At 36.7% G+C, this 288358-nt stretch overlaps 3 protein-coding genes and 1 non-coding gene across 4 annotated transcripts; 2 read left to right on the forward strand and 2 right to left on the reverse strand.

The window, feature by feature from the left end:
• Nucleotides 1-44725: 44725 nt before the first annotated feature.
• LOC133527370 (uncharacterized) lies at nt 44726-52258 on the forward strand. The gene is made up of 2 exons (XM_061864327.1): nt 44726-50608; nt 51541-52258. The coding sequence occupies exons 1-2, from the start codon at nt 46251-46253 to the stop codon at nt 51542-51544; spliced, it is 4362 nt and encodes a 1453-aa protein (XP_061720311.1). The 5' UTR covers nt 44726-46250; the 3' UTR covers nt 51545-52258.
• Nucleotides 52259-119751: 67493 nt separating this feature from the next.
• Nucleotides 119752-226227, reverse strand: LOC133527470 (transcription factor sem-2-like). Its single transcript, XM_061864495.1, has 2 exons — nt 225844-226227; nt 119752-125815 (listed from the first exon to the last, which is right to left on the reverse strand). Exons 1-2 carry the CDS (start codon nt 225961-225963, stop codon nt 125096-125098), a joined length of 840 nt encoding a protein of 279 aa, XP_061720479.1. The 5' UTR covers nt 225964-226227; the 3' UTR covers nt 119752-125095.
• A 1987-nt stretch (nt 226228-228214) lies between these two features.
• Nucleotides 228215-228287, reverse strand: Trnad-auc (transfer RNA aspartic acid (anticodon AUC)). The gene has a single exon. It is a non-coding gene; the product is annotated as a tRNA-Asp (tRNA).
• Nucleotides 228288-252648: 24361 nt separating this feature from the next.
• Nucleotides 252649-253041, forward strand: LOC133527920 (uncharacterized). The gene has a single exon (XM_061865116.1). It carries the CDS (start codon nt 252649-252651, stop codon nt 253039-253041), a length of 393 nt encoding a protein of 130 aa, XP_061721100.1.
• Nucleotides 253042-288358: the final 35317 nt, after the last annotated feature.

Here is a 288358-nt window from a genome sequence, read left to right on the forward strand (position 1 = left end):
ATAAATACTTAAATACATAGAAAACACCCATGACTCAGGAAAAAATATCCATGCTCATCACACGAATAAATGCCCTTACCAGGATTTGAACCCGGAACCATCCGCTTCCTAGGCAGGGTCTCTACCCACTAGGCCAAACCGGTCGTCAAAATACACTGTATATCGATACACTGTTACATTTTTCCAATCCTTTCCCCTCCCTAGCAGCGCTCAGTACCGATCATTGTCAATTGGTTCGTGACCAAAATATACGTATCCGCTTATTATCTTAATAATTTTGTGCACAATCTCGTCTGACTCATTTTTAGCGGATCCAAGGTTTCCTCAAACTGTTTACTTTAAACTAGATCTAGCTCCGGCCTAGAGCGGGAAGTCGATTCTGAATTAAACAACTTGTTACAGTTATGATTTTATTTAATATATCTGTATATTACCCCAAGGTTGTCTGGAAGGACTTCTGTCTGCCTCTACATTTAATCAATTGTTTATTTTTCTTGTATCTTTCTACTGAGGTGTGCCAATAAAGCGTATTCTATCTATCTATCTATTACGGAAGTTTTGTTATTAAATAAGTTTTTGGCAAAAAAAAACATTTTTGAAACAGGCTTTTATCGTTGACTGTACTTTTCATTGCACAGGCCACTAATACTTAGGTACTTCAAGTTGTCTGGAAGAGATCGCTTATTAGCGATAACACCGCCTGTTTTTACCTGGTTCCTTACTCATTGAAACAATTCTAAAAACCCCAAACACAATTAGGTTGTTTTATCACAGAGCTCCTATGGCCACTTCCTATCTTCGTCATCAGGTAACCCGACTTACATATGTCTGCAAATTTTCGGCTTCATCGGAAACTTAGTACGGTCGCCAAGCCGCTCCGAGGCCAGATTTAATTGACTCAGCTCGGCCTTACCCACAACCGGTATCAATGTGTTCGGACAGTTCTCCTGATCACCGTACATGCGGTAGTAAAGCGGAAAAATGGTGGAGGGGATAGTAATGACGTTACAAAGATGGCGGCCGGACCTATTCTTTTTGGCGGTGTATCTCGAAAACCACTTAACCGATTTTAATCATCGAGGTGTCAAATAATAGCTTATATTATGGAGATTATTTCCTTTTCTACAAACATTTACGTGAAACCTATAGGAAAAAAAATAATCACAAAAAACAGTTTTTTTATAATTTTTTTTTTTTTTATTTTGTAAAAATCTCCGTAAATATTAGCATTTCGCAAATTTTGTTTAATATAAAACATATTGCTTCATTATCAAGGAATATAATGAGCCTTAAAACATACAGATCGAGTAATAAACAATGAAGCTACACTCATTTATTTGCGCATGGGTAACGATAACTGGCTTTTACCGGTCGAAACTGTGGTGACTGTTACGATACGTATTGAATGGAATTTATAGAGTATCGGTTTTAATTACTGAAATTATAATGACAATTATAAAAACCAGACACAATAATGTTACCTTACTTCGACGTTTAGTCTCTTTTTTCGTCTTAATCATAGGTAGGTACATATTTCTTTTTACTTAAAAATTTTATACAGGGTGAACTTTTAACCACCAGTCATACTCTGCGCAGCGACTTTATAGGTCATACTGAACAACTTTTACTATTAGTAGTCCCCAAGCCGCTCCGAGGCCAGATTTAATTGACTCAGCTCGGCCTTACCCACAACCGGTATCAATGTGTTCGGGCGTTTCTCCTGATCACCGTACATGCGGTAGTAAAGCGGAAAAATGGTGGAAGGGGATAGTAATGACGTCACAAAGATGGCGTCCGGACCTATTCTTTTTGGCGGTGTATCTCGAAAATCACTTAACCGATTGTATTCATCGAGGTGTCAACTAATAGCTTATATTATGGAGATTATTTCCTTTTTACAAACATTTACGTGAAACCTATAGGAAAATAATAATCACAAAAAACATTTTTTTTTATACATTTGGTTGGTAGGTTTGTCTTGTGTTTTAAAGCAGTAAAATCTTTCAAGTCGAAACACAGTATAAATATACATTTTGTTGTCTAATCTAAAAGTATGATGTTCATTGTTTAAGACTGATTAGTGATTACTGAATTAAATAATATGCTATTTGTTATTTTTGTTTTATTTTTTAAATCAGGTATTAATTTATTCACTATGTATCACTATACAGGCAAAATGTGTATCATAGTTGGTCTGTAAGTACTTACTACTTGTGTCGAATATAGGTATAAGATGAAATTTTAACCACTAGCCATACTCTGCGCAGTGACTTTACAGGTCATACTGAACAACTTTTATTATGGGACCAATGCCGAATCACGCAAGAAAATTTGGATCTGGAATGACACCCACTGGCTGTGCCCTACCACACAAAGCGAGATGACATTCACAATGCCCATACCTCTCTTTTGGACGTAGTTTAAGGACGTACCCGGGTCCATGATGCATGCTCGCCACACCGCTGCTTAAAATAAGCTGACGCACCGTAAATTGAACTGCACAAAAATCGCAAAAAATATTACACGGAGATCTTATGGCAGACACCGTACCGGTGACGTAAAAGACGCAACTGTTTTGCGAACAAAAAAGATTCGCGTGAAGCACGTCACTGCGATTCCGTACCGTCACCGTTTTTTAAACAGCGGTGTGGGGAGCATGCGTCAAAAACGGTACGCATACGACGCGTCACTGCGATTCCGTATCGTGACCGTTTTTTAAGCTGCGGTCTGGTCGCACCTTGTATTGTATTGTATTGTATTGTATTCGGGCGATTTTTCCGCAACTCGACGACTTGCGCCTATTTTGCGTGATATGTTGGGGGTGGGCTAGTCCTGCCAGCCCAGCTCCTCGAGGAATCCTATCAAACCTTTGATGTTGAGTAGGACCTCGGGGAGGTCTCTCGGAGATCCGAGATGTTTAGCCCTGTATGGAGTCACTCCGCTGCATTCCAGCACCACGTGAGAGGCTGTTTCTTCTGTCTCCATGCAACCTCGGCACAGGGGACTGTCTGTGACACCTCTTGTGAAAAGATGTTTGTTAAATAGTCCATGACCTGTTATGACACTGGTTACCATACTCAGTCGGACCTTCCCTAGTTGCAGGAGCGCCCTTGTGAGTTTTCCGTTGATGCCAGGCATGGCTTATTTTGCCTGTCTGCATCCAGTCTGGTTCAGCCAGTGTTCTGTGTGTAGTTTCCCTGTACGTGCCAGCAGCATTGAGCGTACCTTGCTAAATGGTATCGGAAGAATCGGTTCCGGACCAATCGCCCCCGCATTCGATCCTTGCCTGGCAAGCTCGTCCGCAGCATCGTTACCTCGGGATCCACTGTGTCCCTTGATCCATTGTAGGGTGATCTTGTTATTATGACATACCTCCATTAGTCGTTCGTGGCATTCGTGTATAAGTTTGGATGTAACTATATGGCTATTTAGAGCCATATTAAGACTGCTCTACTGTCGGAGAGTATGCGAATGGAGGATCCTACTACCTACTACTACAGTGATGGCAGCCGCCGCGTTTATGATGCCCATGCACTCAGCTTGGTATACCGAGTTATGGGCTCCTAGCGGAGTGGTGATCGACATGTTCAGGTCTTCTGAGAAGGTTCCAGAGCCCGATCCGCTGTCTGTTTTGGACCCATCAGTGAAGATTCTCAGCTCCCGGGGATTGAGTCCTTCATGATTGTCGTCCTCATATAACTGTATTTTGTACCTTTTATCGAAGATAGCTTGTTTGTGAATCCGGTCCGTGCCTGACCTAAGCACTGAAAATTCGTCATACACCTTTTCCAGGCATTTTGTGTGAAGAGCTCCTGAGATGTTAGACCATATCTTGAGGGTTCGCAACCTTACCGCTGAGAGACTGGCCTCTTGCTGTATGTGTAGGTGCAGCGGTGGAAGGTTTAGCATGACCTCCATGGCTGCAGTCGGGGTAGACCTCGTGCAGCCAGTGGTGGCCGCGCATGCGAGCCTTTGAAGTCTTTGTAGTTTGTCTCGTACGTTGCCTAGGTTTGTTCTTGGCCACCAAACCAGAGCACCGTAACAGAGTAAGGGGCGGATTATCGTCTTATAGAGCCAGAGGGTAATTTTCGGGTAGAGTCCCCACCTCTTACCAATCATCCTTCTGCACTGCCAGAAGACAACTCCCGCCTTGTCTATCCGTTTGTTGATGTGGTTGTTCCAATTGAGTTTATTGTCGAGAGTTAGTCCTAAGTACTTAACTTCATCGGACAGCTGTAGCTCAGTTTGGAAAAGTGTTGGTCTGGTAAAGTTGGTCGCACCTTTATATGGGACAGTCAAAATTTTTTTCGCGATTTCGGAATTGGTCCCATAGTAAAAGTTGTTAAGTATGACCTATAAAGTCGCTGCGCAGAGTATGACTGGTGGTTAAAAGTTCACCCTGTATAAAATTTTTAAGTAAAAAGAAATATGTACCTACCTATGATTAAGACGAAAAAAGAGACTGAACGTCGAAGTAAGGTAACATTATTGTGTCTGGTTTTTATAATTTTAATTATAATTTCAGTAATTAAAACCGATACTCTATAAATTCCATTCAATACGTATCGTAACAGTCACCACAGTTTCGACCGGTAAAAGCCAGTTATCGTTACCCATGCGCAAATAAATGAGTGTAGCTTCATTGTTTATTACTCGATCTGTATGTTTTAAGGCTCATTATATTCCTTGATAATGAAGCAATATGTTTTATATAAAACAAAATTTGCGAAATGCTAATATTTACGGAGATTTTTACAAAATAAAAAATAATAATTTTATAAAAAAACTGTTTTTTGTGATTATTTTTTTTCCTATAGGTTTCACGTAAATGTTTGTAGAAAAGGAAATAATCTCCATAATATAAGCTATTATTTGACACCTCGATGATTAAAATCGGTTAAGTGGTTTTCGAGATACACCGCCAAAAAGAATAGGTCCGGCCGCCATCTTTGTGACGTCATTACTATCCCCTCCACCATTTTTCCGCTTTACTACCGCATGTACGGTGATCAGGAGAACTGTCCGAACACATTGATACCGGTTGTGGGTAAGGCCGAGCCGAGTCAATTAAATCGTGTTTCTAGAGGGCTTTTGAGATTTGGCGACCGTACTAACTAGGGAGTTGGTCAAATTTAACTTGCAAGATTTGACTCTTATATACATACCTACATACATACAAGTAAATTGCAAATTCAATAAAAGCTTTTAAAAAGAAGATGACATGTACGGTCAATGTATTTAATTTCTTCCTTGTCACAGTGACAATGCATGCGACTTTCATATTGATGGCCACTGTGAGAAGGTACGAAATGGTATGGAAATAAATTATTTGACTGTACGTATTTCCAAACATACATATCATAAATATATATAGTTCCGTATAACATAAATAGAGTCTAAGAAAAAAATAGTACCTCGAAAAATCAAGAAAAAGCAGCCAAGTGCGAGTTGGACTGGCCCATGAAGGGTTCCTTACCATTTATGACGTATTATAAAAATACTAGATCTCGTTCAAACCAATTTTCGATGGTAGTTTGCATGGTAATGTACATCATATATTTTTTTTAGTTTTATCATTCTGTTATTTTAGAAGTTACAGGCGGGCACACATTTTACCACTTTGGAAGTGTCTCTCGCGCAAACTATTCAGTTTAGAAAAAAATTATAGTAGAAACCTCAATATCATTTTTCTTCCTTTCTTCCTTTTGTCATGTTGTTATACTTTTGTATGTCATAGTTTATCACGAATAAATGCTATGATTTATGATTTATGAAGACCTATCCATACATGCTATGTTCAGGTATTTATTTAGATATTATTTTGTGTAATTCCTGTTGATGACTGACTTGTTACTAATGCAAATTTTATGGTCTTTTGCCAAAAGTAAATAACACTCGATTATTCATTAACTACATATTTTACGACCGGTATGTATTTTTTAAGGTTTCGAGCATTTGTGTGTATATTGTACATTTTCGTCGTTTTTAAATTTTTTGTTATTTTACTTTGTTACGTATTGCAATTTAATGGATGACTGTCATTGGCCTTCTTTTATGTAAGCATTTATATGTTTAGTTATATTTACGGCTGTTGTTATCCTGAATACCAATAAAATAAATAAAAATAAAATAAATCCATAGAAAACCAACACGTATGGGTTTAATGAAAAAAAAAATTGAGTTGCAGTTCTAAGTATAGGGAACTCCCAAATTTTTTTTTCTTTTCTATTTTTGTGTGAAAATCTTAATTCGGTTCACAGAATACATCTACTTACCAAGTTTCAACAGTATAGTTCTTATAGTTTCGGAAAAAAGTGGCTGTGATATACGGACGGATAGACAGACAGACATGACGAATCCATAAGGGTTCCGTTTTTTACCATTTGGCTACGGAACCCTAAAAATGTATTCTTAGATGGCGATAATATACCTTTGACCTATACTCAAGTAGATGACGAAATTGTTTATTTTTTAACACATATTAGTATGGACTTATGAAGTGTGAAATTAAAAGGAGTGAAATCCTTATATTAGAACTGTTGCAAAAGTGACCAGCTGTCAGCTATAAATAATAGTTCCTAATCTCTCCAGAGAGTAGCGCTAGAGTAGATATTACCTAATGATGATGTACTTTCATATTTTTTAATAATATATCTAAATTGACATGTTTGCGGATGACATCGATTTTAATTCCCCAACTATCTACCAAAACTTTTTTATAGCACAACTTTTACTAATATATTTTATTCACTATACAAAAAACGTGAAAATGTTTCCGAATATTAAATGCAAATATGTCCGCTGGAGCCTTTGTACTGTTGTCATTTTCAGTTAAAGCTGGACTCTTTGTGTGTCAAGCGGCAACAAATGCAGCAATCGCGGGATCCAGTAGTGATGTGGCTGCTGATATTCCCGAGTAAAGGGAATATTAAGTAAAACAAGAATATTCGTTTATAGTAGCTAAAATACAGGTCGGCTTGACTCCTTGGCGCTGCGTAGAGATGTGGCCTCGCTCTGTATTTTCTATCGCGTGTATAATGGGGAGTGCTCCGAGGAATTGTTCGAATTAACCCTGCCGCTTCTTTTTGCCATCGCCCTACGCGATAACATTTCCATCCTCACCACTTTTTTTTATATTATAGGACATTATTACACAAATTGACTAAGTCCCACAGTAAGCTCAATAAGGCTTGTGTTGAGGGTACTTAGACAATGATATATATAATAGGTATATAAATATTTATAAATACTTAAATACATAGAAAACACCCATGACTCAGGAACAAATATCCATGCTCATCACACGAATAAATGCCCTTACCAGGATTTGAAGCAGGGACCATCAGCTTTGTAGGCAGGGTCACTACCCACTAAGCCAAACCGGTCGTCAAACCACTTAGATTGTTGGCGTCCTCAACTGTGCGTTTCCCCAGAAACTTCCTGCCTCGCACAGCTAAACTGTGGAATGAACTTCCGCCTGCGGTATTTCCGGACCGATACGACCTTCAAACCTTCAAGAAAAGAGCGTACTCCTATCTTAAATCCCGGCAACGCGGGCGGCGGTAATCGCTTACCATCAGGTGATCCATCAGCTAGTTTGCCTGCTGTATCATAGAAAAAAAAACAGGTGGAGCGGGTGAAGACAAATATGAGTAAAAAATACATTCAAGGAATTATTTTGGATTCAATCTATGAAAAATGTACTTTTTTTTTTGCTTAAGGTTCTGGGAATATTACCAACAAAAAACAGCACATCATTAGGTGTTATCCATTAAAATCGGCTGTGACATGCAAAATTGGAGGAAAATTTTAATTTTTTTGTTTATTTAGTTATGAGGCTCGTGTTTAACGTATTTATTTATTCAGAGTCATGAAATGAAACGGGTGACGTTGTACCGTGCATGTGCATGGCGTTAAAGGAATATTTAATATTACTGTAAATACAGAGGGAATTATTTTAGGGCACAATAAATGCCTTAATGTATGATGTTCGGCATATCTGATTTTATATTGTATATGCCGACCGGTTTGGCCTAGTGGGTAGTGACCCTGCCTACGAAGCCGATGGTCCCGGGTTCAAATCCTGGTAAGGGCATTTATTCGTGTGATGAGCATGGATATTTGTTCCTGAGTCATGGGTGTTTTCTATGTATTTAAGTATTTATAAATATTTATATATTATATATACCGTTGTCTAAGTACCCTCAACACAAGCCTTATTGAGCTTACTGTGGGACTTAGTCAATTTGTGTAATAATGTCCTATAAAATTTATTTATTTATTTATATGCAGTAATGTAATGTATAAATAAACAAAGCAGTACTGAGGCGAAACTTGATGAGAAAAAATTAAATAATGGCAAAGACAGAAATCTTTTCTTCGTACTGAACAACTTTCTAATCTTAAAACTCTTTTTTTTTATACTACATCGGTGGCAAACAAGCATACGACCCGCCTGATGGTAAGCAGTATCCGTAGCCTATGTACGCCTGCAACTCCAGAGGAGTTACATGCGCGTTGCCGACCCTAACCCCCTCCCACCCCTCGTTGAGCTCTGGGAACCTTACTCACCGGCAGGAACACAACACTATGAGTAGGGTCTAGTGTTATTTAGCTGCGATTTTCTGTAAGGTGGAGGTACTTCCCCAGTTGGGCTCTGCTCTAGATCTGGAATGACATCCGCTGTGCTGTGCCCTACCACACAGAGCGAGATGACATTCACAATGCCCATACCTCTCTTGTGGACGTAGTTTAAGGACGTACCCGGGTCCAACAAATCACCAAGTGTTTGTGAACAAATGCTTAAAGCAATTTTACGCATCTTTAGGCCTAACTGAATCACAAACGCTCACTTATGGAGAATAACCGGACAAGCACCCGTACACAAGGAGATCCAAACGCGCAAATAGCATTGGATTGGATTTATCCTCAGGAAGCCTGACACCCACCCATCCAAAGTGGCCCTGACCTGGAAGATGCCTGGAAGATGCCCGGAAAACGGAAACATGGTCGCCCTAAATTTACTTGGAGCCGTTCCGCGGAGCAAGAGTTGGGTGTATTCGGGATGGGATGGGAGGAGGTTACCCAAGCAGCCCAGGACCGGAGTCAGTGGAAGAAAATGGTTCGAGCCCTACACCCCAGCAGGGGGCAACAGGATGGAAAGAAGAAGAACACTGAACAACTTTGACTATGGGGCCAACCCCGCAATCACCGAAATGTATGAGATAGCAGATTTTTTTCAGGATTTCGGGGTTAGTTCTATAGCAAAAGACGTTCAGTATGACCTACATATTCACCCCTCAGAGTTTGGTCAGTAATAACAAAAGCACCCCGTATAAAACCTAGCACATAGGTAATATAATATTGTAATCAAGTTAATTTAAACCATAATCCTCCTTCATCCTCTATTTTCCTTAGAGCTCCTTTAATCTTCTCCTCCCTTTAAAGTATCCTTTCTTCTAACTTCTTAACCTCCGTGGTTTTGTCGCCGTGTTTTCAAACTGACCCCATCTGACCGTAGATAAATAATCCTAACGGTTTTTTAGAAAAGATACCTAAGGTATTTAAATTCCAGATAAGGTCTAGACTGGATTTAGACAAAAACCTACCCACCATTCCTATTAGATTTATACCACCAATATCCACAGAATCTAGAAAATCTTCAGAACGAAAACGCACTAAGTGCCTATGAAACGTATCGGTTTTAGGATAATTTGGCTTTGAGGTAACAAGCGGTGGCCGAGCTTAAAAATGTATTAGAAAACTCCTATGAAATATTGTTATTGGACATTATTTGCTATCGGATAGTGGACCTACAATATCGGCGATTTAAGACCGAGATTAAATTCCTATCGTGACCCAAGCTTTGGTTTTAAGTGGACCAGTTTTTGTTGATCTCTGATTAAGGGCCCGCAGGCAGCTTAAGACGTTTTTTAGTAGGGTTCCGTACCCAAAGGGTAAAACGGGACCCTATTACTAAGACTCCGCTGTCCGTCCGTCCGTCCGTCACCAGGCTGTATCTCATGAATAGCTAGACAGATGAAATTTTCACAGATGATGTATTTCTGTTGCCGTTATAACAACAAATACTAAAAAGTACGGAACCCTCGGTGGGCGAGTCCGACTCGGTCCGGTTGTCCGGTTTTCGTAATTACAATTACAGATAAATATAGTAATAGCGCACAAATATCACTTAGATACCTACATACGAGTATAAGTAGATTACGCAATTTTAATTTGTCGAAATTAAAATTCAAAATAGTACGGAATGTGAGACTTTTTATTGACCTCTGGGCAGCTTGAGGATGATATGACCCTCACTAATGCGCTCCCATACTCACTAATTTTGTTACTCTTTTTAACAATATTTTATATGTTGTTTTGTAATAAAATAAATAAATAAAGTTTTCAGGTAACACGTACAGTATAGTCTATAAACAAAGTACAATTTAAAATGCCAACTAGAAATACTATAGAAATAAAATAAAAGTTGAACCGTTCTTAGGTATATTGTTTTATCGTCTAGTTCGGCCTTAAGGGCCCATTCGAAGAATGATTAAGACACGTTTAAGATCTTGGAAAGATCTTTAAAAGATCGATAACGAAACGACATGTCAAAATTGACGTTTATTTCGATTCCGCTGTGATCCCAATAAGATCTATCCACGATATTTCTAACGTCAAAGTGACATTGGTTGCCCGAATCGAGCTGCTTCTGTCAATTATACGACATATAAACGATATCTAAATGAGACCTTATCTAAACCAGAACTTATCGTTATCGTATTGCATTCTTCAAATCGGGCCGTTAGACTAAGTTATTCAAGTGATAGTATTAACGCACGAAGCACCGAGTCTAATAAGCGGCCAACGATGCTTCGCAGTTCTAAAACGTCATATAAATGACAGATTTCTAAGGATCATACTGCGTTTTAGGCTTATAGGTGAGTCAAAGGTACCCTTATAGTGTTTCCATGTGCTGTTCGTTGTAGCTCAATGGCCAGTAGAATGCTAGAAAATTGTAATATGGTAATTTAAACTCTTAAATATTAGATTGTCAACCAAACCAAATTTTAATTGCTTCAAAAAAACACGTTTGCGAAGAAAAATGCTCTAGAGCAGAAACGTATCACTTTCTGCACACTTCATAGAACAATGACCCACTTTTAAGGAACTCATAACGATACGGCGAAAATAATTGAAACATTTTAAGCATGTTTTTACGATATATGATATGATAGTAAACAATACAAGTCAAGTACCAACTGAGAAAATGTATTTTGCCTGTAAGCATGCAGCGTAAAAATTAGCTTAAGATTCTCTTATCTTTGCGATGTCTACAGGAAAAACGCGAACGAGTAAAACATACATGAAATATGTATGATCTACAAGAACATTTATTTGTATAAAAGTTATAAAATAACAATGTACTTATGTAGCTAATGTAATAAGTTTTTGGCAAAAAATTCTTTTTTGGTACAAGCTTTTATCGCTGACTGTACTTTTCTTTCACAGGCAACTAATACTCATCGAGCAAATTCTAAAAACCCCAAACACAATTAGGTTGCGTTGTTTTATCACAGAGTTCCTATGTCCACCTCTTGTCTCCATCATCAGATCAGCTCGATGGTACCATAATATTGCATTGTCACCCGACTTACATATGTATGCAAATTTTCAGCTCAATCGGGAACCGGGAAGTGGGTCAAATTTAACTTGCAAGATTTGATTACAAACGGACAACGGTCAGGTGAAAGTAAATAAAAGCTTGTAAAATAGCATTTATTGCCATCTACGTCAATAACAATTCTCGCGGCGTTGTATGAGTTACCGGTCTTTTCTATTTACGATTACTTGATAAAATAAAATAACTAGAATACCGGTCTACATAATAGATAATATGAACACCATGTTTACCATAGTTTTACATAACGCCTAACAGAACCTATACAGGGCCTTGGAAACAATGGCGCGTTTATACAGCTTTTTAACGACCAGGTCAACGGCCAGGTCATCGGACGGCCATGCTTTAGTTGTGTTCGTGTTTTAATAGCAATATGGCTGTCGGGACAAGTGTAGTAACTATAGAATTGGATGACGAGATAACCGCCATGTGGAATTTTGTGTCGTGTCAAGCTGTCAAGGAGAAGGCAGAGGACCGACACACATGGAAATTGCTCCACTGACAAGAGTCTAACTCTTAAATATGTGATGATGATGGGATTTTGATTTGATGGTTATCGGGCAAATTTGAAGGCACCAGACCTCAGGGCCCTCCCCTACAAAATTGGTGTGCTCAAATCACTGCACCTACGCAATTAACACTGCACGAGGACATGCGCTTGGCGAGGAATAGAAGGCAGCAATCCTAGTTGGGATCTCGGAGGCTAGTCTGTTATCCTTTCTGATTTAGCTCCCAATACACTTAGAGGACACTTCTGTTAGAAGTTTCCCTTCTATAGTAATAATATCAAGGACCGAGGCACTTTAAGAAATAAAGAACAAGTAATGTTGATAGGTCTTGTAATTAAATATGTGCTCCCTCACCATGATTTGAGTAGAATCTAGTGGGCATAAATGTTTTTAATGCGGTCAGGGTTTCCTTATGGAGGAACCTGGTCTTCAACAGAAGCACATGATGTCACGATCCTCGGCATTGAGGAACTGACTGAAGAAGATCGAGGAAGGAGTAAGGGATGCTCCAAATGCCTCAAAGATTAAGCAGGCGTGACTTTAATAGTTATCATTATTTTGACAACGTAAAAATGATGTCATTGTTATTGTTCCCTGATAATAAAAATGATGTCATTTTTTTGACTCAAGTAGTTAGTTACCTATCTCTCGATACTTCTATTTCTAGGAATGAAATGTTATTACTTACTTTTTTACTTTTTAAGATTTGATTAATTTAACAATAAAACATTATTAAATTTATCCTTCTAAAAGATCGCAGTCCTAGTCAAAATGGGTACAGATGTAGGTAGGTAAGTCAATATTCCATCGTTTTTTTGGAAACATTCGTATATGACTCAAGTATAACCACGCATAGCGTATAGTATTGTCACGCGTGCAATAGAGTATTTAAGAGCAAGTTCGGCCTGGCCCGCCACATTAGGGCTCACGCTAGACAACGTCCATAATGTGTTTATTTGGGGTCGCCGTCATCGAAAACGATGAGGAGGACTATATATAACCACGGACTTTAAATGTTGAGCCATTTAGGGTTTACTTTACATCATTGGACATTTCATACCGTTAATATTGACATCCAAAATAGCTTTTGTTTCAAGTATGTGACCGGGGTATAAAATTGTACAATTAAGTATTTCTAATATTGGTACCCGCACTAGGCACGTCTGCTTCGCGGGAACTAATAATATAAGTTGTAGCATGTCACAAACCGCTAATAAAGAAGTCAAATCGAGCCCTTGCCTCGTGTGACGTAGTTCGTAGAAAAATGTCTGGATGCCTAAAGTTTCGCTATTTGTTTTATTTTAAATATACAGAATGTCTGAATTGGTTTTTATTTTTTAGAAATGCGATTACGAAAATAGATTCGCGGATTTGGGACAATGCATTTTTTTGCTTTGATTAAAATGTAGCATTCTTCACATTGTTTAATTTAACAATAGTTATTTACGTTACGAGTACAAGTGCGGAAAATAGGACACGAGTTACGAATTACCTATTCGCGCGTATACGCGCGAATCGTTTTACAGTACAAATGGCCCATTAAACTTTCAATATAGGCACGGAAAGTGCTCATTCCCGCACTAGTGCGGGAAAGATTAACCTCGTGTCTGTGTATGATAAGTATCCTGACTGATTTTTATATCAATATCAGTATTTAATTATCAAAGTCCGTGTTATTTTTGTTCGTTCAGTGTTTTTTGATACGTTTCTTTTTGGTTTTGCTTATTTTGGTTGGTTGATATCTGTACCCCTAGTGTAAATTTATTCGATTTCGTGACGTGACGACGAGTCTCATTTAGTATGGGATTTAGAAACAGCGCGCCAAGCGGAACTTTATGGAAACTCAAAATCCCATACAAAATGAGACTTAACGCAAACGTGTTCGTCACGTTACGCCATCGAATAAATTTACACTAGGGGTACTGAACGTCACGTCACCAAAAAGCATTCTTAGCACTATGATCAGACAACTTTAGGTGGTCTTTGCCTCAAAAGAATTAGGTATGAATTTTTTTATAATAGCAGCTACAGAACCTTGTAATAATCATGTCCCGACATGTTTTTGGATGGTTTTTAGTGTTCCGTACCACAAAAAACGGAACCCTTATAAGATCACTTTGTTGTCCGTCCGTCCGTACGTCTGTCTGTCTGTTAAGACTCTTTACCTCGGGAACACATGGAGGTATCAAGTTGGAATTAAAACTTTATACTCACGTATACAGTCCCTTGAAGTTGTGAAAAAACTTTACTTATAATTTAATGTTAAAAAAAAAATACGGCCGTTTATGTCGCAAAAAATATACATTTCGACACTCTCAAGGGAATCAAAATTTATAGGGTACTTCCCCTCAACTTATGAAATTTGGCAAATAATATTGTTTTAGACTATACGTACAGGGAAAAATCAGAAAACAATAAATTTGTAAAAAATAAAGGTTAATTTCTACTGCCTCGGTGGGCGAGTCCGACTCGCACTTGTCCGGTTTTTAGGGTTCCGTATCCAAAGGGTAAAACAGGACCCTATTACAAAGACTCCTCTGTCCGTCTGTCACCAGGCTGTATCTCATGAGCCGCGGAGCCGAACTGCTATCAGTTGAAATTGAAATTTTCAGAAATGTATTTCTGTTGCCGCTATATCAACAAATACTAAAAAGTACGGAACCCTCGGTGCGTTGGACGAGTCCGACTCGAACTTGTCCGGTTTTTTATTACTCCACAATCAATCGAACACCGACCTCTAACCGACTTGCATTTAGCAACATATCAATGACTCACTCCATTTTTTACGATTAATACAAAAATGACTCGATTCAATCCCGACAATTTCGATCTTTCGATAGTTTTTGCAACCAATATTAGAATACATCGCTTAAACGATTATAAACCATACCTCGTTTCAATAAAGTTTATAATTACTTGACTATATCGCTACTTAAATGCATTAACCTGTGTTGCTTTCAAAAAGACGTGGTCTTAAGTAAATTCCTGCTACTTATGATCTTTTGGCTTTGAGAAGTGTAAAGGGAGTTGATTCATTATGGTCGACTCATTGGTCATTGGACTATTTTTTATAAAGGATTTGTAGTAGGTATTACCCTATAATAAGGTCAACGTAATACGCTTCTAACATAAAAGTTTCCTCACAATGTTTTCCTTCACCGAAAAGCAGAAACACAATACTATGACTAGGGTTTACTGTTTTAGTGTTATTTGGCTGCGGTTTTCTGTAAAGTACTTCCCCAGTTGGGCTCTTCTCTAGATCTGGAATGACATCCGCTGTGCTGTGCCCTACCACACAAAGCTAGATGACAATCACTGTGCCCATACCTCTCTTTTGGACGTAGTTTAAGCAAGGCGTAGACTAGCAAGAACTTGCTTGCAAGTTACGTTACATTGCCGACTACTAAGGTAAACTGCATTCGTAACTTTGATCGGATACCGCAATGTAATGAAAATTGCATGCAAGTTCTTACTAGTCTAAACCTTGCTTTAAGGACATACCCGGGTCTATTTCTAGCGAGGCTTGACTAACGTTGACAAAACCAGGGAGAAAAATACAAATGAATACCTATATATTTACTACCTATATACTGTAGATTTGTTATTGTCACAATTAGTAATTATGTTCAGTTGAAATAAACATGATCCAACAATTTATTTATATTGATAATCCGTGGTTTCCATTAAAAGGATAATGGACCACAAAGTATAGTAAATAAAATAAATTAATTAACTTCTGGTCAAACATCGCGTGACACGGTTCGGTAGGTAAGTATATAACTAATCATACACTTCCAACAACCTGAATCAGTATGGCTAATATTTATTTTGTACCTAGATCTCAACCAAAATACTATGATGTATTTTAATCATAGCTATGCCCGAACGTTTGATTTTTTCGTTTTTTTTTTCACCTTTTTTAGGGTTCCGTAGCCAAATGGCAAAAAAAACGGAACCCTTATAGATTCGTCATGTCCGTCTGTCTGTCCGATTATGTCACAGACACTTTTTTCCGAAACTATAAGAGCTATACTGTTCAAACTTGGTAAATAGATGTATTCTATGAACCGCATTAAGATTTTTTACACAAAAATAGAAAAATAAAACAATAAATTTTGGGGTTCTGAACAACTAAACTGAATGAAACTAAATTTTTTTTTAGTCAAACCCATATGTATGGGGTATCTATGGATAGGTCTTCAAAAATGATATTGAGGTTTTTAATATAATTTTTTTCTAAACTGAATAGCTTGCGCGAGAGACACTTCCAAAGTGGTAAAATGTGTAACTTCTAAAATAAGAGATAAAATTAAAAAAATATATATGATATACATTAATTATGCAAACTTCCACCGAAAATTGGTATGAACGAGATCTAGTAAGTAGTTTTTTTAATACGTCATAAATGGAACGGAACCCTTCATGGGTGAGTCCGAGTCGCACGTGGCCTCTTTTTTTTCTTATTTCAATTATATGTAAGGGTAGGTACTAAAGTTGTTATGATGCTCGTTTCATTATGACTAGAAAACTATTTCCGATTAAGAATCGATTTACTATTGCGTGGGACTGGGCTAAGGTAGAAGTACTAGTGCTCGACGCTGCACTAGTCACCGACATGGGCACTTTATTTCATGGAAATATAACTTAAATTTGAACAACGAAGATTTTTCTGTATTCGAACTTAATCCTTGTCACTTTGAAATAAAGTGCCCATGTCGAGTACTAGTGCAGCGTCGAGCACTAGTACTTCTACCTTAATACCAATGTCAACCCGATTCGAACTTTAAGATACGTCAAAAACTTCCTAAAGACATGGATTAGACACGTGTTTTTTTTGAAGAAACGTCATTTTTGACACTGATATATCCAATCCATATCGTATCTTTAGGAAATTTTTGATATATCTTAAAGTTAGAATCGGGCCGTTAGTCTAAATAGGAATGTAACTTGGGACCTCTTTTGCAATAACCCATAGCAACGGTTAGCAAATCGGTTTCCTTTAATGAATGGCTACCATACAAATAATACACTTAAGGACAATTTTAAAGGCTTACCATTAAAGTTTAATTAAATGGAGTTAAAAATGAATAAAGAGAAAAATCTCTTTAAAAGACCATACCTATTAACATATGTAGTTTAGAATTAGATACCTATGTTACATTTCACGTACAAACCCATTAAAACATGTATTATTTAGTATTTTTTATATGAAACAGAAACGTCAGCGAACGATGATATTAATTAAATATTTATATATTATATATATCGTTGTCTAAGTACCCTCAATACAAGCCTTATTGAGCTTACTGTGGGACTTAGTTAATTTATGTAATACTGTCCTATAATATTTATTTATTTTATTTTATTTAAGTGTAACACTTACGGTAGATGTCGCTAGGGTACCGCTCTATAGACCCATATGGTAGAAAGATTCGCTGGCTACGGATAAGTTTTTGGTAGCTCAGATAGTAGAGCAGTGGGCTAGAGATCCATTGGCCTTGAGTTCAAGTCCCAGCAAAGACATTAATTTTCCACTTTTGAATTTCCCTACTATTATACGACACAAATTGTTATTTTCAGGTTTGATCTGTAAGGTAAAAAATAAACAACATGAATATTCTTGTAACCTCAAAAGTTATCGCTACAGGTCTATATTATATCCAAGGTCCATAGTGTTTGCCAAATTTTAATAACCTCATTTAAACTCACATTGAAATTCAAAGGCATAAAAACGCCTCCTCCAACTAAATTAAAAAGTTATGTTAAATTGGAGCAGAATTGTATATTTTGTGTTGATCTATATCAGGGATCGGAACCGGTTTTTTGCAAAATATCGAAATAACCATATATTTCGGTTTATTTTATACTCAAAATGTAGGACTCAGTTGAATTTTTTGATAACGACTTCGTATTATTAGATTGCCCGATTAGGAATGGAATAATTAACAAAGAACGAAAAAATACCGTTTTCGTTCCATACAAAAAATACCGGTTTCCGATCCCTGGTCTATATTCACATAAAAACAAGTTAACCGAAATGTGTAGGTATAAATGTTAAATGTCATTTATCACATCATAAGTCAAATCAAATATCATTTATTTTTATTTATTTGTAATTTATTATATAAGTCAAACTTTAGATGTTAAGACATTATTATTCATTTTACAATTAAAATATTTTATCAGGCAACTAAGGCCCTACAAACTAACATAAATAAATAAATATTATAGGATATTCTTACGCATATTGACTATAATATTTTTCACATGGCTTGGGTTTTGTGAGAGCTGTCATCTCAATACAATTTGGCACATTTGGTTAGAAATTGTATTGATATGACAGCTGTCACAGAACGCAAGCTATGTGAAAAATATTATAAGTCTCACAGTAAGCTCAAGAAGCCTCGTATCGTGGGTGCTCAGATCGATATATATAATATACAAATACATAGAAAGGAGACTTTATTTATGTTCATACTAAAAAGTAATTAAATGTCGGGCACAATAAAAATAAACTAACTTATCTATTAAATAAAACTAAATTAAAACTAAAAACTAACACTAAATAAAATTTAAATATGTTAAAAAACTTGTAATAGATGTACTTAGAGATAATAACTAAATGTAACATCTACTGATATGAAGCGAAAAAAAATTGTAACTATTCAATATTAAAGTAACACTGCATGCACTGTTAACTGTTAAGCTTTAAGGATTATTTAATCTTCTTCATGAATTTATCAATGTCAATGCCTCCCGGAGGCTTAAGCTCCAGTGTTGTAAAACTTGTAAATAAAATCTCATGCTCATCAAAAAGAAATATGCATGTTTGTAAATAACAATAGACCTTTTTTCAAAAAACGGGGGCGAAGTGATACACAGACAGACCCGACCAAATATTATGAATTTGCTACATAAACCACGAGCTTATAAAATTATTTACAAAAAAAATGTATATAACATGTGTATATTAGTAATATATAATCGATTACCTAATGACATCAAATTATTGAAAGGAAATAGATTTAAGAATAAACTGACTGCTTGGCTTCTTAATAATTGTTTCTATAGTGTACAAAAATATTTAGATCACAACTGACATGCTGCTGAAATTTCTAGTTGATAATTGACATTCATATTCAGGAAATATTGTAAATTCTATTTTATTTATTATAACTTTGACATTTTGTTTAACTTCGACCCTCGATTATTATTTTACTTGACATTGTGTAAATTTGATATTTTTAAATTTTTGTTTCTATTTTTATATATATTGACTGTTTTTTTTAAATATTTGCACGCCTGCATGCAGACTGAATGCACGGATTTTCTTTTATCTTGTAAGACCTTTATATTACTGTGTTCTATGCAAATAAATTCTTTGAATCTTTGAATCCGAATAATCTAACTAATTGTACCTAATTAATAAGTGGTGAACGGTGTTGGTCACACATACTGTAAACACTGTTTAAAATACTTTATATTTAAGCCTTTCTTGTAGTGACTGTTTGTTTACCTAAATAAAAAAAAAATAAAAAAAAAAAAATATTTGGTCCCTTTGGCATGGTGCCGAGGATGCTGGCAGCATTTCCCCGCTGTATAGCGATGCTAATACGTTGTGCGAGAAAGCTGCCAGCTCTTCGGTCACCTGTGAAGTCGACCAGCCTTTTAGATAGTTCTTTAAAAAGTTGTAGACCCCACGGGCCAAGCGTCTCGACCCCAAATGGCATAAAAATGTATTCGGGGCCGAGACCCCTGTACTTTTGTATTTAATACATAGAAAACACCCATGACTCAAGAACAAATATCTGTGCTCATATCACAAATAAATACCCTTACCGGAATTAGAAACCAGGAACATCGGCTTCATTTCCAGGGTCCACTCGATCGGTCGTCAATACAACAAAAATCTTAATATCTTAAATGAATCATGTCAGCAATACAGTTTTCTGTTGCGGTGTAGGATTCGGCAGATTCCCACGAAACGCCGAAATCTTCGGCCAGAAGTCCGCCCTCGCGATGGTTTCCAGCAGCGGCCGCGGGACGCGCACCACAAACGAGCTGAAGTGCACATAATGGCGCTATCGGAGCTGGACCACTTTTAGCTTGTAACTGATCTTGTTGGGAATATATTCCACCACATTTATGCTACGCAGATTTCCTTCAACGAAATGCTTCTAGTGTTCGAAATAAGTTCCGAAAAACTCATTGGTAAGAGCCAGGATTTGAACGCGAGGCGTCCGAATTAAAAGTTGGACGGCAGATCCACACAGCCACCACCGTTTAAAATTCTGGTATTAACTGCTTAAAATTCTGTTCCTTATTTCTGGCAAACTTTGCTTAAACTGTTATTTTGCCAGCAAGTGCATTAACAATAACATTTCGCATATGCTAATAAATCCATAAAGTGACCTTTGGCCTACTCCATATTGGTAGGAACTTTCACTTAGATACACCGTATAAAGGCGTTAAAACACGGTGCGCTTATCTGTACTACAAAATAGTTCTAACTGAAGTTTAATTGAATGTTTGCTTCAAATATCAAATATCAAACATTTATTCAGCAAATAGGCCACAGGGGCACTTTTACATGTCCATTTTTACAAACAATAAAAATTACAAAAAACAATTACAAATATGGAATCGATGAAATAATAAATACTTTATTAGAGATGTATACTGTCTCTCAATGTCAAATTACACAAAAAAAAAACTATGATAAAAAAAGAACTTACCAGTGAGATCAATAATTTAAATGTGACAATTTCCGAAGACCTGTCTAGCCTAGTGGGTAGTGACCCTGCCTATGAAGCCGATGGTCCCGGGTTCAAATCCTGGTAAGAGCATTAGTGTGATGAGCATGGATATTTGTTCTTGAGTCATGGATGTTTTCTATTTATTCAAGTATTTATAAATATGTATATATTGTATATATCGTTGTCTAAGTAGGTACCCGCAATACAAGCCTTATTGAGCTTACCGTAGGTACTAGTATTATATGATCTGTGCCGTAGGACTAAGTCAATTTGTGTAATAATGTCCTATAATATTTATTTATTATTATATCAAAAGGGACCTTACGGTGATTTTCGCTTACGTTTTTTTTTATACCACGAGCAAGCAAACGGCCCGCCTGATGGTAAGCAGTCACCGTAGCCTAGTACGTCCCGCATTAGTATTTGCGCGCCGCTAATAATGGCGTAACCGCCGACCGCCATAAGGACCCTTTTGATTTGGACTGTCACAAATTCTTCGAAAGCGTTTGAATATACTGGTTGGTATATTTAAGAAACTCAATATTAGGGATTTTCATTTTAATGATAATTATTTTTTGTCAGATTTCGATATAATTTGTTATATAGATAGGCGGCCCGATTCGAAAAATGATTAAGGCACGTTTAAGATCTTGGAAAGATCTTTAAAAGATCGATAACTAAACGACATGTCAGAATTGTCGTTTATTTCGATGCCGCTTTAATCCCAATAAGATCTATCTACGATATGTCTAACGTCAAAATGACATTGGTTGCCCGAATCGAGCTGCTTCTGTCAATTATACGACATACAAACGATATCTAAAGAGAACTTATCTAAACCAGAACTTATCATTATCCTATCTCATTGTTCGAATCGGGCCGAGCGTTCCCTATTATGTACAATATATGCGTAATTTCTTCGTACCTATGTCCTAAGTGTCCTAAATAACATAAAATAAAACTTCATCATAGTTACGAAAACATATTTCCTCATCTCAATGGAGAATTACAATAGTTACTTATAGTAAATTTTTGGGACAAGTTTTGATTACGTATTTATTCCACCCAGTACAATGAACTCTTCAAACTAAGCAAAGATTATCCTAATGTAATGAAAAAAAAGTAAACAATATAAAACCGGCCCATTAACAGCTGGGTTTTGAACCCACGACCTCCAGTTTGTAAGTAGGTACAGGAAGGGTTCGCTGACAGATTTCATCTCATTACATCTGTTGGAAGATTTGGCGTTTTAAGGTTATAAATTGTTTGAAAAATACTATAGGATATACGTAGGAATGCCTTTTAAATATTGATTAAGTAGATGTATGTATTACAATGAACTTATTATAATGCAGTAATATTAATTATCAAAACAAATGCACTTATTAGTAATCTATACTTGATAACCTCATTACTAGTATTAATTACCAAGAAAAGAACCAAAGCAAAATAATATACACAATGATTTCAATAAAAATCTACGCAGTTGTGGTTTGTATCGTACGATATTCATTATAATACATATTGCCTATATAGCCAATTATAAATTCAACCTCAATTAAATATTTCTGTCCATTGCTGCGTTTCTTCAAACACGTTTATACTAAGTTCATATAGAAGCAGCAATGGATAGTGAAGTGTCAGGAATATCGATGGCTTGTACTTTTATTGGTACAGGCTGTTAGTACCTGTTCAAACTTGTAGAGATTGGGACAACTCACGCATGTCCTGTGAATGAGTCAGGAAGGTTATGAGGAGTGTCTGCATAATTTTAAGTGTAATTTTATTCTTAGAGCTGAAACGCTGTCGATGAAGTTGCTTGTACCTGTTTATTATTTTAGCACACAGACGCTAAAAAAACATAGGAAAATGAAGTAATCGGTACTCTTACAGTATTTTTCATATAGCTTGAGTACAGCTGGGGTGGGGCTTGGGTAAGGGCAATTAAGGGTAAGGGTTTGGGTAAGCTGAAAATGCGAAATCTCACAATATTGTATCGAGATGACGGCTGTCACCGTAGCCAATCTATTTGGAAAATACTGTATTACATACTAAATTAGTACACATTTCAGCTTATGCGTGGTGACCTGGATTATATTATGTACTCCGTCTAGTACAGTGGTGGACAAAGTACGGCCCGCGGGCCAGCTCCAGCCCGCGATATGATTTTATCCGGCCTGCCGCCAGTCCTTCAAAGTAAATTGTATATGACCCGCAAAATAAAGAAAATGTATTTTTCCTGCAATTCTGGCCCACCTCTGATATGTCTTAAACTTTCTGACCTGCCAGGCTGCCACAAAGAACGTTTGCCCACCACTGGTCTAGTAGTTAAGGTGGTCTGTTGCCTTACCTATACTTAGGTAACTGACTGTGGTAATTATTACCACAATACTTATCCTCAATTGCTTGGTAAGTATTGTCTTTTGACAAAAAGGGTTTTCCAACACACAATGTAATATTCTCTTATACATAAAAAAATAAATGAATGTAGTTGGTTAAACCTGACATTTTCAACACCATCACCTCTCCTACCTCAACTCCCTGACTCACAACCAACCGTTACCGGTGACTAAGATTTAATTAAACCCCGAGAAACCGATCACATCGATCCACTTAAAAACAAATTATGCCCTATAACCCACACGATAAAGTCTAATTTGCATTGCCAATCAATATACCGTTAACCTTTTAATTCGAGACGAAACCGATTTAGGATTTTGAATTAGGAACTTCACCCTTTCGTTTCAAAAGGTCGTATGTCATTAGCTGTTTTTAATAAGTTACGACATTTCATAAGAAAATTATTGTTGTTCAACATTTTTGGTAACGATGTTATTAAGTCCTTTGACATTACCTGACCTTTTATTGTACGATGAAAAGTTTGTGCCAATTTTAAGGGTTATAATAATTGGACAATCAATTTCCGTGAAATTTAATAATTTTTCGTAAAAAAGTTATGACATTTTGCAAATTTTATTAGCTCTGTCGAACTCTGAAATGATATAAGTAACTTTTTCTGTTGGGAATTGAAATGAACGCAAACACCTCTTGCAAACCCTCTGGTTACAAACACGTGTTGTTTATTGCATCAGGTGATTCGTTTGCTCGTTTGCCTACATCATAAAACAAGACATTGCCCCTAAAGCTCCGAAGAAAGACTCCAAGAGACTCCCGATCATTGACATATATAATATATAAGAACGGGCCTTACGGGCAATGAGAATAGGGTCAGTACAGTGGTGTCATGCACACGAATTCGAGCCAATCGTGCAGTCTAACGCCACAACGCGATTGGTTGATGAGTTCGCTCCACGCGCGCGGTTAGTCGCAACTAGTTGAGTTAGATTGCACGATTGGCTCGAATTCGTGAGTGACACCAATAAACTAGCGCCATTCTTAGTGCCCGTAAGGCCTGTCTTTATATATATCCGTCAATACCCCCGACGCAACGTTGGCGCAACCGCGCAGCGACGCCATTTTCCATAGCGCTGACGCCGCTGACTAGACGCCGACCCGCCAACACGTGCTCCAATTGAAGTTATACTAGCTATGATATTGGCCCATAGATAAACGCCTTATACACCTTATATTAGTATAAAGTATACCAAAAAATAATAAATTAATAGTTTAAAAACACTAGAAAAACACGCTTATAATACGATATTCCATCATGGAATGCCAGTGCCTATCTTCCGGCTTCATCATCAGACCTTGAAACCTAATCGTGGTCAAAGTTCAAGACTTTTCTAACAAATCCAAACACAACTATGATACGATGTTCCATCATGAAGTTCCCAGACCAGTTCATATCTTCCGGCTCCATCATCAGATCAGTTCGACAGTACCATATTATTGTATTGTCATCAGAACTACATACAGCTGCCAATTTTCATGATGCTACGATCCTTGGGAGATGGTTAAATTAGTTAAGTACCTTAGATTCCATTACATAGACAAACAGGTCGACCTAATAAAAATTTAATAAAATAAAAAATACACAGTTATGGCTGCGATGTAGTTCACCGCCGGAACTTGACACTCTTCAACCAAAACTCCTCCTCGGTGAAGGTTGCTAGGTGTTCAGTCGGAACGCTCACCATAAAATCATTAAAATTCACGTTGTGTCGAGATTCCAACTTCACGACCGTCTGGAAGAATCCGGGCTTGACTCGTACATACTTTTTTTTTTTGTTGTTGTCAAATACGACCATAATATCCGTACTGATTTATATTAAATTTGACGCAGTGACAGTTAATGACATGATTTTGACGTGTCGACAAAGATGAAATTGACATGTCGAGTAAATCTTACGTTAATAATAAGATGACATTTACCGATGCTGCTATCGATATGGTTAATTAATTATCATTCTCAGTTCCATTATCAATGCAATTAGTCATACGATACGACTGGGTTACGTGTCTTATTGCACATATCCATGTTTTCAGGGGTTTTACCTTTTTTTAAGGTTCCGTACCCAAAGGGTTAAACGGGACTCTATTACTGAGACTTCGCTGTCCGTCCGTCCGTCTGTCACCAGACTGTAACTCATGAACCGTGATAGTTAGCCAGCTGAAATTTCTACAGATTATGTATTTCTGTTGCCGCTATAACAACAAATACTAAAAACAGAATAAAATAAATATTTCTTTCCAATCTCGAGGTGCTCAACCAATCACCGAAGTTAAGCAACGTCGGGCGGGGTCAGTACTTGCATGGCTGACCGTTTTTATAGATAATGGTACGGAACCCTTCCTGTGAGAGTCCGACTCGCACTTGCGCGGTTTTTTTTTCAATATTATACATATTTAGGTCTTGCAATGTTTTCATTGTTTAGCAAAGAATAATAAAAACTTAAGGGCCTCCCCGCGGTTATCATCGATTTTTTAACAAGTTTTGAATCGATAGTCCTACATTTGCACTACAGATATAATTATAAGACTTAAAGCTATCGGTTAATCGGTTATGGATGAAATGGCGACAGCTCTCTGGAACAACTTGCGATCCACGAATGCCCCTTAAACTTAAGGGGGAAATCTACAGGACGATCGTGAGACCTGTTGTAATGTTTGGATCAGAATGCTGGGAGACGAAAGTGACGGATGAAAGAAGAGTGCACGCAGCGGAAATGAGAATGTTGAGATGGATGTGTGGAGTGACGAGAAAGGATCGGATGAAGAATGAGTATATAAGGGGAAGTTTGAAAGTAGCACCGGTAGCGGAGAAGATAAGGAGTGGTAGGTTAGCGTGGTATGGGCATTTAATGAGGAGGGATGAATGCCATATAGGAAAAAGAATGTTAGGAATGAATATTGATGGACGAAGAGCGAATGGTAGACCCAAAAAACGATGGATGGATTGTGTGAAAGAGGATATGAGAAAGAAAGGAGTGAGTGCTGAGGTGACGAAAGATAGAGGAGAATGGAAGAGAAGAACATATTGTGCCGACCCCACATAACGTGGGATAAGGGCAGGAGGAAGAAGAGGTTCTTTAATGGCCATGGTTAGCCGATTTTGAGAAATGAGTACTTAAATTTATGATTTTTTAACATTGCTACAAAGGATTTACGAAAAAGTACATATATTATACGAAATCTACATATTTAGGTTCGTCTTTGACGTCTCTTTAACTAAACACTGGTCAGAGATTTTAACTTTAAACAAATTAAAACGAAAGTTATGGCAATTAAACCAGTTTTTTGGCCTAAAATTGTTCAACTTTGATGCCAAATACCTCAAAGACAATGAACTTGAAGCAAACGCGGCATACTTTATTGCTTAAAGCCGCTGATGATAATATGATAAGCTACAAAAGTTATTGGCGCAAATTTCTTTAAATTTCTAAGAACTTTTTCTATAGAAATTCTGCAATTTCTAATTGGTACAATGCTACTCCGGAAGCCACAGTTGAGATTAAACTTGACATTGGCAAACAAACATGACTTGACAATCATTATCAATCAAGCTTATCAATTAGATATAACAACGGATGCGTTACATTGGCATGTGATAAATCATGGCTAATACGCATCAGGTAATTAATACGTCTAGGTATTTCACAATGTGTCATAAGCAAGGTTTGTTTGTCCAACCTTATGTTGAATTTACACGAGTTCAGACAAGTCTATCTATTATCGCAGGCAGTTGGTTAAAAATATGCGCGGTGATTTATTACAAAGAAAACATGGCCAAAAATGGCTTAATTGACTATGCCGCAAAGAGAGACGTGGTATTCAAAACTGGTATCAATAAGCCAAAAAAAAACGAAACAGTCCGCCGCAGATATATTTGCCTAAAATATTAAAAATATCAGCTCCCGTATCCTCTAAAGAATACATGGTATAGGACATAATAAACTTCTACTTATACTGAAATGTTTGCATGATGACCCGTCTGGCCTAGTGGGTAGAGCCTGTCTATGTAGCCGATGGTCCCGGGTTAGAATCCCGATAAGGACATTTACATTTACAGATATTTGTTCCCGAGTCATGGGTGTTTTCTACGTATAGAAGTATGTATTTATCTATATACGTATGTATATAATCACCTAGTAGCCGTAGTACAAGCTTTGCTTAGTTTGGGGCTAGGTCGATTTGCGTAAGATTGTTACCAAACCTATTTATTATAACAGTGAAAATTGTTTTTTGTTTTACAAGGGAGCGAAATTGTTGTTTGATCACTCGTATGTATGTAGAAGGCCTGGAATGTGATTTTGCTGTCAAAGTGAAATGATAATCTGTACCAGGAAATTTCGTATCTTCTACTTCCTCGCGTTGTCCTCGCATTTTTGCCACCGCTCATGGGACCCTGGGGTCCGCTTGAGAATTAGTGAAGGCACTAGTTCTTACGAAAATGACTACCATCTGACCTTCCAACCCAAAGGGTAAACTAAGCCCTATTATGACCTCAAAGCGACTGTTAAATATCAATGATATTTCGTACGTAAGTTCCTAAAAACTCATTGGTACGAGCCGGGGTTTGAACCCGCGACCTCCAGAATGAAAGTCGCACGAGCGTGCTTAGCGCTAGGACACCAGCGCTTTTTTTTGTATGAAGATAGTATTTTAAAATGTTTTTGTATACACGTGCATCTAGTATCGTAGATAAAACGCTGGCACAATTCTGTAGAATGACCGATAAATTAAAAACATCTGTACCCATAGGTATCATAAAAATAAATAGTATGTTAAACTCACAAGCGTCATTGAACCTTTAAGTCTAAGGAGAGACTTTGCCTTCTTGTGTGTGTTCTAATGGGCTGTGCTCTGAAGAATTGTTTGACATGATGCCAACGGCCACTTTCTATCACCGCACCGCCCGCCGTCGGCAGGGTGTTCATCCTCACACCCTAGAACCTAAATGGTCGCGTATTGTGTGGTTTAAGAGGAATTTCCTCCCGCGGACGCTTCGGCTGTGAAATGTGCTCCCTCCCGAGGGTCTACAGTATGGGGTTCTTCAAAACAGGAGTGTACAGGTTTTTAAAGGGTCGGCAACGCGCATGGAAGCCTCTGGAGTTGCCTCTGGCATTGCAGGCGTCCATAGGCTGCGGTGACTGCCTATCAGGCGGGCCGTATGCTTGTTTTCCACCGTCGTGGTATTAAAAAAAAAATGTTATTTGGCAATATTTTGTGGTAACGTATGATCTTAACCTAATGTTTTTTAAACTCTTATTTTTAAACCATCAAATTCACGTGAATACTCAATTAAACTAGACTACCACGCCACTACAACCCAATCGAATGCAGCTAAACAAAACCCTAAACCTTAGATAATAGAGGTGAAATTAGATTAGCGTAGCTGTAAGCAGTAGTCATCGTAAAAATTACAACTGTGTAAACATCTTTATGCGTAAACATGAGTTCTTTCACACTATCGTGTGGGGATGGTGTGTTCCACTTTGCACCGATTAGTCACAATAGAAAAACAAGAAAATAAATCCGCGCGGCTTAGTTACAATAAAAAAAAAACCAATCAAGAAGGAGCGATGATCCGAATCTGCGTCCTTGGCTTTACACCAGCCCCCTGTGGTTTCCTATCCAACACCGCTTAGTTGGAATACACAGTGGTTATGTCTCTCCTTACTTGGACGAATATTACCTATGTAGTATGTAGTTCATACTTCAAATTTCAGCTCAGCTGTTATAATTTCCTGATATAGAGAAACTTTTTCGACATGGTAAATGCTTTGGATAACTTGCAATATAGTGCATTACAAACTTTTCAATTTCCCATTATTTTTGGCATCTATTAGCTGCGAAATTCATGGCAGCGAAACGAAAAAAAAGATTGCAGTCAACATGTTAAATATTTAAGCTGTCGTGGAGTCAAATTTGTATTTAATAAATTTTTCAAACGTCAAAAAATTAACACTATTAGCTACAAGAAGTTTTAACAAAATTCTTACCTTTGTTTTACCAGTTTTTAAAGAATTTTACCCATCGCCTATGAACCTCGTCCCTTTTCTTGATATTCATAAATAGCGATCTCTTCGAGACAAAACAAATCTGTCCAACCGATGTCTGCTGCGGGGAATTCGGGGGTTAAGCACGACTCAATAGTTAAAGTGCCTTTGATAAACTCACGTCGGGCCTTAGTTTTATCAAGAGAAGACCGCGTAATGTAACAAAATAAAAAACGCCTATTAATATTACGGTCGCAATAGGAGCACACCAGCATTCGCTACGAAAACCGGTTAAAACAAGTCAGTGGCACAGCACTAGTTTAAACCGGTACATCGGTAACAGCTGTTCCTTATGTTTGGTAGCCAGTACTGTCGGTAGCTGTTGTGTGTATGTTTGGTGTATACAGTCGGAGAGCTTTGAAACATCCATTTTATCACAGTATTGTTTTTGGTATTATTGCAACGAAGTTTTGGAATGAAGTTCCTTATCGGAAGGTTGGCGGGTGCGAAGGGCTAGGCGAGAAAATGTGTAAGATTTCTCCGACACAGCCCTATTTTGTTTAAATTCTTTCTCGAGAATAAGTAGCCTAATTTTACCGACTTACGTATATCCTATAGTGGCGCAGTTGGCAAACAGCTGATTAGAAACAGGTGGTAACAGCGACGATCGGCGTTAGATCCTAACACTTTTCACCCTCGTTGAGCTGTGGCAAAATTACTCATCGGCAGGAACATAACACTATGAGTAGAGTCTAGTGTTATTTGGCTGCGGTCTTCTGTAAGGTGGCGGTACTTCCCCAGCTGGGCTCTGCTCTAGATCTGGAATGACATCCGCTGTGCTGTGCCCTACCACACTAAGCGAGATGACATTCACAATGCCCATACCTCTCTTTTGGATGTAGAGTTCGCTGTTGAGCTCAATTTTTGTAATTTCCTACACATAGCCCAATTTTTTAATATCCCTTTCCCTATCTATGGTTGCATATCTGTGATTGAATCTTTCGGAACAAGACCCCAAGAAAATAAGAAGTTACAAGCATATCGTTTGAAAAACTTTAATTATGATTAAAAATGCAGTACCTATGCTTAAAATAAATCCATTGACACCACATTCAACAAAATCGGCTCAATACTTTTGACGCTACGGTGGAACACAAAAAGCAAACATACCAGGGGCCCATATCTCTAAATATATTAGTTTAATATTATGTCTAATATAACCCATGATGATAATGTTATCCTATTATCCCTCATTAGGGACATAGGGCTCGCAAAAGAATTTTCCGTTTGTCGCGATCCTGAGCAGCTACTCCAAGCTCTTTTCAGCCGAGTCAAGTTGAGCCAGCCTTCTCAACTGATCGCCTCCATATGGTACGAGGCTGCCCCGACCGTCTACTGCCAGTCGATTGCCAGCGGAGACCCTGCTTGGATAGGTGGTTGTCCGGTCTACGGAACGTCCGTCCGATCCTTCGCCATTTCCTTACAAGGATTTCCATACTACCTTTTTGACAATTCCTGGACTAATATTATTAGTCTAATACCGTTCGGGAAATGGACCCCTGTAGGTAGGTTTATAATAATAAACTTATACCAATCACGCTGGAGAGACGAAGTGCAAAAAGACCTCAGCGAACTGGGCACCGTCGACTAGACAGAAACGGTTTGCACAGAAAAGCCTGGCGGTCTTTGGTGTCGGAGGCCAAGATCCACTTCGGGTCGCTGCGCCACAGCAGTAAGTAAGTAACTACTACCAATCAACTCATATGTCAGTGTCAGTAAACAACAAGCTAACCTGTAAAATGTATCATAATCTTATCCCCCCATCTCCGTTCTGCCACCGTGGGACTAGACGCGGACTTGTGTTTCACCCTTACGTCGTTACTTTACCACTAATTTGCACTAAACGCTACGCATCCAGCTTTATCATACGAACGGCTAAGGAGTGGAATTCACTTCATGCAAATCTATTCCCAGTCCACTATAACTTGGACCTTTTTAAATCGAGAGTGAATAGATATCTTTTAGGTAAGCATGTTCCATCCTAGACTGCATCGGCACTTTCCATCAGGTGAGATTGTGGTCAAATTTTTTAATAAAAAAAAAAAAAAAAATCTTCTCCTTTTCGTAATAAAATAAAAATCGAGTAAGCTACTTACATTTACAATATTCTTCAAACTTCAACAAAAATTCAATAAAATCTTTTGAAACAATTTTTGATCGAAACAAAAATGACAATGTTGCCGTCGCTCCTAAATTTATCCGACGATGGGCCACATTCGACAGGATTTAATTTTAGACCGATATATTTCCAGTTTTTTAGGTGTACAGTGACATGTTTTATATTTAGTTATGACAGAAGTTCGTAGTGTATTACGGCTGTGATTAGAACATCAATTCGATTCGTCACTAGTTTTATTATGGAAATTTTCAATCGGCCTGATTCGAACTTTAAGATACGTCAAACATTTGCTAAAGATAAGATTTCTTCAAACAAAAACGTTATTTTTGACACCATTTTAATTGTCGCTACAGTAATTACAGTAAATAGGTAATGGAGATGTAGTTGTGACATAAGATGTTCTGATGTCACCTTTTACCTTAGCAGCGAGAAGAGTTTAAAAATCAACGTCATATTCCTTAACCATCCACATGTAAACTTTTCAGGTATAAAATGTAAGAATTCATCAATATCAGTAGGTTTGGCTCATTGCAAAATAACATGAAAGAGTGAGACAAAAGCTGTGTGGAAACATGACCGTCGAGCATCGAATACAGGCCGAAACTCGACAGAATTCGGAGCATTTTAGGCATTTTGAATTATGTACAGGTTGTTTTTTCCCACTTTTTGCTCCGCCGTGGACAGAAGCCTTTTGTAGTGCTTATTTTTGAGGGTTTAAGATTTTTGTTAAGTTTTGAATGCGATGGGGAATGCTGAAGAATACTTGTTTGGCTGGGTTTTGTGGGTATTTTGTTTTATGAAGCCATGGGCGTATTAAAAAGTTTTATCTATCTTTCTATTAGGAAAAAACATTATCATGGCATCATCGTTGTATCGAAAAGTTTTATTGAGCTTACTGGCGAACTAAATTGATTTAAGTAATTAAGTTTGTTCTACATTAATATATCATTTGTGTTTCATTTTTTAACACTTCGAAATTTCAGATACTAACCCAAGTAACATTATAACCTAATGGCTTCTACATAATGATTTTTAAAATGTTTAGAAAAAACCGTGCAAGTGCGAGTCGGACTCGCGCACAAAGGGTTCCGTACCATTATTTATAAAAAAGCCAAAAAAATTATGTTTGTTGTATGGGAGCCCCCCTTAAATATTTATTTTATTCTGTTTTTATTTGTTGTATTTTTTGTTATAGCGGCAACAGAAATACATCATCTGTGAAAATTTCAACTGTCTAGCTATCACGGTTCATGAAATACAGCCTGGTGACAGACGGACGGACGGACGGACGGACGGACGAATGGACGGACGGACGGACACGAACTTTGGGTACGGAACCCTAAAAATATGGCTTTTGAAAAAAACGCGTATAGTCTAATGAAAATTCGACAATTTGGCTTACAATATAGTTATAAATTATGATATGTATAACTAACTAAACTAACTATTGTGGCGCAGTGATCCAAAGAGGGTCTTGGCCTCCAAAACGAGAGAACGCCACCTGTCCCGATCCTGTGCCACTTCCTGCCAGTTATCGGCTTTGAGTTGGCACAGATCCGCCTGTACACTGTCGCTCCAGCGGTATCTGGGCCGACCCACTGGACGGCGACCAGTCGGTTGTCCCAAATAACCTTTCTTAACACCTCGATCCTCACCCATCCTCAGTAAATGGCCGAACCAGCGAAGTCTACACAGTACAGTAGTCTGTGATATGTATACATTTTAATATTTGTTTATGCAAGTATTGAGACATTCTGACCGTGCCAATGCAGAGTACACATGACTCAAAGTAGCGTGATCTGACCACACGACTGACTCAGAGATCAAGCAGTTGATCATCAAAATGATGACACTGAATGACTAGACAGACACTTTAGGTTAGACCTATTTAAGAATTATGAGTTTTCTTGAAAATCCCCCTAACCCCTCTGGTGCTGCAGGTTTACTCTTTTAAAAATTCCAAACTAGTTAGGTTTAGATCTATCTAGAAACAAAGAGAGGTAATTGATTATATACAATAGAACATTGTCCAAGATTTTGTTTCTACTTTGGTAACACATTTTTAAGAAAGCTATTAGACAATAAACTTTTCATGGAAAATATGAAGATTTTGTTCTTAATTTATCAACGGCCGTCGTGATTTCTTTTTTTTTATACTACGTCGGTGGCAATCAAGCATACGGCCCGCCTAATGGTAAGCGCTGTCCGTAGCCTATGTACGCCTACATTTATTTACATACGCGTTGCCGACCCTAAACCCGCCCCCCCTCGTTGAGCTCTGGCAACCTAATTTCGAAAGTAACCTAAAATTTGTCTTTTTTAAATTTTAAATGGTACCTTTTAGATTTTTCGTAATAACGGTAACCTTTTTTCTAAACCCGTTTACGCCTTCTTCTTTCCCTGTTCCCTTTCTTTAGGGTCAGATCTCACTCTGCGCCAAGTTCCTCTGTTTTAGGTCGTCTCTTTTGACAACATGATTATCACCACGTCTGTACTCGTGACCGTACCATCTAAAACGATTTTCGGTGATTAGCGCGACTTTAAAACCCCTTTACGTATAGTCCTCCAGTCAACTTGAAGCATTCTCCGACCGATTACTTCATTTCTCATTACCATCCTCTTAGTATTATTTGTGCACTTGTGATAGTGGATCTTACGTAAACAGCTGAACCATAAGTAGGTGAAAGGGTATAGGCTACTAAGTTAAAACCCGGGATGTTCCCGCGGTTGTCAAATTTTGTTATATTATCTATGTGATGTTCCTGGACGGTTATCACGTCATCATGAGTAAGTCGTGCAAGGTAGTCGCATTTAGATTGTGACATACCTTCAATGTTAATTTGCAGTATAAGGACAAAAGGTCCTAAACTTTTTGTCGATTGGCCCGCTAAGGGGCCAACTATTGAGCGCATTGTATTTTTAAATCGAGAGCTTTGAACACAGGAATAGCTGGGAGGCTCAGAGGGAGCAGATCCAGCCTGCCAGGAACAGTCGGAATCTATTAGCCGTCTTCAGAGTGAAGCCGTTGCCCGGGGTGGACCGCGAGGAGGTAGATTCTGACCAATTACCAACCCAATCGCTCACATCGTAGAGAAATGTCCTAAGAGGCGGTTTGCCGGAGGCATGCAAGACCTGATTGCCCTCACAGCAGATGTAAGGGATTGGCTGCTCAATTTAGATTTAAAACTATAATTATATGTATATTTCTTTTTTTTTTTCGTAAATCTTCATTCAGGAAAAGCCATACGATATAATAATAATAATCCTCTTAGTATAGTATAGTGTTATATGCAACGTTTTCCTCCAGTCAACTTGAAGCATTCTTCGACCGATTGCTTCATTTCTCATTACCATCCTCTTTCCTTGAACTCGGTTCTCCGGTTTGTATAAAAACAAACATTTGTTATCGTGCGATAGTCGTCGCCGAGTCTACCAGCACCTTGACGTGCGATCATGATATCACTGTATCGTTTGGGTTATCTCACTGTACGGTACAAGTCACAGAAGACCAATGAAGCACTGATATTTTAGCCAACTTATAAATATGTATAAGAGAATTTCAATTTGACTGTAAGATCTTCGAGTTAGATCAGAATTTGGACACTTAAATATTAAACGTCGTTTAAATTTTTATGCACATGACAAAATTATAATAAAACTATTAAAATGATCAGATTGTAGCCGCGGCCGGGTACTATATTGTTAATCCTTTATTATAGATACACACTGGTGTTCGCCATTGCACTACCTATATTATCTATATGTATAAAACCAAACATTCGTTATCGTGCGTTAGTCGTCGCTGAGTCTACGAGCACCTTGATGCGCGATCGTATAACACTGTATCGTTTGGGTTATCTCCCTGTACGCTACAAGTTATTAAATCTGAGAGAGGATCGGATGGTTTTTGATGACCCAAACTCTATAAGGAATTTAGTTAATTTCTTCAGTTGCTTCTAATCTATGTAAAATATAGCGAATACTGAATGATTATCCAAACACTTACTGCAGAAGCGCATGTTTAGTTAATGTTTCGATTAATATCTTATTAACATCTACCACAATTTCCTTCCTAGTTTAACATATGGACACAACTTTAGCGACCCTCTGCTCTACTGTACAAAAACAAACATTCGTTATCGTGCGTTAGTCGTCGCCTAGTCTACGAGCACCTCAACTCGCGATCGTTATATCGGTGTATCGTTACACGTCGTATCACCGTGTCGTAGGTTATCTCACTGTAGTACGGTACAAGTTTCACGGTATTAGTGCTGAGTTGTGTAAGTGGGCGATTCTAATTACTTCTTAAAATAGAACAGGCAATTCAATTCATGTTGCATAAAAATGTAACCCTCGAGTTTTCACATAAAGTAAAAAAAAAATGCCCATATACTTCCTACTATACGAGCTTCCTCTCATGCGCAAGAGGACTTGGGTTATAGTCCCTATGCTGGCCATATGCGGATTAGGGAAATGGAAATATGGATGCGCTTTAGGCACCTTCCGATCGACCTGGCTTCTCAGTCAACATGCCAATCGTTAACGCTCCGTAGCTTAGCGTAGTCCGCTCTCTCTATCACTCTTTCATATAAATGCCACAGTGATAGTTGCGTTTCGTTCGCTACGGAGCGAGTTCGGCCTGGCCAGCCACATTAGAGCTGATGGTAGACAACGCTCATAATGTTTATTTAGGGTCGCGGTCATCGAAAACGATGAGGAGGACTATACATTTCGCACCATATTTGAGTTACTAAACGCTCTCGATGTTTCGCTTTCTATTAGGGTTAACAAATCAGACGCCGAATCCTCACCGCTACGTCGTTTAACTTGTGTCACCACCCAACCAATGCCGTGGTATCGTGCAATGAACTTTACATGAAGGACATGGATGTGATGTTTCGAGCAATGATAACGCACGTATACAATCTGGGTTATTTTGTGGTTTTAGGGAGTTTTTAAACAGCTGCTTGACTCATGAGGATAGGAGTCATGTTGGTTTTAGTTTTCCTTGTAGTTGACTGTACGCTCATTTTTAAATAAATACAGTGCTTGGGATTCAGTAAAGACTTGCATTGCCACGTTTTGTCAGTGAAGTCTCCGCATATTTCATTTGGGCAGGCTCTAAAGGAAGGATATATAAAAAAATATACGCTTTTTAATGCATATAGTCTACTCGTAAAAACGAACTTCCAAATATGTGACTCAAACTGTACAGACCTACTGTTGTGCAATATGTGTGTCCTTTTTCTACAAAGTGTATCAAAAGATCACTTTTGCCATTCCACATTCCTAAGGTACTAATCACTCTCTATAATTTTTTTTAGGATTGTTCATATAATATTAATAGTACCTGGGCGACCGAGCTTTGCTCGGGGATAACTATTTATTGTAATATGGTGATGTATAGGTGATAACCTAAAATACATTTTTTTACTAAATTAAACTTGTCTAAAACAATAAAATTTTTTAAAAAAATATATAAACTTGAACATATAAAAAAAAAACAAAAGTTAGTCACCGGGCGAGATTCGAACCCGTAACACTCGTTTTCTAGCCGTCCGCGTCTTAACCCGCTGGACCAGACGGACAGTGGCCGGCAGCACGAAATTAGCGACCATATTCTGCGTCGAAATCGCATAAAAACTCGAAAACACGCGTTTTCCCAAACATAAGACTAATCTAGATCGATTGTATACCCCCAAAAAACCCCTATATACCAAATTTCAGCGAAATCGTTAGAGCCGTTTCCGATATCACAGAAATATATATACATATATATATACAAGAATTGCTCGTTTAAAGGTATAAGATTATTTCAAGTTATATAAACCGAATAGTTGTGAAATACCATTTTAAATGAGCAAAATGGCTAATATAAACATAGTGACCATAATTCGTCATGTTCCTAAAATAGCATATCATTTAGACCATTAGTCAAGTCAGGGGTTATCAACTCCAACATGTTGGAACATGACTGGTTGATTTAAATTAAAAGGTACCTATAGTTTATTCTAGGGCATTGACGTCTTGGATTTTTATGCCGATCCGAACGTATGATATCAGAATGACATTTTAATCATGTCATTTAGTTATCTCGCATTTGGCGCTTTTTGAGTTTATTGGCGCGGGGCGCACGATAACAGAATAACATGATTCAAATATCATTCTAATGACAATGGACGTTCGTAATATTGGCTTACTTACTCCGTTGGCTCAGCGACCCAAAATGAGACTTGGCCTCCGACACAAGACAGCGCCACTTTTCTCGGTCCTGTGCGACCTCTCGCCAATTGTCGACTCGAAGCTCGCGCAGATCCGCCTCCACCATGTCGCTCCAGCGATACCTGGGGCGTTCGATAGGACGTCCTCCTGCTAGGCGACCCAGGTACGCTCTTTTTACGTTCCGATCTTCGTCCATTCTCTCAAGGTGGCCCAACCAACGGAGTCTGTGCGCTTTACTTTCTCCCATGATGTTAGGTTCAGCCACTAGGTCTTCAATCTCACGGTTCTTAAGGACTGTCCAACTTCCATCCGGTCTTCGTTTGGGGCCCAATATTTTACGGAGGATTTTCCTCTCGGCAACTAGCAGCATGTTTTCTTCCTTGAGTGTTAGTGTCCATGCTTCGCACCCGTAGGTTAGGATTGGGCGAATCACGGTCTTATAGATTCGGATCTTGGTGCGTCTGCTTAGAAGCTTGGACACTAACACCTTGTGAAGGGCTGCACTGCATCGCATGTAATATTGGCTTGTATATTAATAATAGATATTATAGGGATATTCTTACACAAATTGACTAAGTCCCACGGTAAGGTCAAGGCTTGTGTTGTGGGTGCTCAGACAACGATATATATAATATACAAATACTTAAATACATAGAAAATTGCCAGGACTCAGGAATAGGGATGAAAATTCCGGAGAAAATATTTTTTTTTCGGGAACTTTACCAAATTTCGTTTCTTTCTGTTTTTTCCTGTTTTATTCAGAAAAATTAAATATGTCATACACAATGCCTCTGATGACTGATGACAGTGACAAATATATAAAATGTCAGAAACTAACACTTAGAGGTGCAACCTTAACCTTCCTGTTTAAAGTCCCAATTAAATTCATATGGAAAAATACAGAAGTTTTAAAAAAAAAACCTGTTTAAAACACCACTATATACGTCTGTTAGAGAATTTTAATCAAGCATCGTGCTGACACGTATAAAGTTTGAGTATCTCTGAGAATTTAAGATCGGATGATTTGCATCCGATCTTTTATCATTTCGAGTAAGACCGGATCTTGGCCTACAGGCATCGTATCAAAGTTCCAAATAAGTATACAGATTTATCACAAATTTAATAAAAATAACATACAAGTTGTAAAAGAAACAAGTAATGCTCAAACTTACCAGTTAATCCAAAAAAACTAGCGAAGGGTATATCCGGAAGCAAAATAAAATCACAGTTTTTGTACTTTTTCACTTAACGGCACAAAGCACGTGTATGGTCTGTCAGAGCAAAAAGTGCGGACTGAAGTATTTGAATCATACGATCTTATCCGATGTCCGATCTTAGTCGAACTCACCTTACTTGAATTTAATATTTAAATGTATGAAATAAAAATAAATTTTTGTAAATTAATCAATATAGCGTGCGAGTTCGTTTTACTCCGCACGGAGGGTTCCGTACAAACTTTGAAATATCTCGCGTAGCTATAAAGGCGAAAGACTTTTTGTATGTGTACCAAAGTTATAAGTCCTAGACATAATGCATTGTACATGACTGATATAAACAAATTAAAAGAAAATACCTTCCACCCTAGGCTGGAAAATGCAATTTTCCACCCGTCTATCAGCCTATCAAAGGTGAACATTCCGAATAGGAGAGATGAAAATAGTATTTGTGTTGTCTTGAATGTTTAATAGTGACAAAAAAAGTTTGTGTCAAATTTCTCCCAGATTACGGGAAATGAGGTCATAAAGCCAAATTACCTACTAAAGACTCTTTCAAATCGTGCCTTTCCTCCCTTGGGTTTTCATCTGCCATGTCAGCTTTTATTGCTTGACAATGATATGCTTGGAAATACTTATTAACTTTTTACGGGAATTTATATGAGGGTTTGTACTTTTTATCAACGTTACTCATGGTGGTGGAGGCTTTAAATTTAAATTGAGACTGTGAAAAATAAATTACATTTATATTCCTACGTATTTTGCACTAATTTGAACATGGTTATATTGTATAGATAGATAGATAGATTTTATTTGGTATTAATCATACAGTGTCACATTAAGTACACTTTAGGCATAATTAATTACAAAATTATTATAAATTAAAATACAATGTCAATTAATTATTCCAATTCAGGTAAATATTAATGATAACGATTTTAAAATTCTAATGTATTAGGAAAATAATAAAATATAATTCAAATTAACTACTTACAATGAGGCACAATATAAATACTTAATCACAATTACATTAGAATAAAGACATTTATCAGAATAAACTATAAAAGAACATGTTTGATATGGTAACGGGGATTTGGACGGAATTCATTCATCCAGGAACTCATTTACCGAATAGTAGGCCTTCATTATGCAATCATTCTTAAGTTTAGAAACAAAAGTAGAATCTGGGTCAACGGTTCTGATTGGCTCGGGTATTTTATTATAAATCTTAGCACTCATTACACCAAGAGACTTACCAGTTTTTATAAGCCTATGTGCAGGGACAGCCAGCGCCGGCTTTTTCCTTGCGGAATTTACCTTTGCCACAGGGAACTCATGCGGGTTTCTCCTCACATACTTGCCGACCTCGAAAACATAGAGAGAATGATGATATGAAGTATGATTTAGCAAACTAATTCTGTCAGTAGAAAAGGGGGTCAAATAAAAAAAATTTGGCGCCAAGGAGGGTTTATCTACTGAAAAAATGTTTTTTCCAGAGTATATTTAGTGATGTTAAGGGAAATTCAGCATATATTTTTGTTATGTGTTTCGACATAGTCAAAAAATATATATCTGAAAATTAGTTCTGTTTTATTAATTATGACTCCAGACCGACGTCTATCTAGGGCGGTCTGGTGGCATCTGGGTCTGAGGCCTTCCCACGCTGCGTCTTCAGGTACCTGGTCGCCACTTGGGAACCTTTCTGCCCCATCGGCCATCGGTTCTACGAGCAATGCAATGTGCAGCAATGTGTCGCGGGAAACCGTTGGTTGAGGGCAGCGTATGACCGTTCGTTGTGGAGATCCTTGGGGCAGGCCTTTGTCCAGCAGTGGACGTTTTTCGGCTGAGATGGTGATAATGAATATCTCACGCTGATGGCTCCTCTAGACGATGGCCCAGCGCAGGCCAGTCCAAGGGACGCATTTATGCGTTAGAGGGAGTAAATGATATGGCTGTATCATTCCACCGCATAGCTGTGTCCCTTAGACTGGCCTTCGCTGGGCCATCGTGTAGAGGAGCCCTAAAATAGTAAAGGTCCGAGGCTTCTAACACTTCATTTTCTGCATGCAGGCTTTCTATAGAAAACTGAACTGTCGGACGCCTCGGCCCAGACCCGGATCGTTCTAGCGTGTGAGCTGGGTAAGTCATCCTTTAAGGGGCCCCTTACCAGTTCGCTGGACGATATCGGCTTGTCAGTTATTCGCAAAGGCTATCGCGAATAACTGACAGAACGATATCGTCCGGCGAACTGGAAATGGGCCCCTTTAAATAGATAGATAAGTTATTTGGCAACTGCAAAAATACACAATATAAGGTTAACATGACATAGACAATAGACATAGAAGACTTTTTTTTAAATTTAACACCTCATTGAAAAATGTTTACATGCAATGCTACAAACATTACAAGCCTTAGAATTAGACTACAGTAGGCACACATGAATATTTACATGTAGATATATAAATTTTTAAAATTATGATGTTAAAAAGACCATACCACCGTGACCATAGCAAAAAAACGAAATCTAAACTTAAACCCATCCTTAAACCCGTTAAGACAGAAAAGCGCTTGAAAAACCGCATTATTTTTCAATGCAGCGTGGAACCTTCCTAACGCCCCAAATTATATTTACCATTATCACACGACCCGATTCGAAAAATGAGATACGATAACGATAAGTTCTGGAACTGATATCGTTTGTATGTTGTATAATTGACGGAAGCAGCTCGATTCGGGCAACCAATGTCACTTTGACGTTAGAAATATCGTAGATAGATCTTATTGGGATCACAGCGGAATCGAAATAATCGTCAATTTTGATATGTCGTTTAGCTATCGGTCTTTTAAAGGTCTTTCCAAGATCTCTTTGAAATAAATAAATATTATAGGACATTATTACACAAATTGACTAAGTCCCACAGTAAACTCAATAAGGCTTGTGTTGAGGGTATTTAGACAACGATATATATAATATATAAATATTTATAAATACTTATAAATACATAGAAAACAGCCATGACTCAGGAACAAATATCCATGCTCATCACACGAATAAATGCCCTTACCAGGATTTGAACCCGGGACCATCAACTTCGTAGGCAGGATCACTACCCACTAGGCCAAACCGGTCGTCAATCTTAAACGTGTCTTAATCATTCTTCGAATCGGACCGACAATGTACTTTCAGAGATTCCTTGTTATTCCTAGTTACAAGATTTTTGTCTATTCCTGTAGTTTTATTGTTATTGCCTGCCTCCCATACATTTCACGCTGGTGCACAAAGTCTTTACTGCACTAGAGGGGGTTAAAATATTATCGGATCGGGTCTCGTGCGAATAAATGCACTAATACATTTCGAAAACAACGGTTCAATTTTCTCGCCGCTTCGGACGTCTTGCTAGTTGAATAGGGTTGCCACTTTTGTACTTGTTCCATTTTATTTTAATTGTTATTTTTATTTGTCCATTTTATAGGTACCTAGAGAGCGGTGGTGGCCGAGTGGATATGACGTCCGACTTTCAATCCGGAGGTCGCGGGTTTAAATCGTACCAATGGGTTTTTCGGAACTTATGTACGAAATATCATTTGATATTTACCACTAGCTTTTTGGCAAAGGAAAATATCGTCAGGAAACCTGCATACATCTGCGAAGAAATTCAAAGGTGTATGTGAAGTCCCCAATCTAAGATGACTATTGACTATAGCCCAAGCCCTCACGTGCATGAGAGGAGGCCTGTGCCCAGCAGTGGGACGTTCCACTGCTGGGCAGAGGCCTACTCTCAAGCACTGAGAGTGTTATAGTGAATCTGAATAAAACCATAGGTACCTATAATAATAATAATAATTCAGCCTATATACGTATATAGGTATTATTCAGATAAGCAATAATACTCTCGAGTCTGATAAGAGAAAAAAAAGTTTAAAAAAATTTCCATACATTTTCCAATTATTCAATTCCGTTACTGGCTCTTACAATCTATGAAAAATGGTAACGGAAAGGAAATAAAAAAATTGGATTATTTTTTCTCATATTAGGATCGAAAGAGTTCGTGATTCTGAGTAGAAATAACCCAAAAAATCCTAATTAAAAAAGTGTAGTTAACTAGTTATTCATAAAATGAATAACTAGAAAAACCGGCTCAGAAAAAGTCTCTTTATTCTCCTAAAATAGATAGCAAAGTTGCACCTAATGAAAAATAATTTTATAGATATTTTGGGTAGTTGCCTCTCTCTAGGATGAACTAAGTGATGATTTTGAATAATACATATTTAATACCATTTATTTTGATTTGATGTGTAATGTTTTACGGCTCGTATTTTCCTCGCATTGGTTTGGAAACTGACTTCACCCGGTAGCAAAGATTGTTTAGTCCTTAAATCCTCACACCACTCAAAATTCTACTTATAACGACAGATTAAACAACTTCTTTGTATCCCTGAAAAAAAAAACTGATATATTAGAAATCAACATAATGCAAGCAACTTTGATGTTAAATTGACGTTAACTTTTTTTTTATTAGCCTATTAAAGGATCTAACTGCTTGGCACAGGCCTCCCCTTCTTTTCTCGATTATTCCTATTCTCCAACATTTTCCTGTAGAACCTGTCCAAGTCGTCCAGTTTAATTACTAAGAAAAAACTATTAGCATAGTCCCATAAGATAACTTGAGCCATACTATTAATAATAATAATTCAGCCAATATACGTCCCATTGCTGGGCACAGGCCTCCCCTCATGCGCGAGAGGGCTTAGACTATAGTCCCCACGCTAGCGGATTGGGGACTTCACATACACCTTTGAATTTCCTACATACGCAGACGTATGTAGGTTTCCTCACGATGTTTTCCTTCACCGAAAAGCTGATGGTAAATATCAAATGATATTTCGTACATAAGTTCCGAAAAACTCATTGGTACGAGCCAGGATTTGAACCCGCGACCTCCAGATTATTCACGCTGACGTCGAGTCGGACGTCATATCCACTCGACCACCACCGCTTATCCATACTAATAATTTCTATGAATATCAAATTGGACGTTCGTTAAATTTTTTTGTGTTTTCGGCGCAATAAAGCATACATATATATTTCAAATAGTATCTCATTACTTTTCATTAATTTGAGCTTGAACAGCTACGGTATTTACTTGAGCAAATCATTGGGTCCGTGAAGTTTTTTGCGTGAAACTAAATTTAAACTTGACGCGGCGGATCGTGTGTTACCGTACTTATTCGGAATATCTTCGCAAAAAGAACCGCGACGAGTTTCTATGGCATGACCAATTGTAAAGGAACATTACCTTAAAGTTTGTCAAATATTTGAAAACAAAATAATATTATATACAATAATGAGTTATTTAAAATGCTTTTCCATAGAATAACATGCTTAGGCAAAGAAGCTTTCTGAATGGTACGAGATATTAAAGACTAATTGCGAAAAACCGTTCTTAATAAGTTGTCTGAATGGAACGGAATAGCCGCCTGTCAAGGAAGAGGCGTTCTTTCTTACTGCAAGCATGTTTTAAGTTTCCAAAGGCAACATTCGATAAAAAAATTGTTGTTTTTCTTATTTTGTCGCAACTGTATTAAAAAACGTCGTTCGATACACGTGCGGAAATGATTGATACTCGCCTATGGCTCGTGGCAAGATATCTCGGTACTCGTGAAGTAACGATATACTTTCCGCACTAGCATCGAAATGTACTATTACAATACATATGGTGCTACTTTACCGCGTTAGTGCGATAATTAGCACATTACGTATGTTCACGTTTTAAATATAAGTAATTTCAAACTTTCGCGCCATCAGTACATTCACGATGCTTTCCGATTGGATAGCGCAGACAGTTCGTCTGCGTCTGCGGCCGCTTAGAAAGAGATGCAAGATCAACCCGCATCCAGTGCGCGAGCGAGACAAATCACACGGAAGTTCAGTCTTCTCGATGACTCCATTTTGAAATCTCAACGTGTTCGCATCAAAATTGCATATCTCTAAACGTATATTCTAATGGAATGTCCAAATTTGAGATACTCAGTGTTCCATAGTGCTTATTCCCGCCGGCCGGCATACAAAACTTTCAAAACCTGTGTAAAAAACGTGAAGGAAGACGCTGCAGTTCGCCTTGACCGCGTGGACTCCAAAATTCCAGCTTCCATCATCAGCTCTCAGGTTAGTGGCTGCAGTTTATATCCTTTTCGGTTTGAGCATCGTATTTAAAGTGTACGTCGCGCAGTTCAATTTTTTTTTGTTCATTTTCAAATTACCCAATTGTAGCAAATCAACCAACAACCTCGAAAAGGCTACATATTATTTGGTGCCGAAACCAGGGACCTTTAGATCCCATCATTAGTAAAGTAACTTCAACAAAATCAACCAATTTTATACCATTCCCCACCTATTTACGATATTTTGAACGAAATTGCAACATTCCATAAGCGTAAAATACCTACCCGCCTTTGTTATTACTAGCAACGCAATTACTGAGTTTTTGTTGTAATTATTTAAATCAGGGGTTGAAACAGACGTATATGTGTATGAACAACTTATTACTAATCACACTATATAATAATATTGGCAATTGTTAGCGAAATAATGCGATAATTACTGCAAAAACATTCTGGTATAAACCGACCGACTTTAGAAGCCCGTGTACTTTTATTACATTTCCGAGAGGTTCATATTGCATTACCGCCTTCCGCATTTAGTCGCATAATCGCTTTGCATACTTATATTACATTCGTAATATTAATTTTTCCGTTGAGATAATACTTACTTGTTTGACTTCTTTGAGTTATTTGTGCATCTCAATACGTATAACCCTTTATTCACTTATTTTATATCGTCTGGGTTATTCATATAAATATCGTACGTAATACAGTATAGGTACTCAAGAGAATTCTTTAAGTACTTACATTTTATTTTTAGTTACATACCTATTGCGCTGTAAGTGAAATTATTTACATAGGAATCATCCAACTATAATTGTGTCAATCATCTTGGGGCGGTTTCAGTTCCGGCATAGGTCTACTCGTATATGTACTTATAACAGCTGTCTCTAACATTGTTTATAACTTTGCATTTCGAGCGGTCGCGCGGCGCTTAGTTGTTTGAAACCACATTCGTGCATATATATGAAATATACTTATTGTTGCGTATTTGTTTACTTTAGGTATTGTGTACTCTAAGGCGTGTTGCAAGTATTTCACGTATAACGTATATCCCGTATTCAACACTCGACTATAAATACTTATTACGTACCCATAGGTGTTACCAGGTACAGTCGGAACTATGGCATTGTATAAAAAGAAATCAATTAAAGGAACTAAATCGAAGTCGATAGAAATGGACGGTTTAACAGTCAACGATCTGCCGGCATTGCGTCGTATTCGCACACTTGCGTTTAACCGCGTAAAGAAAACACTAGAGATTGCGCGTCAGGCGAAAAATGACGTAACTTACATGGACTCGTTCCTTGTACATTACTCAGAAGTTAAAAAGCATGCAAGTAAATTTGAAGAGGCTCATGCCGACATTTTGAGCGTTATCGATAGCGACTTGGAGGTTAGGGAGGATGAAATTAGAAGTCAATTTGACGAATGTTATTTTGAAATTCTTTCATTACATCGGCAACTCGTGGTACCTTCCGATGAACCGAGTCAACCGTCGTATCCTTCAACGAGTAACGTCACACAAGCCCGGCTCCCGAAGATCAATCTTCCGAATTTTAGCGGAAATGTCAAACTGTGGTCCGAATTTTATGATATGTTTAATTCGCTTATTCATGAAAACAAGGCGTTATCAGATACGGAACGAATGCATTATCTAGTATCTTGTTTGTCGGGCGACGCGTTGGCACTTATCCGCACTTTCCCGGTGGCGGCCGAGTATTACCGCACTGCTTACGAAACTTTAATAGCGCGTTACCGCGGGAAGCGAGATTTAGCGTTTACTTGTTGGAAAGAAATGTTAGATGTTACCTTCAAATCGAATTCACCTCATGAGTTTCGGAAAACCCTTGATACTTTTCAAGAAAATTTAACTATGCTAACGCGTCTCGACTTGCCTACTGATAAATGGGACTTTGTTTTAACGTACCTTCTTCTTTCTAAACTGGATTCGAAAACTAGATGTTTGTTTGAGAAACAGCCAACAACTGCCGAGTTGCCCACGTATGATTCGCTGAAAACCTTTTTATATTCACAATGCGAAGCGCTTGTTCGTGATACGCATTTTTCGTCAAATGATAAAACTCGTGATGTTGAAAAGGCTCGGTTAGCCGAAAAATCTCGTTATTTCAGTTATTCTGGTAAACCTTTTGATAAGCGTTCCGATAAATTCAACTATGTAAAAAAACAAGCAACAACGACTTTATTATCGGCGGACGTTCAAAACGAGGGTGAAACAACGCTTCATTCCACGTCATCGGTACAGCAAACGGCGTTGCCTATCCCTATAACCAAGTGTTCGTTTTGTGGAGAGGATCACTCAATACTCCATTGTAAGACGTTTTCATCTAAACCACCACAAGAACGATTCGATCATGCTAAACAACAGCGTTGGTGTTTTAATTGTTTGAAACCTTCCCATGGCCTCAAAGATTGTAAATCCATTTTCAAATGTCAAAAGTGTCATAAACGCCATCATACGTTACTTCATCTTGAAACTTCAGAACCTAACGAAGCGGAAAATGTTTGCAGCGTAGTAGAATCTTCAAATACGTGTACACAAGCGAGCCTGGTTACAAATTCACGCACCACTTCGTTTGTATTGCTAGCTACTGCCCAGATTAACGTTCGCGATTCTGCTGGGAGATTTCAACCATGCCGTGCCCTAATCGACCCGGGTAGTCAGCCCAATTTTATCACTGAGCGTGCGGCTGCTCGTTTGGGCTTCAATCGATCATCAACACCGCGAACTATTAACGGTTTAAGTCTGATGCGGGCTCCCGTATCTGGTGCAATTCAGTTGGAAATAGGCGTGAATAACGAAACAGTATTCAGTATTGAAGCTCTCACTTTGGATACTATATGCGGTCCGATGCCTAACGCCAAACTTAACAGGACTCACTGGACTCATGTGCAAAATTTGAAACTAGCCGACCCTAAATGTGACTTGCCTGGAGACGTCGATGTTCTGTTGGGCGCAGAGGTCTTCCCCTTACTTCTAACCCCAGGAAGTATTGATGGAGGAGAATTTCAGCCACCTGCTCTTAATACAATATTTGGATGGATTTTGATGGGTCGTACTAAGATTACCGGAGCAGCTGAAATGAATTCATTTCTTGTCACAGAAGGAAAGCAGCTCCATTCACAAGTAGAACGGTTTTGGGAGCTTGACTCCGTACCTCAAGCTATTCCAAAGCCTACATGCGAAGAACTACAATGTGAGCAACAGTACACTGAAACGTTATCTCGTGATCCCACCGGGAGATATATCGTCACCTTGCCTTTTAAAGAAAATGCCAAGGATCTCTACTTTCCCGGCTCGAGGGAATCGGCGCTTAGACGATTCCACTCGCTAGAGCGAAAACTTTCAAATAACCGTGAACTTCATGCACAATATTCCGAGTTTATGGCAGATTATTTGAAAAGCGGTCACATGAGCCTAGTTCCCATTAACGAATTGTCCCAGGGTAGGTATTATGTACCACATCATTGTATTTTACGCCCCGACAGCGTCACAACAAAGCTGCGGGTCGTTTTTGACGCGTCTGCAAAGGACGCGCGCGGTATTTCTCTTAACGAAATGTTACTAATAGGTCCGAAACTGCAAACGAACATTCTTGACATATTATGCCGATTTCGTATCAATCCAATTGTCTTCACCGCTGATATGCGGCAAATGTATCGTCAGCTACTAATAGATGAACATGATCGTGATTACCAACGAATATTTTGGCGCTTTCACCAGTCCGAACCCATACAAGAATACCGTTTGAATACTGTCACATACGGTGTAAGCTCAGCGCCCTTCCTTGCTTGTCGTACAATAAAACAGTTGGCCCATGACGAAGGAGATGAGTTTCCGTTAGCTAAGTCAGTCTTACAACATAATTTATACGTCGACGACATTGTCAGCGGTTCTCCTTCTTTCGAGGAAGCAAAAGAAACTATAAGTCAAGTTATAACCTTATTGAAGAGAGGCCAATTCGAACTTCGAAAATGGGCCAGCAATCATCCTGAATTATTAGCCGAATTACCAGCTGAACATTGTTTGACAGATTTTGTCTCTTTGGACTATGATCAAAGTCACAATCTTAAGGTACTAGGTTTAAAGTGGAACCCTGTCAAAGACGTATTCACTTTCGAAGTGAATTCGTTAAACCGTATCTGTACTAAACGCACTATTCTTAGTGAATTAGCTCGTATATTCGACCCTATGGGATTCTTATGTCCTTTAACTCTCCTTGCTAAGTGCTTTATTCAGCGATTGTGGATTGCATGTGTAGGCTGGGACCAAACCCCTCCTGATGAAATTGTTGAACAATGGAAACGGTTTTCTGATCAATTATCATCACTGCAACTCGTAGAGATACCTCGTTGTTTATCCATCGAGAATATGACAAATTTTCAGATACACGGTTTTTCAGATAGCTCAGAGGCTGGATACGGAGCTGTGGTCTATCTAAGTGCCACCGATGTCTATAATAGGGTACATACCTACTTACTCTTGGCCAAAAGTCGTGTCTGTCCAATCAAACGCGTTTCTCTCGCACGTCTAGAACTATGCGCAGCGGTATTACTCGCAGATCTTCTTAAATACGTAAAAGAAATTTATTCGTCAGTACTACCCAACTTCAAAATTTTTGCTTGGTCAGACTCTACCGTTGCACTTTCATGGATAAAGGCGCCATCACACCGTTGGAAGACATTTGTTGCCAATAGAGTCAGTCATATTCAGGAGTCGATTCCCGACGCGAGTTGGAACCACGTACCATCGGCAGACAATCCCGCTGATATAGCTTCTCGCGGCTTGTTTCCAGTGGATTTGTTGCACAGTTCCCTATGGTGGGCGGGACCGGAGTGGCTTAGGCAGCCATCTGAAACATGGCCTTCACTTGACGCGTCTACGTGTGATATTTCCGATCGCGACAATTCCGACATTATAGCGGAAGAACGCACACACGCATTCATCGTCCAACACGATACGCACTTTCTTGACGATTTACTAGAAAAATACTCTTCGATAAGAAAGGTGCAGAGGATTATAGCTTATTGTCAGCGGTTTATAAGAAACCTACGTAACAAGCAAGCGCGTTGTCAGACCAGTTACCTTAATCTCAATGAAATTCACAACGCCCTGAGGCCTATCGTTAAACACGTACAATCGCAACATTTTCATAATGAAATTATTCGTATACAAACTAAAAAGCCTCTTTCAAAATCTATGCGCAAATTAAATCCGTTCATAGATAAACATGGTATCCTCAGGGTGGGCGGACGTTTATCAAGATCTGGGCTTGAGTTCGATCATAAACACCCTGCTTTACTTCCACGTAAAGACACTTTAACTTATCGTATTATTGAGGCTTTCCACCGTGAAAACTGTCATCCAGGCACGAACACGCTGCATTATCTTTTAACACAGCAGTTTTGGATCTTGTCTCCCATACGCGCGATTCGGCACTGTATATCGAAATGTATCAGGTGTTATCGCCTAAATCCGGTTCCCCTTGAACCTTTCATGAGTGATCTACCGGCAACTCGCGTAAATCAAGCCAAGCCCTTTTCAATAGTTGGCGTCGACTTTGGGGGGCCATTTCGCATACGTTTAGGTTCATATAGAGGTGCTAAAATAGGGAAAGCATACTTGTGTCTGTTTGTGTGCTTCACGACAAAGGCTGTACATCTCGAAGCCGTATCCGACTTATCATCTGAAGCTTTCATTGCAGCGCTTCGAAGATTCGTGGGCCGCAGAGGCCGAGTGAGTGTTATTCATTCGGATTGTGGAACCAATTTCATAGGCGCAAATAATGTGCTCAATAGTTATATGAGATCAGCTGCCAGCGCAGAAAATATGGAGTTTCGATTTAATCCACCATCAAGTCCTCACTTCGGAGGAGTTTGGGAAATTCAAATAAAAGCGGCAAAATCTCTCTTGTATCGTATTGTCGGAGATCAAACTCTTACTTTCGAAGAGCTAACCACGTTATTCGTTCAGATTGAATCTGCGCTTAATTCTCGGCCGCTATGCCCCGTGAGCTCTGACCCAAACGACCCAAACGCATTGACCCCAGGTCACTTTCTAACGCTTGAACCGCTTACTGCAGTACCCGACGAAGATCACACTTTCATAAAACTCAATCGTCTGGGTCGATGGCAATTAATTCAACGATTTCAACAAGACTTTTGGAAGCGTTGGAAATCTGAATATTTACAATCGCTGACTAAACGTGCAAAATGGACTTCTCATTGCCAACCTTTAGATGTTAACTCGGTTGTAATCATCAAAACTGAGAATACAATGCCGTTACACTGGCCTCTCGCCCGCGTAGTAGAACTGCATCCTGGGCCGGACGGAGTTGTACGCTTAGCAACAATCCGAACTGCTAATGGAAACCTTCTTAAGCGACCATTAGCTAAATTATGTCCACTTCCTAACCAAGTTGACTAATTAGTAACGTAATAATAGGTAGGTTATAGTTATAACAATTAAAGTAGTTCATAAAATTTATGTTTAAGTTTGTTCATACACATTTTTAGCTTAAAATTAAGGTGTATTAAAATACAAAATATTGTATTTTGGTGGGCGGAATGTTCACGTTTTAAATATAAGTAATTTCAAACTTTCGCGCCATCAGTACATTCACGATGCTTTCCGATTGGATAGCGCAGACAGTTCGTCTGCGTCTGCGGCCGCTTAGAAAGAGATGCAAGATCAACCCGCATCCAGTGCGCGAGCGAGACAAATCACACGGAAGTTCAGTCTTCTCGATGACTCCATTTTGAAATCTCAACGTGTTCGCATCAAAATTGCATATCTCTAAACGTATATTCTAATGGAATGTCCAAATTTGAGATACTCAGTGTTCCATAGTGCTTATTCCCGCCGGCCGGCATACAAAACTTTCAAAACCTGTGTAAAAAACGTGAAGGAAGACGCTGCAGTTCGCCTTGACCGCGTGGACTCCAAAATTCCAGCTTCCATCATCAGCTCTCAGGTTAGTGGCTGCAGTTTATATCCTTTTCGGTTTGAGCATCGTATTTAAAGTGTACGTCGCGCAGTTCAATTTTTTTTTGTTCATTTTCAAATTACCCAATTGTAGCAAATCAACCAACAACCTCGAAAAGGCTACAACGTAACCATATCGAAAATTTAAAGGGCATATATACTGTACAACGTTGTTCATTACAAGTGCGAAAAGGTAATCCGTTTTTTTCCTACTTTTCGTACTTGTATCATAATATACTATTCAACCAATTCACTATTCTCGATCTCGACAACCCTACGCCCCAGTCCGGTATTTAACCGGAACACATCCCGTGAATGTTACTGTCGGATAGAATTAAACCTGCCCAACTATCCTATCTATAATGACATCTCTTTCTCAAAACGCCTTCATTCCCGCGTGCGAGTGAGATGGCGATTTGAGTTTTTTTGTGCATTCGTAGCTTTGTTTGTCCAGTTATAGATAAGGACTTGAAATGATTTTAAGTTTTTTTTTTTTTTTTTTTTTTTTTAAATACACAGAATAATTCTTTTTACATATTTTTTCGCCAAACTGCTTGACAGTTTGTTGGCGAACGGTAGCACTCAACATTCTTCCTTAATCTACTGTGTAAGGTACTAACAGCAACACACTTACCTGACCAGTCCCTGGGCCTTATCTAATCGCAACAAGGTTCAAAACTGGTCAGAGAACTGTGACACTGATGAAATATTTGTATCAGAGAAAATACTCAACATACAATCTTATATCTAGTACTATACTATATTATAATATAACGTGAGAATGTTTGTAGTTGAATCTCAAAAGTTACCTGGAGTTTACCGGATAGTGCCTTTGAAACGAATACAAAATTACAAACCACTGAGATGCTCGGAGCAGCTAGAAATTACTCTTTCATGTTGATACAAACTTTTCTCGCTGACTGTAAGTATGTACTTTTCGAGTGAGTGAGTGATCTGTCGATACCCCCCGTCAGGGGGGTATGAGGGGCCGCTACCGCCTCACGGCTGCGGCGGCTGTCGCGGGTCGCTTCCCCACCGACTGGTGGGGTGGTCATATGGCCGTCATTTTGGGGACGGTGTGGGTAGCTGGTGTAGGCCAGCTCTTCGCTACTGATCGTTATCCAACCCCACGGCCCCTAACCTGGTGATACCGTTTGAGCGGGGCCAGGTTATGGAGCCGCGGTGAAGGCGACCGGCAGCTTAGCTGTACTTTTCTTTCAACGATACCTGTTGTTTTATGCCGATGTACACACTCGTCGAAAGCCTCTCGCCGAGAGTCTCGGCGCCGTTCCGATCCAATCAGAGAAGTGCAAGACGAGACGATGAAGAGAGAGACAAGAAGCCGCATTATGGACACACGTTCTCGGCATTTCCGGGGGTGTCTCGACGAGTGTGTACTAATACTCATCGAGAAAATTATAACAAACCAAAACACAATTAAGTTGCGTTGTTTTTTCAATGAGTTCCTATGGCCCCGTTCTGTGTCCATCATTAGGGAGCGTAGCCAAGATGCCAATCGTTTGCGCTACGACAACGTAACGCTATCTGTCGCTCTATCGCACTCATATGGAAGAGTAACTCCATAATCTTGCATTGTCACCCAACTGACATATGTATGTGAAGTTTCACTTCAATCGAATCGCAAAGAGCGCATACGAATCAAGCATATCTTTAACACACAAAAAGATAAAGAAATGAAGGGTCAGTTCCGGCAAAGCCCGATGTCCTTTTAGAAGGACAAATTTTAATCGAATTTTCAACTATAATGGAACAAAAGAAGGTGCTAAAATTGAAAACTGCAAAAATGACTGTGGGACTAAGGAGCTTATAGTATATATTATACATAATTATGTACGACACTGGTAAGAGATGACGGGTGACAGAAATATATGGAAGAAAAAGACATGCTGCGCCGACCCCAAATGAATGGGATAAGGGCAAGCGAATGATGATGATGATGATGATGTACGACACTGGTAAGAGTCAATGTCGAGTCTCGACTTAGTCCTAAAGGTTATATTCGGATGAAGACTGCAGCAGGATTGTAGTGAACGGACGCCCGGCCGGAAACAGGCAGGCTGTCGATCACGTGTCGCGCGAAAAGTAACGCTGCAGCAGGGTTATTTTTCCATCGTAACTGCTGCAGTGTTGACGCGGACGAAATTACTGTCAATAGGTACTCTTAATATAAGTGTCGGATGAAACGTTCTTCAAATCTTCACAGATCTACAATGGTATTCACTCCGTGCATGACGATGACGCCGCCCCATTCAATTGGGTTTGGGACATACCCCTACTTTTAATTTGAAAGTTGGCAGAGATGTTGTCCCACAAAAGTTCACATTTTCACCAAGTCGTGCGCCGCTTGTATTTCTCCCACCATCAACTTCGCATAGACTCAATAAAAATGCCTGTCAAATGACATGATGTCAAGTGTTATTGTTATCAGTACCCCTAGTGTAAATTTGATCGACATCATAACGTGACGAACGCGTTTGCGTTAAGTCTCATTTTGTATAGGATTTTGAGTTACCGAAACGTCCCGCTTGGCGCGCTCATTCTAAATCCAATACAAAATGAGACTAAACGCAAACGCGTACGTCACGTTTCAAAATCGAATTTATTTACACTAGGGGTACTGAAATATGTGATTACGTAAATTATTTGTTGTTGTAGCAGTACCTAGATCTATGCGTTTATTCGGAATTTCAGAAAATGTCATCTTAAGTTGACATATCAACTTAAAACCTAAACAAAACTAGCTCGAAATGCAATCTCAGCCCGTCAATGGAGCGGCTGTCACGCTCCTAGTAAATGCCGTTCAATTGTTCGCCATTTTTGCATGTAGAACAAAATTTCCCGCCGTTTTGCGATGCTGGAGGTGACGGGGTTTAGCTGGGGTGCGCATGGTTTGTGTGTTTCTTGAATTGTCTTTTGGGAGTAAGAAAGTTGGCATAACTTTATTGCCAGTCAAATCTTAAGGTAACTTTCGGATGGCAACTGCAGCTGCATTACTGTTGCGACTAGTGATTCTCTAAAACCATGGCCGGCAGCCAACGTCGGGGTCATCACTGAAAATGAGCTTCCCAAGACGAACATAGGGATGGTGTTCATTCCAGAGTCCAAGGTAAAGCAGTCGCTATCTCTACTCTATGCACAGAACCAGGGGCTGTACACAGAGTACTGGAAGATTCTCCACACCAAAGTTGAGAAAAGTGGGGTTATGGTAACCCTATTTCTAGACGACTTGTCGGTGGAGAATCTACAGAAAAAGGGCCTAAAGGCAAACTTAAGTATGTTCGTCATGTTTGTTTTATGTTTCTTTCATTTTGTCTGTTACCTTCCGTGTTTATTTCGCACTCGATGGTCTCATCGGAAGATCAGCGCTGGAAGTCGCCAGCAACATGCTGAGATGAGGCCATTTCGTGACACTTTACTCTCACTATGTTCTCTTTTATGTATGTCTATTACTGTTTGTGTGTTTATGAATAAAACAAATTATATTCTTCTATTCTATTCTATTAAAGCGGTGGTGGCCGAGTAGATATGACGTCCGACTTTCAATCCGGAGGTCGTGGGTTCAAATCCTGGCTCGTACCAATGAGTTTTTCGGAACTTATGTACGAAATATCATCTGATATTTACCACTAGCTTTTCGGTGAAGGAAAACATCGTGAGGAAACCTGCATACATCTGCGAAGAAGTTCAAAGGTGTATGTGAAGTTCCCAATCCGCATTGGGCTAGCGTGGGGACTATAGCCCGAGCCCTCTCGCGCATGAGAGGAGGCCTGTGCCCAGCAGTGGGACGTATATAGGCTAAATTATTATTATTATTATTATTCTATTCTATAACTAACAGCAACTACCGAACAACGTCATGCTCTACGAACACTATTTTAACATTGGTGAAATCATCATAGATGGAAGCCACTTTTTAAAAGTAGTATCTTTCCAAATATATTCTAGGTATTTCTAGTCAAAGTTTGGTTCTTAAGTAAGAAGCTTTATACAAACACACTCAAAGCAGACTACATTCTAAAGAAATCCTCTACAAAATCCTATTTACTATATTACATTTAGGCATTGAAAACCCAAGCAAAGCTAGTCTTACAAAATTCAATGTTTATTTAATAAGAGTCCCGAGTTGTCCTCGAAGCGTGGTCGCCTTACAATCGCCGACGAATAGTTTCGCGGCTGTCAGGCGGCTTTGAAAGGGATTTATTATTTTTATTATCGTTCGCAATGCGTTCTTTGCCATCTCAGATATAACCGACATATCTTGAGCTCCCTTTAGCTGTAAAACTCATATACGACACGGATTATCTTATAGTGTTTTTTTAAATACATCCAGTTTAAGAAGACCCGTGGACCATATGATGTTTGTAAGAAAATAGAGCGCTGTATCTTGTGGAGGTTTATACAGCTTACGGACGAAAAGGGAATTAGGTATGAAAAGATTATTAAACCTATTTTGACAATCCGTCTTTTGTGTTATTCGGTAAATGAAAGCTTCGGATGGGAGTTTCTTTTGACACGAGCTCTGTTAGAGATAAGCTGTTTTTGTGGTGTTATTTTTGTGTAGAGTTTAGATTAACTTTCGTCGAATATGTAGGTATGCTAACTACGTTATACCTCGAGGCTCATTCATACTTGGGCACCGTGGGGCTTTAAATTGCAGGGTTCGATTTTACTCGCTAAATCGAGTTATTTTTACTATGGGACTAACCACGAAATCACGATTTGTTTGGATTTTCCATAGAAAACATCGACATCTGGCCAGACAAATGTATGAAAAAGCCAAAAAAAAAAATTGATTTCGGGGTTGCTGTCATATGAATAGTAGTTCAATGTAGAGAGTAGAATCGTTCCCTGCATTTAAAGCCCGATGATGGGAGACACCCTGTACAATACAATATTTTGGAAAATTTTAAATAAGAATATTTAATTATTGACCTGCACTGATGTACAATCAACGTCCAAGATTTCATATTTCGCCTTATTACAAAGGAGTACGATGGAAAAGTGAAATATATCTTTGACGCCAACTGTACCTGGGTCGTTCTCCAGAAATCTCATTCCCCTGGCTATATTCACGAATTGCCAGGAGAAAGACCCACTTAGAAGATGTGATGGCAGTAATGCGGCAGTGAACGTCACGAATGTCACCCACCGGGTCGGCGACTCATTTGTTTATTTCTTTTTGCAACTCTTGAGTTGCAGGCGTCCATAGGCTTAATAATACTAATTAATGATGCAGAAGGCGGTAATCTTGGACACGGCGCGGATAGTCCGGCGGTTCCTCTCTCTGCGGCCCTGACTACCGGCAGCTTGGGCCCTGCCCCGTTAGGTTTTTTATAATGTGTTTATATATTTTTGTATTGTTCGATAAGTGTTTTTTATTTTACTTTTTTATTCATATTGTAAAAACAAAAAGTAAACATATTGTAAAAAAAAGAACGCATTGGGTAAAGGAAAACTATATAAGACCGCGATTAGACCCGCCATACTCCATGGTTCAGAATGCTGGGCCACTACTAAACAACACCTAAACAAACTCCATTCTGCAGAAATGCGCATGTTAAGATGGTCGGCGGGCGTCACTCTAATGGATAAAGTAAGGAACGAATACGTCAGAGGCAGCTTTAAAGTCGCTCCTATTAACGAGAAAGTTATTGAAAAACGCCTTAGGCCGGTTGTAGATGTCCGGTGTTTTCGCCGGACAATTGTCCGGGTTAGGCGACGATGTCTGGTTTTCTTGGGTGTAGCTGTCGGTAGCCATGTACAAAACCGGACGTAGTCGCGTAACACGGTCCGGTTTCCGGCGAAAACACCGGACATCTACAACCGGCCTTAGATGGTACGGACATATACAAAGACGACCCGAAGACCATATCGTCAAAACAGCCTTAAACTTGCCGACGACGAAGCGTGGAAGCGGAAGGCCCCCCGCCACTTGGTTGACGACGGTCCAAAAAGACCTTATAGTACAAAAGATCGACAAGAACCTAACCAGGAATCGTGCCACCTGGAGGCTTAGGACAAGGAAGGCCGACCCCAAATAGGGATAAAGGTCCAGGATGATGAATTCGTATTGTAAAAAACCTAAAGCAAGAACCAAAATAAACAAAGATAATAAATATTATATGACATTCTTACACAGATTGACTAAGTCCCACAGAAAACTCAATAAAGCTAGAGTCGTGAGTAATACTTACTCAGATAATGATATATAATGTACAAATACATAAATACATAGAAAACACCCAAGACTCAGGATCAAATATCCGTGCTCATCACACAAACAAATGCCCTTACCGGATTTGGAACCCAGGACCATCGGCTTCATAGGCACGACTGGTCATCAAAACTATGCTACAGTATTTTTTTTTAAGTCGGGCGAATCAGTTGATTATTTGCCATCGAAATGCTATAAAAAATCTTGGTAGGTACGAGTATGCAACTTTTGAAGGTAAAAAAATCGTTTTGTCATCTTACAGAAAAGTTATGATGACAATGCTATTTTAAAGTAATTTCATGGTTGAAAACCATCAGTGAACTGTCGAGGATAACTTACAGGGTCATTTTGAGGGGCAATGAACGCATAAATATAAGGAAAATATGGTTTGTTGTATGTACGTCTTATCAACCCCGAAATTGCGAAAAAATATTGGCTTTTTTATACATTTTGGCTGATCAGGCTGCGTAGACATAATGCCAATTCACGCTCCGTAGCGTAGCGTAGTTATCTAGTATTTTTTGCGGTAGCCCCTATAGGGAGCGTGCATGAACTGTAGGAGGCAGCACAGGAGCTGTCAGATTTTTGGCGCGAGGCGTAAATGTGATGTTTATTGTTCCGGTGTGCATAGTAGATGGCAGAATCTACTATGCAAGAAAACACGTGACGTGTAAATGTAAATGTTTATTGTTCCGATTCAGGCCATAAGATGGCAGACCCTCCAACGCGCACGGCCCCTATATCCCAACCTAGAGAAACTAGGCCTTATTAGAATTAGTCCAGTTTCCTGCCAGAAACGCTGTTTATACAAGAAGATGTAGAAGATGGTACGTTACCAATTTATTATGATACATGCATCCTTTTATATTGGCTCTAGCATACTCTACTGATATCTAGTTTGCGTCGGGAACAACGACATCTTTGGTATACTTTGACCAACAAACTAACCAGATGCGAAGCGACAGATTTTCGTGTTGCAGACTAGGATAGGTACGCTCTTTTTTTTAAAGAAACACTTTCGGAGGGCCTACCGACTTAGACCGTATAAGGTCTTCGTTTTGAGATAGAAACGAATATTAAGAAAACTAGAGGAGCCAAAGAGATTCATGCTGTCTTCCGGACCAGGCCATATTAGAAGCTGAAAAATAGTTTTTTGTTCTAGCAATCAAAGTGAAAAGCATAGTATATTAAGTCACCTGCAACAATTTAGGTATTACTGAGCAACTTTTACTATGGGACCAACCCTGAAATCGCAAAAAAAATGTTGGCTTCTTCATACATTTTGGCTGTCATACCGTGACATTTTCTATGGGAGAGAAATCTTGTTTTTTTCGCGATTTCGGGATAGGTCCAATATTAAAAGTTGTATACTATGACCTATATATTTAGCCCGTAAATTATTGCAGGTGACTTAATAAACATTCTGTATAACTTGGGCATATTTATCGGCCATTTGCTCATTTTATCTTCGATCATCGGTCCTCGCTTACGCTAGCGAATCGATAAATTGCCTCGGATGAAATGGCTTACTTTAGGTATGCCCTTTTTGTATCATCTACTGTTTAGATATAAGATAGAATAATATATCTTTATTGGCACACCTCGGTAAAAGATACAGCGTAAAAAAAAAACAAATGATTAGTGATAGAGGCAAACAAAGCGTCTTAGGCGGTCGGCGGGGGTTTAGTATTCGTAATCAAGTTTATTTCACAAACAAACATAGAATTTGAAATGCCAGTTGAAAATATATTCCAGTACAGCTCGACTATAAACTCCTCATCAAAACTTCGTTATCCCCTTTAAAAAGAAAGACATGTTTTGTTCAAAAAAACCGTAAATTTGCCTGTCACTATCGTACCTCCATCCTGCAAGCGGACACCATCCTTAATACTTATAAAATACGGTTTAAATTTGACTTGGTAAGTATATTTTTAAACAATGCTTCAATTTCAGAACTTTTATAAACAAGTATTGCCCAAAAGCAAAAGTCCTTAAGTAAAGAAGTTATAAATTCACGAAGTTAATTTGCGTTGAAGATAATATGGACAGGGTATTGCTTAATTTTTTCTGGGAAAAATGGGTAACTTTTTTCTTGTTGTCAGGCGTTCTTCATTTAAAATGGCAGTAAAACGTCCCGGGGAAATTGTTTTGACACCGCTTCTAATATTACACTAGGGGGCGTTCACACTAAAGTACGCATAGCTAAAATAAACTACCAAGTGCGTGTCGGGCCACGCATAATGGAGGGTTATATACCTACATAAGACGTAAATAGCTATACCAGCAAAACGCCTTCCCGGCACGTAAGTCATTTTAATATATATAATTATATTATTAGTAAGGCATAACGAAAAAGCTTTTTCGTCATCTCACAATTATATCGTCTTATATCCGGTTATAAAAATTATCGTTTCCAATTCATTGCCCATTGTTAATGCCCACACTTTTTTATAGGTTTTCGTTAAAAAACAATTTCCGACCAATCTTGTGAACATTATCTTGGCCTTTATGGATTAAGAAACGATTTCAATTTAGATTAAAGATGTAACTATAACATTAAGAGACATGTCAGTCGTCGTGTCTTGTTCAAACCGGGGGTCATAAATACAACAAGTTTCTATTATAAGTACTATCAAAAACGGGGTATATGAAATAAGTAATTATTTCATATAATTTTACTTTGAGCAGCATTTTCACCTCCAAATGTTTTTTTTAATGATACAGGAGGCAAACGAGCAGACCGATCACCTGATGGTAAGCGATTACCGCCGCCCATGGACACCTGCAACACGAGAGGGGTTGTAAGTGCGTTGCCGGCCTTTAAGATGGGAATACGCTCTTTTCTTTGTAGTAGTCATATTTTCGATGACATCTTCAAACCTAGTCTATTATTAAAATACTGACAATATATGGCTATATGTATCTAATATATATATATATATATATATATATATATATATATATATATATATATATATAGCTCCTTGCACTACCTGTTGACTTTTGTATGAGTTCGAAATTTCCTGCTACCTAAAGGTTGTCGGGAAGAGATCGCTTTTTAGCGATAAGACCGCCTGTTGTTACCTGGTTCTATTTTCCTTTAAAATTCATTTGTAGTTTTACATGTATGTAAAATGTATAATTGTTGGTGCAATAAAGAATATTTACTTACTTACTTACTATATACACCGTGTTTTTATTGAATTGCGTTAACTCCGGGGTTTCGGTAAGTACGTTTAAGGAAACTAAATGGCATAGTTAATTAAAAAAAAAAAAAAAAGTTTTTTTTTTTACTCTTTTTATTTTTATAAAAAGTAACTAAATGTTGCATATAGCGTTGTTGTAACACGGGCATTACATTTAACTCAACCAAACAATTGAAAACTGTGACATATCAATGTCATTTCTAACATCGATCGTCCGAGATAGTACGTTAGGTTAGTAGCAAATGTATGAACTCGCACTAAACACTAATCAATAAGTAAACAGGCCCTAAGGCAAGTGTACACGCTCGTAAGGGCCTTATAATATAAAAATTTATGATTGATTATCTCCGAAATGGAGTTAGTTAGAATATCGGTATCTTTGAGAAAGTTACTTAATTTAAGCTCAGGAATGCACCCTCGAAATTAACGCAAATCAAAAAAAAAACACGGTGTATATCTGTCTTGTAATGTGGTAATTATTTATTTTATGATTTATATTATGTAATATTGACCATTGACTTAATGTATGCGTTTTTCATGTCACTATATAAGGTGTAACAAAAATAGCGGGGATTCGTTTAAGGGAATATTCGTTTATTAGGAAAAAGTAGAAGAAAACAATATTGACGTGATTTTTTCCCCCATAGGGGGTTGGCCGACTTGGACGACTTGCCCCATAGAAAAAAAAATTTTTTTCCGCGTCAATTTTTTTTGTTATTCTACTTTTTTTCTAATTTAAAACACGATGCCTTAAATGGAACCCTATTTTTTTTACACCTTGTATGATATTACTGTAACTGTTGTTTGACTTGTGAAAGGACCTGCATAAAACGGACTAATCCCAATGGACAAGTTTCCCCTCTTAGAAGTTCAGGTGGCAGTTTTTTTTTTTTTTTATACTACGTCGGTGGCAAACAAGCATACGGCCCGCCTGATGGTAAGCAGTCTCCGTAGCCTATGTACGCCTGCAACTCCAGAGGAGTTACATGCGCGTTGCCGACCCTAAACCCGCCCCCCCCCCCTCGTTGAGCTCTGGCAACCTTACTCACCGGCAGGAACACAACACTATGAGTAGGGTCTAGTGTTATTTGGCTGCTGTTTTCTGTAAGGTGGAGGTACTTCCCCAGTTGGGCTCTGCTCTAGATCTGGAATGACATCCACTGGCTGTGCCCTACCACACAAAGCGAGATGACATTCACAATGCCCATACCTCTCTTTTGGACGTAGTTTAAGGACGTACCCGGGTCCAAAACCAAGAGAGGGTCTCGCAAGAGTCATTGCTTGTGTAAATTCTTGGTTCTTTTGCAATAAAGCACAATTTATTAATAAAAAAACACCTAAATAGGGAACCAAATCAACTTTGAGGCAGTGAGAAAACACCCCAGAAGTGCGGACGGTCTTCTCATGCGCCACACATCCCAATCTTCAGCGACCCTTCTGGCCTCGCTCCAGTTCAGTCGCGCGACCGCTGGTAGCTCACTCTCGACGGACCGTCGTCAAGAATGTACAGGACGCCTGCACGGCAACCGTCCGGCGGTTTCCATTCCAGCTGAAAGTGATGGACGCGTTATACATTTCCCTCCTTCGAATAGTATGGTCTATCCATCGCCATTTCCATGTCGCGATTTCTAGGTGTTTAACGGCATATACCCTACAAGTCTTCGTTTCGTATCGTGTTGGCCAGAAAACGAAATCGGTCAAAGACTTTAAGCTCAAAGTGGTGGGTCTCTTCAAATATGGCGTCAAAAAGAGAATGTGAGCGTCACTGTAACCAACGCCTTATAGCCCGAGGTGCGTTCGTCATTTCGCCGAGTTTTTTACGATCCACCCGAAACTCGGAGTTAATCAAGTGGGATACCCGGTAATGCGCACAAAACTGTTTTAATTAAGGATCTATTACACTCTGCTCTGTTAAGAATCTCCTTTGTGACGAGTTTTTGATGTGGTCATTTTCATTTGTATTTTTTGAGTTGTTTCTACCAAAACACAGGGATTTTTTTTTATACTACGTCGATGGCAAACAAGCATAAGGCCCGCTTGATGGTAAGCAGTCTCCGTAGCCTATGTACGCCGGCAACTCCAGAGGAGTTACATGCGCGTTGCCGACCCTAACACTCCGCCACCTCGCTGAGCTTTGGCAACCTTACTCACCGGCAGGAAGACAACACTATGAGTAGGGTCTAGTTTTATTTGGCTGCGGATTTCTGTAAGGTTCCCCAGTTGGGCTCTGCTCTAGATCTGGAATGACATCTGCTGTGCTGTGCCCTACCAAACAAAGCGAGATGACATGCCCATATCTCTCTTTTGCACGTAGTTTAAGGACGTACCGGGTTCCATTTACGAACGGAAAACAGAAAAGGTTTTTGAATTTGATCTGTCTTTGCTAAGTGGACAATGTTTTCAATCTTGACTCGACATGAATATACATACAAGCGTTTTATACCTAAGTGGTATCCCACGGGGTATCCCCCGTAATGGGCACGAAACGGTTTTAATTAAGGCTCTGCTGTATTCTCCTCTGTTAAGAATTTTATTACTCGAACGTGCGATTTGCTGGTGTGAAGGGTTTTTGATGAGGTCATTTTCATTCGTTTTTTTTTTGTCAGTTTTTTTATAAGGCAAAACAGGAGAAAAACAGTAGTTATATTTTTTGTGGCTATCAGAAATTGTGGGAGAGGATCGTGAGAAGAGCGTATGTGGGGCACCCGGGTGGAAAACGTCCGTCTGGGCGTCCCAGATACCGCTGGAGTGACGAAGTCCTAAAAGACCTGTTCGCCCTCGGAATACCCAACTGGCGTGAAGTGGCGCAGGATAGGGCAGAGTGGCGCTCTCTTGTGTCAGAGGCCAAGATCCTGTTTGGGTCACTGAGCCAGTGAAGAAGAAGAAGAAGCAGAAATTGTAGTATTGTACAAGGTTGGTAGATAACGGATGTTCTAGAATTTGACAATTCTTTGCTTGTAGTGTTGTAGCTATTGGGATGTCTGCTGTTTTTTTTTTACTAATACGTAATGCAATGCAATATGTAATGCAATAATATAATATGTGTAATTTAATAATATGTAATGCGTAGCTAATGTAGTCGTAGCTGTTTATTTAGTTACCTGCAATAATTTACAAAATGAATATATAGGTCATACTGAGCAACTTTTACTATGGGACCAATCCCGAAATCGCGAAAAAAAATTTACTCTCCCATAGAAAATGTCAAGGTTAGATAGCCAAAATGTTAACATATTCACCGCTGAAGCTACGTTCGTATCGTTACGTTGTAGCGGATAGCACGGATTTCCCGGTATGTGGCGGAAAATCTTCGTAGAGACAAAACTACAACGCGTCGTGGCTAGCGTGGGTTACACATGTTGTTTGGTTATCGATCTTTTAAAGATATTTCCAAGATCTTAAACGTGTCTTAATCGAATCGGGCTGTTAGTATCTGTCAACAAGCGTAGACAGTTCCTATAAAAAGCTCGTATCTCTGGTATTGTCTATGGTTAGTTAATAAAAAAATTTCTAAGCAAAAGGTAGGTCCTACGCTAACCACCGTTTACAGGTTTATCCGTATTTAATTTACACACTGTATACATAAATTATAAACTAAAAATAAAAGTCATACACTAAAGAAAAAAACCGATGACCGGCCTAGTGGTTAGAAAGTGAGCCGACTAAACTGAAAACGCTGTCCCGATTCCAGCCCCGTCCAGATCGGCCACCAGAGACCATGGTCACTTTTACTTCATATAACATTGATTTCAGGTTATAACGAACAAAACTCATCAAAAGTAACTAATCAAAACATAACAACATACTAATAACAATATCAACCACGATGAACCCAAGTTTCTTTCAAAGAACGAAACCGGTAACTTCGCAACGAGCCCAAGTTGTACCGGATTGGCAAATCGGTTGAGTAGTTCCCGAGATTTTCGGTAACAAACTCACCAACTCTCTGTGCCTTAATAATATTGCTTGGCGAGTACCGGCAGCGACGAAAATATTAAATTGATTCGATTGTATTAGTAAATATTTGAAAAAAATCGGCCAAGAGCAAGTTTTTGGAACTCAGTGGAAGATTTTTAGGACCGGTTTGGCTTAGTGGGTAGTGACACTAGTGACTCTGCCTACGAAGCTGATGGTCCCGGGTTCAAATCCTGGTAAGGGCATTTATTCGTGTGATGAGCATGGATATTTGTTCCTGAGTCATGGTTGTTTCCTATTTATTTAAGTATTTGTAAATATTTATATATTATATATATCGTTGTCTATGTACCCTCAACACAAGCCTTATTGAGCTTACTGTGGGACTTAGTCAATTTGTGTAATATTTATTTAATAAATAAATAAATATTATAGGACAGTATTTATTTATACGGTGAAATTGCGCTTATTATGTACAGAATAGGGTACCCTATCCTCTAAATTTAATCGAAAGAGCGAAGAAAAATCGACATTAAAATAAAAATGGACCCATTCAACATAATACAGGGGTCATACTATAATGGATCTCTTAAGGCGACGTGTAGGAATAGCGACCCTGTTTATTAGTGTAGATAATACGTAAAGGCTCGGCAAAGTTCTCCTCGACTTAAACCAAACTAATAATTTTAAGTGCGGGACACGGTGTATTGAATGGGGGAGAAGAATTATGCTTGTATCTTAGTTTAAGTAGTGAAGTCAGATATTAATGTAAAATATATACTTAATACGTCAATGTTAAGAGGAAATATAAAAAGACATTCTGATAAAAAACTAAAACTAGAAATAAACCTAAAAATTAAGAAATATATACTTACTAAATTAATTTTCAACAAACAGAAACGTCTGTGAACGATGCTATTAAGCTTAGAATAAATTTAAAAGTGGAAAAATTACTGTCTTGGGTTAGACTTGAACTCACGGCCTCTGGATCGATACTCCAGTGCTCTGCCATCTAAACCACCAAGACCTCATCCATAGCCAGCAAATTTTCCACCATATGGGTCTAGGGGACCCTAGCGACATCTACCGTAAGAATGTTACACTTCTTAGACGGCTACCGGAGTTCCAAGTCATATTGGGAATTCTCCAGTAACGATGTGCTACCCATACTAAATTAATTTTTAACAAGCAGAAACGTCTGCGAAAGATGCTATTAAGCTTAGAATAAATTTAAAAGTGGAAAAATTACTGTCTTGGGTGAGACTTGAACTCACGGCCTCTGGATCGATACTCCAGTGCTCTGCCATCTGAGCCACCAAGACCTCATCCATAGGCAGCCCACCCCTAATACAGGACACCCAAAACGGGAAGGTCTCACCCAAGACAGTAATTTTTCCACTTTTAAATTTATTCTAAGCTTAATATACTTACTAGTTTGGCGCAATGATCATTAATGAGTCTTGGTCTCCAACAAAAGAGTACGCCATTTTACTCGGTCCTGCGCGGATTCACGCCAGTTTTCACTTACGACGCCGAGCTCGTGGAGATCTACCTCCACTCTCACCTTACATTCGGTTCAGCTATGAGTTCTTCGTTTTCGACGTTTTTCTGAATCCTCCAACTGCCATCGTAAATATAAAATATATAATGTAAACTAATTTCAGAATAAGTTAATATACATATGAATTAAGTTTCTATATTGAAAAAGTGTGGGCCACTCTACAATATATTTCCGCCTTCCACGTGGCTTGATCTCTACTTTGAACTTGAAGATATGCATTAGGGAAACCTCGAGATCCAAAACACCTACGTAGTTATGTAGGTACAGGAAATTGGAGATTCTGAATACCCATTGTTGACTTGAACGCAATAATTGTCGATATTGAAATAGTGGCGTAGATGAGGGTCGAGGTCGCAAAGGCGTAATGTTTTAAGGAATGTTGACCCTTAAACTAGTTTGGTTTTAATCAAGATTAGGTTGTAATATTGTAGTATTGCGTAATACATACCTACATTGATAAATTAGGTTGACAGACTGGCGATCAGAGGGCCTACCGCGAACACCAAAATTCGCAAATTGCGTGCATCTTTCTCTGTCACTCTAATGACGCCTTAATTGGAGTTTACGAACTTCGGTATTCGCGGTAGGCCCTCAGATTCCGATTTAAATAATTGCGTTAAGGTGACATTCAGATGTTTACTGCAAATACATTTGGTACTTGTGCGGTGACGTTGTTGCCGCCAGCGCCGCGGTCTCCATCAATATTATGAAGACATTAAATAGTGTAAAAACGTTTTCCATAACCTTAATATCCAGAGATTTTTTTTCTATACATCCACTAATTCCACTGTATTGCTCTACAAATGATTAAACTACCTATAGTGCTAAAGTTAGACCAAGATAAGTTGGCAGCGACTTTGACAGCCTAGACAGTGCAAGTGTTATTTTAAACGTCAAAGTTCTATTAAATTATGACGCTTACTTAACACTTGCACAGGCTGGGCTATCAAAATCGCTGCCAGCTTAGCGTGGTCTGACTCTACGTTATTTCAATTCAAAATATGACTGATATTATAATTGATTATTTTTATATAATTATTGATATGATAATATGAAATGATGCATGTGTGAAAATTAAGGAAATAAAGAGGCTTTTTATTTATATCCAGAGAGGTAAATGGGGACTGCATTCGCACGGAGAAGCGGCTGTTAACTTTCCTCTTAAAAATAATTATAGTTGCAAGTCTTCTCCGCTACTTTCCATGGCCGTGCAGGATTATGAAGTCAACGGACTTCGCTTCCCTCCCAAATATCTATTTTACAAATGAATAAACAATACAGCTAGTTGGTTTCGGGGAAATTGCGTAAAAGGAAACTACGGAGTGAGGGAATGGCTTTACTTACGTAGGTAAAGTCACGGACTTTAATTGTTTATTTAGGATTCAAGCTAATTGATTAGGTTATCAATGCTTCGTCTTTTCATCCTGTTACGCCCTGCTGAGTGTAGGGCTCGAACCATTTTCTTCCATTACCTCCGGTTTTGGGCTGAAGCGCTGGTGGTCTAGCGGTAAGAGCGATTTTTTTTTTATATACCACGTCGGTGGCAAGCATACGGCCCGCCTGATGGTAAGCAGTCTCCGGAGGAGTTACATGCGTGTTGCCCACCCTAAACCCCCTCCCCTCGTTGAGCTCTGGCAACCTTACTCATCGGCAGGAACACAACACTATGAGTAAGGGTCTAGTGTTATTTGCAATCCGGAGGTCGCGGGTTCAAACTTCAAACCCCGGCTCGTACCAATGAGTTTTTTGGGACTTATGTACGAAATATCATTTCATATTCACCAGTCGCTTTTCGGTGAAGGAAAACATCGTGAGGAAACCGGACTAATCCCAATAAGGCCTAGTTTACCCTCTGAGTTGAAAGGTCAGATGGCAGTTGCTTTCGTGAAAACTAGTGCCTATGCCGATTAGGGATTAGTTGCCAAGCGGACCCCAGGCTCCAATGACCGGTGGCAAAATGCCGGGACAACGCGAGGACGAAGACCTCCGGTCTTGGGCAGTTTGGGTAACCTCCCACCCCATCCCCAAGATACCCAACTCTTGCTCCGTTCAGCAGGCCGCCGGCGTTACGATATTTTACACTTCCAACCTGGAGCCTGAATCAGTATGGTACCGCACCGACTGGACCCAACCATTTGCTGCGCCCTGCAACACTGTCGACGCTGCTGTATGTGTCCCGTCTACATTACCTTACAAAGGTCGATTACATTGTAAAGTATGTCAGAGTAAACTCCGGGCTCGTCCTGAGGGTCGCGAAGTTGGAATCTCTACACAATGCGAATTTGATTCATTTGTGGTGTGCGTTCTGACTGAAGTTTAGGCGGTTCCGAGGCCGGCTCCCTGACACTGCGGGGATGCGTCATGCATCGCAACCATAAAGTGATTTACAGTACATATGGTGCTACTTTATAGCACTAGTGCAAAAATAAGCATATTACGTTACTGTGTCGAGCATTTAAAGGATCATATGTACTGTAAAACGTTGTACGATACATGTGCGAATAGGTAATTCGCAACTCGTCGATTTAAAACACTCCCTTCGGTCGTGTTTTAATTTATCGCCACTCGTTTTGAATTTCCTATTTTTCGCACTTGTATCGTAATGTACTATTGTAGTGTTTAGTTTTAAGATGTATTGTTATAATATGTATGTTAGTTTTAAGGTATTTATTTATGGACCATGAAATAAAGATTTTCATTTCATAGGTCCCGCTCTTGCGACTCCACTCCGGACGGCCGGTGAAGGCAAGCAAAGAGGCAAGGGCCAGTAAAGTGCTCTCTAGAATAGGGGTCCGCGGTGCCACTCACCGCCAGCTCGCCACAAGCTTAATTTTTATTATTCGGATTTATCCCGGTTGAATCCTAAAGGAGCCAGAGGTCTGTTTTGGCAATCACCAAGAATCGGTGTGGGCACCAGATTCTACCAACAATTTAGGAGGGATTTAAATCTTCTCGGGCGGAGGTGTAAGGTTAGAGCCGGCGTAGCTTTATTTGATTTTCATAAGCGCATGGCAATATGCTTACTTGGAAAATAAACTATATTTATCTTTACGAAAGCTACTAACATCTGACCTCTCAATTTCCAATCCATTGGAAAAATTAAGCATTCTTTGGATTTGTCCGATTTCTTCACGATGTTTGTCTTTACACACTTCATTCGGTTCTTGACTGTTTGTCTGATTTGATTTCTTGTCTTTTACTTATTTATATAAAAATTAAAGTCTTGGAGGCCCTTAACATCTCTAAGGATAATTTAATGATATTTTTTTAATTCTATAAAATTGTATCTTTGACATTTAGATAATTTTACATCTCTAAAGATAGTATTTGTAGTTTGTATTTTTTATCATACTTTTTTTTGTGTAATTCGATACCATTTACCAACACCAAAGTCAACCTCAGAAAGACCACACAAGAGAGGTTGCAAGTGCGTTGCCAGTCATAAACTAAAGTACGCACTTTTCGTATAAGTTTAAAGGTCCAGAAATACCACGGGCGATAGTTAATTCAACAATTTAGTTGTTGGAGGCAGGAATTTTTGGAGAAACGCACAGTTGAGGACAGCCAACCATCGAATAATGTGGAGATGACATCCATTACGTAAAACCGTTACAAAACATGATGAGGCAGATCATCAAAAAAAGAAACTCATTGGTCCAAGTCTGGGTATTGAACCGACGAGCTTTCGGTTTGGCAAAGCTAGCCTATTTACCCTGTGTAACTCAGAGCCACAAAACAACGTATTAAGAACTCGCCTGCATATAAAACAGGCCGGTTGCGCTTGATTACGTGGGGCGTAAGTGAAATTTAGTGTTTGGGGCGACTCAGGAAGTCCCTTTACTGGGGTCGTTGCAATCGCTTGACGAAGCAGAATTTATGATTCGGGCTAACTTGTATATGTGGACCTTTGGCGGCCTAGCCTAGTTGGTAGTAGTGACCACGTCTATGAAGGAGAAGGTAAGGGTTTAAATCTTGGTAAGGGTATTTATTTGTGTGTTCATCACACCGTTCAACATTGTACTGATTGTACATCAGTACATACCATACTTATAGCAAATAAATACTTTGAACGATTATTTCTTCCTGATTTATGCATGTTTTATATGATATCTATTCATATCTATTGTATATATCGTCGTCAGCGTTGTCTCGTATCCTGGGGCTAGGCCGATTTTTTTGTCTAATTTTGTTTTTTTTTAATAGCCTATTTTTTGTCCCACTGCTGGGCAGCGAGTATTTATGCATGGTGTTTAATAATTTATGATTTCGTAAAATTGTTTTTTTTTTTTAATTTAAATATGTTTTTTAAGAGTTTACAACACTGCCCTTTTACACGTCAACATAGAATTTAAATACAACTAACTGCAAATATCAATTCAAACTAAATTACTAAGATATGTATAGTCTCTTAATTTCTTAATGTAAAAAAAAACATAAAAAAACAAAAACTTAAAAAATTATATATATTGACTTATAAAAGAGCCCTTGAGGCCTACTTGCAGAATAATTTTTAATTTTATAGTTTATCAAATCATCCTTAGAGATGTATAGGGTCTCCAAGAGCCTAATCCTGTATAATTAAATCATTCATTTATAGCAAATTCATTAAGGTCTAATAACGCTGGTTAACTGTCAACTTGCGAGCTATAGCAACCAATGTCACGAACATACGCAGGCACGCGTGACGATGATCTGAAATGTATGGTGGGAAAGAAATGGCATTGTCTATATTATCAGCAATTTAGTTGGCGTTTGGTGCTTAGTCAACCAATTCGAAAATTTGGTCCTACTCTTAAGGCCAATTCAAACGTATCTTTTGATGTCAAAATGATATAATTTTGTTATCACTCGCGTGTGCATTTCGTTCGTACAACTGTTCGTTCATGGATGGGCGTAAGCGAAACACGAGGGGGAATAAAAACAAAATACTGTTTTGGCAAAAATAATATTTGTAGTACAAGCTTTTATCGCTGACTGTACTTTTCTTTCCACAGGCACCTAATACTCATCGAGACAATTCTAATAACCCGAAACACAATTAGTTTGCGTTGTGTTATCACAGACTTCCCATGGCCAATTCCTGTCTCCATCATCAGATCAACTCCATGTCATCATAATATTGCATTGTCATCCGATTTACATATAATTATATGCTAAATTTCAGCTCAGTCGGAATTCGGGAAGTAAGCCAAAGGCTATAGTCGGACTTTCATACATTTGCGACCTTTTATTGTAGAGAATGGATTTTTTTGTGGTAAGCACCCTTAATGGCGTCTATTATTTTGCCCAAGTTTCAGCTTCTTATGTTTGACAGTTTCTGACTTATGTCACTTATACGGTTTTCAGAAAATAATGATTTTCTCATAAACTACCCACACAATTTTGTTGAAATTATTAGCCCATATTCTATTAACTAAGACCCATCCTTACAGAAAATATTAATATCACTTGTTAAAAAAAAAAGAAGGAAATAAAAGGAATTGAAAAGTTCAAACTTTTTTTAATGTGTTACGAGCTAGCGACACCTACAGTTTTTGTTCATAAAGTGGTTGATATTCTTGTGTACTACTTGCGTAAGTTTCAACTTTTTGCATTTGGTACTTCATACCTAAAAACTACAATGATAAAAATGCAACTATGCTGCCTGCCACCGCTGCTTGCGTTCAGAGTTTTATACAGGGTGGACAAATAAGAATGATACACTTTGTTTTTAAATTTTAATTACATTAAGTGGAAATTTTATTAAATATTTTTTCATAAATATATTATTCAGGGTTGGCAATTGTATACGGAAGATAATTTCTGCCAAATGTATACCACTAGCAGCAAGCAATTTTATCTCAAATGTTTCTGTTGTTTAAAACACGTTGTTTACTCGATTAATTTTGAAAAAAAGTGACAGTGATTGGCACCCAAATTCTCCAAATTTTGTAGCTCTTGACTTATTTCTGTGGGGCTATCTAAAATTACGTGTCTATGCTAACGAGCTGATGAAATTTAAACAGTTAAAACCGACTATTCGACACAAATGTACTAAGATAATGCCAAAAATGAGCGAATAGATGCTGAACATTGGGATGATAAGGGCTTACATTTGCCTGCTGTTAGAGGTGGACATATGTCAGACATTATGTTTCGCATGAATTTGCCAACCCTGAAGAATATATTTTTAAAACAATACCTAATAATTTTTGAACTTAATACAGTTAAAATTTAAAAACAAAATGTATACTTCTTATTTGCCCACCCTGTACCATCGGTTTTGACAACAGAATTTAAAAAACCGGCCGTTGAGGCCTAGTTGTAAATATACAATAATCTTTTGAATTTTTTGAATCTGAATTGGAAACTATGAATACCGTAAAACCGGGTTTCTTTAGCCCTAAGGGTAAAGATTGTCCCAAAAAATTAAAAAGATTTAACATCCCGCCACAAAGCCAATAGACGTCCGATCGTAGCAGCTACGCTCTAAAATCATAAATGGCACTACCTACCCGCGACGTGTTACCGTTTCCAAGTTGCTTGCGCAGGTTTCAACTTGTCAGTATCGATCAAGCGTGAGGTGAGACGTACGTACATAAATGGTGTCTGCAAACTTTTGGTTAAAACAGCGAAATAAGGTAAGTTAGCTTACTAATACCTATATCTTGATACAAAGCATGTCTTTGAGAATACTGCAATTACAATAAAAACTTATTTAGTCTTTTCTTAGAAACATAAAGTTCGTTAGTATAATCATAGTAAACATTGTCCCCCATTTCGGGGAACTTTAGCCCGCGGGTAGATAGCCTACAAGTAATACCCATTGATTGTACCTTTCGTATTAAAATGACATAATAATACGATTATGTCATTTTAGACGAACATCAGTTGATAGTTTTCGTTAATCCAATGATAGTTTTCGTTGAAAGACTGAATTAATTAAGTGCTGGTATCTAAATTTTAAGTTTTTCATGATTGTTGTGAGTTTTTGCTCTCCATAGGTTTAAAATAAGTGTAAGTGAGTCTTAAGTTACAAAAACGAATTGTTAGCCTACTATTTCCAACGATTATTCTCGTTAAAATGCTGTGATTTAAGATTTTAATTTATTTGTGTTACGTTTTCAGTATTAAGTTTTACTTGACTGAGATTTTGTATTTTTATTTTACTTAGAGGTAAAATATTACCCTAATCTTGTTACTAATAAAGGTGATTATTATCGTATATGTTGACTAATTCTAATGATGATTCTCATTAACAGGCTGTTAATTAAGGTTTTGTTAACATTTGAACAACTTTTATTCTATCTCAGAACTGAAAAAGTTATTTTTGTTTGATTTTTGCTCAAATAAATGTCAAATATTGTATCAAAAATTGATTCGTTTCATTTACTAGCCTACCTTAAAGAGGTTTCTTGGGTTTCTTTGTTGTTTAGATTAATAGTGGGACTTTCTGTATGAAAATAAGTATAAAATTCAAACTTACCCGCATCTAAGATCAACTTTGGCCCAAAAATGAAAAAATAAAAAAAAATACACAGAAGGTTTTTTTTTACGTTTACTTATCCGACGTATCCTTAAGATGCACCTAACCGTAACTAAAAATTCGGATCAAGGATAGAAACGTAATGATCTAGAAGTATATAAATAAATACAAGAAAAAAGGGTCATGTAACCCGACTTTACGGTACGCTCTGTGTTAACATACCTAAGTACCTATGGAATATTGCCAAAATATTACTTACAAATTATTCAACTAATATTGATCCTTACTCAAACTCAAACGATCATCCTTCCGACGCATTGTACAGTCGAGGGCAAAAGTTTCTACACAGATATGGTACACGTAATAGTAATCATTTGATATACTCCGTTTTCTTTCAGATTAAATAAATAAATAAATAATAAATAAATATTATAGGACATTATTACACAAATTAACTACGTCCCACAGTAAGCGCAATAAGGCTTGTGTTGAGGGTACTTAGACAACGATATATATAATATATAAATATTTATAAATACTTAAATACATAGAAAACACCCATGACTCAGGAACAAATATCCATGCTCATCACACGAATAAATGCCCTTACCAGGATTTGAACCCGGGACCATCAGCTTCGTACCCACTAGGCCAAACCGGTCGTCAGATTAGAATTATTCTAACCTCAAAAGTAAAGGTTCCTATCATATCTTATATTGCGTTTCCCGACCAGAAATATATGATCATTGCCAAGAGGGCGCTGTTATTCTCATGTATAGGGTGACAGTTCAGTTTAGTGTGAAAATTTTCGTTGCAATGAAATTCCGCAATATGGCGCGTGATCATATACTGGTCAGGTTTTAAACGACAATATATTTCAGTGCATACTTACTCATTTAATTTCTACATTTGAGGTCCGACTAGAAGATGCCCGGAAAACGGAAACATGGTCGCCCTAAATTTACTTGGCACCGTTCCGTGGATCAAGAGTTGGGTGTATTGGGGGTGGGAGGAGGTCACCCAAGCTGCCCAGGACCGGATTCAGTGGGAAAAAATGGTTCGAGCCCTACACCCCAGCAGGGGGTAACAGGATGGAAAGAAGAAGAAGAAAGACCGATGTGCAATATTCATCGGCACTTCGGCATCACTTCATGGTAGGTATTCCACAAATACGCACGAAGCGTTTCGCTTCAACATTCCTTATGCGAACTGCCAAGGAGTGGAATGCCCTGCCCGAGTCTGTTTCCGCGTGAGTACAATCTGAATCTCTTCAAGGCTAGAGTAAATAGGTATCTTATAGGTAAGCGTGCTCCACCGTAGACCGCATCATCACTTACCATCAGGTGAGATCGTGGTCTAACGCCTGCCTATCCTCCATTAAAAAAAAATCATCGCCGGGTAGTAAGTAAACTTGTAGTAAGTATTAGGCAAATAAAACATATTTATTTCCTCAAATATAATGGAAGGAGGTGACACAAAGCAACCAATGTTTATTGATTTATGAGTGTAAAAAACAATAACCAAAACTTTTGAAAACTATTACCTGGGACTCATTAACCTCCTTTTTTTTGATAGAAATTAATATACTATTAGGTTATTGAAACAATTCATAAGTTTTTGCATTTTTGGTACAGTCACGTCTGAAAATATCGGTACGAAAAATGTGCCAAAAATATGTGTACACTACCTTAATATAAGGGCAATAAAGTCGTGTAATAATAATAATAATAATAATATCGTCAGTTATGAGATTGTACATCCCACGGAAGTGTGGAGGTCGAGGCTTCCTAAACGCCAAAGATCTCCACAACCGCGAGGTGTGCAATCTCAGGAATTATTTCCTTAACAACGAGTGTGGGATGCATCGTGATGTGGTGGCAGTAGACAGGAACCTCACGCCGCTCTCCTTGGCAAACGAGAACTGGCGCAAACCTGTGGTACTAAGTACTGCGGATCGCAAGGCGGCATGGGAGAGTAAGGTGCTACACGGGCGGTTCTACAAGGCCCTCACGGGACCCGACGTGGACCTGCTCGCGTCGGTGAACTGGTTACGATTCGGGGACCTCTTCGGAGAAACCGAGGGTTTTGCCTGTGCAATTGCGGACGAAGTGATGATGACGAACAACTATCGGAAATATATCCTGAAGGACGGTACGGTCGACATTTGTCGGGCATGCCGCCGTCCCGGAGAGTCACTCAGGCATATAATTTCCGGTTGTTCTCATCTTGCTAACGGCGAGTACTTGCACAGACATAATCTCGTAGCCAGGATTATTCACCAGCAACTTGCTCTTCTATACGGCCTTGTGGACCGCGAAGTACCGTACTACAAGTACTCACCTGCGCCAGTTCTCGAAAATGGTCGTGCCACGCTCTATTGGGATCGATCTATTATCACTGACAGGACTATTGTAGCCAATAAGCCTGACATCGTGATAATAGATCGATCGCAACGCCGGGCCGTGCTCGTCGACATCACCATCCCCCATGATGAGAATCTCGTGAAAGCCGAGAAGGACAAGTCCAGTAAGTACCTAGACTTGGCTCACGAGATAACCGCCATGTGGGATGTTGATTCGACGATCATTGTCCCGATAGTCGTTTCAGCGAATGGTCTCATAGCGAAGAGTCTCGACCAACACCTTGAGAGACTCTCGCTAGGTGGTTGGATCAAGGGTCAGATGCAGAAGGCGGTGATCTTGGACACGGCGCGGATAGTCCGCCGGTTCCTCTCTCTGCGGCCCTGACCACCGGCAGCTTGGGCCCTGCCCCGCTGCTGGCGGCACCCTAGGTTAGGTTTTTTATAATGTGTTTGTATCTTTTGTATTGTTTTTGAAGTGTTTTTATATTTTACTTTTATATTCATATTATAAATGACCTAGCCTAAGACGAAAAATAAATAAAGGATATAATAATATTTTACTTTTATATCCATATTATAAAAAATCCTAACCTAAGATATTAAATGAATAAAGGTTATAATAATAATAAAATTCTTTATTGCACACTACATAAAAAACAGATACAGAAATTGATAAAATATACATATTGGTAGGTCACAACAGGCGGACTTATCGCTAAACAGCGATCTCTTCCAGACAACCTTCAGATAGTGAGATGGCGAACGAAGTGAAGTTAACGGGTGGTGCAAAAAAATAAAAATAAAGAAAAAAGTAGTAAAAATACAATATAATACATATACTACAGCACATATAAAGTTATACATATTTTTGGCACTTTTTTCGTATCGATATTTTTAGACGTGACTGTATAAGTTTTTATCGCTCACTGCACTTTTCTTTCGACAGGCAACTAATACTCATCTAGAAAATTCTAATAACAACCCCAAAACACAATTAGTTTGCGTTGTTTTTTTTTTATTTATTTTTTTTTTTTTATTTTTTTTTTTTTATTTTTTTTTTTTTTTTATTTGGAGATCCAACAGCTGTGACATTAACATAGAAAAATATAGTAGATACAGGAAGCCAATTATAGGAACTCACAGGTAGTGACATAATACTAAACTAAGATTACGCACTATTGCAACCACATATGTGAACAAAGCGAATACAAATGATACTTAATAAGGATAATGTGGGAGTTCAAAATACTAATTAACTTAGTAACATAATGAGGTCTAAGGTAAAAGTATAAATAGTAAATACGTAATTATAGGTATTCAAGAAGGCGACAACACGCTCACTCAAAAATATATCACACTTTATTGCAGAGTTCCCATGGCCACCTGTCTTCACCATCAGATCAGCTCCATTTCATCATACTATTGCACTGTCATCCAATTTACATATGTATGCAAAATTTCAGCTCAACCGGGAAGTGGGTCAAATGTAGCTTATAATTTTACCCACACTAATTTACATACATACTAACAGGGCAAGTTTAATAAAAAAATATAATTAGCTGAATATAAATCGTGTCATGTACGATGATGTACCAATTTGACAATTCTAACCCGTAAGTGCATCACAATACAAACCAAGGCATGCGTCCTCATGAATGACACGATTTATACATGCCAACTGAGTGTTTAATTTTTTTTTTACAGTACATATGGTGCTACTTTATAGCATTAGTGCGAAAAGCAGGGATCGGAACGCGGTTTTTTGCAAAAACATCGAAATAACCATATATTTCGGTTTATTTTATACTCAAATGTAGGACTCAGTTGTGTTTTTAGATAACGACTTCGTATTAGATTGCCCGATTAGGAATGAAATAATTAACAAAGAACGAAAAAATACCGTTTACGTTCCCATACAAAAAATACCGCTTTCCGATCCCTGGCGAAAAGTAGCATATTACGTTACTGTGTCGAACATTTAAAGGGCCATATGTACTGTAAAACGTTGTACGATACATGTGCGAATAGGTAATTCGCAACTTGTGTCGATTTAAAACACTCCCTTCGCTCGTGTTTTAAGTAAGTAAGTAAATATTCTTTATTGCACCAACAATTATACATTTTACATACATGTAAAACTGCAAATGAATTTTAAAGGAAAATAGAACCAGGTAACAACAGGCGGTCATATCGCTAAAAAGCGATCTCTTCCAGAAAACCTTTAGGTAGCAGGAAATTTAGAACTCATACAAAAGAACATACATACATACTCATATTTTAATTTATCGCCACTCGTTTCGAATTTCCTATTTTTCGCACTTGTATCGTAATGTACTATTATCGTATTTTTAAACAGCTTTTCCGTCTTTTAACAGCAAGGTTTAGGCTTGAATAATCTTGACATATTGATCAATTTGCATACCTATATTATTGATGATTTTGCGCACTTATGTTGCCGACTGTACCCTCAACCCTTCGGATGCGAATGAATAAATAAACGCTGTCAATCAAGTTGTGGGCCTGTGCTAATATTCCGTACTGACTGTGTGAGGGTTAGAATAGTCATGGCCAGTCTAAAGTGACCTCAAGGACTTTGAAAGCCAAAAACACAAAGGTAATAGACCCTACTCATAATGTTGTGTTTCTGCCGGTTGCCAGAGCTCAACGAGGGTGCGGGGATTTAGAAATAGCGCGCCAAGCGGAACGTTTTGGAAACTCAAAATCCCATACAAAATGAGACAACGCAAACGCGTAGGTACGTCACGTTACGCCATCGAATAAATTTACACTAGGGGTACAGTCCTATAATTGCCTGACCTGTAATTTACATTATCAATAAACTATGAGTATGAGTATGAGTATGAGTATAAGGTCACTACGCAGAGTATGGCTGATGATTAAAATCAACCTGTATACTTTTGATTTAAAGACTATCCTATGTCCTTCCTTCGGCCTTTTCCACCTCAGTTGGCCTCATACGTAAGGCATTAGGAATAACAATACTCGACCGGAAGCAATAACACTTCCGTGCTTGTACCAACATGACCAATAATATCTGTACATTATAAGTCTAACGTCCAAGTAATAAGATTCAAAGTTGACTGACAAAACAAAGACGGCTCGTCTAATATTGATTATCCTGTGTGGCTGTCCTTAGAGTCAGTCTTGCCTGTTTCCTTAAAATTGAACGCACTTGGACGATATTTCGAGGCAGTATAGTTGAGATAAAAAATATCTTAAAACATTGACGACCAGTTTGGCCTAGTGGGTAGTGACCCTGCCTACGAAGCCGATGGTCCCAGGTTCAAATCCTGGTAAAGGCATTTATTCGTGTGATGAGCATGGATATTTGTTCCTGAGGCATGTGTGTTTTCTATGTATGTAAGGTATATAGGTAGGTTTATTTAAGGTATTTATAAATATTTATATATTATATATATCGTTGTCTAAGTAACCTCAACACAAGCCTTATTGAGCTTACTGTGGGACTTAGTCAATTTGTGTACTAATGTCCTATAATTTTTTTTTATTGTTACGATATCGAACCTGTTATAAAAGTAAAGAATTTTTTATCACCACACCAGCAGCGGTATCATGGTCGCATTTTTATCACCTGTCATGCCATGCGTCACTTTCGCACTTATATACTTGTTAGAACGTGACAGACATAGTGACAAGTGATAAAGAGCCGACCATATTAGCCCTACATGACGTAAAGGCTCACATGATTATTTCAAACTAACGAGGAAGTTCATCCACAAGAAGCATAGTAATTTCCAACGCAGCGGCTTACGTGAGCGAATAACTCGCGAACGCAAAGCGGCGCGGCAACCCACAGCTTTCGCGTTCGCAACGAGATCGCCCAAGAAGGACAATTCCATAGGTATCAAAGGATTGATTCACCCGCGCTGCGCCGCGTTCGCGAGTTATTCGCTCACGTAAGCCCGCAGCGGCTTATGTGTGCGAATAGCGAAATAAAGATTTTAATATTGTAATTTTTGTAACCTCAAAAGTAACAGCGGTAATTAACCTTTTTCTTCCAAAATTCTTCTTCCTATGATATCTAATATTGCGATACAATAATATGTAACCGACACTAATTCAGTGCATAATACCGGGTGTGGCCTGTAACAGGAGCAAAAAATTGAACTATAGGCTGTACTCCTCAAACTGACCAACATTTGTTCAGCAACATTTAAAAATATATTTTTTTTTTAGAACACTTATAAAGTTTATTCTAAGACGCAATGTATTACGAATTTGGTTAAATATGTTTAAAGCGTGACAATCAACGTCAATTACACTGATGACCGCGTACATTGAAGGTAATATTTAATTTGTATGAAAAATAGGAAGTCTAAAGAATTCATAATTTTCAGAAATCGCTAAACAAATGTTGGTAAGTTTGAGGAGTACAGTCTACAGTTAAATTTATTGCTCGTGTTACAGGCCCCACCTGGTACAGTTACTCAGATAAGTAAGATTTAATTTTGGAGGATAAAAGTTACCACTACTTTTGAGGATAATAATCTGAATAAAAAACGGAGTATAGTAGAATCAAATTATAAGTTAATGATTTTGAATAATGAAATTAATAACGTTCGTTTGAATTTAATTTAAAATGGTTATAGCCGTTATAGGTAAAAAACTTAAGTAAGTCACCTGTTGTATGTAGTTGTGACGTGTTCGAATAGACTTTTGTTTTGTTTGTGTGTGTCTTTTAAACATGTATGGTCTATTCGAACACGTCACAACTACATACAACAGGTGACTTACTTATGTTTTTTACCTATAACAGTTACGAGCAGTATCTTCCTTGCGTTAGTGTGGTGAAAATTTTAATTTCACTCAGGACCAAAGTTGAACTCTCCCGCCTAGATACACTCACAACGCATGACAACAACTTTACCTTATACAACAGATAACTAATATGTACATATTTAATTATAATATAATCCTTTATTGTTTAGATTACTATTTGTCGAACTATCATTGTAAAATTGAGTCACGCTATTTCAATAACAATATGCAATATCAAAAATTGCGCACTACCTAAATAAGCCGTGCAAACATTAATTTTATCATTCATGTTTAATGTTTATACATATGTATACAATAAACATAATTTCGGCTCCATTCTATTGACTCAGTAAATAAGGGGTTAAATAAACGATGAAGGTAATGGGTAGATATTGCCCCTTGTCATGTTACGGGGTAAAATGTACCCCTACTCGGGCTGTCGGTATGTCTGTTGCATGTCTAACGGGTGATAGGCGATTGAGTATTGTGTACACTCAGTAGCAGTGATAAAGGGTTACTATGTATGAAATTATTCACACTTTTATAATTATGCAATAATTATAAGTTTATTGCTAAATGAAGAGATTTATTCAATATTACTTAGTTATAAATGTATAGTAATCAGTTGTTACTGACTTCTATTTATACTTTATTACAGGAAACTCTTGTACCTGCATATCTTCAGAAAATTCGTTTTTAGTACGGGACAACGGTTGGAAATTTCATGGAATTGTCTTTTACTTGCTAAGTCGGTCTAGTAATGTTATCCTTGACTTATGGAAGGCTTCTGTGTATTTCAACCTTTCATCTCTGTGTGAGGTCGAAATTCATGGGTTCAAAGTTCAAACCTCGGTTGCGGTGTATAGAGCAGAAATAGTAGATTGTTAACCAAGGGATGAAAGGCACTCATTTCTGTTGAGCCAATAGTCCGAGACTGAAATAATTCCTTTCACCGAAGTTAAACACTCTTGTTTTTATTTGGAATGCGAGGAAAATAAAATACATGTATGTGCATTAACATGACTAAGTATAAACTGTAGTATTATTTCTTGAGGGTACTCCTTCAATTAACTATTTAGGTAAAAATATCGTTATTTATGGATTGGGGAGTTAATTATCAGAATAGAAATTGTACAACAAATCCACTTAAAACCAACATTTTAATTACTTATGGTAAAAAAAAACGTACTTAGACAGTACAATGCTCTAGAGCAGAAACGTATTCTTTTCTGCACACTTTTTAGAACAACAACTACCCACTTTCAGCGCATGAAAAAAGAACACATTTTCCAAAAAATGCAAAATGATGACCAAAATATTCGGTCAAGATCCTTAATACGGACATTAGGTTAATATTTTTCATATATTATCTGTCCATATTTTGGTGTGTAAAAATTCAGCATCCGATAAAAAGTATTGCTTAATCATGTTTATTATTGAAAACCATATCAATAAGATCTTGTGAAAGTTAAACACTCTTGTTTTTATTTGGAATGCGAGGAAAATAAAATACATGTATGTGCATTAACATGGCTAAGTATAAACTTTAGTATTATTCTTTGAGGGTACTCCTTCAATTAACTATTTAGGTAAAAATATCGTTATTTATGGATTGGGGAGTTAATTATCAGAATAGAAATTGTACAACAAATCCACTTAAAACCAACATTTTAATTACTTATGGTAAAAAAAAACGTACTTAGACAGTACAATGCTCTAGAGCAGAAACGTATTCTTTTCTGCACACTTTTTAGAACAACAACTACCCACTTTCAGCGCATGAAAAAAAAAACATATTTTCCAAAAAATGCAAAATGATGACCAAAATATTCGGTCAAGATCCTTAATACGGACATTAGGTTAATATTTTTCATATATTATCTGTCCATATTTTGGTGTGTAAAAATTCAGCATCCGATAAAAAGTATTGCTTAATCATGTTTATTATTGAAAACCATATCAATAAGATCTTGTGAAAGCAATAATCCTCGTCCGATATTATTTTATCGTGTTATAATCAGTTATATTGATAACGATGACCTGTAGTTCAATAACCTGGAAAATAGGACGACATTGAATGTTGACAGATAATTTTCGGTAGTATTTTACGGTCAAGAAATTTAAATTTAGTACCACTTCGTACCTTGTCATAATGACAGTGGTATGAAGTCCCTAGCAACTTTCATATTGATTATCACTGCGACAAGGTACAAAATGGTAGTGAAATTTAATTTTTTGGCTGTAAATAGCATGTTTGCTTGAATTCGTGTAATCTGAGGTGACATTGACATTTAAAAACAAATTGGTCTTGATATGGAACTATAAACAATTTATTATAGATTCACGCGAAACATTCAATACGATATTTCGTAATAACATGAAATTGGACGGGAATGGTTTAGCTAGCAGTTTTCGAAAAATCGTATTCTGTACAACTATGGACTCTAGTCTCGAAAGGGAAATAGGCTTATGTACTTATGTATTACATGTAATAAAGTCAATCCTTCCGCTGTACTAGACCGACTTATTCCCTAATGATTCTGCTCTTAGTACATTTAGTACACTCCACACAAAACGGAACGGGAGCCCTTGCTGACACTGACAGCATAGCGATCCTACCGAATTGACGCCGAGCGCGTGCAAAGACGACAGAATAGCTCTCGGTTAATATGAGCGAGACAGACAAAAAAATATATATAACTCCCTAGGGAGTTATAGCTTTTTATTTCACAACCCATAACTCCCGCGGGAACTAAATAGGCCTTTGTCCTTCAGTACACCTGCATGAAATAAGATCTTTTTCGAGCAAGTGTGATGAAAAGTATATACCATACATTTATGTCTGGTACTAGTTTTAGTAGTTTAACATAACTTCTACTCGCTCGATTTCATTTGTATAACTATTTTTAGCATCGAAAACTCGTATACTACACATAGATATATTATGCTACGTAGATCTAAATGCCAACGTTCATATAATTTAAGCAAGTTGTTTGAAAATGAGAGCGTTATTTCTATTGTATGGCAGCGGTTTTACGGCAACGGAATCATGTGACTCTTAAGTATGGCTCACGCTAGACCGGCCCAGGCCCGCGCCGGTCTAGCGCTAGTCATCTTTTAAACCTAAGATTTTGATCTACAACCGATATTGTATTTCTTTGACTTTTACTTACATAACTAATAAATTTAAAATAAAATAAAAAAGTCTACGCTAATCATAGCACTTTAAACCATTTTATACCAAAATGCCTCACATCATTTCGGAAAAGAGCTGATACTCTTCATCGATCCATTTTCATCAAACATAGTTAAGAATCCACGAAGTTTCCACGTAAATAAACCGCATCGAAATGGGTTCATCCATTTGAGAGCTACGATGCCACAGTCAGATACACCGATATACATTCTTTTTGTGACGGGGATTAAAAAAACAAAATAAATATGTAGCACATCGTATCAGTATTGAGATACAACGAGGAAATGCCGCCATCCTTGGTACAATGCCTCAAGGGCCTATTTTAGATTTAAGCTAGTTATAGTGATCCTTTTATATATCCATTATGTATATTGTTATTGTAAATAAAATGTTATGCCAGTAGAAATATTTCTAATATGACGTCATGCGCCATGGTTGCAATAAATAAATAAATATAAATATAAATACGAGTATAAAGTCCCCTTCGTCCATCGCGTGCCGCTACGCGAAGAATGTCCCTTGACGCGTCCCTAGTGGTTTTCCCAACGATTACGGTCCCTGTTTAACCATACTATCATCTCATAACATATCGTAGTTCTTATATCCGTTAAGTAAGGTTCAAAGTCGTACAGTTATTTTTGCATATGTGATTATGAAAGGGCACGCATGGAATGCAACAACATATGCAGGGCGGAAAAATATGGAAAACTTCGTATGTACAAACTGTTAGGTGAGTTTAAATGTTAACGTATTTTAGCCCAGCTTATTTTATATTTTATCAGAAGTTCTTCTTCCTCGCGTTGTCCCGGCATTTTTCCACGGGTCCTGGGAGCCTGGGGTCCGCTTGACAACTAATCCAAAGATTTGGCGTAGGCACTAGTTTTTACGAAAGCGACTGCCATCTGACCTTTCAACCCAGAGGGTAAACTAGGCTTTGTTGGGATTAGTCCGGTTTCCTTCACCGAAAAGCGACTGGTAAATATCAAATGATATTTCGTACGTAAGTCATCAGCCATATTTTATCAGAAGTTACCAAACATGAACATATCAACAGTTAGTTAACCAAAACTCCTTAGTAACTTTTAACCTTTGGCCAGCCCACCAATCGAAACTCGCCAGGATAAAGCCTGTGATTAGAGAGAAGTGATCGACCATACAGAAAAAAAAAATGTTTTTCCACTGCAAAATATTTTCCATTTTCCTTGATTTTTATACGTTATTGACATAATGAAAACTAGGTTTAAAGGTTATTTTTTCAAAATTTCATATCAAAAAGTAGTAAAAAAAAAGCGAAACTTATCAACCTAGAATATATTCTGCTGAAGCGATCGACATCAAAATCAAAGTGATTTGTTAAGATTTAGTGGAAATCGTTTTCTTCCGAAATGGAATTTCATAGATACCGTTATTTTTGCTTTTTTGACTTTTTTTGATCTTTTGCAAAGTAAAAAAAAAAGGAAAACATATAAACCTAGTTTTTCGTTGTGTCGTTAACATACTAAAAATGTTTGAAGATTGGAAAATATTTAGAAGTGGAAAAACGTTTTCTCTTTTTGTATGGATGATATTTCCCTCTTAAACTGTTCTATAAACTTAAACTTTATTTAGTACCATAAAAGTAACAACTGCTTACATTTAGACAACGCTAATTACGTATACATATATTATATATGCACTAAAGGCTAAAGGTACACATCATTTAATTTGTTTAAACATAGGAGTAGGTAAGCGTCTTCTGTTCCCCGTACTAGTTATATAACTGTATCACGGTGGAACAGATAACTGTTTAGTCTCTTATTTAATTCGCATATAATATATATATCATATATATACCTCATGTTTTTATTCTTCTTCTTCTTCTCGTGTCGATGGTTTCGGACTTTCAAACTGTGCGGGACCAAAAGGTAGCGACATTTATCGCCCTGTCCGTCGCATCACGGAGGTCCTGCTCGCATCACGCCTAGGGCGCCCCACTTCAGCATGTTCTCCTTGCTGCGACCGACCTGGGAACGCAATCTGTTTAAGGCTTTCCAGGTCGGCCACGGCTGCTTATGCCCAGCCGGAAGCGTTTCAGCGCGGCGGACGTAGTCGTCAAGAGGGGCGCGGGTACTCTCCCATTGGGCAAGACGGTTCTGGGACGGCGGGATCTGGATAGCTGCAGTACACCGCATAAAGCTCCTACGGCTCTTTAGGCGAGATGGTGGTAGCTTGTGCCCGTGGAGAGGATGCCTTGGGTCTTGTTCCTGCTTCAATTTTTCAACACTACACGCCACTTCTCTGCGGGTTTCCGGGGGTGCAATTCCTGCCAGGGGGTATAGCTTATTAAGCGGCGTTGGTTTAAGACATCCGGTGATTATGCGGCAGGTGTCGTTTAGTGCCGAGGTAACTTGTCCTGCGTGGGTAGACCGGTGCCACACCGGGCACGCGTATTCGCCAGCTGAATAGCAAAGTGCCAGACCAGTAGTGCGGAGGGTGTGTGCAGTAGCGCCCCAGTGCGTTGAAGTGATGTTTTTATTGAATTCCGATAACTCCGGGGTATGGGTAAGTACGTTTAAGGGGTCGTCCAGAAATCATGTGATCATATTTGGCCTATTTTTGACGCCCCGCTCTCCCTTGGTGATATTTGGTGATTTTAACGCAACCCCCTCCTGCCACAAGATCACGTGATAATAAAATTGTGATGCGGGTACCCTTAGACGCTAAGCAAGTCTAATGTCGTTTCTACTGTATATGTTCAAGATGCTATCTCTCAAAAACAGGCACCGTACAAAAACTGCTCATCACTTATATACATACATACTTTCATATATTTTCGTTTTAATATTCGTTTTTGATAGCAATGGCGGATGATTGAGGAAAAACGTCTCATAGCTCCCGCAAATTGTGACAGTTCTAAGTTGCGGTTGAAAAGCATGAGTAATGTATATACCTAGTACTTAATTCGGTAGGTAATTGTAAAACAGTTATAACTAACAATAAGTAAATACAGTTTGATTGAAACCACTTCTTTTCCCCTTATTTTCCTTTTATCAACTCAGAAAAAAAGGTCTGGAAATCATATAAACATACACATTGGACGCTAATACACAAATAACTGTGAAACCGTGAATCTACTCGCTACGAAATTTTTCAATATTAATTATTTAAAGTTGGTGTGATTAATGTTTTTTAAGGGTAAATACGCATTTAAAATAGAGGGGAGACACATTTTACCACTTGGAAGTGTCTCTCGCGCAAACTATTCAGTTTAGATAAAAATGATATTAGACACCTCTATATAATTTTTGAAGACCTATCCATAGATACCCCACACGTATGGGTTTGTTGAAAAAAACATTTTTGAGTATTAGTTCTAAGCACGTTCTAAGTATGGGGAACCCCCAAAATTTATTGTTTTTTTTTTCTATTTTTGTGTGAAAATCTTAATGCGGTTCACAGAATACCTCTACTTACCAAGTTTCAACAGTATAGCTCTTATAGTTTCGGAAAAAAGTGGCTGTGACATACGGACTGACAGATAGACAGACATGACGAATCCGTTTTTTTTCCATTTGGCTACGGAACCCTAAAAAACACCGTGTATATATATTATTTTTCTCATTTCATTTTTTCAATACACACCACGATTCGTCAACAAAATGACTCAATGGCTGAAGCCTAGGCCACGTGCAGCCAAAAATATTGTCATAAAACCATGACATCATATCACGCTGTCGATATGTCGTCAGCAAGGTGACACGATAACAGTTCAGTGACACTTTATCGCGACCTCTGTATCACCGATATGGTTTAAATTGTACTTTGATTAGGGAAATACATTGCACGTTTGTGTGAATTTTTGTTTATGATTATTGTAATAAAGTTTTTGATGCGAATTTAGTGCCGAGAAATAGTTTATGGCAGTCAATCTATTGTAGATTGTTGGCGAAACGCGAATGTGAAGGTTTCTCACCTCAGATAGACCGTATCCCTTTACAGTACGTACATTTATATCAAACCGGAATCGTAAAAAAATCGGTATCGGCAACGCGCATGTAACACCTCTGGAGTTGCAGGCGTCCATAGGCTGCGGTGACTGCTTACCATCAGGCGGGCTATATGCTTGTTTGCCACCGTCGTGGTATAAACCGGAATGAGATGTATTATTAGGGTTTGGTACCCAGAGGGAAAATACGGGACCCTATTACTAAGACTCCACTGTCCGTCTGTCTGTCTCATGAACCCTGATAGCTAGACAGTTGAAATTTTCACAGATTATGTATTTTTGTTGCCGCTATAACAAACAATACTAAAAATAGAATAACATATTTTTTAAAGTGGGGCTCCAATACAACAAACGTGATATTTTTGCCGTTTTTTGCGTAATGCTATGGAACCCTTCGTGCGCGAATCCGACTCGCACTTGGTCGTTTTTTTTTTTCAATTTCCAATGTTTGTTTTTATTAAAGGAAAGGAAACCCGCATAAATATACCTCGAAATTTAACAATGAGTGTGATACAGTAATGTCGACTCTGACCACGCTAACTATGCAAACATTTGCCAGTAACAATGCATCACAATTGCTTGAAGTAGCATTTGGCATGAAAACTTATGTGGTCCGACTCTAACTTATACCCTCATTATGATTTTTCCGCGGCCTTAAACGCTAGCGACTGCGCCAACAAACGCAGTGCATCTCGCTTGCTCCATTCTCAAAACGAGGGGGATGCATTGTGAGTTTATGCAGACGCTAGCCAATATGTCCGTGTCAAACTCGAGGTAAGGATACTTTACTCATGTATTGAGACAACCGGTCTGGCCTAGTGGGTATTGACTGCCTATGAACCCGATGGTCCTGGGTTCGAATTCTGGCATTTATTTGACTGCGAATAGCACAGATATTTGTTTTCGAGTCATGGATGTTTTCAATGTATTTAGGTAAGCTAAGTACCCACAACTAGAGCTTTCTTGAGCTTATTGTGGGGCTTGGTCAATTTGTGTAAGAATAAGAAAAATCCTATGGTTATTTATTTATTTTTAAGGCGGCAGAATGTTACTTAAGATTTCTTACCACGATAAGGCCGTCTTTAACTACTAACGAACTATATATATTATACTAGGGATGCACGAATATTCGCATTCGCATTCGTATATACGAATTTTCGTATCATTTTACAGATGCGTCGGCTGCGCGGCAGCCCTAACAGCATTCTGAGCGTGTTTATGAAACGCGAAAATGTCCCCGTGCTCAATTGTTGGCAGAAACTGCATGCAGTCACTCGGCCCGATTCGAAGAATGAAATACGGTAACGATAAGTTTTGGTTTACATAAGTTCTCATTTAGATATCGTTTGTAGGTCGTATAATTGACAGAAGCAGCTCGATTCGGGCAGCCAATGTCAATTTGACGTTAGAAATATCGTAGATAGATTTTATTAGGATCACAGCGGAATCTAAATACACGTCAATTTTGACATGAGTTTTGTTATCGATCATTTAAGGATCTTTCAAAGATCTTAAACGTGTCTTAATCATTCTTCGAATTGGGCGGAAAGTTAAGTTTTTAGTTTTAATTATGTCTCTTTTTATATTGTACTAACCATGTTTGGATTTTTAGTCTGAAATAAATGGTTTTTTTTTTCTTTTTTAACATTAGCATTCGCATCAAATGAAGCGAATGTTTTGCGAATGCGATGGTGGACACGTGGTGTCCTGTCTCGTCGACTCGCGTATGGGCAGTGCGGGCAAACTGTTTTCAAATAATGCATTTTGACCAGTTGTCAACATTTTTCAACATCTTATATTCCCGTTCTAAGGTAACTATGGTTTATGTACTGACAGATTTTTTCTAATTAGGAATGATAATAACAACTACATATTCCCTAACATTCGTATTCGTATTCGCATTCGGACATTCGCATCCTGAACATTCGGATTCGCATTGCATTCGCGAATGTAAAGAATGCGACATTCGTGACATCCCTGATCTATACCATAATTATATCATAAAAAAGTGGCGGTGACATAATCGGACAGACAGACGGACATGACGAATCTGTAAGGGTTCCGTTTTTTGCCATTTGGCTATGGAACCCTAAAAAGTGGCGGTGACATAATCGGACAGACAGACGGACATGACGAATCTGTAAGGGTTCCGTTTTTTGCCATTTGGCAACGGAACCCTAAAAACTTAAAACATATGTAGAACGTTTAATCAGTGTAGGTATAAACACTAACAACAATTATCTGCAATAGGTATCCCATTTCATAGTTCAATGAACTCATATCTCGCACATGATGCCTGCCAGACCAAGTGACATAGTAGACAAGAGTTAGAATCACGCACATATCACACACTACTATGCTATTACGTACTAGCTTTTTCCCGCGAGTTCTCCTGATTAGACATTATTTAAAACCTTTAACGTGCTTTAACATTATTTTATCTCAAAAAAGGTTCAGTTTCAAAAGATTCATACTTGTACTTAAGAGGCTGTCAATACCTAAAGCGCGCACACTGTCTATTTGTATCGGAGTAAATGAGATAGCACTGACGCATGTTACTGGGCCTGGGCAAGGGAATAATAAGAAAAATATTTAAATAAAAAAAAGTGGATTATTAGTGTAATATTTTACACAACCACGGTTTAGATATAAATGTTTTGAAATTGTGATTTTAATTGCAGACCCATAAGTCAAAAGAATAAAGACATAAAACCGTTTAATTGTGATTTTAAGACCAATCTTTGCAATTATTTTCTATCGAGCCGATTTCGTTCAATCATGTATCGAGTACAACCAAGGTCTTTGAAATATAATTAATATGAACATATATTTTTCTTACTTGACTAAAACAAATAGTCTTTCTTAAAAAACTGTTTAAGTAACATCAGTTTCAAGGACATTGGGTGTTGACAGCCTCTTAACAGAGCTTTACAACATTTAAAAAAAAAAAGTTTTTTTTAAGTATTCTATTCGACTTTGCGTTGTCTGTCGACTGAACTATTTTTCATCTATATTACATACTTACTTATCTATGTTTATTTTAGAGTGAGTGCCTGATTTCTAAAAAAATACAGACAAACAAAAACAGGACCTACATTTTATGAGTAACTAATTTTCGTTGAAAGTACTAATTTTCGTATTTTTGAGAAAAATTGAGAGGAAACGTCCTATGGTATTGAATTCTTTGGAGGTATTTTTTTTTAATGTTTCTAATATTTTTAAAGCATGACGTGCCTATAGTGTTCACGTGCCCATGTCAAAACGTTTTTATTTGTCCTTCAGCTTCACGAATTTTCCTCTGCCCGTCCTATCTCATTAGAGTCGTGTGTGCTCGTTCACTGAAAAGATCGCTCCAAACTAGTACAGTCTCACAAATGTACTGTTTCGGTCTTTTAGTACATTTAGTACAGTAGTACACCGAGAGAAACTGAGCACAATAGTGTAACGTAATGATCTGTGCGGACGTTTTGTAAAGTAGTACTATTCAACATTTGTTATCTTGTTTACTCCCGTGCAGTTACAACGGAGTGACGAATGTGCCCTCTCGCTCATACTAGCCGAGAGCCGTTCGGTCATCTTCGCGCTCGTCGTTAGTTCGGTTGGATAGCTCGAATTGCTTTGCTCAATGTCACTCCTCGCACCCGTCCCGTTTTGCGTGTAGTGTACTAAAATGTACTAAGAGCAGAATAATTAGGGAATAGTTCGGTCTAGTACAGCGGTAGGAATGGCGTTGACTTTAGTACATATTATACAAGTCTTTATCTCATAGAACATTATAGAACCTAAACGTTTGAAGCTAGATTATCAGACAACAGATAAAAGTTCACTCACATTGTTTTCAACGTCTATTGCGATATGCAAATTATGTTTAGATAACTACTTTAAGTGTGAAAATGTCGTATTTATATGAATTATTTTAAAGAGTTGTTACATTTTAATGTCATATGATTATATAGGTCAAAAGAACATTCACCCGGATGTTAGATTAGTGGATGAGGATTACTGTTATCAATATTTTACCTATTACCTAGGGTTTCTGCTCGAGAATTCTCGAGACGAGAAATCTCGAGAAAATTGTCCTTCGTCGAGGCGGGAAAAAACTCAATGCCTCGAGAACTCGAGAAATAAATCTCCGTTATAAGTAAAAAGAAAACACGCGTATAACACATGATGTGTCTATAGTGTATTTCTTTAGGTAGGTAAATACATGTAAAACATTGTTTTTTTTTTATATATTTTCAGGTACTTAAACATTTATTAATTATTAGTTAACCAACCAAATAAAAAACTGCCTTGATCCGTCCCACATCGTTCTCTCTCATCTTTCTAATGCTAATCGTCGTAAAAAGTCGTCGGAGTGTTACTACATCATTTTAAAAAGTATTTTAAATTTGAAAAAGTTTGTCAGATCGAGTTAAATTAATTGACTTGAATATTGTTTGTTAAATACCTAAAGAAATACACGTCTTTTTTGTTTGTTGTCGAATTTTAGATTATTACGTGCAATTTATGGTAATTAAAAATTTACCATTTGTTGGATTATTGATCTCACCTTCTACTCCTATGCGTCTGATTTGTAATGAAGCAAAAAAAAAATAACATGGTGCTTTGTCCAACTTTTAAATTTTTTCGAGATACTCGAGAAATCCTGGTCGAGAATTCCCGTGCCTCGAGAAACCAGAAACCCTTACTAATACCTTTTACTGTTTATCACGTTTTAAAATATCACATTTATTAGACGCATATGTGATATTTTATCACATGATTACATCACTAGCTCCTGTCTAATTGAAGATGAGACTATCTAGCGACCTACAAATGACCTAGAACATCTAAGTAAATATTTTGGTAGATAATTTAATATAAGTATATTCTATGATGGTCATGAATATGAAAGCGTATGATGCTTTTAAATATCAAGGCTTCTTCGTAGGTTTTAATCAACAACTTAAGGGCCTAGGTAGCAGTGGCGGATCGTTCAAAGAACTCGATTCCCACCGGCTTGTCTAATTTCAGCCTGTTGAGTACTTTCATGATCGGTTCATAGAGAAAAGGAAATCAAAATTAGCTCCGGGTTCCCTACGAATATTTGTGACGCGCCGCCACTGCTAGGTAGTGTCCTGTGAAGCCGATGGTCCCGGGTTCAAATCATGGTATTTATTTGTGTGATTAGCACGGATATTTGTTCCTGAGTCAGGAGTGTTTTCTATATATTTAAGTATTTATATATTATATATATCGTTGTCTACAAGTTGTTATCGTTGGCGCTCGTACATACAAGTACCTACAATACAAGCCTTAAGGTCTTAGCACATTGTTACAACTCAACAGCCACTCGACTCAAAATTAAATATTGTAATTAAAGCCTTATCTTGTATGTCCTATAGTACAATGTTTAAAATTTAGGTAACTGTCGGGTGGTCTACGCGTCGTCCACTCGTCGTCCAGTAAGGTGAACCAAAAGTGAGTTGCGTTGGTGTGGAATTAGTATAGTGTGCGAAGACCTTTATTGAGCTTAATGTGGGACTTTGACAATTTGTGTAATAATGTCCTATAATATTTATATATCATTAGTTTTTATTAATAATATAAATAAATTGTTTTTATTAATACATAACATAACATAACAGCCCGAAAAGTGAGGTTAGTATTTTTTTTCTTGTCGTTTGTTTTTTTACTCGGCAATTTGAATGTCCCACTGCTGGGCAAAGGCCTCCTCACTTATTTTAATGATTATTTTTCATACCTATACCGGTATATAATTGAATTTTATATGCGTTAAAGCAATTACTTATGTTTTATTATCAGTACACGGAAGATATAATAACTACGCCAATAACGGGTTGCGTCACGCTTAATTCTAATTAACATTTACAATAAAATTGCACGGGAATTATTTCTAATTGTTAAAACGATGGTTTAATGAATACTGTTGTGGGACGTTCATAAAATCTATTTTTAAATCCAGCAAATGAGTCAATAAGTGTTGAAGTTCCTCGTACGATGAAATTACGGTTTTAGTATTCTTATTTCTAAGAATATAAGAAGATAAACGGCCAAGCCCCAAATTTTGATTAAGGCGTTTGTGAAGTTAGGGATTGTAGAGTTAGAAGCTTGGCTCTACAAGAGATCTGATAACTTTTTGACAGTGCGAGCCTTATGGTTTCGTCTTGGCAACATTTTACATGGAAATGTCTTTGATGGGATTTCACTTCTTTTTGTAAGTTGCTTATGACAATCTTCCAGCCCCTAATTTTATGGGTTGAGGGTTTACTAATCAAAATCCTGTAATACGTATCTGGGGGCATTTTTTATACGATCTACTTTTTTTATTGATTCCCTATTCAAACTTCAACCACCTTTTCTCTCTAACGCCCTTTTCACCCTTATGGCGTGATTGTGGGATTAAAAACCATGCTACATCCTTCCCCATAGCAAAAACTATCATACCAAATTTCAACTAAACCGGTTCAGCGGTTATTGATTCCCTATACAAATTTCCACCCCCTTTTCCGCCCCTTGGGGGCTAAAAATTTCAAGATTTTGAATTTCTTTTGTTGTTTGTGTATTAATACTATTCAAAAACCAAATTTCAGCTTCCTAGGACTTCAGAAAGTACCCTAAGGGTTTTGATGATCATCAGTGAGTGAGTGAATGAGTCAGTAACAAAGATAAAATTGGGGTTTTTTTATATGAATAAAATCTAATGTATCAGGGATATGCAATTGAAATACGTTATACTTAATAAGTCCACTATTGACATTAAATACACAACAAGAATTCTGTTTTTCTGGTATAATCCAAACCCGAGTTATTAGGGTTTAAAAAAAACGATGGAGCGCTTCGAGAAAAGGTAGTCCCTTGCACTTCGCTTTGCTCGTCTTGGCGGGGGCACTACCGTGCCCCCGATATAACTAGTAAGCCAGTATATGCATGGTCTATAAAACTTGGCAAACGTGTATGTAATTGTAAACATACATACCTTTTAAAGAATACATGCGATACAAGTGCGAAAAATAGGAAATTCGAAACGAGTGGCGATAAATTAAAACACGACCGAAGGGAGTGTTTTAAATCGACACGAGTTGCGGATTACCTATTCGCACATGTATCGTACAACGTTTTACAGTACATATGGCCCTTTAAATGTTGGACACAGTAACGTAATATGCTAATTTTCGCACTAGTGCGATAAAGTAGCACCATATGTACTGTAAAGTATGTTTTAGGGAGAGCGTTTCAGGTAAGTGTTCATCTCAGTAATATACGTACCTAACAATGTAACCTAAATAAAATAAATAATGATAAATAATCGGCCTAGAGCATGTCGGACCTTGCTCAGTGTAGGGTTTCGTAGTTACCATTCTGTCAGAACAGGCCAGATGGTACTCTGACATTGGGGACCTTTTACATCTCCAGATTTAATGTGTTTTTAACCATAGAGACTATACATCTCTATTGTATTGTAGTAATTATTTATTTTAAGATTATTATAATGTAATGTTTACCCAGGTATTGGCTGTTGTATTTATAAATGTTGTTATGTATTTTTCATGTCACTATATGATGTCACTATAAATGTTGTATTGACTTGTAAAAAAGCCCTTGAGGCCTACTTGCAGAATAAATTTTTGAATTTTGAATTTTGGGGGCTATCATTAGTAAGTATCATTTAGATACATAACAAGCATAATGGAGTACCTTTTGCAGTGTCTTTTTACTAAGAAGAGAAGATTCTTTGCAATAACTCAAAAACGGCTGAACCGATCATGTTCGGTATAGTTTTCATTAATTTATTTACTAACTTTTTGTTTCATGATTTTTTTTCATATTTTTTGGACCATTGGTTCAACATTAAAGGGTGGGGCATATTTGTTTTGCTTTCGGAGCGACTATTTCCGGAAATATTAACTTTAACAAAAAATTGATTATGGAGACCCTTATTCATTTTGAAAGACCTATCCAATAATATACCCCACACTATTGAGTCAAAGCCCTTTTTCAAAAAATATCATTTTGTATGGGAGGTACCCTAAAAAAATTTTTTTGTAACTTTTACTATACCGTTCTGTCGCCATGCATGATGTATGTCACCATTCCAAATTGCAGCTTTCTAGCACTAACGATCACGGAGCAAAGCCGCGTACGGACGGACAGACGGACATGGCGAAACTATTAGGGTTTCTAGGTTTCTACGAAACCCTAAAAACTGATATACAATGACAGTAGCACTAATATGTTGCAGTTAGCACCTAAAATTAACCATTGTGTCTGTCTGTGTGTTAATTATTCTAAAAATAGCACTGTACTTTATTAAATGTCTCGCCCTAAAGTACACTGGACATCTGTTAACAACCTCAATGCTTCATAAAATCTATTTTTAAATGCGTCATTCGAACATTAAAAATATGGTCTTGATTTGATATGACGCAGTATACGCTTGCAATTATACGGCGCGAACGAGATGCACGGATGAATTTCAAGATGAGATGAAATTGACATCAATTTGTAAGTTGACCTCCAAGTTTAATAAGCTAATAGGCAACGCATTTCCGTGAGTTAACTATGATTTATATCTATAGTAGGATCAGATTACATTTTATGGCAAAATGTTGTGTGTTTATGTGTTCCTACGAAGGTAACGTATATTTTGCCTCATAACGACGTCAACCATTAGGGTACCGTAAGACACACACACACACACACGCACACACACACGCACACACACACACACACACGCACACACAGACGCGCGCGCGCACACACACACACACACACACACACACACACACACACACACACACACACACACACACACACACACACACAGCCAGTTTTGACAGCTTTAAAGCGTCTGGTAAAAGTCACCGCCAGCGGACATGGTCTGGCAATGTAAGGAGATTATTAATTTTATAATATTTTCTAAAACATAAATAAAAATCAGCCATGAGAATTTAAGAAAAGTTAGTAATATTTTTATCAATCATTTATCATTTTACCACGGCTCTCAGGAGCCTGGGGTTCGTTTGACAAGCAATTCCCAGAATTAGGCACTAGTTTTTACGAAAACTACTGCTATTTCTGACCTTCCAACCAAAAGGGTAAAACTAGGCTTTATTGGGTGTAGTCCGGTTTGCTCATGATGTTTTCATCCACCGAAAAGCGACTGGTAAATATCAAATGATATTAAATTTCATACAAACGTTCCGAAAAACTCATTGGTACCAATCACATTATTTAGAGGGCACGGTCATTGAATTTAACAATTTTCCGTATTTACAAATCTTTATCTTCATCCGGCGGAGCAGTGTCTTGAGCCTCTTTGAGATCCTTTTCGATATGTGTCATTGTGGGTCCATGGTGACTTCTGGGGGCACGAGCGCAGGCATAGCTACAAATTATAGGTTGCCATCACCAATCAGTTTGCGCGCCAGCCACAGGAATGACTTCTCCAAGTTGTAGTCTGACTGTACGAGCCAGGGTTTGAACCCGCGACCTCCGGATTGAAAATCACACGCTCTTACCGCTAGGCTACCAGCGTCCTTGTGCTACAATAAAAAAATACACGGTCACACATAACCCTTCCTTACACTCTGCCCTTGCGCACGCACAGCAATTAGGTATAAACTTAATACTTTAAAATCGATCATGCTTGTAATGATTTAGTTATTGGCATTGGCCCACATGCATTTGAATTGTAATTGTAGTAGTATAGAACATAGATTACATGCTGTAGATGGTGTAAGAAATTCACGAGTCGTGGTCAGCGCGCAGTGCACAGCTCCTGTGCTGATATGAAAGCGGAATCGCTCATTGCAGTCGCTTTCAGTTTGAGCATTACGGGTAAAGACATACTGTTTCCATTGGTAATATGCACAGGTTTTAATAATTATTTTGCGAGAAGGTACATAATACTCATTTATTTGTATCCTATGGTTAAAGTTACATAGCTAGGGTGAGGTGAGTGACACTATTATAATCTAATAAAACTACTTCTACTAATAAAACTACAAACTACTAGTAATACGAGTATTACTAGAATTATATAAGCAGTTTTCGATATATTCAAGGTAGGCGCACTTAGACGGCATGGTGCACTTCGCCACGCCTTACGTACTTTTTTTAAAAGCTCTTCTCAAAAATTTGCCGTCCCTTGACCCTGTTCATCCTGACCTGACATATACTCTGACGAATCCTACATCGAAACATGCAAGGCAACAGAAAGTGTGTCGCTGAAATTAATTTGATCTTTTTTTAAAGATTTTTATTATATGTATGTTAGTTGGTAAGGTATGTATCTAATATATAATAAATGATATTTAATTTAATTTATATATTCATCTCACAGTGCATGTACATACATTGGAAAATACACCCGTAATAAGGACGCAGGATGTGACTGAGTAGTGTTGCTCTTAAGATACTGCACATCTCATGCCTTAGCTTATCTGATGTGTATTAGGATGGTCCAACTAAGAAAAAATAAGTACAATACGTTTAATCTCCACAAGAATCCCGTTATTCTATTATGAAATAGTAATCTATGTGCCAAATTTGAACGCATTTGCTAATGATATAGTGGTCGATATGATTTTTATATTTGCGATAATCCCATACAAACAAAAATATATATCCTAAGACAAAAGTAAAATTTTCAGCCGGCATTTATTTATTTATTTATACGTTATTGCACACAAAAAGAAAAATGTACAAATGGTGAACTTAATGCCAAAAGGCATTCTCTACCAATCAACCATTGGGTCAAACAGAGACATTTGTGTATTACACACTTATTACTAATAGATAAAACGTATAAAGGGCCATTAAAAACATCTCGAAAGCAAAATTTTTGATAAATTCATTTATTTTCATACATTTTTGTACGATAGAATGTTTCATTTATAGCCTTTAAATGATGTTTGATTGCTCTACATTTTGGTATTGATTATTTCTATGTATCTTGGATAGAATATTCAGAACTTTATTTTTTTGGATAACCCGAACGGTGTATGTGTAAGTTTTCGTAAAAGTTTCACAACGCTGTATCTACAAGAGTTAGTCTGTGATATCAAGGCATTGAGCGTAGCACGATACTCGAAGGGCGCGCGGAAAAGGCCAGGAAACTGCACTGACTCATATTTAGATAAAGTACAAGGTTAAACGCCGTACTGCTGTTTAATTTGATCCGACATTAAAAATGAGGTTGCTAAAATAGATTAACGTGTTAGAGGAAACATTAGTGATTATTTTTCCACACAAACATTCTCGATTCTCTAGATTTTCTTCTCTGGATTTTGGCGCCAGACGAATATTTTTTTATATCAGTTCAATATTACCTGTGTCTGTACGTTTTGCTTTTTTTGTTTTCATTCTTGTTTTATAAGAACTGGGTTTTTTTTTATATACCTACCACGTCGGTGGGAAAAAGCATACGGCCCGCCTTATGGTCAGCGGTCACAGAGATATTACATGCGCGTTGCCGAACCTTTAAAAACCTGTACACTCCTTTTTTGAAGAACCATATTCTGTACTCTCGGAAAAACCTCGGAAGGGAGCTCATTCCACAGCCGAAGCGTGCGCGGGAGGAAATTCCTCTTAAAACGTACAGTCGACCATTCAGGTTCTAGGGTGTGAGGATGAACACCCTGCCGACGGCGAGCGGTGCGGTGATAGAAAGCGGGCGTTGGCATCATGTCAAACAATTCTTCAGAGCACAGCCTACTGTACAAGTGGTAGAACGTAGAACACACACAAGGAGGCAAAGTCTATCCTTAGATTTTAAAGTTCAGTACCGCTTGCGAGTTAACTTTTACGAAATAGTGAGAAATCTGAAAATTCCGTAGAATAAGTTGTTGTTGAACCTTATGTAATTATATTTTAAGTTCAAATTTCTTCAGTTCCATATTGCGAGTCATCAACTCATCGTCGTTGCGAGTGATCATAGCCGATGTAACTTCTCTTTTATAAATTTATTTGGAGCCAGTCGTGTCCCACTGCTGGGCAAAGGCCTCCCCCCAATCTCTCCACTGATCTCTGTCCAGTGCTATGTCTGGCCACTCCTTCAAGAAGGAGTCCAGTTCATCCCACCATCGCCGGTGAGGTCTGCCAGATCCCCGATTCGAGTTTTCGGGCTCCCACTCTGTAGTGACTTTGCCCCACAACTCATTCGGCATTCGGTAGACGTGACCAGCCCAATCCCATTTTAGCTTGGCCGCTTTCCGAGCTACATCGATGATTTGTGTCTTGGAGCGCAGCGTGGTGTTCCGGACTCGATCCACCAATTTGACACCTAATATGCTACGCTCCATGGCTCGTTGGCAAACTCCGAGTTTGGACTTGAGCTTTAGCCTTTTATAAATAAAGTAAAAAAAAAAAGAAAAAAAAAAAACTCTTTCCCGCCGCTAATTATTCGACATATGAAAGGTAGATATTTTTAATGCGTAGTCTGATCCGCTGCTTTTAATGCTGACTGTACACTCTAATACTCGTATAGGTAAAAAACTTAAGTAAGTCACCTGTTGTATGTAGTTGTGACGTGTTCGAATAGACATTTGTTTTGTTTGTGTGTGTCTTTTAAACATGTATTGTCTATTCGAACACGTCACAACTACATACAACAGGTGACTTACTTACGTTTTTTACCTATAGTAATATGGGAAAGATTATAAAAATTAAAAACAGTAGTCGCTTTCGTAAAACCACAGAATTAGCACAGGCATGAGTGCTAATTCTTGGGATTATAATAAATATTCGATTAACATTCAATGGAACTCAAAACTCTTCCAATCTTCATTTACCTACCTAAATAAAAGGATCATTCTACTTTTTACTGCAGGTTTTTGTGTCCCCAAAAGCAAGTATTTGATTTTTATATTTATAAATTATGTATTTTTTGTCCTTAAGAACCGTGAGATTAAAGACCTAGTGGCTGAACCTAACATCATGGGAGAAAGTAAAGCCCACAGACTCCGTTGGTTGGGCCACCTTGAGAGAATGGACGAAGATCGGAACGTAAAAAGAGCGTACCTGGGTCGCCTAGCAGGAGGACGTCCTGTCGGACGCCCTAGGTATCGCTGGAGCGACATGGTGGAGGCGGATCTGCGCGAGCTTCGAGTCGACAATTGGCGAGAGGTCGCACAGGACCGAGAAAAGTGGCGCTGTATTGTGTCGGAGGCCAAGTCTCATTTTGGGTCGCTGAGCCAACGGAGTAAGTAAGTAAGTATTTTTTAACTTGTAACGCCTTGAAGCTTTTGAAATGTGGTACTGGCGGCGTATGGAGAAAATAAGCTGGACAGAAAGAGTAACCAACGAGGAGGTCTTAAATAGAGTTCGAGAAAAGCGGTGCCTATTGAGAACCATCGAAAGTAGAAGAGGAAGCATGTTGGGACACCTGTTACGACACGACGAATTCATCAAGACCATCATAGAAGGGAAAGTAGAAGGAAGGAGAAATAGAGGAAAGCCAAGAAGGGCATACATGGATCAAGTGAAGGAGAAAGTGAACGTCGTGCCGTATCAGGCCGTCAAGGAAGAGGCCAATGAAAGGCATGCCTGAAGATTGCTTCACCGACAAGAGCGCAGCTCTTAAATTTATGATGATGATGATAACTTTTACATCAAAAGCACATTTTAATGCCGCACTAAAGTACCTTGTAACCAAGGTTAAAACTTTTTATATACATGTATTTTTTATAAGTAACAAAGTTGTCATTATTCATGTTAAGTAAAAGGGCAGAGACGGTAACATAGTTGTATGTTTGCACCAATATATAGTTGTTTGTTTGGTCTGAAGCACCAGGCTATAAAAAAAAGACAGGGTCAAACTTGAGATGTGCTGTAAGTTGCTAGTGTAAGTTGCTTAGCGCATTACGAATATTAAAATATCAAGATTCTTTGAAATCGCAAAAACTTGCAGTAAAAAGTAGAATGACCCAAAATTATAAGTGGGCAGGACTAATTGAAAATGGGTAATAATGAGTCTTCAAACCTTACAGTATACGTATTACAAATCTAAAAAATATGGAACGTGTACACGTTCACTTCACTACTACACAGAGGGTTAAAGTACGTTTTTACCAATACATCACCTTAAGCACCCTATTGCAGTCCCTAGAGAGACCCCGACTGCGAATTACATGCATTAAAACAAATACCCAAGTTCAAACACAAATAAATTCCCAAGACCACAGCATACGTGGCCGCAACACGCGATCCTGTACCGTTTCCTACATAATTAATAATTTCATGCAACGTATGGCTAACTAGGCTAATCGTTGGTGAATCAGCCGATACAAAGTCAAGGCCCAAAAGGGTTACAATTATATGAGTACTGAGATTCAGTTATTGTGTTTGTAATTTCTCGAAAAAATCTCGTCAAATCAAAAACTGATTACATATTTTCGAAATCCTATTGTCTTTTCTTGATTTGTTACTTATTTATTTCCAAAATATTTAACTTCTTGATAAAAATTCAATACTTTTCCATAACCTATTATAAGCTTTAATTATTTTATTATTGTTCATCAAAATTAAAAACATTTTTCAAATATAGGTATAGATCTAATGTATCAGATGGAAAATGAACTACATACAACAAAAATATATAAGTACCTGGGTACTAAAACAACTCATGTTAAATATTTGCATTTTATTTGAATATATGCTTTAAAACCGCAAATTATATAAAACCGAAGTACGAACCGCCTTACTTTATGGAACCGAATGCTGGGCTCAACAAAACAACACGTTAAAAAACTACATATAACAGAGATGCGAATACTTCGCTGGTCAGCTGGAGTCACCCAGAAAGATAGGATCCGTAAAGAATACGTGAGAAGCAGTTTTGAAATCGCTCCCGTTGAAGATAAGCTGAAGGAAAAGTGATTACGCTGGTACGATTACGTGCTCAGACGGTCTTCAGATCACATGGTACGAGTAGCATTAGATCTACGAATAACGATGAATCGAGATCGCGGAAGACGCCCTGCTACTTGCCTGACAAACGGTCCAGAATGATCTGAAAAACACAAAAATTGACGTCGGAACTGCAACAAATCGTCCTGTGTAGAGAAAGACCTCAGATAATGTGAAAAGGCCCATTTAATACCGTCTCGTCGTAGGAAGAAGCTAGTGATGGAGTTGTGTTTGTGCATTTTAAAACATGAACATGCTACATGTAACCTTATCGTATACTAGGTATTCGGGCCAAGTGCATTTCCTACACAACACAGACGCTCTAATCAGTTACCCAAATCAGCTGATTACCACCTTTAGACGTCACAGCTATTTTCACCAAACCGAAAACAAATTTGACCTTGAGGTCAATGCCCTGGCGTGAAGGTCGTGATAATGATAGATTGTGATAAGTGAATTAAAGGATACCAAAACCCAAATAAACAATTTTAATAAAACTTCCATGAGACCCTTCCTTCTTCCTCGCGTTGTCCCGGCATTTTGCCACGGCTCATAGGAGCCTGGGGTCCGCTTGACAACTAATCCCAAGATTTGGCGTAGACACTAGTTTTTACGAAAGCGACTGCCATCTGACCTTCCAACCCAGAGGGTAAACTAGGCCTTGTTGGGATTAGTCCGGTTTCCTCACGATGTTTTCCTTCACCGAAAAGCGACTGGTAAATAACAAATGATATTTCGTACATAAGTTCGGAAAAACTCATTGGTACGAGCCGGGGTTTGAACCCGCGACCTCCGGATAGCAAGTCGCACGCTCTTACCGCTAGGCCACCAGCGCACACATGACACAAACATTAAAACGAAAGTGGAAGACCCGTGCAAAATCACCTTTTCATACAAAATGTAGTCCTCATTTTCCTCTCTGGGTATTCACATTATTGAAAATATTTTGACGCAATTTGTTGTATTTTTTTTTATGGTAGAGGAGGCAAACGAGCAGACGGATCACCTGATATATCAACCAAAGCTATGCCCCTACAGTTTTTCGATATTTTAATTTTTATGAGAGGTAGGAGCATTTAATCATTTGTATGAAATCTGTTTTTCGCTCCTAATTTTTACAATAATCAATAAATCGAAAAAAGTCAAACGCAGGGTCATAGCTATGGTTAATATGCATCAAATTATGAAAAAATATTTTCCATGGTGTCAATATCCACAGAGGAAAATGGGGACTACGTTTGTATGGAGAATCGGCCGTCCCCTTTCCTCTTAAATAAATATATTAAATAAAAAGCCTTTTATTTCTTGTAAATAGTTACAACGTCAACTTAAATATATTAAAATTGGTCAATAACGCACTCAGTACGGAGTGAAAGATGTCGAGAATTTATGACATAAAATACCTAAATATACAGTTTAAAATTATACATCGGGTTTGCATAGAGTTGCGCAATAAGTGAAATATCAGAAGGCCAATTTGACATCAAAATACCTGAATGATATCATTCGCGTGTGCATTTCGCTCGTAGCTGTCCGTACTTTTTTTTATACTACATCAGTGGCAGACAAGCATATGGGCCGCCTGATGGTAAGCAGTCTCCGTGCGCATGCAACTCCAGAAGTGTTACATGCGCGTTACCGACCAACACTCTGCACCCTCGTTGAGCTCTGTAAACCTTACTCACCGGCAGGAACACAAAACTATGAGCAGGGTCTAGTGTTATTTGGCTGCGGTTTTCTGTAAGGTGGAGGTACTTCCCCAGTTGGGCTCTGCTCTAGATCTGGAAAGACATCCGCTGTGGTGTGCCCTACCACACAAAGCGAGATGACATTCACAATACCCATACCTCTCTTTGGGACGTAATTTAAGGACATACCCGGTACCATGTCGCTAGATCAAGGAAATTGAATGACATTGTCGTCTTCAAAGTTGCAGTAATGTCGTGCCGCGATACTGCTGAGGAGTGACGCTGACGCGGTCTGAATTCAGACGGTACCTTAACGCTGTTGCACTTGCAGTCACCGAGTGTAACCTATTCAATATAAATAAGACCCCCGGACTTTTGTCGCAATAATGTCACAATGGGGTAGTTTGGGGAGTAAATGGCGCGGTGTTAATTAATAATATATATTATATTTATGAACCTCCAGATCTTTTGTTGTATTTTCCTTTTGTTGTGGTACATCGTTTGTATTGCATTTTTGATATGTTTGTATGACTGTTTAGTTTCTAAATAAATACAAAAAATATATAGCTTTTGGTATATTCCTGCAAACGATACATTTATTTTGATCTAACCGCAAGTCACTTAAAACAACTTTTGATCTGTTACGGAGAATAAGATAATGAAAGAACGATGTCAATAAATGAATTAATTGACATTTGCTTATAGATAATTTATATCGTAAATGCCTGCTTATTAAATTTTAATTAACACAGCCGTATTAATTAACACCGCGCCATTTAGACTACCCTTTTGTGACGTCATTGCGACAAAAGTCCGGGGCTTAATAATAATACATAATTAATTGTATTTTATGAAGACCTTAAAAATGGGTTATTTTTTGCTGTTTTTTAAGCGTTTAAACTCATCCATCACTTTTGGGTTGAGGTCTGTAAAAAACGAGCTGAGTTTTTGTGCTTGAAATGGATCCTAATTTTCTTCCAGCCTAAAATACCTAAAACCTAATTGTAGGCCTGTAGGGTCTAATGAAATGGGTGACCTACCACATTATCCCGGTTATTTTAATCAGTATTCTCTAAAGAGGTCAATTACACCTCTAATTTTGGATTTAAAATAAAATCAGGTCTAATTGAATGCGGTGTAAAACCTAGTAGTTATTTATTTCATCCTTATGTGTCTCAATTCACACAGAGTTTTTTCATTATGACGACCGATCTGGCCTGGTGGTAGTGAACTAATGACCCTGCCTATGAAGCCGATGGTCCCGGGTTCGAATCTCGGTAAGGGCATTTATTTGTGTGATGAACATAGATATTTGTTCCTGAGTCATGAGTTTTTTCTACTCGTATGTATAAAAGTATGTTTTTGTGTATAGACGTATGTATTATCGACTCCTAGTACACATAGTACAAGCTTTTCTTTGTTTGGGAGTATCAAAGCGATTAAGGTTCTTCAACAATAATTTGTCGATAAAATGAATATTTTCGGAAATAATCGTTTTAAAAGAAAAAGTTGTGTCACCTCTAACTTTTGAACCATGAATCCAAAAACTAACTAACTAACTATTGTGGCGCAGTGATCCAAAGAGGGTCTTGGCCTCCAAAACGAGAGAACGCCACCTGTCCCGATCCTGTGCCACTACCTGCTAGTTATCGGCTTTGAGTTGGCACAGATCCGCCTGTACACTGTCGCTCCAGCGGTATCTGGCCCGACCCACTGGACGGCGACCAGTCGGTCGTCCCAAATAAGCTCTCTTAACACCTCGATCAGTGAATCCAAAAAGAAAGAAAATATTCGTAATACAAAAAGCTTGGTTCAAATCTAAGCATCCGTTAACTACACACAGGTTAGGTACATCCGCATACGAAACCAAAATACCGTCGCTATATATAGCAATGACAACACGTCTTATCAGACACTTCGTCTGTCATACCAGATTAGCCGACCGTCGTGTTTTTCTGGATGGATTGGTTCACGTTCTATTTTATTATAATATCGATGACGATGCTATTCAAAGGTTGTCTGAAAGTTACGTTCTGATTCAGACGGCACCGGCATTACTTCAGCTGTATTGCAGCGCGACGCTACTGCCGACTGCGTTACTGCCGCAAATGGTAGGCAGCGACCTCAATTTTGACATTTTTGTCGGAAACGTCAAATTTAATGTCACCAATACTGGGTGATCAAAGGGCTGGTCTTTTGCCCAAAGAATTAACAACGCCATTCAACGGGGAAATGCGGCCAGCCTGCTGGTCACACGCACTGCCCGAATTTACCGCTCCATTGTTTTGTGACGAAACCTGTAGTTGTGCGTTCGTGTTCACCTGACGAAGTCTGCGTTGCGGATATAAAATTATGGTCCCTGAATAAAACTTAATATTTTCCTGGTAAATTTTCATTTTCCTGCGATATAGCAGCGCGATATTCCTGCCAACTGCATTACTGCCGCTAATGTCAAAATCGATGTTAGCGCCCAGGATTTTGATACTTGCGGCAGCAATGCAATGGGCAGTAATGTCACGCTGTATTACTGCAGCAGGAATGCGTGTTTCGCTTAGACACAGTCAGAAAATAAGAGTTTCGCTCTTCCTGTTCTATCGACCTTCTAGAATATGTACAAACGCAATAGTTCTTACCTGATGAGGTCTCCTCTACATTACTTTCTCTGTTAGGTTTCGTCTCTTAGGTACTTTCCTACTCCGTTGACTCAGCAACCCTCTGCGAACAAGCGAAGAATTGGCTTCAGGCACAAAACAGCGCCACTTTTTTTGGTCCGGTGCTACTTCTCGCCAATCAACGTTTTCTTGAAGATAATATTATGATGTTGTTTTTTAGTCGAGGCAAAAGGAAAATTGCAGCATGCTATGCTCAAATCAACATCACTATTACATTTTTTTTTAGGCATGAGTGGCCGTGGCCTCCTTCCCGGAGGGAAGTCAGACAGACTACGTAATTTTGGGGACGATATGGCTGCTAGTGTTAGCCTGCTCATCGTTACCCAACCCCATGACCCCTAGCCTGGTGATACAGTTTGAGCGGGGCCAGGTTTCGGGGCCGCCGTGAAGGGCACCAGTAGCTTAGCTGGCGTGTGCGAAGGTTAGGCTGTATCCGAGTGTATTGTGTTGGGATTTGGTATATAAAGCTCAAGCGTCAAGTATACTATTACAGCGTAGGTATGTACGCAATAAACATTATTAGATAGTGATAATTTCACACTTAGATGCGTTAAATTGCAAGTTGTTAGCGTTACTCCAAACTGCAAGAGCCTCAATATCTTTCTGCAGTTTGTCACAGACATCCCGTTCACTAATCTGCAGGAAGAGCTTGAGATCATCTGCAAATTTCTGACGAGCCTCGGTAGATCGTTGATCATCAGTAGAAACAGAGTCGGTCCCAATGTGCTGCCCTGACTAACACCAGATCGGGTGTAATATGGCTGGGACTGATATCCGGACACTGCTACGTATTGACTAAGACCGTAGTAATGTAACCGTATGTAAACGGATTACATAGCGTACCTATAATACAACACGTTCGATGTTTCGAACCTTTGGTGTTCGTGGTCAACGGGAGACTGAGGAGAAATATATTCACCATTGTCAAAATGTAATCAACATATACTCATCTATGGTCAAACTTAAAATGTGCAAAACAGATAAAATATGAATAAAATATAGGTTTAAATGAATAAAACAATTTTATTGTTAACCAACACAGAATACAGCGTGCTGCCTAGCAGCGCCATGACACACAGAGTGATAGAGTGAGAAGCTAATATACCTATCTCACACAGAACATGTACAACCTTATTACATTGTTTACAACGAAAGCTAACCACATACTAACAAAAAATAATGAACAACACCTATCTATGACTGAATACCTGACCTAGGGTTTTGAGGCATATACATCAAAATAGGGTCATAAAGCTAGATATACATTAGGTAGGTACAATTATTTTAAGGTAAGGTAAGGTAACCGAGGACAATATATAAATAAAGGTATATTTATTTTGAAAACAATAACAGCCGGGTACCGTTTACATCTGCTTCAGACTAGAGATGCGCCGAATATGGAGTTTGCCGAATACGAATATTCGGCCAAATTTTCGGTTCAGACTTTACCGAACCCAATATTGGGCCGAATTATTCGGTTCATCTGTATAATTCTAATAAATCATTTGAAAACGCTTCAGTTACATTTGCAGCTAAAGATCACTTCCTAGGCAACTCCCTAGAATCAAACAGGTCAAACGGCAAGGAAATGGCAAACAAATTTTCAACACTCCTCTTCTTGCTAGCGTTTCTCGGTATGAATGAATGTATGAATGAATATTTATTGGTATTGGAGGTTGCATATATTATGTGTATGCTGGCACAATAGTAAATGTATTACGATACATATATGTGACAGCCATTTGCATTTGTTATGATTTTTTACAGCTGTCAGAGCCCCTAGTGTAAATTTATTCGATTTCGTGACATTACTTACGCGTTTGCATTAAGTCTCATTTAGTATGGGATTTAGACACAGCGTGCCAAGCGGAACGTTTTGGAAACTCAAAACCCATATAAAATGAGACTTAACGCAAACGCGTACGTCACGTTACGCTATCGAATAAATTTACACTAGGGGTACCTACTGATGTCAATCACTTGTGTTTCTACTAGCTCCATTATCTCTGCTAAATAGCCTAAAGTAGGTTCTTTTAATAATCGAGACTTATTGCCACAGCTCATGGGAGTCTGGGGCCCGCTTGCCCAAGATTTTTTTTACTGCGACTGCTTTCTGTCTTTCCAACTCAGAAGATGTTTTCCTTCAGTGAAAAGCGACTATTTTATTATTCAGCATTTTAATCGAACAATTCGGCGGAATAAGACCATTGGAAAACTAGCCGAATATGCCGAATACCGAATATTTGGCCCATCCCTACTCCAGACCGTTCATTTTCAGTGAGCATCAGTATTCCGGCCACGTAGCCGGCTACGGTACGGGAAGGTCGTAGCCAAAAGTCCTTTGATTCTTTTTACTAATTGGAAAAGTAACTGTCACATACCTATGGTCCAATTCAAACAATGCTAATGAGATGTCACACGGATACAATACTGATCTGTCAGTGTCAAAACTCAAAAGTGACATTTCTTCACTCAAAAACGTCACTTTTGACATCATTTAAGCGTTGTTAAAATTGGGCCGATAATTATGTAACTCACACCGTCAATGTAACTAACTATTATTAAGTAATACCTTAGTTTTTTGCTCTAAACTACGTTTTTTCTTCTATTTATAAACATATAAATAAATAATAAATATAATAGGGACATTCTTACACAAATACACTAAGTCCCATGGAGAGCCAAGAAGGCTTGTGTGTACTCAGACAACGATATATTATTATATAATATACAAATACTCAAATACATAGAAAACATCCATGACTCGGGAACAATAGTACATTGTGCAACGAGGGGGGTAAGTGAAATTTTGGATACGAGGGTGGTAATTCCCGACAGCCGTAGGCTGGAGGGAATTAAAGACTCGAGTTTGCAAAATTCTTACCCCCGGAGTTCCACACAATGTGAAATCACACTTGCGAAGAAAAAACTAAATTTTAAGCAAAATAATTCTTAAATACGGTGACATATCAAACTTTCGTCCGCCATTTTGTAATTTTTTGGCAGGTGAGGCATCGAAGGCACAGACCTATTCGGCATTCAGCCACGATTGAAAAAATAGTTAAATTAATCAAATTCAATATGTAATTTTAAAAATAAACAAAAATATTAAATTATACACGTCAGTATTTTAAAAGTAAAACTCATTTATGCTACTTGGTTTGTATGAATAAGTGACATAATTAAAGGAAAAAGCTATAGCTTTTTTCACAATCCATAACTCCCGAGGGAACAAAATAGGCGTTTGTCCATCAGCACACCTGCATGAAATAAGATCTTTTTCGAGCAAGTGTGATGAAAATATCTTTGCTCAACACACAAATAAATGCCCTTACCTTAATACATATTTTGCCATAGAACTACGACATTCAAATAATATTACACCATTATACTACAATTATATTACAAAATTATAAGGTATACTTTTGGAAGGCGTCTAATTTTACATGATAGCTAAATTGTATAAAGATAGGTACGGAGCATTCCATGTCGCGTGATCTAAGACGGTTTTTTTGTATATCCATAATGTAATTATTTTTGTTTGATTTTAACACGTTCTTGGTCATAAATTTACTTTACATATACTGTGGTCTGGCTCATATAGTCTTTAAGGAAATTTGTTACTTATCTTACATATAAATTTACTTTACATATATTGTAGAGATCGCTCTGTAGCGATAAGGCCGCCTGTTGTTTACCTCTATCTTCATGTTTTTTATGTGTTTCCATGTATTTTTTGTTCAGAGGTTGTGCAATAAAGAGGATTTGTATTGTATTGTATTGTAGTCTGGCTCATATAGTCTTTAAGGAAATTTGTAACTTATCTTATATATACATACACATACTACTAATTATATTAAGAGAACTTTTCAAATAAATTAATTTTTAAACTGTAACTTCCCAATACATCTATGATAGTATTATTTATGTTGTTAAGAATCTAGACCCCTTCACTAATTTAGATGCCCATAACTAGTACACTAGAAATAAAAATAAGCTGTCTATCAGAATGTTTCGTTAACGCAAAGTACAAAAGTCATTCGTTGGGCAATGCGTTCATTTTTATAACAAGTTACCTCTCTCAAGTTACTCTTAAGAATTACTTTAAAAAGTCATTGATGTTAGGCTTATTACAGAGTCGAGGACTACTAAGTAGCAATTAACATCATTGTATTATGTGTACATGTAAAATCATTGTATAGGTGACACAGCTCAGGTAAGAAAGCACATTAAATATTTTTTACAGTACATATGGTGCTACTTTTCCGCACTAGTGCGTAAAATAGCACATTGTGTGACGATATCGAAAATTTAAAGGGTCATTATGTACTATAAAACGTTGTACGATACATGTGGGAATAGGTAATTCGCAACTCGTGTCGATTTAAAACACTCCCTTCGGCCGTGTTTTAATTTTTCGCCACTTGTTACGAATTTCCTATTTTTCGCACTTGTATCGTAAGTAACTGTTGTAGATATAGCAATCTTACAGAATTATCCCATCAAAAACAATACTTGTCAAAAAAACCAAGTCTCGCAACTCAGTTGTTCTGCGGTAAAAATTTGTGAGATCCATGTAATACCAAGTCGGTTATTAATTTATTCAGTCTCTACTTAAGCGACTTTCTGTCTTAATACGTCCAGTCTCTAAGACCACGATCGTGGTCCATAACAATTGAAAATCAATTGTGTCTGGAATCTCCGTACTCGAAGCATTAAGTTGTTACGTAATAATTAACAGCATCTTATAGTGACGCATATCAATATTAAAATTCTTTAATGTTTTATATAAATATATTGAGACTTGGCCATCGCACTAAATAATTGAATTTACATGTGTTTTCAGGCGATTGAATTTACACGTGTTTTCAGGCGATGGCCAAGTCTCAATATATTTATATAAAACATTAAACTATTTTATATAAAACATTAAACAAACTGTTTTTGGACCCGGGTATGTAATGTACTTAAACTACGTCCAAAAGAGAGGTATGGGCAATGTGAATGTCATCTCGTCTTGTGTGGTAGGGCACAGCACAGCAGATGTCATTCCAGATCTAGAGCAGAGCCCAACTGGGGAAGTACCTCCACCTAACAGAAAACCGCAGCCAAATAACACTTGACCCTTCTCATAGTGTTGTGTTCCTGCCGGTGAGTAAGGTTGCCAGAGCTCAACGAGGGGGGTGGGGTTAGGGTCGGCAACGCGCATGTAACTCCTCTGGAGTTGCAGGTGTACGTAGGCTACGGAGACTGCTTACCATCAGGCAGGCCGCATACTTATTTGCCACCGACGTAGTATAAAAAAAAAACCCAGTCTTTCCTATAACTAATCTCTGGTAAAGCCTAAATTACCTCTGCGTCGTAAGCATATGAAAAGGATAGTTGCGAACCAAAAAGCGGAAGGTTCGCCCTTTATCTGTTTGATTAATTCAGTTGTCCGTGTTCGAGGGCGCGCGCCATACAAATCTTGCGATTACTGTACGGTCAGCAAAGTCAGCATCAACAGTAGCGGATTGCTGACTTAAAAGTTTATCACAGTGAACTTGCAATGTTCTTAACTTCTTAAGCGGCATAGACCATATTGGTACTTAAGTCCTTTATGCCAAATTCTATATTTTGAATAAAAAACAATAACTGGATAGACAAAAACAATTTATTTTAAAATTTCACGAGAATCCGGACACACGAGAGCATTTTGCCCGAGTTAAAATGGAGGACTTTGCTTACGCTTCCATCAATTAAATATCATAGTGCCATTATTACGGAAGGTACAAGGAATGGAATCTCCATATACCAAAAAGCGTCATCAAAAAACCTTAAATAGGTGGCGCTACAATACCTACCTAGAATACTTGAACAGAAATCAAATCATAGACAGCGCACTTCACTCCGTCAATAACGCCTAGGTTCTTAGCTACTCTAGCGCTACTCTGGAGAGATTTGGAACTATTATTTATAGCTGACCACTGGACACTTTTGCATAAGTTCTGCCTATGGAGATTGCGTTCCTTAACTCTACCTTCCATAGCCATTATCTTTATTTGTACCGAATTTTAACACTACTCTTATAGTCTCAAAACGCAGAAATGTCAAATTGTTTCCTTGTTAAATTTGCCGAATATCATAATGAAAAAATATCCAAATGTTAAAAACGATGTTTCTATTTCTGTTGGTACTAAAGACCATACCTTGGTACCTAAGGTATAGGATTATGCAACACAGTTACTAGCTAGATGCATAATATTTTTGAAAGATCTCAATTGATTCTATTTCCTGTGAACTTCAAATATCTCTAAAAAACCCCAGAAACTTCAAACTGTAAAAATATTAAATAAATGTGGCGCGCGCAACGCGACTTAAAAAAAAATCCATACAAAAAGCGCATGGCCTGTGACGTCACAGGGGTACATACGATTTTACTCGTTTCTCATACAAACAAGACAATTATCAATGAGATACGATAACGATAAGTTCTGGTTTAGATAAGCGCTCATTTAGATATCGTTTGTATGTCGTATAATTGACAGAAGCAGCTCGATTCGGGCAACCAATGTCACTTTGACGTTAGAAATATCGTAGATAGATGTTATTGGGATCACTGCGGAACCGAATTTTTTTTTAGTTAAGAATTAAACGTCAATTTTGACATGTCGTTTAGTTATCGATCTTTTAAAGATTTTAAACGTGTCTTAATCATTCTTCGAATCGGGCCGAAACTAGATTTTATAAGCCTTTGTCAAAAAACCCTTATTTAATCTAAATTCTAACTACCACAAGCTTCAAGAAAAGATCGTATTCCCATCTAAAAGGCTGGCAACGTACCTACTTGCAAACCCTCTAGTTTTGCAGGTGTCCATGGGCGACGGTTATTCCTTACCATCAGGCGATTCATCTGCTCATCTGCCACCTATATCATTAAAAAAACCATTTGTATTACAGCCTGAACCTGACAGTCCCCAGTTAATGCAAGTCGGATCGGATCAGGAATGAATGTTAACTGCGCCCCGATTAATTTGCGCGACTTGTCGGGGCGGATCTACATGCCCCGGACATTGCCAAGGGTATAGATAGTACAAATTGACGTTGTACAAATTGACCGATTGAATTAATTCGGTGTTTCATCCCTATTTTTGCTAAGATAGACAGACAGACGGACTAATTTTCGTAATTCAGAGGAAGGTTTTGTAGCGTGCGACTTGCTATCCGAAGGGCGCGGGTTCAAGCTCCGGCTCGTACAATGAGTTTTCCCTAACGAGGGTTCCCTATTTGGAGTTTCCAAAGGAGGAAATAAAAATATTGGAAAAATTAAAAATGTGTTTTTTTCTACTTTTCGATTCGAAATTACAAAATAACCGTAAATGGCAAGTACATCATTATATTAGGCGGATTTGTAGAAAATGTCAATTAGTACTGTTATTGTATTAATCATGTACCCCTCCCCTTGATCGACATCAACTTCTCCACATTATACTAATATGCTACTATTGGGACAAATTTGCTCCTAAGTGTAAATATTACCGATACAAATACATATGTATACTTACGTACACATATTCAGCGGAAATGGCAGATTAAAATGGCGATGGGCTGGACACACGGCTCGCACTAGTGACGGACGATGGAGCGAAAAAATCCTGCACTGGTACCCGCGCGGCGCCACGCAGCACGCGTACCGCCCGTGGCGACGCTGGCGAGACGACATCGTCGCCGAGGCGGGCATCACCTGGACCCGAGTAGCCGCTGATAGGAACGAGTAGAACAGGAGGGAGGAGGCCTATGTCCGAAGATGGACAGCCCAATAGATAATAATTAGATACTATAATACTACTAATTAATATAAAATAATATATATATAAATTAATGTCTTATGCTACTGCTATTTCTATTGCTAACTATATATATAAATAATCAAAACTATACATTGTAAACTAGCAATCTAAATACTAGTCTATTATGATATGATTTTAATGTAATTAATATATCGAAGCGTGGAATGTAATCTATTGGAAATAAATGGCTTAATTATTATTATAATTATTATTATTCTGTACTAGTAAAACCGAAAATTGTAATAAACTCATTACAAATTCTAACCATACTCAAAAACATAATAAAGTATGATTTTCAAGATTAATCTTAAGCTAATTAACATCTTCCGTTTGCATTCTGACATAAAGTCATAAAAAAACACTTTCATCAGTTTTGGTTCCAAAATTGAGTCATTCCATTTTACGGCTTTTCTCCAAATGTTCCGTAATTATATTTCTGGAGAATAATTTTCGTCCTACATTTAATGGAAGACAATTACGCCCGAAAATTCTGGATTTATTATTGTAATTTGTTTATTATTTATGTCTTCCTCACTTTATATGAGTTCGTGCAAATGGCCAATTTTTACTGTAACATCACGAAAATTATCTTCATTCAAAAGTTAATCTTGTAATGGGGATGTTTTCTGTATTTAAAATAAATTATTTCGCACCATGCACGAAATTAGACCCGGGTATGTCCTTAAACTACGTCCAAAAGAGAGGTATGGGCAATGTGAATGTCATCTCGCCTTGTGTGGTAGGGCACAGCACAGCAGATGTCATTCCAGATCTAGAGCAGAGCCCAACTGGGGACGTACCTTACAGAAAACCGCAGCCAAATAACACTTGACCCTACTCATAGTGTTGTGTTCCTGCCGGTGAGTAAGGTTGCCAGAGCTCAACGAGGGGGGTGGGGTTAGGGTCGGCAACGTGCATGTAACTCCTCTGGAGTTGCAGGTGTACATAGGCTACGGAGACTGCTTACCATCAGGCAGGCCGTATGCTTGTTTGCCACCGACGTAGTATAAAAAAAAGGACCAGATAATTATTAGAAAAACAGCTAGCATGTATATTTTGACACAATTTTCATGTAATAAATCGAACCGTGACGTCACTATAACAGTTATCATATAAATTCCATATAGGCAAATCGTTTCGACTGTTCTAAAATTAAACTGTTATGTCTAGTAGGATGAATAATTTATTCTCAATTGACTTCGTGAAAGTTTTTTTGTAAATAATGTCAATCGATCTTGATTTTCCGGAGGATCAAATGTCTATATAGAACTCATGGCATGTAAGCAACACAAACGCCTCTAACAAAATGATATGGTAATGTGACGTCACATTACGTTAGTCAAATGTATGGAAGATCAAGAAAATTGCTATTTTGACTCCGATATATTGCATTTATGCATATAGTTGTTATACAATTTATTTTACATTAAAATGTATGGAATCGAATTGTAGGTACCATTTTAATATTTTCTTTTTGAAAGTAAGATATTTTTTTATGTGACTAGAGCCTTGTATTTTTTATTATCTCTTCTCTTACTATCTCTTATTTATAAATATCCGTAAAATAGTATAATTTAGTAACCAGTTTTTTTTTTACCATAGGTATTGTAGATTCGTACTGTCAAATTACTTTAATTAATTGTGTATGTTTAGATCTGTACCCCTAGTGTAAATATTTTCGACAGCGAAACGTGACGTACGCGTTTGCGTTAAGTGTCATTTTGTATGAGATTTTTGACTTTCCAAAACGTCCCGCTTGGCGCGCTGTTCAAAAACCCATACAAAATGAGACTTAACGCAAACGCGTACCTCACGTTTCGCTATCGACTAAATTTACACTAGGGGTACAGTATTGTATTCTCTAGTTTAGATCAAATACTTGCTTTACGTTATGCGATACTTACCATCTAATAAGTTAAATACTTAACCCTTTAGCTGCCGAAGACGTGGTGCCATGTCGATTGGAAATCTCGCCATAGACGACACGATATTTATAAATAATAATAATAATAATAATTCAGCCTATATACGTCCCACTGCTGGGCACAGGCCTCCTCTCATGCGTGAGAGGGCTCGGGCTATAGTCCCCACGCTAGCCCAATGCGGATTGGGGACTTCACATACACCTTTGAATTTCTTCGCAGATGTATGCAGGTTTCCTCACGATGTTTTCCTTCACCGAAAAAGCTAACACAAACACAAGCTAGCACGATATTTATAAAGGGCGTTTGTTAAGTCACCTGCAATAATTTACGGGGTGAATATATATATTATACTGAGCAACTTTTACTATGGGACCAACCCCGAATTCGCGAAAAAAAATTGGCTATTTCATACATTTTGGCTGTTTGACCTTGACATTTTCTATGGGAGAGTACTTTTTTTTCGTGATTTCGGCGTTAGTCCCATAGCTGCATATTGCTCAGTAATAGGCTTAACTTTTACTATTCACCCCGTAAATTATTGCAGGTGAAGGTGACAAAATAACCTGTAGTTGTCAAAACAATAAGCATGGTAAATTAGTAGGCGTATGATAGTCACGCTTATCAAGAGCTCGTTTTCTTAACCCTTTGAACGCTAGACGGCGAAGCTGTATATGCCGTGCCCTGGACGCCATCGCGATTTTTAGCGAAATTTAACTTTACGTAGTCCCGCGAAAGTCCATATTGCATTGGCGAAGCTGACGGCTGTGACCGTCGTTGGCGTCCTTAGCAACACTTTCCGATGACGTCCACCGCCTGTGGCGGTCAAAAGGTTTAAAACATCGCAACATATCATGTATGATAAGTGTGACCTTAAATCAGTAGATGTACTTTCGATCAGTACCCCTAGTGTAAATAAATTCGATTTCGAAACGTGACGTACGCGTTTGCGTTTAGTCTCATTTTGTATGTGATTTAGAAAGAGCGCGCCAAGCGGGACGTTTTGGAAACTCAAAATCCTATACAAAATGACACTTAACGCAAACGCGTTCGTCACGCTATGATGTCGATTAAATTTATACTAGGGGATCCTGTTCTAGGTGTAGAAACTTTAAAAAGTGTGCTGTCTTTGAAGAAAAGTTGCGATCATCTAAGAATAAAGTACGTTGAAATTTAAATAGTCAAAGTGTGGTCAACATCTAAGGGCCTAAGTGCCTAAGATTTAAGTAGAGTCAGCAATAAAGACCGATACAGACGAATTGCAACCCGACTGCAACTTTGCAACAGCAACGTTGGCGTGCAGTTCCCATACAAGTTGCAGTCGGGTTGCAATCCGTCTGTGTAATTGTCGGTCCTTATTGCGTACTCACATACTTAAGTCTAAGGCATTTTTAAAGTTTTTAAGCGTTAATGCCCTGGTGGGCGCTCGTGAACTTTGTTCAGATGCCGGACAACCCGCTGGGCGGGTTGTTTTGTACGCAGCTATAGATCACCGGTTTCTGGGGTAGTGCGCCGTTTTTTGCCTGGCAGTGAATGTGTTAAGTTTTTTTGTATAAGTACCTCAGCTTGTAATTTCATGGATTTTGAACTTTTCATCCCAAAAACAGCACTAAAGCATCATGGTACTTTTATATTTATTTTATTTCTCTAGCCATGCAAAACTATAGCACTGTATTTTATATATCGTGTTGATTTATTTATTAAAAACAATTAATAACTGTCATGATTTAATCTTCCAGAAAAATATATTGAGACTATAAATATAATGCCGTTACTTTAATCTTTAATTATTTAATAGACAAACCTTGACAATTAGTAATCATTTTTAATAATTAGAAAGTAGGGAAGTTAAAATTGAAAATCTGGTAATTTTAAAAAACTGGATGATTTATTTTTACCATATAATAATATATATTCATTATTGAAACAAAGTACGATACAAAATGTACACGTTTGCCTTAAATCCATAACTACAGTATTATTATTCATACTTAACAGTTTAAAAGACTACGTACATATATGCAATTATAGTAGATATCTTAAGAAATACACGTCAATAATTTATACAACGGTCGAGGGGAAAATGGCGAACCCTGCCCTCGACAATAACTTAGAAATACAAATAAAAACCTCTTAAACTATTGCCGGACAAAAGATTATAAAATACACCCCGCTGGGGCAATCTTTGATTCGTTTAAGAGAAACGTGCGTTGTTTTTCTTCTTAAATTAATTCTGACCACTAATATGTACAATACTTTAGAACCAATTACAGTTGAAAACAACATGTCCCCAATATTTGGTTAGCCGAATGAGTGAACAACGGTCAGCTTACAAGAGATCCATCGGTAACGGTTTCTAAGAGCTTCATTTTTATTTTTGGTATAAATTGAATTATAAAATCAGGTATCAATGATATAAAGGCCACTACGATCATCGAAGGTAAAGCAACAGGGCATGACGCTCCGCTCGACACAAACGACGAGTTTAAAGACTTTAGAAACAAAGTACATGTTCTAAATCTTAAAAAAGACTAGAATGGTTCGGAACACACGGTACGGTGTGAGTTACAAATTTCTCAAAATCCTTAACAAAATGTGGCCTTAAGAAGAAATATTAACAAGATATTTACATAGTCCAATGGCAAAAGAATGAAGTAAAGCGTCAGAAAAAGTAACGTGAGAATGTTATCAGTCGAATTCAGTATATTTATTAAAGCCATGCTTTCTAGCTACAAAAGTAGGATTAAGTTTGGCATATTATACTTTTCAAAAGATTTCAGCAATCAATGTTTAAGCACACCAATTTCAAAGTATACGTATGCGGTAACACTAAAATTACCTTAATAGTACTTGATAGAGTTTAGTGGACCATTTTATTAACATTTTTGTTCCTAATCAATTTGATCAACGAAATCTTATTTACAGTAAAACAACTGGAATAAAGTCGAAATCCAAAATATTAACAACCTCCTTTACCATGCTTAGAAAACTCATTCGAGTTGCAACGATTTGAACACTACGCGAAAGGTCCAAGCGTTAAAACATTTTGATCATCTCCTTAAGCTTAAGTGACTGAAACAGAATCAACTGCATTTATGACAAAGGTATTTATTTCATCTTCATTTCTTACATCCAAACCTTCCAATGCACGTCTTCTTCTTACTAGCATGTAAAGAGCGGACTTGGAAAGAGAGTCGTGACGAAAAGTTCAACATGAACTTGAACACTAAAATCTTCAATATCGATCACGTCTATTACTGCAAGTGTATCTGTTACTTAATTATAATCATTAATATCTACCTATTATTGTTTAACCTATGTTAGTTCCTTGACTCAGATTGTGCGAAATTTTTTGTTTGTTTTATCATTATCATTAGTTTTATCGTTATACCAATTATCATTAATGACACAGCTACGTCAACAACGAATCGGATAATAACATTATTATTACAATAATACGCATCCACTACAGATGTTGATATACAATACAAGGGTTATTTATGTTTAATTTTACCATCTTATAGACACCAATTAGATACCAGATAATATTTTAAAAGGTTACATGTTGTGCTGGGCAGGACGATGAAGAAACAGAATAGACAGTTTCGTTGTATCTCAAAGACGAAATGGAAACAATTCTTACGATAGAAGAGACTTATCAATTAAATCAACAATTGTGATACATACATATTATACAGAGAGATATAATTACGATTCAATTTTCAAACACATAACATAACGAGAATATTTTCAACTTTTCAGTTCTGTGAGTAAATCACTAACATTTTGATCAATCGCATGTACAAATCACTAATTTAAGAGTTTTATTTTACATGTTAAATTTAGGGAGGCCTATGTGTTGCTATATTCGGGTTCATCTACTTACTTGGATGTCAAGCCCAAAGCCGTTAAATGAAGTACAACAATTATTAATTACATATATAACCTACAACAACTAACTACGTCCTCTATGATATTTATTTTTGAGACGCATATTTATTTATACCCTCTAATTTTTCTCACAGTATCGCTTTATTTTGACGTTTATTATTAACAGTTTCAATAGGTACTTATTTACATGCAATAGATTTATATATACCTTCAATTAGAAGATGCACTACGAAGAAAGCCTGCTTTGAAGCAAAGGATCAAATTCTAGGGGACATACCAAGGAAGGCTTCGAGTTTTCAAAGTTACATCTAAATATTTAAAGAAACATCAAACCCTGATAATTCCAATTCAGAACCACAACAAGAAGCGCTAATTACGACGTTAAATTCGATGTTGTGTTATATCGATATCTCGGGGTTATTTATTATTACCAAAATCCCCAATCTATTGGTACCAAAAGTGATCATAATTTTGTATCAATAGATTGCGGGTAGCGACATCTACTCCTCACTAATAAAAATCACTAGGTCGTGTATTTCTGTCATGGTGTACCATCATGATTGCTATTGTTTTTTTTTTATATTTGTTAAGACCAAAACGAACCACATTATTAAAATCTGGATTTATGTTTACTATTAAGTTATTTTCATCAGCTGAGGACATATTAAATTCTAAATTTGAGCGTTGGTTATTTCTCTACTCTTCTATAAGACTTTTAAGTATTGCTTTTTCTCGTTGGATTTTGTATTTTTGTTACGATTTTGTATTTGTTAAAGAAATAAAAGTATCAGCGTATAAAAGTAAAAAAAAGAGTAACTTAACATATATTTATGAAGAACAAGTCCAGATCAAGAATGTAATGGAAACAATACATTATTGTCAAAATTTTGAAAATCATGGAGGGACAATTTACGTAGCAAAAATATACTTTACAATGACCTTAAAGAAATTACTTCAAAATGTTCAATTTTATAAAAAAAGTTATGTAATAATTTCCTCAAGGTCCAATATGATTATTATTAATGAAGCAAAACTAGTAGAAAATGCATATCTGGCGTTAAAGAAATTCTTACTCGTAGTTTACTATATATTATTAGATATTTTGACAGCATCTACAGAACACTACGCGCTTAAAAATAGTTGTTGAGCATCACTAAAATATACATAGAAGAGTTCCACGACATTATTAGGCACAATTTTTTTTTATTCCCTTTTCATTATTATAATGTATTATTAATATAATAATATCGCCCTAGAACACACAAGACAGTTAAACTTACAGTTTTGCAGTTAGGTATATTAATGTATAGATAACATGTATGTATTTATGCATTTTAAATAATTGGATTTCATAGACACTTACTAAGTTATACATGAACTCGTTTTTTTACATATATATTTATAAGAATATAATAATATTGGTAAAGCATTTTCTTCCACAACGGATCCCTTACTTTATGAAGGACACAGATATCCTACAAATATTGATTTCACTTGAAATAGTAATTTTAGAAGGATCAATCTTAATGACTCTTACTTGACTGCGGAATTATCTTGTAAACATTACCTTCTAACTAACTGACACCATTTTCAATGAATTGACAGACTTTAGCGACAATTTACAATTTAGCTTCTGCATTACTGTGGGACTCTTGTCTCATCATCTTTACTATCTTCATCAGTTATATCTGGTGTTGCATCTTTAACATCATTTTAATAATTTAATGATGTGACCAGATTCCCACAATAACGCAAATTATCAAAAATAGGTACAAAGTGAATTTATTTACACAGTGCCCATGAAACTCTTTGTGATTCAGTTGGGTAAGACAAAAACTGTTACTAAATTCAGAACAAAACGCAGACTAAAAAAGTAAATGCTTAACTTTAAAGTAATCATTATTCGACGTTCTGACTCAGACTAAGTAAAAATGAGAAGCATCGCACCTAATCACAAAGAGCTGCGACGGTACCGTATAATCACGACCAGTTTTAAAAATTAAAATTCTGAGAAGCTAGCGCGGCTAAAACTAATCTATAGCGTTATCAGTCTCCACTAGAACCTTACAATTTAGAAAATCCATAAAGTAAATCACAGAGTTTGAAATAGCAAAACATTTTGAGTGAAACCTGACGCATATGTCGAACCGACTTATTTTCACCGTCCCGCGATACAATACATCCCTTTATTGATATGTATCTTTCTATAGACGTTTGTGTTCAAAAGATTTGCGTGAAGAAAGAAAGAAAAGTGTCCCTTCGCATCAATCTTGGGTGCCGTCGTTACTATACATTTTTAATTTCATGCCTTACCATTGAACAGAGATTATATCTTACCTTAACATTCTAACATACATAATAGCAATACCAACTCGAATAGAAATCTCACCCGTGAGCCCCTACGTTACAAAGTCGCGCGGCAAAATGAAATCTTAGAGCTGCTAAAGCGACCGCACGACTGTTTACAAAACGACAACAGTGGGGGCTCTACCCGTTCTAAAACATTCTCAAAATTCCCGCATTCCGAAATTCTTTCAATGACATACCGATTAGCTTCCGACATAAAAAATATAATTCTCAAACTATCATCTACGTGCATCAAAGTATAAAGTGAACTTACGTACAGTAAATGGAACGCAAGACAAACATGACTATTCTAGTCTTATTTTTCTATTCATCGAATGATACATAATTATTTCATCTAAGACACTTCCAAAGTAAAATGACGATTGCCCTTAAAGTACAAAATGTTAATAAAATAAAGAGTGTAGTTTCCCGCAAACTTATCGGTTTAGCATGCACTAGAAGCCAAGTCGAGTAATGTACACGTATAGAACACGGACGCGACTGCCGGACCCGGCTCGGACCGGGCCGGACCGGTCCGACCAGCGACGGAGAGGAGACGGATTCTGTACTGAGACGCATCTGAGACGTGCCGTGATCTTTGGAAATTACCCCCATTAAATTTAAACGAAAGCGACGTAAAACGAGAACCAACTCACAGCCTATGTTTTTAAACCCGATACGATAGCGACGTCGTCGCACGGAGCATTCGATTTTATTTCTAAACAAACTAAAGAAACCAAAGTTAAGAACTCATGAAGAATTCAACCGCGAACGGTTGGTTGATCACTAAAACAAAAGTTCACCCTCGATCCTTATTAAATAACTTTGTACATTGAATCCAAATCGACACGTCATTTTGGATGTAGGCACTCTCTAGGCGGGGCGGCAGCGGTCGCCGCGTCGTCGGCCTGGTGGGCACAGGGCCGAACGCATGAGATCAGTGGAACGGCTGCGGCCGTGGCGACCCGCTCGCGCTCTAAGAGGACGTGAGGTAAGACGAGAACGTGTGGTCGACCCAGTCGCCCGCCACGCCAATCTCACTCAGCATGTCAGACACGTCCGGCGTGCACGAGAACTCGAAGTGGGAGCCTGAGGAAGAAGAAGCCGTTTCGAATGACTCCATATCCGTGAGCGCGTCCAGGTCGACCTCACAATCCGTCGGCAGTGGAAGCAGGTCCGTGATAGAGTACAGATCAGTAAGGTCTGATTGCTCTCGGCGACTGCTGTCTTCGTAAAAGCAGGCGGATTCAGGAGAGTCCGGAGAGCCTGCTGGGGACGCTGGTAACGGCAATAATGTAGGCGCTGGCGTTTCTACTTTTACGCTAGGGACGGACAAAGGTGTAGGCCTCGACCGTCTTCTAGAGACTCCCCTATTGTTATTAGAATCAGCTCGCTGCTTGCGCTTTTGTTTTGAGACTGCTCCAGTACGCTGCGCGGGCTTGGCTGCCTTCTTGCGAGGCCTATATTTATAATCTGGATATTCCCTCATATGTAGCTGCCTGAGCCTTTCAGCTTCATCTATGAAGGGCTGACGCTCCACGTCGTTAAGGGTCTTCCAAACGCGGCCCAGGTTTTTAGAGATCTCCGCGTTGTGCATGTCGGGGGTTTGTTCGCAAATTTTCCTGCGCTCGATTTGAGACCACACCATAAACGCGTTCATCGGCCTTTTGATGTGGTTGGGGTTGTTCTTCTTCGTCTGCGGACAAAAGAAACAAATGGTTAGTTAAGTCTCAAAGGCCTTTAAAGCTCTAAAGTATTCATGTCGGAGGTAGAATCAGTTAATTGTAGTCTGGGTGATTAATATTTCAGACATGCCCCATCTGCCGCAGCCAGCAAAAATCTGTTCACTTTCAATTAGTATGCATAGCTTTGCACCATTAGGCCGCGTCCTTACTATTAATGAAATTGTTATCAAAGGAATTATTATTACAAACAAGTATAAACAATCTATTCAACTGACAGATGGATATTTTTATAACGCAGTTGGAATATAAAATGAAGTGGATAATTCGCTCGCTAACTGACCCAATTCGTGTCTATTTTTACCGATCTCGTAACGGCCATAAACCGAGTTCTTTTCGTTTGACCGCTTCCGCGTCGATCGATGTGTGAAACATTGACGAGGATGATGTGTAAGGACACAGGAAGCCATTATCAAACCATGTAGGAAGCGAGCAGCGTTACAAGGGCGGCGTTATCTATTTTTCCTCGTTATACCGAAGATGCGAAAGGATTAGGGGTGTATCTGCAAAGTTACCGCCGAAATGGAGAGCATATTTCAGGGTTTAGCGAGGGGGGAAAGTTGGAGCACTATCGCGGAGGAACATAAAAACAACACCACGCCGTGTACGACCATAAGCGAATACGGCGCTTTATTATTCAAATCTTACTTTCGCTAAACTCCTCCCGTCGTCCCGGGGGAATATTCGAGGGAAAAAACCTCGTGACTTTATATTTTTTGTTCGTCTTATTTATATTCAGGAGAAAAAAAGGGTTTGTCAGATGGCAACTAAATCAAGTTCGGCCCGCCCACTCGGAGCTCAAGGTGAGCCGAGGTAGCTTTTTGCCGTGCAACCAAAATTCGGGTTACTATTATTACCGGGGTTTTTTGCTCAATTTGTATTTGGTCTACATTTAGATTGTAAACTTTATGTCTGTGTGCATTTTTTGATGCCAATTAGTAATTAATCACATTTACGAGTTATCCGACAGATGTGAGTCAGGGTGCAATTTTATACTTCTTAATGAATGCAGGCTGGTAAAAAATATGCCTGTTGCATGTAACTTGCTGAGTTAAGGAAAAAACGTTATATTAAATATGATATCATTGCCAAATCAAATTTTCAAAGTCATATAAATAAACGAAGCAAAAACTCTTTTTTCCAGTTAACAAGTAACAATTACACTGATTATACCTACTATTATAATGCACTTCTGAACAATTATTAATTTAAATAACTTCTACAATTAAGATAATAAAGAAACAAAAAAATACACGGTTCCTTAAGATGCCTTAAGAGGCTGTCAACACCCAATGTCCTTGAAATTGATGTTACTTAAACAGTTTTTTAAGAAAGATTATTTGTTTTAGTCAAGTAAGAAAAATATATGTTCATATTAATTATATTTCAAAGACCTTGGTTGTACTCGATACATGATTGAACGAAATCGGCTCGATAGAAAATAATTGCAAAGATTGGTCTTAAAATCACAATTAAACGGTTTTATGTCTTTATTCTTTAGACTTATGGGTCTGCAATTAAAATTACAATTTCAAAACATTTATATCTAAACCGTGGTTGAGTAAAATATTACACTAATAATCCCCTTTTTTTATTTAAATTTTTTTCTTATTATTCCCTTACCCAGGTAAGTAAGTAAGTAAGTAAGTAAGTGTTTTATTTGTAAATATAGGTAGAGTTACATTGGTGGTCAGTTTATATATGTACAGTTTCACTATATTTTGCCAAACGGCGTACAAAAACATTAAACTTAAAACTAGAAACAAAACTATCATGCTCACAGAGTACGAGTAATTATGTAATCCTACTTACAGATATGACAATTCAATAAGGGCCCAGGCCCAGTAACATGCGTCAGTGCTATCTCATTTACTCCGATACAAATAGACAGTGTGCGCGCTTTAGGTATTGGCAGCCTCTTAAAGTAATGCGCTAGTAAAAGTAATTGAGAAATATTTAAATATAGTAAAGACAACTATATTATAAAATTACTCTAACAATCAACGTCACGCATCAAAGCCGTGCCTCTTATAATTATATTCGCAATCTTTCTACTCGCTCAATAGTGACGTAGTCAGGAAACCGAGTGGGTGCCCTTGTATACGACGGAATAATACACATATTGCCGTACATGGTATAAAATGCCATATATTATTTAACCTTAAGACATCCGCGCTCTCGCGAAGATTTAGTGGTCTTACTGGTCTTATTTCACGCTGGATATATTTAAAGAATGGATATTATAAAATAAAATTGGCTGTGATTTTGTTACAGTATACGTTTCACTACATTCTGTTTATATCGGTTCGTGAGCCCGAAGGGCATTTTCTAAAGTCAAAAACGAGGAACTTCCCCTAGTCATACCCAATTTAACCCTTATAAGGGTGAAATGAATCAAGAATCCCTTTCTAGCGCTGACTTACATTTTATGTGGAATTCCTCTACAAAATGTCATGTTTCTGTATTTTATCTGAGTGATTCAAACATTTGATATCGAGGATATTATATTTAGGTACCTAATTGGAGTTTGGATGAAACTTTTACTTAAAACAAGTATAGTTATCGACAATCCACATAAACCGGATTGTTTTAAAACATATGAACACAAGTTTCAACTTGTCGCTATAGAAATAGCGGCACACGATTAAGCGTCATCACTGAGGAAACTTCAGTAAAAAAATCTATGCCTTTAAACACGCTTTTATCATCCAGGAAATCATTAAAGGGCTATAATTTATCACTTTGCCAGGCAACCCTAAACGGAATAAGTCGTGATCACACAATGTTCAATCTATGGTCATACAAACTATTGATTCTGAACAAGGCCTTCTAAGTTCCGCGTTATTGGACATGTTTGCTCGATTCCGGAGATTTAGCGAGGTTAACTTCCGTTTTTAAGATTTATTGAGAGTTCCTTAGAGGATGTTTGACATTTTAACTAAGTTTAACAAACTGTTGAAAATATATTAACTACACATGATACAGAAGTCGAAAATATAGTACATTACTACAAATATAAACATACCATAATTGCAATATATATCTCTGTCAAAGAAAATGAAATAACAACAAAAAATATAACAATAGCCAATAAACTGCAAATTAATGACAGTAGCTTAATTACTGTACAATGCTTTACTACAATTACTCCAAAGTAATTGAAAAAATCTGATATTTCATAGAGTGTAGACTATAAATCTACATATTGCAAAAATATTTGAAATATATCTTCTTATTAATGCCTCCCATATCGCAACGATCAAACTAACTATACTTAGAACTATGTTTTATTCATAAACCTCAAGTGAATCTATGGACACGACAAAAAACGTTTTTCAATTCGAAATATCGTATGTCTTGCATATCGAATAGTCAGAACTTCATCGATTCTAAATTAAGATTTAAAATTGTTAATCCGTGACTTTAATGAGTTTTTAATTTGATTTAATATTGACGGATTATTTAATATGAATTTTATGACAGCATGTTCAAATCCAATCAAGCGTATTTTCATTAGTACCTATAATCTTCAAGCGTTCAAAATACAAGCAATTGTACAGATGATGCTGGTATTGCTGGTACAATGGAATTACTTAACAAAAATGGTGCAAATGCTTCGGAAGGAAATATTAATGAAGATGTAGGACATTTTCGAGTTGGCATTGAACAAAAGGATCAGCCCGCGATTAAAAGGTTCATTGTAATACGTGACGCCAGATGAGCTCTTTATACCTTTTGTGTTTTCAGATAATGAGTAACAATAGTCGAAATGAAACTTTTTTTATTAAAACGGTCCCTTTTTACGGGGTAAGGAATTGAAATTTTCGACATCTTGCACTTTATTAAGTTGGCTTTTTTTCGAGAATTTACGCTTAGTTTACTTCGAGGATTTCAAAGTAGCGTTAGAAACCAAAAACTCTGTTTAGATAAAGTGTACAAACGATACTATAAATTCTAAAACATTATCCGTTTTCAGTCAGAAATGACTGTAACAAAAACAAAATCATCATTTCCCCAAGTTAAAGGACGAAATAAAATAAAGTAGTCATATAAACTTGATGTGCACATCTCTGCATCTAGAATCCTTGACTTATTCGCAATTTATATTCACTTCCTGCCTTGGGATGTCTCTGAGCCTTTTCTCTAGGCTTCCTTGTTTAACATACACGTATGTACCTTTCATATCGTGTATACCTAACATTATATTGTGTTAACATAGGTATATACTTTTATTATGAGATTCGTTTTAAAAAGACGCACAAAAATAAACAATGTCATTAATTGTTTATTTTTCAAAAGACTTAAAAAAAGGTGATCTTGCATTCCTTTCAGTTATGAAGCTAACAAAAAACGACCTATTTTAATTATTATTATTATTGAGAGCCTGTTCTGTCCCACTGCTGGGCAAAGCCTGGTCTGCCAAACTCCCGTTTTGAGCTGGGCTGCCACTCTGTGGTACCTTTTTTAGGGTTCCGTACCTAAAGGGTGACGGGACCCTATTACTAAGACTCCGCTGTCCGTCCGTCCGTCCGTCCATCTGTCACCAGGCTGTATCTCATGAACCGTAATAACTTGTTGCCGCTATAACAACAAATACTAAAAAGTACGGAGCCCTCGGTGGGCGAGTCCGACTCGCACTTGTCCGGTTTTTAAAATTATGTTTTATTTTTATATTTTGTTACGTGACAACTTTACTCATCGCTTAAACATATTATGCAAAAATATTACAACTTTCAGTTGAATAAAACTGTTTAAAATAAGAAAAGCGCATCTGCTCCATTTAATAAAGGCGAAATGGCAGAGACGTGTCTTCATACTGTCATAGAGAAATAAATAAGCATAGAGTGCTCACTCCATACACCAGATGTCTTACTAAAATGCTTATTATTTTCGTAGTCGCCATCTAGCGTCAAGTGGCGGATTTATCAGTACCGCTACTTGACACTAGACGTCACGAGTGTCGCGACTAACAAAAGGTCAACTATTTACAACGAATATAGTAGTATATAGAAGAAGAAGTTAAAAATAGAGTTCCGATTAACCCAGTTATAATATTAACTGAAATTGATAAGCATTAGACCTTTCGTTCATCGCAACATATTTTGTCAAGTAGCAGTACTGATAAATCCGATTCTTGACGCTAGATGTCGACTACGAAAAGTGTTTTGGTAAGAAAACTGATATCAGTGGGGATGAATCTGCAGCTGGGCATTGCCACGAGAAATTATTTGGGTTGGCACAACCACAGATAAGATAATTTCTTGAATTTTGACAACCCTAAATAGCCGAAAGGGATAGTGCCATACCTCGTCCTTGAGTTGCTGTGTAACTTCGGTTTTGTATGAAGTTTCGTTTCTGTACGGTAGTAATATCTGTGCTGATGTATGGAGTGAGCATTCTATGCTTACTTATTTATCTATGATACTGTTTAATAATAAAGAATTCCTCTAGCAAAGTGAATACAACATCTGTCATCAATGGTTTAATGGAAAATTACTAAGCCATTTTAAAACCGTAATATAATTCTAAGGAACTCATAATGAGCACTGACGTATCATCGAAGGATGTTTTATATACCGCCTTATAAAGCCCTGATTATGCTTATAGGATTAATTAATATGATCGCAACTTTTTTTATTAAACTACCGTTTGAAAATGTCGTAATAAGTTTATACAGCTATTTCAACGAATTACTAATGAACCTGGAAATAAAATATTGCTACCGTTACGAATCAGTTTTTGCTATATGTAAATTCTTAGACTTAGACTTAGATGCCGGATTGCTTATAATTACTGACTTGCTTGTACGTGCTATTCTTTATGATACTGAAACGATTTTAAACTTAAATTGCCAGCAGTGCTTACATTAAGAAGCACAATAATATTGACAAACTTAAGGTTTAAGTTAAATAAATGTGACGGAAAATTTTACCTTATAATGGTTAGCAGATACGACAATATTTATTTTGCTGTAAGCGACAACTTTAAGGTAATAGTTAAAAGTTAATAGAAAATACTGTGTTTATTTTTGATAAAATCACATTTTAAATCGAGACATGAGTTGAAGTACTATGAAACGATTCTGAAAGAAATGTTTAATTTACTCTTAACCACCGGAGCATAATTTCATTTTTGTTTTTTTACCGCACTTGTGATAAGGTACAAGTACTAGTGCTCGACGCTGCACTAGTCGCCGATACGGGCACTTTATTTCATGGAAATATAGGTTAAATTTGAACAACGAAGATTTTTCTGTATTCGAACTTAATCCTTGTTACTTTGACATAAAGTGCCCATGTCGAATACTAGTGCAGCGTCGAGCACTAGTACTTCTACCTTAGTAGGTATTGACGTCGCGCGATGCGACGTTTTGAGTTAAAACAAGTTATGCATTGCTTACTGAATTATTTAATGAAAAATAAGTCGTGCATTTTTTATAAAACGTATAAAAATACGAGTATGTTCATTAGGGCTTAAACTAATTCTACCCTATGATTATGCGATAGTATCAAAAATACACGTCGTATGTACTAAAATAAAATTCTGTCTCAAAAAGTTTCGTGTATGTCCAAATCTAGGCAATCTTGACACAAAACAGTACTGACATCGTCACCGTTGTATACACGTGTCTAGTCTAATGCACCGAAGTCACGACGGTACCCTTTCTAAAGCTACTTTTGACCTCTTTTCGCCATAATCTTCTATTCATATAGGCACACGATGTGAATATTAAAGAAGTTGAAATGTGTTGTGTTTTTGTTCCGTAAAAGGTGGCGTTTCGTTTTTATTGCGAATAAAATGTTGAGTATTGTATTGTTAATGTTTATGAATATTGTAAGCAGACTTAGTTATAGCGAGTTTATTTGGGTTATATTTTTCGTTCTTTTACGTCTATGTTTATACGTATCAAGTTACTTTATGTAATCAACTGAAAATATGTGACAGAATAAGACGCAAGACGTAATATTTAATACTATTTGACTTGTGGGCACCGAAAATATAGAAAATGTGGAAAAATGTATTAGATACTTCAATATTCCGAACTGTTTAATTTCTTTTAGACTTAATTTTTTGATATTAATGGATTTTTATTCTTAATTTATTATGCTTACTTATAGACTATAATTTTTAATTATTAATTTGACATTACCAATGGTGTAATGTTCGATAAAAATTGTATTTGCATGCATTGTATATGTTTTTATATGCAAATAAATAATGCTTGATTGATTGTTATGTATTGAGCAGAAACTAAGTTATTTAACTTAAATCTTCTTGACCCAAATAAAACTTTACTAATAACGTTAACTACATTAATTTGTTTTCAAATAGATATGAATTTTTTGCCGCCGCTAATAAAAATCCTTAACCTAAGCGTACGTGTTATATGAACAAACCTTGGCCCACATGTCTCGCTCCGTGATTCTAAAGGCGAATTCTTAAAATGCGATTAAACTAACAATATGAGAACAAAGTTAAACATGGTCACTAACGTCGTAGATTTAACATATAACAAAAAATATCTAGACTTGTGAGTTACATTAAAATCGTATCAGCCAAAAAAAAGCTAAATGCAGTTACCGTGTTCTGCAAGGCCAATCTAGAATAAACTTAATTGCAATGTAATTTTTAAGCGTGATCCGGCAAAAACAGTTTAACGAGAAAATGTCGAGTTAATTGGGTCGAAAATTTTAAAGACTCAATATAAAATGGGCCGTTTTTTGCTGAGAATATGATTTGATCCGTCAAGCACGTAGCGTCTAACCCTGAGCGTTTCGAAACAACGGATGGGTGGTACGCCTATTTTGACTATCTTAGCAAAAACGCCGTAAGTATAGTTTAAATGTATATATAGATACGTCTTTTTTGATTAGAGCGGTTCTTTTCATTAGTTTTGGACTCACTAACCGGGTCCTACAAATTACTTTAACCTCGTCAGCTAGCGTTTTGCTAGTAATCTCATTGTACTTGAGACGTTTGTCATATTTATGTAATAAATATAATTAACACTCAGAAACTGAGTTATGTTCTAAATTCATAGCAAGGTTAAATAAAACATTTGAGTTTCAATGGAGACTATAAAATAACAAAAAGATCTAAACGATAAAAGTCAAAGGCTTTAGCTTTTGACTCGTTAAATAGCGATGGTAGTTTCAATAGAAGTCCATGAATTACGAAATTACAAAAGTTCTTTTGATCGAGATTGACAGGGTTTACGGCCGACAAGCGTTTTTAATGAAGGTATTATGCCGAGGCGTGTATGAAATTAGGTCGTTTTAAAACCCTTCTAACAAAAAAAAATTGAGCGTAAAGAATGTAACCGCCATTCTAGTAAGTACGCTTATACAATATACAGGGTGATTTCGGGGTCGTGGAGCAAGAGAACAAGACATCACACAGAACTCAGAGATGACTCTAATGATGTTGCTTATTATTTATTATCACCAATAATTATGATTATTTTTCAGATGACAAGTAGAAAAAAAACATTTTTGCATACAATTTGGTCACCCTACTCAATGTCACGTCTTGTCGCTTTCCATACAGCGTATGTCAAGTCATAGGGTGACCATGATTACTTCATATAAGATTAATTTTACTTGAAAAATAATAAAAATTAAACTAGTTACCTTTAACTCAAATACTACCGTATGATAATGTGAATCATTTATAGATTTAGAAAAAGTGGTTCTGGATCACGACCCAGAAATCAACCTGTAATATAATACTATATTACAAAATACGTTCATGTACAGTATACTTAGTTTTTGTGTAATTATTATCAATAACACATTCGTTGCCTTTTTTGTCACTCCAATAGTGTAACGAAAGATTTTACTAACATTACCTATTCCAGCAAGGCTGTTAAACTATTTTAAAACTCATAAAAGCCATTTTAATGTCTTGGAACCGTATCAAAATCAATAAATCATAAAAAAAACTTAAGTACGGACGGCAACAAAGTCAAATGCATTAACCGGTAGGCGTCCAAACTACATGCAGTAAACGGTACCGAATAAAGATCAAATTGGTTTGTAGCTGTTTTGAATATACCTAAGTATCGCTTCGCCGTGTGTACATTTATAAATATGAGTGAAATGAATCAAAGTCATAGAGGTCATAATACAAATCATGGCTTGTCGTAATAACAATGTATGAATAGCTATTGAACTTACTGTTTCAATGGTACAGAAAATACTCAGTATATTGGCCTACAAAAAAACTGCCTTTCCAAATATGACCTAGAAAAACGTAAAGGATGAAAAAAAACTAAACAAACGAATTATACATTCAAACTTGTTATACCGGTAAGTTAACCACAAGATGCTAATATTAAGCATAAAATGTAACTCGATTCAAAATTTACGAGCAGTCTTGGTAGAGGAAGCCAACGCATGTTTTTACACCGCAAAGTTACCGTGTTCTGCACCTCGGGTGTATTTGCCTTTTGCAACGTATGACGGGTAAATAAATACAAGTCACTCGTATAATTCTCTGGCTTCTCTCAGTTGCGATTGTTTACTAGGGGAACAAATGTTAGTCGATCACGCTTTCACAGGAATGGAGGCTTCTTTCTCTAATACCACACAAAAACGTAGTAACTCGCATAGTTTTTTGGCTCTTATAAGTCTTTTTTTGTTGTAAATGTTGGTTCACCTTCCGGGTCTAATGGCATGGGCAAACAAGCTATTATTTGTGGGTCGGTGTTAAGAATACCATAATTCAACCAGATGATTACGACGTGATTACACGTGCGAGTGTATGGTTAGTGTGATCAATAAAACACGGTCGAAATTATTTTAGGTAAGTACATGAATTATGATCGTGAACTTAAGTACGACCTAGTATGAAATATCAATTTATCTTGCTGCATAACTTTCGTATTTCGATGTAAAATAGTTTTTTACACTGTTATTTCGGTTGAAATAAAGAAGTATTTTTGAATTTTAATAAGTATCTTTTGATGATTGTATATTTTAAAGATTTAAAACTATTTTTGGTAAAAATGTTTTTCAACTTCTCGAGCTGGTTTGATCATAAAGACAGATGATGGTAACAAAAACTAAAATGAAACAACACATCCTTATGAAGTTGGAATCGTCTTGATTTTATATTTTTGTCATGTAATATTTGGACGGTCATTATGACAAAAAAACATACTTTTAACGTTGATGCAAATTCATAAATAGTCAAATTTTTTATCATGAAAAAAAAAACTACGTAGGTTATTGGCTGTTCAAAGAATTTTTAGACATCGTTTTGTTACTAGTTAAACAGCTGTCGTTAATATGAAAAGTGTTCGAAAATTATACGAGTGATTTATAAATTTTATCCTATCATTAAAGATAGCCTGAGGCACACACTTGACCTTGCCGGTCCGTAAACGATATTTACGAAACATGCCTCAGGGCGCCATTGTAATTTATGTCTTCGGTATTACTATTAAAACTGCTGCTTAAGTCATAAAAGGTTCGCTGGAGCAGTTTATTTATAAATAAATCATCAGAATGAGGGAAAATGTTAATTAAATTCGGTAAACCACTGGCATAAAAAGCGTCTGAGAGTTTTATTACTAAACGCAAAAACACTTACGCTATTTCGTACGAACGAGTTGCGCTTACGTCAAGAAATTACTTAATAATGTCATATCGTTTGGATTAATAATATCGTAAGCGCCAACTGCACTTAATCCATAGGTCAATTCAAACTTATATTGTTACATCAAAATTATAACAAAATTATGTCAGTTCAGCGTGCATTTCGCTCGTTGTACAAGTATGAACGAGCTTACATGAATTGGCGCGCCTTAGAGGCACAGGCGACTGACATCATATTGATGTCATAATTCATCATTTGATGTAAGCTTAGCCTCCCTAAAAAAATATCACGCTGTTTCACGAGAATCCCGAAAGCTTTTAACCGTGTATTCCTGATCATATTTTAAAAACTAAAATCGCCTAGTTTCAGAATTAATGCCAAATGAAAAAAAAAAAAATATTGGTACTTAGTACGAAACGCCTTTTTGATGACGATGTTGCTACTAGTTATGGGACGTAGTCTGGATAAATGTAAATAACTGTCAAATAACACTTTGTAAAAACTAGGTTTCACAAAAAAAATCATTTTAAGTATCAGGTTTCCTATAGCATTTGATTTTTATGTACAAATACTAAACATCATAATGCGGTTCATAGAATACATCTACTTACCAAGTTTGAACAGTATAGCTTTTATAGTTTCGGAAAAAAGTGGCTGTGACAGAATCGGACAGACAGACGGACATGACGAATCTATAAGGGTTCCGTTTTTTGCCATTTGGCTACGGAACCCTAAAAAGGAAAAAAAAAAAAACATTTTTTTGCGAAATGGACCTAATCTCATATAACATTATTTCCATCTTTTGGCCTCAGAAATGTGTGGTTACCACAAAAAAAAAATTAAAATCTTTCGGGTTCCTCGACCACGTTTAAACGACAGAATGTGAAATTCCGCTACGTCTCGTTATTTGGGAGGGCAATAACCACAAATCAATGAGGAAGGATATCGCAAAGGTTGTTTGGTAAATTATTTTCGCAGCTGTAAGCCCTTTGATTAGTTGTTACATAGTTCAACCAGAAACGTTCATGTAAGCTCTCCTGTGTCTAATAAAACTTCTGTGTGTAACATACTCGCTCTCTCTCTTCTTCTTCTTTCTCTCTTTTTAGCGATAAGACCGCTGTTGTTTACCTCTGTTTATGTATCTGTTTTGTTTTGTATTGTTTTCTTTTATTGAGGTGTGCAATAAACAGTATTTGTATTGTATACTCGAATATCATGACAAGCAAAACTCACTAATTACTATCACAAGTTCAGAGCCATAGTAAACTGTACTAATAACAAAAACGATGATCAGAAGATGTGTTTTTTTTGCAAATTTAGTGCAGAAGCGATTGTGGCCTAAGAAGAGCTGGGTGGCCTATCGGTAAGAGCGTGCGACTTGCAATCCGGAGGTCGCGAATTCATACCTAGGGTCGTTCTTGTAACCTAACACATCGTGAGGAAACCGGACTAATCTCAATACGGCCTAGTTTACCCTCTGGGTTAGAAGGTCGGATGGCAGTCGCTTTTGTAAAAACTAGTGCCTACGCCAATTCTTGGGAATAGTTGCGAAGCGGACCCTCCGCTCCCAAAAGCCATGGCAAAATGCCGGGACAACGCGAGGAAGATGATGATTTTTGGCAATTAGTGATTTTTGGTTGTCACCTAACGATATTAGAGATGCAATAATAAAACAAATGTTTCTCTTTCAATTCAATTCAATTCAATTCAAATATACTTTATTCATGTAGGCCTAGCAACAAGCACTTATGAATAGTAAGACAGTATTACATATAATTATCTTAATCAAATTATCAGAGCAATTTATTGATGTTGTAAATATTATTCCATATATAATACTAATGAATATAATTCATAGATCAAATTTAATACTAAAACTTTCACAAAATACAGTCATACAAAAAAAATGTATAAAAAATTCATGATGTAAAGGATACCCCAGAAGATTTAAAAAGTCGCAAGTTTTTTTTTTAAACAGCGCCGCTGATAGCTTATCACTTGAAATTAACTTTAAATAAACCACTTAATTAGTAACAAAGTTACGTTTTTCTAATATAACTAATACTTATCAGGTTTTTTGGCTCCTCCATGATACAATTGAAACGGCCGTTATTATTGATAATGACCTTAAAGTTATTTTCGACAGCGTACAATTATATGTATTAGATATAATGTTTTTTCGACAATTGAGGCAATATCAAGCTTGAATGTTGGACGTGATTTAAAATAGACAAAAAATGTGCCACTAAATAAAATTTGAAGGGCGATTTAATCGTTAGTACACAAATAAATATATTTGTGTCACTTTGCTACAAAAAAGACGTAAGTCGATTGGTAGTTACGTTCTTTTTTAAGATACTTTAAGCCCTTATACACGGAAGAAGTTATTTAATTTGTTACTATTAATAAAATAATTCACTTTACGTAGAAGATTATTTATACTTTCAACATTTTAACAATTGTTTAATTGGTGGAAATATAACACTTTAAACCCTCGCGTTATTACACATATTAATATCATTAATGGGTCTAACGCTATTAATCGCGTTAAATTCGTGATTAAAATATTTGGTGGAGGTTTCTCTGTTTTTATTTTATTTTATTTTTTATTGAGTATTTAGTATCCTGTAGCTGATATTCTTTACGAAATAATAGCTAATTAAGTAATTTCATAATTTTTAGGAATTTATGAATCGTTGTATTATTTTTGACATTCTCATTTCTGTATCTTTGATATTAGAGATTCAACCCGAATTTCCAAGTTTTTGAGGTATATATTAAACAGTGAGATTTCTTCAACCAGAAATGTCACTATTCACAGCTGACAGATCATATCCATTAACCGTTTCATAACAATAAATTACTAACTGAGCGGAAATTTGCAAAATTTTAAGAAAATCTTAATTAAGGTTCTTTAACGTCTTGCCTGCCATACCTAGATAACTAACTTATAAATATTATAGAACTTTATAGGACTTTATTACACAAAATGACTAAGTCCCACAGTAAGCTCAATAAGGCTTGTGTTGAGGGTACTTAGACAAAGATATATATAATAAATAAATATTTATAAATACTTAAATACATAGAAAACACCCATGACTCAGGAAAATCCATGCTCATCACACGAATAAATGCCCTTACCAGGATTTGAACCCAGGACCATCAGCTTCGTAGGCAGGGTCACTACCCACTAGGCCAAACCGGTCGTCAAATGTTTATATATTAAGATAAAATCATTTGAAGGCATAATCCAGTTTTGACTAGGTCAAGTTAGAAACGTGGCGGTGCCGGGTTCGAACCCGCAACACGACAATTATCGATTATTAGCCACTTATCTCAGGTGAAATGGTACGAATGGACTGGAAACTGGATGGAAAGATTTCTCCGTGGTTATAATTACTTCGGTTTAATATTGCTATTAGTGGATTTATATTGCTTTTGAAGTTCAGAAAACATCTTATAAAGCCTCATACTCTATAGCCTAACTGGTTTCCTTCCGCGGACGCTCCGGCTGTGGAATGAGCTCCCAGCCGAGGTTTTCCCGAGGGTCTACAGTATGGGGTTCTTCAAAAAAGGAATGTACAGGTTTTTAAAGAGTCGGCAATGTGCATGTAACACCTCTAGAGTTGTAGGCGTCCAAAGGCTATGGTGACTGCTTACCATCAGGCGGTCCGTATGCTAGTTTGCCACCGACGTGGTATTAAAAAAAGTAAGCCGTGTTATTAAGTTCGATTTGAAGTTAAATCTTATGTTGTTACCCCAAAGGTTGTCCGGAAACTGTCAGGATCAATTTTTATTTAGTGAGCGTTTTTTTATGTCCATAATAAAATTTAACAAAACCTACACGTAAAATTAATTTGTTATATAAATAATGAACATAATAACTAAAAGAAATAGCTACTAAAAACGCCGTAACTTGATTTACTGCGAAACTTCGCAACTATTTGTACCAAAATGGCGGATGCAAAATATCATTACGGCAGAATTTACGATTTGGGAGGATAAATCGGCGATCGGTCGGCTCGTGATTTCCTGAGTTTAATGTATTCTCACAGATCACTCATACGTAGATAGAGCAATTGGAGCTTACCTGGAAAACATACCAATGGTTGACAGTATCTCGCGACGGCGCGTGATTTTCTATGTTAATTAAAGAGGGACGGGAAATCTTGATAGATTTCCCGCGATTTAAGCGCGCGAGATACTGTCGCGCCAATCATGTAGCCTGGCTGGTAGAGAATGCCTTGGAAAATTAAGTACGCCATTTGTACAATTTTGTACAATAAATAAACCATTCATAATTCAGTAAAAACCTCCTGCTTCTGCTGCTAGAAGGCCGTTTCAGTTGCTTAAAGAGTTTCGCCTTAGTACAAAATTATTGTATTTTCTCTGTGTTATGTACTTGTTTTGAGCAATAGTGTTTTACATACTTGGGGTCTTTAAAAAAGGAGTGTACAGGTTTTAAAAGGGTCGGCAACGCGCATGTAACGCCTCTGGAGTTGCAGGCGTCCATAGGCTACGGTGACTGCTCACGCTATATAAGCTTGTTTGCCAGCGACGTAGTTTAAAAAAAAATACTAATACTTATGAGGTTTAAACGAAAGTGCGAGAGTTTTATTCACGGTTGATATTGAATTTTCTCCACTCCACAAGTGAGTTATGACGAGGCGCCTTGTCTTTTTATACTGCATCTATAAAAGGTAATCTATACACAAATTTAATGTATTCTACTGGAGCGACCGTACGAAGGTTGACATAGAGTAGACCATACAAGGAAGTAAGTAACACTTATAATGTGCACTTGGCTATGTTTATGACCAAAAATTATAGGGCTTTATCGTTTCCTAATATTACGTTGTCACGAAATGCATTAAAATATGTTCTAAAAGTTTACATTTTTTTTAACGGTTGTTTATTCTAATCAAGATTATGTTAAAGTTAACAAACACAATACATGTAATTTTTATCGCCTTATTCGATCTTGGATAATCATCTCAAACGGTGCATGTCACGTTGAAATTAAATGCAAATACGATTTTTTATTTAAATAATGATGAAAGGTTTTAACCTTTAAAAAACTTATCTAGATCTACTTACAACGTGTTCACCAGCCACATTTTGGCTGGCTGATGTTGATATCTTGTATGAGAGAGTCATTTTTTTTTATCGTGGTTTCGGGGTTAATCTCATAGTAAAAGTTGCTCAGTATGATCTACGCAGCGGCTTACCTGAGCGAATAACTCGCGAACGAGACGCGCCGCGGCGTGGCGCGGCGCGGCGCGGGTGAATTCAATCCTTTAATACCTATGGAAGTGTCCTACGTGAGCGATCTCTTTGTGAACGCGAATGCCGTTGGGCCGCCGCGCCGCGTCGCATTCGCTAGTTATTCGGTCACGTAAGTCGCTGCGCTATACAACGTGTACCTACTATAAGTGGCTGGTGTAACACGTTGCATATCTATCACTTAACTGAAACGGTCGGTAAGATGTTACTATGGTTAACTACGGACAGGTTAAAGACTAGATTTGTATTTGGTGAGTTACTACTTAATTTTTTTGTCCTAAAACTACGTTACCTGATATTAAAAACTTCTATTAACATTCTGAATAAAGAGGTAAAACCGTACCATAAATATATTGCTTTTTTACCAATTACCATTGCCCATAGACACTTTCAAAACCAATAGCGTTGCGTTGGCGGCCTTTAAGATGGGAGAAGGTAGGTACAGTAGGGTTCAAAAGTGCATGGACAAGTTATGAATGAAATCATTCATAAATTGTCCAATCAAATTTAAACCCGATGGTCGCTACGCTCTTTTCTTGGAGGTTTTAAAGTCGTCTCGAACCAGAACCGTGAGCGACATTATTTCCGGACTGTGTCAGTTGTGTACTAGAAATACAAGTTTCAAAAGTTGTCCAAAGCTAATATTTATTCTCAAGTGTATAAAAACAACTGCTACTCATGACATTGCACCGTCAAAGGCCTAGGCAACACTAATTCCCTCCCCGCGCACGTACGGCTCGGCCGCGGACTACTAATAGAACGTTTTTTATGCCTCGCCACACACTGCTTATTGAAACTTGTGTCGATGCGTTGATCGTTATGTTGTCGTTGCGTGCTGAGTCTAGATGAGGACATCCAGCGTAAATTGAATGTGATTTTCAAAGGTAATAAGTAAGCCAATATAACAAATATAAATATAGCCATTTAACGTGTTTTGGAGCACCCTAATGAGTAAGAATATGGACCTTTGCGTATATACTTACCCTGCAGAAGCATTCCATGAAAACGGTGTTTTTCATTTAGATCTTTTTAACAAAATCAATCATTTAAATGAATTCCTAATTGTAGCTCAAAGTATTGGTGTAATTTTGAGTACGAGCCGCTTACTTAACGTTTGCTTTAATGCCGAATTTCTTTGTCAATTGTAAAAGAAGGTTGAGATGATACTAATAATACACGATAAAAAGACAAGTCAAAAGAAAACCAGGCTCGGAAAGTTAAAAAAATTTCAACGGAACCGATGACTTGCGATATATCCAAACAGTAGTTTCCAAAAACATTGAAATTGTTTATGTGGATTTTCTTCCCGTTATTGTTCAGTGACTTCATACGAGTAACATCTATCAGTAAGCATTTCACTATTGCCTATGGACGCTTGTAACTCTAAGGCTGTTTAATAAGAATTGCCGACCACTTCCACAGCGCTGAACACTAGTTTTTTGAAGTGTTTCATAGTCTCTTGTACATCGGCAGCGTATACTGGTTGGGTTGGGCGTTCGACTCGCTAAAGTCCGTCATGTACAGAATAGCAGACTTGACTTGCACCAATGATGACCTCGAGCCTTGTCGGTCTCTGTGGATTAACTAATAACTAATGCTTGTGAAGTCTCGGACCTCAAGTTATCAAGCCAAAAGTAAAACCTAATAGGATCTACTGCTCTGCCCTAATCGATTGAAAATGTTGCTGTCCTTAACAAAAGATATATTTGGCGTCAAAATCTAAGACAATAACACACATGGTACAACTGATTACCATGGTTTAAAAAGAAATACTTTTCTACCAGGCAAGCATCTATATAAGATCTAATTGCTTGCTCGGATGCTAAGAGCAATATCTTAGTCAAGTTACTTTTTTTAGTAATTTTATTATTTTAGCTATTAGCAATTGTTAATCGCATTTATTCGATCACAATGCTGTCCTAAAACTAATGTCAGACCTCCTAGTGGGAATTGTCTTATTATGTACCATTTTGGAATAATGCTTGCAAATCTTATTGGCCCTCAGTATCCGTTTTTTTTTTTTCAACTAAGAAAATAAATAAATACATATTACCTACATAAATAAATATAGGTAAGTACTATTAAATCGCCTATCTACTTATAAAACATCTATGTGGGTGGTAACGTTTACCGATATACATTAAAATTTAGTATGTGCAATAGACCTCCACATAAGTTAAATTATCGCGTTTTGAATATAGCTACTAGGTGGCCATATGTAAATTATTTATAGACCTCCTTTTTATTGTGGCACCGTTACTGTGTGTTAACAATAAAATATATCTTCAGACGGATCTATCATAGTAATTATTTTAAGCCATAACGCTGTAAAAACTTGAATTCGAATTGACAATATAGGAAGTTGACATGTTTTTATATGGGCTTTATTAAACTGCTTTTAACATAGCAATAAAATTTCATAAAGTGCATAATGTATTTTCATTGAATAAAAAGCATGTAAGCAAATAACTCGATTTAGTTAAAGCAAACATAATTCCTAGCAACTATATACTTACCCACACCCAAATCACATTACTCATAAGGATCTTTCTAGCATTCTTAGTTTCCAAGTGGAGCTTATATCAAAATTCTCACACAATCTCGCGACAAACCATAAAGTACACCAAAACAAAGATAATGTAAGCAACAATATTAACACCTTCAATTTATCCCGGACTTAACGACTAGTACGAAAGTAGCATTCGCATAAAATATGCAGTAATAAAGGCAGAAGTATGAATATCAGGAACACACAGCCATGATGCAATTTGCAATAACATTACAGCAGACACGCTTGTGTTACGGGATGGGCACACTGCGACCTGGATAGATAATACTGGGATAATGTAAGAGAAATAAGATTAGACAAGGATGCAGGAAACAAGATAATGCAAGACAAAAGACAAGATCGGTACAAGGTTCGAAGTGAAGATAAGAATCAAATTAAGCTTAATCTTGTCAAAGACTTTAAAATGTTTTTTGAAAATATTTTCTTGTGAAAAGAGAGAAAGCAAAGAACCAAGAGTATTTAGCGATGAAAAATTATAAAAAAATTCATACATAACAACTCAGAAAGGGCAAAAATGCGAAAGAAACTGGAAACAATAGGTTTCAATCAACTGATATGGTTCGATTTCATTTATAGCTGTGCAAATAATAAAGGGCTTTCTTACAAAACACTTATTATTTCAGCATATGAAAGATAACTGACAGTTATTACTATTACAGTCATCGTTTCATTTGCTTTAACAGTTAAATTGACTATTCAATCTCCGTTGTCAATTATATCGATTTTGACACTAAGCACTAAACTTAAATGTCAGGAACTACTTAATTGGCAAGTTGAGTGATTGCTTTAACGCTTGCACCGATATTAACTGTCTGCAGTTTTGTCACTGTCATTATTAAAAAGATTTAACATTAATTAATACAGGCAGTTATAATTCTAAATATAGTTTCCATTCTAATTTTAGTAAGAGGCATGTAAGTAAATTACCAATAATATAAAGGTGTAACAATGCGCGGATTCGAAGTGAGGGCTTGTTGCGAAAAGAAAAAAAAGTATAGCGATGAAATTTACAATTGTATAAGAACGAACTAAAGATTGACCACTGAAGAAAGTCTGGTGTACATCCAAAAATACACACACATGTAAAATTGCCTGCCACGGATGTTTAGATTTACTATAAAGAAAGTTATCAGATCTTAGCAAAAACTAAGCCCTAAACCCTGACTACTAACCCTACACCTTGGTTTAAAAACTATATTTTGGCTGTTGATGACATTTATATTTTTTAAGAAGTCCACTGCGAGTATCTAGATGTATGATAGTATAGTTGATAACTTTAATGCTTTCAACATGCTTACACTAAGCCTTCAGCCTTGTTAGTATTAAAACCGCTATGGCAGTGTGCCCCGTCCGTAAGATTAACGTCACTTGCAAACAAACGGGAGCCGGCAGCTTATTTCGAACGTAAACTTTACACGGAGAGAGTTTAATGGGAACTATGACATTTTTACCCTCTTTTATAACCTTATAAAACTTGAGACTAAAGCGGTTAAAGATTTTGGTGGATTGTAAAAGGTTGGAGTAAAGAAAAATACAACTTCACAGAATTATATCCCAGTACAATTCTCAAGAAGCCTTTTAAAGATATATGTACAATTTATGTTATCACAAGAAAGGGTTCAAAAAATTCAAAGGTATCTCAGAACTTGGACTAACAATCGGTAACAATGTTGACAACTCATCTACGAAAATTGTTTAACTTACTGAGGGTTCGCCTGCAATGAGAACGGTAAAGAATAAAGTGGTAGTAGAGTTTGTATAATAATTTACTATTGGATACTTATTTATAAAGATATGACTATTGTATTTAACTTAATATGTTTTAAGTTCATAATAACTAACTTGGTTCAGCGTTAGAAACGAAATTATTTACTTGATTAGATGACCTTCATTTTTTAAAACGCTTAAATTATAACGCACGTATTAAAAGAGGGTCCACATTCCACCAATCCTAAATGTCAATTTAATCAACCGATCAACAAGAGCCGACATTAAGCTCAAATCTCTAAGATCTTTTGACAAAACGATTGTTACAAAGAAAGGTGAAGTCAATGCGAGAATTCAAGTACATTCAAGAAATCAGTCGCCTGGAGAATCGACCTCTGTAGAATTTGGGCGTTTAGTTAACAGAGATTAAATTCTAGTACCTAAGGATTAAGACTCATTATTCAACGAGTCTGACACATTTACTTAACATAACAAAGGCGCACTTAGACATACAAAGGGTCTTAGGAGAAATAGGATCAATGTCTTCGGTATAGACTTAGATCGGGCTAGAAGGCTTCGCAACTTTACCTAGAACTCTCTTTTATGTCAGAGCACAAAAGCTTGAAGTGAATTTTATGTCAGATTATTGGAAGTAGATTGTTTGATCAAAGGATGCTTTCGGAAAAAAACAATATTTTTCTATAATAAAGATACGCAATGTTAATCTCTTTCGTTTCGATTAGGGTATTAGAGGGATAAAAAATTGTATTTACAAAAGACTTCGTAACAAAAGCAAATCTTAAAATTAGCGCAAACACTATGATGAACAAATAAACCAGAACTCAAATTGAAGTTAAACTTCACAAAGCTGTACGGAGTAATGAAGTTGACAAATGAAATAACTAGAGAGAATGAGAATTACAGAGCTGACGGCTTTGTGTTACTGTTATATTTTTTACTAGTCCAGATACTGCAGACTTGTGTTTTAACCATAAACGTTATGTAGCTACGGCTACGAATTTACTAATATGACTTCTTTTGACTTTTAATGAACATAAAGTATTATCTCGTGAGTTCACACCTCCTTGCGCCTTCATTGATTCTGGTTAAGGAAAAATATGCAAAAAATAAGGTTAAACGTTATGTCAAGCTAGTATTTTGGACAATGACAAATTAAAGGTTATACACACACAAGATAGAAATCTAAACACACACACTTAAAACATAAAACTTTATCTCTAAATGTTTAATATTTTTGGAAAATCGTTGGAATTGAACTAAGATTTTACTACGCGCACAGACGTACTGTACCATTCATATACCAATCCAAACTTATTCACAGTAAATATTGAAATCCCAACGGACCCACTATTAACTGCAGCGTAATATCACAGTAACTAATTTTAAAGTGAAATTTTTCTGCGCGAACTCTTGTAATTTCACTTCAGCTCAGTGTCTCGACTTCTGAAGTTTTTGCCCATAGGAATTTCGAGTTACGTGCAGGTGCCTGGGAGGCTCAAGGGACTCTGCGAGCAAGTTTTATGAAGATATAAAAAGAACTGAAGTATTTTTACCTACGGCATTATTAAATAAATTCGACCCCTTTTTTGACGATGTTAAACTTCGAAACATACACTTAACAAGCATTTTTGAAAAACTTTGCTAATATTGGAAATGGGAGAGATTAAAACCGTGAATAGAATCGCTCGTAAAAATGCACTTAAATTAAAATCGCTCTTGCTAATACGGATTCAGATTCATATAAAAGCTAAAGCCTAGACGGATTTTAATTCGCTAAAAAATTTTAAGAATTTTATTTTCAACAACTCAACAAAGAAGTCACTTTATTACTTTGATTACGTATGTACCTACTAACTTATTTACATACTACAGTTTAAGAAATGTTTTAACTTATAGGCTCGTTACAAAAAAAAGTAATCCTGTCTTACACGGAACTGATGCAAAATATAACACATGTACATTTTCAATAAAACCATAAAGCTAATTCGAGACTTTAGAGCTCGTAAGTAATACAGCTATTCGAAATCATGCCAACGGAGCAGGTGGTGGATATAATGCCTGCATTTGGCCTGTCATTTGAGCAGAATACCGGCAATAACAGTAGCTGGAGCAGTATATCGTGGAACTGCACCAGAATAACCCCCGTTTGTAGTGGGGTATGAATTTAAATCTCGTTTAACGACTGCAGTTTCAGTATATTTGACGTAAGAATTGCAATTATTGCGGTGCTTGGATATAATGCTTAAATTTTTATTAAGATAGAGTTTAATGCAAGGAAAACTTTATGTGCAACACAATATTGAAAAATTGACGTGCATTTTAAAAGACAACATTAAAAATTTATGTCAGGTTTTGAATGAATGTAATCCGTTACAAAAAAAGTGTAGTTGCAAACACAACTACTCGTTTAGTTGGAAAATCAAAAGCATTAAACACAGCAACGGTTTGCAGAAAAAACAAGAAAAAATTAACATAAGGGGGCGCACGCAATTTAGAGATGGAATCTCCTAATAATTGGGTGCACTAACTAACGCCACTGTAAAAAACAAGGCTTTAGATACGATCAAAAGGCATGCGAAGGAATAAATTAGCACGTAAGTGATTTGATTAATGCAAATTTTTGCTTCGAGGTGGGCCTTGAACGTTACACGCGTAAAAACAGCGCCAATTCCAGCTATAAAGAGCAGCACAGCAGTTCACAGTATTTATTGAAGTAAAAATAAGGACCCGTCCGGTAAAAGTTGATGCTAAGGACGGAACACTTAAGGCTCTAAATGACAAGTTAAATACATAATGATTTCCTCTGAATGAGCAGGTGTTCGTTATAATATAAAGAACATATACGGCACAACGTTAATCAAAGCAAAGCGACGAAGACATCTTAAGAAGTTATAATACTTAAGTCAAGATTAATTCAACTCATAATTAAGTCAACTCTAACTTCCTCAAACGTCCCAATTCTGGCTCAGCTGACGCGCCGTTAAACTTATAGAGGTTTCAATGAAAATTTATTAGTTTAACAACTATTTGTCAAAATTGTCCCAAAGGGGACGGGAATTTTGGCAGCCGAGAAGATATCAGGCCGAGCCAATTCATGGGGACCTTGGGTTAGGGAAATATGTGTGGACCGCCGCTCCAAACTTTAATATTGAAAATAATTTTGAAACAGATTCAATTTCAACAACAAGGGAATTTGAGTGAAAAACGAGGATAGTTAACGAAACAATTGTAGAACTGGTATACAACAAACTGTTGCCGGAGTTTTATTTTTCCAGCGTTGGCAAGAGCGCCGAGCGGCGGTTTCGCGGTCGACCAGCCCGCCGCATCGACAGGGCGACTTTAAAAACTACTCTGATACGTTTAATACAGTGCCTACTGCACTGGCAACTTAAATAATGTCCACGGAGAACTTATTTCATGCGCCGTAAGAACGCCTGCTCCGAGCCAACTTTCTTGTTTGCTTTTAGCTACTCCTACTTTATTCCTTCCTCTTTTAAACGCCCGGCTTTGCATGTCGGTCGCTATCGAGTCTGTTGTAATAGTAAACCTTTTGGGACGTTTTCAAATAGAAGCTTATTGCTTTTGAATACCCAATTGTTCTTTTAGCAAGCCCCGCCGGGACGGCACATTGTTTAGTTACGAATCTAGTAATGACCGTAAAGTTTCCTCTCGAAAAATCGCCTCCCCAAAAGGCAATAAGCATAAACACAACTCCGCAGTTCGGAAAGAGGTTGACAATATTCAAAACAGGGGGAGGCTTAATGATATTCATGAATGTTAAAGCGAAGCTATTGTGAGATGTCGCTTAGACTTGTAACTTACAAAACAATGACACTAACTTAAACTCTGGATGTAAACTCGTTGTTATCTACATTTGATGGCGCATATAAACAACAGCCACGCTTTACTACCTCGCTATTTCACATTAAATATCAAACTTCTCAACTCGCAACAGAGAAGTGCTATAAAGAAATATTAATAGGGACCCGGAGTTTACTTTGTAAATTCACTTAGATCAGGATAATGGAGTAGCTTATCTTCCAAACCTTTCAGAACTTTAGATAAACACTAAACTTAAAGCCAAACAAATTTGAGGTTCAAACTCCCGGAAATGAGAGCGACTAATTGCTCAAAACGAAAATATCTTTAGAGTCCCAGAGGACGAATAAAAGCATAAACGTGTTGCTTTAACACAAAATGAAATGACGTCCAGTCCGCAAGGGAAGCCGAATAAATTAAAAGTAAGGATTTGGTCCATTGTTGTTTTTTCGCCCCGGCTTTTCGTTACGCAAGGAGTGTTCTGAACATGTTTCGCTGTATCAAAATGAATTTTGAAATAAGTTCACGGGCAATTTATAACTTGAGCATTAAACTTTACATAGAAACAGTTTTGACTCCGACTTCTTTAGCGAGATGTTCTTCTAAGAATCTATAAATTCTATAATGTATACTTAGAACGATTTTCAAGTATAACAAATATAACATTGCCTAATGCATACTCGTATCTATCGTACAATATCACAATGTTATTGAGCCAAAGAACTATCGAGCGAAAAAACTGCCAAAAACAGTCGAAGCAAGATGAATCAGACTATTTGAAATAGTTTTCATTGAACCTAGAGATAAGAAATGCTAAATGATGAAAACCTTTGGGGCCATCTTTAATAGCCAAACGCAAATCCGGCCAAAATTCTGTTAGTGCAAATTCAGCATGCCCTAAACTACGCTTGTCCAAGCGAGCGGAGCAGACACAGTGATAAATTCTCCCTGCAGCCAAGACAATGACACCGTGATCCTGCTCATATTTCGCAATTTCCATCCGCCGCGTTGTTTTAACTTGGATAACGTCCCGTGCATGTACACATGTTGTTATCTCCCCTACCTCCCGACCTCTAAAAGGCAGCATTAATAACCAGTCTAGACAACTCTTCCTATTTCCTGCTACTACATATGCAAAAGTCTGATCGATTTCTCGAGCAAAACATAAAACAGAATTTTATAATAGGAACTTATAGAAAATAAACGGCAAAATTCTCTTTGGTGTAACAAAACTGGCTGGATACAATTTTCCATTTCGAAATGCCTTACTTGGGCCACTATAATTTAATATTACACGAACGCCGGGGCCATGTTGGGAGGGGGCTTTACTTGGATTGCACGAGTGAATAATTTGACTATGGAGATTTAGTCAGTCAGAACCGAGTGTTAGGTACAGTCGACCTCGCTTCCGCTGCAATTTATTTGCAGCTAACGAACGCTTCAAATCAAATGATGCATTACTCAGATTCAATTGAGGCCGTGCACTGTTTGAACCGAAATTAAGTAGAATGTTAGAGAGCCTATTATTGCTGCGGTCTCTAGATTGAGTCGGAGATTATGTTTCGGATTTCTCGTCAATTACGTGATTTATACAAGTTACACTTCAAATTCAATTTGCGTCATATTGTTGGAGCGAGACTGAATTTCCGGAGAAAAACCTATTTCGTTTGAGCGTGGAGCATTCGCGGTACATAAAACTGATAAATCATCGAGCAAACATGACGCGAGCGATGGGTAATGCCCTATAAAGTTATCGCTCGGCGTATCATCGAGGCAACGGCTCCAAGATACAGTGATCGCATCCGACTGGAAGCGACGTGCCTCGAGATATGTCACTGTAATTGGCCTGGTATATACAGAAAAATGAGGTTTATATGGACGCCGCGTCGGCAGCTGTCAGCGCCGTAACATCACAATTTATATTTCGCTCCCTTGCGTCTTTTATTTTTCTAAAAATGTTTCAAAGTTAATGATATTTCGTGCTACGTAATCTGCACGCTGGATGCGCTTTTGTTTCATTATGCAGTTAAAAAGCAGGAAAGATGCAACAGAATTTTATATTTCCATTTACTGCCAGAGATAATCCTAGCGCCGAGTACTCCTAATTGTATTACTCCGTATTCAGAACACAACCACAGCAAATGATTACTTTGCGCTATTGTTGATAAAACTGTACCGACTTAATTAAATATGTTATTTGGGTTATTAAAAGTCGTCATCCAGTCGTGTTGTGTTCCGTGAACTCATACATATACATACGCCGTCAGTGTGTTAGGTTAGCCACAATTTGTTTGTGTGCATACATTGTCTACGTACATGTCCGTAATAATTCAAATGCGAAAGGTTATTCAACCGGCAACCTTGTCTTTATCTTTTTTGCATATCGTTAAAATAATGTTTATTTAGTCGTAAACAATATTATCAATGATATCGGAGATTAATTTGTGTCTCTTCCTAATGAAATCAACTTAGCACAAGTCACGTTCGGATATTTGCGAGGAACAATCTCGTTAAAATTTAACAAAGCATAGTGCTCGTCTCGCTACACCTAGAGAAACATATAATATCGCAAAGAGCTCGAGACTCACATGTTTTGCAAAGTTACTTTGAGAAATGAAATCGCCCCTACGGCGCGTCAAAAAGGCATCCGACTTAATCACGTTAGGTGGTTTCAGGAATATTGCTACCCTAGACAATGCACGGAAGCACAAATTAGATTCCAGTTTATTAAAAGGTTTTGCTAATCAACTCACATCGGGAAAGCTGACGTGTAATCACATTTTTTCGACAAACAATATGCGAGTGCAAAATTTAATTTACCGCAGCGCAGTGTTAATAAATAAAATAAGTAAAATACAGGCCCGGCTCGCGATTCGGATTGCAGTCATAACAGGGCAATAAAAGCGGGGCCGGCCGACCTGCACCAGATGTGCAGCTTCCAATTTCAGAGAAATAATACAAAACACACACATAAAAACTTCGCTCGCAGTTAGGATACCTGCGAGCGTAAATAGGGGTTTCGAAGATCGAGATTTGAGCGTCGAAATGTTTTTGCGTCTGGCAATATATCTCGCTTCGCTGAGAGCAAATGAAGTCTCTGCAAAATGCTGAGCCAGCAAAGCGGAGTATGAGTGTCGAAACGACGAATTTACAGGCACAGACAAACTCGATAGACGAGATCACTAATAGAAACGGATCGGACAAAAACATCGAATTAAAACTTCAAATATATAGATACCCATGATGAAAGCAAAACTAATCAAAACACAAAGAGTTAAATAGTAACTCATTATAAATTATGAAATCATAGACGTACAAACAATAAGGTACATGTTAACAAATCAGGGACGTCAATCAAATGTGACCAGTTTGATTGAGATTAGAAAATAATAACGATAACAAGTACCTACATATTAATACACGTGGATTCTAATAAGCGGTTCACGAATGTTTGAACTTGTGAATTTGTCTACACGAATTGAGTCGGCCGAATGGAACTTTGTTATCGAAGTTGAAAAATTGAAATTACATTTCTGTAGTCGATAATTGTAAAAGTTCGTAAGCGTTCGTGTTGATTCTAGCCAAACCCCATTTATCATTTGTATCGAAGTCTTTCGGGAGCACAATTATGTCAACGCTTGAGCGGTCACGTTGATTAATACTTGAGCTAACACTACTTGATATTTCGTATTATTTTTGTGTTCGGACTCCTATTTTTCATTTCGCCGGCTATGTCAAAAATTTTAAGTGCTCTCTTGAAATATTGCCAGGGACGCTCGAGATTTAGATATGGTTTTCCGAAGTTAAATCGCTCGGGATGCTCTTAAAATTCCAAACATTAGTTTAGTTCGATGCTCCCGTCGCTTCATTAGGTCCAGCCTTTTTATTTCGCAAAAGAGATCTAAATGGATTGTCAGTCGTGCTTCCTTAAAACAATTTAGTCAAGCATTACTTTGGAAGATTAATGTTCCAACCCGGACTGTTTAACTTATAATAAATCTCTCGGAATATATACCGTTGTCTCGTAATACAGGTAAAAGAGCTTTTATCGATCCGTAAAAAATAAGTCGCGTTCGTGATTCGCCGGGTCACGTATATTGGAGAAACATTTCTTATATGTCAAGACATTTCACTTTGCAAATATGTTAGTTTAAACCTTTTAAGAGACGTCATATCGCTTTCACGGGCGCACTTTAGATTAATCTGTCGCTTGGGAGTTATTGTCAACCTTAATCTAGAAATGTGCAACTTTCTCGCTTATTCTTGATGTTTGGAGAGATAATTTTGATGTTTAGTGTCCCGATTTAAAGTCGCTGATATCAGGTTTCTAGTTCTAATCTGAAGGTTTAACTTGATGTTTATAATCCTTGACTCGAGTGCTTAATGATACCTTATTGTCTTAAGTGATTCGGCCTCGTAAAATGGGTTAGTCTGCGAGTTATAGCTTATTCCATTGCGCTATTCTATCCTGATTCATGAGTTTGGCAGGATTATGCAGACAAATCTCAAGCTTTGGAGACTGCGTTGGAATACCAAAGGATTTTTATTACCTTAACTGGAAAATTACGAGTAGCTCGCAACAGTTAAATTCTTAAACCGTTCATTACAGGCTGGTATCACTGTCGTTTAAAAACTCCTCGATTTTGTTATTGAAACGAAATCTCGCATAGAACGTGGGGATTAAATTGTCCATTGGTGCTGGCTACCGGCTGCTATGCGACGATAAACGTAGATTAAACGAGGATTGACGTTGCTGTAATCCGGTCACCGGCTTTTTAATGCTTTTTCGAATCCAGAAATTTTTGATGGCTTTCCGATTTATGTATTACTTCAGACTATGCACGCGTTAATCCATATTCAACTGTAATTAAACTAAAGAGATTTATAAGTTATAATCTGGTTGAAGGCTTCGCTGTATGGATATTGAATTGAACTTTTTTTTTTTTCAAATATATGAATATTCCACGTAAAAGAAATTTAACCACATTCCCGTGCAAACAGATCACTCGCACAAGACTGGGCTCAAAAAATCAACTCCGCACTCATCCTATTAGACTGACCAAGTCATTTAAAATCATATCACATGTAGGACCAATATACAATAAGATCCCAGCGGAGATAAATATTGCGGTTAGAACCCAAATATTAAAAAAAAATCTATATAATGGCTTTTGGTTTTGGACTAAGTACTCTTCTTATGACATTAAAGATTTTTTTGGCCAACCCAACAATGTATACTTTTAATTTAATTATAATTACATAATGTATTTAATTGAACAATTTAATCCAAATATTTAAATTAGTTTAAATGTTACATAAGAACTGAATAATGCTTCAATAAAAATAAGCTGATTTGTACTTTATTAAGTAGGCAAAGATGTTATATATACACTAGTTTTAACCCAAAACTCTGCTATTTTCTACTAAAAATCAGCTTCTTTGCCATCCGCTTGAGATAAGTGAAAGACCTTTTATTATTCCGAGAAATAATCAGTACACTTTACACTATATAATGGCTCTCAACACTATTTTAAATAAAAAAAGTATTAAACAATGATTCCAGTGCCGGATTAAGACATTTTGATGCCCTAAGCATTTCTAGACCATGGTGCCCCCTCATCAAGATTACATTGAATTTTATTGGTAAATTGAGTGACGTTTATTGCCGCATTACTGCTGAGAATAGACTTTTCAATCCAACACATCATTTTATCACGGAAATTGACAGTACTGCAGCAGTAATGTTCCAACAGTATGTAAGGTCAAGTGTTAGCAAATTGAAGATCGTGCTTCGCATAAGGCCGGAGGCGAGCCAACCAATGTCCAAGTGTGAGAAGACATAAAAGGCATAGGCCGTTCTCCGCACAGGGTTTTGCAACCTCTAGAGCTTTCCTGCGAAGCTCATTCATGTGAGAGCAAAGGCAGAGCTTCAGTAGGAGCTTAGCCATTAGGGGACTTAATAGGGTAAGTTTTAAAATTACCACTGACCCGATGTTTCAAAAACGGCGTGGTCCCCATGGTCTCGGAGAAGACTGGGTAAAGTCGACATCAGACGGAGGTAATTTTAGAACTTAATCAAACGCGATTAAGTCCCGTTTTCTTAAATAATAATGTGTCACAATTAGGCCAATAAAATTAGATTTTTTCGAATTTGGTCCTAAAATGCGTGTAATCCGAGTTTGCTCCATTCCAGGAGGTGTGCATAATTGTTTCCTCTTTTTCAGTTTTTTTGCTTGAAAATCGAAAACGGTACGTCCGGCGTAAAATTTGTTCTAATTATGATTAAAACTGATATCTGAGGATCCGAAATGTAATTTAATTATGTTCTTGCAATAAAACATATTGATTTATTGAAGGTACCCTAATATGTATTCCTAGTCTAAATTGTATAAAAAGGTCGACATTTTTTATTTTTGGTAAAATCATGTTAAAAATCCAAAACGCCTTCTTACCAGTGTCTAATCCACGAACTGTCCTATGTCCTTCAAAATCAAGTGGTTTCGAAAGGAAAAACATATCTCCTAAGGATCCCAAAATGTATGCCCCCTGGGATGGAGCAAACTTGGATTACACGCATTTAGAATGAAATGAAAGTATTAAAACATTTTCCAGCTTGCTGGGAATTAATTCCTCAAAACGCTATTTTTGGATTTAATTTGATTGGCCTAAATCGTGAAAGTTTAAATCAGTGTTTTTAAAGGCAAAGTCTAAGGCTGAACGCGCGGAGCGTTCGATCAGCGCTTACGGATGAGGCCAAAGGTCGAGCTGGAAGAAAGCATTTGAATTTGACCATTGGCGAGGTATGAATGGCTGAACGTCCGGAGCGTCCGATCGCGGTGGGTTATCATACAATACAACTGATGGCGAGGTGTGAGCAAAGCAGAAGGCCCATCTTCGAGAGAGGACAGCTTAGATTCGGATCCATGTTAAGGGAAAGTAAGGCAGTTTGCACAAAGTAGAAGGCCTAGCGTCGCATAAGACCTAACGCCGAACTGCAAAAGAGTGGCTTGAAATCGAACCTATGTAATCACGGTTCTCCTACTGCTCGGCCTTTGGATTAAGTGGAAACCGAAGCTTAATAAGTTGCTTTTGGTTTTGTGCCTTCGCGGGGCCCTTTATAACAGTTTGACAATTAGGTCGCAGGATCGTGGTTCTGCAGCAACTCGGCCGACACATCTGGCGTGCAAGAGAGCAAAATTCGCTACAAAATCGGTAATCTACGTCGAGAAAATCGGTTGGCCACAAGCCCGACGACGGTAAGATATTTTGGCTATGAGCTTTGAGGGCCTCCGCGCAGGGTTGGTGATGTGCTTACTTGTCCTCACTCTATTACGACCCTTCGTTATTAGATGGGTATTTGCACACGTCAAAGTCGACAAAAAGTTTCGTGTACATAAGTACTACGACTGCGATGCAGCCTGCGCGTTTTTTTCCTACGATTTTGGTGCCCCCCTAGACGTCGTGCCCTAAGCAAGTGCTTATTTTGCTTAATGGTTAATCCGGCACTGAATGATTCATACATTCAAGAGCATTCATGCAAGTAAAAGATATTTAACCTACTTACCGTTTAATGGCCTTACCGTATTATATGATAACCCATGACTTTATAACTAGTCCGTGACCAATTCATTATTAGGGATCAAATGTCGTCTCCAAGGAATATAGAGATAACCTTTTGAACCGTAGAAATAAAGGTTTCAATTTAAATAAGGTTCTTACTATAGTAATCGTAAGTGCCCGATAAGAGAAGTTATTACAAATTGAATCTTATTTCTTAGACAATATACCGGTGTTATTATAGAGCGCCGTGGAATAGTTTCGACAATAACCGTTGATTCTTATTGGAGCAAGTTTCAGCTAGACCTGACCCAGGGCAATGCAAAAAATATTGTCAAAGAGAGAGTCAAAACGAGTCCACAGTATTGTAAGAAAAAAGTTTAAGCCTAAGCCTTTGCAAATAAAGAATATAATCGCGTGTAAAAAGAAGGAGTTAAGTCATTCCGGTTGTCAGTGACAGGTCAATGACCTGATCCGATCTTGTTTTTGGTAGGTGTGGAGGAAAATAGTGGGATCGTAATAAACGAATGAATAATTCAATAATAGGTTATTAAACATTTTGTATTTTTGTCATCGTTGCATTTCAAAGAGACTGAACCTCAAATAATGAAATATAATGATATATAGTTTTATAGCGATTGATTTGCCGCCGCTTGCGGGGTCAAAAGTCATTGATCTCGTCTGAACCTGACCTGGAACAAGACCTAACCGAACCTGTCAATTTTCAAAATTACTGACAGAAAAAATACTGGCGCAAGCGACAATTTTTTTGTGTCCATAAGTAACGACGGTCCGTAGCGTTAATATTTACTTGTTAGAACAGCAATGTACTAAATGAGATGGAATTTGTCAGTTTGTCACCATGGTGAAACGCCTGTTGTGGCATAGGCCTCGGTCTCCAACTGATGCTGGACGCTGCATAAAGCGTCGTATTGCAGAATTCATTTCTATATGACGCTTTAAGCGTACAACGTAAACCAGACGATTAATTCGCCGCTACCGCTGCGGGGTCAAAAGTCATTGCTCTCGGACCCGTCGCGCTGCGCGATCAAAATGTGGTAGACTGAGCAAAAGGGTTATCGACGGTGCAAAAAGGCTCCTTCGCCTACAATATTAGGCTTAGGCCAATAATACATTAGAAGTCATAGATAAAAGTGTGTTATAACTTAATGAAGATACAAATTCTAATTAGCCTAGCGATGGTGAACAAATGGATTTTGAATTTAGAATTCACAAAGAAGGAGGCGTTTAACTTGATAATTTGGCAAATTTAATTTAATATGTAGACTGATATAAGGAGAGTATCAGTGTAACTGTCGTTATATGTAGATTATATATAAATAACATACATGATGCACTTTTTAAAAACAATTTTCTTACTATATTTTTCAAATGACATGCTCTAATTCCCAAACTCGATAAGAGTTACAACAGTTTCAAAATAAACTAAACATTTAAATTGTTTCATATTTGATACACTCGCAGCAAAACTGCGCATATTGATAACCTATTTTTTATTAGTCTCGCGAATTGCTCAAACAACCGACTGGACTATCAGTCACCAACACTGTGAACTGACCAAAGGAATACCTTATTAACTTTACAATAAGGTTTACATTTAACAAAATTAACATTGTGTACGGTACATTGACCGTCCGACCTTGCAAAATACCGATTCAACTCATTCAATTCAAACAATTCAAATGTATCCCGCAGCTGAAGAATTATGCCTTGACGTATGAGTTTTGAAATCGCGTGGTTACTGTCCCATATATTATTCAGGATATCCGAACGGACGATGAACCTTATTTTGGATGCGAACGAGTTTGAGACACGTGCGGAGGGTCCCGTGATTTCTTTTAGAAAGTTATCTCACCAGATAATGGTGCAAAACCTCGAGCATCAGTACTTAGTCGATACTGAAGTTTTTGTAGTTAGTAGTTTTTGATTTGGTTGCCAACTGTCGATGTCAAAGTCAAAGTCAAATCTTTATTGCATATCACAAATCACATAAGATGGAATAGAAAGTGTAGAAGTACATGTGACGCCCTGCAAGGGCACAGCAATTTAAGAGGACTAAATCTACTTTAAACAATGAGAAACCAATAATCTAAACATTGCAATTAAATAAATGAGTTTTAGCATAAACCATTAGTATTACCATCAATCATTAGTATCCTCTTCAAAGTATTCACTTAGGGAATAATAGCATTTATTTATTAGAAATATTTTTAATAATTTAGTGAATGTAGTAGATGTAAAACATTGCTGTAAGAATACATTTTTATTTTGATCTTTCATCTTATATTTATCTCGGTTGCGTCCTTAGCTGCTGATTTTAGAGCCCCGGTCTGCTTAAAGACTTTTTTTCTCGATTTCGCAGGATTTTCGGTAAGTATTCTCTCTTGTAAGACTTGGCACGCTTGTTAATTAATTTCGGCTAAAGACAAGCCCTCTCAGTGAGGCTAGATCATAAGACAATCTACCCTTGTTGTTTAACGAAGGGCAAACAAATATTGTCACGAATGAAGTCTCAATAAAAAAATGTGCGCTTTTGGGTAAAACATATACCTACCTATGTAGAGTTAGACCGAGCTAATGGCGCTGATGGCTTAGCGGTAAGAGCGTGCGACTTGCAATCCGGAGGTCAGGGGTTCAAACCCGGGCTCGTACCAATGAGTTTTTCGGAACATATGTACGAAATATCATTTGATATTTACCAGTCGCTTTTCGGTGAAGGAAAACATCGTGAGGAAACCGGAGTAATCCCAACCAGGCCTAGTTTACCCTCTGGGTTGGAAGGTCAGATGGCAGTCGCTTTCGTAAAAACTAGTAAAATAAAATAAAATAAAATAAAAATGATTTATTCAGTATCTTAATTATTAATTACATAGTCTGAACTGGTGCCTCTATTTAAGTATTATAAATACTTGTGTTAAGAGAACACCGCTCTTCCACTTGTTGTAACTTAAAGGAAACGTTATATAATAAAAGGTTGGTTTAAGTATATAAAATTTAGATGCACTGAAGGCGTCAATAAAAGGTTTACAATATAAAATAATAAGAAGAGGTACATAATTTGGTACTGTAGTACTATAAAGGAAAAACAAAGAAAAATAAAAATAAATAAAACATATTTGTGGAGTGTGTGTGTGTATGTGTATGTGTGTGTGCGTGTGAGTGTGTGTGTGTGTGTGTGTGTGCGTGTACGTTATTCTAACATTTGTTCTATTTCATTATAACTTAAGTTTTTGAGCCAGTTACACACTTTTTCCTTACATTCCTTGTGGACGGATGGATAAATGTTAATTTCACTGTGTATTTTGTTATATAGATTGGCTGAACGAGCCTCATACTGTCGATTGGCATATACGGAATTAGTTTTGGTTACTTTTATTGCATTTGGTTTCCTTCGTCTGCTGGCAGAGTTAGTGTTAGTTTTATAGGGTAATGTTTTGTGCCTTTTCAAAACTGCATGTAATATGTAGAGTTTCCTAACTGACAGCAAATCACAGATGTCGTAGAGGTCTTTGGTCGGAAATCTAAAGGGTTTAGCATGCATCACCTTCAGTAGAGACCTTTGAGCCCTCTCTAGTTCGAGGAATTTCATTTTGGTAGCCCCACCCCAAACCGGTATGCAGTAGACAAGAACTGATTGTGCCAAAGACACATAGACTTGCTTCAACAGAGTCTGGGAAGCCACATGCCTGAGATTCTTAAAGATGTAGATTAGTTTCCGAGTTCGTGACATAATCAGTTCAGTGTGCGCATGCCAGGTTAGACGCTGATCAATCATGATACCAAGGTATTTTGTGCATTCGACCATATTAATGATTGAACAGGAGCAGTACCTACGCCAAATCTTGGGATTAGTTGTCAAGCGGACCCCAGGCTCCCATGAGCCGTGGCAATATGCCGGGACAACGCGAGGAAGAAGAGGAAGAAGAGTAGAGTTAGAACGAGATTAGTCTGCAAGGATTTTGATAGTACACGCAGTGCAAGTGTTATTTATGCGTCATAATTTCATAGAAGTTTGACGTTTAAAATAACACTTCCACTGCGTGTCTTGTAAAAATCGTTGCGGACTTATCTTGATCTAACTTTAACTATCTCCAGAGGCGTAAGACCGTAAAACTTCTACCTAAGTTAAAAAAAAATTATAATAATAAAAAAAAAAACATTTATTTCAGGCCTTGGTCCATACAGTGTTAGTACGACTTACTCTAAAAAATTATATTAAATTATTTTTGAAATAAATTAAACTTACGATATTTAAGGGTTTAAAACTGGAGCCAGGCACATACACCAGTAATAACTACATACACTCATGCGAATTGTGTGTATGTAGCTACCACTGAGTGTACCCTGGTCCAGTGCACAAGAAGCTGACTGTTAATTTTGCACAAATTGTTCAGTCATTCTTAGGGGCTTTAACTGACAGATAGCCCATAAGGGGTGTTTTGCAGAACCCTAATACCCACCATAAGCGCCATACTCATTTATCGGCTGTCAAGAAAACGATTCAGGGATAGGGAAAGTTATTTGTATTATTTATGATACACTTACTGATGTGTTGTTTCTTACCTGAAACATAAGATAGTGACATTAATAAATAGTTTTTGCGTCTGTGATAAAACATGGTACAGCTTTTTGGGTTTGAAGGGAACAAATCAAAGTGGATATGGAAGATAGAAAAATGCAGTTGTGCAAAATTATTTTCAGCTGAGGTTTCAACACCAAGTTAGTATATTAAATAAATAAATAATATAGGGAAATTCTTACACAAAGTGACTAAGTGCCATGGTAAGCTCAAGAAGGCTTGTGTTGTAGGTACTCAGACAACGATACACATAATATGAATACAAATACATAGAAAGCATCCATGACTCAGGAACAAATATCTGTGCTCATATCACAAATAAATGCTCTTACCGGTATTCGAACCCAGGACCATCAGCTTCGTAGGCAGGGTCACTACCCACTAGGCTTAAATTGATAACAAAGAATAAATAAATATTAAGGCATTTCATAAAGCTTAACATAAAACACAGTAAAATCCGAATTTGAAGGGACAACTTTTTTTTTGTAAAGGTGCCACAAATTTCTGAAAACAATACAAAATAAAGAATATAGGACAAATCTTCTAGTTAATGTCAGTGTTTTATAGGCAGTTCACTTAAAAATAGCTATTGTTTAAAAATTAACTGTAAATCAAGTAAGTCACCAATTTGTAAATAGGCGTGACGCAGCCGCATTATTCGCGGCTTAAAGACAACTGACTGAACAAAAAAGCGAAACTGACATAAAAACCATTATAATTCATCTCACAATGAAGACCACTTAACAAAATTAGACTTTAAAGACACAGGAATAAGATATAAAGTCAAATGAAACTAATTATACAAGAGCTGTCGCTTAGGACTTTTTGTAAGTACCAGTGAAACGGTTGAACGACCGAGTAAAATTTTAAAAATCCACCCAGTTTTTGGGAGAAAAAATACATTTTGTATGAATAATGGATAGAAATGTCACGTCATTCATGTATTCTGATATGTTTCCGATCTAGTTTGGTGATTACCATCGACGTCAGTACAGTCGAACCACGAATACAGTTAGAACCTTCTTATACAGTGAAACCTCGATAAATGGAGCCTCCATTGACTGAAATCCTCTTTATCATGATAAAATTCATTTCTTTCTTTCATTGAAAAATGGATACAATACATTTTACATGTGTACATTCATAGTGTGTTGTATTACATGAATATAAAAATAATGTATGTATTTCTATAAAAAAACTTTAGTCGTATTTGCTGTAAGTTTTCTCATTTTCTTTGTTAAACTTAATTTAACTATTTCCATAATAAATGTCTAACATCAAAATTCTCAGTACAGAGATAACATAAGTTACAAATTTTCACGTAACGAAATTCTAGATTGATATTCTTAAGTTTCAAAGTTAAATCTTGGAATGCAAATTTTAGTTGATTTGCGTATGAACTTACAAGTAGTCAAATAAAACAGTATTTTGACTCTTTGTTAAGCATATTTTATATATTATTTTAAGCATAAAACCTTTTATTAATAATTTAAGAACTTTTAACAAAATTCATAGCTAGTAAAATGCTTAATTATAAATATGTATATAATAACCAATTTACAAATACTCATATGCTATATCGGGTATATTCAATTAAACTTTAAGCTAGTACTTATATTTCATTCTTTTTGTTTTTCATCTTGCTTTAGAATAGCTAGTCCTAGCTATCGGCATTATATAAAAAACAATCAAATATATAAATAAAACCCTCATAGAGAAAATAATTTTAAATCTGCACGAATTCATAAACCATAAGTTAGTAATACAATTTAGTTGCAAACTACAGTCATCCTACTGATTATTAACCGTGCCTTAACTTCCCCTCTCCGCTTCGCTGCACCCCCTTCACCCCCTCTAACCACTTCCTACCCTGGCCACATTACCCCCAAAACCAAAACATCATAACCGCCCCTAATGTTCATACATCCTGTGCCTTTTTTCAACCGAAATCTGCGACCCCTGTTCTAAACACTGATACTCAAAATGTATGGGGCCATACACGGTACGCTACACAAAGAATTTATTGACAATACAAACAGAAAGTTTATAATAATGCCAAGTTTTCCGATTCATATGTTTTATGCGCACCTTTATGAAAATGAAGGAAAAAAAGAAGCTAAGATCAATGAAAATAGCGCAGGTTCCGTGGTATTATTTTTGCACTTACTCCCTGAGCAAAAATACATACTACTATTCTTTATTACATAACCATTACCAGCTGGACACTTATTCGAAGTAGAGATAACAGGTAGTTTTATATTTAAAGACAGATCTAAGTAACTTTATGAATTCAGGTATTTCTTGCCCCTGGGTTCCAATTTTATAATTCACAGTTCATGGATATAAACAATATGACTATATTTAGTGGACACTTGCAACATTAACGTCGAATTGTCCATTGACATACGTCATGTGTCCAAATTTTTACCTTATAGTGTTGCATTAAAGTCTATTCATGTATTTGATGTCTACTGTGCAACAAAGGGACTCTTTAGTACCCTTTGGATACGGAACTCTAACGTTAACGCACCAAAACTGTCGAAAAGAGCATTTGCAGAATTTAGGAGAATGCTTCTTAACATGTATAGGTAACAGAAATGGGGGCATTTGCAAGTTACATATCAGGATGGGAAGAAGAACGATAAAAAAACAATGCTTTGGAATATTTTGGGAGCAACTTTTTTACGCGTCTTTTTATGAGCATTGAGATTTAAAGAAGCCTTCAGAATGGTCATTGCTTGTGAATAAGGTATCGGAATTCAACCAAATAATGCTAAATAAGAGTTCTTCAAGAGGGTTAGTATGACTCAAGGAACGACTCTCGGACCAGTTATTCTGATCACGAAATTAATCGAATTTTATTCTGACATATTATAAAGTGCTCATTTGCGATATGAACTTCAACATTAATGAAGCTTTTATATGTCGGATTACTCAAAGCCTTATTAAAGGATTTATAATTTATCAATATGAGCTGACATGGGTTGGGTAATTGAGCGTTCAGTAGGAAGTGGTTTCGATTTGTATTTACATTTGTGATTTTTTTTTGGTTTGTTAATAAAATGAAGTAAACTAGTTGCATATTTATGATAAACTACGGAGAAGAATATCGAAATCATGATTAAATCATGCCAACAGACCTAAGAAGGTAGATCTACTATTAATGCTAGTCTACAGATTATTATGCAGGTTTTTGTCCTTGCTTAGATCAAGTACGACGTTTGACTTGCAAAGACCTGATTAACATAAGTTTATTATTAAATTATGATTATTCTAAACGACATCATAAGGGCCCATCCACTTGAACATCGTCCAGTTTTTCAGTCCCGTTTTACGACTGTCTGCACCTTATGGCTTTTACAACTTATGAAAATTACCATCACGTTTCTCTGGCCGCACTTTTATGGTCACTCAAGATTCATGGTTCAGATTAATCAAATAAAGTCCGTTTCTAGGACAGACAAATAAAATTATGCATTATGACGCCCCCGTACTAACATATTTCAGAGCCGCGGAATATGAAAAACTCCCTTTTTATGAGCGTGGAAAAAGTTTTACACAACGAAGTTTCACCGAAATTTTCTTCAGAGCGAATCGACTTATCAAATATTTATCGCTCACACCGAATATTAGGTTTTTAAATATTTACGCCTGTGGGGAAAAGGTGGTTGCTTAAACACGGGTTTATTTTTTAATAGACATTTAACGGAGCCTTTGAAAGCCTGGTGAGACATACTCTATTACCAGCTTTCGCTTTTTCTGAAGAGTTTATTATATTTGAAACATCATTATGTAAGAAATGGAAGAAATCTCGAAGAAAAGGGAATTCTAATAAACGCAAACATAATTTACTATGTACAGTAAGCTGCAAAATTGCAAAGGTACATTATGAATGGAATTCATTCATAAAATGGCGATGTGCTTTCGCAGGGGTGTACGTAGATAAAATTGATAGTAAGTAGTGTTTCCCTATAATTCAAGTACGTAATTTAGTTTATGAATCTGATATCAGTAACATAACTATTACAAATGATATGCAAAATTATTTTGCACCTGCAAGACGAAGGATACGACTAGAATATCTTTAAGCTTCAATAACGATGATAAATAATACTATCCAAAATCAATACTCTCTAAAGCGTTTGCCCTACTTGGCATTATGTTCAAAGACGTGTTGCTATAAGGATACAATCACGTATTTCTAATAACGCATAATATATTGCCTCTAAAATAAACAGTTTTTTTGCTCATTATAATTTATAATAACTCTCCATATATGAACAGAATGATGTGTATTTGATGAAATTTGGCCATGTTCAACATAGCTAACGCCAAACTGCTTTATAAGGTAACTTGGGGCCGTGGGTGTGATATTAATGTACCTGATAGCAGAAGGTTAATGTTAAATGCAAATAAAGTAAGGTTTTATAAACGATTATGAATTTTGAGCTTAGGCGGTGTAAACATCATGAATATGGATTTTATAATTAGATTTTTATACCATATGAATGTAATATTCGGATTGAAACGGATGTAGATATGGTATAACTCATTATGTAAATTATACAATTTTGACTATAATTATATTGAAAGTAGAAAATATAACAAATGCTAAAATTTACAAAAGTTTCAAATAAATCAGGGTGTGTCTCAAGGCACTACACTATGTACAGCATAATTCTTAGTGTTCAAACTATAAAGTAAAATTTTAGATAAGTACTTGTGATTCAGTGTAAAGAAGGCGATATGAATATAAATTAAAAGGAAAAAGATTCCGTATTGATAATAAAAATGTATCAAATTGATACACCTAAACCGGTGAAGCCATAGGGAATACCGATAATATCCAAATAAAATGATATAAATTGTAAAATATCTTCAATCTCCGGCGAGCAGCGATACGTGTAATGGGCCAGTGGCGTGGAAGGCCCGATTACTGCACGGTACAAGGATCAGGTTTCGTAGGAGTCGGTTGTTATGCCGCTCGGCTGGTTATCGATTGGGAGGTGTTCGGACTCGAGGATGGGTTTTTGTCACCCGTTTGTTGTTCATGCAAGATTGGGCACGCTGATGTTCTAAGCATATACACATCTCTGCTTAAATGTCTAGACGACAAGCGATAAGACTGCTCCTTTATGTTTCTGTATTCTCTGTTTTCTTTACATTTTTAGCATCATATTTACTTTAAAATTAAAGTTCAGTTCACTTGTTGATGACTCTATTTCCAATATGTTTATCAGGCATCATATCATCAACTATTTTCATGTACAAGTTATTGATGGTTATATTTACAATAGTTACCAATAACTCGTCTCAGTTGCTGTATGATTGAATTAAAAAATCTCCAAAATAAAGTATAAATCTCAAAAGTTAACAGTACGAATTTATAATGCAATTGTAGATTAAACTAGTTAATCAAATTATACCTAACTTAGTAACTGATAATAGGTCAAAAACGCTTGAAGATCTAACCATAAGAACTAATAACTGCTCTCGTAATCAAGTATAAAGTAAACTATATACCTACAGCTTTAATTAAAAATAGTCGTATTTCATTAGAATCTAAATATACTTACTGCATTTTGGAAATAAAGCATATATCTGCCGGCAATTCAAGTGAGCCCCAAGGTTATTCAGTTCGTGAACGGTAACCGGGTACGTTTCCTTCTTAAAGTTACCTTGGTAATAACTATTATCTAGTTTAGATTAAACACGAAGTACATTTGATACTTGCGATGTTAAAGGAATTACGTGTGTTTAACAGTTTTTACAAATTTTGTTGCTGTTGCGATTAAAGGATTGCAACTTTTATGAAAATGGGTGTCGAAAGTTGCAAGTAATCCAGCGACTTTTACAAGATCATTTTAACTTTATATAATTAGGATACTTTGGATGTTTATTTTCATGAGGAAGAAGAAGATCAGAAATCTTCCAAAATTGAACTGTCTTTTGGTAAAGTAGGTACTTAACTTTTGTTAAAGTAGGTACTCATTTAAATCCCTAAAAGACAAATGTATATTGACTAGGCATTACACAAGTAAATATGCGGTACCTCTATCAGGAAACGTGATTTGTCGATAGACACACGTAAAGGTATAAAACTGAATGTAAAATATGTAGTCCAAAATGTATACATAAAACGTTAACGTACCAAATTAACAGCCTGACACGTGAAACAAATTATCTCGCCCGATTTTAACTTAATCTAACCAGTATTATTTCAACATCTCATTTAAACATCTCGTACAAATTCGTTGACGTAGTAATTACTATGAACGGGCGTATTGTTCCACAAAAATATGATAACGCGACCGTTTCGCATCGCAGTAAATTGTAAGGGTGCGCACATAATACAAACGCTATTTCATTTGGCTGGGTTGTAAGGTTATCCAGATTTGGAAACGTGGTAGTGGCGGCACGCAATGTAATTCGGTTAGAGATGTTTATCTGGTCAATGGATGGTTATATTGTTACGAAATGAGTTAAAAAAAACACGAATGCTAAACTAAAGGTTAGGCGATTAGGTTGTGGTGTGAGAAGTGAGAAGCGATCTTTGATATAATATTTAATCTGTACTTGGACACGATTGAATTATGGTACTTGTCAAAAAATCTTTAGACATCACGCTCAATTTGTTATCATTGGCTATACAGTATGTAAATTAACTAAAACCATTTATTCAAACCCGTTAATATTTAGGTCATACTGATCAACTTTTATTATTACCGAAATCACAAAATAGAATTTGGCTATAATATTGTAAATTTTGGCTGGTCTCACGTTGAAATTTTCTATGGGAGAGTCAATTTTTTTTTCGCGATTTGTGGTTGTCCAGTATGACTTAAATATTAACGGGTTTGAGTAAATGGTTCTCATACTAGTTAATTTACATACTGTACACCAATCACCAACTGAATCATAACTTCACAATAATAGTACAATATTAAAAGTAGATATTGAAGACGCTGGTAAAGGAAATGTACAATGTCCTGACACGTATTATTAATTCAAAAATATTACAATTTCTATTAACAAAAACTATTTAAGCCTTCTAGCGTTTCTCAATAGTTTCTTATCGTATTTTATGTTTTTTTTTTCAGATGATTAGCGTTTTCACAAGCTCTCAAACCCGCTAATCGCTAGTCACTGTCATCGCTTTACGCTTCGTATAGTGCGTGATTTAGTTAATGGAGATCGTCCACGTGTTTAGTAGCTAGAACAAGTAAAAAGTGTACCGACTAATTATGACGGGTATTATAGTTAACACTTCCATTTTGCTCAGACAAGTTTATTACTAGCTTGTTTTGTCTTGTATTTATTTCTTGTTACGTTACAATATAAAATTAGCGTCGTTTTTGATGCATCACAAAAACTATGTAACATTGTTTTTATCTTGGAAATTATATCTTCTTCATTATCGTTCCTTCATTGCTGAGGATTGCGACCACGTAAAATTTGTCTCCATTTTCTGCGGTCATAAGCCATATGTACTGCATGGTGCAGATTGCCACCAGCCGATTTCTTCAAAACTCAACCATCTCATACGTGTAACCCCGGGCACGAAAAAATATATTTTAGCATTTTTGCTGACTTCTCGTTTAATTGTTGTATTATCGTACACCTACACCTACTTTTTTCGATTAACTTCTCTATTTCCGCTACCCAAAGGTTGTCTGGAAGAGATCGTTTTTTAGCGATAAGACCGGCTGTTGTCTGCCTCTACATTTAATCAATTGCTTATTTTTCTTGTATCTTTTTACTGAGGTGTGCCAATAAAGAGTATTCTATCTATCTATCTATCTTAAAGAGTTAGTTTCTAATGTGATCGTGTGACCTTCAGATTTAGTTTTGTCAGATGTATTATTACTATTTTATACCTCTTGCTTTCTGTTGGGATATTTATTTACGCGTCTAAAATATTCTAAATTTTGACGACCGGTCGCCTTAGTAGTACCTACGAAGTCGATGGTCCCGGGTTCGAAACCCGGCAAGAGCATTTATTTGTGTGATGATATTTGTTCCTGATTCATGGGTGTTTTCTATGTTTATAAGTATGTACTTATATATATACGTATTTATATCGACGCCTAGTACCCATAGTACAAGCTTTGCTAAGTTTGGGGCTAGTTCGATTTGTGTAAGATATCCCCAAATAAAAAAAATATTGATAATAAAACGATAAATTCAACGTACTGCATAAATAGATTCCTGCAGCAACCATTATTTTTAAGTAATAAAGTCTATCTGTTTATTCAATTGGTTTAAATTTGAATCAGGTGCATTAACCTTAAATCCTGTCAGACTTCCTCGTTGTAATATTTTCGAGGTTATGACAGTAACCGTCGATAATTGTAACTCACGTTGTCAGAACTGGTTAGAGCAGTATAGTTTTAGCAGGTAAGTCAAATATCTGAACATGGTAACGCCTCAAAGTAGTTGGTACATGTTTAATCCGTCAAACTCGGGACTAACCTACTGGTTTGTTCAGCTTGAGCAGGATTTCCCAACTAGTCAGGCATATCCCACGTGGGGGACGTAGTGATTCCTACGGGGGGGCAGCGAGAGGCTCCAGATTATTATCCAGCCCTTTATTAATAGACATTTACAAGCCTTAATTAGTTAAGTATGTCCAGTAAAGACTGCGAGTTGGATACCGTTTTTCTATTAATGCTCTGGTCATCCTTGATTGAAGGATCTAATGTGTTCTCTCTAAAATGATACGCCCACGATTATACACAGATATATATTTATCCGTATTTTTAATTTAATTAAATTCATAATTTTATTTTATTTTTTGTAATTTGTATGTAAATATTTTGATTGTTTGTTGTTTTTTGTTTTTGTATTACCTATGGATCTTGTCCGAAATAAATGCTTTTTTTTATTTATTTTTTATTTATATAATAAAATATGATTTAAAGTAGTCTAAAGTAGTGTTAGTTAACTAAGTTACTAATTAATACCTATACTTAAAGTTTAACACAAAAAGAATGTAGGGTCAGTACCGGCAGAAAGAGGTTTGTTTTTTGTTATACTACTAGCTTTGCTCTGTTAAAAAAAAATCCCCACCCTGTATTTAGTTTTTTTTAACATTTTATAGCTAAATAGATTTTAAGAAGTCTAGTTTAGCAATTAGGCTCCCATAAGATATATTTATCCATTTGAGCGAGAAGCTTGTTTAAGCGAGACATAACATCAATGCATAATTTTACTATAAAATTTCAAGTTAAAAATGAAGGTCTTAATGCACACTTCGGTGTACTCAAACCATCACGAATCAATAACGGACTTAGTTTCTTAATACGCAATTAAATACCTCTTATCATAAATTAATTTTAAGAAAAGGGGGCGTACGTCCTAAAAACGGTCGACGTTAGAAATAACTTTACTCTTTTGCACCTTATGTAACTGTGATAAGGCGAATATTGTATACATATATTTGACATGTGTTTTAGATTTCTTTATCGAGGTTACTAGTAATTTGTTAGTAATCTCGAGATCTCGTGTTACGTATGATAAGGTTATATTTCCGTTGATTCTGGGATATTAGTTGTGTGGAGTCAATGCCAATAGGGCATTGTGAGTTTGAGAATCTCAGATTATCTGTGTTCCATTTTGTTTTTCTGTAATGTGAGAACTACTTAATGTATTAGACTAGAAGTGTGGTACAGTCAGCATCAAAAGTAGCTGATCAAATAACGTTTCATAAGTATCTACCATTCTGTAACAGCTTAACAAAAAGTGGTGTCTTTAATATAGAACAACTAAGACTGTAAAAGATATACTTTTGAGCGCGAATTTTAACAATTTATCTTTATTTGGAAAAGTTATCTGGAATATCAGATACTTTTGGCGCGTTGTTTTGATCCGCTACTTTTGATGCTGACTGTACATTCTTCATTGTACAAAACACGGAGAATCAAATTCAAATTTAGAAATTTAAGTACAAAAGCTAAAAAAGAGAAATTAAAAAACTAAAACATATACAGGGTATTTCATCTATGGGTGATAAAAAAACATAACTATTAAATTAAGGATATCTATTGTTTTTCGGGAACCATGAGGCTCCAAATAGTTGAACCAACAACCAGGAGGCGTATTCTGATTGTAACAACAGATTATCAATTTGATCTGGATTTGCTATGAATATGATCTGTTAGTGTTAAAAGTGACGTTTTTTGGTGAAGAGGTTTGGAAATTTTGGATATATACAGGAATTGGATAAGAACAGCGGTCGTTGTTAATATCCTTGAGGAAGGCCTATATTCAGAATATTTGGCTTTCAGATAACTCATATTCATATTTCTTTATTGGTATCATGTTCATAAAAGACAGGTGTTACACTTAGTTATTATGTACCTAATACATTTGTAGGGCACTGCAACATTCTTAAGCCTTTATTTTTTTTATTTCTACTACTACTTGTACTAATCATAATAATTAAAAATTAATAGTTGAGATATTGTCTATTCATATTTAATGTTGCTCCACACTCTCAGGGTTTATTTTGAGACTGTATTTAGCTTTAAGCTAAGCATTAAATGTACACATGAACCGCAATAACATATTTGACTTGAATATAATTAATTACGTAAATTGAATTATGAGTCATATAACATGTCAATAGAATAGAATATAATTGAATAATCAATGAAAAGTAAATTTAGTAACAATAAAATTAATTAAATAGACTCCTTTAAATAATCGTTAAGCGTATAGTAGCATTTTGATATTTATAATTATTTTAATTAGTTTACAATTTTTTAATCAAAATTTTCATCTTTGATTTTGTTTGGCATATTATACATTTGACAGTAGTAAGCCTATTCGTTTTTTACACGCCATAAATTCGGTGTTTGTCCAACAAAGTACATAGTGCAATAAACAATAATTATATCAATACCAAATGAGTTATGCGTAATGAAACGTAAATGCTTAATGTATGTAAATATGAGCCTGAATATGTATGGTACACGATCCATTGCCAATGTAAGTTATATTTAAATTTCGTACCAATTTGTTTTAATTTGGTATCAATAAATTACGGGCTGATTGTCGATGCTGTCATTATATTGAATTGTTGTTTTCTGATTTCAACGTTTCGTGAGATATTAAAGTTCTCTTTGAGCATTGTAAAATTATTTCATTCATTTGAGTACTTAACGGTTTATTTTAAGATTAATAATTGCGTAAACATTTTCTTTGAGTTATATTTTTAAATAACATCAAAAACTTTGATCCTTAATGGAAATTAAATTGGTTAGCATGAAAAATCTATGAGCCTAATAAGAAACCCAAAAACAACAATATTTAAAATCCTTCAAATCTTCAAGAAAAGAGCGGACTCTCAACTTAAAACCCCGCAACGCACTAACAACCTACTATGTTGCAAGTGTCCATGGACAAGGGTAATCACTTATCATCAAGCGATCCGTTTGCTCGTTTGCCTCCTATATCATGAGAATTTTTTTGTAGATACGTGCTCGGCTATAGGTTTTTATTTTTTTATGGTATGAAGGAAACGGGCAGAAAAATCGCCTGATGGTAAGCAAATTGGCCACAGGGGCACTTTTACACGTCAAAATTACCGTTGCCCATGGACACCTGCAATACCAGAGGGAATTAAGATGAGAGTACGCTCTTTTCTTAAAGGTTTGAAGGTCCCGTTAGGTAGTCCCGTTACTGTCCCATTTAACCTATCCATCCTGTATAAGCTTATCTATCTCTAGATTTAAGTTTTTGTATTCAATGTAATTAAGTAATTATTCATAAGCAATGTTGTACCTTCCTTGCATTTTAAGGTCCATAGTACCTAAACCAAATTAAGGTGAAGTTTCACCTCAAGCGTGAGGTCACAGTCGTTGCCTTGTGTTAACACCCACTTACGTGGCTTACGATCCGACAGATAAACATTTAATAATAGGTAGCTAAAACTTTACATACGGAAAAATAGCTTGAACGACTTATAATTGCTTTTGATGAGACGTACTCCTATAGTTATTATGTAGTTTTACTAATGTCTGTATTTGTGAATGTTTTAAAACCACGTGTTTGGGTGTTATTACCAGTAAATATAAAAGGTGTGTATACTGTAAATATGGCTGCTTTTAATTTGGTTCTTTACTATAAAGTGTTGTAATAAACCAAATATAGCCCCAAATTATAGTCATCCTGTATGGGTCAAAATTCCTTTCGTTGTCTTGTTTCTGACCACTCTGTTACGCTTGTATTTATGTCTTTTATCAAATAAATTAAAAAAGTCAAGTATTATTGCATATCTTTCTAGCTGTAGATTATATTTTGAGAAAAAGAAAAAAAAAACATCTCATACAAAAATAATTCTGACCCGTACATATAAGCATACAATAATCCCTCACAGTCTAACTAAACCTGAGATAGATAAACTAAACATAAAATGGAGTTTAGCACTAAATCAACAAAAGGTTCGCCTAATCTCAAATTTCCATACCAAGTGTTAACAAAATATTGACGCAATATTACAACATCGGCAAGAAGGTTACCATGGCAACGGATCAAAGGCGAATGACCCCGTTTCTCACGATTCCCTTTCGTAAAATTATTAGTATAACGACCAATAAAACTGAAGTGAGCCACACGAAATTCGTACGTTAGTTTTCGTACCTACTTTTTATACTTGTACTATAGTTCGTTTTTAGCGTTTAAAGGTAAACGATCTTAACGTGTCTTTTTACTAAAAAATCTTTATTATAACTGTTTTATATTTCTTAAGAGCAAAAACATGTAAATAAATAATATAACTATTTATATATGATTTATTATTACATAATCATATACGAATTGTAATTGTTAAATATTTTCTGTCAATTATTTCTCAAAAGTGTTTTTTATACATAAAAACAGACTAAAAGACACGTCAAGATCGGTTACCTTCTTAATTATGGTAAAAAAACGAACTATAGGTTAACACTGAGACTCTTTCCGTGTAGAATTAAGTATTTCATAGTTAAGCCCCTTTCCTCTCTTCATCCTCTTAAGGTATAGTTTCGTTTCTACAAACTAACATTATACCCTTTCCATATAAAATTTCATCCAAATCCAAACAGTGGTTTAAGCGTGAACAGACAGACAGACAGAGTTAATTTACATTTATAATATTAGTAGAAATTTGAGGTTTTTCATAATGTAAGTAGCTTTATATTTAACCTATTACATTTACTTAGGTTATGCCTATGTTTTTAATCGTATATGGGAAGCGTAGGAGTTGATTAAATCTTCAATCAATCAAATGTTATTTAATCTTGCATTATGCATGATACCAAAACAAATTTTAAGACTGATTTTTTTGGGTCGATAAAAATAAATTATTTCATTTATAGCCTCGTGGTTAGATTCACCCGGTAGTATTCACTGTTGAAATATTTCTTACATTGAAAAATAAGTCTCATTACATTTTATATTCTAGCTATTCTAAACTTAATTAAACTCGAAATCGACTAAACAAGAGATCAATGCAAATTATCAAATTAATTAAAAACAAAAAAAAAAAAATATCTAAAACGGTCACCCATCATAAAACTGACCGCACCTAAGCTTACTTAACCAGAGAATCGATTGTACCACAACACAACCGCCAGGCTATCGGATCTCATAGCTCACTTAGTAAAAATGAATATTATAAGCAGAGACGAGTATATTATAGACTGGCTTCCTTAACTGTATCCAATGAGGATCACCTCCACTTCTAATAAAAAAAAAACTTGTTCTGATAGAGTGACTAGAGGGACTAAGGTTGCCACCCGTACTATATTATATAGTATTGTACTATATTGTACTATGTATTATACAGAAACAATATAGTACGAAAAAGACTATATTTTCATCACTAAAGAGAGGGGTATACACATATCATGCGATTTGGATTTTCCGCAAGCCGCAATTCGCCTGAAATCGGTCCTATTTTTTTTCCATTTTCCCAGTAAATACGATATATTTTTACAATATTTTGACAAAAGTCCTATTTTGCTGTAGGAAAAAGGTGGAAACCCAATGGAGTCACATTAGAATATGCAAGAGTGATAGAGAGGCAGATAAAAAAAATAGATTTTCGTTTATCGCGGTAGAACCTCAGTATAGAGACTGTTAAGGTGTTCTTTGGACTTAGACTACGTCAGCAGTACTGCTGCAGTAATGTAGCGCGACATTACTGCCGCGAATGTCGAAATCGATGTTGCAGCCCGAATTTTGACACTAGCTCGCTAGATGGCGTAACGATGTTAACTAGATATATTTAACTCATCTTGGTTATTTAGTTATCAGTCGCACGTACATTTGATTGGTAATTGTCAGTACATGTATACGCAAGGCCGATGAAGAATAAAGAGACATCATTTAGAAATCATTGGCCTCTTTGGTGAGTGGCGCGTGGCGCCATCTATGGACGAGAATCACGACTGTTTATTAGAGGTCTTTACTATTTACTCGTCTTTTATATTCAAACGCGTAGGCAGCTGTTCACCTCTATACTCAAACTATTATAAACGCTATGAAATTTATTGAGTTAATCGTGGTTTCTAGTAGTCAAGGCCTTATGATTTGCAATATAATTCCTTTGCACTTCGTTTTAAATACATAGGAAATTTTTGGTGAACTCTTAAAATTGCAAATGAGCAATATAGTAAATTTGTTGTGTAACTAGAAGATTAATTTTGTAATAAGTAAGTTTAACCCAATTAAGATTATTTTCGTCCGAAAAAACCTCTTTTTTTTAAGTCGGTTATAAATGTTAGAGTTAGACCAAGCTAAGTTGGCAGCGATTTAATAGCCCAGACTATGCAAGGGTTATTTAAATGTAATTTTTTTATAGAAGTTTGACGTTTAAAATACACTTGCAAAGCTTGGGCTATCAAAATCACTGCTAACTTATATTGGTCTAACTCTACCTATATATACCATACCATATACGCATCTATTGACCTTTAATATCAAAATCGGCTTAGTACTTTTGGATTTACGATGAAACAAACGACATAAACAAACCTACATACTTACATACATCGACTGCCCTATCAAAACCCTTTTGACTTTGCCATCGGTTAAAATAGTACATTACGATACAAGTGCGAAAAATAGGAAATTCGAAACGAGTGGCGATAAATTAAAACACGACCGAAGGGAGTGTTTTAAATCGACACGAGTTGCGAATTACCTATTCGCACATGTATCGTACAACGTTTTACAGTACATATGGCCCTTTAAATGTTCGACACAGTAACGTAATATGCTACTTCTCGCACTAGTGCTAAAAAGTAGCCCCATATGTACTGTAAAGGATATTTAAAATTCGAATGCACCTTTTAAGTTCACGTTTCATTTTTATAATGGTGTTTCAAAATTACATGTCAATGATAATAAAAATAATTTATGTTCAGCGTGGGCTGAGGTCAGGTTATGGCTACATTTACCTTAGTATTCGACTTCAAAGACTTTTATAAGGGTCCCCAGCAAGCTCAGGGGGCCTACCGCGAAAACCGAAATTCGCAAATTGTGGGGATCTTTCTCTTTTACTCTCACTAAGACGTAATTAGAGTGACAGAGAAAAATGCTCGCAATTGACGAATTACGATTTTCCCGGTAGCCGCCCGGTTCTCCATACAGGCGACTCATTTTAAAACGACTAGCTAGATTGTTATGAAACGTTGTACTTACAATACGATAAGGTATAGGGCAGTAATTAGTTTATGTAGCCTCAGATATCACACTTAAAAAAATACAGCGAATTTAAGATTGTCATACATAACTTGTTTTTGCTCTGTTTTCTTTGTTTTATAAGGTAGAACAATATAAAGTTATTTCAGACCTAGATATACCTCATGTTATTGTATGTGCAAAGTTTCATTATAATCCAATACGTAGTTTGAAAATGAGAACGAAATTTTGTTTGTATGGGAAGGTCAAATTCGTCTGAGCTTGCCGGGGACTCTTGAGTCTCATGGATCCACCGTCAAAAAAGGCGCTTCCATACAATCAAAGCTACGCTCTTATTTTAAAATGACATTCTTTAATTACAGGAAACTTGACATGAACATTTAAATATGTAACATATAATATATCTGTCTGGCAAGATGTCGTAGCAAAATTTCGTTATACAAATAATAGTACATTACGATACATGTGCGAAAAATGGGAAATTCGAAACGAGTGGCGATTAATTAAAACACGACCGAAGGGAGTGTTTTAAATCGACACGAGTTGCGAATTGCCTATTTGCACATGTATTGTACAACGTTTTACAGTACATATGGCCCTTTAAATGTTGGACACAGTAACGTAATATACTCATTTTCGCACTAGTGCTATAAAGTAGCACCAAATTGTAAATTAGTTTTACACTGTTGCGAATTTACTGTATAAGTAACAACGGTTAAGCACAAGTCTCAAGGCATCAAAAGTATAAAAATGGTACGAAACCCTCAGAGCGCGCCCAACCCACACTTAGCTTTTTTACCAACGCCCGATTAAAATACAATTTATAACCGATAAAAGCAAGTGTGCAGTAATAAAACGTAAAAAGTCGAACGGGAAAAGCGAACTCGCAAAGTTAATAAAAATTGCTCCCAAATTACTCTAGTAAACTTTTCCGTAAACACACCGATACTGTGCCGATACGAAAAAACCTATAAACACAGAGCCGCCTACTAGATGGTGTGTTAAGGTGCCTTTCGGATTCAGAATACATCGGCATAAATGCTGTAGTATTTCAGCGCGAGAGATTACTAACTGCATTGGCCCACATGATAAAAATCTGGACAGGAACATCGATTTTGATATTTCTGACAGAAATTTCGAGCTGCAATACTGCTTTTTGCTTGCTTTTTGTGATTTCCAGTTTGCTAACCTTACTTTTTAGTTCATTCATGGAGACGCTCGCGGCCGCTATGAGGCTCAAGAATGTTCACGTTTTTTCAATTGTAATAATCTGGCTCATTCGCACTCATGAAATATTCATATGTATACGTGATGGCTTTCCTTCTTCAATTATATAAATATATAATAAGGACATTATCACTCAAATTGACTAAAGTCCCACAGGAAGCTCAATGAGGCTTGTGTTGAGGGTACTTAGACAACGATATATATATAATATATAAATACTTAAATACATAGAAAAACACCCGTGACTCAAAGAACATTATCCGTGCTCATCACACAAATAAATGCCCTTACCAGGATTTGAACCCGGAACCATCGGCTTCATAGGCAGGGTCACTACCTCACTACCCACTAGGCCAGAACGGTCATCAAACATATAAACATATGATTTGTTTATACAAATACGTTTATTTAATGACTTTTTACAGCAGTTCGTAGGTATAAAGGTTAGATAGGTAATAATTGTCCATCTTAGGTACAAAGAGTAGCTGGTAAGTATTTATCTCAACAATGTGCAACGATTTGATAAATTAATTTAATTAATTAATTTAACTATCTTTACACGTAAGCGATTACCCATCCCGACCTATATATTACGTAAGCGATTACCCATCCCGACGTATATATGACATCTGTCAAATAACCTATGATCCCGATGACAGCTAGACAGGTGTCTCTGTCATGCACAAATCCAATAAGAAAACGCGATGTCATCTAGGCCTCGTTAGGAGTAAATTATACTTAATTATTAACAGTATTTAAGTCATGAATAAGATAGACTTTTGTAGCATAAAATAATATAGAATGTTAGGTTGTGCAATTCGCGGTATGCAATAAGAGCGCTTAATTGCACTGAGAGTCAGTAAACGCTTCATAACGAGCAATCTGAGGGCGGTAATCTATGCCCATAAACAAGAAAAAGTAATCTGTCAAGTAAATCCTCTCCCTCATTCGACGGGGAATGAAGATGCGAGCAAAAGAGACGGAGATATAGATGTGATTGGCCCGGGGTTTATAGACGTAATTAAAATAGACAGGAAACCATACATCCTGAGCGGCTGCTGAATTTCTTGGCTTCTTATCATTTCGGAGAGGTCGATGGAATCATTTATTATAGTGTAACATAAATTCTAAGTATAGCGACTTTTGAAGCGCATATAGCACCAAAAAACAAGTTTAGCAACTGTTTAATCATAAGTACAAGGTTGCTAATAAATGCTAAGTTTAGCAAATTTTGAAGCGCGTATAGCACAAACGATTCAAGTTAAGCAAATTTGTTTGATACAGTTTAGCAAATTTTAGACATTAATTCATAGTACTAGGTTACTAATAAATGCTAAAATTATCAAATTATGAAGCGCATATAGCACCAGAAATTCAAGTATAGCAAATATTTTTCATACATTTTAGCAGACTTTAGACATTCATCCATAGTACAAGGTTATTGATGCTAAGTTTAGCAAATTTTTAAGCGCACATAGCACAAAAAATTCAAGTTTAGCAACTTTTTTTTCATACATTTTAGCAAATTTTAGATATTCGTCTAGCAACTTTTAGAAATAAAAGACGCAACATTAGACGTATGTTTTTCAGCTTATATTAGTTAAACTGTAAATCTACTGCAATATGAGTGATGTTAAAAGTGATTAATCATTTTAATTCTAGCATTAAGTATCCGTAAAATACATATATATATTATTGAGTTATTTTGAGCGCTTGGTCTAGAGGTAATAAAATCGCGAATGCTGAAGACGTGGTCTCAAATGCAATATATATTTATTAATTATTTTGGCGACGGGTCTAGTGGGTAGTGACACTGCCTATGAAGCCGATGGTCCCGGGTTCAAATCCTGGTAAGGGCATTTATTCGTGTGATGAGCATGGATATTTGTTCCTGAGTCATGGGTGTTTTCTATGTATTTAAGTATTTATAAATATTTATATATTATATGTATCGTTGCCTAAGTACCCTCAATAAGGCTTGTGCCTTATTGAGCTTACTGTGGGACTTGGTCAATTTGTGTAATAATGTCCTATCATATTTATTTATTTATTTATTTTATTTATTTCTTTAATTTCCACTGAACGTATTTAGAACGTTTCTCTCCTTCAAAACCAGCGCTCAATATGTCGCTTAATTAATTTACACACATCCCTACAAAATTATCGACTTAACTCAGTCCCTCCGCGCCTTCGGCAACTTTATTAAAAAGTTATTGTGACCATCATCACTTCACGAAGTAATATAATACTTCGCATCGGTCGAATAAACGTTTCAATATTCGAGGGTCTCATTTATCACAGTAATTGACAGCAAGGGGAGGATTCGGACCGTGTCCCCCCCACCGGCGCGTTTTATTTTGTTTTCTCTCAAATAATTTGGTGATCAGGAATGAAGATTAATACTTATCTTTCTTTTATTACGATAACTATATCTTTGGGAGTGTTAATCTGCGAATTTATGCTGCTCTTGGTTTTTACAGTCACAATTATGCGGTCGATAGCTTTGATCAATCTTTAACAGTACTTATATATACTTAAAGAAAGTGAGAATTGTAATGATTTTTATCATTTATAAACAAGTTTGCTAACCTTTCTTCAACAACAAAACATTTCTTGCAGAATATCCGGCGTTTTGGAGGCGCAAATTTATTCCTAATGATCTAAAGTTTAACGTTTAATCGTCTGTACTCATCCCAAGGCTCGAAGATAACTGATGGTAATTTGAAGAAATTACTTTTCTTTTTAATTATGAAATAACCTTTATCTTTGTGGGATATTTAAATGAGCAATTTTCAAAGTTTATTCCCCAAAAATGCTTCGTGTAAATTATCTCTATTACCGGCACATTATTTAATAAGTTGTTAAATGGTGACTATCACGTTCATAAAAACACATGGACACAAGCATAAGGACCCTGTAGGTATGGAATGCCATATGTATATATAGAGCTACAATAGAGATTTGGAAATCGATATCCAAATCAGACAAAATAACAGCGTCTATTTCGTATAACAGCTACACTATTGAGACAGGATAGTCACGGACCAAATTGATTTTCGGATAAGGGAATCAGATTTTGCTAGAGGCCAAACTCGATCAGACTAACAGAGCCTAACTTAACCTTATTTCACCCACTAGGTTTACTAGAAATCTTACATGATTTTGCACTATAGTAAACAGGCCAGCCGCTTTAAGACGGGGAACCTTATTAGCATAAGATATTGGGGTCTTGCATTTTGAACGAAAGGATCAGCGTAGACATGTTTAAGAAAACAACGACAAAGTTTTGGCTTTAGGAAATTTGGGTGAAAATGAATCTTCATTAAACGAGAAAATGTACACCATGATCATAAAAATTTGATAATAAACCCGTAACATTAATGTTGACTCCGCTAACTCTGAACTTTGATTACAGAATTTTAATGACAGACCCAAGTTTCGTTCTAGAAATTCAAGAAAGTTCTATGACAGAGGTGACAGTATGTCTTGAGCGAAATTGAAACATTATCTGCTCCCGAGTAAATTACATTTTGAATTTGAAATTGATTCGTAATTCTAGATATTTCGAGGAGGAAATTAAATTACCTGAATTGTAACTAACCCCGGAGACGGAGGTTTCAGTTACATTGACTTTTAAATATGCTTTCAAACGTCGAATTTTAGACTTATTCCAGCATATTCTTTAAATATTAACCATTTAGTCGCACTTACGAGGTATATAAAAAGTTTTTACTCTGAGTGATTATTTTCACTTAATTAGCAAATGGCACTTCAATTGACTGTGTCTTTAGTATTGCTACTTACTTTTATTGCACGAATTATGAAATTGTCTAGGAACCTAAAATACTACTATATTACTATCTTAGCTTCAAAAGTATAATGTTCTTGCTCTAGCTACAGCTCGATGGTTTTATTCCTCTTTTATAACTCAAATAACATAAACGGCAATGAGCGTAAGGAGGGGAAAAAACTATCCTAGAAATTGAATTTCACGAAACAAAAGTTCGCACAGCACAAGGAAAACATCAATTCCCGGCCACTTTAAGTGATCCTAAAGGCAATTGTCTCATGATATCGGGACTCTGCCAGGAAGCACTTTAGAATAGCAACTGTTTTTTCCTAGTTGGCAACAATCGGACATTTTTATGGCGACACTTAACCGCAATCAAGTAGATCATTAGCTTGTAAAGGGCTGCCAAATATCTTTAGTTCGCCTCCACTGTTTTCTCACACTTTTGCGTGAAAGACGTTGTAACATACACCTTTTTTGGACAGCATCCCTACGGCTATTGCCAAGTCTTGCTCAGTTCAAGTCGGAAATTACGGTGGCGTTCTTTTTGCGGTCAAAGTGGCTCGCTCTTCCATTTTCATTTTTGTTAATGGAGCTTTTGCACGCCCCAAGCGTTTTTTAACTTAAACGTACAAAAGAAAAACAGAAATTATTTTATGATTAATGGATATAATTAAACAATCATCCAAATCTCGTCTCGGAGCAAAAAACAAATCAGATGCGAAACTAAGCAAATCATTCTTGAGCGAACGCCAAAAAAGAAAACAAAACATCAATTTTAATGAGTCGAAACCCGAGAATTTTCTCTTCCATTTGGAGAGCAATATTTTTTCTACAACATTTAATCAGAGTAAGAAGTGAAATGGTAATTTGTATGGACCGCTCGATGTAAATTTTATGCAAGAATTCGCTCGCTACTCCCCTACTCCCTAAAAAGGGGAAAGATTTTTGCAGCGGACAGAAATTTTTGCTTAGCCAAGTGAAATTTTAACTGCCTCGACAGAGACAGCTCTGGAAATGCGAATACTTAATGCAAACTTACTTCCTGCTGGTTCATTATACTTCATAATTTGTCGAGGGAAAAAATTGTGATCCAAAGGGTTGGGATCCTAAGCATTTTTTCATCTTGTTGGTTGTTTTAAATCACGGTCTAAAGAGTATTGAGTGGGCAGAGGCAGGGCGTCTCGTCGTTTTAATGTTCGATGCTTCAGCCTCTGGAGAGCGATGCAATCTGGTTACAAAGTTGTTACCAACTAATACTTGAACAATTTAAAAATTAAATTTTTAAACTGGATCGGTGTACAAAGTCTTCGACAAATACCCTGAACGAGCCAACGGTTCGAATGATTTAATTCAAGTTCTTACACTGAATTAATGGATCCCGCCCCCATTTGGAGGCAGTTACCCGCTAACTTTGGAACTCAACTTTGCAGTTTGTTTCAATTTGTCAAGACTTTGACTGATGGAAATTCGATGGGTACAATAATGGGGATTCAAAATAATAAACAAAAGACGTCTCGTTTCATTTTGTTACGTTACTTGTTTATTATTTGTAACTGTTTGTTATTTCCTGGATTATTCAGATGGAACATCAAATAACTTTGTTTTCGTACCTAAAAGTTAGCGCCTCTCAAATTATTCATCACTACGAGAAACTTTCAAAAATTGTTTAGTCATTCTTTGTTATTACAACTAGCGTGTTGACGGATTCTCATAGAAGCTGTTGGCGCCCTTTACGACTCGCACAAGGGAGCGCGTGATCAGCACAAGCTGTGAAATTACTTTCTATATTAAGATCTTCACACACCGAATCCCTATAGAAGCTTACACGGTTTTAAATCTCCATAAATCGCTCTTTTTGCCTACATATAAGAGTAATAAAAATTCATTGGACGTTCTATCAGACGCGTAGAAACTAAAATGAGAAGCACAATTTAAACATCATTTGCCATCGGTGACACAGTTGTTAGTGTAAATAAGCAGAGTAATAGAGATAAACTAGCCTATTAATACGTACCTTGAAGAGTAGAAATAACGAAACGTTTAATGAGGAAGTGGCTACTTAGAGTCGTGGAGCGAATAATATTGTCACTTTAAAAACAGAGCAGGAAACGTGTAATGTATAATGCTAAACCTAGATTAGTTCATTAGAGCTGGTTAACGTTAATTAAATCTTTCATCGTACCTGCTTTTTCGGATAGGAATTCTAAATTGGATTACGTGTCATCTAATAAAAGTCTGTGATGTACGATCTCTTTGATAGTTATATCTTCTACAGTATCTCATTCATGCGCTCTACTTTTAAAACAGACCGTTTATTCTCGCCTCTTTTGCTTCGTATTCAAACATGCTTGTTAATGCCAGTTTATCCATTAGAAAGCATATCATTACTACTTTTGAGATTTTCTATTCTAATTTACTCTTAGTAGCTTAACTCCGAATGATTTCGACCATTATTTCCCGATAGCATAACAACATATGTATCTGTATATAAATTATCTTGTATCATAATCTTTTATCAATTACGTAGTCGTTACTGCAGCTAAGCTATCACTAAATCGATGAAGGAATATGCCAGGGAAACCACTTTACATTTTTAATTTAAGCCAATGTTATATTTTACTGATAAATGGGTTGACATGCGATACTGCGGTGCTTTCCTCTCTACCGCATTTATTATCTAGAAAGCAAACTTGTTGATATACTTATCGTTTTTGATATTAATTGCATTATTTTCGATAGTATCGGTTGTTGCTGTGTGCACAGATAAAACGTGAAACTTTCATTCGTGTAAGCACTATAAAAGTAAACCTAAGTTACAACCGCGTCGAGATAGCTCATTATTAAAGACGGAATAAAAGCGGTACCTAAAGCAAACTATAATGGATTTAGACAAAGTCCTTTAAAACAACACAGAACAAGATTGATGTGGATGTAAAAATACAAAGTTTCCTTAATGTAACTTTTTACAAGCAACGAGCGAAGTAATTAGAAAGTTCTTAAAAGATTCTTTAAAAGTAGCTAATACGGGGATCGCATGAGTTCACACAGCCATTTTGTTTTAAGCCCTAATTGAAATCCTGTTACATTACAGACTGAAAACATTTGCCAAGAAATTGCTGAAATTTTGGCTCGGAATTTTATTTTTTTCTTCATTTCCCTTGGCAGTTTGATAGTACCCTGACCAGATAGGTAGTCTGATTCTGAACATAAATCACCCTGTCATCATGGATGAATATTTTAGCACGCATCTTTTCCGCAATATGGCGAGGGTGATTCTGATCATGATAAAGTCGAAAATGATTTTCATATTTTCCCCCCACTTTAAGCACTTAATTTAAAAACGGATATCGTTTAAGGTGTATAACCTGCTCAAAGTCAATTTAGTGGAGGGTCGTAAAAGTATTCATCGTAAGTGGACAAATTGCAATGATTGTGCCCCCGCCAGGCTTTGAACCTATATACTTGATTAAAGTCCGTTCAGGCAGGCTAATTTATAGCGGCCATTAAAAGGATGAGTTGTAAAACAACCAGCAGTTTGTAGTGGAGCGAGCAAAGTTCTTGTGAATTTATTGTTACTGTTTAGCCAAGAAAGACTATCAGGTATGTAGGAAAATACGGAGCTCCAATGTCTCACCATTAATACACGAGCGTTTACCTGGAAAAATAAATTCATTTGTTAGTTATTGTTCAACATAAATATTAAAATAGGAATGTGTCGTAATACCAAGTAAATGTAAAAATATTTGACCGTGGAAAACCCCGTACGCTACAGATATTATAATTATATACTTAGAGTCCCAATTTCTATGCATTTTCGAAGTATGAGGGGTGTTCCACAATTTTAAAATGTTGTTTTTCTTTGGGCTGTTATGGGAAAAAACAAAACGCTTTGTGTATTCATATACAAAATATCAATAATTTTAAACATTCAACTTGGTACATACAAATTTCTATATCCTTCATTAACACACACGCTATTTAGAGTTTGAAAATAAAGCAGATATTTCTGCAAATTAAATAAATAATAATAAGTTAAATAATAATGCAGACATATCTGCTTGATTTTCAACTTTCATTTTCCTTAGCACTACTATAAAACCTAAATTTCAAATCCCCATCTGTCCGGGTATGTTCATCAAAGTAGTTTTATTAATTTAAAATCCCTATTTGCGCATTTAACCGTCAGTTACAAACGTTTATCACGAAAAACCCATCAGCCACTTTAAAATCACAAACAGAAATTTAACGCGAGTCAAATGTACGAATGCGTTAAGCACTGCTTAAGTTATGCGCGAACACGTTGCTACGGAATATACGGGCAAGACAAAAACAAAACGAGGACACCCAAAAATATCCTTTGAAGAGGCTTATACAATAAATCTTTTAATCCTCTTACACAATTTTATCGAGCCCTGAACAGGGGCTTTTTTGGACGTGTATTCTGATATTTATCTCCTTAGTTTGATTGACTTTTTATCGAAACCATATAAGCGCTTATCACGTCTGTATCAGATTTTAAGTCTGTACTCCGAAGAGTTAACCTCTAGAGGTTAATCACTTTGCTTGTTTTTTATAATTTCATGGGTTAACTTGACATTCTTGGCTGGTTTACTATGCAACAAATTTATACAATTTGTAAGATGTTTTTTTTTTAACATAGTAAATATACGGTTACATTTTTTACTGTTTTTTTACAGTTTGCATAATGACCTTTTTTTAAATAGCATTTCTTTAAAATGCATCTTCTCATTTTCTATAATTACCTAACGGAAGAGTTGCCTCACTGCAACAGTGTCCATAAAATGTTTTATTTTTGTTGTAAATCACGAATCACAATCATATCGCCTTCAGTCCGATCATAAAACCGAACCAGAATAACAACTCCGAACTATAATTGCTTCACTAATGATACAACCAGACCAATTAATTCAAGTTTACAATTGAGAACCGTTTGAACCAAAAATCCTGTTTCTAATTTTGTTTGTATACTTGATATGTAGCGTGTTAACGGTAATAAACCACAAGATAACGCAAGAACTGTAAATAAAGTGTAATAAGCTTTTGGCTACCGGGAGCAGTAAAAGATAAAGCTCTTCAAAGTCGATTATAATTCAAAGCGACGGTATCTCAAGCTGTCAAGCTTTATTAGAAACCATATCAAAAAGGATAACCAAAATCCCTGTATTTAAAGTAGATCCATCAAAGACGTTAGACAATATTGAAGAAGTTCAAGATAAAAACGTAATTGATGAAGACAGGTAGCAACATCAGATATTTACAGGACGTTTTGATGTATTGTTCTATGAGATACATATCGTAATTAGGTGCCACATATGTCGCTGGAGTCTAAAATGGTAATGGATTGAATGTATTACAGAGAACGATTGTTCTCAAATAAAGGTGTGCAAAGATAATAATAATGTTAATGATTTCAAGGTTTATATAAGTTTAAGTTCAAAGTGTATAAATCAGAGAGACCTTGTACAAGAATGCGAAAAAAATTGAGGTACATTTAACATTGAGAAAGAGATGTTTATAAACATATAAGAATAAAATCGAGTAACAAAGCTCAATGCGTACCATTCTTATTTCCACTCTGATTTTATCAACAGAAAACAAATAGAAATATTTTTCAAGTAACACGATATCGGGACGGAATGTATTGGACTTTTTTCATATGCTTTCGCCCCCATGCCGTGTACAATAAAACGTATTCTTATCTTCTTCAATATGTTTTCGTTTAAAAACGTTCGCTTTTTATTTGTTTTTACGCTACCGCACTTTACATTGCCCTTATGGTTCTTTTATGTTATGATGAGCATTGTTGTTATTTATAATGTCTTTTAAGTATATTTTAATTACAAACTTGAGCTTTTAGTACTAAATTTATTAGCGGCTTAGCAGGAAGTACCTATGTATTTATATTTTATATAATAAGGTATTTCATTTCTCTAATCGTGCTCCTACCCTGACAGTTATATAGAGTTAGACCAAGATAAGTCTGCAGTGATTTTGATGCACCATCTGTGCAAGTGTTATTTTAAACGTCAAACTTCTGACAAACGTTCAACTATGAAGTATAAATAACACTTTCACAGTCTGCTGTCAAAAACGTTGCAGGTGTTTTCGTCTAACTCTAACGTTATTAAACTGAAGTATGCGAGAACCATAGCATTAAATTTTAAATTATTATTTTTGCTTTTAAGTAAAAGACAAGATGGAAACAAGCAAAACCCAAGTTATTAAAGGGATACCAAGGAGAATAGTATTTTCATGGAATATTTAAAATAAAGAATCTTAAAAGAAAACTAGTCTAAGGAAAACGGAATACTGGAAATAGGCGAAAAAGGACTATTTTATTCACAGTGCTATTCAGGTGGTCTGTAAATTTGTTTGCGCAATTGTACAAATAAGAAACCAGATGTTTCTAGCACATTTCGCTAAATCGCGACGCGTACTGCAAAAAATATGCAGGCAGGTGTTTGTATAGGCGAATTGATAAAATATATAGTAACCCAGAATTTTTTCATATGAGTAATATCGCCTTTTGGTGAACTTAAACGTCATTAAGTCGAGCTACTCCCAATAAGGCCTAGTTTTCCCCTCAGGGAGGAAAGGTCAAATGTAATCGTCTTTGTAAAAGACAATGTCTACGCCAATTCTTAGGATTAGTTGATGAGTAAATTATAAATTTAGGAGGCACATCAGCCTTATTAACAAATTCCTACGTTCATCGTTCGAAAAGTCAAAAGGGTTCCAAATAAGCCCAAAAAAACAAATTAAACAAAGTTATTAGAAAGGAAACTATTAGGTTCGCGCAAACTCGCATTTCTGGAATAGTGTTACACGTTCAAATTAGTCACAGTATTTCGTCATATACTTCCTAAAACTCGGAGCAAACAGCTTTATCTTGAGATCTTGCCCTAATTTATCTACTTAGGGGAATCAAGTTCTGTGAACCCATACACATACAATTCTAATGCCTTAATGCCTTCGTTTACAAAAGACGATAGACCATAACGTTTCGGGGAGAGGCAGGAAGCGATATAGATTCGAAACCGTAGACCATGAAAAAATGTGGGTGAAGTTTTTAAATTTTCCGCATAATCGAGTTTGAATTTAGACCATTAGGAAATAATTCTTACGTTATTAGCTTGGGCTAGTGCTTATGCCCATGATTTTTTCCGCTTCCGTTAAAATAACACCAACCGCAGTATTTTCAACCCCCATTTCATCCTCTTTAGAGATGAATTCCAGGGTAAAAAGTATCTTAGCTTTAGCTTTAAGCTTCCTAATTCCAGTTGGACCCGGGTATGTCCTTAAACTACGTCCACAAGAGAGGTATGGGCATTGTGAATGTCATCTCGCTCTGTGTGGTAGGGCACAGCACAGCGGATGTCATTCCAGATCTAGAGCAGAGCCCAACTGGGGAAGTACCTCCACCTTACAGAAAATCGCAGCCAAATAACACTAGACCCTACTCATAGTGTTGTGTTCCTGCCGGTGAGTAAGGTTGCCAGAGCTCAACGAGGGTGGGAGGGGGTTAGGGTCGGCAACGCGCATGTAACTCCTCTGGAGTTGCAGGCGTACATAGGCTACGGATACTGCTTACCATCGGGCAGGCCGTATGCTTGTTTGCCACCGACGTAGTATAAAAAAAAAAAGAAGTTAAATCTGTTTAGTCATTTGATCAACAAACATGTATAAATCTAAATATTATCTTGAACATTTAATATTTACTAAGAATAGATCCACGTGTATTGAGATTATTAAAGTAGAAATTAATTTCCTGTAAATAAGAAACATCTTCAGTTATTGGAAATTTAATTCTAAATTATAAAAACTTCCACTCCAATGAAAACCGTTTTCAATATTTCTCTTCAATTCTTTAGCGGTTTCTTTAATGGATTTAGTGTTATTTAGTCTGATGTCGACATGAAGTGGCCCGCAAGAAAATATTGTTTGAGTCAATATTTACGAGACTTTCAGCCTTGTGGTTATCTGAGAGCAAATACTGGCGTAACTGTTGAAGCTAAGGCTCAGACATTAAGACAACAATTATCTAGTTGATCACCGTGGCCGGTCAAATACCAAAATCGTCTGGCTTTTGGTATTTAATACCTATAGAAGGAAAGATCAAGTGCAATAAAAGATCCGCTTTTGATATTTTGGCTACGTAACCCGAAAAAGGATAAGGACATAAAAATAAAGTGAAAACCGAAAAAATTTTCACTTGAAATTAATCTCTGGTACCTCCAACATGTCACTTGAATCAAAATATGACTTCCAACAGTTTTAAATTACCAAACTTCAATTTATCTTTTAATGATGTCAAGAAATTCAGCATTAACAGAGTGATGACTATGACTTTTACTTTAAAACTTATTTGCCTATTCGCAAACACGTCACACATTTCACTAGACAAATTTAAAACTTAGCCTTTAATCTGAAACCATTAAGGGTAGCTCATAAGATTTCGGGACTTGGAAACTTTATAATCTTTCCGGACGGCCGGACAAGATTTTTTACTTGGCGCGGATGTCGGCGAAACTTTTTAATTTAATATAAGATTTGAGTTACGATCCGAAATGCTAGCTCGTGTGAAAGTAATCGGTACAGGCGACTAAAATAGAATGTTGGTCCAATTTCATGGTAGATAATTTCTTAGTAATTGCTTTTTATCAGACGAAGGGAGCTTTTCTAGTCTACCTAAGCCTATAGAAACCGTGCGCGATGGAGGGTCTGCCATCTTGTGGCCTAAATCGGAAAGATAAACATGTACATTGACACTTCACACCAAAGCAAGTGCTGCCATCTAGCGTACTCGTACGTTCTCTTATGCATAGTAGGTGCTATCTTGTGGGCTATATTGGAAGTATTAACTTTAGATTTACACCTCGCGCCGAAAATCTGACGTCTCCTGTGCTGCCCCCTACAGTTTAGGCACGCTCCCTATCTGTGGACGTTTGTATATCTTTTCATTTAAGTTCACTCAGGACCACTTTCACCACATTCACTTGAGTTATTTTATGAAAAAAGGAAGTTTCTATATGTAAACTCCAGAAATTAAGACCAATTTGATCATCTGCAAAATTCTTTTCTTCGTTTTAAGCCTTATTTTCTTTACTATTTCCATAGTTTTTTAGAACTCTACTGTTGCAATGTAACTTTGAAAATAAAGGTACTAGTAATGAGCGACATAATTTCAAAAAGATAACCCTTTACTTCAAAACGACATTTATCTAGTTTTATTTGAATTTCAGTAAAATAAAGTCAGACGTGTCGACATATTTTATCACTTTATGCGGGCACAAGGACTCAAATGATTTATTTGGCTTGATAATAATTTATGATCACAGTAAAACTGAACATAAATCAGTGTTAACGTCCCATACAAACATTTTAGTAGAGAAATGCCAAATTTTATGATTGAAAGTTACACTAAATTCTCAAAAGGTAAATTGTATGGTAATTTAAGTCTTTTATTTCATCTAGATTTTTACGATCTTGTATCAAATTTCTGTTCAAAATTCAATAAATTCTATTATAGACTAGTAGACAATGCTATAATGGATTTAATGATGTCTCACGCTAGAAAGGTTCAGGTCCGGCCAGGGCTTCCGTTCGACATTTCGTTTTCTATAGAAAGAGTCACTTGATTTTCGATCAGTCACACAATATAGAAAATGAAGTATTAGACGCCATGGCCTGGACCCGGACCGTTCTAGCGTGCTATAGCAAGATGCCAAATAGCATAACAATTTATCGATTTTCTTTCATTTACCTACTGCGGCCATAAGCAATACGAGTACACAACATGACGCAAGCGAGTATTAAAGGGTAAAATTTTCCAAAAAACGTAAAGTACCCAGAAGTATGTAGCTACATGCAACATAATTTACCGTTAATAGACTTTATCCCGTCGAAATACGGTTCAAAAGTAGCAAGTTAATTATATCAAAGTGCGATGTAAAGAGCTCTAAAACCCAGCATCAGACGTGAGTGACGCGACTGAACATAGGAGGACCGTATGTCGTCTCAATAAGATTCAATAACGGTCAACACGGAACATTGTTTTAACCCAATTGAAAACAAACATATCAATCACTGCACGTGGCACTCGAAGATAAAAAAACTACACGTGTGTGGAGGAAATGCAAAATCAACAATGTTCGGATTATCGCATGAATGTTAGTTTGTTGTATGAGTTAGTCATGCTTGTTTTGATGTTCGATATTCCACAGCATTAGTGTTCGACCGAAGTTTCGGTTTCGGCATAAAAAACATGTTTCGGCCGAAAGGTCGGTTTCGGCATAAAAAACATATTTCGGCCGAAAGGTCGGTTTCGGCTAAAAAAAACTGACCAAACTTTCGACTGCGTCAAAAATGAATTTTACGTGATGTCCGACCGTAATTCCGATCTCCGTAAGTTTCGGCATAAAAACCGGCCGAACCTTTTATGTGTATTTTTTTAGTTAAGTATTACAAAGCATAAAGTAACGTTTTATTCAACAAAATGTACCTATAGTTTTGTTTAATACTTATTTTATAAAGTAGCCATTTAATATGTAACCCAACATGGCCTCTGACCTAAATGTACATAATACGTTAGGTACGTATTCTGTACATTTCATTTACCTCGCTAAACCTACAGTTTGATGAGCAGAAATTATTCGACCACTTAACCACAATAATACTGATAATGTCTCAGCTGCGTTTCGTTACTTGGAAATGATCTAACAACCACTAAATTTAACAGAGTAGGTAAGAATACAACAAATATAATGAATGGCGTAACTCCATATTAAAGTTTATGGCACTTACAACATTCTGTTCGCGGGTAATTCATGTTACAGCAAAACAAAATGCGTTCATGGAATTTGACTAAGGCAAAAATGGCTATTGAGAATACAAAATGACTTAAGTAGATAGAATAAATGTGTATGTTAAGACTTTTATATTGTAATATCAGAGCTATGAGGTGACTGATATAGTCTAAATAGCAACACGGACAGGTGTAAGCGTTGGGTAATTTTAGTTTATACATTCTTGATTTTAAGAGCAAGGATTAACAGGTAATTAAAATAAAATATAAAAATTCACTTCAAGACAATTAACACGTCAAAAATGTGCGCTTAATAATGTGTAATTTTCACGAATAAAAGGACCATATTGTTGATGGTACTTACAACATTATTAACGATGCTCACAAATGAGGGAGCTCTTGTCGTAAGCGCCAATGTATATAAGGCATATTTCCATAATTACGACACAAATATAAACTTAAGAGTCGCTTTCGATATAGCTAGGCAAATGTATCTAATATAATAATATTATATGTTTATTGCACGTTGCTATCTGACTTAAGCGATACGTTTACTGGCACAGTGATCGAGGGCTAGCGATTTGTTAATTAAACATTATTATCAAACTAAATGGGTTATTAATTAGTGACGTGCCTAGGATTCTGCTGAGTATTCGAAGTTTTACGACGTCGCTGTTATCTGTGTAATTTGACGAGTCGACTAATGAACGAAAAGGGAGTATTTAATTTAGCTTATGATATTTTGGTATGGCCCCTTGGCAACTAGTTTTTAAACTTTTTCTTATGTATATTCTGTATAGTTTTAGACCTCTTATATACAAGTTTAATGATGATGTTATTAATGATAATCTAGTAAATTAATTTAGAAATAAATTGAGGCTAATTTAACAATAATTGATTTATATTTTAATTAACTTCCCATATAAATGTTCAATTTTAATCTAACAACTATATGTACATAGTTTATAAGCTAATAAAATAAAAGTCCCAGTGATTGACACTCCAGTTATTTGACAGTATTATTTTTATATACATATGTGAGTATAGAAACCAGTAAATTTTTCTTTTATATAATCCTAGATTAGTTAATTTACGCCTCCGCTGCGCTCAGTACTATACGAGGTGCGCGCGCGCACACGTGGTAGTTTATTTATACAGCGCGTGATGAAACTGCGCAACGGTCAATACTACGATGTTAGGGTTTCCTGTACTACGAGGTACTTACGACTGTTAGTAGGTAAATTATATGAGGTATCAAAAAAACGTAAGGGACAATAAGGGGTCATTCATTAATTACGTCACATGAATTTCTAGGTTTTTTGACCCCTCCCCCCCCCCTTGTCACATTTGGCAAACCCCTCCCCCCTGGTGTGACATCACATTTTTGGCAATTTTATTTTCAAAGAAATCAGCAAATCGAATTAGGTATTAGTAAAAATTTATCAAAATAATTTTGATAAAAAAAATTGTAATTGAAACCCAAAACCCAACCCAAAACTGATTGGGAAAGAAAATTAAACGAATGAAAACGATTATCGTTCCAAAAACTTGTTATTTACCTTTACAGAGAATTAAAAAAAATCTGTTACTAATGAACTTACAAAGTGACGTCACAAAGTTTGTGATTCCCCCTCCCCCTTGTCACAACATATCACATTTTGTTGACCTCCTCTCTCCCCTTAAACGTGTGACGTAATTAATAGATGACCCCTGGAAAGTGATTTAGCTCAATTTACTTTTAAGATATCGAAATATATTTGGAAATACATAAATCCTTTCCGAGTGCTCATGTTACTATGCCAGCTATACACATCCTGTAAGAATCAAACAAACTAATAATTTATGAATGTTGAAAGGCAAAATTTAACAAAAAAAACTGTATAAGTACTGTATGAATAAATTATTTTAACATTAAGAATCTGAAAAGAAGAAATGAGAAATATTTGGTATTTTTTCTCCCCTTGCTTGGGGAGTTAAATTTTCATTCAAGTAAAATTTCTTTTCTATTTTACACCCTCCCGAACTAAATTTAACTCTCAACGCGTAATAAGGCGCAGTAAAACCAATTTATGACAGTACACTAATTCCACTATTAAGATGTTTTACGACCGATGATTACCCACTTCCTCTAAAAAAAAGCAGTAAACTCTCGAAATTGTGGTAAGTGACATCCCTAGTTAGAACAAATTTATATTTGCGGTTGAGGACGGGGATTGTAGCATCCTTAATGATGGTTGCGTATCGAATGTCGTTAGTTACGTCTTTTATGCAGTTGAATTGATATCTTTGTGATGTCATATACCTGTAAGGGTCTCCCAGGCAGGTAATTCGAGACAACTTGTTATGTTTTTTGCCTCGAGCAGGGGTAGTATTGAAGCCTGGCCATCAGCTGTTCGACCGGTTTTTTACGTGATACAACATTTCTTAACAACCAGGTTATGTTTCTTAGAAAATATTTTTTCTAACATGAGATGTCTATGGATTTCATCTAAGCATCTGTAAGTCTTCGTATAGTTGCCACGGTTTAGTAGTCATATGCTATTCAACATAGCTAATAGTATACTTGGAAAAGTATTAACACTATTTTAGATTCCTTAAACGTTTTTACTAAGTTAGTCTCAATAAATCCAGATTTTGGCACGATCCTCTACCCACGTCGCGTCGTGTCGATATCCTCTTACGTCCCTCTCTACCCTGACTACAAATGCATTTCGGATTTATATCGTTCTCTCTCTATTTCGGTCAATTCTTTACCGAGATAACGTGAAATAGGAATGAAATGGAGTAATGTCTTAGATTTGTAGAATTTAGTGAAGTCTAAGTTCTAGTCAGCGTTGTGAGATCTTTATCTGTGATAGATTTATTATAATTTGGTTTTTAATTAATAGGGGTGGCCTTATCCCCCCTTTCTCTAAGTTCTTGGCAGCAAAAATGCTAGTACCTGCCTGTAATTTGTAGCTTCAGTAATACACCGTTTAAGCCAGCATTTAAGTTCTTTATTCAGACAGGTCTAATTAGTTTCAGACAAAGTACTTTCGCAACTACACTCGTTTAATGATTGTCGTTTGAAATAAAAGTCCTTTACTTCCGACTTCCGTTAGCATGCTAAACATAACACTTACTTCATAATTGATATTTGCTTTTCAATAAACAGTTTTAATACTGTTCTTACACGTTCCGTCAAATAGTCAATAATCCTGAGAACATTGAAATAATTTATGAAGAATTGCCATAAACAATTGACGTAAAATGCATTTTGCGTGGAAATGCACTCAACACGTCAATTCGAGTGCGTCGACAAATTACTAACAATAACAAATGAAATGTGATTTTTACGATCCTGTATTGATATTCTCATGGGTCGGGATCAATGTACAACTACAGGTTACTGGTCATGCTCATATATCTTCATATTTGAAGACAGAAATAGAAATACATGCGGAATGCCGTATTGGATTTGGCAAACTTTTAGAATGTCCATAAATATGTTATATGGTTTGTAATAAAATTTGGGTACAATCAAATACTATTTTAAATTAATGCGAAAAAAACTTCCTAAGTAGATCTTTGTCTAGACAACATCCGCTTTGTATTCTGTGTTGATTACAATAATGTATATATTTCTACGCATAATCTTATCTTAAAATGTCGGTTACGCCCATTGATTCTAAAATATCGATACCTATTATTTATTTTTACTGACATTCGATTTGCATATTTTATTACACATAAGTAATTATTATAATAATAGCGTAAAACTATTCCAATTCAAGTAGAAAGTCTGACAATTAAGCATTTTTACACCCAGGTAAAAAAATAATAAGTTATATACTGGAGAAAAATATGACCGTTCTTATATTGACGCTGTGCTATTTTTTTTAATCATAAAATAAATATATCGTATCGCTGGTTATTGGAGCAAGGAACTCTTTAACTTATTGGCAAACGTTTGCCAATTTTTTTCGAGAATCCGGAGATTGGCCTCGTAAATAATATTTTATTGTCATTCAACCCAGTAGCCTGAATAATACGCCGGACCATATGAATAACCTATCATAAAATATATGGCAAAAATAATAATAGTATTCAGATCTTTAGATAATCTTTATATTTATACTGAGTATCGTTTTTAAAGTCAAAATGATGTAAGTGATTTTTTTTTTAAAGTACTCTTTACTAATCAAAAGGTGTAACAGACATTTAACTTTCTTATATTCATTGCAGAAGTAGTACGCAAGGTAAAAAAAGTATAAAAATTAAGTTTTTTACTTATAACATAATCCTTACATTCAATAGCGCTTAGCAGTCCCACAGCAAAATAATATCAAACGGTGTTCAATAATACGCCTATTCTAGAAGCTGATATGGGCACATGAGTAATGTTACATTTATTATATAACCATTATGTCAGTAGTGAGTTAGGTACAGGTGGAGACCGTAGCATTAGTAATGAAGACCTAATGTCTGTTCAGTGTTTAATAGACATATGGGGTCATCCATTAATTACATCACACGTTTAAGGGGAGGGAAGGGGTCAACAAAATGTGACATGTTGTGACAAGGGGGAGGGGGGAATCACAAACTTTGTCACGTCACTTTAAGTTCATCAGTAACAGATTTTTTTTTAATTCTCTGTAAAGTTCAATAACAAGTTTTTGGATCGTATTTATTCGTTTAATTTTCTTTCCCAATCAGTTTTGGGTTGGGTTTTGGGTTTCAATTACTATTTTATTTTTATCAAAAATATTTTGGTAAATTTTTACTGATACCTATTCGATTTTCCGATTTCTTTGAAAACAAATTTGCCAAAAATGTGATGTCACACCAGGGGGGAGGGGTTTGCCAAATGTGACCAAGTGTGATAAGGAGTGGGGGAGGGGTCAAAAAACCTAGAAATTCACGTGACGTAATTAATGGATGACCCCTATATACTATTAAATAATGTAGCTGTGTATGCTATAATTATACACTTGATCTTTGGCAACAGACTGTTGATTGGTTTAATTATTCACAATAATTTCCACTATTGACAGACGTTGAAAAGAAAAACTGTGAGAATCATTCGAACGATTTTTTTTAAAGCATGACTAAGGATTTGGTCACAGATTTTTCGCATGAAACATAAGATGACTTTAACATTCTGAGACGATACCTGCTTTGGCACCGGATCGGGTTCGATTTCCGGCCAAAACAAGCTCCGTATTCCTGTCACTGAGACCGAAAACCAGTATAAATAGAAACTTCACGTAAATAACAAATACAGGTACCCAGAGATCAGGCATATTCTGGCTACTTGTATATACTTTCTTTGGGTAAGTTGAACACGGGGCCAGGTATCCGTTGGGTATAAAACGCAGTCATTTATACTTCCTGTTCCACTGTGTCTTCAAGATCGTGATTTCCAAGCATTAGTCACGTTTGTAAAAAAAAAGTTGTATGATCTAATGACACTTATGATGATTACTGGTTGCTTAATCGATTTTGCGGTTGGCCTCATACGGTGGCAGATTGTTGTAAAGTAGAATATGTATAAAATATTAGGAGCGTGCACGACTGTCACGCAACCTAGTGTCCGCAATTCTAGGGGAAAACGTCAATTCACTACATCTTATAAAACTACTCCAAAACTAAAAACTACTGAACGGATTTTCATACGACTTTCATCTATCAAAAGAGTGATTCTTGAGGAAGGCTTAAGTATATAACTTGTTAAGGTTTTGTGTAAATTGTTTGAAATATAACGATGTTGTCGGAAAAAATCACGCTGGCTAGGAGCTTTAATCGAAAACGCTGCCTAATCCGTTTGAGCTATAACAACACAATGTATGGTGGGGTTGTTTCTCATTCATAGGTCTACAAAAAAGTCCGCGATGTGAAATGTCTATCTTTTAAGGATAACTTACTATATCCATTCTTAACTTCTAGAAAAAGATCACGTAATATGTAGCATTTGCAAAGCTATTTACATGGATACATTATTAACAATTATCAACATAAATACGTTAGTTATATTAAGCATTTCATACAGATTACAATGGTCCCTTACACCATACAATTTAAATGAATATTTCAGGAGTAATCGTAAATCAAAGTTTCATTTCGAGCCATATAATTGTACGAAATGTTAAAGACGCTATCCGCAGTTAGTTCAAATTTTTACCACCTTATGCGCTGGGACCGCTTTACTTACCCCCACCGCGCACTTCGCACGGTCCCAATACCAAATTGTTGTAAGTTACATATTTTCCCACTCGCCACTCGATTTAATGATCTAGGGCCATATGATTGAAAATATAACTTACAATAAATAGATACGTAACTAAATGGCCAAATTAACAAATGAAACGTTTTTAAATCGTTTTTAGGGTTCCGTACCCAAAGCGTAAAATAGGACCCTATTACTAAAACTCCGCTGTCCGTCCGTTTGTCTCTCACCATCTCATGAACCGTGATAGTTATACAGTTGAAGTTTTCACAGATGATGTATTTCTATTGCTGCTAAAACAACAAATACTAAAAAACAGAATAAAGTAAATATTTAAGGGGGCTCCCACACAACAGCCATGATTTTGCCGTTTTTATAGATCATGGTACGGTACGGCACCTTTCGTGCGCAAGTCCGACTCGCACTAGGCCGGGTTTTTTAAATGTTAAAGAGTAAAACATAGTTCATAAATTACAAAGAACTTTAGGTGTGCGAGTAAAAGGTAGAAATTTTAAACAAATAAACATCATGCGAATAATAAATAAACATGATAGATGCGCAAAAGCATATGCCACATATGTAAATATAATTAAATGTATTCCAGGAAAAACTGTACTGTAAACAGATAGTGATATCTAATATGATAATTTACATACAACGCACAATTCCATCATTCATTTCCAATTTTATGAAAATTCAAATCGATGTCAAGAGGCAATAGAGTATAATCTATGTTTGTAAGCTTAGGTAAATAAAGATTATCAAATCACTGAGTAAATACTTGAATATATACGTATATATCAAACGAGCGTTGGAGAGAATAGTGTCAATAATGCTATTTATAGTGTTTCAGTACGTTATGTAAGCAGATCCTTGCGGCTCATGTTTTCTTTGGGTCTGTGTTGTGAAAACAGAAAACAAATATATAAGCTTACATATCACCTATTTCTATAACACAACATTTAATTAAAATTAAACAACAGGGATTTTCTACTTCAAACGCGTTTCAATTTGGGAATTGAGACTACCGAAGTTTTAAAAAAGTCTACTGCTTTGTATAAAATGAGTGTTTATAAAGAGTCGGCAACACGCATGTTACACCCTTTGCGTTGCATGCGTTTAGAGGATACGGTATCCGCAACATGAGGCGGTTTGGCAATGACGTAGTACAAAAAACAGCATAAACTTTGACGAAAATTATAAAACATCACGTAACCATACCTACAGAATAACTATATATTATTTGTCTCAGCTGGGCTAAGATGGTCGGCTCTTTATCATTTGTCACCATGCCTGTCACGTTCTAACAAATATGTAAGCGCGAAAGTGACGGATATAGTGACAAGTGATAAAAATGGAACCATGATACCGCCGCAGGACTGTTTTCCATAGGTATAATTACATTTAAAACTTAAATATATCATTATATATCTCGTTGAAATCTCAACGCGGAGGATTATTGTAATTAAAACAAAGTACGCTTGAAGCGTAGTTTCTAGACCTAACTAGAAAGTACTAAGTAGTAATTTTGTGCGTCTATCTAATACTAGTAATTCCATACATGTGTATGCATAGAGTATGTAAAAGAAAGATTGTGCACTTTACTCAGCAACGCATCTAATTTTTATTACATCTACCTTGTTACTTGATGTCCAGAAACGTCGACTTAAAATAGGTATCACAATTGAATTACGCCAATTTTCCGAAATAACCAGCGTGTATTCATGCATTTCATTTTTTACTCGTTCAATCTATGCAAATTATAGACTGGCATTTAAAGCTAACCTTCATTAACTTTTTTTCAAAAGATGACTTAATCATCGTTACATATACTAAACTAAATATTAATCTATAAGAAATCCTCTAACCGACATCTTAGATCATCTTATTATTTTAGTATTATCATAGTTTCCGCTAGATAAGATATAATTTAAACAACCTCGTGCGCTAACGCTAATAGGTTACTGGCTGAGTCATTCATACGTGCATACGTAAATCTATTGCATACTAAAACAGGTATTTTACATAGAAACGGATATGCCAAATTGCTATTACGAATTTATTGATTCTAAAGTAATATGGCGAAGTTGATTTAGTTAAGTTCAATTTATTGTACAAAATGCCAATTAGAAAGTAAATAGACCATACTGCACTATAAAAAAGAAAAAAATTACAATGTAAATAAACGTAGTAACAGGCGTCTTATCGCTGTAAGCGATCTGTTCCAGACAACCTGAGATTAGCTTAGGAATGGGTTTTTTTATCGTTTGCAATTTACAATTTTGTTATTTTTATTTATTATAAAAAAATGACATGTAAAAGCGCCCCTGTGGCCTATTTACTGAATAAATGTTTGTTTGTTTGTTTTTTACAATTTTGAAGTCTCTGTCTCTGTCGCTCTTGTAAATTCGTACGTAAGTGTGACAGGGAGGCAACACGTCGAACGTGGTTCGCGGTAGGCCCTCTGTTGTATAAAAACAAGTTGTACACCTTGAACCGTGCAGCCAATCTTTTTATTTTTATTAAAAACTGATCGGCGATTGGCTCTAGTCACACCTGATGGAAAGTGAAGACAGGGTCTAAGATGGAGCTCACCGGTCCAGTAGTAGCCTATTCACTCTTGCTTTAAAGAGACCGATGTCATAGGATATTTATCAGGGAATACAGATGGCGGGAGCGCATTCCAATCTTTAGCCGTTTTTTAGGGTTCCGTAGCCAAATGGCATAAAACGGAACCCTTATAGTTTCGCCATGTCCGTCTGTCTGTCTGTCTGTCTGTCTGTCTGTCTGTCTGTCTGTCTGTCTGTCTGTCCGAGGCTTTGCTCCGTGGTCGTTAGTGCTAGAAAGCTGAAATTTGGCATGGATATATAAATCAATAAAGCCGACAAAGTCGTACAATAAAATCTAAAAAATTAATTTTTTTTAGGGTACCTCCCCTACACGTAAAGTGGGGGTGAATTTTTTTTTTCGCTTCAACCCTAAAGTGTGGGGTATCGTTGGAAAGGTCTTTCAAAACTAATAGGGGTTTTTTATTAACATTTTTTGATAAAGTGAATATATTCGGAGATAATCGCTCCGAAAGAAAAAAAAAATGTGTCCCCCCCCCTCTAACTTTTGAACCATAGGTCCAAAAAATATGAAAAAAATCGTGGAAGTAGAGCTTAAGAAAGACATTAAATGAAAACTATAGCGAACATGATCAGTTTAGCTGTTTTTGAGTTATCGCAAAAAGTTTTCCCTTCATAGTAAAAAGACTTACTTTAATTAGGTACTGATTATGCAAATTTGCCTATTTGTTTAACTCGGGTGAAAGGTACCGTTTCATCCCTTGGTTAACAATTTACTATACTTTAAGCTCCAGTTTAGCTTATTGTGACGGAAGAGTAACTACGGAACCCTACACTGAGCGTGGCCCGACATGCTCTTGGCCGGTTTTTATTAATCTAAATTATCGCCATCGCCATGACTTTTTGAAGTAACCCTCTACTCATAATCTAATCTGTGAGTTCTGCGTAGTACCCTACACGTGTAGCTTTCCACGTTCTATTTCTGCGTTCAATCTGCATTGCCAAGATTAGTTCGAGCTTTGACGTTATACTTTCACTCTGGTTTTAATGCTAAAACGCCACGATTTTAACCCGTAACAATTTTATATCTTTATACTAAAGACAACCTTCTGAAATGGGGAATCAACTCGGGACAAAGTGATGTACTATGCGAATGAGGCCACCTACAAACTACGCAACATATGATGGAGTGCTCCCTGTGTCCAACTACGTGCACTGTAGAAGACCTCATAAAAGCTACCCCCGGGGGTTAGAGGTGGCAAGATATTGGCAAAATATTATTTAGTCATGATCCCTTCACACGATAAGATCTTTATACTAATGCAAAATTTCAACTAAAACCTCGCAAATGTATTGCCTTTTTGGCGATTAGCAATCTTTATCAGTTACAAGTCTCTAACTTTCATGCTGTTTTTTAAAATGTCACTAGAAACATATGTTACTGTGGCATTTACACTGTTTTGATTTAACGTACGTGTAACGTAAGTCACAATTTATCGGCTGTCCGTTACGCTAATTGCCTACGTAGTTTAAATTTATGGATAGTTAGCTCTTAAAGTAAAATAACGTAATAATCTACTGTTCCTCTGTATGATATATTATACGTTTTACTGCTTTTTCGTGCGGATATAAGTACCGAAGCGATGTTCCGTCAAATTTTTTACTGTCACTGACAGCAATATATGACTGTCTGTAAATTTGAAATGGCTAAATATTTATAGCACTTCGTTTACTGCAAAGAAAAATTGTCGTAATTGTAAAGTTGGAACTGTTTACGGCAAACTTAACAAGCTGAATTAATTGTAAGTGTAAAACAACATCGCCAAGATAAACCCAAAGCTAACACCGAACTCGAAAACCCTGTTTGTATAGAAAACAGCAAAGTCTCAAGCCCAAAGCAGACGGTAAACAGCGCCTAATGGTAAGCGTATACAGACCATTAGTTGCAAAAACAGCGCGGGATTAACGAATTTGAACAAGCCAATCAATTTGCAAATGGCCGATACAAGCAAATGACATCAGCGCAGATTAACCTGTAATTTTAGATAACAACAGTATGGGAACAAAAAACAGTTCTACAGTAATTTTCCGTGTAATACCAGGCTGACGCACTGTGTTTGTCCTAACGGAGCATTTAGAAGCCTGGGAAAGCGGACTGCGCCGCCCCTATCCCAGACACGGTCGGCAATAATTACACACGTATGTAATATAGCACCCTACCAGGAATACAATTATCAACCTCCCTACCTTGTTCAATGTTCATTCGCGTGAACACTCCAGTGGAATAATCTGTTTTATCCCTGATAGTAAAATGAATGACGTCAAATCCCGTGTGGATTAAGCAAAGTAGTATTATTATGATCTAACCGGTTTAAAAAAAAGAAAAGTGATGTCTAAGACCAAATTACTTTACGCCACAAATGACTTAATAAATCCTAAAACTAGTTGTACTTAAAAAATCGAAAAAACAAGCATCTTTAGATATTTTGCGGTCAATACCGGTTGACACACAAAACTGTTAAAGACATTAATAAACGAGACGAAATTTTAGCATGTGAATAAACGTTGATACTCTAGCTGATTTGGAGCATTCGATTCTCATACGGTCATGGTTCGTATTATAATAATAACTACAAATGGATATATGAAACTCGAGAGTTGTCACGACCGAAGCCTACATAGAAACGTAATTATAAATACATTACCGTAAGTGCTTTACTCGCAGGGAACTGGAACACAATTCTTTTGGAACTGATTTAATGCGGCTTATGTTTGTGAGCGTTACGGAAATCTCCCTCGAGCCCGGGTTTTAATCTTTAAACGGATTTCACACGAAAATATACGAAACAGTAGGAATACCAATTTAAGGAATGGACTTCCCTAAATCACTTTTCACGCTGTAAATATACAAATCCCCGCGAGATAAAAGGAAAACCTTATATATTTCAAAATTCAATATCACCTATCTCAGAAATGGATATCTGAGAGGGAAGTGGAGTGGCGGACAAGAGGATAAAGCGTAATAAAGGAATCATAGACGTCTTGTAAGTAAATTGTTTGATATGTTGGCTCGACGGCGCACAATGCCCGGATCGATGGCTCTGCCTGGTGCGAAGCAATTATACTAATGATAGCTATACAGAAAAGGGCAGAGGATGGCATTATGGTAGATGATTCATCACCGACATCTAACTGTACTTGCACCGCACACAATTTAATTTAGCCCGACATCAAAAAGGTAAACGAACCAAACGTCCAAATTAACTCGCAATCGAATTATTCCTACAGACGAGTTTCTCATTAAACTTGGAATTAGTTAGTCGACACTTAGGGTACTAAACAGATGGCCATGACTGTCTTTGTATTTCAGTTAACTCGAACTTTTGGATGAAAGATCAAAGGTACTAAGTTCAGCGGGCGAGTGAAAGGCCTACTTTCATTTCCTTGTCGAAGGCGATATCGGAACTTTTCTTATCCCGTGGTGTAGGGGAAATGAGAGACATTACGGAGTCAATAGGGCCGGGGAAGGAACTCTCAATACGACCCTCGATCTCGTTCGCAAGCGGAATCCTCAATTGTAAAAACTATTGCGTCATTACAAGTCTAGTTAGTGAAGTCTAGTCAATATAGAATTCAGAGTTGATATTCAAAGCGATGTCGAGACGTCGCGGTAACTTTGGCAATTCTTTACGCGGAGGAACTTCCTTGTAGTGCTCCCGAGGGACCGCCTTGTTCTCTTGAATTTTCATCGGAATATTTTGACGGCAACGGATGCATTCCCGCTGCAGGCCGTCGCATCTGCTCACAATCAATAAGTCCGAACGGACGCAGATGCGACGTATGAACCCGCACAATACTTTGTTGTACCAAATTGAACTTTTTATTTCGCTGGATGAAGTGCGTTTTCCGATTTATGGGGCTCGTAATTTTATTCAAGTGTCCATTTCACGTGTGCGTTTCCCAGTCGCCTGGGGCGATAGGTTTTGCTGATGATAGGGGGGTTATAACTAGCGAGTCCGCAAATTGTGGATAGCACTCCACTTATCAAACGTCTGTCAGACATAAAAATCGGCTATCAACGTTCGATATCGAGTGAACTGCGGGCCAAAGAAAACACGCTTTATCGCAAACCGCATGATATCGATTCTAGCGTACCTACTCATTTTGTAATTTCGTTAAATATCATGTTAGACTACTTGTTGTAACTATCACGATATATTATTACTGTCACTGTCATGTAACTATCATATTACAAGATCATTTTGTACAGAATTGAAATAAAATATTTATCGTCCATTGGCTTTTACGCCCATAAATGAAAAAAATATAGCTATTAATTCACATGGAATGATTTAATACGCATACAGAGCAACTTTTTAAGAATATTATTGACTAATTAAACTATCTTTTTATATTAAAGTAAAATTGGGAAAACTCACCGTTTCTAGCAAGATCTTAACCTGACACATTTCGGAACATCAGTCCAATCGCTCTTAACCAACTAAGCTATCGAAGATTACCAGAAGTGTGCGGGAAATTTCCATTAACTTTTTTCGTACTTAATTTTTTTTGCTTGAAACAAACATTACGCCAATATACATACTTTTTTAATAAAAGTAATCTTTCCCAGCTTTAAAACGTGTTAGTTTCGCAGAACTCTAAATATCAGCTGCAAAGTTAGAGCGGCTGAGCATTACCATTCCACAATATCTCAAGACCTAACGCCATTACACCCCTCGGGAGTGCACCGAAAGAACAGACAATGTTTGTGCAACGACTGCGGCACGACAAAATGGCGTAAACGGCATTTTAGGAATTGTATTCTTGAGTCGTATTCAAACAGTAATAACAGGTTATAAATTTGATCTGAATTTGTTTTGGACATAAAAAATCCAGATCAAATTGCAGTAAAAAAGGACTACAGATCGTATCATATACGAAGACACGTGCCTGGACTCGTAATATAATTTTGTTAAAGGTTTAATTTGACAAATCTGCGCGTAGTCGTATATGACACGAACTATATTCTTTTGTATAACTATAGTCATTGTATGAGTTACGTAAGTTAGTTAAAAATAAATATAATTTTAAATATGTAAAATACTTACCTTATCATAATTTACCATTAGAAAATAAAAATGGCTAGTCTGATGGTCTATAGGAGATGTGAAAGTAATGTACATATCTTATTATATTGCTTTTAGACGTTATAAACCGAATATCTTTGGAAGCATTTCACATTATTAGATTTAATTCATATTGAAAAATATATTTTCTATTCTATTAATGTGAAATATTCCACCTTGTGTGTATTCCACCATAGTGTTCTAGGAGGAGCTTCTTCAATAAAAACACCTTTGATGCTACAACTATTTTTATTGTAGCATCAAATGTATTAAACGCTGCTTGCCGTAGGTGCACGTTTTACTGTGTCTGAACACACCTAAATATATTTTTATTTATTACTATATAAGTATCTAAAAACATAACTTGCACCATAGTTAGCGCTTAAGAACACATAATAAACAACGTTTAGAATAGAACTTATTCGTAAGACATACATAAAAGAGAACATAGTGAGAATAAAGTGTCCCGAAATGGCCTCATCTCAGCATGTTACTGGCGACTTCCAGCGCTGATCTTCCGATGAGACCATCAAGAGAGAAATAATCACGGAAGGTAACAGACAAAAGGAAAGAAACATAAAATAAACCGAAATATATAACACAGTTTATAACTTATACAAAAAAGAGATACATAACGTTACGTAACTTCAACCTCACTTCACAGTCTCAACGCTTTAAAGGTTTCTCTAAAGTCAATGGCACTTACAGCGTCCTGATCCACTATATCCTGCGAGTCGGCGCGGGCAAATATTGGCACTGTATTAGTGAACGACGAGTCACTCTCTATTGAGACTTTTTGTTCTACACCACTGCAATTAGACGTGTAATTCTTGTTTGCGTACGTGTTATTTGTCATTTACTCCATTTTGTTGTCTATGTATGCAACAAACGTAAGCTATATCTGAGCGAACGTAATAATAGTTATGCGCTGGCTGTTGCTTACTTCTAAGCTTTAGTGTAAGTGGCCCATTACCCATGGCAATGTTATAAACACTAAGTTGTTAAAAAGTTTATAATGAGCGCCTATAGCTCACTAAACTGTATTAATTTATTGTTATTACTGTCTAGGATGGAAATGTACACTAGATTAAGTAATTACATTGTACTAAATTATGTTAAATAAAGAACTCATAAAAAAAAACTCCATTTTGTTAGCAAATAAGAAATTAGTTATTGTCTTTGACAATTTAAAAAAAAATCTGATGAAAATATTTCAAGTTAAGTCTCATTTAATTGAATAAGTCTTCATCATTTGTGACCGCGGCCGACAAAACGTCCCACTTTGTCGCTTGCCATAAGGACGAGATTTGCTTATATCTTTATACGAATAACCTGACAACGCGTTCTGCAAGCTATCAAAACTGGGACATTTTGCAGGCCGCGGACAGATTTTACATACACCAAAATTCTATTCCGAAACATAACGGTAATTTTATACCGTATATAATTAAGTGTTTAATTACTTTTAAACATAAAATTGAAGTAATAAATTCAGCAGTTACCTTCGTAATTGTGTTTACGTGAATCCTTGTTAATACAGTTTTAAATTTAAAGTAATGAATCATTTTATAGACATCGACACAAATAACAAGGCGTTTTGTTTTCCAACTTAATACTTAAGCTAGCAGCGTATACGTAAATTTAAGCTTTTTTTATACTACATCGATGGCAAACAAGCATACGGCCCACCTCATGGTAAGCAGTCTCCGTAGCCTACATACACCTGCAACTCCAGAGGAGTTACATGCGCGTTACCGACCCTAAACCCCCCCCCCCCTAGTTGAGTTCTGGCAAGCTGTTTCAAACAGAGATTTTGGTAAACGTCAACCGGTAAGTGCATATCATTTGTTAATCAGGCTTGTATCATTAGTCCAAGTTTGAGATAACTTGGATCATTAGCGACCCTAATAAATTTGAAGTTCTCACGCCTTGGACGTCGTGAGCAAATAGCTCGGTTATCTATGTCCATTCAACCCTTTAAGTAACAAAAACATGCTTCAAAATTTGAATAAAGCTATACTGTGGGTTTACCTTAATTAAACTTAGTCTGTTTTAGACTAATCTAGAGATTTTATATGTTTATAGATTAAATACATGATGAGTCAGGGAGACGTGAGCTGAACACTGCTCGTTCAGTTAATTATAAACGCTGTTTCGTACCAGTATTAATGATGAGCCTGAATTTATTTATTATGTATAAAAAAAAAATTATTTATTTATTTATGACACGCATGGTTACCCTACTATTAGATTACTTCCATCAAATACCGATACTCTTTGCTTTTTCCATAACAAATGTCAAATTGTGTGTCATTAGTCTGTGGTTACTTTTAAAATCGTTTCTCACTCAAGTATGACATTTTATTTTCTTCATAATCAAAGTGCTGTCATAACGGTTAAAGAGGTTTTATCTTTATTAATTAGGTGTTGTAGGGTGGCCATGATTGTACAGAACAAAATTTTTCCTCACCAAAAGATTAAAAGTTAGAAAAAGGAGTAGTTGTTTCACTATAGTATATTAGTGGGTGGACGATTTATTACTATATAGGGACCGTGCGCGTTGGAGGGTCTGCCATCTTGTGGCCTGATCGGAACAATAAACATGTACATTCACACGTCACGTGTTTTCTTGTGCATAGTACCTTCTGCCATCTTGTGGGCTACATCGGAACAGTAAACATCACATTTACGCCTCGCGCCAAAAATTTGACGGCTCCTGTGTTGCCTCCTACAGTTCATGCACGCTCCCTATACTGAGTGTCTTAGTTTAGTTTTGCTCACGTCTCATGAATCGCCCTGAATAAATACTGCAAAAAGATTAGATAAAGTTTGCCGCTCGTTTTTTCTCCAGTAATAGTCGTCAAAGGCTAAATTCCTAGCATTAAAATACCTTTTTCTCCCGATAGTTCCAAAAAACTGCACTAACCTGAAACAAAACAAAATACTATATAAGTCTAGGTAACGTAATTTAAGCAAATTTAAACTTTAACCCATTCTCGCACGATAGTTTATACTACAACAAGTGATGGAGTTACGTCTTATTTACAAATTGTCGTAAGGGATATGCTTTTCTGGCTAAACAGCGTCGTTTCGCGCCACTGTCTGCTTCTTGCTTGTTAAACATTTTTCTTGGCAAAAAGATCTCGGTATTTTTCAATTCCCTTGCCGCACTTGATTTATCTTTATTGGCCGGTTAACTAAACGTCTAGGTCCAGAAAAAAAACTTACAGTATTTACATTTGAATTGTCGAGAAATGCAAGGATTTTTAGTGACTTACTACCGATAATGTAGCATTTTACATTGGTTGATACATGAATAAAAGTTTTGGATAAAATACAAACTAGATATCAATAGTTATTTTACACTGTGGAATTAATGAAAAGTGTTCTTGAATGAAAGGATGACAGGATTTTTATTTGGATAACGAGAAAACTGTAAATATACATACATATTTATATTTTCTGCGTAACAGTACTGTAATATTCTAAACCTTCTTTATGAAGATATGTCTCGAAGTCAATTTGTAAAACAAGAATTGAGTTATTAATATTAAATTTCTTCATGGAATTCCATTTTTATTATTGACATGTTTTATTAAAGTTAAAAATGAGCATACGTCATAGAAAGTTAATAAACTTCCAAAAGCCGAAGACAAACTTTTAGAAAGGACAAAATATGGAAATGAGCGTGAATGAGAACCGAACGAAATACGGCGGATGAAAGACTTTGAGGCTGGAATTGTGAACTCGCTGTTTTTCTTGAGGCTTATTTATGGAGAACTTTTATTGATCGCAATCTGGCGGTTACGTCATTTTTACGTTTTAAATATTGTTGTTAATGTATTTAATTTTTTACCGGCAGTCTCTAGTAAAAGTTTAAATCATTTATCTATTCATTAAACATTAAACATTAGTTACAAGCTTACAATTCTATAATTCAATATTTACCAAAAAAATTAATTAATGCAATAATTAAATTCTAAAATTCATTAAAAAAAAAACTATAATTCATTACTAACCAAAAAATTTTTTGGTAAGTATTGAATCTCTAGCATATAAAACACTTCTAATTAATGTAACACTCAACTCCACAATTTTCTAAATCTGAACTTAATTGTAATTTTATCAATCCAAATTGTGCCCAAAAACGTATTTCTCAATTACATTTAATGAAAGAACTAAATTGATCCAAACACCTTTCGTGTACAAAATTCTTAACAACAAAATACTAATAACTTACGAATGCTCACATCTTCTTTGAATCTATTTATAATTAGACTTTATCCCAAGGAGATAGAATCGAGATTTGATGGAGTTTTTAGAGAGATATGAGGTAAGGGAGTTAACCCCCCCAACGCGTCTCGAGCGTTTTAATTACACGTTCACGACTAGGGAACGTTCAATTTTGGCCTAATTGACGTTTCTGACTCAATTTTACGACAACCGTCACAATTATATGTTTAGACGTTATTAAATATTCACTTATTAACGAGTAATTGTTTTGTACCAATGTTTCTAGAATGGTGTGAATTTTTGTTTGTACATTAAGTTAGACGGTAAGTAAAATTTAAACATGTAAAAGCGATTGCAATAGACAATTATTTATTATATACCACTTAGGTTCTAGGACTCAATTTTACGACAACCGTCACAATTATATATTTAGTTTAGACATTATTAATTATTCACTTAATAACGAGTAATTGTTTTGTACCAATGTTTCTAGAATGGTGTGAATTTTTGTTTGTACATTAATGTAAATTAGACATAAATTAATAATTAGACATGCAAGGCCGATTTCAATAAACAATTATTTATTATATAAGTACCTAAGTTATCAAAAATAACTGCCATACACACATGTTGACATATTATTATAAAATAAGTGTTATTTTGTTGAAATACATTATTTACCTGGATAATTCTATAAATATTATCTTGGAACCTGACAAATAATTACTAATTATTATTTTTATCAAACTGTTACTTTAACATTTTGCTAATTCACACGAAAATGTTAGATATGTTTAATTTATCCATCCTATAAGTAAATACAATCTTAATTTTATTTATGTTAATCACGAAACATTCCATATTAAATTACTTAACCGAAAAACTAACAATTGAACTATTTTTTGTAGTCAAAAAACGAACTATTTTTCTAGTTCACAAAAACACGGTGATGACATCGCCCTAGGGGGTTAATAGACACATGTCCGTGCACGTTACGGCCCGTGTTTTCCCGTCTCTTTTAAACTAGTAATAACAAGGTATTCGTGCCCTCGCCTTATTTGGAGCCTGGGGCCAGACTCGACCGGTCTGTTGACGGGTTAGTCCCTTTTCTACTTAATTATTATTTGTAAAAAAATACAAAAATCGCTTTATGTATACCTATAAGATTCAAGAACATACATACATGTACATAGGCTACGGTGACTGCTTACCATCAGGCGGGCCGTATGCTTGTTTGCCACCGACGTAGTATTAAAAAAAAGAAGCTCCCTTAATACCTCTGCTATCTCGTTATTAGAAATACCAATCAAAAAAATATTTTTACAAATTTTTTCACGATGATGGAGTTCTGATGAACTACGGTAGAATTGATAACCTCCTCCTTTTTTTTGAAGTCAGTTAAACATTTAGCGAGTTTTTAATAGATACTACTTAATCCTTTAAAACATCTAAATATTTTAAATAAATATAAATGTTTTCAAATAAGCCAGAGGGTTTTTTTTGTCATCATGTTTGAATCAATTTTTCAGAATCATGATTCTCTAGTTTTTTATGAGTTCTGTAAAGATACATTTCAGTAGAAGCGACAGAATGGGATGCGAATTGAATTTCGATAGTTACATAAGTGTTCATCTCTATTTTTCTTGTGAAAATGCCTCGGCAAACTGTAATGTGTCTTTAAAAATGGGTCATTAAATATGTCGTGATCAGTAATATTTATAAGATACTATTGGACAAGATATCAAAACGACACAACAAATATATAAATATATATACAATATTTATTCAATGAAAAATCCTTCTTTTGCATCTTGCAGCCCATTAAATTAAAAAGACATAAAAATCGTGTTCAATTTAGCGTAGAGTGCAGAGTCGACCGGTTCAAGCGAGGCGAGCGACTAAACGTACTGTAAGTTCAAGGCCAAGCAATTGTGTTTTATTATTACTTCGCTTCCTCGTTGCAGTCTAGAAAAAAAGCTCACGAACAGATGGGGGCATTAACAGCCGAAGGAAATGTTCTAGCATGTCTAGCTTTTAGGCTGGTTTCAGATCATATGATGTCATAAACCAAACATAATTTGAACTAGAGGTGGATAATCAAAGAAAATGTTGTATCCACGCAAAATTTACTGCCATCTTCCGCCACATGATTGAAACTTTTAGAACGCCATTTGACTTTGATCCTTATTCCACTTTTCACTGATATGTGTTAAATTTGTTAAATATCAAAAAGTGGTGCCATCTTACCGGGCATAACCTAAACGTTATCGCTCGAATACCTTTGGCCTTTCATCTATTAAATGGCGCCATGATATTGAATCATGTGTCGAAAGATGCCAGTAAATTTACTGTGGCTAAAACATTTTCGCTTACAATCCAGCTCTAATTCAAATTCTCTTTGCATAAACTGAAATAGTGACCAACCCCGGTGGCCAAGACCTTACGCGGCTAACATTCTTTTAATCCAACTAGTTTTAGCCCCAAGTCCTAAAACTTAACTACCTTTTAATCCAACTAGTTTTAGCCCCAAGTCCTAAAACTTAACTACCTTTTAATCCAACTATTTTTAGCCTCAAGTCCTAAGACTTAGCTACCTTTTAATCCAACTAGTTTTAGCCCCAAGTCCTAAGACTTAGCTACCTTTTAATAGAAAATTACCGCGCAATATCTTTACTGACCACTATGAGCCTAACGTAACCCTACTACTACTAGCCCTAGTGGATTGAAAACTTCACAGTCGACTCTAACTACCTTATCGATACAATATAATATATTGTATCGATAAGGTAGTTAGAGTAAAAAGACCCGTAAAAATTAGCAATTTTGATAACAAAACTTCCGTGAGACACGGACATTAAATATATTAAAAACGGGTCACTCTCGGATTTCAACGCAAGCTCCTGACGACACTCCTCGGTACGGAGTTAAACATGTCGAACGTTTTTCGACTTAAAATACATAAGTGACCATTTTTAGGGTTCCGTAGCCAAATGGCAAAAAACGGAACCCTTATAGGTTCGTCATGTCCGTCTGTCTGTCCGATTATGTCACCGCCACTTTTTTAATATATTTAATACATTGTATCTGAATAATAATCACATGATAATAGGGAGGCGATGTAAAGTTACAAATTCATGTCGATTTGATCTCATTTTGACATGACTTGCCCGTAATGCCCGTGTATCTCATTCGAATAAATACGTATTGATACTGAGCGAAATGCAAAGTGACTAATAACATATTAATCAGATTTTTTTAAACCTGTATGTCATTCGAAGTCCTGCATACGGAGAATGAGTCTGTCAACAGTATTTTGGTCAAAACTGTTGAAAATAACTTTAGTAATTTACTACGACATGTTTCTATCGCATGTACATACTTTATTAACACGTGTCATATATATATTGTATGTACAATACATACAACTACTCGCAGTTCATATACTCGCTGTTATCAAAGTTAATTAGAACACTGTAATTCAATACACATTAGCGACGATAATGTAACCGATATTATTGTTTACCGTTGAAAACTTATTGTTTACAATACACGTGTAGAAATAATTAATAATATAATTAATAAATTTCTTGGAGCCAGTATGTAACCGCGTCGCGACTTTGCGACGGCAAAATTTGACGGGACACTTGCCCTTAGAATACCTACAGTTATATAAAATGGAAATTATAATACATATTGTAATATGATCTCAATATCTATGCAAATACGACACGTGTTTATTCAATGCATATTATCACATTGATACTAGTACAAATGATAATAAATCGAGTTAAACGAGATCTAAACCAGTTGTAGGAACCGTGTAAAACTGGGAGACCGGGTATCGAGTTTAATACATAGTATTGTACGTGTCATCCACGGTGACGAGCAGATTTTTCAAATGTAACCTTTAATAACATGACATTATGAGTCAAAGCACGCGTCTTGGTGAATGACACGATTTATAGCGTACTAGAAAAAGAAACACTTATCAAAATACGTTTAATTTCGTTTAGTTAGATTTAAAACAAAATGAAATTTAATCTGGACCTTTTTGCGTGATTTTAATTAAATATTTATGCTACATTAGAAATATGACGAATAAAATAACGATCTACGCAAGTTTCTGCTTATTATCCGTACCCCAGAACAAGGGGCTGTACTAAGGCCGGATTCGTAAGTAACCATAATACTATATTTTATGTCTGTATTTTCTAACAAGTGAAATCCAGTCGTTATTAAAGGGATTATACGATGTTATTCGTACTTATATTAATTAATTTATATTCGAAAGCCTATGAAGCAACAGAAGTGGACCTATAAAACGGACAACATATAATATTGTCCATTTTATAGTACTACTTCGATAATAACATAAAATATAAATTAGATCTGGATAGAGAAATGTTATCAGGTTATCACGTTTAATTTCACTGGGACTTAAAGTTATTATTACTGATATAAATACAGGTTTTAGTGTAATTGCGATATATAAACATGAGACTTTGCTAATAGTAATAATCTACATGTTAGCCATTAAGAAAGGTTTAATAAGTTTCGAATAATATGATAAATCAATAATATGGATTCGTCCGTTTCTAAGTTCTATTAAACATATTTAATTTAATAATGAAACATTACCTTAAAAGCTTTTGCTTTTAAGGTAATAGAAATATAATCGTCATTGGTGTTTGGTGAATATTTCATACAATAAATAAACCCATTACCAAAAAAATAATAAATGAAAGTAGTCAAATAGCAATTACATATCAATGATAAACTAAAAGTAATTGATGGTATATCACATAAGTATTGGTAAGAGATTGATAGATATAACCTTATTAGTAAATACTTTCCATACGATTTTAACTGTATCGGTTCAAGTCAGAAATAGAGATAACCTGCTTTCCATTAACAAGCAAGATGTTTGAAAGCCTAAGCTATTTTTCTTGGCCCGAAAAAGGAATATTGCGCAACCTAATCTGATTGTGTGTGCGGTGAAGTGTGAGGCGATTTTATGGATGGTTCTGTATACTTTTGTACAAAGTTTTCTATTTCTAGAGCAGCTGCTTGAAGACCTAAATAGTGAACCAGGTAATGGCGATTTTTTTTATATGTATGCAAATTTCAAAAATCAGATTATTTCAAATAATAGATGTAGCTCGAAAAGCGACTAAGTTGAAGTGGGACTGGGCTGTTCATGTCTGCCGAGTGGGCCTTGAAATGCTTTTAAAATAAGGCCTTAATCAAGTCAATCCATAACGGCTTATACAACTTTTTTTGCGATATTCACAAAAATTCGAAATGAATTTACATCCTAAAATCGTAATTGAGCTGCTTATATTTTGTGTAGGTAGTTAAGAAAGTTCTGTATTTATAAATAGAGTTTAGTTTTAGTTTATACAATATATATATATTTTAGTCTATAAGGTATTGGTAATATGGGCCTTGTTGCCTGAATAAAATTTTAAACAAATACATTTATAATTGTGTTTGTCGCTGCATGATTTCTTAATCTCACCCTTTTCTTTTATACGTTTTCTCTGAGCTGTAAAATTAGGTTTACCAAAGAAGTTATTCGATGGAACCCTATCACCAAAGTGATGTTTTCCCAATTACCTAACTCCACAGGTGAATCTTTATTTCCGAGTCCTTGTTTATTTTCCAGAGTTCAATCAATTAGGGCGCTGCATTCCTTATAGATTTCCAACGCTCTAGTTTTAGTTAAAAGGGTTTAGTTATTAACTAGAGTGGAGCTTAGGCCAAAGGGTTTGTTGAATTCTCTTCCTGGATCAGTTTTATTTTTAGAATTACTATTCTTAGACTCTATGTGGAAAGAGAACAGTTATAGAATGTTGGTTCCTTTATATTGCACGACTTATCTTTTTAGCAGCGCCCGGACCTTTTGTCCCGTGTTGTTATTGGCGAAATGTCTTGGGCCCTTAGATTCCTCTCAAAAGTTGACCACCAAGTGGCAGGTGGCCAGCCGCTTCCCCTGGGCTGGTTTGATGTTGAGCACAGTCTTTACAGAGTAGCTCTTCTCCCTTCCATCTTTCCGTACTGAATCTAAACATTAACTTATATTGATTTATTAATTCATACTTCATGATCATGATCTTCTAGATTCGATTTTTTCTTGTCATCGCTCTCTGCTTGTAATAATACACGTAATAAATATAAATACTTCTATAACCTTTAACGACGTTTATGACCGGTTTGGCCTAGTGAGTGACCCTGCCTATGAAGCCTATGGTTTTGGGTTCAAATCCCGGTAAGGGCATTTATTTGTGTGATGAGCGCGGATATTTTATCTGAGTCATGGGTGTCTTCTATGTATTTAAGTATTTGTATATATCGTTGTCTGAGTACCAACAAAACAAGCCTTCTTGAGCTTACTGAGGAACTTCGTCAATTTGTGTAATAATGTCCTATAATATTTATATATTTAACCTAAAAATGTAATCTGTCACAAATGATTTTCTGAAACACACCATATAAAAAGCGTAGAGTTGGTTTATCTTTTCCCGTCCCTCAAAATGTTTAAAAGTATGGCCCTGCATAAAACTGGATCCCCAAAGCATTTTTTCAAGGAACGATCTCGAAACTTTTAGCTTTAAGACTAAACTTAGCTCGTTTGAACCCCTTTGAGGCTAAACTTAAATTTAGTAGCACCAAGTAAACACTTCAGGCTGGATGGTATCCAGAACCCTGCGTTTGCCAAGTAACGTACAGAAATCAGAAATTATAATAATTGTTGATGATTCCTTTTGCTAGTTTTAAGGCAAGCAATTTAGTTTTGAGTAAGAATGACGGGGAGGTATAATGTTGCGTTTTAACTGCTTAAATCGCGCATTTACTTACTGCAGATAAATAATTCTAATTCCAGCAAAAATATGCTATAAGCTTATCATCATAGTCATTACGTCCTACTACTGGGCCTACTTTTGATAAATCAGAAACATTGGGTTTTAACTATTGCCCACGTAGGTTGATTAAATCTCTAGTATTTAAATGATTAATCCGAAAACAAATAGCAGAAGAATTTAAAAGCTTTCGAAGAAAAACTAAGAAAGTGGTATCATTTACAGGACTGTGCCTTAAATTGGCGTCTAAAGTCAATGTAAAGATTCAAAAAGTAAGTAAAAATCTACACGTAGCTTTTAAAAAGTGGCCGTTCAACTGCCAGTGTACCAAGTTTTGATAAAACTTCGCAGAATGGAAATTCGAGGTGGGTGATTAATTTGCTCGACATATAAAGGATTGACCCAGGAGTCACGCCAACTATTGCCAACGGCTTTTTATGTTCAAATACTTTTTACAGGGCTTTCGGAATGTTTAAAGTGTCATAGTTGGCTTTGATTTCAATTCGATTTTCTGTTTTAAATACATTTGGTTGTCTGGCAGATGCCCAAACAATTATTTAACTCAGAAAAAAGCTGATAGTTTGAATAACGAAAAGGTATTTAATTTTAACACTCAATATTACGTGGATGACAAACATGCATACAACCCGCCTGATGGTAAGCAGTCACCGTAGGGTACGGGCGCCTGCAACTCCAAGGGTGTACGTAATATGTATTTATTCATTATTCCTTTTTCTTTCTCGAGAACAAAGCCTAACATCGTGATCAAATTTCACGTGTAAGCAGTAGAGGATATTACAGAATTCTATTATAAGATAACCTAACAATTTCCCCAGGCCCGTCAATACAAGCTGCGCAAGGAATCTAATTTCCTGCTGAAACTATCAAAGATATTCCAGACTGGAATACAAGGGTTCTAAAGTATCAAACTCCAAGTCCTGACTCCAGCAGATTTTTATAAACCAAGTTAATTCAGCCGGTTATTGAGGCGAAGCAAGTTGGTACACGCAAACTTGTGCGATACAAAAGTTGCTGCGGTGCAAAATTCCGATAAAGATAAACGCAAGTTAAGTGAATTTTCAACTAGATTAAGTGAAGAAAAATAAAGAAGTATACATGCAGGTAACGTTAAGGAATACACACATGCTGGTAAAGTAAAATAAGAATAGTGCAATAGATATTTCATTTATAAACGTACTAAGACGCTTTCCTCTTAAACGAAGTAATAAAATTCAGTAATTGTAATGTGATCTTTATACCTAGGTAACAAGAAATCTCATTTAAGTTCTAATACTAAAAAGAGTATTATTACTTTTTAAATCATTTCAAATGTGAACAAAACGAAAGTCAAGGTTGGTAGGGCTGCCATCAACATTAAACAAAATCATACCGTACCAGTCTGATTTAATAACAAAACAACAAAAGCTAAAAAAGAGAGTCCGGTACCGGTTTTGGTGAGCGATTTAAGCAAAGGTCATTGTCGATAATACTCGGCGCGGAACCGGTTCTCGGTAATGTTAGGCTTGTGCCGATTTAAGTTTAACCGAAGGAATAGACTAGATTTGTGTGGAAACTAACCAGACTTCTAAAGAGTTCTAGAAAGATTTAAACGGGATGTTTGAACTAGATTTGTGTGTTTTCAAGAGATTGAATTTTTTGAAAATCTAGTTATAGTACAAAATCAAATTATTCGTATCGCTAAAACATAGTCGAATAACTTGTTTCTTTTGATTAGAATGTTCTACTAATTATGAATATTTAACGCATAAAATTATCAGAAAATGCCGAGGCAATATAAACGCTTAAAACAGAATTGAGTGTGCGTGCACTATTAATTAAATTACCCTGAAAGGCTTTATAAATACCGGTTTACGACGGCTGTGGAACTATTATAATACCTCAATCGCCTTAGATGAAGCCCATATTGTTCCGAGCCCTATTAAAATTATTAATTGCACGTCCTTCAGTGAGCATGCAAATAAAAGAGAAAATTCGAAAGTGTCGAGTATACCGTGTCATCTCGTATTTAAAAACCAGTCATGAAATTTATCATTTTAAAATTGCATGCGACCTCGATGGGGTCAACTGAGACCCAATATTTACGATGTCATTCGTTCAAGATTTAAAGCTTCGTCAAGAGGATCGAGTTACAAACGTTCTCGAATGACGAAAACAGCAAAGCTCTATTAGAACGTGATTCGTAGGGCCATTACAAGTAGCTAAGTAAAAACAATGAGGCACTTAACTACACAAGGACCCAGCTATTTATATCATCGGAAAGCAATAATACAAATAACATCCTTACGATTTAACGGCGCGTTGTTCGGAGCGATAACACGACGCCGACCTTCCATTACTTTCCAATCAAACTTCCACAATAAAGTTGCTTCGTCTAAAAACACCTAATCAAGCCAGCGACTTAAGGGGAGCCGTGAAACTTGGCCAAGTTTTTGGGGATCCAATAAGCATACATAAATCGCTAATGGGGTAAGACTTGGAGGAGTAAATGTCTGAAATGAACTTGTTCGGAATACATGAATAAACACCCTAAATGGTATCTCCGAAGGCTCGGGCCGCGCTCATTTTGTGTAATGAATTTTGATTACACCATCCTTCACTAACGAGACTTTCTGAAATTGTTGATGGAAGTCATTTTGATTAGGCTTCTTGAAACCCTGATACAGTCGAACGCAAATGCAATTCCAATTCAAACAGCTAATAACATGAAACGTGAACTTGGTTTGCATACAGCGAGTAATCAAATGTAACGTTGAAAAGTTCAAATATCCAATTTTGTAAAACCGACGCTTGTTTACCGTAGAGTAAATGAACCCGTATGCGGAAAACAGGAGTGAAGGATATATTGGTTTATTTTTGTTGTTTCCCATGGAAGTTGTTCTTGCGTTTTTCAGTCCGCGTCAAACGGGCCCGGAATTTATTGCTATTTGCAGTGTCGACTTTCTGTTTTCACATGTCACGAGTTTGGTAAGTCTCGGATCTGCGGCGAGACCGCGAACTCGCGCTGCTGTTTTTCAAAAACACCGCACCCAGACTATTCAATAACCTGTGTAGGTACTTGTTGAGTTTGATAGACACGTCTGTTCTTGAGCGGTAATTTTCTTGGGCAACATTCGCCGTTCCCCAGCATATAATGGTACCATTAAATACCACCCACAAGTGTAGAGCAAATTGCATTTGCCGACATAGGTCCGTATTTTACAATCAAATGTTGATTTGCACAGAACTGCCAACACTGCATTAGGGTACATAAATTTGCTTACTTAAGCGATAAACTTATGCGAGGAAAGGATTTTAACACAGAATTGTTTTCGAGTGGTTACCAGCGCTCTTAAAGTTAAATTATTACCTCGATACAACGCTTCGAAATTTAATGCCAACCCCTCGCATATATAGAAGTTCGAAACTTGAAGTAAAAATGTAATCGGAATAGCTGAAATTCTCAAACAGGGCATTTCGTGAGTAGCAGTTGTAAGCAAACCGACGATAGTAGACAAACACGAAGGAAAAGTTAGCGTCGGGCTTAACAAAGTGCCTTTTCTTTCTAGGAAGTGCTTAAAGTAAATTAAAAGCTGGCGAGGCGGGTTTTTCAGTTTCGATTGTATAATGTAACAATTGCCTTGGAGCGGACAATAGTGTTAAAGGTACTAGGAGGCGTGAATCAACCTTGGTGGAAAGGAATAGTCGAGCGGTCGGCAACAGCGCTATGCTAGCAAAAAAAAAAAACGACAAAAACCCACTAGAAACAAGTCCGCAGTTCGCTCGGTTCAAATTATAATGACCCGAAACTCCGCCCTAAGTTAATTTTGTTATTTTTTGTAAGTTTTTTTCCATTGTTATTTTTTAGCTCGTATCATGATTTATCAATCTTCACTGGGATTGTGCAACTGCGTTGTTTTTGTTGGATATCGTATCGTGATGATTGAACGTCGCTAATTTCTTAAGCTATTGTAGTTAATCCATTATGTTGCAGTAATAGTTTTAATCGTTTCCGCGTGATAATTATCACTGAGAGCAACTGACTCGCAAGTCGTTTTTTCTGCTATCAATTTTAGATCATAAATCTCATTAGATTTAATGTCTCTCGCAGTAGTTTTCTAGTTAAGATTAAACACCTGTATATTTGCATCATTGATGTTAGAAGACTTATCAAGCCCAAGATTTTAGCTCTTCATAGGTATAAATAGCTCTAGCGATTCTTAGCACAATTCATAAATGTAAATTATAAGTCATTTTTAATGCAGTTCAGCGTAAATAAACAAAACTTTATTAAGTCATTTGTTTCTACGCAATTAAGATTTTTATGATCTGATTATTCGCTCAGTGGCTGTTAATTAAGGCTTAACCAAACCCAGGAGCTAATAATTACAGAGTTCGTGTCAAGACTAAGCATTTTCCTGAATATTCCGTTGAGTTAAAACAAGCGCGAATGACCTAAGATTATCATTTCCTAGTACCACTCACGCTTTGGGAGCAACAGACTTATGTGTAAAAGAATAATCAGCTTTAATGCTCTTTTGGAGTTGAATGCACGCGAGCACGCATTGCACAGACAAGCAAACATGCTCGTCGGCACGAGGCCGCACACACACACAGACAGAGCTAAAAATATTACGGGTTGACATTGAAAATGTTAATGCACCCGTACCCTGGGCGCATTTTACGTATTTCGCTTCGCGGATAGACAGTGCCTCTCGTTTTATCGATTGTTGTGACTGATATCGCTTCATTTGCGACGTCATATCGCCGGTTAGTGCGATAATTTGAAAAGTTGTTCGTCATGTCATTGCTCTTGTGAACGTTAATCTTGGACAGTTCACGAACTTCGTTATGCGTATGACTCAAATATCTTCAGAGTTCACAAACACTTCAAGGTTTTTTCGCGACTTGTCAGTTTTTATTAATATAAAGTACTGCGCATAGGAAATAGTAAAAAACACTCATTTGTATCTTGCATAGAAATATGGTATAGTGGTTTATAGATAGAAATTGTTCATTTTGGCTTTTTTTGGAGCCATGTTAGGCTTTTTTTTTTTCGCGAACGCATTTAAAGATTTTTATTTTTATTTTATTGTAGTGTCAAACACATTTAGTAAAAACCATTATTATTTACCAGTTCATCAATTTTTATTTCGACAAATATGTATACGTATTTTATCTCAGTAAATATGCAAAAGATATTTATTTAAGACAACTAGGAAACAGAGCAAATTATGTTATTAAATATTTTTTGATTTGTGTTTCTAAGTAATCGCACTACTACCTATATTTACTTTATTTTACAGGTATATAAGTGTTACTAACTTGATTTCTGATTTAATACATTAAATTTACAAATTTTAATGTTTCTTTAAAATATTTCTTTTTTATTAACTTGGAAACAGGTTTATTACGACCGGTCTGGCCTAGTGGGTAGTGACCCTGCCTATGAAGCCGATGGTCCCGTGTTCGAATACCGGTAAGGGCATTTATTTGTGTGATGATCACAGATATTTGTTCCTAAGTCATGGGATAAGTTTTTCTATGTAGTACGTATGTATTTATCTATATACGAATGTATATTGTCGCATAGTACAAGCTTTGCTTAGTTTGGGGCTAGGTTGATCTATATAAGATTGTTGTATAAATTTATAAATATTTATTTATAAATTTATTTATTTATAACTTGGATTTTAACTCCAGACTTTAGCCCCTAGTGTTTCGTTCATTCGTTTAAAGGTTAGATTAGGATTTAACTGATTTAAATACCTACATATTTAACAATAACTATGTCTAGACTCCATTATCAACAATTTTAATGACTTTAAAATAGGTTTTGGACTTCCAGTAATACACACATTTTATAGTTCTGTTAAATAACTTATTTCAATGTAATAAATTTAGTTGTGCGTTCTACGAGGTGTGTTAAATCGCTTTGGATTGTATTATTCATGTGCAATCTTATGATTAATGGTTTATTCAATAACGTTTTAAATATTTTATTGGTTACATAGCATGTAACTTTAATATATTCGTTTTTAGTATTAATGTAATGGAGTCATTCAGATGCAAGGCTGAAGTCAAAGAGAAGTAAATTGCGAAATTTTATAGATTTTATTTATATTTAATAATTAATATTATTTAGTTTTGGTATCCCCATAACAAGTTTGAACGGAAACTTAAGTTTTGCGATGAGAAATAACCTAAGTCATATTTTGTAACATACCACTTGCGCAAATTTTCGAACCATTTAACATTTTCAGATATATTCATAAAATATCTGTATTTCAGCACAAAATTGATTATTATTACATTAACTTGTGGTTGATGTGAATCATAACATTCACATCATTTTTCAGTCAATTTTGCAAAAAAATTATAAATACGTTTTTTTTTACCATACTTTGTAACTACGGCGTTTAAAAATACAGTAAGACGAAGATCACCCTCGTATTTTGTGTCATTGGATTTAATGCATTTGCGGAAACTAATTTGTATTTTAATGCCTTTAAATGCAAAAATATGGCCTCATTCGTATTCATTCCGTTCACTGCGACGACAACACGCCTATGAATAATTTTATTCACGAGTTATTTACTTATTTCTATTTTCCGCATTTTTATCAAATTGTATTTTCTCGCGTAGATTATCACAAAAACATGTTTACAGCTTGATAAACGAACTTACTGCGCATTTCACTCCATTATACAAATAAACATTCAAATCATTCGATTAGTCGAATGATTGCGAATGTAGATCACTTTTTTTTTCGTAGGTAGTCATGGTCTATGCACACGTTTAAAAAAACTGTTAGAATTTTACGGTCTCAAAATTCAAATTTAGAATAGAATTTTGCTATTTACGTTAAATGTCATTGAGTTGTATATTTTTGCGTTTTCGTGAAGAACTGGTTTTTTTTCTGTTTTGTAGGTAACATAGACTTGTTTCGGCGGTTGTGTTTTTAAATTTTGAAATAGTTTATTTTATTTATTTTACTTTTAGCTCCTGTTCATTTTATTTTAAATTAAATTTTTATTTCTATGTAACTTTAAGTTAATTTGTCGATTAAACTGGAACTGGTTTTTTTTCTGTTTTGTAGGTAGCCTAGACTTGTTTCGAGTATTTTTTTATTTTTCTTTTTTACTAGTAACTCCTGATTATTTTTATTTATTTAATTTTTAATTTCTGTTTAATTTCAGTGTACATAATTTTAAGTTAATTTTTGTGGATATAATTTTGACTTGTAATTTATTTTATTCACTTTTCCACACTTTTGCGAATTTTTCACTTTACAAAAAACTTACCTGTGTAGCATCCGTATAAGGTGTGGACGAGTTTTTGTCCACCAACTGGGAACCGAACACCGGACCGGCGCTCGAAGTCGGCGACATGGACCGAACATCCGACACTTGTTGGGGCACCATTTTTATTAAAAAAAAAACACAACACAGTCACACTGTTTTTATAGTTTTTTCACGCCTCTCGGCGGTCGCACCGGAGACTTCCCAATACCTTGAAACAATCCTATGAAACTCCTTTATTACTCGAACGTCTTCTTCAGCTCCAAAAGTCATAATTTTATCGTTACCCTACCGCAGCGTGAGTTCATATGCTGCGAGCGGTGATCATATCAATTCGTGACGTTCGCACTCCGCGAAGGCTGCGGACCGACTGGATGGCAGGCAACGTGCTGTCAATATACCCAGCTCAGCTGTTCGCCCCGCCCCCCGCGGGCGCAGGCGCCCCGCGCGCCCCTCGCCCGTCATTCGGGCAACGACGCTCGAGGCAAACGCACGCTGCATAATGCGTTTAAACATAAACATTATAAGCGTCGCTTTTCGGTTGCTCGTCACGTCCGTGGCAATGGTGCGGTTTACCTGATGGTAAGAGGATAAAGTAGGGTAGGGACGCATGCAGATCCATGGTGTCACTTGCGCATTGACTATACGTATGTTTATTTCGGCTTTATAGTTTTAAAAAGTTTTTTTCAGCGAAATGACAGGAATTTAGTAAAAGATAGTTTCGACTTATAGTTTAAATTATTTGATTTTTGGAATATACGTATTGTTTTTATATTTATTTAATTAAATAAGTATAGAAACAGGACTTTTATGTTTAAATTATATTTATTTATTATATTGAAATTAGACGCATTTGAGACAACTAAATAATGTACATAATTTATCTTATTTATACTTACTGACCTAATAAATTTCGCAATAAACATTATTTTATTGTATTTTTTCAAGGTTAACAATTAGGTCTGGGTTGAATGATTCATGTAGTACTAACGAAGTCATAACATTCGAGTTGCTGACTTGCAACTTTACTAGACTGAATGAAATAGGAATTAAATTTAATCATTTGTATTTTTTTTTAATACAATGCGTAGAGAATTGTTTGTAATGTAAACATTTTCATAATATTTTTATAGCGCAAGCATGTTTAAATATTATGTATTAAAATATACTTTTATAGATATAATTAATTCAATTTGTCTACTGTGTGAAGGTAATTTAAATTTAGTCGTTTTGACAAAACTACTTATTTTAAATAGGTAAATATTATATTATTAACAACAGAATAATTTTCTGTAAGCAAAGATAGCATCTAAATAAAATTATTCATAATTTTTAGAATTGAAAAAAATAAACAGTAGAAAAAAATTTATCCATGTTATTTTTTATAAAATTAGTAAAACAAAAAAACAATACACGTGTATTTTTTCCGTTAATTTCGAGGTATAGCTAAGTACTAAGTACCTATATTTAAGGTACCAAATGGCATAGTTATATTAATTTTTTGTTCATGAAAAGTAATTAAATGCTGCATAATAGCGTTGTTGTAATATGGACGTGCTATTTAACTTAACCAAATAATTGAAAACTTTAACATATCAATATCATTTCTAAAATCGATCATCCGAGACATAGTTGCAATTAGTAGAAAATACATAAACAAATACTAAACATTAATCCATATGTAAACAAGCCGTAAGGCAAGTGTACACGCTCATAAGGGCCTTATGATTAAAAAAATATTTTTTGATTATCTCCTTCGAATTGGAGATAATTAGAATACCAGTGTCTTTGAGAAAGTAACTTAATTTAAGCTCAGAAATTCACCCCTAAAATTAAAGAAGTTTAAAAGAACTACCAAGTGTAATATGTATGTATTTTAATGAACTGCTAAATTTTATAGAATTAATCAAAAACATTAACATTATTAACTTTTTATTGCACATGTTAGACAATATACTAATTGCTACATATATTTTATTCATCAAATACTATAAATTCACAAAGTTATATAATCATTAGAAATAAGTCCACAAGTCTTAACTTGTAAATTGATACTAATTACAAATTTATCTTATCGGCATGATTAAGAGGAAAGAACAGCTTTGCGATCCCAACGAAATAACGGTACTTTTTCTATAAAATTCAATTTCAAGAGAAAACTGCCTTCACTAATTAAATCTTAACAAATCATTTTGATTTTGATGTTTATCGCTTCAGGATATCATAATCTAGGTTTATAACTTTACAGGTTTAAAAAAAAATTGAAAATTTTGAAAAAAGGAAGACCTATAAAGCTAAATTATTTATTAAGAAGCAGAAACATCTGCGAACGATGCTATTAAGCTTAGAATAAAAATAAAAGTGGAAAAATTACTGTCTTGGGTGAGACTTGAACTCACGGCCTCTGGATCGATACTCCAGCGCTCTGCCATCTGAGCCACCAAGACTTCACCCATAGGCAGCAAATTCACCCAAGACAATAATTTTTCCATTTTTAAATTTATTCTAAGCCTATAAAGCTAGTTTTTAATTTTGTCAATAAGATACTCAAAAATCATGGAGAATGGAACATGTTTACTGGAAAAACATTTTCTCAGTTTGTTTCGTCGAGTACGTGTTACAGTGTTGTCACATCTACCTACTTTTTGGTATATCTACCTATTTTACCTGCATTCTACCTATCTACCTCCTTCGGCCTGAAATCTACCTATATTTCAAAATGGAGCAATTGTAAGCAATTCTCAATACATTTTTTTAAATAAATAATATTATAGGACTTTATTACACAAATTGACTAAGTCCCACAGTAAGCTCAATAAGGCTTGTGTTGAGGGTACTTAGACAACGATATATATAATATATAAATATTTATAAATACTTAAATACATAGAAAACACCCATGACTCAGGAACAAATATACGTGCTCATCACACGAATACATGCCCTTACCAGGATTTGAACCCGGGACCATCAGCTTCGTAGGCAGGGTCACTACCCACTAGGCCAGACCGGTCGTCAAGAATACATGTGACGGAACATTACCTAATTTCTACCGAATTTAGATTCGATTTAATGAAAACTTGCCAAAGAAACAGATTATACAAGCAGGTTTATTACCTACAAACAATGGAAATCCTAACTTATGTTTCAATTTCTTTAATGAACATGTGTACTAATGTCACAATAATAAAAACTTATAAATAATTCAAAACATTTTTAATCATAAAAATGTACTTCTACTCGTATTGAGTGGTAGATCTACAATAGATCTACCTATTTTTCATTTTAAATTCCACCCATTTCTACCTATTTTTGCACCCTGTTCTACCATTTCGGCAAAATTGTATGTGACAACACTGACGTGTTATTACTTCCTTATTAATATTTAACCTTTTCATTAAAGCCATTATTTGAAATTACTGTTAGGTAACAAATTATAGGGTACGTAGTTACGAACTTCGAAAACATATACATTGACATTGAAAACTTTACAGCCATGGCCTTGATAATAGAGGAATAGGTAACTACATTAACGGCCCTATTTGAGGAATGATTAAGACACGTTTAAGATCTTGGAAAGATCTTTAAAAGATCGATAACTAAACGACATGTCATAAGTAACGTTTATTTCTATTCCGCTGTGATCCCAATAAGATCTATGTACGACATTTCTAACGTCAAAGTGACATTGGTTGCCCGAATCGAGCTGCTTCTGTCAATTATACAACAGAACGGTATCTAAACCAGAACTTATCGTTATCGTATCTCATTCTTCGAATCGGGCCGAAAGTTAATTTTTATACCACGTCGGTGGCAAACAAGCATACGGCCCGCCTCATGGTAAGCAGCCACCGTAGCCTATGGACGCCTGCAACTCCAGTGGTTTTACATACGCGTTGCTGACCCTATTTACCCTAATTTGTCCTAGAAGAGACTATACCTATAGGTGGATTGACAAAGAAAATTTTGATTTTCGACCTAATGCTAAGTACAATAAAGTCTGTATTACAGTTGCAGAGATCATGTACTATGATAATATGACGTTTTCAAACAAAAGTTCCTACATTGCCGCTTACCATAAGGGCGAAATTAGCTTGTATCTTTATACGAATAACCTGTCAGAGCGTCCGTATGGCAAGCAATGTGGTACCTTCTACTGAAAAAAGACACAAAAATAATTATGGTGTAAAATTGGATTGAGAGCTTAATTTCGATTGTATGGAAGCGGGGACCAATTGGATCCAAAACTATTGCTCAAAACCGAGACGATTGGAAAACGAGAGGGAAGCCTTTGCCCAGTATTGGGGTACCGTCGAAGCTTATAATAATAATAATATTCAATCCATAGACCGGTATATTGTCCACTTATTCTACAGTCGAGTTCATAAATATGTATACATTTTTCACCTTATTGCAATGGATTAAGGTTAAGAAACGTATACATATTTATGAACTCGATTGTACAATAGTCCCAATGCCTGCTGCGCCCGGTTCATGGGTGTTTACTGTTGCGCCTGTGAACGGATTCCAGCAGGCGTTCTACATGACATTAAAGCTCTCCAAGGGGCCTCTACGTGTTGGATCTCCCCACGCAAGCCTATCTAAAGACCGGAATTTATAGGGCCGTGAAAACCATGAAGATACAAAAAATATTAATAATGGGAGTCTCCTGCCTCCAGGGGGAAAAGAAAACTGGGCAGTATGGAAAGCCCTTAACCGACTTCGAACGGGAGTTGGTCGGTCAAAAGATAATCTTCTCAGATGGGGTATTGACCGACAAGGTGATATTTTCTGCGAGTGTGGAGTCCTCCAAACAACAAAACACATGATCGAATGTTCCCTGTGCTCAACGATGTGCACTGAGGAAGATCTCCTGAGGCCTACACAAGAATTTAATTTAAAAAGTTTGATCCCTTTACACGAATAAGAAGAAGAATAATGGGAGCAGGTTTTTGCGGCGGTTTCTAGTGACTCATAAAGAAATCTCAGTTCCCACTAAAATTGTTTTTACTCCAAAAACGACAGCTACCCTCACTTGATTTATATAATCGTTTTCCAATAGCTCGTGGGACCACTCCGGACATTAGGGTAGTGTTGCTAAGGGTATTTCTAGTCATTATTGGCGACCGGTCTGGCCTAGTGGATAGTGAACCTGCCTATGAAACTGATGGTCCTGGGTTTCAATCGTGGTAAGGGCATTTATTTGTGTGATGAGCACAGATATTTGCTCCTGAGTCATGGATGTTTTTTTTATACTACGTCGGTGGGAAACAAGCATACGGCCCGCCTAATGGTAAGCAGTCACTGTAGCCTATGGACGCCTGCAAATCCAGAGGTGTTACATGCCAGTTTTCTATGTATTTAAGTATTTGTATATTGTATATATCGTTGTCTGAGTACACACAACACAAGCTTTCTTGGCCTACCGCGGGACTATGTATTTAAGTACATATTTATAAAAATAAATAAAAATAAACAAATGAATATTATAGGACATTATTAAACAAATTGACTAAGTCCCACAGTAAGGCTCAATAAGGCTTGTGTTGTGGGTACTTAGACAACGATTTATATAATATATAAATACTTAAATACATAGAAAACACCCATGACTCAGGAACAAATATTCATGCTCATCACACAAATAAATGCCGTTACCAGGATTTGAACCCGGGACCATCAGCTTCACAGGCAGGGTCACTACCCACTAGGCCAAATCGGTCGTCAAAACCGACCACTCACTCGGTACTTAGGCAAAGATATATATATAAAATTAAATATTATATAAATATCTAATAGGGCTTGTTACACAATGTCCAAGTATTGGATAGCTAATTAACAAATAAATTAACTGCAAAATGAAACTTCCTACAAAACTTAGCACTTTATCTACCAGTAAAGCTTATTTGAAGATTGTGAAACGCCTACGATAACTACATTTGCTAGGAAAAAGTTGAAAATATTTTTTTAATACTTTTTTTTTGTTCTAGAGCAGAGCCCAACTAGGGAAGTACCTCCACCTTACAGAAAACAGCAGCCAAATAACACTAGACCATACTCATAGTATTGTGTTCCTGCCGGTGAGTAAGGTTGCCAGAGCTCAATGAGGGAGGGGGGGCGGGTTTAGGGTCGGCAACGCGCATGTAACTCCTCTGGGGTTGCTGGCGTACATGGGCTGCGGAGACTGCTTACCATCAGGCGGGCCGTATGCTTGTTTGCCACCGACGTAGTATAAAAAAAAATGTACAAGTTGACTAGCTTGTACGACCTAACCCATAAAAAAAATCGCGGCGAAGAGTTTTTTTCGGTTCTTGTCTGTTTTAATTTTTTTGTCTTTTAATTATTTATATAAGAATTCAAGCCTTGGCGACCCTCTACATCTCTAAGGATAATTTAATATATATTTTTATATTTTATCTCTGACACTTAGAGACTTATACATCTCTAAAGAATTTTAGTATTTTATGGTTTTATTTTTTTATCATAGTTTTTTTTTTGTGACATTTAGAGACAGTATACATCTCTAATAAAGTATTTATTATTTCATAGATTCGATATTTGTAATTTTTTTTTTTTTTAATTTATTGTTTGTAAAAATGGACATGTAAAAGTGCCCCTGTGGCCTATTTGCTGAATAAATGTTTGATATTTGATATTTGATATTTTTCTACTTTTTCCAAATAGAACACGATGCCGAATAAATTATAATTGGATACAACGAAAACCACAAACAAAAATTATCCCTGTCTCGCACTACGAGTATTGTTTTTCATAATTTATAACAATTAACCAAATACGAGTAAGTGTATTCAACTCATAAATTACGCATTATTGAATTGAAAATAATCACACTAGGTCTGTGTGCGTCACGGCAGCGCGACCACCTGACGGAGGGTAATTTCGTGACCAGCGATAAATGTTTAAAAAGCCCTGTAGATGAACTGGCTGTGGTGTATTTTTGTTATAGCAACGGCAAACTTAAACAAGACCTAGGTTTTTGTGCTATAAAACGATTATGAAAGAATATTGTTTACTCTTAAGAGGCTGTCAATACTTAAAGCGCGCACACTGTCTATTTGTATCGGAGTAAATGAGATAGCACTGTCGCATGTTACTGGGCCTGGGCAAGGGAATAATAAGAAAAATATTTAAATAAAAAAAAGTGGATTATTAGTGTAATATTTAACTCGACCACGGTTTAGATATAAATGTTTTGAAATTGTGATTTTAATTGCAGACCCATAAGTCAAAACAATAAAGACATAAAACCGTTTAATTGTGATTTTAAGGCCAATCTTTGCAATTATTTTCTATCGAGCCGATTTCGTTCAATCGTGTATCGAGTACAACCGTGGTCTTTGAAATATAATTAATATGAACGTATATTTTTCTTACTTGACTAAAACAAATAGTCTTCCTAAAAAACTGTTTAAGTAACATCAATTTCAAGGACATTGGGTGTTGACAGCCTCTTAACTGCCAAGGCGGTTTTTTTAGGGACATTGTACTTATTTGGTAGTTTTGGTACATCGAGATCACTTGTGACAGTTGTAATGTCGCATCAGTCAATGCGACGTTTTGAGTTAAACCATAGTAGTTGCTTGCTGAATTCTTATATAAGCAAAAAAAGTCGATTATTTTTAATCCTCTGAAAATGTGTTTATTAGGGCCTAAACTAACTACCCTAGGATTATACAGTCGTATTAAAATTACACGCTGTATAAAGTCATCAGAATTTGTATAATATGTACAGTAATCTGCAGAGATAACTAACCCCCCTGCCATCAAGTTTCTATGAAGGGGGACTCAGTTATCTTTGTAGCCAGCTAATGTATCTTAATATATGTATCTCAATGCTTTGATAAGGTGTACCTATTGAAAGTATGTAGTGTTATTTAGTGATAATTTTTCCATATGATATAAATTTATCACTTGGTTTTCTTTAAAGAAAAACACCTGGTTTCCCCTTTGAACCGTAAACAAATCGTTAAAGGCTATATAAAAAACTTGTGCTTGCACCAATTCACGGTCAGCAAACGTTCATACGGCTTGTCTTATGGTAAGTAGTTACCTTTGCATATGAATACCTGAAATACTAGACGTATAACATGCGCGTTGCTGAGTGCTGACCCTACAAAAACCTGTATACTTCTTTTTTCCCTATTCTTAATTTCCTAAACCTGCCTTGGTAAATCGTGGCATGGTGATGTTATTTAATAATATATCGTTTTCAGTTACACAAAACATCAACCCCCTCCCCCCACAAACCGCACGGCAGCTGGCACCCGACTTAGCGTAATGCTTTTATTGAGAGAAACCTGTAGGCCGATTGTGTTTAACAATTTGTTTTTTTTTTTAAATATATTTTGATACGACTTTCATCATGAGGACCAATCAGTGTTAGCAGTTCACGTTGATTACTAATTAGAAAATGCAATCAGAAATGCTAGCATGACTTGCATTATGGAGTCGCGCACGATGACTAGGCATGCTAGTAATTCTGGAGTCGTTTTAAATAAATAAATAAATCTGTGGCCCTAGTGAAAAAGGGTACAAGTCTCTGGCAGTTTAGGTGTATAAGGGCATAAGTGTTACGTGGAACTTACACCCCTTTACACCTGCGCTGCCAGAGACTTGTACCCTTTTTCACTAGGGCCACAGAAATATTATAGGACATTAGTACACAAATTGGCTAAGTCCCAATAAGCTCAATAAGGCTTGTGTTGAGGGTACTTAGACAACGATGTATATAATATATTAATATTTATAAATACTTAAACACATAGAAAACACCCATGACTCAGGAACAAATATCCATGCTCATCACACGAATAAATGCCCTTACCAGGATTTGAACCCGGGACCATCGGCTTCGTAGGCAGGGTAGTGACCCACTAGGCCAAACTGGTCGTCAACTGGTTTTATAAGGGAATATGCTCAAACTTTTTTTGCGAGTGAGGTGCTTTAGAGGAAAGGGGACGGTCGCTCTTCCATGCAAACGTAGTCCCCATTTTCCTCTCTGGATATTGACAGTATGGAAAACATTTGTACGTAATTTGATGTATATTAACCATAGCTATGGCTTTTTCGATTTTTTTATTATTTTAAAAATTGGAGCGAAAAACAGATTTCATATATTAAACGCTTCTAATTCTTATCATAATTAAAAATTCGAAAAAATCAAACCTAGGGGTATAGTTGTAGTAGATATACAAGAAATTGTCTATTTTTTTTTCAATAATGTTAACAATCAGAGAGGAAAATTAGGACTTTTGTATGAAAAGGCAATTTCGCGCGGGTCCTCCACTTTCATCTTTATAACATAACTCAAGCTTGAAATAAGATAAAACCTTAATCAATTTTTACAAGCTTCTAGTTAACTGGCCCTGTTAGAATGTTAGTTGGTTAGTTAGTTAGTGTGGGTTAAATCCTCGTATTGGAAGCAAAATTTGACTCACTTACCGATTTTCAATTGAGCTGAAAATTTGCATACATAATAATATATAAATCGAGTGACAATGTAATATTTTAATCATATAGGGCTGATCTGATAAGCGCTGGTGGCCTAGCGGTAAGAGCGTGCGACTTGCAATCCGGAGGTCGCGGGTTCAAACCCCGGCTCGTACCAATGAGTTTTTCGGAACTTATGTACGAAATATCATTTGATATTTACCAGTCGCTTTTCGGTGAAGGAAAACATCGTGAGGAAACCGGGCTAATCCCAACAAGGCCTAGTTTATCCTCTGGGTTGGAAGGTCTGATGGCAGTCGCTTTCGTAAAAACTAGTGCCTACGCCAAATCTTGGGATTAGTTGTCAAGCGGACCCCAGGCTCCCATGAGCCGTGGCAAATGCCGGGACAACGCGAGGAAGAAGAAGAGGGCTGATCTGATAATAGGGTTGTGTTTGAATTTTAAAATTGTCTCTATGAGTATTAGTTACCCGTAAAAGTACAGTCAGCGATAAAATCTTCTACCAAAAATGATATTTTTGGCAAAAACTTATTTTTAACAGAATCGGGTCCCGGGCCCGCCGGTTTGACGCGCGCTGTGCAATTATGGCCGAATTTCTTAAGGCCTTTCAGGGGATTGGGGTTTGGCAGAGACTAGTATAATGTAAAGACTTGAAACTAACTAACGAACTGCTTTGGCTCAGCGATCCAAAAAGAATATTGGCCTCCGAAACGCGAGGACGCTACCTGTCTCGATCCAGCGCGGTTTCCTGCCATGAATTGGCATTCAGCCGACAAAGGTGCGCTTTCACGACATCACACCAGCGGCGGTACCTGGGGCGCCCGATCGGCGACGGCCGGTTAGTCGCCCCAAGTACGCTTCCTTGGCTGCCCGATCCTCCCCCATTCTGAGTAGGTGACCGAGCCACCGAAGTCTGTGAAGTTACGCCGATGATATTGGGCTCAGCTACCAACTCCTCGATCTAGGCATATTTTCGGATCCTCCAGGTACCATCGTCACTTCAGACAGGTCTGAGGATCGTCCTGAGCACTTTTCGTTCCGCTATCAGGAGGAGGAGAAGGTGAAAGAAAGAAAGAAGAATTTTTTTTTCTATATAGCACACATACACAGCACAAGAAAATTAAAGAAACAAGGTAAGTAAAACTAAATAGATAAGAAAAACAATACAAAAAAACGCTTTTGGAAAAATCGCTCGAAAAACATTATAATTCAATTTTCAATAAAAAATACTGAAATATTATATTTGGACACAAAACATATGTATGATTATTATTTATTAATGAAAATACAGTGGTATTTTTAAAAATAGTCTCAATATTCAGTTTGACTGTAAGGTCGTCTGTCTCTAGTTATGTAACTAAAATAACTCATAGTAGGCAATTAATTACGACAATGTATGAAAATATTTTTTTTAACATAGATTTAAATTTAGTAATATTATGTTCGTCTTATGACTTCAGGCAACTATTAAGCTGCTGCGAGTGCTGCGACCGACAAACGTTTTGTATGCAAAAAGCATTGACAGTCTTAATAATTTACTAGTCTATACGTTTGGAAAAGTTTGCAACTTTGCGTGTCTTTTGCCGTCAAATCGACCTTCGGGTAACATGTGCGGTTCGAGTCCGTGTGAGGTAACCACAGGAATCGGTTAGCTTCATGAAAGCTAAAGGTATCATATACCTACACATATAATGGCTCCTCTATATGATGGCCCAGCGTAGGCCAGTCCAAGGGGCGCATTTATGCGTTAGAGGGAGCAAGTGATATTGAATAAGAATAAGAATAAGAATAAGAAACCATTTATTGCCACACAAAATACAATGTTTCACTTAAAAATAATAATAATAGGCATGCGCGGCAAAAGGAACGGACTCAGCGTACGCTGCGTCAGCCATTTTATTACAAATTGATTGCGCAGCGCTGATTTTCAGTCCGTCCCCTTCACTGAACCACATTGATATGACATGCGGGTTAATGGATTTTTTGTTTTATTACCAGAGATAGCTAGTGTATACAATTATAGTACGAAAAAAATAATGCTATGCTATCTCATTCCACCGCATAGCTGCGTCCCTTAGACTGGCCTACGCTGGGTCATCGTGTAGAGGAGCCCTAAGATATAGGTAGTAGTCCCGTTATATGAATTTAAGGCATCGATCGATGGTAGAATAGAACAGTCAACGTCGATCGATCGATTGGTCAGTAGAAACTATCGATCGCCGTCTACTGTTACATTCTACCATCGACCGATTGGTGTAGTAACACCCTTACTCTTTACGATCGATTATAAAATAGGTAGGTATATAGATAAGTAATTTGTTAATTTTCTCAATTTACACCTAAATATCAATTTCATAAATATAAATTCACAGTTGTTATTTGTTGACATATCGATACAGGCATGCATACTCTGTGCTAGGGTAATAAGGGATGCGCAAGTTGCCCACGAAAACGTGATAACCTAATGTTTGCTTTTACTCCCTGAAGTAAACACAAAGACAGAACTACCTACTACTACTAGACTGATTTATTATTTTTAAAAACCTACCCACACCAATACATATTTATGAATATACTACACTCCCCATAAATTTTCATACCCCGGGCTTATATACGAAAATCGATTCTTATGGCTCTTCTACTCGATGGCCCAGCGCTGGACCAGCGAGATGGCCATGCAACGGTTAAGAGCACGCACTATGGTATGGGTACGGTAGATGTAGACGCACCATCGCTGGCCCACTACTTTTGATGTGCGGACGAAAACCCGACACCGCGGCCATCCCATCGCCATCTCGCCGTGCCCTAAGCCATCCGACACCCTACCCTCTCTACACGCTGGCCCATCTTAGTGGGCCAGTATGATGGCCCATCGTGTAGAGGAGCCATTAAGGAGTAAACTCAAAATCGTCAACTTAAAAATCGGCGCTGTTACAGTAGGTACAGTCAGCTGCAGAGAGATGACCCCCCCTGCATAGACTGATTGCATGGGGGTCAGCTGTCTCTGCAGCAGGAACTGATTTCGGATACGGTATAATGGTATGGTAGCGGTATAAAATTACGATACCAATACATTATACCGGTTAAACCGCGCGGCTACGATGTACAGGTATCTCTACCGTTTTAAAATAAGGGTACCGGTATTTTTCCGGTATATACCTTAACCGTTATTATAGCCAAACTGATAGTATTAAATATAATTAAAAGGCGTTAGTTATCTCGGTAAATCGGAATAATCGTGCTTGAAATTATTGAAAATTAAGTTTTGTGCCTTGAGATCGGACGGAGGGACGCTGGAGTTGCGGTATATTCAAGCGTGCAGGTAACCTTAGAGGTCTGGTAAGTGCACGAGCTGATCTCCGGGGCCCTTGCCGCCTGAAAAAGGAGCTGACGACCCCTCTAAACCCAGGTTAGTGCCTAAAATCTGAATTTCAAGGCAATTAAAGCATTATTTTGTAGAATTGCATTCTTGTAATATTTAATTTCGATTGAATCCCCCCAAAATTTACAGTCCACTGTTTCGAAATTCGTACATTTATTATTTGGTACGACGAAAATATAAGAAAACTTACACTTATATAGACAGTTTGATCCAATAGGATCCAAGTTGGCGCAAGGCGCGGGCGGCTTGGCAACCACGCCTAAGCTGATAGGGTACCTCTATGAAGTTAAATAAATTTATTCGGCTACCTAAATGGTTTGGATTAAACCGGTATGACGTCATACCGTTATATAACAGTATCGTTATTTTTCGGTTATGCAGTCCCTGCTCTGCAGCTGACCGTACATTAAAAACATTAGGTACCGGATTCGCGTTTACCAAATACAGTTCCTATGTATTCAAATACATATCAGAGTGTGACATTTTTCATTATTATTAAAATAGCTCTTGAGAATCAGGACATCCTTGAATTGAGTGGTTGATAACATTTCTACGAACACATTTCATCTTTATTATCAATATGGTTACGTCAGTGATTTCACGAAAATAATGTTTGAATGGTGCGAAAATAGATTATTAATCTTACTTTTTTATACTATGTCGGTGGCAAACACGCATACGGTCCGCCTGATAATAAGCAGTCTCCGTAGATATGCCTGCAATTCCAGAGGACTTACATGCGCTTCCGACCCTAACTCCGCACCCTCGTTGAGCTCAGGCAACCTTACTCACCGGCAGAAATACAACACTATGAGTAGGGTCTACTGTTATTCGGCTGCGGTTTTCTGTAAGGTCATCATCATTATTATCATGATTATCTTATACTTAAACAAAGTTGCAGCGGTAGTCTATAAATAAATAAATAAATTAATAAATAAATATTATAGGACATTATTACACAAATTGACTAAGTCCCACAGTAAGCTCAATAAGGCTTGTGTTGAGAGTACTTAGACAACGATATATATAATATATAAATACTTAAATACATAGAAAACATCCATGACTCAGGATCAAATATCCATGCTTATCACACGAATAAATGCCCTTACCAGGATTTGAACCCGGGACCATCGGCTTCATAGGCAGGGTCACTACCCACTAGGCCAGACCGGTCGTCAAAAAGTCTAGCGGTAAGACCAATCTGAAGGTTGCAGGTTCAAACGCCGACTCATACCAATGAAGTTTTCGGAACTTATTCGATATATCATATACTTGAACTTGAAGTTACGCTAGACGTATGGAGTCGCGCCCGAGAACACAACGCAACTCATGCTAGCAGGTCACATGATCGAAATATATTTCATAAACACATATAATAATATTAATTAGCGGTGCTCGTCGACATCACCATCCCCCATGATGAGTATCTCGTGAAAGCCGAGAAGGACAAGTCCAGTAAGTACCTAGACTTGGCTCACGAGATAACCGCTATGTGGGATGTTGACTCGACGATCATTGTCCCGATAGTCGTTTCAGCGAACGGTCTGACAGCGAAGAGTCTCGACCAACACCTTGAGAGACTCTCGCTAGGTGGTTGGATCAAGAGTCAGATGCAGAAGGCGGTTATCTTGGACACGTCGCGGATAGTCCGGCGGTTCCTCTCCTCGCGGCCCTGACCACCGGCAGCTTGGGCCCTGCCCCGCTGCTGGCGGCACACTAGGTTAGGTTTTTTGTAATGTGATTACATGTATTTTGTATTGTTTTGTGTATATATTTTACTTTTATATTCATAATATAAATGACCTAGCCTAAGATCAAAATGATATAAAGTTATTAATAATAAGCCCACAAGGCAGCTTGTGGCGAGCTGTCGAGGAGTAACGACCCCAGTAGGTAGCGGAGTGGCCCCGAGAGTCGGTCAGGGTCTCCGTCTCCGGCGTGTCTTCTTCGGTCGAAGTGGACCCCAAGGGGACGCACAGTACCTCAGCTCTGGCTTGCCTGTATGTGTACCTGTGAATGGGTCCTAGCTGGTGTATGTATTACATTACATTAAACTTGTAAGGGACTCTGTGCTGTTGGCTTCGGCCCCACGCATGCCTCCCAAAGGTCCGGAATCCTATGGTCCCGACATATGGCAAAACGTACAAATAGTAATAATACAATTATTTATTGCGCACTACACAAATAAAAACCGGACAAGTGCGAGTCGGACTCGCCCACTGAGGGTTCCGTACTTTTTAGTATTTGTTGTTATAGCGGCAACAGAAATACATCATCAGTAAAAATTTCAATTTTCAGACAGACGGACGGACGGACAGTGGAGTCTTAGTAATATGGTCCCGTTTTACCCTTTGGGTACGGGACCCTATAAAAGATATAAATTGGTAGGTAACAGGCGGACAACCTTCAAATATTGAGATGGAAGTTAACGGGTGGTGCAAAATAAAGAAAAAATGCACAGCCATGGTCCTAAATACTTTTTATATTTACATTTTTTATTAATATACGTAATGGATTAATTAAATTGTGTTTTAATGCCCTTCATTATGTAGCAGTCACATATACTACTATATTTGGCATAAAAACATAATGTCAGCTTTATCAAAGTGGAAATTCATCAGTGGAAAAACTGTAAATCATTTTTTTTAGGTATTACGATATGAAGTTCATTTTAAGTGTGAGCAGCGTTCATGAAGGCCGTGATTCACGTACTTAATGCATAAAAATGTTGTAATTAATAAATACTTCATAAATACCTATTATATTTGTTTACCTATACACGCACATCTGAGGGCAAGAGTAAAATATGATTATTATACAAACATTTTCATGGAGTCAAGTGCCGATATTAATAACTATAGTAAATAATAATAACGCAATTATAGTTTCCATATGAAACTGGACTACGGTACCGACAGGCAAACAGACTGCTCGAGTCGAGTCTTATTTATTTAAAATTCTAATCAGGCAACACTGATACTGATACTGATACTTGGGGTAACTCCAGCCAGCAGATCCTGCAGCAAGGACTAGGAAGGGGAGACTACAAGGGGGAGGCGATGTTGATACAAAATAGCACTGTAAGCTCGCATGACTCTGCTGATTCAACCTAAGAGGCAGCGAGTCGGTGGATTATGTCAGCGTCACATGCCACCGGCTAAGCCTCAAACGCGAAATCAAACAAAGTACGCTCGCACACCGGCGCATTACGCAACAACCCCTGCCACTCCGCCGTAGGCACCCGCAGCCTGCCCGAGACACCGGAGCACCCAGTAGATAGGACTGGAGTGTAGGGTTTGCAGTCAGGATAGTAGGAGAGACAGGAAAGTTTTAGCCGACCCGAATACAAGGCATCGTTAAGTCAGCATGGGGTAGATAGATACTATACTTGGTGTGTAATAGATACTTGGTATAAGGAATGTGAGGGTATGTGACTGCTGTATTTTTATTTTTATGAAGTCCCCCCCCCCCCCTCTTGTTTCTTACAACTTTAAGAGCCTGGATAATCTTATCCTTAATTCGTAATGTCATTTCTTCTTCATTCGTGATGCTAATCAAAGCGTGGTAGGTCACCTAGGGCTGGCTCCTTATTACATGTCCTACCGCTAGTGCCGCCATCGCTTTCGGCTTCCTCTGGCTCTGATTCCTTCCATTTCCGGTTGTTTATATATTCTTTCCACTTGTTTCTTTAGACTGCTTCTGATTTCGGATATGTGTTCCCAATAGGGTCAGGGTAATAGTGCCGAATATCGTGGTTCAGTGAGTCCTCCCGCGTATAGGTATATTGGGCGTCCCTGTCATGACCTGAGGTGATATAAGTGCCAAGATATTTAATTTTATTTAATGGTTGTATAGGTGCAGGAGTATCTAAGAGGACCGTTAGCTTTCTTACTATACGGTCGAGGACAAGCTCCACTATGCACTGTGTTACTGATGATAAACCAAAAGTAATAGCACTTATTAAGCAAGGCTGGCAGACTCGTATATAATAGAATAGCACTCGATCCAATAAAAATGGTAGTTTATATAAAATAATAGTAAAAAATAAACAACGCTGTCATTAGCACGGAAGAAATATTTACATTTCTTCCTTATTCATAAATATCAAACTTATATATAGGTATATAGTAATTTAAGCGCACCAAAACTAAGCACTTCTAGCGAGGTGCCATCAGGTCACTTTTAGACATGGCAGTGTTAAAACAAGTAAATCAAGTTGCTTGAGTTGCGCTATAGATTTCTTATGTATTACCTTTTTCGTTTTTTTAATACCACAATGGTGGCAAACAAGCATACGGCCCTCCAGATGCGTTACTTGCGCGTTTAAATTTCGATAGTAGTTTAGACAATCACGACGGGGTTGGTTGCTCAGCGGACATACAAATCTGGATTATATCACTGCACAACACAGACACTTCTAGCACAAGGAAAACACAAAAACAGATATAATTTGCACACCGACATAATTACTTTGAGCATATCAGAACTGCACTATCACTTAACTTAAAGAAAACACACACACATTCAATAATAAAAACACAAAACTATTAGTAGAATTCCACTTCCATTGACTGTTAAACTTGAATGTTATTAGGTAGTTTGGTCTACCAGAGACCCCTGACACCCTCTTCCATTCCGGTAGGTATCTAATCTATTTCGTAATGCAGATTCCTTTTACTGATCCTACTTGGTATCTTTTAGTTTGCAATTCAGTCTGGTATTAATTTTGAAGTCTCTAGACCAGCATCTCTATTAGGTATATTTCTGACGCTCCGGCACCGTGTGGTGAAAGTAGCCGTACCCTTTTTTTTACAACTCTTAAAATTCTAATCAGGCAACACGCACTATTATTAAATTAAATACGATATATCCTAACATACATCTATAAATAGTATATATGTATGTATGTATGTATGTATATACTTTATTGTACATAGAAATAAAAACACGAAAAACACAGTTACAGAGTAAATTAGAAACAACAAAGGCGAACTTATCCCTGTATGGGATCTCTTCCAGTTAACCTTACACACACACACACAGACAACACACACACACACACGCATACACAGATGTCAATCAGAATAAAAATCAATGATGATCAACTCTGGCCAACGTGGCCACTCATTCTTCGAATCGGGGTTGGTTAAGAGCGATCGGAGTGCTGTTCCGAAAGATCGCAAGTATGATGAATAATAATACACCTCCATAACGAAATGAAATTGTTGTCAAGACCGTTGCCGACGGTACATCCAATACAAGTCGTGTCTAAGTGATTTGCTCGCAAATGTCAAGGATTCAGACCCTACGCTCGTACAATAATCACCGCGACACCGTATTGATTCATGCTGAATAAACATGATATGCCGCATCGAAGTATCGAAGCTGTTTGGTAAAGTTTAATTGCCGAAGTGCTCGTTAGATGGCGCTTTTTCATCTGACCTGATTCTGAAAAAGAATCGACTTTTATTGCAAGTGCAAAGTGCTCACCTGCTTTTAATTTGCTGATTTTTTTAAAACTAACCAGTGTATTTATGTAAAAAAGTAAAGGCTATTTATTAATTTCGTTTAGTAAGTAATCTTATGTTAACAAAACATGATTTATACGACATATATATGTACCTAATTCTCTCCAACACGACTTTTCTTTCCTGAATTCATTGATTTTCTGTATAATATTAGTATTGAATTCATTATTGACATGATTATTACGATAATGATAACGATATCGTATTGATTTGTGTCGAATAAACATGATATGCCGCATCGAAGTTGTTTAGCTAGTTTAATACCGGAGTGCTTCCTAGAGGGCGCTGTGTCATATAGCCAAAATCCTGCATCGCGCCATCACGATTTTTAAGAGATAATGACTTAAAACATGTTTATCCATTTATTAAAATAAAGCCTAAAGCCCGAGCGTTAGCGAAGGTCCACGTTTTAGCCTGGGCAATAATGCTTTCGTATGTCTGGATGTTCTCCCACAGGACAGGTCGCAATTCTCAACCGATTCTCATGACATTCGATGACCAAATAGATTTTTTTGTCTATTGAGTTTTTGGAAGTGCTTCAAAATAGCGGAGATTTTTAACTGTATGGTGCACAATAAAGAATATTTACTTACTTACTTATACATTTATTCAGTTCAAAGCTATCCTCGCGAGGTCTATGACAGCTCACAGAGCCACTAGTTCAGTATGAGTTATAAATATTAGTGTTTAACCTTTCAAGTGGCATTCGTCATTTGTCGTGACACGTCACGTACACGCGTCATTGCCACCGTACTAATGATTTATGCTGAATTAACATGATATGCTGCATCGAAGTATCGAAGCTTTTGATAAAGTTTAATTGCCGAAGTGCTCGCTAGATGGCGCGGTTTCATGTAGACAACTTCCTGAATCACACCACGATTTTTCTTAGGATAATGGGGTAAAATATACTACTTAATACTGATCCATTTTTTTACTAAGCCGATAGGAATCGAGTTCTATAGACTACCGGTATTAACCTAGAGTCAGACCAAGATAAGTTGGCATCGATTTTGACAGCCAGGACAGTGCAAGTGTTAATTTAAACGTCAAAATTCTATGAAATTATGGTACAGGCTGGTCTGACTATGTATCACTTTAATAAACTTATTAACATTTAATTTAGTTGAACGTCGTTATTAACCTTAAACCGCATCAAAATGGGACAGCGGTATCTAATGATGATTCTGAAGGGCATTATTTATAAATAATTATTTCTACACGACTTAACTGTTTATTACTTAGCAGCAACAGTACTTAATCGCCTAATTTTGTTGGTTTTCTCTAGAATTTTTCAAATATTTTGCTTGCAACTACTTATACAGTGCATGCTAAATAAATAAATTCTATTACTTACTATTTATTACTGAATAAATGATATGATATGATATGATATGATATGATATGATATGATATGATATGATATGATATGATATGATATGATATGATATGATCTGATATGATATGATATGATATTATATGATATGATATGAAATAAGTGCGGGATATAATGTCGATAGGAATTCTCAATTACGTACGTAGGTATAACTTACTGACTTGTATAATATACTCTGTGCTAAAAATGCAATCGTTTTACATTCTGTTTTCAAACAGGTAGGTAAGGTACGCTGACTGATGTCATCTTAGTACTGAGATGACATCAGTCAGCGTACCTTACCTGTTCAGTTTTGCGAAATTTGGCGATTTAAGAGGGAATAATAGCTTTGCGATCCTAACGAAATAACGGTATTTTTTCTATGAAATTCCATTTAGAATCATTTATTTATATATTGTGCATTACAGGTAATAATAATCATTCATTTAGGATTCTCACTCTGCCTCTGGCTTGCCTTAACCGGCCGCCCAGAGTGGAGTCGTTAGAGCTATAAGCTCCAGGGGTGGAAGTGAAAAATTGCATAAGACGCGAGTTGGCACAGTGGCTGCTCACAGCCACTGGGTAGAAAGCGGCGTACACCTCTCGACACCCCTGAGCCGCTCACACCGGTGTTGCCCTTGAGCCATCCTAGATGTCGCTTTTTGCGGGGGCCCATCTTGTGGGGGCGAGTCACCGTCTGCCGGAAATAAAATTGAATACCGTTTTATTAGGCAGGCGTCCGGTTTTTTATCCCATAGCCCAGTATTTAGTCCATCGCTTTAACCCAAAAGCCCAGTTCATTTTAGATTCCATCAACCCTCAAATAGTCCTTACTCCCTGGCGGGTGCTGCCTCTGCGTGCGTCCCATGACACGGGCAAGGGCAACCTCCGCTCGGTGTAGCCCTTACATTTCATTAAAGTGTCAAAAGGGCCTCTACGTGTTGGCTTCCGCTCCGCGCACGCCTCCCAAAGGTCCGGAACACCATTGTTCCGTGATGGGAAAGACATACAAAAATCATTTATTACATAATGATGAATATAATAATGTTATAATGAATACAGATGTTATATACAATTTTTGTTCTCTGTAACATGTCTTGCGACATACAATAATTTTATGGTTACCTGGCGCATGCAATATTATTCGAAATATTTTACATTTTAGCTTTATTTTATAATAATCTATAAGTTTTAATTAATAGTAATAATAAATAATACAATACAATACAACACAATACAAATACTCTTGCACACTTCAATACAGAAAAAATTCTTCCAGACAACTTTTAGGTAGCGGAATTAAATACATTTATGTCATGTTTTTGTCATGTATTTGTGTTCCAGATGCAATAAAAGAAGTCTAGCACAGAATAAACACAAAACAAGACAAATAATTAAAAGGTAAGTCAATCATTAATTTGACGTCTCCATTTCGGGAAAAACAAATCATTTTGATTTATATGTCGATCGCTTCAACATTATATTATTATATTCTAGGTTTAAACGTTTCGCTTTATTTATTTATTTTTGCAGATTCCGAAAACAAAATAAAGGAAACTTTAAAAACCAAATTTTTCATTGTGTCAGTAACATACAAAAAAATCATGAGAATGGAAAATATTTCTAAATGGAAAAACATTTTCTCTTTTTATAGTAGTACGTCAAGTATGTGGTATACTACCCTCTTAAGGTTATAAATAGGGTTGTTTCCATCTACAAATCTTAGGGCAGAATTGTATCCCAATAAATTCTTTTGGATTATAAGAACATGTTAAACTACTTTTAGGGGACCTGTAATGACCGTATTTTTGTAAATATTGAATTTAAAATATCTTTTAGCACACGTCACGTGACCAAACTCGAAACATCATTGAAGATTCTGATGACGTCACAACTCTCGGATTTTACACTGTTGACAGTTAGGCGATAAACAACAAATGACAAATGTCAGTTGACAGTTCGTATCTTCTACGTGTGAATGTAGTTATGTGTCAAACCGTAAACTGTGACGTCACACACTTTTCAAAGAGCGTTTTGTGCGCGAAAGCATCTGTCAAAATATATTTTGTTAATTTAACATATTTAAAGCCGTTTTTAGTATAAAAGTTGAATTTTAGGGCAACTTTTAGTTAATATAGAACGTAATACAAGCGTTTCAAAAAATTGGAAACAACCTTATTGTCGCGAATAGGTATAAGGAATGTAAAAATTAAACGTGTAAATAGATAGCTGTAATTTCTGTATTTCTTTTGTTGTGTATTTTTGTGTTTTTATAAATTATTTCCATGCCTCATTTGTCTTAATAACGTGTAATTTACTGTGTTAGTCATAAGTTTTACAAACTAGGTTAAGAATATACTGTAAATACCTTATTATGTAATAACGTGCTCTGATTGGTCAATAAACAACTAGTACACTCTGCACCTAACACCCACGTGACAAATGGGCGTGGCCCGACTATAAATTGATGCTAGGTCGGGCCAAATTCATTCCGCTTCCTCATTTACATTCAATACTGACACTACCCAGTGTTCTTAAACCAAAAGTATGTGTTTTTAATCTCCCACAACACTACCCGGTAATGGTACTTGGCGGTATGCGGTAAAGGTTCCAGTCTTCAGCCAGCGCGTTCCAGCTTCGAGTCTTCGAGCGTCCCGTGTGCTATCGACGGGCTTCTTTCTTCAGCAACCCTACTAGTCTACGCTCCACACTTATTGTTAGTGTTGTGTCTTAAGGTTATAAGTGTTAATATATATCAAAGTATATAAAAATATTTTCCATAATATCAATATCCACAGAGCAAAATGGGGACTAGGTACGTTTGTTTGAAGAAATAGCGCATATAAAAACGCTTGTAAGCGTTCTAACTTTCCACACAGTGCGTTGCAAATAAACATACCTACATAACCATAGAACACTTATTTAACACCAAGGACCTAGCATCGGCCCCTCCGTTACTCCAGCACAAAATTCTATAAAAACGACCTATCTCCATACAATTTCCATGTCGCTTACGCCTTTTTATCCGATAAAAGCACTGCGATATCCTTGACCGAAGGCATAAACTTACAGTCAAGCGAGGTTTCTCTCGGACGCCTATGCAAAGGATTTTAGACTTTGTTAATATCTGTTAAGGTGGTTTTTAGAGTGGAGGTTTATTATGATGACTAAAGCTTGAGTTGAGAGTTGAATGATGGTATTAGTTTTTGAGGTTTGAACTGATTATAATTTTAGCTAAGAATGATTGGATTGTTAGTAGCTATGATATTAGGTAGATGTAATTATTTTGGGTGCTATATAAGAAGTACCATGTCCTCTACGGATGTCGGCTACCACAGATAACAGTCCAGAACTCTTCCCTATTCCCAGTCTTTCTGCCCAGCGCATTGTACGGTCACGTCTGAAAATATCTATACGGAGAAAGTGCCAAAAATATGTATACGCTACCTTAATATATGGGCAATAAGGTCGTGTATACATATTTTTGGCACTTTGTCCGTATCGATATATTCAGACGTGACTGTACATATATTATTAAGCATAACTGGGTATTTTCACTTAACTGTCGGCCGGTCAGAAATCGTCTCAAAACTGACGGTGAATGTCAAATCAGACATTTTGTCAGTTAGACGTTATTGAAACACGACTTAAGTCGCGCTTTATAGTAAAAGTTAAAATTAAAATGTCCAGAGGGCCTAATACCGCGAACAACTAAGTTCGTGAATTGCGGGCATCTTGCTCTGTCACTCTAGTTACGCCTTAATTTCATTGAAAGAGAAAGATGCCCGCAATTTCCGAACTCCGGTGATCGTGGTAGGCCCTCAGTTTTTTACTTCTAAAAAGGAATAAAGTACCATACGATTTCTTACATTTTATCCAAAAAAGATCATATTGCAACTATACAATATAAAGTGTGTCCCTAGCCATTTGACAAAGCCGAAATGTACATATGCATTAGGGTATTTAGAACCAGTGTACAAAGTATCATAACAACCGGTGTAGCGGTTTCGAAGAAATTAACAAATTACCATTTTTTACTTTGGAGCAGCCTGTATGTGTTAGTAGCTCGGTAATATCCTCAAAGAATAGTATGGAACCTTCTTCAACCTTTTTGATTATTATTTTTATTTATGACACTAATAAGCTTCTGACTTTTGAAAAATGTCATCATTATCAAATATTTCGAACAAATGGTCAAAAACACTGCCAAAGATTAATACAGTGTGTTTCTTTTTGTTGTCGATTATTGCAAATAACTTTTGTTCGAAAAAAAAAATTAACGTCAGAGCATTCCTGAGAAGTAACCCTACGTGGGATTTCAGGGTTTGTCCAATGGCTAAGGTCACTCTGTATATAAAAGCGATATTTCAACATTTTGTTTTCCATACTTCAAGATGGGCTCTCAGTGACCGTGACGTCACGTCCACTTATCGTTTTGTTAGGAGCGTTTCGCAAGTGAAGGAGGTACGACTGTCGGACTTTGACTGTCATTTCTGACTTTTGTATTGCTTTAATGCAATGGGTTCCATATAGACATTTGATCCTAAAAACAAACCTGATCGATTGATACCATTCTTCTTCTTCCTCGCGTTGTCCCGGCATTTTGCCACGGCTCGGAGCCTGGGGTCCGCTTGACAATTAATCCCAAGATTTGGCGTAGGCACTAGTTTTTACGAAAGCGACTGCCATTTGACCTTCCAACCCAGAGGGTAAACTAGGCCTTGTTGGGATTAGTCCGGTTTCCTCACGATGTTTTCCTTCACCGAAAAGCGACTGGTAAATATCAAATGATATTTCGTACATAAGTTCCGAAAAACTCATTGGTACGAGCCGGGGTTTGAACCCGCGACCTTCGGATTGCAAGTCGCACGCTCTTACCGCTAGGCCACCAGCGCTTCTATCGATCGATTGATACCATTAATAATAAAAAAATCAACTTCCATCCATAATTTCAAAGAATCTTACACACAGAAACAGGATCCGTCCTATAGCCCAACTCACAAACGTGAACCCACCGTCGGCCCCAACGACCTACCATTGTTATTAAAGTTAGGATCTTTTTAAATTTGTGTGGAATTTGTTTTTTGCTCACTAACTCTTACTCTTACCTTTTTCAAAAAAGCCAAACGAATAATAATAGCCATAACTAGGTTTAATATACAATTAATTGTGTGGAAATATTTCCCACGAATTCGATATCCCAGGAGGAATATGGGGACTAAGTTTGTAAAGAGAAGCATCTACTATCTTAAATATAATCATAATCATAATCATTCTTTATTGCAACCATGGTACAGTATAGATGTTATACAATATGATATACAATGTCTCACATGGACCCTGCAAGGGCACAGCATATAATATCTTATTATTCATAACTCATAACATATTATCATATTATCAAAATTATTTACTTATTTAAGAAAGTCATGAGGCAATTCTTATATTACACATGAGATCACTAATAAATGCCAAATAACATATTATCTTACCCGACTTCAAAACAAGCCTATCTATATTTACAAGCTTTAGCCATAATACCCGAAAGTTCGTACAAAACTGATAGAATAAAATCGACATACTCATGTCAGCACTCTTGGAAAGCCCGATCCGAATCGAGGCCCAATTTAAACTACAAAAAAGCCTAAAACCAATCTCTCATCACATTTAAAACTAAACCTTATTTTAAACACAATACAGTGCAACTTAGGTTGGGAGTTTTTTTGATGCAGAAGGCCCTTTGCATCAAACTATATTACATAGGTTATCTCTCCGTGTTTGTATTGTGCTCCCTGTCAGTTTTCCATCCTTTTCACTCTAATTGGGATATGTTTCTGTCTCGCTCGGGTATAACCGGTTCGCGCGGACATGCTTGTCAAAGGGAACGAAAGAATAGCATTGATACGCTATCGTATTATGTGTTTTATCAGCAAGTTGGCCAACTGGGGATGTACGTGCTTCGTCAATGGTTATGTTTAACCTGTGTCATTGGTTACTTAAGTGTGTCAGTTATTGTTATTATCTCTTTATTTCCTCTTAATTATTAAATAAATCATTTTAATGTCATGCATCCGGGGTGAGATAAAAACCTAATATCTAATCCAAATACAAAAGAGAGTGTGATGCCATTAAAAATGTACAAAAGGTTTTTTAGGCATTCAATCGTTCATTTTAATTAACTTAAGACCGCATAATATATAAGACTCTAAGGGCATACTTGCATGTTCAAAGCATCTTGTGTTTGTTGGCATGCGATGCGATAACATTGAGTGTCAGTATTACGACATAAAACCAGGTGTACAGATGTTTCTAGTACATTTGCTATTGATATTTTATAGCTATAAGTTATATCGTATTGAAATATCCTTCAACTACTTGGAATATATTGTAGGCAATTTCTGCTAAGCTGGCAATTTAATGCATTTTGTTATGAACCGAGCTTTAAGTTGAAGAAAATTTCGTGTTCATCATTCATGTTTCTGAAAGTTAGGAATGCTGAAACTTATTTTTAGTGACAGTTCGTGACGCCCAAAACCTGTTCCGGGGTAGTTTTGCCCTGTATTAACTTTGTGAGCATTTGTTTTACCTAACGTTCCTAACTTTAGAGAAAAAGGTAAGTGAAAACCTATTCATATTTGGATCAAGGATGACGCTTACGCTTAGATACTGAAGTGTGCAAAAGGAAAGCCATCACGAATATTTCACGAGTGCGAAAGAAGTTAACTTCAGATGAAATAACGTGACCACTCTTGAGAGTCACAGAGCGGCCACCTTGAATGTACGAAGCTTAATGCCTGAGATACACTTGTAAGTTTTACTTACGTAAGTAGGGACAAACTTATTTGTTAGAATGATATAATGATATTCATCTCTCATTCTTTAGTATAAATGTGTCCCTACTTACGTAAAAAACTTACAAGTTCTTTTCGTAGGGCCTAAGGTTGGTGGTTTGGAAAGTTCGAAAAGGTACATGTATTTGGAAATACGGCGACAACCGTATGCCAATGAAACTAAAGGGTAAAGTCTATAAAACAACGGTTAGACCAGCCATGCTATATGGTTCCGAGTGTTGGGCAGCGAAAAAGATCCACGAAAATATACTGCACGTAAACGAAATGAAAATGCTGCGATGGTCAGCCGGCGTAACAAGGCTCGATAGGATACGCAACGAATACGTCAGAGGCTCCTTCAAAGTTGTACCCATAGGGGATAAGCTGGTGGAGAGACGAATGCGTTGGTTTGGCCATGTTATGAGAAGGGACGAAGAGTACCCAGTGAAAAAGGCCTTGGCTATCCCGGAAGAGAGAAGAGAACGAGGGCGCCCGCTAGCTACGTGGTGGACAACCGTAGCCAAAGATCTGGAACGGGCACAGCTGAACACAGAGACAACCCAGGACAGGTGGTCCTGGCGTCTAAGGACGAGGAGAGCCGACCCCAAATGAAGGGATAAGGCAAGGAAGAAGAAGAAGATTTGGAAATACGGTGGATGGTTCACGTGTATGGTATTTTGTAATATAAGTACCGGCACACAAGCAAAACATTTACGCAATCGATATTAATTCTGAATTGAACACTTCCACTTGACATCATTCCGATTTTCGTCGCGCTTATGATATTGACAGGCTTTTTTTTACATTCTACTGTTATTCTGATCGTATCCACACGAATCTTTCTCCGTGTTTCGCTACGGGCAGAGATGCAGTCCCGACGGGTACACCCGGCAAAAAGCGCCCGACTTCTGAATTATCACATGTGTCGACCACTGTATTTATTTACCTATTTCGTTAATACGGTTTTTGTTGATTTAGTGTGTTTTGGTTTTAGATTTAATTAAGAAAGGGGATGATGTCACGTGGCCGCTTCTCCATCGAAACATGTCCCCATTTTACTCTCTGGATATCAAACGATAACTGTAGTTAAGTAATATACATCATATTCATCATCATCTTCCTCGCGTTGTCCCGGCATTTTGCCACGGCTCATGGGAGCCTGGGGTCCGCTTGGCAACTAATCCCAATAATTGTTTTCTTTCACCGAAAAGCGACTGGCAAATATCAAATTATATTTTGTACATACGTTTCGAAAAAGTCATTGGTAAAAGCCGGGGTTTGAACCCGCGACCCGCGACCTCCGGATTGCAAGTCGCGCGCTCTTACCGCTAGGCCACTAGCGCTAAGTAAAATATTGCGTTAAAATATTTTCTATAATGTTAAAATTCAGAGTGGAAAAGGGGGACGTACGTTGTATGGACAAGTCACGGGACGTGGTCCCCTTTCAATTAAGATGTACAGTTTAGATTGAGGGACAATGGCGTAGGCTAAAGTTAGGAATCTTATCAACTTCTAAGAATTGACGGTTACGAACGATAGTATACTTGCAGGTAAACTTATGATCAGACATAGGAATCCGTGGGGCAAAATTGTTTGACAAGTAGGGAGTTCCTGTATCGATAAACTTGACTATCGATGCTAGTTCTATATACTAGTGATCACTCAAGGGTTTGCTTGTAAAAATACGTTTTTATTAAGGGTAAAAATAAGACGATCGGTTTGGCCTAGTGGGTAGTGACCCTGCCTACGAAGCTAATGGTCCCGGGTTCAAATCCTGGTAAGGGCATGTATTTGTGTGATGAGCATGGATATTTGTTCCTGAGTCATGGGTGTTTCCTATGTATTGAAGTATTTATAAATACATATTTATAAATTATATATATCGTTGTCTAAAGTAAGTACCCTCAACACAAGCCTTATTGAGCTTACTGTGGGACTTAGTCAATTTGTGTAATAATGTCCTATAATATTTATTATTTATTATTCTTCTTCTTTTTAAGACAAGACAAGGCAATTTTATAATTTTACTCCCTTAATTTAAGCCAAAAAATACTGTTTAACTCTTGTAATTTTAATCACTCGCCCGACATGTTGTCTAGGTCTCCATTATCTACGCGCGATGGCCGCGCGTCGCGTACTGCTGCACGCCGCGATGCGCGCTGGATACGTGGTGGTGGCTAATAATCTTATTAAAACAGTTTTACTTTAATATGTTCGACGACCTGTCTGGCCTAGTGGATAGTGTAGAAAGTGACTCATATGAAGCTGATGGTCCCGGGTTCAAATCCTGATTTGTTTGTGTGATGAGCACGAACATGTGTTCCTGAGTCATGGGTGTTTTCTATGTATTTAAGCATTTATACATTACATATATCGTTGTCTATGTACCCATAACCTATAACTTATTGAGCTTACTGTGGGACTTAGTCATTTTTGTGATAATGTCCTAAGATAATATTTATTAATTTATATTCAAAAGTTTGTATACCTACCTATTTTATCTTAAAGCATCTTATTGCTATTCTAATGTAACCTTCACTGCATTCAAGTACAGGAAGGTAACATATAGGTATGATTTATTACAAACGAATGTAAATTCTAAGCTCAAGAATATGATTTATAATCAGGAAGTACTATACTTTAAACTTTTAAAGGTTCGTACTGAGGATATACTTGTACACTTTCGTAAATATAAGTCACGAGTGAGGTAAAGTAAAGATAGTTTATTATTCAAGTAGGCATATTACAATGCGCTTATGAACGTCTAATAAAGCTACACCGGCTCTAACTCTACACCTCTGACCCGAGATATCAACCATACCTACTTTTAAAAACGTTTTAAAAAGACTTTCAATAATAACTTAAAATTTAATAACTTGATATGACTCTCATTAACGGAATTCTTCCTAAGCACACACAATTAACACAACAAATATTAAATTTTAACGGCTTCACATTTTCTAGCAATTAATCATCTTCTTTCTCGTTATGTTGGCATGATTCCTATCTGTAAAAAAACTGTCGCCTTTCCCGCTCTATTACAAGCTTTTATTTAGTTTCACTTGTCCCGTTGTCTGTCTGTCGGTCTGTACTCAAATCTTGTAAGTTAAATTTGATCCAATTCTCGGTTTCCGATTGAGCTGAAATTTTGCATGCATATGTAAGTCGGGTGACAATGCAATATTATGGTGCCATCGAGCTGATCTGATGATGGAGACAGGAGATGGCCATAGGAATTCTGTGATAAAACAACGCAACCTAACTGTGTTTGGGGTTTCTAGAATTAGCTCGATGAGTATTAGTCTAAAAAAAGTCAGCGATAAAAGCTTGTAACAAAAATGAAATTTTTGCCAAAAACTTATTTCTAATAAACTGTATCATAATGCCCTGTAATGTCTGTAATGTCCATAACAATAAACGTTTTTAGTTTCCACAAGTCCTTTTACCAAATCTAAATTTATTATACACCGAACATCCTTATCGTGCGTGTTACGTCTTGAAACGTCATTGGCAAAATCCCTCCTGCGAAAACTCACAAGAGTTGAAAGCCGTAAAAACACATAAATACATATATGGATCTATGTCTGGTATTAGTTTTCGTCACTAAAAATTGTTATATAAAGAAAATAAAGCGAGTAGAAATTTTGTATTAGATACTATTTCTAACAATGAATCTCGATTATCTCAGAAAGTCGTTAGCGACGGGTAGGTTCGAGTTACTGTAAATTTATTATTATTGTGAACACCTTTTAGTCATAGTCATTTATTTATAATATTATAAATATTAAGTACATGTTAAGTTATTTGGAGTTAAAACCGTGGGCCGTGGGGGCCCTACGCGCGCCGCCCCTATAACAGTTAGCAAAGCGCCTTATAGAGGCTTCGGGTGACCAGCGGATAAGCATTGCTATCCAGAGGGTAATGCAGCCAGCCTTCTGGGCACCCTGCCAAGCGGTCTCGACTTGGGTCAATTTTTTTTAATTATAATTTTTTAATTAAAGTGTTCCATTGTGTTTCCACCCATTTGTGTTGAAATAAATAAATAATCACCTTTAGGCATTATTCAATTGCAATACCAATTAATTAAAATATTCGGATAGGTCAATTATTCAATTAAATTAGGCATTATTAGGTTGCAAATTAACATTCAATTTCTAACTAAATTAGTAACTACAAATCCTACAGTACCCTCGTATACCTATGTAAGCAAAATCAATCAAAATAAGCATTCATATTCACAACTCCCATTTCAGCAAACCATTGCAATAAAGCAATCTAAACAATACATCGTATATCAATGAACACCCAATTTCATTACGAACTGACCTCCTTAAGTCACCCAATATGTATAACACAATTATATCAAGGTCCACATACAAGTAAATAATATAGACTTCTAATCATCATTGAACCGCCATTGCCTATTTGCATGTGCACAATTATTTTGCTGTCCAACTCGCATAGTAACATTGACCGATTGAAGTATCATTGACTGGATATTACATAATATTAGTGCGCACATGCAATAGAGATAATAAATGGCGTGTCAATGTACGAAAATTTTCGTGTCATTATTTGGCATCCATTTTATTGCACAAATATTTGTAAATTCTACCTGATTTTTTTTGTTGTACTTGATATCTATTATTTTGTGTTGGTAAATAAATATATTTTTATTTATTTATTTAGACAGTTCCGCTTAGCTAAACACTTAAATAAAGAGAATTCCCAAGTAGACCACCGAAAGTATAAAATAGAAATATTTAAAAAAAAGCGATTTAACGCTAGCAGTGCCATTTGTATTAAAATAGGTACAGTAAAATAAAGAGATAATATAATTTTCCCTTTATTAAAATTTATTATTACATTACTGAAGTTCTGAACAAACCGTTGATATTTAAACGATATGTCAAACAGTTTTGTAGTCGTACCTGTTCTGGAAATAATTTTATAACCAAAACAAATTAAGAACAATGATTATAAAAATATACCAAGCAATTAAGATATGGCCATTTGTGATGTACTGTCTATACTTCCAAATAAAGAACGTCAACGGCAGAAAGTATGCCAGCTAAGAGGGTTTTGGTAATGGAGAGCAGTCCCTATTATTAACATGTCTTTGTACACTATCAATTCGGCGTCGAATGTCGGGTTGACTCACTCACTAGGTCGTGTCATAGAGTCATGGATTACTTTTACGGATGACATTTGACACCTTTCTTGACTTGCGCATTTGCATGTAGGTACTTATTCGGATTTCCGGTAGAATTTTGAATGATGAAGTCGTCTCGAGATGTTTTTTTGTTGTGGGCTTATTAATGTAGTTTAAAGTGTGACATTGATAGCTTATTATGCAGTGAACTAAAGTAACTACATAACAACGTCATGGTCTACGAGCACACTTTGAACGTTGGCGAAATCTACATACCTACATTTGCTGTTTTTTTTTTTAAAGAAACAACTATTCCCGCGAGTTTTTCCGTGTGAAACACGTTGGTAATTCTACCTTATAATATAAAATGTCAGCCCCCTCTTTTATGCCTTATATTACATAAAATAATTGAACTTCCAAATTTTCAAATCGTGTGTTCCATCATAAACCGTTTAATTTTTTTTTCTGAGAAGTCAGCTACACAAACTGTCACATTAAGACGTAATAATAACAAATAACTCAGTCTATATACGCCCCACTGCTAGACACAGGCCTCCTCTCACGCTCGAAAGAGTTTGGGCTATAATAAAGCGAAGGTTGACTGGTAGAGAATGCCTCATGGCATTAAATAACTCAGTCTATATACGCCCCACTGCTGGGCACAGGCCTCCTCTCACGCTCGAAAGAGTTTGGGCTATAATAAAGCGAAGGTTGACTGGTAGAGAATGCCTCATGGCATTCAGTTCGCCTTTTGTATATTAAGTTTTTCTTTTGTGCAATAAAGTTTAAATAAATAAATAAACCTTCATAATTTATTTTATTCACATTCTACATAGCGTGTTTACGAAGTTTTAAAAGTATTACAAGTAATTGAAACGGAAGGCATACTGTTTCAAACGATTCAGTATCAAATGTCGGTTTGAGTCATGAACACGATTAGGTCAAGGTACAAGTCATGAGTGTCATGACATTAGACTCTTACCCACCTAAGCGTGTATTTGGATGGTGTTATATAATGCTATTAATTAAACAGGCTTTTTATCGACTCAAGAAAACAATCATAGGAAACTTTTTTATTTAATCATATGGCATACATATTGTAAAAATAGAGACAATATAATTAATTAAATGTAATTTTTATGCTTAGATTTGACATCATATTTGTGGTATCCTGCCTTTTCGCCGAAAATTGTAATGCCGAATTTCACATGCCAACCAAATTTTTCGCAGACGTTTTAGTTGGCATAATAACTTTTACCAAATAATTATTTCGCAACCATTTCATTTCCCAACCCCATAGTTGGGAAATGAAAATTGCGTACTAGGTTGGGTTAGGTTAGGTTGGATTATGTAAAGTTGGGAAATGAAATTCGCCCAAATGAAATTTCGGCGAAAAGTTAGTTGGCAAGTGAAATTCGGCAATATAATTTTCGGCGAAAAGGCAGAGAACCTATATTTGTATTTGCATTGTACCTGAATAGTTCTAACACCTTGTTTATTTTTGCAAATAAATAAATGATTGATTAAATGTCTATACATAGACCAGTCAGCCACTTCATGGCTTCGTCGCTCACGGAGATCAGGTCTTCGGGAGGATCGGCGACATAACGCGTTATAGGGCAGTCTTGAATTATATGCTGGATGGTTTGGGCTTCCGCAACGCAGCTGCAGGCCGGAGAATCCACCCACCCACAACGGTGTTTGTAATAAGCGCATAGGAAATGGAATGTGAGAACGTGACACATTGGTTTGAAATGAAAGCTGCGCTTTTTCGCCGGTTTGGTCGCGTGTTAGTGACGTTTTGTTTTAAGGTTATTTATATGACAGAATTGAGTAAAAATAGTTGTTTTTGAATGGAATGAATAAGCGTCAATGTCAAAATTCACCAAAAAGTCACTTAATACAAGCTGAAGCGGCTTGTGAAAAGGAAAGAAGCGCTGAAATGAAAGATCGACTCTAAGGATTTTTGTTGTGTATAAACATTTTTGTTGTTGTTGCAAAAAATTACAGTCAACCAGTAGTTAACTACCTAACTACTTAACTACCTAACCTAACCTAAGCTAGCTACTTGATAAAATAAAAATGGTTTAATTTAACTAACTGCATTAAAAAAAAAACTTCGCAAAAACAAGTGCAGGTAAAGACACGTAACTTGTACATAAGTCAGATATACATATTATTAATAAGCGATTTTGATTTAACTAGCTTTAGCCATGCTTATTCGTATAGCGGCCCCTTTGGAAAGAGTTCGAGTGAAAATTAGCATTAAATTTGATAAAACTGTATGCAACATAAACGTGGGTTATCATTACCAATATTACAAGTATCAAAACTTTCACCAAAAAAATTGGGACATTTCTGTCGCAACATTGCATAACGCCATCCCCACGTGCTACGGCAGTGCCGAGTAATCAAAAAATGGATGATTCAATCATTGATTCATACGGAAGGCTTTTCTTTGTCAATACACATTTTGTTTGGGAAGGTCAAAGTCAAGTACGTAAAGTAAAATGGGAACGACATATAATTGATGACGATTTTAATGGAGAATGTCGGTCCGATTCGAACTTTACGATACGTCAAACATTATCTAAAGATACGATATAGGATTGGATGTCAGTGTCAAAAGTGACGGTTTTGTTCGAAGAAACGTCAATTTGGACACTAACATATCGAATCCATATCGTATCTTTAGCAAATGTTTGACGTATCTTAAAGTTCGAATCAGCCATGTATTAGGACATGATTAAGTGTCACCTGGTGACCTAGGATTCCTTTTACTTTACAAATTGACATATTTTCTTTTCGTATTACTATTTTAGCCCAAAAATACGTTGTCAATTTTCTTTTACTCTGCCGTATTTAATGATGATAATTTTAACAAACGCTTGTGTATCAAAGCTAAAGGAGATTATTTTAAAGATACATTTTTAAAGTTTTAATATTAATTACACTTCAGCAAAGACGTCTAAGAAAAAATTGCAAAAACACAATTTTGGGCCATTTGTATGTATGCACTTTGCTTCGGAAAATAACTGTATGTTGTTGCAATATTCAATAATTTTCATGTCGCATTGCAAGACAATACGAAAATTAAACAGGGGTCCATATTAGATCAGAGTACGTCAAGTCATAATCAAATTAACATGGAATCTAAAGGAGATTATTTTGAACATACTTTTTTTAAAGTTTTAATATTAATTACACTTCAGCAAAGACGTCTAAGAATTGCAAAAACACAATTTTGGGCCATCTGTATGTATGCACTTTGCTTCGGAAAATAACTGTATGTTGCAGCAATATTCAATAATTTTCATGTCGCATTGCAAGACAATACGAAAATTAAACAGAGGTCCATATCAGATCAGAGTACGTCAAGTCATAATCAAATTAACATGGAATCAAAATGCAGAGCGCCGCAGTAATGTAATATAAGCAATTCTATGTTATTACGAGTAGATGGCAATTTGTAAGATAATCTAATACTGTGACAATGAAAGGAGATTGCTGTTTTTAGGGTTACGTAGTCACCTAGAACCCTTATAGTTTCGCTATGTCCGTCTGTTCGTCCGTCCTCGGCTTTCCTCCGTGATCTTTAGGGCTAGAAAGCTGCAATTTGGCATAGATAGGTACGTAAAACATGCATTGCGATAAATAGAAAATACTTATAAAAAATATACGGTACCTCCCCTCCCACGCAAAATAATATTTTAATTTTTTTTGCTTTGTGCCTATATGTAATGTGTGTTGGATAGGTCTTTAATTTTTTTTTGGATAAAGTTAATATTTTCGAAATTAATCGATCCGAACAAAAAAGTTTTGTTCTATGATATGTAGCTTGAAGTATATAAAATTCCAAAAAAAGAAAGCAATAATTTGACACAATTCTAGGAATATGAGGAAAAACCTAACCTAACGCCATCTGGATAATATACTTTGATCGGCTAAATCCATTTAATTAATACAATATTATAAATAAGTACGAGTAAATATTGTCTATCATCAATTCAGACGAAAGGAGTGCCTGGCGTCCGTTGGCTCGTTGGGTGGACGACATTCGGAAGATTGCTGGTCACGTCTGAATGAGATTAGCTGAGGACCGGGACAAGTGGCGTACTGGAGAGGCCTGTGCTCAGCAGTGGGCGATTAAAGGCTGATATGATGATGATCATCAATCCATCACAAATGAGTATCACGGTAAAATCTGTAACAGCTAATCAGGCCATTTAACTTTGAATCTGATAACGTAGTCGTTAAAATTGGGCTCGTTAATTTGCTTTTAATTGACAAAACTATCATTAGTTACGCAATTAAAGAGATGTTACTAAGTGGCTTGACAACCTGATAAAATATAAAAATAATCATAATGTCTAATTGTCTATAAATCTTGGATTTAAAATATTTTTTCGACGAGCTGTTCTAACCTGAGCTCAACGAGGGTGCGGTGTGTTAGGGTCGGCACCCTCCCTGGATATGGATTTTATGAAAAATATATTTACAGAATTTTATGTATTTTTTAGTCATATAGCGGTCAGGCCGTTTGATTTTTTTTCGATTTTTTAATTATTATAGAAGTTGGAGCGAAAAACAGGTTTCATACAAATTATAGAATGCTCCTAATTCTCATTATATTGAACAAATTGAAAAAAAATAAACGGTATCGGTAACGGTAATCATAGCTATGATTAAAACACATCAAATTGTGTAATTTTTTTTTTTTAAATGTTAATATCCAGCGAGGAAAATGAAGACTACATTTGTATGGAAAGACGGTTTCGGGGCGGCCGTCCCCTTTCGTCTTAAGAGCCCTTAATCCTTGGAGCGTTCTCCGATTTCACGAAATAACGCTCGATAGATGGCGTTGGCGCTCGGTACGCGAGCGCCGGCAACGCGACGCGCGTTTCAATGCAGACTAGAATAATCTTGATAGTTGTCAATATAATTTCAAGCAACATTAATTTTAGTGTCATATGATATCATATGGGCACTCTTTATTTTATTGTTTAAGCACAGTAGTTTTTTTTATGTACACTACTACTAAGTGTACAGACTACAGAGTGTACTATAACCCTTGCTCTTTATTCTGTCTCTTTCACACCAATGGAAAATGAAGAAGTTAGTAAATGACTGCAGGTATAAATAAAGTATATTAGTGCGATAGAGAGACAGATAGTGTTTCGTTGTCGTATCGTAAACGATTGGCATGTTGGCCACACACTTGCTTAGTGCCTAGCCAAAATACCAATCGTTTGCGTATATTAGTGCGATAGAGAGAGAGTAGTGTTTCGTTGTCGTATCGTAAACGATTGGCATGTTGGCTACGCACCCATGATAGTGACTAGCCAAGGTCTCATGATGGAGTCAGGAGTAGGTCACTAGAACTCCTAATCTACTCATTATAATTCCGTCGTATTTGAGCTCAATAGATTTGCCCTGACGAGTACCATCGATCTAAATGAAGTCCAGGGTCTCATGATGGAGTCAGGAGTTGGTCACCAGAACTCCTAATCTACTCATTATAATTCCATCGTGTTTGGGCTCAAAAGATTTGCCCTGACGAGTACCATCGATCTAGATGAAGTCCAGGGTCTCATGATGGAGTCAGGAGTTGGTCACCATAATTCCTAATCTACTCATCATAACTCCATCGTGTTTGGGCTCAATAGATTTGCCCTCACGAGCACCATCAATCTAGATGATGTTCAGGGTCTCATGATGGAGTCAGGAGTTGGTCACTAGAACTCCTAATCTACTCATTATAATTCCATCGTGTTTGGGCTCAAAAGATTTGCCCTGACGAGTACCATCGATCTAGATGAAGTCCAGGGTCTCATGATGGAGTCAGGAGTTGGTCACCAGAACTCCTACTCTACTCATTATAATTCCATCGTGTTTGGGCTCAAAAGATTTGCCCTGACGAGTATCATCGATCTAGATGAAGTCCAGGGTCTCATGATGGAGTCAGGAGTTGGTCACCATAATTCCTAATCTACTCATCATAACTCCATCGTGTTTGGGCTCAATAGATTTGCCCTCACGAGCACCATCAATCTAGATGATGTTCAGGGTCTCATGATGGAGTCAGGAGTTGGTCACTAGAACTCCTAATCTACTCATTATAATTCCATCGTGTTTGGGCTCAAAAGATTTGCCCTGACGAGTACCATCGATCTAGATGAAGTCCAGGGTCTCATGATGGAGTCAGGAGTTGGTCACCAGAACTCGTAATCTATTTATCATAACTCCATCGTGTTTGGGTTCAATAGAGTTGCCCTGACGAGCACCATCAATCTAGATGAGGTCCAGGGTCTCATGATGGAGTCAGGAGCTGGTCACCAGAACTCCTAAACTACTCATCATAACCTCATCGTGTTTGGGCTCAATAGATTTGCCCTGACGAGCATCATCAATCTAGATAAAGTCCAGGGTCTCATGATGGAGTCAGGAGTTGGTCACTAGAACTCCTAATCTACTCATTATAATTCCAACGTGTTTGGGCTCAAAAGATTTGCCCTGACGAGTACCATCGATCTAGATGAAGTCCAGGGTCTCATGATGGAGTCAGGAGTTTGTCACCAGAACTCGTAATCTATTTATCATAACTCCATCGTGTTTGTGCTCAATAGATTTACTCCGACAAGCACCATCAAATTACCATTATGATGAATAGATTAGGAGTTCTGGTGACCAACTACTGAGTCCATCATGAGACCCTCGACTTAATCTAGATCGATGGTACTCGTCAGGGCAAATCTTTTGAGCCCAAACACGATGGAGTTATGATGAATAGACTAGGAGTTCTGGTGATCAACTCCTGAGTCCATCATGAGAACCTGGACCTGATCTAGATTGATGGTGCTCGTCAGGGCAACTCTATTGAGCCCAAACACGATGGAGTTATGATGAGTAGATTAGGAGTTCTGGTGACCAACTCCTGACTCCATCATGAGACCCTGGACCTCATCTAGATCGATGGTGCTCGTCAGGGCAAATCTTTTGAGCCCAAACACGTTGGAATGATAATGAGTAGATTAGGAGTTCTAGTGACCAACTCTTGACTCCATCATGAGACCCTGGACTTTATCTAGATTGATGATGCTCGTCAGGGCAAATCTATTGAGCCCAAACACGATGAGGTTATGATGAGTAGTTTAGGAGTTCTGGTGACCAACTCCTGACTCCATCATGAGACCCTGGACCTCATCTAGATCGATGGTGTTCATCAGGGCAAATCTATTGAGCCCAAACACGATGGAGTTATGATGAGTAGATTAGGAGTTCTGGTGACCAACTCCTGACTCCATCATGAGACCCTGGACCTCATCTAGATCGATGGTGCTCATCAGGGCAAATCTTTTGAGCCCAAACACGTTGGAATTATAATGAGTAGATTAGGAGTTCTAGTGACCAACTCCTGACTCCATCATGAGACCCTGGACTTTATCTAGATTGATGATGCTCGTCAGGGCAAATCTATTGAGCCCAAACACGATGGAGTTATGATGAGTAGAGTAGGAGTTCTGGTGACCTACTCCTGACTCCATCATGAGATCCTGGACCTCATCTAGATCGATGGTGCTCATCAGGGCAAATCTATTGAGCCCAAACACGATGGAGTTATGATGAGTAGATTAGGAATTATGGTGACCAACTCCTGACTCCATCATGAGACCCTGGACTTCATCTAGATCGATGATACTCGTCAGGGCAAATCTTTTGAGCCCAAACACGATGGAGTTATGATGAGTAGATTAGGAGTTCTGGTGACCAGCTCCTGACTCCATCATGAGACCCTGGACCTCATCTAGATTGATGGTGCTCGTCAGGGCAACTCTATTGAACCCAAACACGATGGAGTTATGATGAGTAGATTAGGAGTTCTGGTGACCAGCTCCTGACTCCATCATGAGACCCTGGACCTCATCTAGATTGAAGGTGCTCGTCAGGGCAACTCTATTGAGCCCAAACACGATGGAGTTATGATGAGTAGAGTAGGAGTTCTGGTGACCTACTCCTGACTCCATCATGAGATCCTGGACCTCATCTAGATCGATGGTGCTCATTAGGGCAAATTTTTTGAGCCCAAACACGTTGGAATTATAATGAGTAGATTAGGAGTTCTAGTGACCAACTCCTGACTCCATCATGAGACCCTGGACTTTATCTAGATTGATGATGCTCGTCAGGGCAAATCTATTGAGCCCAAACACGATGAGGTTATGATGAGTAGTTTAGGAGTTCTGGTGACCAACTCCTGACTCCATCATGAGACCCTGGGCCTCATCTAGATCGATGGTGTTCATCAGGGCAAATCTATTGAGCCCAAACACGATGGAGTTATGATGAGTAGATTAGGAGTTCTGGTGACCAGCTCCTGACTCCATCATGAGACCCTGGACCTCATCTAGATTGATGGTGCTCGTCAGGGCAACTCTATTGAACCCAAACACGATGGAGTTATGATGAGTACATTAGGAGTTCTGGTGACCAGCTCCTGACTCCATCATGAGACCCTGGACCTCATCTAGATTGAAGGTGCTCGTCAGGGCAACTCTGTTGAGCCCAAACACGATGGAATTATAATGAGTAGATTAGGAGTTCTAGTGACCAACTCCTGACTCCATCATGAGACCCTGGACCTCATCTAGATCGATGGTGTTCGTCAGGGCAAATCTTTTGAGCCCAAACACGATGGGATTATAATTAGTAGATTAGGAGTTCTGGTGACCAACTCCTGACTCCATCATGAGAACTTGGACTTCATCCGGGTCAAAAATAATAATGCAAACCCTAACGTAATTTCAAGTGAAAATGCGTTTTTCAGAAAATCGCAGCCAAATAACACTAGACCTTACTCATAGTGTTGTGTTCCTGCCGGTGAGTAAGGTTGCCAGAGCTCAACGAGGGGCGGGAGGGGGTTATGGTCGGCAACGCGCATGTAACTCCTCTGGAGTTGCAGGCGTACATATGCGGGCCGTATGCTTGTTTGCCACCGACTTAGTATTAAAAAAAAGTAACACTGAAAATCCATCAATAAGCGAGTCTGTTTGGCATACTGTAAAAAATGAACTTTTATTAAGATTTTCTAATCGCAGTATATAGCACTTCTCGGAACTCCGTAGCTGATTACGATCGCAACGAATTCCTGACAATCGAGCACAGGTCCGTCCTCTAAGCGCGCTCCGCGCGGACTGAGAGCGGGGCGTCGCTGCTGCGTGATTTATACGTGTTTTAAAAAAATATAAATTTACGGCAATGTAGGTCCCATAGTTACGATTTTTTTTTTATAGGTTAACATAAAGTTACAGTTTGCTACAATATTATTTTTAAAGCAAAATATGCGTACAATTTGCGGAAATAAAATATAATAAAACCCTGTTTTCGCCAAAAAAATGAAGAAAACTCGGAAGGTATTTTATCAGTTTTTTCAAATGAATTTTCGATTGTTAATCATTCCAGCCCCTCGTACGAGATATGTTGAATCAAATTGTAGTCATTCATGTACCAAATGATTCTTTTTTATAGCAAAATTGAGAACCGAAACGCCACATCTCACTGCAAAATTTGGAAAAGACTCCCAAAAAACCTCATTAAAAAAGAGGTTTAAAAGAGAAAATGAAAATTTGAACTGTTGGAGCCCCTAGTTTAGGAAACGATTATTTAAGTACGTTATCAGTTTTTGAATAAATACTAATAGTTACGTCGTAATCTTGAATGAAAAAGGAAGCATTTTACAAAATACGCTCGTCTGTAGGAATAAGGACTCTTAAGAGAGAAGAATACCTTTGCGATCCTAACTAGTGTTGGTTAAGACTCGAGTCCTTTAAGTCCTCTGCTTCGAATCTCGACTCAGTTTTCCAGACTCACATATTAAGTCTAAACTCGAGTTCTTTTCAACTTGTTAGAGACTCGAGTCCTTTAAATAAAATAAAATAAAATAAAATTCATTTATTTCAGACAATTGACAATCCATAATTTATAAATTAAATACTATTAGACTTAAATAAATAAAAATTAACTTTGTAGGGACTTGAGTCCTTTTCAGAGAACTGTCAATTTTTTTGTTTGCAAAATTTCGAAATGCTTGAAGATAGTAATATTCGTGGATTACGCACACAAATTGTACAATAACGCATAATTTCTTTACTTTTATTTAGGTTAAACCTATGAAATTGGTGACGGAGTCTTTATTCGGAGACTCGAATACTTTTGAGTTCTCTTAAAAAAGATTTAATAAATGACTCGACTCGGGACTTAAAAGAGTTCTTCGAATACAGACTCAAAAGACTCGAGTTCCTACCAACACTAATCCTAACCGAACGTACGAACTTTTGTGTTGCATTTCCATTTCGGGAAAAAACGGTTTCCACTAACAAAATCTTGACAAATCACTTTCATTTGGATGTCGATCGCTTCAGCATAATATATTCTAGGATTTCTAGGTTTATATTTCGCTTAAAAAAAAGTACATATTATTTATACAACAAACGTATAAAATGTGATTAAAACTTGGCCTTATTAAGCTCTTTATTTTGTAAAAATTATATATTTTTTAAAGCGAAATCTATAAACCTAGAATATATTCTAACGACCGGTCTGGGCCTATGGTACGGTATAGGCTATGAAGCCAATGATCCTGGGTTCGAATCCCGGTAAGGGCATGTATTTGTGTCATGAACACAGATATTTGTTCCTGAGTCATGGCTGTTTTCTATGTATTTAAGTATTTGTATATTATATATATCGTTGTCTGAGTACCCACAACACAAGCCTTCTTGAGCTTACCGTAGGACTTAGTCAATTTGTGTAAGAATATTTATTTAATATTATTATGGATGCAAAAAAAATTTAGAGCCTCGCCCTGCATTTTGTGTCGCATGTATAACGGCACATCCGAGGAATAAATTGGATTAATTCCTGCCGCGTCTTTCTGCCAGCGCTTTACGCGACAACAATTCCATCTTTACCAATTATTGTAGGTTGGCAGTCCTCTACTGTGCGTCTCCAGAAACTTCCTGCCTCGCACAGCTGAACTGTGGAATTAACTGTTGCCTGCGGTATTTTCGGACCGATACGAACATCAAACCTTCAAGAAAAGATCGAAAATGTATTTGTATATTCCAAACTTTAAAAAAGTAAGTAAATTAAATGAAGGCATAGGTCCATTAAACAGCCAAACAGATAATCAGTACATATTATAATGTTGGTAGGTACCGCGACTATTGTCGTATTTTCGGCGGAAAAATACACTTCTATTTTTTTATTTAAAAAAAAGCGGCAAATCAAATCTTTTCATTTATTTTTACTTTTTTGTGTTAAAATATATAATATATCCTTAAACTACGTCCAAAAGAGAGGTATGGGCATTATGAATGTCATCTCGCTCTGTGTGGTAGGGCACACCACAGCGGATGTCATTCCAGATCTAGAGCAGAGGCCAACTGGGAAAATACCTCCACCTTACAGAAAACTGCAGCCAAATAACACTAGACCCTACTCATAGTGTTGTGTTCCTACCGGTGAGTAAAATTGCCAGAGCTCAACGAGGCTGCGGAGTGTTAGGGTCGGCAACGCGCATGTTGTCCTCTGGAGTTGCAGGCGTCTATAGGCTACGAAGACTGCTTACCAGGCGGGCTGTATGCTTGTTTGCCACCGACGTAGTATAAAAAAAAGTAGCTGCTTCCGAGCCTCTATAATAATGTAGGTACTATTCTCTAGTGTTGGAAATCATTCCATATAAGGTAATGTAGATTATTCATTAGTATACACAGTTGCTCCGTACACATTAGACTTCGTCACCATTTCTGCGCGCGCGCAAGATTTCGCGTTTATAAAATATAATGGCCTGATAATTATGTGTACATAGACGTATCGTATTTATTTATTTATGTCATCACATTCCATACATGCATGTTCACGGTTTGTATTTGTCATGGTCTTGTTCAGTTGGAAACAGAAGTAAAAAGCGGATAGATGCTCATAAATAAATTAATAAATAAATATTATAGGACATTATTACACAAATTGACTAAGTCCCACAGTAAGCTCAATAAGGCTTGTGTTGAGGGTACTTAGACAATGATATATATAATATATAAATATTTATAAATACTTAAATACATAGAAAACCCCCATGACTCAGGAACAAATATCCATATCCATATCATCACACGAATAAATGCCCTTACCAGGATTTGAACCCGGGACCATCGGCTTCGTAGGCAGGGTCACTACCCACTAGGCCAAACTGGTCGTCAAAAGACAATGTAATTGTATTTTATGCAACCGTTGTATAAGAAGTGTCGTAAAAGGCGAGTGGCGTTTGTAAAGGAATATAAGCATTTTTTGACCTACTTATACAACATTGCATACAATACTTTTTCTACGACTACCGACATAAAATGAAATACAAAATTAATTTTAAAACTATATTTTTAATTGACGTTCACCAAACGGTGATGACATAAAACAGTTTTGTAAGTTGGCAGCAATGCACTTAGTTTGAAAACTGTATTAATTTTGAGTTTGTTAGGTTGGTAGCCATTAATCGTAGTATCGTTTTAGCGATTTAAAGCACAAGTGCTGTTATGAGGTATCTATTCCAACATATATAGACTATTCTTTAATCCAATTATATATGTTCTTATATTAGTATTCATGAATGTATAAATGACAGATAACAGTAGAGGAGTAGTAAGTAATAATATATACCTAAGTAGGTAAAGTACACATGAGAATAAAATACAATATAGCCCAGTTTCCCCCTCAATTTTAAGGTAAGATATGCCAGTCATTTTAGTAAAAACTAGTGCCTGCAACAATTAGGATTATGTTACATCTAAGTTCAAAACAAGCAAATACCCCAATTATTTGCATTAGCCGAGAACCGAATCTACGACCCAGCCTTAACCAGGCCAACGACCGAGACATAAATCAACGCGATTACTGAACCAATATTAATTAAGTTTTAATAATAAGACAAACAACTTGGCACATACAGTTCTCACGCATATCAATATCTGGAACTTTGATCTTTAAACGATTATAAGACTTGTTCAGTTGAAATAAAGTTGGTTTTTGTATGTTGGAAACTTAAGCTACTGTTTAGGTATAATTATCGGTTTGCTAAATAAGTCTGTGAAGATGATAACACAAATGTGTGGTCAGTGAGGGATCTTAGTAGTGTTAAATATGGTCATATAGTAGTGTTAACTATGACCATATTTCAACTCATGGAGCTTAAAAAAACTATAAAAGGCGCCTGTGAGATTTAACCTAATTTTTTTTATACTACTTCGGTGGCAAACAAGCATACGGCCCGCCTGATGGTAAGCAGTCTCCGTAGCCGACCCTAAACCCGTACCCCCTCGTTGAGCTCTGGCAACCTTACTCACCGGCAGGAACACAACACTATGAGTAGGGTCTAGTGTTATTTGGCTGCTGTTTTCTGTAAGGTGGAGGTACTTCCCCAGTTGGGCTCCGCTCTAGATCTGGAATGACATGCACTGGCTGTGCCCTACCACACAAAGCGAGATGACATTCACAATGCCCATACCTCTCTTATGGACGTAGTTTAAGGACGTACCCGGGTCCGAATGAATTTTTTAAAGGGTTAAAAAACTCGGTCAGAATTACGATATTGATGCATGTAGCCGCCGTGCAGGTCAGGGTCTCGACAACTCAAATAAAACTTCGATTGATAATAAAGTGAAGTATAATCTTCCAAAAGGTACTGGTTTAGAAGGGTTCTGCCAAAACGGTTAAATGTAGAAAGTGGGTGTTGATAGTATGGAGGATGATGAAAGAGTGATTTGCAATATTTGATCAGTACAGAAGGTGGTTTAAATTTAGGTGCCTTTAATTGGCCGCGTTAGAAAATATGTGGAGTGCTCCTATTGGTGCTTCTGAAAAGCCTCCGAATACTAGTCGAGCCCGACGGCTGCGTTTAGCTACTGCATTGATTTTTATACAATAATAATGGCCAAAAAATATGTACATTCCCGTTGCCAGGGAGGTTTTGAGAATATACTGAGCAACTTTTACTATGGGACCAACCCCGAAATCTTTTTTGGCCACTCTGTATAAATAAATGGCATATTTTGGTGCAAGTTTGTCAATATGTTTGTGTTGTGTATGTGTGTTTGTCTTTTACTGAGGTGTGCAAATAAAGAGTATTCTATCTATCTATGTAGTAGTTTCTAGATATCTACGAAGTGTGTGTGTGAAGAAGATTGTATGGTTTCATTGCTCCTAAATATCATAATGACATTCTCTGTGTTGGGTAGACCTAGATGTATACGGGTAAACGCCGAATACAAATTGAAGTTGATTTAATATTCGGGTTTTACCATTGATATATACCTAAGGACAGGCCTTACGCGCAATTAAGAATGGTGCTAGTTCAGCGGTGTCACTCACGAATTCGAGCCGATCGTGCAGTCTAGCGCAACTATTTGCGACCAATCGCGCGCGTGATGCGAACTCATCAACCAACCGTGTTGTGATGTTAGACTGCACGATTGGCTTAAATTCGTGTTCGTGATACCGCTGTATTGGCCCCATTCTTATTGCCCGTAAGGCCCGTCCTTAGATATATGTCAATGGGTTTTACGGCCCGATTTGAAGAATTATTAAGAGACGTTTAAGATCTTGGAAAGATCGATAACTAAACGACATGTCATAATTGACGTTTATTTCGATTCCGCTGTGATCCCAATAAGATCTATCTACGATATTTCTAACGTCAAAGTGACATTGGTTGTCCGAGTCGAGCTGATTCTGTCAATTATACTTCGCGCCTCGTCCTCGAGATTAGTAACTGAAGATATATATATACATGTAGTTACGCCGGTAGGTGTCACCACTCTGCACTTAGTTTGGAGTTGTTTTTAAATTTTTATTCCTCAGTAAGTGGGTATGCCTAGATTCCACTTCCTGGCTGCCATCGCTCTGTCCGCTCATACGCTTTCTAGTGCTCGACCACTCAAGTCACTTCTTAAAAACTTAACTAAGTTTCTTGTTCGTGGATTCTCGCAAAAATACCGAAACGTGAACATATTAAGAAATACAAAGATGACATTGATCATCTACTGGATAAAAGTCGAAAATTAAAACGTAAAATACGATATAGTGAAAGTGCTTCGTCACACAGAGGTTCCAATGAGGAATTTATACCACAAGAAACAAGTAAGTCTTTTTAATTTTCGCTTCTGCAAATTTTAAACGACCAAGGTTATTAAACCTAGGTATGTGGTGCACTCAGATTTAGCCATTGGGGATAAATCAAAGCACAAATTGTATCGGTCGGCGTTCAGTTCATTGGGGACTGGTACCTAAATAAATGATATGTATAATTGTATATACATATAAAATAAAATAAAAAAAGCTATTGACTGTACGGAACCACAATACGAGTTCATACTTGTACATACATCAATGCACTCCGATTAGCCGTTGGGGCTAAGTCGACGCATGGCATGACGGTTGGCGTACAATTCATTGGGAATTGTTACCTAGCTTTATGATGGGATAACATGCGTTATCTAGTTTAGTTCAGACGATTAGAATATTAATAATATATTTGATTTTTATGAGTAAAAAATAAAGTCATAGATTTTGTAATTACTTATTAGTTAATAGTAGTAATTTATACATGATATTATTATTGGTATATTGTTCACATTTTCCTTAAATATAGTCGTGAATATGTTCATTTATCTATTTTGCTGTTATAATAGACGAGCATATAAAAATAAAAGCAAACGAAATATTGCTTTTTGTTCTCAGCATCACTGGTTTTACGATTAAATGATGGGTTTCCGGAATACCCGGATTATGAACTGAACTACAACCCATACAGTCAGAATTACCTATATAATAGCGCTGAGTGTCTGAAAGAGCCTATTGAGGCCGATAATTGTCCTATCGAGGATCCTCAGAACTCTGTTGGAAATTTGTATAAAGCCTATTGAGGCTCAGCAAAGCGCACCATAGACCAACACACAGCTCCAGCGCCATAGTCGGCGTAAGCGCCACTGCCGTACCAGGCACAAGCACGTCCAATGTCTGACGAAAAAAAAAAAAAAAAAAAAAAAATCGCTGACACAAACGATTTGAACGTTGATGTATTTCAAAGAGATTCTGGGAGATGACCTCTCGTCGACCACAATATATGGCAAAGATGTGCAGAAATAGCTATCCGTTTTACACATGTAGCCATAGAAGTTATAGCTAAAGAAATCCGTAAAGATCTCCTTAGTAAATACATAATCTCTGCTATTTGCGTGAAAATAGGCGCGCCAAAGGTTAGACCCTTAGATCAAAGCTGCTATTTCAGAAAATTTTGCAAAACCACATAAAAAATATTGCAAAGGCATCGAGTCCAAATAAACCGATATGGCTTTCGCAATATCTTGTCTTAGCGAAATAATTACATCGTAATTAAATTCGAAAAATAACGACCTGTTACAAAAACTTATAAACATCGGTCGTATTTTGTGCGACTTATAATACGCAGAGAACGTAACCACACGCAATTTTATACTTTTCTCACTGAATCTCGACTGGTATTCACCAAGATTGGCATTCGATTTGGTATTCACCAAGATAGACTCTTGCTTATTCGGCAAAAACTTGCCGGAAACACTTAAATCAGCTAAAGCCATTATTAATTCCGGCGGAGAGATGAAGGCTCTTGTTCCTAAGCAGCCCATAGCGCCCCCGCCACCCCCGGCGCCGCTACTACAGACCGCCGTACGCGCACCAGCCCCCGCCGCGCCACTACTACTACACACATTTAAGTACGCCGGCCGTTTATCACTAAATTAGAAACAGTGGGCGCTTATTATTCGAACCGCGCCATACTTTCATATCCATACTATCCAGCTGGCTATAAAATCAAATTCTCAAGTACTATTTGTTCAACACTTTTTGCCCTCATCGCCTGAATATTCTAGCGTAGAGAGGTCACATTTTGTAGATGCCATTAATTAATTAATTAGCTTTCCTGGCTTACCGTGGGACTGTCGCTATAATATTTATTTATTTACCTATTTTATTAATAATCTTTTGCATCTCCGAGTGTAATCCTTGCGACGGCCAATTTGTGCCCAGTATTTTTCTCGCGTCGAAGCCGAACGGAAAAATGCGTTTTATATTCAATCTTAAATAGTTAAATCAATTTATATATTCATCTGTATATATCCATTATGTATATTGTCATTGTAAATAAATACTTTTTAATCAATTTATTAAAACTGACCATTTCAAGCTTGAGGATTTGCGAACAGCTGTTAAGCTCTTAACACAGGATTGTTATATGAATACGCTTGATTTTATGAAAAATCACGCAGAGTCAAGAAAGCACTTTCGTTTTATCTACTAAAATAAAACGTACCTATGAGTTCAATGTATTACCGTCCGGCCTCGTAAGACTGAGGCCGCGCCTTATATGATTTCACCAAAATCACAAGAACCAAGCAGGCCTCCTCTCTACTCTGTATCTCGATGATTGGCTCCTTTTCGGTCAAAGTTACGAACAATGTATAGAAAACATAAAACCAACAATACAGTTATTAATTTCATTAGGCTTTATCTTGAACCAAGAGAAAAGTAGTACACACTTACCTACACCTATGACGTCGTGCAAATTCTTATAGGAATGATTATTAACTCGCGTCAGTTGCGACTTAGCTTACCTTACAAAAACATGCTTAAAATCTGAGTTACGAGTAGAACAGTGTTTAAAAATGAAGCATTGCAAAATTAGACAACTAGCAAAACTCACCGGCATTAGGGATTGCAAATCCGAATCTATTTCATCAAATCCGGATTTTCGGATAATTTTCACGCAGAAATCCGAACTTCGGATAAAATCCGGATCTAGGGAATTTTTTCTTGGTACTACGAACAAATTGAGATTTTTAATAAGAAATCAGTCTTTTTAATTACTGTGATAGTCTTATGATCATTAACAAGTTATGTTCATTACACAGTTATATTATATTAATAACAAAAGCATATTGGAAACACAAAAATTTCTTCTTTAATCATTTTAATTAAGAATCCTACATCCTCGAACACTGAGATCAAAATTTATTGAGGGTTTTATCACATCTCCGCTGCGGAACCTATATCGCAATACCCCGTTACATATTTCGCTGCGAAACATGACAGCATCGAGAGCTAATCAAGAAGAAAAAAGAACAACAAGAACCGCACCTCACAGATTTGCCATTGTTTCACTCTCGGTCCGCCCAGGTATCGCGGGGAAACATGTAACACGGTACGCGGTGTCGTTTTAGTGGCAGTGGTAGAGATGAGTTCAAGTCCTAATCCCAAGAAGATAATACTGAAGCTAGGAAGTAGGATCACGCTTCTCTACTAAGTAAAATCTTAAGATCATTAGAGCATCAAGTGTAGAGTCATTCAGGCGCGTTCTTAAGCGGTTACACAGCATCCCAGCTGCGGAAAACGCCCTCTCTGGCTCTACACTTGTTGGAGGGATAGCTGATAAGTTTTTGTAGACTGATGATAACATGGGACCCATCTTTCCTCCGTTTTCATACACAGCCATCTCTATATGCACTAAAGTTGCTAAATCAGGCGCTTCTGGTGTGTCTTCTGCTGTACTTGATGTTTCCCTTTGGGTGAGAAGAGAGTTGCCTGTTTACCTTTCTTTATCTGTCATAACATGACCTGGCATGTGTTGTACTTGTTCGCCATCAGATGTCATCGAACTCGTTGAAGGGATAGGGATGCTTTGAATAGAGGATGGTGAGGTCAACGAGGAGGCAGTCGCAGCAACGTTGCAAATTGTGTCCTGGATTTGCCCGAATGTTGGTGTCTTAAATAGTTCGTCATTGGACTGTAAAACGAACTGTTGATAATTATGCAAGTACTGCAACGTCCCAGTCACATTCTCTAGACGCCTCTCCGAAATGCATCGTTTTAAAGCTGTCGTTAGTTTATTTGAAAACGAATTTTCGTAGCTTTCCAAAGTGTTTATCATTAACTTTAAACTAGCGTCTGCCGTCAATAAAGTCGCATCTTTTCGGCACGGTCGGTGGGTCGCGCGACTCCGGTGCGGCGGCCGCGGCGCGGAGCAGAGGGGGTAAGGCCCCAGGCCAGTGAGCGAGCGCAAGGGCAGCAGTGCTGCCACACGGCCAGACAACTCGCTTGACGCGTATTTTCAGTAATCAGAACATTTTAATGGTGCAAAATACAATTGTATAATATTTTGTCAAAAATCCAAAAATTCGGATTGCGGTTTAAAAATCCGGATTTTTAAACGGATTGAAAAATTCGCGGATAATCCGGATTTTCGAAGTTCGAATAATCCGGATTGCAATCCCTAACCGGCATACTCAGCGTGCCCGGCTATCGGGTACGGATGGCTCTATATGAAGGAACTGGAAAGCTGCAAGTTCCTTAACTTACAAGGCCCCGATAATTTTAATCACCAATAATTTCCGAATTCAAATATTTTCTGACGCCTCAACTATGGGGTGGGGAGGAGCCTGCGGGGGTGGTACGGCAAGCGGCCAATGGTCTAGTATCATATCAACTATTTAGAGCTGCCTGCCGCATTTATTGCTCTTCAAATTTACTCATGTAATTTGTACAATTGCCAGATACTCCAACTACTATTAGATATTACCGCGATTGCCTACATTAACCGAATGGGCGGTATACAATACCCTCATCTTACCCAGGTTAAGAGAGGTCTGCGGCAATGGTTGTTTGTGTTTGCACCATATATAATATCCCGCGATAATATTATAGCTGATTACAAATCAAGGAGATCACATCCGGATATAGAATGGGAATTAGCCAATTGGGTTTTTTAATGAGATAATATGCAATTTGGTTTAGGTACCTTTAATCGATTTATTCGCAGGTCGTATAAAGAAGAAATGCGCAAAATACATTTCTTGGCACAAAGACCCTGATGACTATGCGTATCGCTATCGTGTTATCAGAGACTCGTTTACTGTAGCCTGTACAGGCATGTTCTTTTACGCTTTCACACCTTTTTCGTTTTTATTGAAAGCTCTTCGAAAGATTATTTCAGATAAAGCTACAGGTATCGTGGTCGTATCGTTGTGGCCAACACAACCAAGATACCCTGCTTTTAGAAGTCTCCTTGCTTTGCTAGCAAGTCATAATATTTCAGCCTTGTGGCAATGCTTCAATTTCTCACTCCTGTTCCCAACGAATACACAACTTGATTACCCTGGCTGCAAGGATATTGTGCGGGTAACCCTATCGAGGAGAAGCCTACCATCATCCTGATTGGATATAATGATAGCTTCCCTATCGCCAAATTTGCCCCTCCCTATTGCTATAAAACAGTATGATGTTTGTCTTAAAAAGTGGTGGCCCTTTTCTAATAATAACTTTGTCGACGTATGACTCGTCTATTCCGACAGTAGGTAGTCTATTTTTTACCAATCTGTTTAATGAAGGTAGTTAATATGGAACATTAAACTCCTATAGATCGGCCTTGTCCTTAGCCTTCCAACAATATCACATGATGACAGGCTTTAGAGACTCATTAAATGAGTTTTTTCCTCTACGGCATCTGACGCCTAAGTACAATGAAACTTGGGATACCAATCTTGTATTAAATCAGTTGAGCGATTGGTTTCCAAGCGATAAATGAAATTGAAAGGCTTTCAAACAAAACGGTTACATTGCTGGCTCTCACTACGGCTCACAGAATCCAAGTGAAATATTAATATAAAAAACATTGAAATAACTTCTGAATGTATATCTATTAGAATTCCAGATATTGTAAAAACATTAAGACTTAGGCGTAAGCAACCTATTATATATCTACCTTTTTTCCGCGAAAACCCTTTTTTTTTTATATGTCCAGCAGAGGCGATTTCTTGCTATGTGAATAAAAGAAAGCCCTTAAGAATATCTGACAGTCTGTTTGTTCATCGCTGCTAAAAAGCCCCATAAACCAGTAGACTCGCAGACGCCCAGTCAGCGGATCAAGTACACACTGAGCGAGTGCATGGTCGGCGCGGCGGGCCGCCGTGTCGCACGCGCACGCGCACGCGCACGGCGTCGGCGTCGACACCATCCGCAACACCAAAGGGTGGAGCGGACAGTCCAATACCTTTGTAAAGTTTTACAAAGGTCCATTTTAAGTAATGAAGACTGTTTGTCTCTGGTGTTATCCGTATTAAATAAATAATGAAAAGATAACGTATTCATCTCGTATCGATTGAGTATATTACACTGCTAAGCTATTAGAAATAGGTTTAACAAAAAAAAAAAAAAAAACATAATTATATATTATATTTTAAGGTTTAACAGATTTGTTGACTTACCAAAAAATTGTACCAAGTTAGAGGATGAAACATCTGTTTAATTTAAGAAACAAACTTTTGCATAGCCCTACAAAATCTTATATATAGTAGGCATTTATTCTTGTAATTGTACCAATGAATATCCAATGAAGACTTCAATTTACTTAAGTACACTTAAGTGACTAATTTCAAGTTTATACAATAAATTAATGGTATTTAAGGTGTTAAAGATTGATATCTTGCCTGATATTATTCGATCCTACTTTATAGTACAGTACATAACATATCTACAAATATGTCGATTTTATTTTGATATCATATAAATAGAATGATTCCTGTATCAATGCTGAGAGGTTATAATATAGTATAAATTGTCTAATATTATATTACATAAGTATATCGACATTGATTGATGGTTTTTCGGGAAATATTACTCTCAAAGTCTACATGTATATATATATCTTCAGTTACTAATCTCGAGGACGAGGCGCGAAGTATAATTAATGATTAAACGAACTTACCTTAAGTGAAGTTCTATCATAATTATACGAAGCGCCTCGTCCGAAGAGATTAGTAACATAACTCCCTCCCACCCATCGCTTCGCTCATCCGCTTACTATCTTATATAAAACACATCAATCAATGTATTCATATATATGTAAAATATTTCTCTCAACTTAATGAGCGGACAGAGCGATGGCAGCCAGGAAGTGGAATCTAGGCATACCCACTTACTGAGGAATAAAAATTTAAAAACAACTCCAAACTAAGTGCAGAGTGGTGACACCTACCGGCGTAACTACATGTATATATATATCTTCAGTTACTAATCTCTTCGGACGAGGCGCTTCGTATAATTATGATAGAACTTCACTTAAGGTAAGTTCGTTTAATCATTAATTATACGACATAAAAACGATATCTAAATGAGAACTTATCTAAACCAGAACTTATCGTTATCGTACCTCATTCTTCGAATCGGGCCGTTACTCAAAAGGCTTGGGTAAAACTAGTTAACCCTTTACGGCCGGGAAAAATATTTTGCAAAGATTCATAAAAAATGCATGTGAACCGTTTTTAATTGTTATAAAACACGCGTATAAAATGTTTTAAAAAATCCTAGTGTCCTTTATCATAAAAAAAATCGCGTGCACGAAAGTGACGTTCAGGAACTATCTGGAAATGCACGAACGTGCAAATTCATTGAGTTTTGTAAAATAATATGACTAAAACGCAACATTTTACAGAACAATGCATGTGTATGCTGCACATACATAGCATATGAAGTAATCAGTATTCAATTTAGCATAATTATCACAATTTTCTTTAAGAATCAACATCTTAACGATTAAAGAATGATTAAAAACAATAATCAACAATTGTAAAGTACTCTCAATTCAACTACATCTAAAGAAAATGCTTGAAAAAATTATTTTGACGTGTAACGAACACGTTGCATTTAATACAACGAGTAATAGCCCTGCTGAAGCAGTCTGAAATTGGCGGGCTCTTGGAGATTTGGTATCGTCAAATTGAAGCATCATCTGAAACATCACTCAGACGCCTCAGACATGCTTCACTACGTCGTTTTCTTGGTGGTTTAACCAACATTTCTAAGATTATGAAGCGAAAATCGAGTAAATCCAGTATTTCGCACCTAGGACGGCCTATGGCATCACAATCAAGCGAATATCCATAAAATTAATACTGATTCATTCACATGTAAAAAGAAAGAAAGAATTTAGTTTCAGTGTCCATCTCCTTGTTTAAAAAAAGGTCTCCCATGGGTTTATTAGTTCATAACTTTTTCGGAAGCTGTAACATACACGTATGACCGAATCTTTATCTCTCATCTCTTGACAACCTTAATGCTGATCGTTCCCGAGCAGTTAGACAGAAGGAAAACATATTTGTTGTCTTTCCTGCGAACTAGTGACACTGGGTCTGTCACCATCAGCAGATCTTTAGGTACATCTCATCGTATTCGTCGTTGATTCTTTGATTTCGTTTTCAATTCATTCAAAAAGCGAATAAGGGAATTCTTCGAGGTCATCGTATAATTCCTCAACATGTGATATACTCGTATCATTATTGCACAAAATTTCAAGGAATTTTTTGCCTCTTAATGGACGCTTAAAAAAACACAAATCTAACATTACAAAACGAAAAGTATTATAAAACTATCAAACATATGACTATTTCTTTTGATTTGATTTTCTGCGCAGAAGCCGGATAGACAAAAACTTGCAAATAGTTATAACCATCGATTTACGGGCTACGGCCGAACCCACAAATTCGTGCACTTATTTTTTACGAGCATGTAGTTTCCCCTTAATAACTTATTGTTACTCTAATTTGTGATAAATAAACACACATAACTCTTTTACTGTAATAATTAAGTATTAAATAACAAGTTTGATACCAAAATTATACAAAATTAAGAACTTACGTGTGCCACTGCTCCCATCAAAAAATGCCACCATCTTCAAAGCAGTCTCGCGACGGACTGATCCTACTGACCTGCGGTATTTAGTACTGAAACGTGTCGCTAATGTCTGCAGATTCGATCGGAATAGGTCTGAGCTCGAAAAGACAATTTACTTGCGGGCAGGATTTTTTAAAAGTAATTTGCAGAATTATATCGAACCGGTCGTAAAGGGTTAAACCAAGGTAAACTTGAGTAAAATTAATCTTCTAACATTACCCGTAATATCTATATTATTTCTAATCAGGTACAACTTAGCGCATACCGGCAATAAGTACAGGAACATTTTTATGCAAGTACCCGCATATGCTAAATTATTACGCGATCTTAAGATAGGGGTGCACTTTGTGAGTAAAAATGTCAATGTCAAGTTTTTCTGATTGATTTTTTTATTCTTAATGGGGAAACGGAATTAATTCATTTCCGTTTTGCGACATAGATTAGAATAACTATCTACACCGAAGACCAAAAGTATAAAAACAATTAAGGACAATAAAAAAGCCGGAAAAGTGCGAGTTGGACTCGCCCACCGAGGATTCCGTACTTTGTTGTTATAGCGGTAACAGAAATACATCATCTGTGAAAATTTCAACTTTCTAACTATCAAGGTTCATGAGATACAGCCTGGTGATAGACAGACGACGGACAGAGGAGTCTTACTAATAGGGTCCCGTTTTACCCTTTAGATACGGAACTTAAAAACCGTGATTTTCATGCGATGGATCTTTTTAATGATATTAGCAGCTAAAAGTAAGCGATTACCGACGCCCATGGACATCTGCAACACAAGGGGGGTGTAGTAGTAGCAAAACACTTTATTGTACAAAAAAAAAGAAAACAATCAGAAAAAAAACTCGTTAATACAAAGGCGAACTTATCCCATTAAGGGATCTTCCAGTTAACCTTTGAGCAATTGAGGGAAACGGTACACATCCGTACTGTACAAAACGATGCAAAAAAAAGTATTTTAGTTCCATTTTTATCGCTTGTCACTATGCCTGTCACTTTCGCACTTACATACTTGTTAGAACGTGACAGGTATGGTGACAAATGATAAAGAGCCGACCATCTTAGCCCTACAGACTTATATTATACATTATGATGATATATGACATATAATAAACAAATATATACAACTAAATGCATATGAAATTCTACAAACATCTATAGTTAATAATGTTGGTAGATTTAAAAATTAAACCAAGAATTAAAAAGAGCGAATCAACAGAATTTTAAAATAGCACATTATTGCAATGGCAACTCGCGGATGAGATTAGATCTTGACGGACGATGCGAAAATGAGTAGCAAATAAAACGAATCCACAAATTTCACCTACAATTCAGCGACATTAGTAAAATCATAGCAGTCAACATAATATGATATTTAGAGCGGAAACTGTAACTCTCTTCCTTAGTAAATAAATACAGTGCGGTTTTCCTCCTTAGTAATAATTAGTCACATAGTGGGTTAGTACCTAATAACAACAAAATAGACATAGCCCAAAGGCCATATACCTACAGGCAAATATTACATAATAATTATATACTTCAAAATTTTATAATAGCTCTTATACCTTCCGGGCTGTTCGGTTATGGAATGCTTTCCGAGTAGAATTAAGATTAGCTAAATCTCTCCCCATTTTCAAAAATCAGCTGAAACTATACTTTTTATCTGTACCTTAAGTTGCCATTTATATATTGTATTATATTGTATATTTATTAGTATATTAGGTATTGTTTTAATACTTATATAAGTAGTATGTGTGTTTGTGTTTAATAGTCTCCATATTTAGCTCCTTGCACTACCTGTTGACTTTTGTATGAGTTCTAAATTTCCTGCTACCTAAAGGTTGTCTGGAAGAGATCGCTTTTTAGCGATAAGACCGCCTGTTGTTACCTGGTTCTATTTTCCTTTAAAATTCATTTGTAGTTTTACATGTATGTAAAATGTATAATTGTTGGTGCAATAAAGAATATTTACTTACTTACTTACTTCATAGAACCTTTATAATTGAATAAAAGCAAAATATAAAGCTTTAACCCATTACCGCCCATTGTACCCACTTGGGTACATCTAGGTTACCGCGTTTGACTAGATTTTTTACTGTGACTACATACTTACAAATAGTATTAGTAAAATAGTGAGATCCCAAAAGTGGGCATGGGCGCTTTTTTTTTACCTGGTTTTAATTTTTAGGGTTCCGCACCCAAAGGGCAAAACGGGACCCTATTACTAAGACTCCGCTGTCCGTCCGTCTGTCCGTCCGTCTGTCATCAGGCTGTATCTCATGAACCGTGATAGCTAGACAGTTGAAATTTTCACAGATGATGTATTTCTGTTGCCGCTATAACAACAAATACTAAAAAGTACGGAATCCTCGGTGGGCGCTAATTTCGTATTGCTGGCCACTGTCCGTCTGGTCCAGCGGGTTAAGACGCGGACTACTAAACGAGTGTTACGGGTTCGAATCTCGCCCGGTGACTAACTTTTTTTTTTATTTGTTCAATTTTATATATAATTTTATTGTTTTAATTTTTATTGTTTTAGACAAGTTTAATTTAGTAAAAAAATGTAGTTAAGATTATCACCTATACACCACCATATTACAATAAATAGTTATAACCGAGCGATCGCCCAGGTACTGCTATGTAAATTACTAACACAAATATGGGTTACACGTATATTATGCCTGGAATAAATGATAATTTAATTTAATTTTTATTTTAATATGTATTGTTAATCAATATACATTTCGACGGCCGGTTTGGCCTAGTGGGTAGTGACCCTGCCTACGAAGCTGATGGTCCCGGGTTCAAATCCTGGTAAGGGCATTTATTCGTGTGATGAGCATGGATATTTGTTCCTGAGTCATGGGTGTTTTCCATGTATTTATATATTGTATATATCGTTGTCTAAGTACCCTCAACACAAGCCTTATTGAGCTTACCGTGGGACTTAGTCAATTTGTGTAATAATGTCGTATAATATTTATTTATTTATTTATTTATTTATATGAAACAAATGTGATGACATTTAAGTGACTGAAAACCTATAGACAGAAATAAATGTATTAGATTTACTCTGCCTAAACGTTGCCTGGAAGAACTCGCCTTTTAGAGATAAGACCGCCTGTTCTTTACCTCTAGTTGAGTTCTATATTTATTGTATTTATTTCTGTATTGATATATACTAGGGTGGTCCAACTTTGTATGAAGAAAAAAAAGTATAATAAATTTTATCTCCACAAGGCTGCCTTTATTCCATTATGAAATAGTAATTTATAAACCAAATTTGAACTAATTTGCTAAAGATTTACTGGTCGCCATAATTTTGATATTTGCAATAATCTCATACAAACAAAAAAAAAACACACTAACCGAAAAATAACATTGATATTTTTTAAATAATTTTAAATAATAGATATAACGTATTAAAACATCTCCAAAGAAGAATTTTGATGGGTTATATTATTTTCATACATGTTCGTTTGGCAGAATCATTTCATTTATAGCAACCTGTAAATGTTTTTTAATTGCTCTAAATACTGGTATGGATATTTTTTTGCGTATTTCAGTTTAAGGAAATCTTTATACTCAAAAGAATTACAATAAATTCGCTTATATGAGAAATATACAATTTAAGTTAGTTGTAGTTTTGCGTGCGGTATTTAATCTAAACACTTGTAACTTAATCTAAACATAAAAATAACTTTGTGGAAAAATAATATTCATAATGTATTTTTTTTGGACTATCCTAAAATGTACAATTATTTATTGGTTATTTCATGTGTTTAGCACTTAAACTGATGTAATTGTTCCATTGTTATTTATTAATACCTTGTACGGCATGGCGTTTTAGATTATCTGACATTGTCATGTCTGTTATCTGTCATACACGTAGATGGCGCTACTGTCGCAAGTGGATGCGTTCAGTTTTACGAGGCCATGCCGTACAGTTGCAATCGTGGCCCACAAATGCCGCCGGAAGATCAGCTCTGACCTTCAGGTCAGCATTATGCTGAGGCGAGCCCATTTCGTGGTAAACTATTTCAATATGTTTTAATCTTCTTTTTTTAATATATATACTTCTCTATATAAATTAAGTTTTACCACGAAATAAATGACTTATGATTTATGATACAGTAAAGAGTATTTGTATTGTGTCGGTGTAAGAATTATGTACCTTTTTAGGGTTCCGTAGCCAAATGGCATAAAACGGAAACCTTATAGTTTCGCCATGTCCATCTGTCTGTCTGTCTGTCTGTCTGTCCGAGGCTTTGCTCCGTGGTCGTTAGTGCTAGAAAGCTGAAATTTGGCATGGATATATAAATCGATAAAGCCGACAAAGTCGTACAATAAAATCTAAAAATTTAATTTTTTTTAGGGTACCTCCCCTACACGTAAAGTGAGGGTGAATTTTATTTTTCGCTTCAACCCTAGAGTGTGGGGTATCGTTGGAAAGGTCTTTCAAAACTAATAGGGGTTTTCAAGAAACATTTTTTGATAAAGTGAATATATTCGGAGATAATCGCTCCGAAAGAAAAAAAAAATGTGTCCCCTCCCTCTACCTTTTGAACCATAGGTCCAAAAAATATGAAAATAATCGTGGAAGTAGAGTTTAAGAAAGACATTAAATGAAAACTATAGCGGACATGATCAGTTTAGCTGTTTTTGAGTTATCGCAAAAAGTTTTCCCTTCATAGTAAAAAGACTTACTTTAATTAGGTACTGATTATGCAAATTTGCCTATTTGTTTTACTCGGGTGAAAGGTACCGTTTCATCCCTTGGTTAACAATTTACTATACTTTAAGCTCCAGTTTAGCTTATTGTGACGGAAGAGTAACTACGGAACCCTACACTGAGCGTGGCCCGACATGCTCTTGGCCGGTTTTTAATGTTATTTATGATACAGTAAAGAGTATTTGTATTGTGTCGGTGTAAGAATTCTGTACCTTTTTTTATGGTAGAGGAGGCAAACGAGCAGACGGATCACCTGATGGTAAGCGATCACCGCCGCCCATGGACACCTGCAACACCAGAGGGGTAAGTGCGTTGCCGGCCTTTAAGATGGGAGTACGCTCTTTTCTTGAAGGTTTGAAGGTCGTATCGGTCCGGAAATACCTCAGGCGACAGTTCATTCCTACTTTTTTTTTTTTTTTTATAACATTACAGCTTACGCCAAAGCGTTACGTAGATTCATTACTTAAAAACTACTTATTTATTAATTAAAAACTAACTTACATCTACGAATATCTGTCGTGCATCCTTTCAAGCATTCCCTTCCACTCAGATATTAGCCTTCCTATCCCTGTTGCAAACAGATCACACTCTGGTAGGGCCGTGAGTAAGGAGTTAGCGAGCGCAGTTGCACGCAATACGGGGGAGTGCAGGCGCAGACGAGTACGCGTGCGCACTATGGCCAGTAGGGGCGGTCGCCTCCGTCTACTACAGTACGCATCAGGTACAGAAAGTTTTAGAAACCTTTCTAGGAGGCCAACACTATCTATCTTACCCCTCAAAACCTATTTAGATAATTACTTCTTCTTGTAGCTTGTTGAAAGAAGAAATTCCGCTGCCACTACGCTACGCTATCTAGAAAGGTCACTATTATACAACTTATACATTATGACTGATTATTTACGTATGGAATACTCTAGATAGGTTTCTGCGTAGCGTTATCAGTGAATTCTGCAGATTCCGATGCTCTCAGGATTAAAGATATAGGGACTATGGGTAATGAATACAATGAATAAGAGCTTAGTCGATTCTTAAGGCAATTTTACATAAAGCTATTTCTGGGACAATCTTACACAAATCGATCTAGCCCCAAACTAAGCTTAACTTATACTATGGGTACTAGGCGACGATATATACACGGTGCTCACGAGGAACCCGAAAGATTTTGACAGTGTATTACTGATCACATTTAGAGACTAAAATGTCATATAAACATTTCTAAATTTCGCCTAAAAGTTAATACCAATGTAAAAAAAAACATCTTATCGTAACTTAGTGCAATACGCCTTTTTGATCGCGATGATGCCATTATGGGGCGTAGTCTAAATATCCTTATTGATAGATGTCAAAAAGTGACAAGTAACCTTTGCAAGAACTAGTTTTCCAAAAAAAATAATCGTAAAAAAATATTTTAAGTGCGAGTTTTACAATAACATTCACTTTTTATGTACAAATAACGTTCAAAATTTGAAAAAAAAACAAAAAAAAAAAATTTTTTTTGGCGTAATTTACTGAAACTCATATAACATTTTTTCCTTCTTTTGGCCTCAGAAGTACGCGGTTAAAATCTTTCGGGTTCCTCGTGAGCACCGTGATACGTATGTAGATAAATAAATTCTTATATACGTAGAAAACACCCATGACTCAAGAACAAAAATCTGTGTTAATCACACAAATAAATGCCTGGGATTCGAACCCGGGATCATCGGCTTTATAGGCAGGATCACCCACTAGGCCAGACCGGTCACCACAGGTTTACATTGCCCACCGTCAAAATTGTGTGTCTTTAGGCCTTGATAGTTTACTTAAACCAAAATAGATATAATTTACGCCTTATATTTATAACTGAAACCGGGAAATATTTGTCAAAGGGTTCTAATTTTTTTAAATTGCATTAATTTAACATCAATTTTTTGCCCACAAAATATACCTACCCTATATTTGACAACTCGCAGCAAATTCCCGAGCCAAGCAGATTGCTTGTTGTATATAGTATTATCACAAAATAAATATATAATTAATCTCACGGCTAAACTTTGCTGTCGAGCAGTAAGGGAGGTAATGTCTGGCTATTTACTCCCCAGGCAGATGGGCTTCGGCACTGTGCTGGGCTGTGAGGCGGCGATTCATGCCACTCGCCATTATGCTGTTGAACGCCATGCATCTGGTAATGTCATTGTTAAGATCGATATAAAAAATGCGTTTAACACGGTGGAAAGAGACATCATTCTTAA

The sequence above is a fragment of the Cydia pomonella genome, chromosome 18 (genome assembly GCF_033807575.1).
Source record: "Cydia pomonella isolate Wapato2018A chromosome 18, ilCydPomo1, whole genome shotgun sequence".
Classification (NCBI taxonomy): domain Eukaryota; kingdom Metazoa; phylum Arthropoda; class Insecta; order Lepidoptera; family Tortricidae; genus Cydia; species Cydia pomonella.

What these genes read in the sequence shown, in the direction of transcription:
- LOC133527470 (XM_061864495.1), bottom strand. Translation starts at nt 225,963, where the DNA reads ATGGTGCCCCAACAAGTGTCGGATGTTCGGTCCATGTCGCCGACTTCG. An exon ending in CTTATACGGATGCTACACAG is followed by an intron (nt 125,816 to 225,843) that starts GTAAGTTTTTTG and finishes TTTTGTCCGCAG; the next exon opens with ACGAAGAAGAACAACCCCAA.
- LOC133527920 (XM_061865116.1), top strand. Translation starts at nt 252,649, where the DNA reads ATGCTATATGGTTCCGAGTGTTGGGCAGCGAAAAAGATCCACGAAAAT.
- LOC133527370 (XM_061864327.1), top strand. Translation starts at nt 46,251, where the DNA reads ATGGCATTGTATAAAAAGAAATCAATTAAAGGAACTAAATCGAAGTCG.